The sequence below is a fragment of the Columba livia genome, chromosome W (assembly GCF_036013475.1).
Source record: "Columba livia isolate bColLiv1 breed racing homer chromosome W, bColLiv1.pat.W.v2, whole genome shotgun sequence".
NCBI lineage: Eukaryota > Metazoa > Chordata > Aves > Columbiformes > Columbidae > Columba > Columba livia.
In genome coordinates, this window is record NC_088641.1 from 21,744,876 (window position 1) to 22,033,233 (window position 288,358).

Consider the following 288,358-nt stretch of genomic DNA (forward strand, 5'->3'; position numbering starts at 1 on the left):
ACCATTAATTACAATATTTTACAAGATCTTCTTTCCTCATATTTCCAAGTACTTCCCTATGTTTTAAAACACCTCCCAATACCGATTTTTTATGAACACGACTGAAAACAGTAATTTCTGACCCCATGGAAAAGCACAGGGCTGCTTGCAGCGTGAGTGGGAAAAGTGGAGAGAAAGTTTTACGGTGCACTTATACCACAAAGAAACAATTCTGACAACAACCAGTAAAACAATTAACTCACATTCCTGACAAGCTGCTTGACTTTCAGAGAGGCAATAAACAGCAGCACATAATATGCACTGTAAAACTCACAAATAACATGTTGATAGCAAACATTAGCATTCTCTACTGCCAATTCCAAAACCAGTGCTTCCTTAACTTCTAAGTTTTATACCCTGAGTCCCCAGAAGCACCCCCTTTTCCCGTCACGATTATCATGACCACATTGCCGACTGCCAGATTCACTTGCTGTTAACTGATCTAATCTGTCACACAGTTCTGTTGTCCAGTTCTATTTTCAGTGACTTCTTCTGTTCTCTTGTGGAAGTTAGAGGGTTAAAATGCATCAGGCTGCAACGCTGCAAAAATTCCGGCAGCAGCAGACCGTTCAAGCTTCCATGTAGTTACTAATGATTTAGCTTCTGTATCTCCATTGCTGACTTTATCCCATAATTTCTGCTCTATACTGTCCCAAAGTTCAAGTTTTGAGTCACTAATGCTCGTAACAGTCTTTTCAGGTTTTAATTGCTTCACTGTAGTATTTATCAGTTTCCAGATGGTTACAAGGCCGAGAATATATCTTTCGCGTTGACTAATTGCCTTCCACAACACAGTTCCCATCTTTTTCCAAGTCTCTATTTGAAAAACTCCTGACAAGTCAGCAGGATACCTATTGCCTCTGCACCAAGTTAATAGTCTTTTAAGGTTCTTCGCTGATAACGCAGATATGCCCGTTTCCATCGGCGGAGCGGAAGGCTCCATTTTGCCGAGTTTCTGTGAAGCTACCGCGGCTAAATTCTTTTCCACTTTATGACGCTTAATATTATTAATTACTTCCCTCCACGGTTTCATCAGTTTCTTAGCTGTTTTATCCTCGTCTATGACCATATCCCACAACACGTCCCCCAATTTCCTCCACTCTCCTTCATCAAACAATAAATCAGGATCCTGAAAACACCCCTTAGTTTTCCCCGTTGCTACTAGACCAGCTAGCTGTTTAACACAACTATAATTAACCCCTCGCTTTTCTAAAAAGCTTTGTAATAAATCTAGGGCTACTTCTAAATCCATTTCTCTGTTATTCATCATTTTAATCCGTTTCTCCGTTATTCATCACTTTTAATCCGTTTCTCCGTTATTTATCACTTTTAATCCGTTTCTCTGTTATTTATCACTTTTAATCCGTTTCTCTGTTATCTATCACTTTTAATCCGTTTCTCTGTTATCTATTTCTCCGTTATTCATCATTTTTAATCTATTTCTCCGTTATTCATCACTTTAGTACGGTACCTCTTGCTAAATTAAGAGACCTCTTGCAGCCCTTGTTTCCTGTAGCCCAGCACTGGCGAACTTCAGTCGGTTCAGGCTTCGGAGACGACACACCGCAGCACAGTGTTCGGTCGCTCTTGCCCGCCGGTCGCTGCTCTCCCGGCGCCTTTTGCTTCTATCCGCCGCTTCGGATCGCCAGTTCGGGCGCCAATTGCAGAGAAAAGTCCCATCAGAGTTCCAGACCCGAGCGGACGGAGGAAGAAATGCAGCCGACTCAATATGAGTGATAAAGCATACTTCAACTTTATTGCCCGAGATAGCGTGCATTTATACCAAATACCATAATTATGCATACTTGTCTCTATCTAATAGGCTAAGCACATTTACTTACTCCACCTACTTGGGTTTAGCTAGCTATGCGCATCCCACATTCTTCTGACTCTTATCTCTTCAAAAATATCCTGACCCTGCCTTAGTTAGTACTTTTCCGTTCCCCCCTTTCCCACGGCCTAATAGACAAGCTAACTAAGGCCTACTTATGTCAACTAAAATGGGCTCTGCTCGTACAGTTGCTTGGTGGACTCATGTCTGTGCTCCTTGAGCCAATCCCCGACAATTAGTGTGATGTATGTACTTTTTCTACACCACAGTTGCAGTTGTTTGAGTGTATTTACAATTAGCCTCCTCACCATTCTTGCACAATTCCCATATGCCCGCGCAGAGGTCCAACCTGAGCATAAAAAAACATGACTTTTTTTATCTTTACAGACCATTCATACCATATTGTCCAATAGCAATATTTCACTTTGGGGTCTTCTTGCTTCTCATTGGATCCTTTTCACTGATCTCATATGTGCCTTTGTTTTGTTTAGCTGTAGGCATTGTTTATAGTCCATAGCCTTGCAGGTGCTGTCTTGTCTGAATAAATCCTTTTCTTCTCAGCAAAGTGCAGAACAGGCCTTATCTTGCAAGTGTTCATTGTAGTTTGTAGTTGCTTTTGGTAAATATGAGCAGAACTTGACAGCTTAAGATTTCAGCAAAGCCACCTTATTAAGTAACATGAAGCAGAGAGTACATTAAAAACCATACAACCTTATATTTCTAAATGTTTCATTATATTTCGTATGCATTTACTTAAGCTAAATGATTGATATGAAACTGTCAAGGTTTAAGGCAAGGCGGCAATAAACTGTGGCAGGCGCTCCCTGTTACCCCCTCACTTTCCGCCACCCCTTTTCCTTTAGATCGGAAAGATGATAGGAAAGATAAGGAGGAAGGAAGACAGACTTAGACTTCAAGTTGGAAGGTTTTAAGGGGTTTTACTAATGCTACTAATAAATAGAAAATATATACAAAATATACAAAACCACTCCTGAATGCTCAATGTGGAGTTGGTGTCACTCCAGCAGTGGCAGAGCTGGGTGTGCGGAGCTGGCGTGGCTCCAGCAGATGCAGGTCAGGCCCTCGGAAGTCATGGGCAGGACTTCACAGCAAACCGGAAACTGGTTTCAGGGATTACAGGGCCTGAGGCCTATAGATCACAGGCAGACAGACAGGGTCCTCTCTAGATGCCGGCCATGGTCGAAGAGAGAGTGGCCCTCATGATCACCCTCTTATATAGGGGGTATGACGATTATGTGATGGAATACTTAATTTGTCAATTTAAGTCACCTGTTCCATCCACTCCTCCTTAAATACGCCCCTCTCACAATGGAACGTTCTTTATTTTATTTTTATTGACATTTTCTCAACATTTCTATTATCATGCGAGCAGCATTAAATAAAAAAAAGGTCATTTTCTGTCTTTCACAGAGTCCGTGCCCCCAAAACAGTCCCTGTCCAGTACTGTCGGTAATAGCCCTCATTCTTTGCAGAGAGAGAGAGTCACATCTCTCTTCACTGGTTTAGATGTTGTTTTAGGTGATCACATACAGCACAGGAAGTTTCTTGCCCCATAAACATCTGCTCTGTTGTCATCTGAAAACGGGCCTGACATCAACTCAAGCTGGAAGGGAGCTTGAGAAATCTGCCATCCAACCTGCCAGATAAAAGGGCCAGGTTGTTCAAGGCTTGATCTGGTCAGAGTATGAAAACCTCCAAGGATCGAGTCTGCATAGCATCTCTGGGTGGTCTACTCCAATGTTTGGCTCAGCCCCTGATAAAACAGGCTTTCCTTGTCTCCAGTCTGAACCTCTCTTCTTTCACCTTCCACTCAATGTCTTCTGTTGTTCCCACCATGCATCGTGAAGAACCTGTCTCTCTGTTCTCCGTGAAGTCCTTGTAGGCACTGGCAGGCTGTGATGAGGTCCCCCTCATCCTTCCTTTCTCCAGACTGGACAAGCTCAGGTCCCTCCTCTTCTCCTTACAAGCAAAGGGTTCCAGTCCCCAACCATCTTAGAGGTCCTTTTCTGTTCCCCTGATTCAAGCTCTGAGGCCAAGAGAAGGATGGAGATGGCCAAAAAGGAAAAGTCAACCATACACTTGGGGTGTGCTGCCCATGCTAGAAATGGCCAGTAAGAAAGGCTGGAGGTGGGACTAATTCCCTGGGTATTTCTTCCCCATGTTTCCATGCCACCAAGGGCACAGACAAGCCTCCTGTCTCCCACACCTGGGTGTCTCATTTCCCTTCCCCAAGCTCTAGCTCTGCACCACCAATCCCCTGGTGTTAGTCCTCACCTTGCATGGTCAGACAGCTCAACTAACTTTAATGTATTCCTCTCCTCGGACCCTTCCTCACCTGTGCTGGTTTGACTGAAAATGAGTTAATTTTCTTCGTGCAGGTAGAAACCTTTCTTTCTCACAGCTAGCACAGTCATTGTTTCAATTTATTTTGAGAACAAGTGATAAAACCCCAGGACAGGGGTCATTCACGCTCTGGAAATAAATCAAAAGATGGTGAGCCCATATCACCATCAGTTGCCAGTTGTAAGAAAGTCACAAGAAAGACTACTCGTGCTGCAAATGATGGCAGAGGGCAAAGGGCCAACATGAACCCAAGGGGCATCAGCACCAAGGCAGGGAGGAGATGAAGTGACCACCACTCGATCCTTTTCTCCAGGTGAGCTGAGAGATAGGTGAAAAGACTTCAGTCGTCGTGAAGGCGAGAATGTTGTAACCTGGCTGCTCCAATGCTGGGATAACAGAGCTGGAACTATAGAATTAGAAGGTGGGGAAGCCAGGCAGCTCGGATCTCTGTCAAGGGATTCCACCCTTGCCAGGGCAATTTCAAGAGAGAATAAGTCCACCACCCTCTGGACCCGACTCCTGAGAGCTATGGAAGAAAGTTTTTCCTACAAGGAAGATTGTATATGTAAACCGGGGAAATGGAATACTATGGAGAGAGGTATCCAGTTCCTGAGAGAATTAGCTGTGCGGGAGATCATCTGTTTTGAGCCAAACAGCCAAGAGGGGACAGACCCAGACAGAATCAATTGTACACGACCTATGTGGTGCAAATTTGTACAAAGCGCACCACCTGCATATGCTAAGTCATTGGTATCAATGACCGGGACACCAGGAGTACAAACTGTTTCTGTCATAATTGAGCAGCTTCGGGAATTTGAGGACAGCCATTCTGGCTCTCTACGGGCTTGTGTCTCTGCTGAGGAGAAACTGTGAAAAAATCTGATGACGAGTTTGAAAAGATGTTGCAAGAAATCAAAGCACTCAGAGAAGACAGGTTCCATTCACTACCCGTACGAACCTATGTTTCAGCTATTAGGAGTTATTAGGACTATGTTGGAACAAGTTAAAGCTCCAGAACACTTGCAATATATTGATGACATCATCGTATGGGGCGACACAGCGAAAGAAGTCTTCGAGAAAGGTGAGAGAATAATTCAGATTCTTTTGGATGCTGGTTTTGCCATAAAACAAAGCAAGGTCAAGGGACCTGCACGAGAGATCCAGTTTTTAGGAATAACATGGCAAGATGGGCTTTGTCAGATCCCAGTGGATGTCATCAACAAAATTGCAGCTATGTCTCCACCTACTAATAAAAAGGAGACACAGACTTTCTTGGGCGTTGTAGGTTTTTGGAGAATGCATATTCCTGACTACAGTCAGATCGTGAGCCCTCTCTATCAAGTGACTCGTAAAAAGAACCATTTTGAGTGGGGCCCGGAACAACGTCAAGCCTTTGAACAAATTAAGTGTGAGATAACACATGCGGTGGCCCTTGGATCAATTTGGACTGGACTAGATGTTAAAAATTTGCTCTACACCACAGCTGGAAATAATGGTCCTACCTGGAGCCTCTGGCAGTAAGCATCAGGAGAAACCCGAGGTTGACCCTTAGGTTTTTGGAGTCGAGGATGCAAAGGATCTGAGGCCAACTATACTCCAGCTGAAAAGGAGATATTAGCAGCATATGAAGGAGTCTGAGCTGCTTCAGAAGTGATTGGTACTGAAGCACAGCTTCTCCTGGCACCTCGACTGCCGGTGCTGAGCTGGATGTTCAAAGGGAAGGTTCCCTCTACACATCATGCAACCAATGCTACGTGGAGTACGTGGATTGCATTGATCACTCAACGAGGCTGAACTGGGAGTCCCAGTCACCCAGAGATCTTAGAAGTGATTACAGACTGGCCAGAAATTAAAGACTTTGGGATGTCTCCAGGTGAGGAGGAAGTAACACGTGCTGAAGAAGCACCACCCTATAATGAACTTTCAGAGACTGAAAAGCAGTATGCACTGTTCACAGATGTCTTGTAGGAAAACATTGTAGGTGGAAGAAAAGCAACTGGCAATGTAGAGGTAAACCCATTTGGGTTGCCACACTGTGGCAAGATGTTGCTGCTTGGCTAGAGAGCCTGCCTGCAAAAGTTTGTCATGTAGAAGCTCATGTGCCTAAAAGCTGAGCCACTGAGGAACATCAAAACAACCAGCAAGCGGATCAAGCTGCTAAGATTAAAGTAGTTGAGGTAGACTTGGACTGGCAACGTAAAGGTGAACTTTTCCTAGCTCGGTGGGCCAATGCTTCAGGCCATCAAGGTAGAGATGCAACATATAAATGGGCTTGCAATCGAGGGGTGGACTTAACTATGGACACTATTTCACACGTTATTCATGATTGTGAAACTTGCACCGAAATCAAACAAGCGAAACGGTTAAAGCCTGTGTGGTATGGGGGGGGGGGGGGGGGGGGGGGGTGATGATTAAAGTATAAATATGGAGAGGCTTGGCAGGTTGTTTATATTATACTTCTACAAACTTGTCAAGGTAAGTGCTATGTACTTAGAATGGTGGAAGCAACCACCGGATGGTTGGAAACATGTGCCATACCCCGTGCTACAGCCTGGAATACTATCTTGGGCCTTGAAAAGCAAGTCCTTTGGAGACATGACATGCCAGAAAGAATTGAGTCAGACGATGGTACTCATTTAAAAAACAGTCTTATAGACAATTGGGTCAAAGAACATGGTATTGAGTGGGTATATCACATTCCATATCATGCACCAGACTCTGGGAAAAGTGAAAGGTACAATGGTTTGTTAAAAACCACACCAAAGGCAATGGGTGGTGGAACCTTTAAAAAATGGGATTCACGTTTAGCAAAAGCCACTTGGTTGGTCAACACCAGGGGATCAACCAATTGAGCCGGACCTGCCCAATCAGAAATTCTACGTACTGTAGAAGGAGATAAAGTCCCTGTAGTACACATGAAAAATATGTTAGGAAAGGCAGTCTGGGTTACTCCTGCCTCAGGCAAAGGCAAGCCCGTTCATGGGATTGTTTTTGCCCAGGGACCTGGCAGCACCTGGTGGGTGATGCTTAAGGATGGAGAAGTTCAGTGTATACCTCAAGGGGATTTGATTCCAGGTGAAAATATTCAATACTGAACTGCATGATGTTAATTGCCATACTAACAGTGTTTAATAAGTGTCTTTCAGATCAAGACATTGATGAAGAAACCAGAGCTAGCTTCTTTGAGTGGCACCTGACAACTTCTTCGAAGTTGATGCTTTTAACCCACAAACAGTCATCATGAGATGCACTAGATGTACAATTTTTCCTGCCCTGGGAGACTGTTGTGATAAATGAACTTAATGAACTTTTCAAAGGATGGTCCATGGACTAAGAGAATGATTAATTACTCCCGTGTATATATGTACATATGTATATATATATATATATATAGTAGTAGTGATTAATTACATTGTACTGATAAGGTCTAAGTATGCTGTGAATGGTACGTTATGAGGGCTGGAATGTCCAGGTTTTGTTAAAAACAAGTTTCTCTTTTTGTGAATTTTCCCTGTCAGCTAAAGTCTTCTTACTAACTGCACTTTTCTGAAAGCTAGATACATTTTTTGGTAGACATAGCAATGGAATGCAAGGTCTCTGATAAGGATTCACGTCCTGTGAGAGGGATGAGCAGTGAACTGAACAGGTGACCAAAACTGCCCAACTAAGTATTCCGTCCCATTCACATGATACTTCATATAAAAGTGGGAGATCATGAGGATCTCGCCCCTTTTCCCTATGGCTGACATTAGGAGAGGACCTTGTGAGTCGTCCCTGTGAACTGAGGCCTAGTGACAGACTGAGGGTGCTGAGGGAGCTGGCTGAAGTCGTTGCTGGACCGCTCTCCATCATCTTTGCCAAGTCTTGGGAAACGGGAGAGGTGCCCGAGGATTGGAGGAAAGCAAATGTCACTCCAATCTTCAAAAAGGGCAAGAAGGAGGACCCGGGTAATTATAGACCGGTCAGCCTCACCTCTGTCCCTGGGAAAGTAATGGAACAGCTTATCCTTGGTGCCATCTCAAGGCATATCAAGGATAAGAGGGTTATTAGGGGCAGTCAGCATGGCTTTACCAAGGGTAAGTCATGCTTGACCAACCTCATAGCCTTTTATGAGAATGTAACAAGGTGGATGGATGATGGCAGAGCGGTGGATGTGGTCTACCTTGACTTCAGCAAAGCCTTTGACACAGTCTCCCACAGCATCCTCACAGCTAAGTTGAGGAGGTGTGGTCTAGACAATAGAGTAGTGAGGTGGGTTGCAAACTGGCTTAAGGAGAGAAGCCAGAGAGTGGTAGTCAATGGTGTGGAGTCTAGTTGGAGGCTAGTATCTAGTGGAGTGCCTCAGGGGTCAGTACTGGGGCCAATATTATTCAATATATTCATTAACGATTTAGACGAGGGAATAGAGTGTACTATCAGCAAGTTTGCTGATGACACTAAGCTGGGAGGAGTGGCTGACACGCCAGAAGGCTGTGCTGCCATCCAGCGGGACCTGGACAGGCTGGAGAGTTGGGCGGGGAATAACCTGATGAAATTTAACAAGGGAAAGTGTAGAGTCCTGCATCTGGGCAGGAACAACCCCAGGTTCCAGTATAGGTTGGGAAATTGCATATTAGAGAGCAGTGTAGGGGACAGGGACCTGGGAGTCCTGGTGGACAACAGGATGACCATGAGCCAGCACTGTGCCCTTGTGGCCAGGAAGGCCAATGGCATCCTGGGGTGTATTACAAGGGGGGTGGTTAGTAGATCGAGAGAGGTCCTCCTTCCCCTCTACTCCGCCCTGGTGAGACCCCACCTGGAATATTGTGTCCAGTTCTGGGCCCCTCCGTTCAAGAAGGACAGGGAACTGCTGGAGAGGGTCCAGCGTAGGGCAACAAAGATGATGAAGGGAGTGGAGCACCTCCCTTATGAAGAAAGGCTGAGGGAGCTGGGTCTCTTTAGTTTGGAGAAGAGGAGACTGAGGGGTGACCTTATTAATGCTTATAAATATATAAAGGGTGAGTGCCACGAGGAAGGAGCCAGGCTCTTCTCGGTGGCAAACAATGATAGGACAAGGGGTAATGGGATCAAGCTGGAACACAAGAGGTTCCGCTTAAATTTGAGAAGAAACTTCTTCTCAGTGAGGGTGACAGAGCACCGGAACAGGCTGCCCAGGGGGGTTGTGGAGTCTCCTTCTCTGGAGACATTCAAAACCCACCTGGACATGTTCCTGAGTGACCTCACCTAGGCATTCCTGCTCCAGCAGGGGGATTGGACTAGATGATCTTTTGAGGTCCCTTCCAATCCCAAACATACTGTGATATTGTGAATCCAGTTATGGTTGGCTGCAGAGTCCAGTCCACGACGTCTGGGTGCTGACCCTGCATCTGCCGGAGCAGTTGCTGGTATTTTCAGGATTGGTTTTGTGTATTTTGTATTATTTTCTCTATTTTATTAGTAGCATCAATAAAACATTTTTAATTTTTTCCAACTCTTCCTCTTTGTCCTTCTTTTGCCTTCCAGTCGCCTGTTTTTAGTGGGAAGAGGGGAGAGAGGGGCTAAAGGGGAAAAGGGGGGGAGAGGGGGTTAACAATACATCTGCCATGGTTTATTGTCACCCTGCAATCAAACCCTTACAAATGAGTATGTAATAATTATGTGAATAAAAGCAGCGCAAGAGCATCCACTCTTTGGAGCCCTTATGGAGCATGATCCCCAGTGATCCCCAACGCTGATAAAATAAAGAATGCCACTTATCAGTATAACTGACTCTGCTGTTAAGTTTATTTCTCCGTTTCGGTTGGCGAGCCAGGCTGGAGTACCCGCTCTGCCTGGCTGCACGACCCATTGAGTCAAGGACTCTATTGGTGTACCCCAGAGATTTCTCTGCAGAGACTCCTCATCTCAATCGGATCACTGCGAGGACAGACAAGGACCACTGGTAAGAAGGCATTATTTTCAAAAAAAAAAGGAAAGATAAAGTGAGGCTGGTCAGGTGACTATCCATAAGTTGTACACAGGATAGTGTGTACTGGGTTGCTAGTACCTTAAATGTATACAGTAGTGGTGACAGGGTCGCCACAGGTTGCTGCAGAGTGGTTTGTGTGGGAAACTCACTCTGCCATGGTGGTTGTGGTGTAAAAACTTCCTCTGCTGAAGTCGTTGTGGAGTAAACTTCCTCTGCTGAAGTTGTGGTGTAAAGCCGGCTCTGTATATAGCTGTAAAGCATATTGTAGTTTTGTTCATAGTTATGCACCTTAATGCATATAGTAGAAGCTGCTGTGGTTTTAACTTGTAAAGAATGTGAGTGTTGTGAACCCATCTATGTTTTAAAGTGTCCTGATTGTACTGTTGAGTGTTATATAGATTTGAGCTGTGCGCCTGAATTATTTTGTGTTAATTGTAAGTTTTGGAGAGAGTGGGATAAATTTGGAGTGCTAATTGTGAGAATTGTATGTTGTGGATAGCTTTTAGTATTATCTGTGGAGTATTGATATATGTATTAATACTCCTAGTTTGTATTTTTTATAAGATGAGCTGTGTTGCTCTGTATTAAGCATAATGGGAGGACAGCATAGTAGTGGTATTCTGAAAAGAGTTTGTTAGAGTGTGTTTTAGCTCACAGGAAAGAAACTGAGGAACCACCTGGTGATAATGTGAATAGAGAAACCTTGATGAAATATTATGATCAGTGACCATTGTATAAATTAGATGAGGAAGAAAAGTGGCCTCTTAATGAAACTTCGAGTTATGGCACTTTAATGTTATTCTTCAAGAGAGAAGGAAAATGGATTCAAGTTATTTATGTTGATATATTTTTCACTTTGTGAAATCACTCAGAGTGGCAGAAAGAATGTGGTATTATTTTGGCACCACAGGATCCTTTTGTTTTAACATTGGAAAAAGAGCAGAACAAAGCACAGGGGAAGCCGAAACAATGTTGTTCAGCATGGACTACAGGGCAGCACAGGAGAGGGCTTCCTAAGAAGAGTGAAGAGTCCCGACCTAGACCCCAGTTAAAATGGAATCAATGTGCTTTTTGCAGAGAAGAGAGGCACTGGAGATGGAATTGCCCAAAACTGAAGTCTGCAGTCATAGCAGAAGTTAATTGACAGGAACCTGGAGAATCTACCCTAGCAGATCCACTGGTTATAGTAAAGGTAGGGAGACAGTGAAAAGAAGTAGAGTTTTTAACTGATACTGGAGCATCTTATTCGGTTTTGAATCAGGAACTGATACCTTTAGATAAAGATTTTGTAACCATAGTGGAAGCTACTGGCCAACAAGAGAAAGCTTTTTTTTTTTCCTTTTTACAGCCAATCAAATATAAATTGAGAAAACAAATTGGAATAATTGGAATTCATAAGTTCTTATATATGCCTGGGTCTCCAAAACTGTTACTAAGACGGAATGTGGGAAAACTTATCAGTCTTTCTTGGCTACCATAGTAATAAATCTAAACATGAGCTTCTTTAGCATTCCGTTGGTCTTCTTATCAGCACCAAGTACAGCATCTGAGGAAAAATATGCAGGCTAAAACTCAGAAAAGTACAGCCACCTAGAAGAATTTAACTGAAAGAAAAAAATCACTAAAAGAGAACTGGTCTTGTTTTTTAAAAAAAAACAGGACAGAAACTTAAATTGGGCTCATCCAGTGACCTGTGAATAGTAAAACCATTGTCATACAGCCAGATTATTTAGCAGAGAAAGTTCAAAGTAGGCTCACCCAGGCTGTCATATTTATGGAATAAAGTGCTTGACTCGTAGTCAAGTTGCATACAGTAGGAAAGGTATGCATGAGACTCCCTGCACCAACTTGTCAGTGTTCAGAGTATCATTCTCCTTCCTTGTGGGTTTCCTAGAAGGAGTTTTTAGCCTGACTACAGCTCAGGCCTTTACCTCTTCTGGAGCCTACTGGTTTGGCTGGGGTGGGTGGGGGTGGGGGGGGTGTCGAGTGCATTCACCACACCATCCCATTCATACATTGTTTCATTTCTATACTCTACTCAAACCCTTTCTGCTTACTTACCTAACCCATACTATAGTACAATATTTAATCCTTCTGTCCCATACGTATCTTTTTCTTCATCCTTCTGTCTCATACTTTTATTTTTCCTTTCCATTCTATTTCTCATTCCCAAAATTTCCTCTTACCAACACTTACAACTTATACCACATATTTAAACCACCTTGACATCCAACAGTCAGGTTTATGCATTCTCATTAACCACCATCCCCTGTCCCTTGACAAAGACACAGATATTATTCCCCCATTCCATCACACTTCCCCCCTCCAATGTTCATAAGAACAAGCAATGACTTGGGCTCCATCTGTCAATGCAATCACTCAGGACAGGAGAAACAGTGTGTTGGATTGTTGGGAGTCAAGACTGGCTTGGGTTGGGTCACTGTCCTTGTGAGGCTCATTCTGTGTTGGTTCAAGTGGTTTCTGCTGTAGTACTTCCTATAACATACAACTCAAATAATGGATTATTTTTCCCTGAGGCTGAGTCTCCTTCAGGCATACACCGGATCTCCCCATCCTTTTGCATTACCCACCAGTGCACCCAGGTCCTTGAGCAATGACAGTCCCATGAGTGAACTTACCTTTTTCCAAGGGAAGAGCAACCCACACTACCTTTCCCAGCCACTTACCTATGTGCAGAACAGAACACTATACAGAGGCTTTGTTTGGGCAGGACCAGAGCATTTAGCAGATCCTCTGGTGTTAAACAGTGTCACAGATTCACTGCTAGTGTTTGAACTAACTGAACTTTGGTCCAGGCAGATGCTCAGCAAGTAGGCCTAACCAAAGTTAATACTATTGTGTGAGGCTGTCAGTGAGAACCCAGCACCAAAACCAACAAACCGGTTTGGCTGAACGTTGGGCTGATAAGCAGCTGAAACTGCATAAACACAGCAGAAAAAATGACTATGAGTCAACCACTTTACACTATAAATATGTGCAGTCATCAGGGTGCATTCAGCTCTCCCTCCATAGCATGTGTCTGCATGGTGGTGATCTCCCCTTGAGTATGGACGCCTCTCAAGTTTACCCCTCAAGGCTGAGATATCCCTTACCTGACACCAGGCATCAATGGGTTGGTGACATTTTTTGCATGCATGTAACATTTAAAATACATATAGTAAGCTTACGTGATAATCTTTGTATCCCATATTAACTTAAAGTGTAGTAAATAGTATTGACTGCCAATCCACTTGTACTTATTAAATATTTTACATATCTAATTTTACAGATTAGAACTCAGTAAACTAACTACTAGATCATATCTGTCTTGAGTGATCTCTGACTCTTCTCCTGCGACAACCAGCCAAGTGGCTTCTGCTAAATTTATATTCCAGTGCTTTTATTCCTGAGTGCCTGATGCTTTCAGCAGTCTTTAACAGTCCATTGTATCACTCAGTGTTTCCGGAGGCTTGTGACTAATAGGGAATATGATACGCCAAATCAATGCTGTGTTCCTTGGCCCAGAAGTCTACTTTGGAAATAAGTTCCCTTGTCTGACTTGATTCTTTCTGGGCTACTGTGTCACCACAGAACGTGCCTTTCAAGGCCCAAAATGGTGTTTCGGGCAGTGGCATGGTTTACCAGGCATGTTTCTAGGCAGCCAGTAGTCACTTCTACTATTATAAGCACATAGCACTTGCCTTGGCAGGTTTATGGCAGTGGTCCACTATAGTCAATCCGCCAGGCTGTGAGAGACGGTGGGTCTCAGCATACGGTTTGAGTGGGTGTGAAAGACAGCGGTCCTTAACACACAGCATAAGTGTGGAAGACTGAGATATTGTGAATTATTTGTCTCAAAGCTTGCTTGCTAAAATAATATGCTTAAGGCCTGCTTGTTACAGGAAAATGCTTGCTCACTCTGCTTGCTTAATTGGGCCCGCTGTAAAGGCCTAAATACAGTGAATTAAAGTGCAAAATGCATGATCACTGTGAATTGCTAAAACTCAAAGAATGCTTGAAGCTTGTGTAAGCTCAAGTGAAGCTCCAGCGATATCAGCCACAAAAATCTGCGACTAGGCCTGCAGTGTGCTCCGGCAACACCTGCCACCAACTGCCATAAAATGACCAAGTTACGACTTGCAAGTGTGGCCATCCACCACCAGGACCAAAACCTGTCACCTGGGACTGGTGGACCCGAGACCCAAGCGCTGCCAGAACCTACTGGGACCTGGACGCTGATACTGGCATGACTGCAACTGCAGTGTTACCAGGACCTGAGACCTGCAAACTGCCAGCGCTACAGAGGCCTGAAACCTGAGAGCTGCCCCACAGGAGAGACGTTTGGATCCCTGGTGGTGACTATCTCTTGCTTATCTCTTGCTTATCTTATGCTTATCTTCTTGCTTGCTTGCTTAACTTTCCTCCTAATTTCTCCCCCCCTTTTTCTTTGTTGCTCTAGCTTTAGGTGTGAAAATGAAATAGATTTACTCTGTCTTTAGGCATAAAAATAAAATAAGATTGTTTAGCGGCATGTGACCTCGTTTGTGTCTCAATCTCACTCTTGGAATAATTTTTGAACCTTCCTGAGTCTGAAATTGGACTGGGACCCCACATTTTTTATTGGCGTCACAGACAGGATTCCTTGAAGTGAAAATGCCACATTTTTTCTGTTCTTTTTAACCTGTAGTTTACTTATCTGTGTGTGTCTCTCAGGGAAGTTAGGGGCAAAATTTTGTAGTACTTAAGTGTTGCCTCCCTGAGACAGCTGCCCCTCGTACGCTTACTTGTCGTTTCCTCATACGTGTGAACTTCTTGGTGGAAGTTAGGGGTAATACTTTGTAGTATTTTTAGGTTTGGGTTTTTTTGTCCTGGTTTTGTTAAAAACAAGTTTCTCTTTTAGTGAATTTGCCTGTCAGCTAAAGCTTTGATATTAGCTGCCTTTTCTTGAAGAGCCAAATAAATGTTTTGGTAGACATAGAAATGGAATGCGAGGTCATTGATAAGAAAGGATGGATGTACATCTCGCCTGTCCTTAGTGGGAAGGGGGGAGAGGGAGTGGCTGAAGGAGGAAGAGGGTGGGAGAGGGGGTTAACAATACATCTGCCACCGTTTTATTGTCACACTGCAAGCAAAACCTGGACAGAAAATTGGCGCCCAATGTGGGGCTCGAGAAAGGGTTTAAATTTGGCACTAAAAAGGGGTAAATTTGGACATTTTTGACTTTCCTACTGCTCTGACGTACCTTTCAATTTTCTTGGCACGGTGTCAACTCATAGAGTTGTGATACTCGTGGGTTGGTGTGCTTCGGACATTATCTAGTGGTATTAAAGCAGAGTGAATTACATCGATTTAAAGATGTTGTGGCATAAGGCTATGAAGTTAGTGCAGGATTTGAGAGTAATAAATAAAAATATACCAAATAGTAGCTAACCCTTACCCATTGTTAACCAAATTATGAGACAATCAGAAAGAGTTTACTGTGTTGGATTTGAAAGATGTCTTTTCTGTCTTGCATTAGCCAAAGAGAGTCAGAAGCTTTTGCTTTTGAGAAAATCCTGATACTGGGAGAAATGCCCAAATAACCTGGACAGTGTTACCCCAGGGATAAGAATTTGAAGCTTAGGAAGCTCTTCCAGGAAATGTGACTTTGTTATCTCTTTATAGCCACAAAAAACAAAGAAGATTGTGTGCAATGGACTGTAAGTTTACTCACTTTCTGATATTAACCAAATGTCAAGTTTCCCAACAGAAAGCCCAACTGATGCAGCACCAAGTGACTTATCTGGGATTTGAGTTCTCTGGAGGACAACGAGAGCTGGGGACAGAGAGAAAAGAAGCAATTTGCCAGACACCAGAATCTGCAATGGTAAAAGGGCTCCAGACATTTCTTGGTATGACAGGTTGGTGCAGACTTTGGATTTATAATTATGGACTTATAGTAAAGCCTTTGTATCAAATACCTCCAAGTTGAATTGGATGGGAGAAACCAGGAGGCCTTTTTCACAATTAAAAAAGGAACTTATGAAGGCCCCGGTCCTGGGCCTCCCAGATGTCACCAAATCATTTTTTGGTTATTCTCACATGAAAGGCAAGGCATCACTCTGGGTGTCCTAGCACAGCAATTAGGACCCTATAAGCAAGCAGTGGCCTACTTCTCTAAGCAATTAAATGAAGTGAGGAAAGGCTGGCCTGTATGTCTTTGAGCTGTGGCAGCCATTGTACTCAATATACAGGAAGCTCTCAAGTTCACTATGGGACAGAAAATGACTGTGTTACTGTCCCATACAGTCACAACCATACTGGAACAAAAAGGTGACCATTGGTTATCCCCCTTGAGATTCCTGAAATATCAGGCGGTGTTGTTGGAACAAGATGGTGTGAATATTGTCACTACTAACATTGTCAATCCAGCTTCTTTCCTTAGTGGATCTGTTTCAGAGCCTGTGGTCCAGGATTGCTTGGAAAAAACAGAAGCTGTTTACTCCAGCAGACTGGATTTAAAGGAACAGCCACTGGAAGACGCTGAAGACTCCTGGTTCACTGACGAAAGCAGCTTTGTAAAGCAAGGAGTACGTAAAGCTGGGTATGCGGTGACAACTACCTACAAGGTAATCGAAGCTAAACCTTTGCCTCCTAGGACTTCTGCCCAGAAAGCTGCACTCGAATGAGCATTAAAATTATCCAAAGAGAAGAAGATTAACATTTGGACTGATTCAAAATATGCCTTCGGAGTGGTGCATGCTCATGGAGTTATTTGGAAAGAGCGAGATTTATTAACAGCACAAGGAAAACAGATTAAACATGTGCAAGAGATACACTTCACAGTTTTCTCAGCGTTGATCTTAGTGACTTTAACAAATGCTTTTATTCCTAGTTAGCTTTTATACGAATCTTTAGTGAAAACTATTATAGCCCAAAATGAACTAAAAGAAATGTGTGCACAGGTCGAATCTGAAACTGCAAAATATCCCTCGTTGGCATTATTGGTGATAATTATAGTTTTATATGGTATTGAAATATGAACAATCACAAATCCTTTTGGGAATAAACTGAAGTATTACATGAAGTCACAAAAATTGATACATCTTGTGACTCTAATTTTAATGCTAATCATTTTTACTTGCATTATGCTACAATATTCTATTTGGTACTGCTGTCAGATAACAGAATTATGCTGCACCACAACACAAGATGAGAATATTTTGTAGATCTATATTGCAAAAGAATTTGCAAGTGTATTGAAAAGGGGGGGATTGAAGAGAAGCTGCCAAATTAATGTATACTGTGATTAAGTTACAAAAGACGTACCCATCATTAACCAATTGACATGAGATAACTGCTTTCTGACCACCTGCAAATCAAGGGGATATTTTTCAAGATTTAGATCCTTCTTCATGACAAGAAGATTAAGTGATACATTGTTTAGAAGCAGAGTGCTTAGTTTATATTTAACTAATAATTAATAGGTGTATTGTAAGTAAGAAACTAAACAATTATAACTAACATCATCAATTATTTCTTCGTATAGACGTATGTCAAAAATTTCAAAAATTGTAATGCATATGTAATAATTATGTGAATATAAGCAACGCAAGAGCATCCACTTGTTGGAGCACTTATGGAGGATGATCCCCAGTGTTCCCCAGCGCTGATAAAATAAAGAATGCCACTTAACAGTGTCAGACTCTACTGTTAAGCTTATTTCTCCGTTTCACTGGGACTGGCTGTTCGGTGCAGATGGAATTGGTAAGGAATTGCATTGAGCATCCTTTATTTTATATTCTATTTCCATTATATATATATATATTTACTAGTAGTGTATTAGTATTTTGTTATTTTATTAAACTGTGTTTATCTCAATCCACGTTTCTACCTTCCCTTTTGATTTTCTCCCCTATTTGGGGGTGGGAGGGGTAGGAGTGAGCAAGCGGCTATTGTGGTTATATTGCTAGCTTGGGTTAAACTACAACACCACCTCCCCTGCCCAGACCAGTAAAGTAGCCCATTCTGAGCTGGCCCATTGACGGGTGCTGCAGAGCTCTGGGCACTCACTCCACAGCCCCAGCCCCTCTGAAGGTTACCATAGCTCCCAAGGGGGCAGAAAGGAAGGTCAGCTTCCCCATCATCCCCCAAGCTGGGGCCAGCCATGGCATGAGGAGATGGAGGCTAGTGTTTTTCTGCATCCCTTGCCACTGTCTCCAAGAGATCCTTATTACCCACTGCCAGCAACCCCTCTGAGCCAGCCCTTCTCCCCAACACAAGGCTTCTGGCCTGGGTGCTCCCCAGTATGCTCCTGCTGCCCCAGTGATAGAGCAGCCTGCCCTGAGATGGTATGTGCAGAAATAGGTTTCTTTAGGTAATTTATTACCCCATGAAAGCACTGAGTTGCTCCTTTGCTCTTGTCCAGGGTCGTCCCTGATCACAGAGAGCCTTTCCCCAGGGGACTGTGTGCGTGTGGCCACTTCCTTGTGTCCCACAGGGCCTCAGTCTGGCAGTGCTGCTCTGCAGAGTGAATAGCTGTGGTGCCTGAAAGCCACAGAGAGACAATCATAGGCAGATCACTGTGAATCATTCACCATCTCCAGGGGTACTGGACACCTGTTAAGATAATTAATTTAGCAGAAGTAAAACCCTGCACAAGGCGGCTAGGTGAAATAACCTCAAGTCAGCAGTGCAAGTCTAATCATGCTCAATGGCCAGTCTGGCGCACACATTCATAAATAGTAGAATATATACTATAGGTCTGGGTGCATTAATGTTGAATTCACAAAAATAGATTCACGAATATTGCAGGTCTGTCACGATCACTGAATCATTTAAAGATGTTGTGGCATAAGTCGTATCAGCTATTTTCTGCGTTGTGTTCGGCGATTCCCTATGTGTGTTGGGCATTCTTTGTGAATCAAAGTATATATCATATAACAACAAGAAACTGGACAATGGTTATGATTATACTGTGTGGTTTGGAACTGGTTTACTTCATTATATTGCAGCAGCTAATTAATTTCTACTAGTTTCTGCTTTACCTTGAAAAACCTCTGGGAGAGATAAAAGACCAATACAGCTATGTGTTTGCTAATTGGTTGAGCAAATCTTTAGAAAGGCTGACTAACAATACTTTCCCTTTCTCGCTAGGACAGTTTGCAAATATTTTAGAGAGCTTTGAATATCCTTGGAGCTTTGACAGAACAGTGATGGTGTTATCTGGTTTGCTGAATGTGTGTCAGTTTGTGTTACTGTTAAGAGAAATGAGGTTAAATAGGAGGTTTGCATCTCGTTTTAGTCCTGAGATTTGCAGTGGCTCTTCGGAAGCTTTAGCAAAAAGCACAAGCCACTCGAGAACAAGCAAAATGGTGAAAGCTGCAGCTGCAGCCACTGCCCCCCAATCCCAGACACCGCGGCTTACCAGCCCCAAGCTCCAGCTCCTCTGCAAAGCTCGGCTGCCAAGATCGCTGCAGATAATGTTACTTCTCCAGCCTCAAAGGCTAGCAAGGCAGACCCTCCTCTCTCACACACTGGGCACTGTTGCTGTTGTAACCATAACAACCACTGTGATTATGCCAATGCCAATGAAAGTCATTCAGACTCTGGAAATGAATAAAAAGATGGTGAGCCCATATCAGTTGCTGGTTGTAAGAAAGTCACTAGAAAGACTACCCGTGAAGCAGGTGATGGCATAGGGGCCACAGGGCCAACATCACCCCAAGCACAGGGAGGAGATGAAGTGACCACCACTCGGTCATTTTCTCCAGGTGAGCTGAGAGATCTGCGAAAAGACTTTAGTCGTCGTGAAAGGTGAGAATATTGTAAGCTGGCTGCTCTGATGCTGGGACAATGGGGCAGAAACCTTCAAACTGGAAGGTGGCAAAGCCAGGAAGCTGAGATTTCTGTCAAAAGATTCCACCACTGACAGGGCAATTTCAAGAGAGTCTAATGCCACTACCCTCTGGACCCGAATCCTGGCAGCTATGAGAGTAAGATTTCCCTACAAGGAAGATTGTATATTCAAGTTAGGGAAATGGAATACTATGGAGAGAGGTATCCAGTTCCTGAGAGAATTAGCTGTGCAAGAGATCATCTATTTTGGACCAAAAAAAACCAACAGGGGACAGACCCAGATAGAATCAACTTTACAGGTCCTCTGTAGCACAGATTTGTACTAAGTGCACCACCTGCATATGCTAGGTCATTGGCATCAATGGTCTGGACACCAGGAGTACAAACAATTTCTATCACAACTGAACAGCTCCGGGAATTTGAGGACAGCCTTGCTGGTTCTCTATGGGCTTGTATCTCTGCTGTGGAGAAACTGTGTGAAAAATCTGATGACCGGTTTGAAAAGCTGTTGCAAGAAATCAAAGAACTCAGAGAAGACACGTACCATTCACGACCTGTATTAACCTATGTTTCAGCTATTAGGAAAAGGCGTTTCCAGTCTCAAGAGAGAGGACAGAGGCAGTCCACAAAAAGAGGTTCACTGTGGTTCTTCCTACGTGAGCAGGGAGAAAACGAGTAGGTGGCATGGAAGACCAACCTCAGAACTTCAAGAAGGACTACACGAGAGAAAAGGAAAAACTCCTACGAAAATGGCTGCTCCAGTTTACAGAAGGGGCAGAAGAGATTCTTATCCTTTGGAAGGAATCTCTAATTCACACCCAGAGACTGTGCAAAACAGAAATTAGAGGTGCCCTGCCTCCAACCAGGTGGAGGAAAGGGATAACAGAGTTTATTGGACTGTACAAATACGATGGCCTGGTGCAACACACCCCCAGGAGTACAAAGCTTTGTTGGACACTGGTGCACAGTGCACAATAATTCCTTCTAATTATAAAGGAACGCAATCCATCAATGTTGTTGGAGTGACTGGGGGATCCCAGGAACTGACTGTTGTAGAGGCTGAAATGAGCCTAACTGGAAAAAACTGGCAAAAGCATCCCATTGTGATTGGTCCAGATGCTCCGTACATCCTTGGGATAGACTACCTAAGGAGAAGGTGTTTTAAGGACCCAAAAGTGTATAGGTGGGCATATGGTGTAGCAGATGTGGACACTGAGAAAACTGAACAGCTGTCTGATTTGCCTGGTCTTTCAGATGACCCTTCTGTTATAGGACTGCTGATGGCTGATGATCAGCAGGTGCCAATGGCTACCACGACGGTGCATCACCAGCAATATCACACCAATCGAGACTCTTTGATTCCTATCCAGAAGTTGATCCGTCAATTGGAAAGCCAGGGTGTGATCAGTAAGACTCACTCACCTTTTAACAGCCCAATCTGGCCAGTGCGTAAGTCTAGTGACGAGTGGAGACTATTGTGGCCTGAATGAAGTTACGCCACCATTGAGTGCTGCTGTGCCTGATGTGCTAGAACTGCAATTTGAACTGGAGTCAAAGGCACCAAAGTGGTATGCCAAAACTGACACTACTAATGCATTTTTCTCCATTCCTTTAGCATCAGAGTGCAGTCCGCAGTTTGCTTTCACCTGGAGGGGCATCCAGTACACATGGAATCGCTTGCCCCAGGGGTGGAAACACAGTCCTACCATCTGCCATGGACTGATCCAGACCACGCTGTAACGAGGTAAAGCTCCAGAACACTTGCAATATATTGATGACATCATCGTATGGGGCGACACAGCGAAAGAAGTCTTCAAGAAAGGTGAGAGAATAATTCAGATTCTTTTGGATGCTGGTTTTGCCATAAAACAAAGCAAGGTCAAGGGACCTGCACGAGAGATCCAGTTTTTAGGAATAACATGGCAAGATGGGCTTTGTCAGATCCCAGTGGATGTCATCAACAAAATTGCAGCTATGTCTCCACCTACTAATAAAAAGGAGACACAGACTTTCTTGGGCGTTGTAGGTTTTTGGAGAATGCATATTCCTGACTACAGTCAGATCGTGAGCCCTCTCTATCAAGTGACTCGTAAAAAGAACCATTTTGAGTGGGGCCCGGAACAACGTCAAGCCTTTGAACAAATTAAGTGTGAGATAACACATGCGGTGGCCCTTGGATCAATTTGGACTGGACTAGATGTTAAAAATTTGCTCTACACCACAGCTGGAAATAATGGTCCTACCTGGAGCCTCTGGCAGTAAGCATCAGGAGAAACCCGAGGTTGACCCTTAGGTTTTTGGAGTCGAGGATGCAAAGGATCTGAGGCCAACTATACTCCAGCTGAAAAGGAGATATTAGCAGCATATGAAGGAGTCTGAGCTGCTTCAGAAGTGATTGGTACTGAAGCACAGCTTCTCCTGGCACCTCGACTGCCGGTGCTGAGCTGGATGTTCAAAGGGAAGGTTCCCTCTACACATCATGCAACCAATGCTACGTGGAGTACGTGGATTGCATTGATCACTCAACGAGGCTGAACTGGGAGTCCCAGTCACCCAGGGATCTTAGAAGTGATTACAGACTGGCCAGAAAGTAAAGACTTTGGGATGTCTCCAGATGAGGAGGAAGTAACACGTGCTGAAGAAGCACCACTGTATAATACTCTTTCAGAGACTGATAAGCAGTATGTGCTGTTCACAGATGGATCCTCTCATCTTGTAGGAAAATATTGAAGGTGGAAAGCTGCTGTGTTGAGTCCCACACGACAAGTTACAGAAGCCACGGAAGAACAAGGTGAATCTAGTCAATTTGTAGAAGTGAAAGCCATCCAGCTGGCTTTGGACATTGCTGAAAAAGTGGCCAATACTCTCTATACTGACTCATGGATGGTAACAAATGCCTTGTGGGGGTGGCTACAGCAATGGAAGAAAAGCAACTGGCAATGCAGAGGTAAACCCATTTGGGCTGCCACACTGTGGAAGACATTGCTGCTCAGCTAGAGAGCCTGCCTGTAAAAGTGCATCATGTAGATGCTCATGTGCCTAAAAGTCGAGCCACCGAGGAACATTGAAACAATCAGCAAGCGGCTCAAGCTTGCTTGAAGTAGCTGAGGTGGACTTGGACTTGCAACATAAGGGTGAACTTTTCCTAGCCCGGTGGGCCCATGATGCTTCAGGGCATCAAGGTAGAGATGCAACATACAAATGGGCTAGCGATCGAGGGGTAGACTTAACTATGGGCACTATTTGACAGGTTATTCATGAATGTGAAACTTGTACTGAAATCAAACAAGCTAAGCGGTTAAAGCCTGTATGGTATGGGGGGCGATGGTTAAAGTATAAGTATGGAGAGGCTTGGCAGACTGATTATATTACATTTCCACAAACACGTCAAGGTAAGCGCTACGTAATTACCATGGTGGAAGCAACCACCGGACGTTTGGAAACATATGCCGTACCTCATGCTACAGCCCAGAATACTATCTTGGGCCTTGAGAAGCAAGTCCTTTGGCAACATGGTACACCAGAAAGAATTGAATCAGACAATGGTACTAATTTCAAAAACAGTCTTATAGACAATTGGGCCAAAGAACATGGTATTGAGTGGGTCTATCATATTCCATATCATGCACCAGCCTCTCGGAAAACTGAAAGGTACAGTGGTTTGTTAAAAACCGCACTAAAGGCACTGAGTGGTGGAACCTTTAAAAACTGGGATTCATGTTTAGCAAAAGCCACTTGGTTGATCAACACTAGAGGATCAACCAATCAAGCCAGGCCTGTCCAATCAGAAATTCTACGTACTGTAGAAGGAGATAAAGTCCCTATAGTACACATGAAAAATATCCCATTCATGGGATTGTTTTTGCCCAAGGACCTGGCAGCACCTGGTGGGTGATGGCCACGGAGGCACCCTGAGGTTAGTTTAAGGGACAACAGGGTCCAAAACAACTTTTACTAAACCGGTGAGAAACAGGGTTTTAACACTCCAAAAGTGACTTAAATAAAGGTTTGGATATCAGTTGAGGAAAATTATTAAGGGGCAGCAACTAATACAACAGGCGGTCCACAGAGTGCATGCATGTGGCTTCACCCAAAACAATGCCGGAGCCGTCTCTGAGTCCGGGAGGAGTACACACTTGTCTGAACATGGTGCGTGATTATTTTAAGAGATACACATACTCAACATGAGTACGGAAAGTTAGTACACTCGAGATTGTGCGAGGGTAAATTTATAATACACTCGCAATCCTGAGAGGGTTAATTTACTTACACGTGCAAATGTGCATGGAATATTACACATGCTTATGTGGAAGCACGGGAGGAAAATACACTCACGATTGTGCGAGGAAATAATTTATACACGTGCTCGTATTGAGCACATAAAGTACGCATGCAAATGTGCACGGAAAGTTACACGTGCTTATGTGGAATCACGGGAGGAAAACACACCCGCGATTATGCGAGGATTAATTTTACACGTGCTCATATTGAGCACAGAAAGTTACACGTGCATATGTGCACGGAAAGTATAAATATACTTGCAATCCTGCGAGAAGTTTTACTCACACCTGTGGCGGCAGGCCAGCAGAGTCTCCATCCCGGGGAGGGGGGCTCTCGGAGGCAGCATCTCGCTCGTGCTCCAAGAGACCCGCGACAATTGGCTGAATCTCGACGAGAGTCCCGTTTTTTTATATTGGCTGATCCGATCTGACTGTAGGCATTCCAGAAGCTTCTCTGCACCCCCACCCTGGCTGTGGGGTGCCCCTGAAGCCTCCAAACATCCCCCACACTGGCTGCAGGCACCCAGCAGCTCACTGGCACCTTGGCACTCCCTTCTCCTAATGGCCCTGGCCAGGGTGCTCTGGGGCCAAACAAAAGAAGCTGTTAGCCTCAAGTAGCAGAGAAAGAGGGAGATGTGCCTACTCTTTTCATACTGAAGGAGGGAGGGGGAGAGAGGGGGGCATCCTGACACAGTGATGCTTAAGGATGGAGAAGTCCAGTGTGCACTTCAAGGGGATTTGAGTTTAGGTAAAAAAATTCAATACTGAACTGCATTATGTTAATTGCCATACTAACAGTGTTTAATAAGTGTCTTTCAGATCAAGATAGTGGTGATGAAACCAGAGCTAGCTTCTTTGAGTGGGGCCTGACAACTTCTTCAAAGTTCATGTTTTTAACCCACGAACAGTCATCATGAGATGCACTAGATGTACAACTTTTCCTGCCCTGGGAGACTGTTGTGATAAATGAACTTAATGAACTTTTCAAAGGATGGTCCATGGAATAAGAGGATGATGAATTACTCCTGTGTATATATGTACATATGTATATATATATATAGTAGTAGTGATTGATTAGATTGCATTGATAAGGTCTAAATATGCTGTGAATGGTACATTATAAAGGCTGAAATGTCCAGGTTTTGTTAAAACAAGTTTATTTTTTAGCGAATTTTCCTGTCAGCTAAAGCTTTCATATTAGCTGCATTTTCCTGAAGAGCCAGATAAATGTTTTGGTAGACATAGCAATGGAATGTGTGGTCTTTGATAAGAAAAGATGGATATACATCTTGCAAGAGGGGCAGCGAGAAACAGGTGACCAAAACTTGACCAACTGAAGTATTCCATCCCATTCACATGATACTTCATATAAAAGTGGGAGATCATGAGGATCTCGTCCCTTTTCCTTATGGCAAACATTAGGAGAGGACCTTGCTAGTCGTCCCTGTGAACTGAGGCCTAGTGGCAGACTGATTCCAGTTCCGGTTGGCTGCAGAGTCCAATCCAGGACTTCGGGTGCCGGCCCAGCAGTTGCTGGGACTTTCAAGATTGGTTTTGTATATTTTGCATTATTTTCTCTATTTTTATTAGTAGCATTAGTAAAACATTGTTAATTTTTCCAACTCTCTTCTCTCTGTCCTTCTTTCCCTCCCGTTTCCCTGTCCTTAGTGGGAAGGGGGGAGAGGGAGGGGCGGAAGGGGGAAGGGGGTGGGAGAGGGGGTTAACAATACATCTGCCAAGGTTTTATTGTCACCCTGCAATCAAAACCTTGACAGTTGCCTCCCCGGGACGATTACCCTGTTAGTTGAGCATAGACAACAATGAACATACCTGCTCTACAGGAAAAGATGCATTATACGATCTTTTGAAAAAACATAATGCCTATCCCTCAGTATCAGGTGCAGACTGGGCACAGAAAAACTGGTATAATTTGCAAAGTGTGGCAGACTGAATCAGTGCTTTACAAAATGATTCAAGATTTTGGTCCAGGAAAAATATTATTTGTGCTGTATTGGGTACTAGCTTAGCTGCTACTGTAGAAGATTGAGATCTACAGCGCACAGCAGAATCCCAAATTATACAGTCTTTGCAAGAGCAAATTCAAAGTTTGAAAGAACAATTGGGAAATGAAAAGACCCAAATGATTCATTTGAAATCTGTTTTAAGGAGGCAACTCCTCGCGGGGGAGGACAGCTCTCCACTCCCTAAAAGGGAGACTGAATATCCTAATAATGAATTGGAAGAAGCAAAATTAAGATTGGACAAATTGGATGTCCCTGCCTGTTCTCTACAACCTTTAATCAAAACTGAATTTCAGTTTGAGAACAGTGAGGATGAATCTCCCCAAGTTATAACCAAAGAAGAACCATACTTGGCTACAGAACTATCTAAGTTGAAAAAAGACTTAAGCCGCACTCCAAAAGAAACTGAGATAGAATACATTTGTAGAGTCTCACTGACTGGGGGCGATCAGATATTATTAAATGAAAATGAGGCTGAAGGTTACTGGGAACCAGGAGTGTTTTTAATGACTGGCAACTGCCGCGCACCCTGGTCTTTAACGCAAAGTGCTGCTAATTGGGCAGGAGGTCTAAATCCTCTGGAAAGAGGAGATCCTCTTGCTATTGTGGGGACAGTCGATCAATTGGTTGAAAATGTACAAAAAGCAGCATGTTTGCAAATGTTGTACAACCGGGAACTCACATTTAAACAAGGGTCCCCAATGATGATACCAATCGACCCAGAAGGAATGACTCCCCTTATACGAGGCCTCACAGACTCCCTAAAACCTATTGCTATTCAGTTACAAGGGAAAATACAAGCAATACCTCCAAGTGAAAGAACGGTTGCCACACTAGAAGGAGTAGTAACCCCTGATCGTAGGTCCCAAAACTTAAAAGTATGGACATGGGGAGAGGTTGCCCAAGAACTCATTAATTACGGACGGTCCAGTTAATGTTCTGCCTACAAAAACTGACCCAAGAGGTCTGAGACGTATTGAAATGAGACTTCCCCCACAACTGAGTAATAGTAAGACAATGTCTCTCACCAGACCTCCCAGTGGAAGGGATATACTGAACAAACGTAATAATTTGTGGACCACAGGGTGGTGGAAAGGCATTCCCGGAGATCTTATGAATGGACTACCAACTGATACACTTGTGAAATTAATTTTACAATGGCCTGAAAAGCCCACCAAAAGCCACTACCAAATTAGAAGCGTCCAAAACCTTAATTCCTAGTGTGCCTCCACCCTCTGCTGACCTGATTGATTTAACACCCTCACAGAAGCCCCAGGGAAACTAGGGCCTCCACCCCTTTGTAGTGGGTGAGTGGGTGGAGGGTGGTTGCATATTAGACAGCTCACTGAAAATTACCAAGGTGATTTACTTATTACTTGTTTTGTGGGACCTAAATTGATACCATTAACGTTCCTGATAGATACTGGAGCTAAAATTTCAGCTATTAAGATGGAAGATGCAGTACGAAGTGGCATCTCTCTGTCAAAATATCAGTTGTTTGTTGCAGATGCTTTTGGCAATGTACACTGACAAAAATTGGCTACTGTTAATCTATGCTTACCTGGTGATGATACTTACACTCCAGTGACCATGGTCACAGGACCCTTCCCAATTAATCTTTTGGGCCTTGATGTTCTTAAGGGTAGAGAATGGACTGATAAGGAGGGGAGGAATTGGTCATTTGGCGTGACAGCTCTAAATATACGTCTGCTACACCCCGCGCCTTTGCTCCCCCCCTTGCAGCTAACAAATGTTAAGCCTTACTCACTGCCCTTAGGGGCAAGGGAAGGGATAAATCCAGTATTAGAAGAATTAAAAGAACAGAGGATTGTAATACCAACCCATTCTCCTTACAACTCCAGTGTGGCCTGTTCGTAAACCAAACGGTAAATGGAGGCTAACTGTAGATTATCAGAGACTTAATGCGAATTCAGGCCCTTTAACAGCTGCTGAGCTCATATTATCTATCCAGGAACAGGCTCACCCTGTGATGGCAACTACTGATGTAAAAGACATGTTTTTTATGGTCCCCCTACAACCTGAGGATCAAGAACGCTTTGCATTTACCTGGGAGGGACAACAATTTACCTTTACCCGACTTCCTCAAGGGTATAAGCATTCTCCTACTTTAGCCCATCATGCCTTAGCATGAGAATTAGAACTTATTCATCTGGAAGAAGGGGTGAGAATCTATCAATATATCAATGATGTGCTAATAGGGGGAAAACAGGTAGATAAAGTGCAAGTGATTCAGGATAAAATTATTTCACACTTGGAAAGCTTAGGACTTAAAATCCCACCTGAAAAAAATCAGATACCTGCAACTGAGGTAAAATTTTTGGGTATCTGGTGGAAAGGAGGGATGACATGTATTCCTAAAGAAACCCTCTCCACCTTAGATCAAATAAAAATTCCTGAAACAAAAAAGGAGTTACAACATGCATTGGGATTGCTTGTATTCTGGAGAAAACATATTCCCGATTTTTCTACCGTAGCAAGGCCTTTATATGACCTACTACGAAAAGGAGTGTCATGGGATTGAACCTCACTCCATAAAGAAGCACTACAATTATTAATATCTGAAACTGCTAACTATCAAGCCCTGGTCCCAATCTACCCCTCTGACCCAGTCCAAATTGAATGGGGATTCGCCCAGTCAGGCTTATCAACACACTTTTGGCAAAAAGGCCCTGAAGGACCTACTCAACTGTCACGGAGGCACCCCGAGGTTAGTTTAAGGGACAACAAGATCCAAAACAACTTTTATTAAACCGGTGAGAAACAGGGTTTTAGCACTCCAAAAGTGATTTAAATACAGGTTTGAATATCAGTTGAGTAAAATTATTAAGGGGCAGCAACTAATACAACAGGCGGTCCACAGAGTGCATGCATGTGGCTTCACACAAAACAATGCCAAAGCCATTTCTGAGTCCGGGAGGAATACACACTTGCCTAAACACGGTGTGGGATTATTTTAAAGAGATACACATACTCGCAGTGAGTACGGAAAGTTAGTACACTCGAGATTCTGCGAGGGTAAATTTATAATACACTCTCAATCCTGCGAGGGTTAATACACGTGCAAATGTGCATGGAATATTACACGTGCTTATGTGGAAGCACGGGAGGAAAATACACTCACGATTGTGTGAGGAAATAATTTATACACGTGCTCGTATTGAGCACGGAAAGTTACACGTGCAAACGTGCACAGAAAGTGACACGTGCTTATGTGGAAGCACGGGAGGAAAATACACCTGCGATTATGCGAGGATTAATTTTACACGTGCTCATTTTAAGCATGGAAAGTTACACGTGCATATGTGCACGGAAAGTATAAATACACTCGCAATCCTGCGAGGAGAAATTTTACTCACACACGTGGCGGCAAGGCAAGCGGAGTCTCCATTCCGCAGAGGGGGGCTCTTGGCGGCAGCATCTCGCTCGTGCTCCGAGAGACCTGCGACAATGGGCTGAGTCTCAACGAGAATCCCATTTTTTATAGGCTGATCAGATCTGACTGTAAGCATTCCAGAAGCTTCTCTGTACCCCCACCCTGGCTGTGGGGTGCCCCTGAAGCCTCCAAACATCCCCCACACTGGCCACAGGCACCCAGCGGCTCACTGGCACCTTGGCACTCCCTTCTCCTAATGGCCCTGGCCTTAGTGCTCTGGGGCCAAACAAAAGAAGCTGTTATCCTCAAACAGCAGAGAGAGAGGGAGATGTGCCTACTCTTTCCATACTGAAGGAGGGAGGGGGAGAGAGGGGGGTTTGCATCCTGCCACATCAACCAAATAGGGTTTTATTCCTGCAGCGTTTAAGATGCCGAGACGCGATACACTATCTGGGAGAAAGGTCTGTTTGTGGTTAGCTTAGCTCTGTGTGAGGCTGAGCGTACTATACGGAAACAACCGATAGTGCTCAGAGGTCCTTTTAAGATAATAAAACTTGTGTTATCAGGGACACCGTGCCCTGACGGGGTGGTGCAAAGAACCTCAGTGAGAAAATGGTATGCTCAGATATAACATTACTGTAATATCTTTGAAGTTTCAGAAGGTGCAGCTAAAACTTTATTCAAGAAGAGACTGCCTCACAACCTGATAAAGGCAGCCTTCCCCCTGTGGTGCAAGTCACCCACCAATTCTCAGAGCAACTGCAAAATGTTTGGTTTACTGATGCTTCTGCTAAACAAGAAGGCAAAACATGGAAATATTGAGCTGTTGCCCTACAAATGAAAACTGAACAAAAATTAATTACCGAGGGGAAGGGTAGTGCTCAGGTGCACGAGTTGGTAGCTGTATGGAGTGTTTTTCAACATGAGGCACAATCTCTTTCTCCTGTCTGTATCTACACTGACTCTTTTGCTGTCTTTAAAGGATGCACTGAATGGCTCCCATTTTGGGAACAGAATGGGTGGGAAGTTAATCGAATACCTGTATGGCAAAAGGAAAAATGGCAAGACATACTAATCATTGCTAAACAAGGGAACTTTGCAGTTGGATGGGTAGCTTCTCATCAAACTGACAAAACCCCTGCTAGTCAATGAAACAACAAAGTTGATGAACTAGCTCGACTTGCCCCCTTGCACAGCAAACCAATAGCAGAAGACCGGGAACAACTACTGCAATGGCTACACCTCAAAAGAGGACATACCGGAGCCAAGGATCTCTACCAAGAAGCCCATGCTAGAGGCTGGCTGGTAACTCAAGAAAATTGTCAAACCTATATCTTAGCCTGCAGCCAGTGTCACAGCCATTTAGACAGACACCCTCTAAGAGAAGCTCCCTTACACCTGCAACAGGGTAAAGGGCTTTGGGAAGTCTGGCAGATAGATTATATTGGTCCTTTTCAAAAGTCAGAGGGAAAACAGTATGTACTAGTAGGAGCAGAAATAGTATCAGGATTAGGTCAAGCAATGGCATTTGCTTGAGCAACTGGAGAAAATACAGTGAACGCTTTAGATTGCTGGTTTGGTACTTTTCCCAAGCCGCAATCTATCCAGTCAGATAATGGTTCTCATTTTACCTCCAAACAGGTCCAAAATTGGGCAACCAAAGAAGGAATTGTGTGGGTTTTCCACACTCCCTATTGTCCCCAAGCTAATGGGATAGTAGAGAGAACTAATGGCCTTCTCAAACACTTCCTAAAACCACAGGGAACTGGGTGGGCAAACCGCCTTCAAGAAGCTGTAACTCATGTAAATAGCTGGTGGCGTAAGAATGGATACCCAGAAATCACCACATTCTGCCCTGAGCCACCAACTATAATCCCAGATCTTTCTGGTCCTGATCATCCTAGGAATCCCTCATACTACCCTGGTCAACCTGTGTTAGTAGAACACCCCACAGTGGGAGAAGTACCACTAGTCCTTAAAGAGCCATTAAGCAAATATGCCTGGAAGGCAAAAGATGCTCTTGGAAAGGAACACAAAATTAACACAAGATTAATTGTACCATCCTTTTAATATTTTAAGCTCAGTTCTCTTAGGACCAAGTATACTCTCTTTTCTTTTAACAGATGAAATCCGTGGGACTGAATCAAAACCACCACTGCAAAGAAGACTAATGTTAATCTCAGATAGGCTTTGTTGGTAATTCTCAGAATGTACAGTGTACTATTTCAGGTATTACTTTTGTCAGCCACTTTCTCCATCCTTAGCATCTCGGCGAACTTCCAGTATAATATCTCCAGTCACAAATGGGAAAATGAATTTATAACTCTGGGCCAACAGGTAGCTCGTACGTATAACCTCACCAATTGCTGGTTATGCGGAGGACCATTAGGTCTTGGAAAGCTGGCCATGGACCTCTGTCCCCATCGCTCCCAAATGGCTTGTGAGCAATTACAGTATAATTGTCAATAATACCTTTTGGAAAGAAAATGCACCATCACCCTGGCTAATACGATATCCAGCTCTAGGTCAATATTGTCTGAATCAAACCCAAAAGGATGGTGTTTTTATGGGAATTGGTAAATGCAATTGCACTTATACGTACAATGATCACTGCATTAGTCACAACTGTGTACCAATTGACTCTTCTAACGTTAACTTGCACTCACCAAATATTCCCAAGGGGAAAAAACTACTGTAGGCTATATAACACCAATGACAATTCCCTATTACCCCACATAGGGAAATGGGCTTGGGTGAATGCAACCAGATACCAGAAATGATTTGCCACTTATTGGTCCTCAAACAATGAAACAGCAAATTATGGGGGGATTAAAGTTAGGTGTAAATGGATGAATGAAATTGGTGCCTGGTCTTGCAAAGCCACAGATCTTATCTGAAATCAGACCATTCTACGGTCTACTCCATTAGGAGGAGCTGACTCAACTTACCTTCATAATCCACAGACCCCCACAGGTCTGTTTGAGAATGGTGTTCGAGCCTTAAAAGGTCATTATTGGATTTGTGGTCAGTATGCATACAAAATACTGCCAGCAAATTGGACTGGCGTATGCTATGTCGGAGTAATCCATCCCTTATTCTTTCTGCTCCCTGAAACTGATAAAGACTTAGGTGTCCGTTTGTATGATGATCTCGCATGAAACAAAAGATCCATTAATACTGCTCTAACAAGTGGTTCTAGTGACAAGTGGGGGAAAGATGACTGGATCCCTCAATGGATCATTGAGTATTATGGACCTGCCACCTGGAACCCCTATGAGTGGTTTAACAGTGCTCAAGAACCTATTTATAACCTAAATCGCATTATTCGATTACAAGTTGTTTTAGAAATAATTACCAATGAAACTGCTCATGCCCTGGACCTATTGGCAGACCAGGCCACACAAATGCGAACAACAATTTTGCAGCACCACATGGTTCTCGACTACCTGTTAGCAGAAGAAGGAGGTGTTTGTGGTAAATTAAATTATTCAAGTTGTTGTTTAAAAATTGATGACAACGGTGAAGTTGTTAAACAAATAACCATAAGGAAATTAGCCCATGTTCCTGTCCAAACCTGGAAAAGTTGGGAATTTGATCTCTTCTCATGGCTCCTGGGTACCCTATGGGTTAAACGCATTTTGTTTTATGTAACATGTGGCTTAGCGATGTTAATCTTTTTACCATGCATTATTCCATGTTTGATACAGCTAATCGAACACATTGTGGTTAATTCACAGTTTATAGCCTCTCCCTCACCAGACAATGCCAAATATGTCCAGCTGGTATACCAACCAAAATCTTCAACTGTTGAAATTGTATAAACAAATGCTCTTTTCCTACTTCATTATCCTCTCCTTCTATCACTGCCTGAAGACCACAGACACAACACTGCAATCAAGATAACAATCTGCAATCAAGATAAGCAACCTTTGAGCCACAGGGTGGTGTGAGAGACAGTGGCTCTCAGCATACGGTTTGAGTGTGTGTGAAAGATGGTGGTCCTTAACACACAGCATAAGTATGGAAGGCTGAGATATTGTGAATTATTCGTCTCAAAGCTTGCTTGCTAAAATAATATGCTTAAAGCCTGCTCGTTACAGAAAAATGCTTGCTCACGCTGCTTGCTTAATTGGGCCCACTGTAAAGGCCTAAATACAGTGAATTAAAGTGCAAAATGCATGATCACTGTGAATTGCTAAAACTCAAAGAAAGCCACAGGCCTGGCTGTATTAATATCCCAGCCACTGCCCTTTATTCCAGGGAGACTTTACTTGCATTGTTCACTTGATTATAGCGTGTTTCACATTCATGGGTGTTGTGGTTTAACCCCAGCCCACAACTAGGACCACACTAGTCACTTGCTCATCCTCCCCGAGTTCCCAAGTGGGATGGGGTAGAGAATTGAAAGGGAAGGGAGAAACTAATGCATTGAGATAAGAACGGCTTAATAAAACAACAACAACAATACTACTACTAATAAATATTAAAATAATACTTTGATATGTATACATAAAATAAGTGACACTCAATCCAATTGCTCTCACCAGCCAGTGACCAATAAGTTCTTACATTCTTTTTATACCAACTCCAAAACACAGTCCAGATACTAGAAAAAAAACATTGACTCTATCCCAGGGAAAAAGCAATGTGTTACCACTTTATTTTCATACTAAATTCAAAACAAAAGACCATACTAGCTACTCAGAAGAAAAGTGTCCAACTGCATGAAGAAAATTAACTCTGTCTCGGCTAAACCAGCACAATGGGTGAGCTCTGTGATGGCCTCAATGGTCCAGTCCACTCCTCGATCATGATCCCATCTCTATGCTGCATCTCTCCCAAAATTTCCCAATGTTTTATGGGTCCACTGAGCTACAAATATCTCACCCAGTCCAGGTCTACCTGAGCCACTTCAGTTCTAGCAGCCTGCTCTATCTGCTAATTGCTTTGATGGTCTTCAGTGACACAGCTCTTGGGCATGTGAGCATCTACATGACATACCTTTACAGAAATGTTGTCTCCCCAGGAAGAGATGTCTTACCAAAATGCAGCAGCCCAGATGGGTTTACATCTGTTCTGCCAGTTGGTCTGTTTCTACTGCTGTAGCCATCCCTACATCGCATTTGCCACCATCCATGAGTATAGTATAGAGATAGAGCACTGGCCATTTTTCTCATTCAACAACATCTAAAGAAAGCTGGATGGCTTTCACTTCTGCACAGAATCAACTCATCTTCTCTTTTGACAGCTTTGCTGACTTGTTGCATGGGACTCTACACAGTAGCTTTCCACTTTATATGGTTTCCTACAACAGAACAGGATCTTCCGGTAAATGGCCTATAAAACCTTTCACCTTCTGTTAACTCATGCTATGGTGGCATCTCCAGGGCATGAGTCACCTCGTTCAGCAATGCTCCAAAAACTCTGCCTTCTGGACAGTCCATGAACTCTTCCAGGATTTCAGGGGGGTTGGGGTTCCCCATTGTATTGAGTTTACGTGGCAATATTTTGGTAATGGAGGGACTGCAGGGGTGACTTCTGTGAGAAGACACCAGAAGTTGTTCCCATGTCCAACAAAGACAATTTCAGCCAAGACAGACCCACCAGTGCCCAAAGCTAAACCAAACAGGGATGGTGGTAGCACCTCTGTGATAACCTATCTAAAAAGGGGGAAAAACTGCTGAGTAACAGCAGCTGGGAGAGTGGAGTGAGAATATGTGAGAGGAAAAACTATGCAGACACCAAGGTCAGTGAAAAAGAAGGAAGAGGAGGTGCTCCAAGCACTGGAGCAGAAATTCCCCTGCAGTCTGTGGCAAAGACCATGGTGATTCAGATTGTCCCCCTGTAGCCCATGGAGGTCCACGGTGGAGTAGATATCCGCCCTCCAGCTCATGGAGGACCCCATGTCAGAGCAGGTGGATGTGCCCTGAAGGAAGATGTGACCTCATGGAGAGCCCATGCTGGACTGTGCTCCTGGCAGGACCTGTGACCCCATGGATGGACCCATGCTGGAGCAGTCCCTTCGTGAAGGACTGAAGCCTGTGGAAAGGATCCATGCTGAAGTAGTCCATGAAGAACTGCAGCACTTGGGAAGGGCCCACGTTGGAGAAGTTTGTGAAGGACTGTTTCCTGTGGGTGGAACCCCACAATGGAGCAGGGGAAGAGTGTGAGGAGGAAGGAGTGTCAGAGACAATGTTTAATGAATTGACCACAATCCCCATTCCCCATCCCCCTGCAGCGCTCGGGAGGAGGAGCAAGAGATGTCGGAAGTACAGTTGAGCCTGAGAAGAAGGGAGGGGTGGGGGAAGGTGGTTTTAGATTTGTTCTTATTTCTCATTATCCTACTCTGTTGTTAATTGGCAATAAATTAAATTAATTTCCCAGAGTCAAGTCTGTTTTGCCTGTGATAGTAATTGCTGAATGATCTCCCTGTCTTTATCTTGACCTGTGAGCCTTTTGTCATATTTTCTTTCTCCTGACTAGTTGAGGAGGAGGAGTCATAGATCAGCTTGGTGGGCACCTGGTGGCTAGCCAAGGTTAAACCACCACACCCATTTGAGCCCACTTTATGATCAATGCTACCCTCAGTTGGCAAGGCATGCAACTGCGGCAATGGAAAGTTCTGTGGCTGAGCGCTAGATTGAGGTCTACAGGGGGTTCCTGGAGCCAGGGAAACCCAAGGAAGAGCTGAGAGCCCTGACAGGAGTTGGCAGGTCTTGCAAGAGAGGCTGACATGGCTTGGGCATTGCCTGGAGCAACTGCAGAAGATTTAAACAGCCCTAGGGAGTGCTAGTGACCAGGAGCACTGCAAACAGGGCATGCAAACAAGGCTCGAGAGGACGCAGCAGTTTGCACAGCAGTCCAAGCAGAAGAGCACGTGAGAAGGGCTGTGCATCCTGCTCATAGGCCCACAGCCCAGGAAAGTGCTCTAGGTCTCTGCCAGGATGGTGGTCACTTGCCTCAGAGTTAAAACCAGTATTTCTACAAAGAAAGCCCCTGAAATGTTTGATGCTTCTACCCAGATGGAACTGATAAGGAAGAAGACTTCAGTATAGACAGTAGGTTGCAATGAGTGCCCAGACCCTTCTCCTGGAGAAAAGGTAAGTACCTGCAAAAGATGTGCACAGGTTGATGATCTGTTGCGTCAGGTGGCAGAGTTGCAGAAAAAGAGTTAAAAGGCTGCACAATATTAGAGCAGCTGAGACCGAGATAGATAAGTGGTTTCAGGACCACATTCCTGTGGTGGACACCACAGAGACTGAGGCACCTTGGACCCTGGTGACCCACAAAAGCAGGACTCTGCTTCAGTCCCTACCCTCCAGCATTACAACCAAAAACAGATATGAAACTTAAACAGCTGTAGACACCCATGAGCAAGGTCTGCAAGGAGAAACTACCAGCAACACACAGTGGATACCACAAAAAGAAATAATGACTGCTCATAGTGGGTGACTCTCTGTTAAGGGGCACTGAGGCACCCATCTTCCAGCCTGACAGGGAGTCACGTGAGGTATGCTGCCTTCTGGGAGCTAAGGGCCAAGATGTTGCCAAGAGGGTGCCACAACTTGTCAAGAGCACAGATTACTGTCCATTGCTACTCTTTCATGTGGGCACGAATGACACCCCAAGCTGGAACCTGAGCAGAATCAAGGAAGACTACAAAGCCCTGGGGGTGCAAGCGAAAAGTATTGATGCTGAAGTTTTCTTTCCTTCCATTTTACCAGTTGGAGGAAAGGGAGCAGCTAGAAATCAACGTATAATGCAAATCAACTTCTGGTTTTGTGGCTGGTGCTGTCATGAGGGTTTTGACTTTTAAGACAATGAGACATTCTTGGATGACTATAGTCTGTTAGGGAAGGATGGAATCCACCTGTCAAAAAGAGGCAAGGGAATCTTCGGCAGCAGTCTGGACAACTTGGTGAGGTTGAGGTGAGCTTTAAATTGAAGGACTCAGGCGATGGGGTTCAAAGTGGCAGTGCTCACACCATTGCAACCAACTGAGGAATAAAGCAGGCCAACCAGAGCAGAGACAAATGTTCCTTAGCTGCCTCTCAAGATGAGAACCAGAAGACCAGCCACCTCAAGTGTATGTATAACAATGCACATAGCCTGGAGAACAAACAGGAGGAACTGGAGCTCTGTGCACAGTCAGAATGTTATGATATCATAGGAATAACTGAAACATGGTGGGACAACTTACATGACTGGAGGATCATGATGGATGGCTATAGGCTGTTTCATAAAGATGGGCAGGGAAGAAGAGGAGGAGTCATGGTCTCTGTTAAGGAGAACCTTGAATGTATAGAGGTCAACTACGGCAGTTGTGGAAGCCCTGTCTAATGCCTCTGGATCAGGATCAGAGGGCTCATTTCCAAGGGGGATCTTACAGTAAGCATCTGCTATCGACCTCCAAACCAAGACGATAAGGCCAACGAAGCATTTTGGTCACTTAAGCAAGCTTCGGGGCAACAGAACCTGGTTCTGATGGGCAACTTCAACTACCCAGACATATGCTGGAAGAACAATAGGTCACATCAAGTTCCTGGAATGCACAGGAGACTATTTCCTCATATAAATTTTAGATGTGCCAACCAGTAATGAGGCACTGCTGGACTTGCTACTCACAAACCAAGAAAACCTGCTTTGTACTATCTCAGTTAGTGACAGCCTTGGCTGCAGTGATCACAATATTGTGGAGTTTGGGATCCTGCTGAGCAAGGAGCCAAGACAAGAACATTTCTGAGCTCTCTGCCCACAGGTGTGAGGCAGCTAGGAAGGGGGGCATAGATGGGGCAGACCTTGACTGACACCCAGACTGATCAGTTAGAATATTCCATGCCATTAGCATCATGTTTCATATTTAAGGAGAGTCGGGATCTTCCGACTACTTGGGGAGTTGGTTCAGAGCCAGGACGAAGACCTGTTCAGGAGTTTCCTTCAGTTTGGCCTTTTACCATCCTGCTATTTTGCAGAGGGCCTTTGGGCCTTTCTACCTTTATCTCTCTTCTCTTGCTGTAACTCGAGACAAGCACACAGTTCCTGGGATCAGCTGACTGAGCCAGCTCAGCCAGAGCTGTGAGCGAAATCTCGAAGCTACAGCGGTAAGAAAGAGGGTTTTCTGGTCGCGTTTTCGATATCGCAACCCGGAAGTCCCCAGCAGTCCTTGCGGGGGTGGCTGACCTGGCGTGGCTGTTACCACGGTGATGGAGATCACACCCCCACCCTCGTCTTGAAAAAGCCTTCGGGAGGCTGATGCTGGTAGGGGAAGCAGCTGTGGGGTGGTGATGCTCACCCACACTGTGCTGCAGCAACAGGTGTGGTTGCTTGTGCAGTAGGGCACAGAGGTTCTGCTCTCCTTGCTTGTTAGATCTCTCATCTATTGGCAGTGTCCTAGACTGCTGCTGGCCATGGTCTCCTCCAGCAAGAGAGCTTGCCTGAAAAAGACTATGGTGACTCAAACAGAGACCTTACCCCAAACCGTGGCTGTTCAGGTCACTGGCTGTGGGGAGTGCCAGAGCCTGCTGCTGCCGGGGGAGGGAGGCCAGAATTTGACCTGTGTGAAGTGTGAGCAGGTGCAAGATCTGCTCAGCATGGTTGCAAAACTCAAGGAGGAGGTCGAGACACTAAGGACCATCAGGGAGTGTGAAGAGGAGGGGAGGGAAGAGGAGGGGAGGGGAGAGGAGAGGAGGGGAGGGGAGGGGAGAGAAGGGGAGAGAAGGGGAGAGAAGGGGAGAGAAGGGGAGAGAAGAGAAGAGAAGAGAAGAGAAGAGAAGAGAAGAGAAGAGAAGAGAAGAGAAGAGAAGAGAAGAGAAGAGAAGAGAAGAGAAGAGAAGAGAAGAGAAGAGAAGAGAAGAGAAGAGAAGAGAAGAGAAGAGAAGAGAAGAGAAGAGAAGAGAAGAGAAGAGACAGACTGGTGGAGTAACTCCCTGGTGTGCCACTCAGAAAGGCCTCAGGGGAATACCCCCCAAAAGGTGGTGGACCCCCTACCTTGTTGGGCAGAGGTGGAAGACCCAAGACAGCCCCTGCCCTGTCGCTGTTGTGCAGAGCTAAGTGCCCTAAAAGATGAGGAGAACTGGAAGTGAGTTCCTGTTCGGCGTCACGAGATGCCCCCCTCCCTACCTGCTTTACTTCCCCAGGTGCCCCTCCGTAAAAAGTTTGAAGCCCTGGAGCTTGAAGAGCAGGTAGGTGAGGTAGGTGAGGACACAGTGCAAGATCCGCCTACAAGGACATGTAGGAAGAGGCAGTTAACTCCACACCTCAAGACTGCTTCTGACAAGAAAGAAAGAAGGGTGATTGTAATAGGCGATTCCCTTCTGAGAGGGACGGAGGGCCCAATATGCACAGTTGACCCTCATCATAGGGAAGTTTGTAGCCTACCTGGGGCCCAGATCAGGAATATCACCAGGGCACTCCCTGACTTGGTGCACCAGACAGACTACTACCCACAGCTGGAACTGCTGGGTAAGCTCAGGTGGAAGAGGAGAGTTTACAGATCATGGAAGGAGGGGCTGGCCACTTGGGAAGAATATAAGGCTGTTGTCAGGGGATATAGGGAGGCAACTAGGAAAGCTAAGGCCTCGTTAGAATTAAAGCTGGCACGAGGGGTCAAGGACAACAGAAAGAGCTATTTCAAATACGTGGCAGATAAAACTAACACTAGAGGCAATGTAGGCCCACTAATGAACGAGGTGGGTGCCCTGGTGACAGAAGATACAGAGAAGGCAGAGTTACTGAATGCCTTCTTTGTTTCTGTCTACTCTGCCGGAGGCTGTCCTGAGGAGCCCCATACCCCTGAGGCCCCAGAGGAAGTCAGGACGGTGCAAGAATTTGCCTTGGTTGAGGAGGACTGGGTTAAGGAACAATTAGGCAATCTGGACATCCACAAATCCATGGGTCCAGATGGGATGCACTCACGGGTGCTGAGGGAGCTGGCTGACGTCATGGCTGGACCACTCTCCATCATCTTTGCCAAGTCTTGGGAGATGGGAGAGGTACCTGAGGACTGGAGGAAAGCTAACGTCACCCCAGTCTTCAAAAAGGGCAAGAAGGAAGACCCAGGTAATTATAGACCGGTCAGCCTCACCTCCATCCCTGGGAAAGTAATGGAACGACTTATCCTTGGTGCCATCTCAAGGCATATCAAGGATAAGAGGGTCATTAGTGGCAATCAACATGGCTTCACCAAGGGGAAGTCATGCTTGACCAACCTCATAGCCTTTTATGAAGATATAACGAGGTGGATAGATGATGGCAGGGCGGTGGATGTGGTCTACCTTGACTTCAGTAAAGCATTTGACACTGTCTCCCACAGCATTCTCATAGCTAAACTGAGGAAGTGTGGTCTGGACGATCGGGTAGTGAGGTGAACTGTGAACTGGCTGAAGGAAAGAAGCCAAAGAGTTGTGGTCAATGGGGCAGAGTCTAGTTGGAGGCCTGTATCTAGTGGAGTGCCTCAAGGGTCGGTGCTGGGGCCAGCACTGTTCAACATATTCATCAGTGACTTGGATGATGGAATGGAGTGTACTATCAGCAAGTTTGCTGATGACACGAAGCTAGGAGGAGTGGCTGACATACCAGAAGGCTGTGCTGCCATCCAGTGTGACCTGGACAGAGTAGAGAGCTGGTCAGGGAAAAATTTAATGAAATATAACAAGGGAAAGTGTAGAGTCTTGCATCTGGGCAGGAACACCCCAGGTTCCAGTATAAGTTGGGGAATGATCCGTTAGAGAGCAGTGTAGGGGAGAGGGACCTGGGGTTCTGGTGGACAGCAGGATGACCATGAGCCAGCACTGTGCCCTTGTGGCCAAGAAGGCCAATGGCATCCTGGGGTGTATTAGAAGGGGGGTGGTTAGTAGGTCGAGAGAGGTTCTCCTTCCCCTCTACTCTGCCCTGGTGAGACCACACTTGGAATATTGTGTCCAGTTCTGGGCTCCTCAGTTCAAGAAGGACAGGGAACTGCTGGAGAGGGTCCAGCGTAGGGCAACGAAGATGATTAAGAGAGTGGGCCACCTCCCTTATGAAGAAAGGCTGAGGGAGCTGGGTCTCTTTAGTTTGGAGAAGAGGACACTGAGGGGTGACCTTATTAATGTTTACAAATATGTAAACGGTGAGTGTCACGAAGATGGAGCAGGCTCTTCTCAGTGACAAACAATGGTAGGACAAGGGGTAATGAGTTTGAGCTGGAACATAAGAGGTTCCACTTAAACTTGAGAAGAAACTTCTTCTCAGTGAGGGTAACAGAGCACTGGAACAGGCTGCCCAGGTGGGTTGTGGAGTCTCCTACTCTGGAGACATTCAAAACCTTCCTGGACACATTCCTGTGTAGCCTCATCTAGGTGTTCCTGCTCCAGCAGGGGGATTGGACTAGATGATCTTTTGAGGTCCCTTCCAATCCCTAGCATTCTATGATTCTATGATCAGCTGTTTCGGGACCCGAATGCTACTTCCTGGGACTGGTTGCTTGGTGCAGACAGAGTTTGTGAGGAATTGCACTGAGTATCTTTTATTTTATATTCTATTTCTATTTTATATATTAGTAGTACTAGCAATATATTTGTGTTATTTTATTTTATTAAATTGTGTTTCTCTCGATCCACAAGTTTCTCCCTTCCGTTTTGATTTGGGGTGGGAGGAGTGGGGGGAGAGAGCGAGCAGCTATCATGGTTATATTGCTAGTTTGAGTTAAACCATGACACATGCTTGGTTGATGTGGGATGAGCAGTGGATATTGTTTACCTGGATTTCTCCGAAGCTTTCAGTATGGTTTCCCAGAGCCTCCTCCTAGAGAAACTGATGCATTACTGTCTAGACAAGTGGTCTGTGTGGTGGGTGGGGAACTGGCTGACAGGCCACACCCAGAGTGTAGTGGTTAATGACTACTTTTCAATCTGGCAACTTGTCACAAGTGGGGTCCCCCAGGGATCGATATTGGGCCCTACATTGTTTAATGTCTTCATAAATTATGGGATCAAGTGTACCCTGATGAAGTTTGCTGATGATACTAAACTGAGTGGGGAAGTGGACACTTTGGAAGGGAGGGCCACCCTGGAAGAAGACTTAGATAGGCTGGAAGAGTGGGCTAACAAGAACCTCATGAAGTTCAGAAAGCACAAGTGTAAGGGAAAACATAATCCAGGAGTCCAGCACAGGCTGGGATCTACCCAGATGGAGAGCAACTCTGTGGAGAGGGGCCTGGGGGTCATGATGAACAACAAGCTCAATATGAGTGAACAGCATGCTGCTGCAGCAAAGCAAGCCAACAGGATGCTCGGTTGTCTCAGCAAGGGCATCACCAGCAGAGACAAAGAAGTCAGTGTCCCACTCTGCTCAGTGCTTGTTAGGTCACACCTGGAATGCTGTGTTCAGTTTTGGTTCCCACTATACAGAATAGATGTGAACAGGCTGGAGAGGGTCCACAGAAGGGCCACAAAGATGATGCAAGGACTAAGAAGCCTGTCATATGAGGAAAGGCTGAGAGAACTGGGCTTGTTCAGCCTTGAAAAAAGAAGGCCCAGGGAAACCTTATCACCATGTTCTAGTACTTAGAGGGTGGCTACAAAGAAGACTGAGACTTTTCACAAGGAGTCACATGGAGAAGATGAGGGGTAATGGGTACAAGTTACTCCTGGGGAGATTCCGAATGGACACAAGAGGAAAATTTTTTACAATGAGAACATTCAGCCACTAAAATAATCTCTCCAGGGAAGTGGTAGATTCCCCAACATTGGACACTTCTAAGATTCGGCTGGACAGGGTGTTGAGCCGTCGTGTCTAGACCATGCTTTTGCCAAGAAAGATTGCACCAGATGATCCCTGAGGTCCCTTCCAACTTGGTATTCTATGATTCTGTGATTCACTTATTTCACTTAACATGGGTTGTATGATGGGTAGAGGGGACCCTCCCTTTGAACATCCAGCATAGCACAAGCAATCACAGTGCCAAGAGTAGCTGTGCTTCAGTACAAACTACTTTGGAAGGAGCTTTAAGCCCCTCATATTATGCTAGTATCTCTTTTCCAGTCAGGGTGGGGTGGGTCTTGGATCCTCTATACCAGGAATGTCAAACTCATTTTCACCAGGGGCCACATCAGCCTTGCGGTTGCCTTCAAAGGGCTGAATGTAATTTTAGGACTGTAGAAATGTAGGAGTAGTTGAAAATTGTGAAAATGAGTTTGACACCCCTGCTCTATACCCTCAGCTCCAAAACCCTAAAGGTCAACTTAAAGTCTCTCAGGTGCTTTCTGATAGAGGCTCCAGGTGAGGCCATGCTCCCTAGCTGCAGTGTGAAGCATGTTTCTCATGTCTTGTCCTGTCAGGACTGGCCCAAGGGCTGCCACATGAGCTGTCTCCTGTCTAATCTGTTCAAAGGTTTAGATCTGGTCAGGGCCCCATGCAAAATAATTCTTCTTTCAGGTCAGTCAATAGAGAGGGCTCACAAGCTGACTGTAACCTGGAATATGCATTCTCCAGAACTCCACAAGGCTTAGGAAAGTTTGGGTTTCTTTTTTGTTAGCTAGTGGGTACATAGTTGTTATCTTATTAATCACATCCCTTGGGATGTGATGACACGCTTCTTGCCATTTTATTACTAAAAACTGTATTTCCTGTGCAGGTCCTCTGACCTTGTTTTGTTTTACAGCAAAACCAGCTTTCAGAAATGCCTGGATTATTCTTCTCCCGTTTCTCAAACACTTGCTCTGTTGTGTCTCCCCACATGGTGATGTCATCATCAATATATTGCAGGTGTTCAGGAGCTTAACCCCATTCCAGTGCAGTCTGGATCAGTCCATGGCAAATGGTAGGACTGTGCTTCCACCCCTGGGACAGTCAGTTCCAGTTGTATTGGACACCCCTCCATATGAAAGCAGACTGTGGCCTGCATTCTGTTGCCTAAGGAATCAAGAACAACACATTGGCAACATCACTTGTAGCATACCACTTGGTTGACTTGGACTCCAATTCTTATTGGAGCTCTGCATGTCTGGTACAGCAACACTCAGTGATGGCGTGATTTTGTTCAGGTCATGGTAGTCTACTGTTAGCTTCCACCTTCTGTCAAGACTTTTCCACTGGCCATATGGGATTATTAAAGGGTGAGTAAGTATTGCTGATCACTCCTTGGCTCTCCAGTCAATCTATCAGTTCATGGATAGGAACCAGGGAGTCTCAGTGTGATACTGCTGCCAGTGCACCATCATGGTAGCAATCAGCACAGAAATCCCACAACAGAGGGATTCTACAAGAGACTGGGCAAGGTATATAGCTGTTTAGTCTTCTCTGTGTCCACAGTCGCTACACCAAAGTCCACCAATACCATTTTGGGTCTTTGAATATATTCTATTCTAGAATACATTCTATTTTCCATTTTATATATATTATTACTACTGGTAGTATATTAGTAACATTTTGTTATTTATTAAACTGTGAGGATGGTGAAATACTGGAACAGGTTGCCCAGAGAGGTGGTAAGTGCCCCATCCCTGGGAGCCAGGCTGGATGGGGCTCTGAGAAGCATGGTCTAGTTGAAGATGTCCCTGCTCATGGCAGGGGGGGTTGGACTAGATGACCTTTAAAGGTCCCTTCCAACCCAAACTATTCTATGATTCTATAATTCTGTCTCAGGTCACGAGTTTCTCCCTTCCCTTTTGATTCTCTCCCCTATTTGGGGGTGGAGGGCACAGAGTGAGTGAGCAGCTATTGTCATTAGATTGGTAGCTTGGGTTAAACTGTGACAGAGATGCACAGGGTCTCTGGGCCATTCACAGTAGGGTACTTCTGCCACTTGTTTCCTATTAGGCTCACCTTGGCCTCCATCCAGCACAGACAGTTGTTGGGACCACCGTGTCACTCCAGAAATCCAGATGGGTTCCACCTCTTTGTGCCCTAATGGCATTATGGTACCCTGTTCACTGGGTGTCCACCAAACCTTATACTCCTGTGGGTCTGATGTGCCAGGCTATTGAATCCACACTGTCCAGTAAATCTGGTCATTCCTTTTCTTTGCCTGGCTCATGATAGGGACCCTCTCTTTCTCATTGGAGTCAGACCAGAAGTCTCTTCACCAAAATCAAGATGAGAGATGTTCTTAGCCCTTTTTCTAAGTCTGGATGATTGCTGGTTGCCTTCCATTGTCCCAATAACAGCTGGAGCAGCAGCCTTCTTGAATGGCCCCTCTTAACAGCTGCCTTCCCCCACAGGTCACATGTATAGGCTTCTAGCTTGGAGGTAGGCTCACTGTCTCACTTCCTCATATCCTTCTCCTAGTTACAGAGGGAGAACCGGAGGGTGGAATGCAGTGTGTGCCTATGGCTCCCTTTCCCTCTGGCAGGGGGAGGCTAACTCTGTGGGGTGCTCCTATAGCCCAGAGGCTGGTCCACACAGAACAGAAGGAAGATGATAGATTCATTTTCAAATGCCGGAGCTGGCAGGACAGTCTCTCCACAGTTGGTATCTTGATGTCTGGCCAGGTCATCATCACCAGGATGTTGGCATATAACACCAGTGCATTTTGCACAAACTTCCCTCCACGTGGCCATGTACACTGGGCACCATCTGGATCTTTGGAGACCTGGTTGTCATCCAGGTCACTGTAGATGATTGCTACCACTGCTAATTCTCTCAGATATTGGAGACCTTCAACAGTGGTGATCTACTTTTCTCAGTGTTGCAGTTTAACCCAAGCCAGCAATCAAAATCACGATAGCCACCCACTCACTCCCCTGCCCACCAAATAGGGAAAGAATCAAAAGGGAAGGGAGAAAGTCATGGATTGAGATAAACACAGTTTAATAAAACAACAAAATAATACTAATATACCACTACTACTACTAATATATTAATATATGGTGATGGGTCTGGAGCACAAGACTTATGAAGAGCAGCTGAGGGAACTAGAGTTGTTTAGCCTGGAGAAAAGAAGGCTCAAGGGAGACCTTACTGCTCTCTACAACTACCTGAAAGGAGGTTGTAGCATGGAGGTTGTTGGTCTCTTCTCTCAAGTAACAAGCAGTAGTATGAGAGGAAAAGGCCTCTAGTTGCATCAGGGGAAGTTTAGATTGGATATTAGGAAAAAATTATTCATTGGAAGGTTTCTGAAGCATTGGAACAGGCTGCCCAGGGAAGTGGTTGAATTACCATCCCTAGAGGTGTTTAAAAGACACGTAGATGAGGTTCTTAGGGACATGGTTTAGTGGCAGTGTTAGGTTAACAGTTGGACTAGATGAACTTGAGGGTCTCTTCCAAGCAAAATGATTCTATGATTCTGTGATTCAATGACTCCATGATAAAAGAATTCCCAAACAGAACTCCACTGAAATGGAGCAGAACCAGAACAGGTCTCTGTCTTGCTAGCTGGAAAACCTGACTCTCCTTAAATATTAAGCATGACATTAATGGCATGGAATATTCTTACTGATCAGTTTGGGTGTCAGTCAAGGTCTGCCCTATCTATGCCCTCCTTCCTAGCTGCCTCACACCTGCAGACAGAGAGCTCAGAAAGGCCTTGGCTCCCAGACAACAATTAAGATAACAGTAAGTTCCTACATTTGCTTTGTTCCAACTCAAAGACACTGGAAACTTACTTGAAGAAAAACATTAACTATGTCCCGAGGTATTATCTTCTTGTTCTCAAACTAAATCCAAATAACGACCATGCTAGCTATGAAAAATAAAAGTTTCTAACTGCATGAAGAAAATTAACTCGTTTTCATTCAAATCAGCTCACTCAGTCATTTACAAGATCATGCTTAGAGGGATACCTCACCTTTACGCTCAACACTTTTACCTCTGGAGTCTACACATTGTCACCTCTCTTCCAATTTCTTTGTCAATTCCCCGATCCCTAGTTGGGGATTCTGGTTGCCAGGCTTCCTTAGCCTCTAATTCCCAACCGGCAGCCTCAGTATCCCAGCATCGGAGCAACTGGGCAGCAATAAGCTCACCTGGCTGGTGATCATAATCTTTCCACACATCTCAAAGTTCACTCAGGATTAGGAACTAGGTGGTTTCTACCTCTTGAGTGACTTCTCTCACATATTCCTCCTGTTTCCTTGCAGAAGGACCAGCTTCCTGATCAGACCTTTCCCCTTCCTTCTCCCATATTGATCAATGATATGGATCCATTGACCTCTGCTTCCATTGTTTCTCTTTGACAACTGGGGTGATTGCTGTAGTTGGGGTTTGTGTTCCTGTCTCAACAACAATGACCTCAGATATAGAGGCCCTCCTTTCCCTGCTTCTCTGATGGTGCTGAACAGCAGCTCAACAGGCACAGGCCAAGCCCCAATTCAGTGCTAGGAGCTGCTTAGTCTCATTAGGCTAGTAGAGGAACCCTTCCATCATGTGGCATGCCAATTCAACAGGACTACTGTCGTGGTTGAGACGGACAAACAACATGGACCAAGTTCTTTCAAGATGAAAGTAATAGATGCCATTTATTGCTACAAGTGCATTTTTATACAATTCTACCAGTTCATGTGTCTTTTCACTATTGGTTACAAGTTACAGCGCTAACATCTCATTGGTTAATTTTTCTATCATCCATGTTATTCTTCTATCCCCTTCTCTCTCACGGGTACATCTCTCCTCTCTCCGGATACTCCTTTACTCCCATCCTTCTCAAGGGTAAATCTTAATATCTCAAGGCTGATCTCTACTCTCATATTTTCTGTCAAGGATTCCACAGACCCGCTGCAGTTTCCCACAGACTACATGGCTGTTCAGGCATAAAATCCCACAGTAGAGGCAATAACCACCCTAGGCATATGCTCAAATCCTCCCACACACCCTAGCATCTACTCTGAACACATTTCTCTGTTGCCTCACCAACAAGTTGTTTACATCCCTTCTTTTACACCAGGATTAAACCAGGTTCTGCATACTCGTCAGAAAACCCAACAATTTTAGACTGCTTACATAAGGATGTATAAGAACTGTGCATTAAAACTAGTCACATGAATCCCAGTGAGGAAGAGGGAGGTGTAATCCCACATTCTCTCCACAAGACAGCTCACCCAGCACAGGAATGGCATTAATGCCATATACCAGCCCAAGCATATACATGAGCCAGAAGCAACCACTAGCAAGTCCTAGACTCTAATATATAGATAAGCAAACAAGCTCCTTGACCAACACAGAAGCATGCTAGTTAACTACAATATCTATAGCATGCTTGGATTCCAACTGTCCTTATCTCATACCCCATATTGGGTGTCAAAAAGGGCTGTGGTGTGTTGATCCTGTCCAGCAGCTGAACACCCACCTTGCATATTGCTCACTCCCCTCTCCTGGGGAATGAGGACAAAACAGAAGGAAGGTCAGAAGACTCATGGATTGAGATAATGACATTTTAATAGGTGAAACAAAAACTCTGAAGGCAAGCAAAGCAAAAAGAGGAATTCATTCAATACTTCACATTAGCAGGTAGATGTCCAGCCACTTCCTGGAAAGCAGGGCCTCAGCACAGTTGTTTGGGAAGACAAAAACCGTAACCATGAGCAACCCACTTTCCCTAAGATTTTTATTGCTGAGCATGACACCATAGTGTATGAAATATCCCTTTGGTCAATTTGGGTTAGCTGTCTTGGCTATGTCCCCTCCCAATTTCTTGCTCACACCATACTTATGCCCTTGAGGAGTTTTTGATCACGCTTTTAGTTCTTTTCTTTCTATAACTATTTGATCACTTCAATCAGAATAGTTTGGTGAGCTTCCCACCAAAGCTCTGGAGCCACTTGTGAATAATGTTTCAGTTACTAAGAGCATACTTTTGTTCCAACTGAAGTTAAGCACCGGAAAAAAAAAAATCCATTAACTTTGACCAGGATGCAAGTCTGAGGTTTCTTAGGAATGTTATGAGGAGGTAAGAAGTGATGGTCTATGGTACTTAAAATCCTACCCTACAGTTTTCCTGTGCTTTATATCTATTATTCTTAACTTTTACACTTAAATTATGAGGTTTCTGAAGTAGAACTCATTCTCTTTGTCAACTCTGGCTCCTTGAGAGAAGTTTCCAAGCATTTTTCATGATGCACAGAAAACAAACAAAAAAACCCACCCACCCCAGAAAAACCCATATACATACCAACCACACTTCTAGTTTATCTAAACAAGTGACAACTGCAGAATTAGTTTTCTCAACAGAGAAGGAAACACATGTGACAGTTGTGGCCTATAAACATTTGCTAATCAGTCAACTGACCTCAAAGACTGATACAAATTCTCACTAGTGTGTTTTCCTTAACTGCTCTTAGTCCACTAAAAATATCTTTTTATCAACCTATTAAATGTTTAGTGTATTTTGATGTGCTCTTATGGTTAATGAAGTGATCTTAGCTAGCTTTCTAGCAGAGTTCAGACTGAAACCTATGAAACAAAGTTTCGGATTTAATTAATAATACCTTCATGGAACTTACACATACATATATATATATGATATAATCCATCAGGTCTGATATCTATCTCCAGGGCTGTCTAGTCAGGAGTAGGAAAAGATGAAAACCAGAGACAAAACTACAATTTAGATCTAATGAGCTTATCCACGAGCTAGAGCTAAAACCCAAGCTATTTACAGTGTAAGCCTAAAGGCTATTCAGAAGAGAAAACCAGTAATAGAAGCTGAAACAAGTACATTTACAAGACAGCTCAAACCAGAAGAGCCCAGGGCTGAGTTTAAATAGAGCTCTTGGGGTGACTGGCAGGGGTTGGGGATGGAAACCCCAAGTGAGGCTGGTCAGGGCCATTAAGACATATTAGTGCCCTCAGTGTCCTGACAATAGCTTTCCCTTCCCATCAAGGTATGTTCTCATATCTTATGGAGAGCTGGGTTTAAGAGGGGCAATTGCTGTCAAGACATTTAGTTGCTGTGGGTTGTTATGAGGCTACAGAGTCAGGGCAGGAACTGGGAAAGGGGCATGGTATGGGTGTCCTGGAGGTAAGGGGGTTGGGAGTACTGTGGCTGTCACTGAGGGGCCCTGTAGGCTGGGCGGGATTGAGGTGGGGGGGATTTCAAGCTGCTACTGAGCTAGAGTAAAATTCTCAATAACTATATAACATAATATTCTAGGGAAACTGATTGTAAGGAACATTTAACGAAGAACTGTTTTTTTTACATAACTGAGGACCTGGCGCCTGACCCCAGCAGGGGGGAAGGACCGAGAGACATCAGACTATGAATTCTTAATGTAATACACAGTCTCTTCCCGGAATATGTACTGACCCCCGTATACATACAAATACCTGTATTGACAAGTTAATTTAGGGGGAAGTGTAGCCAAAGTGTTAGCAAACGAGACACATAACCACCCACGTAGTTATATGTGGTGCTTTTATTTCAGCGCTGGGAAACCAGGGGTTCACACCCAAAGCTGGTTTCAACAACTGATTCAGATTACACCATATTTATACAATTTGGTCACATACATATTCATTACAATTCTTGACAACCATTAGCATATTCCACACCTGTTCTAAGCTATCTGTTTAAGCGATGCTAAGTAACATTTGCATGTTTATCAGTTATTTCTCAGTTACCTGTTTTAAAAAAAATGTCATAAATCTATGTCAATTTTAAGAATAGGGTATGGTTACTAAGTACAAAGATTCTATGGTTACAAAGTCTGCTTATACAAAGATTCTATGGTTACAAGGTTGGTTAATCTTTAAAGGTTGCTACCTTAATGTTCTCCTAAACTTGGATACAGTTTACAAAAGTTAGTTCAACTATAACAAAAGTACCAGGAATCCATATCTTAAATAGATTGATAAGGGGAAGGGTATTGTGTGCGTCAGGATAGTCTGTAAACCCTGAAGTACCCAACCAATGGGAAACAGGGGAGGGAAATTGTGGCCGGGATTTTGGGGAGATATAAGCAGGGGCTTTTTGCCCTATTAGGTGTGCCTACCTTTAGGTAGAACACCTGGTCTTGCAAAATCGTTATTAAAATATGCTTTGCCGAGAGATCCTGCCTGGGCCTATTATATTTGCAAAATAATTGTTTCCTACACTGATATTCAGTTCTCTGGTGAACTGAACTGATCCAGTATTAATTTGTTGCATAAGAGCAAAGAAGCATTGCACTGGGTTGAATAACATGGTTTCTATTTATTCTCAATTTTTTCATATTTTTTCAAACTCATTTCAGGATAAGGATCACTTCTTTCAAATCCAAGGAAGAAAAAGTCATTTTCAGTTCTATGAGGGGATGTTAAAAATGGCACTGTTCTTCTGATTACAAATTTTAAAAGTGCATTTTCAACATGTTATTCTCCAAATCATTTTCCTAAGATCCCTATCTGTATTTAAGTTTTTGAACCTAAGGTGCTAATCAGAGCCTCTTGAGAAATATTTTTTACTGAGAGAAAAAACAAAATCACAGATTCACAGATTCTTAGGGATTGGAAGGGACCTCGAAAGATCATCTAGTCCAATCCCCCTGCTGGAGCAGGAACACCTAGATGGACGCTCCACAGGAAGGCGTCCAGGCAGGTCTTGAATGCCTTCAGACTAGGAGACTCCACAACCTCCCTGGGCAGCCTGTTACAGTGTTCTGTCACCCTCACTGAGAAGAAGTTTCTTCTCAAATTTAAGAGGAACTTTTTGTTTTCCAGTTTGTATCCATTGCCCCTTGTCCTATCATTGTTTGTCACTGAGAAGAGCCTGGCTCCATCCTCCTGACACTCACCCTTTATATATTTATAAACATGAATGAGGTCACCCCTCAGTCTCCTCTTCTTCAAGCTAAAGAGACCCAGCTCCCTCAGCCTTTCCTCATAAGGGAGATGCTCCACTCCCTTAATCATCTTTGTGGCTCTGTGCTGGACTCTCTCAAGCAGTTCCCTGTCCTTCTTGAACTGAGGGGCCCAGAACTGGACACAATATTCCAGGTGTGGTCTTACCAGGGCAGAGTAGAGGGGAAGGAGAACCTCTCTCGACCTACTAACCACCCCCCTTCTAATACACCCCAGGATGCCATTGGCCTTCCTGGCCACAAGGGCACAGTGCTGGCTCATGGTCATCCTGCTGTCCACCAGGACCCCCAGGTCCCTTTCCCCTACACTGCTCTCTAATATGTAATTTCCCAACCTATACTGGAACCTGGGGTTGTTCCTGCCCAGGTGCAGGACTCTACACTTTCCCTTGTTAAATTTCATCAGGTTATTCCCCGCCCAACTCTCCAGCCTGTCTAGGTCTCGTTGTATGGCAGCACAGCCTTCTGGCATGTCAGCCACTCCTCCCAGCTTGGTGTCATCAGTAAACTTTCTGATAGTACACTCTATTCCCTCGTCCAAATCAGTTTCCTGCTGTGTGCTGTTCATACCCCTGCTTTTGGCTTTTCTGCCATGTAATTCACTGAGCACATCTTATTGTCTTCAAGAACAGGACTTAAGCGTCAGACAGCATCTCCACAACAGAGTTGTCTCTAAATCAGTGTGCCCTGGAGACAAAATGTTTTGACCCAGTTAGACTTTACCACTGAATTTCCTGGGTTAGAGTATATGTATCCTGTTTATGAGACTGGAACTTGTTCCTGAAGCATCTTCCTATTTACTTCCATTCCCTGGGCACATGAATGGGACTTCACCCAACTGCCCTAGTTCAGCTAAAGTGCATGTGTGGGTTGAGTTGTTTTACTTTTTTACCCAGACCAACATGGTGGTGGTGAGACATTGGTCTCTGCTGGAAAGATGAACAAGGAAACTGGACCAAACCTGAAGTCCTTTCCTATCCCCCAGGGCAAAGATGTGACCAGACAAAATGGCCGGGTGCAAAGTTGACATCTACCACAGCTTCTGTCTAGACTTCCATACTGCCTGCAACTATCAGGGCTGCTTGTCTGAGGAGATAACAGTGCCTTTGTTTACACACTGATGTCCTATTGAGTCACCAGAGACTGAAATGAGACCACTAAGAAAGACACAAAATATCTTCATTCCTACTGGAAGTCCTCTAATGGACTGTTAACTTGCAAGGCTAATTCAGGATAACAGAGTTGTCAGCATAGTTAAACTCTTTATTGCTGATCACCACACCTGGAAAATAGCACTAATACTGCCCATGGAGCATGAACCTTGTCATCTTTTGGCATGTTTTGGCATTTTTGGCACTTCTGCTCAGCAGGCAGGCTGTGTGCTCTGGCACACAAGCATTATTATTGCACTGGCATTACTCTGAGATGTAGGGCTGCTTCCTCTATTTGGCCATAGACTTGTGAGTTCAGCAGATAAAACCAGTGGGACTCCAAGCTACAGCTTAGGGAAACCCCTGCGTTTCCTCTGCAGTTGCTTAATCTGGGAGCAGTAACTCTCTTGAAACTCTTAATACCTCTGCAAGAATTTAGGTGGACAGAGCAAATATGAGAAATATAGGTTTCCATATAAAATCAGTGCCATGTCTCTTGCACAGTCCTGAAGAGTTCTTTTAACTTCCTTTTTTTCCACTGTGACTGCTCTTTGGTGGAGCATGGGCTAACAGTCTTCAGAACTAGTGTGAGATGGAAGAAACTCCCCAGAAGGAAGTTATGGATTAATTTACCCATGTTGAAAAAATTTTCTCTTGTAAGGAGCCATTAAAGGAGGAATGTTGTTTTTACAAACTGGGGACCTGATCCCAGCAGGGGGGAGGACTGAGAGACATCTGACTATGAATTTTTAATGTAAAACAAAGTCTCTTCGAACTAATCCTGGAATGCATACTGATTCCTGTATTTAAAAAGTTAAGCTAGGGGGAAGGGTAGCCAAAGAGTCAGGAATCCATATTTTAAATAAATCAATAAGGGGAGGGGGTTGTTAGAATTAGATTAATGAGATATGTAAACTGAGGCAGGCATCAGGTAGTCTGTAAACCATGCAGTACTCAACCAGTGGGGAACAGGGGAGGGAATTTGCAGTTGGGATTGGGAAGGGGGGATATAAGCAAGGACTTTTTTTTCCCTATTCTGTGTGCTTACCATTAGGTAGGACACCCATTTTTGCAAAATTGTTCATAAAATATGCTTTGCTGAGATATCCTGCCTTAGCCTATTATATTGGCAAGATGATAGCTTCCTACACTCCCAATATCCATGAGGAAGCGCTTGGTTACTGTGAGAGAAAGCTCCTTGCAAAAATTGACCATGTGTTAAAGGAGAGCTAATGGGCAGATCATGACTGCATTTGATTCCTTGGAACTAGTGGGAGGAAGGGGAGAGAGTGTTGAAACATTTCCAGGATATCTCCATGAAGACCTTTTTTCTCTTAGGTTTGATGCCAGGTTCTCACAAGAGCCTTCATTTTGAAATGTGATTGTTTCCCTGGAGGGTATCTTGATAGAAGTTGGGTGTTTTGGGTTTGTGGTTGTGGGGTTTTGTTTTGTTTATTTTAAAAATGTAATATTAAAAGACAAAGAGGCAAATTATCTGCCTTGGTGCTGATGGTACATCAAAGATTGCAAAGCCCAGGCAGTCTCTTACTGCTAAGAGGATGATTTATAGAAAATTGCAGGCATAACACATGCATGTTCTGGCAGCTGTAAACAGTCCCTCTTTAAATTTGCTAAATCCAGCAGTACTTCTTCTGCCCAGAAATTATTCTTCCCATTTCTTACAACCCTTCATTGAAGGGAGAGGGGAAGGACAGAAAGGGAAGGAGGGATAAGAATTTGTTCCTGTTTAGTAATCAACTTGTATAGCTCAAAGAAAGATTTAATGGGAGACACTCTGTGTGCTTTGTACTTGCTACAATTTGGTCTGTAACTGAGCTGAAATGGTTTTAATGTACCTGATCTCTTCTGTGGCAAATAAAATCTGAGCTTCTTAAAGAAGATTATCTCAGCTTCACCACTCAGATAAAACTTCTCAGACCAGAGGAGGGATCTTCCCCTTTTGTGACAGCAGCTTTATTGTTCTACTCTCTTCCATCCATATAAATTTTCTTGAGCTTGAGGGCTCAAGAAATCCCAGCCATGTTCCAATACTTGTCATGCCCTTGTGTTCAAATTGTTTTTTTGCCTCACTCCCATACATTGTTTTGGTGAGTATGCATGTAATAAGTGATGGTCAAAATTGTTAATGTTGAACAAATCGAGTAGGATTCAATTGTATTATGCATATTATTGTAAGCAGTAACTGTGCTTGTGCGAGTTTGATTATGTTTTGTAGAACCTTGTAGTAGTAGTTAAAGACAATGCCATAAATAACAGGACTACCAGGTGGTGCCATAAATAACAGGACTACCGGATGGTGTCATAAATAACAGGACTCCCGGATGGTGCCACAGATAATAGGACTCCCAGATGGTGTTACAGATAACAAAGCGCTCGGATGTTGCAACAGATAACAAAAGTTCCAGAGACAGAAATTCCCAGCACGTAAACGAACGCATAACGTATATAAGTACATACGAAAGGTTGATTTTGTGTGCCTGTTGGAGGAACTGAGCTTCCCCCGGTCACCCAGCGCTGTTTTGCCTAATTACCGCTTGCTAAATAAAATTGATTGATTGACTCAGAATCGATTTATTGGCTCTTATTTATAACAATGCATATAACCCCTTATCACCTCCTTTATGCACACGCTCTCCAGTGTTAGATGTAAAACTGGAAAGAATTTGATGGTGCTGTAGGGAGTGTGTGTGTGTGGGCAGATGTGCAAAAGAGGTACCTCGGGACAATGAGTATTATTGATGCAAGCAACACTAAATAAAAATTCAGACTAAGGCAACTTCGTCTTTGCTTTTTTACCTCCATCATAATGACACCATTTCATTATGAACCTTGATTGTTGCTTTTCACAGTTTTAAATGATCAGTCACAAAAGTGCAGAAACTTGGAGTTGGAAGGCCTGTTTTTTTAAATAGGATTACTTATTTTATTTTGCAGTCAAAACGTTTCACAAATCTAGGAAATATTTTTGGTGCTTGGTAGATTCTTCTACACACTTTTGAGACAAATTAATAGAGATGACCCTGTATTTATTTCTGGGAGAAGACTTCGAAATACATGCCAGAAACAGACAATTTGAGTTTCTTTCTCTACATTAAATATAAGTTGGAAGGGGAATTTGAAACTGGTCACATGGTAGATCTGTTTTTATATTTTGCAACCTCCAGCACCTATTTTGCCTCCATCCCATTTTATAGGGTAAAAAAACTTGCTTAGGGAAGATTAGCTTCTAGATGGATGTGTCTGAGAGATCACCTTAGGGACAGATCTGCATGCAGAAATCATTTTTTGCCATAGCTGGAAGAGAGCTATGACCTAGCATAGTGCTCCTCCTGAGCAGTTCCCCCAGCACTGCCAGAGCTGCTGAGCGCCCCTGCGCAGAAAGGTTTGAGAATGCAACAGCTTGGAAGGGGTTCTTCAGATCTTTCCCCCTTCTCTTCCTTCCTGGCCTGTGAGTGACTCAGTGTCCCAAACCTTAACTTTTTGTTACCATCTTCCTCCTTTCAATCTCCTTCATTTTCAACACCTCCCATCTCTACCATCTTCTCTTAAATCTTTTCTGCCTCATAGATCTCTTCCTTGTTTTCCTTCTTTCTTCCCTCCTCTCCCATCTCCTTCCTCATTTTTATTGTTGCTCTTTCCTCTTCTGTTTTCTTTCTTTTTTTTTCCTCATCTTCTCCTACACGTTGTTGTTAGAAAGGATTCTTGCACCCCCTCTGATGCTCTTGCATGTTGTGTAGTAGGAGAGGAGATAGTCTTATTTCTCTTCCCCTGGTAGATCATTATTCAGAGACACAATGTGAGAGACTAATATCTCAGGTCATCCGCAAAACAGTGAAGGGGGGGGGGGGGGGGGGGGGGGGAGGAATCAGGGAAAAGATGGCGATCCTCCATTGCCTGCCAAGGAGCACGAGACTCACAAAGCAACTTCCACAGCAATAACAAGAAGAGCTAGGCAGAGAGAAGAAGGTGGCAGTGTCGTCGGGACGCTCCTGGAAGTTCTTGCAAGTAAAACCCGTCTTTGGTTTGGCATGAGAAAGATTCTCTCATTCGTATATGCATGCTGTTTTTTCCACCGTGTTTCTGTGAAATCCATTCATTCGGCCAGGGGAGGAAAGAGGAAGAAAGGCGGGCGGAGGGGAGGGGGGGAGCAAAGAGAAAAAAAAAACCCCACCAAACCAGCGTGTTTTGTTTGAGAGACAGAGATCTCTTGCATGAAGGAGGAGGTGCTGGTAGTGGGAGGAGGAAAGCAGTTAATTAATTTTTGTTGTTACATTAAAGGGGGATATGGAGAGATGAGTTATGAGTAGAGCTTTTGGGGTGGGGGTGTTTGCGCACGCTCGTGCGTGTGTGAACTTGGATCAGAGAGAGAAAAGCTCCGTGCTGGCACGACTCAGGCAATCGGGTGACACTCCCCACGGCTTCTGGCCCCGTCTTGGGTTTGTGTGCGTGTGTTTGTGGGGGCAGTGGTTTCTTTGAAGGACAGTGTTTGGAAGAAGACGACAGCGTTCAGCTGGAGAGCAGAAGCCATTACACACGCTTTTTGCTCCCTTTTCGAGAAGGAGAAGGGAAGGGAAGAAAGGAAGAAGCCCACTTCTTGTTCGGTTCCCCGATGTTTCTGTCTCTAAGTCAGACAAAGAACTTCTCTATCGCGCCTTTCTCCATCACCCGGAGCAGCTTTCTCTCTGTCTCTCTCCCTCCCTCTTTCCATATCTTTATCTCCCTGTCTTCCATTTGTAAGCTGTTTGCTTTGGTTTCAGTTTAGACTCCACAACACAAAGCATCCCTCCCATATACGCCTGCAGTCTACAGTCTTTTATGTCTTTTGGAGTACCCCCCCCCCACACTTCTTAACATTGTGGTTTCTATTTTACACACATATCATCACACATATCACCCTGGAGTTTCCTATATATTTGATCTGTTAAGATTTCCCCCCCCCCCCCCCGCCAAGGGGCCGGGGGGGGGGGGGGGGGAGAGGCTTTGCATTCGTTTTCTAATGTTTGGAAACAAAAAGACCTTCAAGTTTGAGTGCTTTCTACTGCTGCTTTTGTGTGACTCTGTGTGTGTCTCATGAAGCTGCTTGCATGTGTAAGAGGAAGTGACTAATTTGGCAGAGAGCTGTGATCTGAGTCAGGTACGCCATGTCATGTTCTCTGGCTCCATCAGAAAATGGAGGGAGAGCAAGCGCATTTCCAGTAGACGAAGATGAGATGGGAAGTGCTCCTAACATTATGGATCTTTCAAATTTTATTTTATTTTTTTTTAAGTTTTGCTGTCAGTTACCCCATCCCTCCCACCCCCGGATTTCTTCAGTTTTTGAATGTACAAGACTGTGGTGGGTATTCTTTCTGATTTCATGCTATCAGGAAATGAGAACTGGAGGAAATTGCCTGGATTGTCCTTCACATAGAGGAAAAACTTTTATTTTGTTGGTTTTAACTATTATACTTTCACGTTGAGGTCACTTTTCTATATATTTTTCTTTGGTTAAAGTTAATGTGATGTAAGGGTTTGATCAGCTAGCTAAAGAAATAGTGTGTGTGTAATACATGTAATATTTGGAGGCAGGTGCTTGTAGCCTGAGGCTGCTCAGGTTCTTCCAGAGAACATAGTGAAATCTCATTCTTTCTGTGTGGTGACGATGGCTTGAATTTTTGTATTTTACCTTTTGATGCTCAAAAGCATTATTTTTTCTGTATGTACTTTAATATGAAACATTTTCCTTCACTCACTAAGTCGCATGTTTATGATACCAGAAAGCTTTCAGGAAGCTTTTCATTACCATAAAATGAATAATTCTTTGCAGTGTGTATGGGGGAATGGCAACTTCCATGGTGATCTTTTTTGGTGTCTTACAATATGCTTTTTTGAAAAACATAACAAGGATGTTGTTGGAAGCTTTTGTGTCATGGCAGTTGAACAGGAAGTCTTTTTTTGTTTTATTTGAAGCCTACTTTTTCATCTGGAATAGTTTAGGGTGGTCTCACATGTGGCCTTACTTTTTTCCCCACCAACATCAATTTGTACATTGGTTGCATAGTAGATATAGTTCCTCAAAAATTCAAATTAAATGCCTTAGTGTCTGAGCATCTTCAAGTGCAACTCCGTGGTGAAAGTATCAGATGGAATACTCATAAGAGCTCTAGAGGAAATGTGAAATATAGATGTATGTATGGTAGAAACGATAGGATGAGAGATCAGTGAATGAACAGAAGTAACCACACTTCCATGCATGCACCAAGAATAGAAAGATGGTGGTAGTGATGAACGTCAGAATTCCAGCTGCTGCAAGGTTAATATTGAAATAAATAACTTACGCTTTTTCTATGGATAAAAAACATTTAATCCAATTCCTTGTATTCCTTAAACACGTGTTCATTAGAGCATAAGCAAAACAGCGCTGGATGCGCAGGGGATTCACTCCGCCCAACACGCACACCTTTAAACAATAAAAAGTGTGCTTAAATACAGTAAAGTATTACATATTCATAATGACCCCAGGAACGCCTATACATATTCATAACCTTTCCCCGCTTCTGATTAAAATGAGTCTCAGATAACCATTTCCATAGACCCTCCCCTGTTGCGCGTGCGCAGTGCCACTTGGTGAATTTGAGGAGGGGTCTTTGGATGAAGGCTCCTTCAGCTTCATCACAGTGAACTTTTTACCTTTGGCTCATTATGTTGAATTGACTGGGACCCAAGCTGCCAAGTTGAATGAAACCAGACTGGTGCCCCCTTTTGCTGTAAATCTTCGTTATCTTGTCTCCTCAAGTTTACAGCTAGGTGCAGTAAAACTTCTTATCTTGGCATTCGATGGGGTTCTGTTCTTCTTAACATAAAGCTCTAAACTAAGCATTTATTGTGTGACTAAGCCTTAAAGTGTTAGCTTGTTAGTAGGCACCCATTATAAGTTTAGTTAACCCTTAAAATGTTAGTTCCCTCTGTCAATATAACTTCATAAGCAAGTTTCATAACTTTTTACATAGAACTTAACCACCTTTTTCCAAGTTCAGAGCCCGTGCCTCATTTGGTTATATCTGTAAACATTAAACATCTTAGCACGAATCACAACTGCATTTTTCACAATATTAATGCTTGTTTTATTTTGTCTAACAAGAAATTGTTCTGTATATAAATAATTTTGAAAATATATTGCACTGTCAGTTATGTATTTCTTAAGTTCTGGTTGTCGATGCGTCACCCAAACTACTGAGATACTACAGTTATCTCCATATCTTTGAATTAAAGTCCTTTGTGAGGTGGGCCATGGAATGGACAATTTCATATATATTTAATGTTACACAGTGACTAAGCAAAGAGGAGAAAAAATAACTTTTTTCCTGATGTAATGGTGATGGATGCAATTTGCCAATCTTAGTATGGGCCTAATCCAGCACCCACTGAAGGAAAATAAAAGTTCCTCACTGAACTGTGTTGGTTTGGGTCAGATTCTAAATGCCCATCCTCTCTGTTATGTATAGAGTTTTCTTAGATATTTATCTTTATTTTGTATTGTGAATTGCCTCATATTTTGAGAGATCACTGCAGTGCTATAATGTGACATAGAGATGCATTGCACTTGGGCGTGAAATGTGCTATCCAAGAGCAAATGAGATTTTAGATTTTTATGGGAGGGCCTATATATTCCTTGTACTTGGTGACAGACACCCTAGAAAACCAAAGGTCATCACAACAGATATAATGTATGAATTGTGGTGAATGTGGTTTCATTTTGAATAGGGTATTCTACATTGTTCTCTAAAGAGATTTCAGTCCCAGTCTCATAATTTTTGCTAATGATGTTGCTTGATGTAATTATACCCAGACTGAAATTGAAGTTTACCTTGAGGTCAGAAGACTAGCTAAGAGGCTTTTTTTTTTTTTTAATTTTACAAACCGCTGAGCTAAAGGAAAGATGGTATTGAAGAATGCTAGTCACTGTTAGCTCATGAATTTTACAATTGGACAATAATTTTTTGGTTCAAAGCAATGGTTTGTAATAGCTTTTGATTTGTGGACATTCATAAATTTTACACAGTGCTTGCCCTTTTAGAAATTTTGCATTCATAATTTGTTCTATAGTGTATGAACTTGAATTTCTTGATTACCTTTTTTAGGCCCATTAGAAATAGTCCACAGATCACCACTTAAAAACAGTACTATAAACAATTTATTTCCTTATATGTTACCATTAGACTTGTAATTAATTACATTGCTGAGAAATGTCAGATTTAAAAGATAGCACTTCCCATTTATTTCTTCCATCAATTTGAAATTATATTTTTGTATGTGGGGGAAAGTAAAAAATGTTGTGTATGGGTGATTAGGATATAAAGAATGTGAGTACATAATTGGATGATGGGTGGAAAGCAGAGCTACTGCAAGCAGAAGTGGTTTGTTTTTTTTTTAATGATTATTATAGTTCACTAAAGACAGAACCAAATTTAATAGTTTTGTGGCCTTTGACTTAAAGGTATATTGATAGTTGGAAGCCATGAGTGGATTGTAAGAGAGCTAGCTAAGAAACATTGGATGAGAATTGTAACATCTGTCAGATGTCCAAACATATATGTAGATACATTTGGCCATAAGGAATGAACAAGTTGAATTCTTAGGCTTACAAAGGAAATGGGAAGCACTACAATTTTATTATAGTACAAGCTACAGTTTGAGGAAGGTTACTTAAAAAAACCCCAGATATTTCTTAAAGTTTGGAACTTCCAGGAACAAGTATAAATACTCTATTCCTCTGATGGTTTTTGGTTTACAAATAAAACCTGTAGGATTACAATATTATTTCAGATTGTTCTAATTTGCAGTATCCCTTTCTCTGTGTGTTCTGGCAGATAACTTCTCAAATAAGCAAAACACTACTTTGTAGTATGAAACTATGGGGGGAAAAAGAACTTAAATCTGCGAAATTGCTGAATAGCTATGTAATATTCATTAGCTAGCTTTGTGCTATTATGAAACCATCACTAACAAAACATACAGACAAAAGTATGGATATATAATTTAAAAAACCAACCCATTGAAATATTGAAAAAAATCAGTTTAAATATTGTAGAGGAAGGAGATCCTCTTTTCACAGATCAGGAAGAGTCTTCAAAGAACATTAAGTTGTAAAACGTTTTTGTGTCTTAGCTATTTTGTTATTCTTTATGTTGTTTTGTGCTTACAGTGCATCACAGTAGGAAGTCATAAACATTTTAGTGGAAGATTCTCTCTGTTGAACATTTTGTAAACTTGTTCAAAACAAAAACTATTCTGCTAGTGACAGAACTGAATGGTTTGCTTAACACTTTGTTGTGGGTTGGCCTTGGCTAAGGGCCAAACACCCATAAAGCTGCTCACTCACTCCTCTTCAGTGGGACAGGGATGAGGGGGCAACGAGGAGAATAGGATGAGAAGGCTTGTGGGTCAAGATAAAGACAAGGAGATTGCTTACCGCACTGTTTTTTTTTTTTTTTTTTTTTGTTTTTTTTTTTTTTTTTTGTTTTTTTTTTAACTTTAGAAGCGGTAGGAAAGACTCCAAGTCTACTACTCATGTATTTAGTTTTATGAAGCTATCCCAGATGTCACAGTACAAACTCTGAAGGGGTTTGGAAGAGGGGTTTTGAGATGGAAAAAGGAGAATCTTTGTTTCCAGTTTATTTGAAACACTCAGACTTATATGTGATTTTATTTTTTTTCCTGTGTTATCTTTAGCAAGAATGCTTTATTGCTTGTATAGTTGCTTGTTCAGCTTTAGATGGTAGTGTCTAATTATTGCACTATCCTTTAAAATATTCTTGCCTTATCACATATTGAAGAAACTTTTCTTTAAGTAATGTTTTGAGAAAAAAAAAATAAATTCCTCCCACCATGGGAGGTCATTTGCTTTGTAGTAATTCTCGAGATGTGATGGTTAACTCAACATCATTCCCAGATACAGCAATAAAAGCTATGCCTTCTGTTTCCATTTGATCTGGAAACTTCTTCATTTTTGAGTAGTTTTCATGATGTAATAATGAACAGTTGATTTCCTAGAAGAAATATATTAAGTGATTTGGGCTAAAAGTTTATTCTGTGAAGAGGAGGGAAAGGCCCTTCAAGGAAGATGAGCAGTTTGGGTCAGCATTAGTTGAAATAGAAAATAGGCCAAACTCTTCAGCAAAAAGAAGACTAGGATAAGGTATGCCATAATTGCATTTAGTGGACTAAGACAGAATTATAGAATCATAGAATAGTTTGGGTTGGAAGGGACCTTTAAAGGTCATCTAGTCCAACCACCCTGCAATGATCAGGGACATCTTCAACTAGATCAGGTTGCTCAGAACCCAGTCCAGCCTGGCCTTGAATGTCTCCAGGGATGGGGCATCTACCACCTCTCTGGGTAACCTGTTCCAGTATTTTACCATAAAAAAATTTGTTCCTCATCTCCCCTCTTCTAGTTTAAAACCATTACCCCTTGTCCTGTCATAACACACCCTTCTAAAGAGTCTGTCCTCATCCTTCTTACAGGCCCATTTTAAGTATGGAAAGGCCACAATAAGGACTCCCTGGAGCCTTCTCCAGGCTGAACAACCCCAACTTACTGTTAATAGAGTGATTGCATGGGACTGAGAATAAATAAATAAAGATACTGGAAATGGAATCTGTTCCATGGTCTTGTGGACGATAGGGACTTCATTTCACTGGTTCAATGAACAAAGTCTTTACTCATGATAATAGTTCTTAGGGTTCGAGTAGTTTTGCTTTGGGATCATACCAGTAATCATGGGAAGAAAGCATCATAGGGTAGTAGTGCTTGCTGGGAAGTAGATGGATCATACTGCTGGAACACAATAAATCGCACAATAAATTAGTTGCCATGATTAAAAATGTGTCTTTGGGCCTCCTGTGACAAGTAACAACTATGTTTCTTCTGCAAATTGTTCTCTGATCTCTGATTGCTGGCAAAAGAAAGAGAGGGGTGGGGGAAGGAGATAGTGAAAATGTATATTACAGCACCAAGTACATGTATTTTCTGTAGCTTATTTATTAAATACATGAAAATGCTAAGGGAAGGCTGTATGTGCTTGTATAATAGATTCAGGCCAAGAGTGAGTGAAGTTTGACAAGCAGGGTGGTATATTTACCTTTTAATTACTTGTAAGACGGTTGGTGTGCTGAAGATTTTAATTTGATGTCAAGCTGGGAAAGGAATAATTAATAACAGGCTCACTGCAGTTGTCTGGTGATGAAGCTAAAACAAAGCAAGTATTTTTTTCTTTTCTGCCTTCTTCCTCTTGTACATTTAATTCCATATTTTCTAACTCAGATTAGGCAGAAGTTCTAAAGTGACCGGTAAAGTTTATTAACTCACTTGGTGGTTGGCTAACAGTTTCTTCCTTCTTTATTTGAACAAAGTGGAGGTTCCAGTCGGGGCTGGACTTGCGAGACTGCTTAGAGTGATGATCTTGTGGTTTATGCTGTAAATCAGATATGGATGTTTCTCTGTCATTTCTGAAGATGACTTGTTTGGGGCAGGTTGCTTCTGTCCAGAACTTAGAATGACATCTGAATATTTATTTATTTAAACTTAAATTTCAATTATTCAGGTCCTTTCAGATTCAGCTGGAATTGTGGTCATGTGATTCCCTTCATAATTGGGTTTTAAGGGTCTCTGACCAACCACCTAAGAGACTAAAGAAGTTATAGTCACCTCTGGAAATCTTGCTCTTAATTTGTTGCATTCCTTTAACTCTGTGCTCCCCAGCAGTAAAATAGGCATAATATAGGATTTCACAAGAATATTGGCAATTAAGGCCATGGTGCTGGATTCTACTGCTTTGTGTGTTGAAATACAAAAGAAGTGTAGGGGGAAAAACCCAACCATTCAGAGTGTGGTTCCAGTTAGTGAGAGTGGCAGATCTGGTTCATTGTTTGCAGAGTACCTGGAGATCTGGGAATGGAGAAAACTGTCACTTTTTCACTGATTATCAGTTCTCAGATACATTGCTGACTATGGTGGGTATGGAAGAGGAGACTAATTGTATACAATATCTACATAGTTTAGTTGGTAATGCAGTAAAGTCTAGGTGGGAAATAACCATAAAGAGTGTCTCATACTACTGGGATCTATTTCTGTGTGTTTTATGATGAGCAGTAGTTGGAAAATAAAGAAATGGCAATATAAATAAATAAGAGAGAGTTTGTCTTGCCTAGGTTAATTAGAAACTCCTATCTCAGATTCCAGCTTTTCCTTGCTTTTCTACATTTGGGTGGCTTTGGCTATAAGGTATGTATATATATATATATTTCTTTTTTATAACCTATCTAATTGTGCTTAATTACATCTCTAACAACTAGAGAGAAACATAACAGAAGTCAAACTGTGAGCCTCTGACATTGGCCTAACTACTTGAGTGATGTCACCTCAGTTGGCCAACACAGTGGAGGAAACTGGATAGTAGTAGTGCTCTAATGCTTGTTTGAACATGTTTGAGACCCCAGCTCTGCAGAGATTGGGAGCTTTAGGATGAGGAAACCTCGTTCAACAAATGTGTGCTTGAACAGTGAATTCAGCACTGCTTTGGAGATGCCGCAGGGTAGTGATAGCCACGAGGAACAGATTTTTATGATTTTTATTATGATTAGATTTCATATTAATTGGCTTCCTATTTTCTTTGAAAGGCAGTGGAAATGCAACCTCTATAGGACTCCTTAAATTTCTGGGATTTTATTTTGTATGCAAGTGCATATGCTATATTAAATTATTACTGCTACTGTTAGGAATAAACAAAGACTCCTTATTAACTCAGATCTCGGCTACCATTACATACTTTAGTTACCATAGTACATTTAGCAGATAATAAAGATAGGGGCCCGAAGCCCTTATCCTACAGGAACTTATTTCTGTGAATAGTCCCTGTCATTTAATTGTGAGTTTTACTGCAATCAGTCATGTGAGTAAACATTCAGAGGCTCATGGATTGATTATCTTGAAGTTTTCAGTGAGGCAACTGGAATGATCTTATGTATGAGATGTCCTTGCTTTTTGACAACTACCACTTCATGTAACAGATGCTGGATTGTGATTGTGTGAGGGCATGGTTGTAGTTCATTTGTAAGAGAAAATGGGTGCTAATACACTAGATAATTCACTTCCAAATCTTTCGCTCTCCAAAGCTGGAGAAATAAGTGTTCAAGTGTTCAGTCATGTGAAAGTCTCAAGCTTCAGATGAAGTTTCATTGTAGAGTCTTTTGACTCTTGAACAGGCTGCCCAGGGAGGTTGTGGAGTCTCCTTCTCTGGAGACATTCAAAACCCGCCTGGACGCCTTCCTATGTAATGTCATCTAGGTGTTCCTGCTCTGACGGGGGGAATTGGACTAGATGATCTTTCGAGGTCCCTTCCATCCCTAACATTCTGTGATTCTGTGAGTTCCCCTTGAATGAATCCTCATCTTAAATGCTATTCTGTGATAGCTCTGCAAAAGTGTGATTGCCTTCATATGCTCCTAAGAGCTGAATCATAGAACATAGAACAGGATCGTAGAACAGTTTGGGTTGGAAGGGACCTTCAAAGGTCATCTAGTCCAACCACCCTGCAATGAGCAGGGACATCTTCAATTAGATCAAGTTGCTCAGAGCCCCGTCCAGCCTGGCCTTCAGTATTTCCAGGGATGAGGCACCTACCACCTCTCTGGGCAACCTGTTCCAGTGTGTCACCACCCTCATTGTAATAAATTTCCTCCCCATGTCTAGCCTGAGTTCCTGCTCTTTTAGTTTAAAACCATCACCCCTTGTCTTATTGTAACAGGCCCTACTAAAAAGTCTATTCCCATCTTTCTTTAAGTACTGAAAGGCCACAATAAGTTCTTTCTGGAGCCTTCTCCAGGCTGAAGAACTCCAACTGTCTCAGCCTGTCTTCATAGGAGAGGTGTTCCACCCCTCTGATCACAGTATCACAGTATGTTTGGGATTGGAAGGGACCTCAAAAGATCACCTAGTCCAATCCCCCTGCTGGAGCAGGAATGCCTAAGTGAGGTCGCACAGGAACATGTCCAGGCGGGTTTTGAATGTCTCCAGAGAAGGAGACTCCACAACCCCCCTGGGCAGCCTGTTCCAGTGTTCTGTCACCCTTACTGAGAAGAAGTTTCTTCTCAAATTTAAGTGGAACCTCTTGTGTTCCAGCTTGATCCCATTACCCCTTGTCCTATCATTGTTTGCCACCGAGAAGAGCCTGGCTCCATTCTCATGGCACTCACCCTTTATATATTTATAAACATTAATAAAGTCCCCCCTTAGTCTCCTCTTCTCCAAACTAAAGAGACCCAGTCAGCTGATCCGAGCTTCAGTCAGCTGATCCGAGGAACTCGCCTCCTGCTTATTCCCCATGCTGCGCGCATTGGTGTACAGGCATTTCAGGGAGTGAGCAGAGCACTCCAATTTCTCCCTAGGGGCATAGGAGGCCACCCGGTCCACATCAGTTTTAGAATGCTGCCCCACTGGGACAAGCCCAGCTACAACCCCATCCCCCTTCGAGCCTAGTTTAAAGCTCTCCAAATGAGCCCAGCTAATTCCTGCCCCAGCGTCCTTTTGCCCCTGCGAGATAAACCTTTCCCGCGTGACACTGTCCAGACTGGTGTCTTATAAAACCAACCATTATCAAAAAATCCAAAGCCCTGCCTGTAGCACCGGTCTTGGAGCCAACTATTAAGAGACTGAATTTTTCTATTCCATCCCACATCGTCCCTTGAAGATGGAAGGAGTGAAGAGAAGATCACTTGAGCCCCTGAGTCTTTCACCATCCTTCCCAAGACCTTGAAATCGTTCTTCATTCTCCTTAGACTACGGGAAGCAGCTTCCTCCCCATCTGCCTGGAAGACCAGCAGCGGGTAGTAGTCTGTCGGATGCACCAGTTTGGGGAGCTCTCTAGCGATATCCTTGATCCAGGCTCCAGGTAGACTACAAACTTCCCTAAGGTGAGGGTCAACTCTGCATATTGGGCCCTCTGTTCCTTTCAGAAGGGAATTTCCTATTACAATCACCCTTCTTTCTTTCTTATCAGAGGCAGTCTTAAGTTGTGAAGTCAACCGCCTCTTCCTATGTGATCTTGTAGGCAGGCTTGACACCACCTCCTCACCTACCTCTTCTTCAAGATCCAGGGCCTCAAACCTATTACGGAGGGGCACCTGGGGAGACAAAGCAGGCAGGGAGGGGGATTGGGGCCTGGATTAAGCAACCCACAGGTATTTTTTCCCTGTAACAATTTGTTTTTTTCCCTGTAACAATTTTTTAATGTATACTTGCTCTATTGTGTCTATATAATTTTCCTTGAGGATTTCATTTTCTAGTAGTTGGTAACCTTGAGGGGATTTTTTTTGTTTGGTTGTTTTGGTGGTTTGTGTTTTTTTGTCAATTCTTTTTTTTTTTTTTTTTGTCATGGGATTTTTGTGTGGTGGTAGGTGTGGGTTTTTGTTTTTTATAGCAGCACTGGGCAGTTTTTAGAGGGCACTGGGTTGAACTTTCATCAGAAATGTTTCTTCATATGTAACTGCATAATGTTTTCAGAATTTGTCTGTGCCTTTTCTTAGTCAAACCAGAATATCTCTGTAGTGTAAAGAAAATGCCTTGTTCTTGACTTTTCATACCAAAAAGGTATTATTTGTAATAAACTATCTTCAGCAAATGACTACTAAGATTATAATCTTATCACAGGAGGCTTGGCATCCTTCCATTGAGGTAGCCTGTCTCAGAAAGGAGCTGTTGCTTAAGGTACAAAGCAGTCTCCAGGAAAATGTGTATGTACACAAACACACACGTTCTGTGTTTTCCCTGTTCATAGGTGCATTATAATTTCCCATCTGATGATTAGGAACTGGCATTATTATTTGGGAGACTAGCAGGATCTAGAACTAGAGAGATGGATCTGACTTCTCATCTCATAAGTATTAGATGCTAGGGAAGTTTTTGGGTTTGGAGACCCTGGTAGGGTTTGTGCGGTAATCCTGTGAGAACATTGGGCATGTTTGGTGTGTTTCTGTCATCAAGTACTCCAAACCAGTAATGTTTGTCAGTGGATATCTTTATGAATGGCCATGTAAACTCCTGATGAAAGTGATTTATGCCTAATCCCAAGATGATTTCCTGTTAGAAATTGTGAGGAAACATAGATCTGCTACTTGCATTAAAAAAAAAAAAAAAAAAAAAAAAAAAAAGTATAGAGAAATTTTTGTTTGCTTTCTTTGAATAAATAAAACAATGACTTCAAAATCTGTTGGATTTTAAAATAAAAGTGTTACCCAAAAAGAAAGACAATGAAGCCAAATAGGCCCCTTGTATTCCAGGAGGACATAGTTGGTGATTTACTGAGCCATCTGGATCCTCACAAGTCTATGGGACCAGATGGGATCCATCCTAGGGTGATGAGGGAGCTAGCAGAAGAACTTGCCAAGCCGCTCTCCATCATCTTCCAACAGTCCTGGCTCACTGGGGAGGTCCCATATGATTGGAAATTGGCCAACGTTACCCCAGTCCACAAAAAGGGCTGCAGAGCTGACCCTGGCAACTACAGGCCTGTCAGCCTGACCTCGGTGCCTGGCAGGGTTATGGAGCAGATCATCCTGAATGGAATCACACAGCACCTTCAGGATGGACAAGCGATCAGACCCAGCCAGCATGGGTTTAGGAGGGGCAGGTCCTGTCTGACCAACCTGATCTCCTTCTATGATCAGGTGACTCACCTGGTGGATGAGGGGAAAGCTGTGGATGTGGTCTATCTGGACTTCAGCAAGGCCTTTGACACTGTCTCCCATAATATACTCTTGCAAAAGCTGGTAGCCCATGGCTTGGACAAGTGTACTCTATGCTGGGTTAAGAACTGGCTGGAGGGCCGGGCCCAGAGAGTGCTGGTGAATGGGGCTGCATCCAGCTGGCGGCCAGTCACTAGTGGTGTTCCCCAGGGGTCAGTGTTGGGTCCAGTCCTGTTTAACATCTTTATTGATGATTTAGACGAGGGGATTGAGACCATCATCAGCAAATTTGCTGATGACACCAAGTTGGGAGGGAGTGTCGACCTGCTGGAAGGCAGGAGGGCTCTGCAGAGGGATCTGGATAGACTGGAAAAATGGGCTGATTCCAATGGGATGAAGTTCAATAAGGCCAAATGCCGGGTGCTGCACTTTGGTCACAACAACCCCCTGCAGCGCTACAGGCTGGGCGCAGAGTGGCTGGAGAGCAGTCAGACAGAAAGGGACCTGGGGGTGCTAATTGACAGGAAGCTCAACATGAGCCAACAGTGTGCCCAGGTGGCCAAGAAGGCCAATGGTATCCTGTCCTGTATCAAAAACAGCGTGGTCAGCAGGACAAGGGAAGTGATCCTTCCCCTGTACTCTGCATTGGTGAGGCCACACCTGGAGTATTGTGTTCAGTTCTGGGCCCCTCAGTTCAGGAAAGACATTGAAGTGCTGGAGCGGGTCCAGAGAAGAGCAACACGACTGGTGAAGGGACTTGAACATAAGACCTATGAGGAGAGGCTGAGGGAGCTGGGGTTGTTTAGTCTAGAGAAGAGGAGGCTTAGAGGTGACCTCATCACTCTCTATAACTACCTGAAGGGAAGTTATAGCCAGGTGGGGATTGGTCTCTTCTCCCAGGCAGTTAGCAATAGGACAAGGGGGCATGGGCTTAAACTCTACCAGGGGAAATTTAGGCTGGATATTAGAAAGAAATTCTTTACAGAGAGAGTGATCAGGCATTGGAATGGCCTGCCCAGGGAGGTAGTGGACTCGCCGTCCCTGGAGGTTTTTAAACTGAGATTGGACATGGCACTTAGTGCCATGATCTAGTAAACGGACTAGAGTTGGACCAAGGGTTGGACTCGATGATCTCTGAGGTCTCTTCCAACCCAGTCGATTCTGTGATTCTGTGATTCTGTGATATAAAGAGTCCATATCCATCTTTGAGGGCATCAGAAGACCAATGTTAATGTTGTTTAATGTTGTTGCACATTCAACTTCTAGATTTGATTATAGTCCTATGGCTTGATAATGACTTATTTCAAGTTTGAAAAGTGTGACACTGGTTTGTACCAGAGGCCTTCTAACGTGGGTGACCTTGTAGCTTTAAAGAAAATAATTTGAAACTTTTAACTTCAACCTTACTGAAGGACACATGTGGGGGACTACAGTGGGTCCATAGATTCTCTGACGGAGGGCATGGGAACCGAAATTAGCCTTGAAGATACGAAGGCCTACCTGTGAGAAAGATGGGAGTAAAGGAGTATCCGGAGATATTAAGGTGTACCCGTGAGAGAGAAGGGAGTAGAAGAGTAACATTGATGACAGCAAAATTAGCCAATGAGATGTTACTGCTGTAACTTGTAACCAATAGTGAAGAGACACATGAATTGGTAAAACTGTATAAAAATGCACTTGTGGCAATAAATGGCATCTACTACTTTAATCCTGGAAGAACTTGGTCTATGTCGTTTGTCCGTCTCAGCCATGACAGACGCATTCTGAATAATTAGCTCCTTAAGCAAGCTTTTGAAAGGTGTGCTCTACAGAGCAGCTTCCTGTTATTTGGTTAACAGTTGACCTAGTTCTACTGCCATATGCTTCCTGGAATGCATTCTAATATAAAATGTGTTAAAACAATACTGGGATCGTAGCAGGAAAGTCGAAGCCTTTATGAAACAGAAACCATATAATGCTATTGCATTTTGGAGGGTTTTTAAACTAAAAATATCAATATCTTCATGGAACTACTTACTGATTATAGTTGCAAACTCAGGAGTATTTATTACACCTATATATTTATTTTTTTTCATAGTTGCCTTCTAAAAAAGGTTTGTATCTGTAATTCTCTGTGCTGTGTATAAAGTTAGTGAAATTGTAGTGAACTTATAGCTGTGGGGGAAGATTAGATGTGATAAGGTCCAGTTAAAGGCAGGAGCCAAAAGCTGGAAGCCAAAACTGTGAATTGTGGATTCAGACTTTTACCTTATGTCAGATACAATGGAGCACATGCATTCAAGGTTAAATAAACATACAAGTAATTTCGAGGTGGTAGATACAGTGTAACCTCCAACCTGAGTAACTATGATAGACTGAAGTTCTGAAGTACCTATGGGCTATGTTTTCTGGTTAATATGATTTTGTTTACTAGGAAAAAGGAGGGTGTGTAAAAACAGTTGTTCCCCCTCTTATGGTAAGAGGAAGAAGGGAAAATTAAAGTTATTCTTTGTAACCTTTTGAGAGCTCATAGCAGTATCAGTGCATGTGTTGATTTAGTACTCTGCTATCAGTGTGGGAAAATGAACTGTTTACTGTACTTATTGCTTTGAATATTCATATAACCTGGCAGTGGCTAACCTGTTTCTTCACTTGCAGATGGCTTACAAACACTCCATGTGTGAGTTCTAGGCAAAAGTATGTTATTTGACAGGCAGAGTTGCCTGCGTGTTGGCTGCTGGGCCAGCCAAGTTCCTAGCTGTGGAAAGAAGTGTGAGCTGGCAGTATCTTTAAAGGCTGCTTTTGCGGATCAGTGTGGGGGTAGCACATGAGAGAAATGGTGAGACCTCTTGTAAGTTATTTGCTCCCGACTGGGACTTGTTCCTAGAGCTTCTTTGACTCAGTGATACCCTTCATGTAGATCTTGCGACACAAGGCCAGATGAAAATTTTGGTCAATAGGACAAGGATACAAGTCATGGCTGAGTGATGCAGTTTTGCCCTTCTGTCCTTCCCTGATTCTTAACACTGAATGGTATTTTTACCATTTATAGAACTAGTTTTATAGAACTAGTACTAACTGCAAACAAAAAGCGTTCTACAGGTTAGACAAGAAGGGTGTCTGACTTTTCTCCTCTCTTTTTTTTTTTTGTCCTCTGTACCAGTAGTTTATATTTAAATGTAAACCAAACTAAGTTCTTAATTCAGTTTAGATCTTTAATGGATAGAAAATGTGCTTCAAACCATTCTCTGACTTGCTTAAGAAATGATTTCACTTTATTTCTTATGTCCTGACTTTTTCATAAATCAGTGATACTGAGAAGTAGTAGATATCATTCAAAATGGTTGGAATAATGTAGATATGTTCAATAGAAAGCTTACCTATCTGTATATGTGTTTTTTCCTGAGATACTGAATCCATTTGTGAAGTCAGAACTTGCTTAAACAGAGGGCTCATTTGGAGAGCTTTAAACTAGACTCGAAGGGGGATGGGGATGTAGCTGGGCTGGCATCAGTAGGGCATCACTCTAGAGTTCATGAAGGTTGGGAGGCCTCCCATACCCCTGGGGTGAAATCAGTGTGCTCAGCTCGCTCTCTGAAATGCCTGTACACCAATGCGTGCAGCATGGGGAATAAGCAGGAGGAGTTAGAAACCTGTGTTAGGGCAGGAGATTATGACCTAGTGGCAATTACGGAGACATGGTGGAACAGCACACATGACTGGAATGTGGTCATGGATGGCTATGTCCTTTTCAGGAAAGAGAGGCCAGCCAGGCGTGGTGGTGGAGTTGCTCTGTATGTGAGAGAGCAATTATAATGTATTAAGTGTTGTCTAGGCACGGATGAGGAGAGAGTTGAGAGTCTATGGGTGAAAGTTAAGGGGCAGGCTGGCAAGGGTGATACTATTGTGGGCATCTATTATAGGCCACCAGATCAGGGTGAGGAAGTTGATGAGGCCTTCTACAGACAGCTGAGAGCAGCCTCACAGTCACAGGCCCTGGTTGTGGTGGGGGATTTTAACTTCCCTGATGTTTGTTGGAAGGACTACTCTGCCAGCCAGCCACAGTCTAGGAAGTTCCTCCAGTGCCTTGATGATAACTTTCTGATGCAAAAGGTGAAGGAGCCGACTAGGAGAGGTGCACTGCTGGACCTCATCCTCACTAATAAGGAGGGTCTGGTTGAAGCGGTAAAGGTTGAGGGCTGCCTTGGTTGCAGTGACCATGAGATGATGGAGTTCAGGATCTCATGTGTAGGAGCAGGACAGCAAGCAGAATTGCAACCCTGGACTTCAGCAGGGCACACTTTGGCCTTTTCAGGCAATTGCTAAGGGATATCCCATGAGCAAGGTTGCTTGAAGGTAAAGGGGCCCAAGATAGTTGGTTAGTGTTCAGGGACTGTTTCTACCAGGCACAAGATCAGAGCATCCCGACATGTAGGAAGTCAAGGAAAGGAGCCAGGAGACCTGCGTGGTTAAACAGGGAGCTGCTGGGTAAGCTCAAGTGGAAGAGAAGAGTTTATAGATCATGGAAGGAGGGGCTGGCCACTTGGGGAGAATATAAGGCTGTTGTCAGAGGGTGTAGGGAAGCAAATAGGAAAGATAAGGCCTCCTTAGAATTAGACCGGGCTAGAGGGGTCAAGGACAAAAAGAAGAGCTTTTTCAAATACGTGGCAGATAAAACTAACACCAGAGGCAATGTAGGCCCACTGATGAACGAGGTGGGTGCCCTGGTGACAGAAGATATAGAGAAGGCAGAGTTACTGAATGCCTTCTTTGTCTCTGTCTACTCTGCCAGAAGCTGTCCTGAGGAGCCCCGTACCGCTGAGGCCCCAGAGGAAGGCAGGACAATGGAGGAGTTTGCCTCGGTTGATGAGGACTGGGTTAGGGAGCAATTAGGCAACCTGGACATCCATAAATCCATGGGTCCAGATGGGATGCACCCATGAGTGCTGAGGGAGCTGGCTGAGGTCATTGCTGGACCGCTCTCCATCATCTTTGCCAAGTCTTGGGAAACGGGAGAGGTGCCTCAGGGCTGGAGGAAAGCAAATGTCATTCCAGTCTTCAAAAAGGGCAAGAAGGAGGACCCAGGTAACTATAGACAGACCAGCCTCACCTCCATCCCTGGGAAACTGATGGAACGACTTATCCTTGCTGCCACCTCAAGGCATATCAGTGATAAGAGGGTCATTAGGGGCAGTTAACATGGCTTCACCAAGGGGAAGTCGTGCTTGACCAACCTCATTGACTTTTATGAGGACATAACAAGATGGATGGATGATGGCAGAGCGGTGGATGTGGTCTACCTTGAGTTCAGTAAAGCATTTGACACAGTCTCCCACAGCATCCTCACAGCTAAATTGAGGGAGTGCGGTCTGGTTGACCGGGTAGTGAGGTGGACTGCAAACTGGCTGAAGCGAAGAAGCCAGAGAGTCATGGCCAATGGGGCGGAGTCTAGTTGGAGGCCAGTATCTAGTGGAGTGCCTCAAGGGTCAGTACTGGGGCCTATATTATTCAATATATTCATCAGTGATTTGGATGATGGAATGGAGTGTACTATCAGCAAGTTTGCTGATGATATGAAGCTGGGAGGAGTGGCTGACACTCCAGAAGGCTGTGCTGCCATCCAGTGAGACCTGGACAGGCTGGAGAGTTTGGCAGGGAAAAATTTAATGAAATATAACAAGGGCAAGTGTAGAGTATTGCATCTGGTTAGGAACAACCCCAGGTTTCAGTATAAGTTGGGGAATGACCTATTAGAGAGCAGTGTAGGGGAAAGGGACCTGGGGGTCCTGGTGGACAGCAGGATGACCATGAGCCAGCACTGTGCCCTTGTGGCCAGGAAGGCCAATGGCATCCTGGGGTGTATTAGAAGGGGGGTGGTTAGTAGGTCGAGAGAGGTTCTCCTTCCCCTCTACTCTGCCCTGGTAAGACCACACCTGGAATATTGTGTCCAGTTCTGGGCCCCTCAGTTCAAGAAGGACAGGGAACTGCTGGAGAGAGTCCAGCGCAGGGCAACAAAGATGATTAAGGGAGTGGAGCATCTCCCATATGAGGAAAGGCTGAGGGACCTGGGTCTCTTTAGTTTGGAGAAGAGGAGACTGAGGGGTGACCTCATTAATGTTTATAGATATATAAAGGGTGCATGTCACGAGGATGGAGCCAGGCTATTCTTGGTGACAACCAATGATAGGACAAGGGTAATGGGTTTAAACTGGAACACTTCAATTTGAGAAGAAACTTCTTCTCAGTAAGGGTGACAGAACACTGGAACAGGCTGCCCAGGGAGGTTGTGAAGTCTCCTAATCTTGAGACATTCAAAACCCGCCTGGACACCTTCTTGTGCAACCTCATCTAGGTGTTCCTGCTCTGACGGGGGGATTGGATTAGATGATCTTTCGAGGTCCCTTCTAATCCCTAACATTCTGTGATTCTGTGAGGGTGGAAATGTTGGATTCAGGAGAATGCAATGGTACGAAGTCTGACAAATTATGCTTCAAATTAAGAGCCTTCAGCAAGTTCAGTCTCCTTATCTTTTAAAAGATTATTTTAGAAGTGGCATTTAGAGGGCTAGTGTAGTTCCTTTGCCAGTCTGTGCCTGATACTATAGGAATCTGTACTAAGCTAGAACAAGATGCAGTAGCTGGAATGCAATGCTAGAAAATGATTGCTATGTAAATAGATCTTATTTAATAATGGAAGAAAAGTATGAGGCATTGGAATAATTTGTGGACTCAGAAAAGTGAAACATCAAATCAGTCTAGGCTCTCTCTAGATGTTACTGTGAGAGATGGACACTTCTGGGTGATTCATCCCACCCTAATCTAAAAGCCTGTATTGGGTCTATCTGGGATGGAGTTAACTTTCCCCTTAGCAGCCCTCATAGTGCTGTGCTTTGTATTTGTAGCTAGAAAGATGTTGATAACACACCAGTGTTTTGGCTACTGCTGAGTAGTGCTCCACAGTGTGGTGGGTTTGACCTTGGCTGGCTGCCAGGTGCACAGCAAGGTGCTCTATAACTCCCTCTCCTGCACAGGTGAGATAAAATATGATGAAAGGCTTCTGGGTCAAGATAAGGACAGGGAGATCCCTCAGTGTTGCATTAAGATGCTTAATTTAGCAGAAGTTGGCAGGGCTGATCAGGAGGGCTTTAAACTAGGTTTGAAGGGGGAAGGGATTGAAACTGGGCTCTCCAAAGATCAGCCTACGAATGGAAAGCCCGAATTAAGAGGGAAATCAGCAGCCCACTTGAAGTGCATGTACACTAATGCACGCAGTATGGGCAACAAACAAGAGGAGCTGGAAGCCATAGTGCAGCAGGAAAGCTATGACATAGTTGCCATCACAGAAACATGGTGGGATGACTCATATGACTGGAGTGCTGCTATGTGTGGCTACAAGCTCTTCAGAAAAGATAGGCAGGGTAGGAGAGGTGGAGGGGTGGCTTTATATGTTAGAGAGTCACTCGACTCTTAAACTTGAGGTCAGCAGTGACAAGGTTGAGTGCCTGTGGACCAGAATCAGGGGGAAGTCCAACAAGGCTGACATCCTCGTGAGTGTCTGTTATAGACCACCCAACCAGGACGATGAAGGAGATGAATTATTCTACAAGCAGCTGGCAGATGTCTCAAAATCGACGGCCCTTGTTCTTGTGGGTGACTTTAACCTGCCGGATATCTTCTGGGAGCTCAATACTGCACAGAAGAGGCAGTCTAGGAAGTTCCTAGAGTGTATAGAGGACAATTTCCTTCATCAGCTGGTAAATGAGCCCACCAGGGGCAAGACCCCGCTAGACCTACTGTTTACAAACAGAAAAGGGCTGGTGGGAGATGTAGTGGTTGGAGGCCGCCTGGGGCATAGCGACCATGAAATAATAGAATTTTCAATACTCAGAGATGCAGGGAGAACCATTAACAAAACCTCTACGCTGGACTTCCGGAGGGCAGATTTTTGCCTATTCAGAAGTCTAGTTCCGAGCATACCCTGGGTAACAATGCTTAAAAACAAGGGGGCCCAGGAGGGTTGGACATGCTTCAAGCAGGTGGTTTTGAGTGCACAGGAACAGGCTATACCAGTGTGCCGAAAGGCTAGCCGGCGGGGAAGACAACCGGCTTGGCTAAACAGGGAGATTCTGAATGAAATCAGAAATAAGAAGAGACTTTACTGACTGTGGAAAAAAGGGCTGGCTACTTATGAAGAATTTATGGAAATAGCTAGATCATGCAGAAAAAAGATCAGGGAAACAAAAGTGCAATTTGAAGTTAACTTGGCCAATTCTGTCAGGGATAATAAAAAGTCCTTCTTCAAATATGTTAATAACAAAAGGAGGGGCAAGGAAAACCTCCATTCTCTGTTGGACTCTGAAGGAAATATAGTTAACAAAGATGAGGAGAAAGCTGAGGTACTTAATACCTACTTTGCCTCAGTTTTTACCAGTAAGACAGGTGGCCCTCAGGACAACTCATCTCTGGAGATGGTTGGCAGAGATAGGAAGCCAAATAGGCCCCTTGTATTCCAGGAGGAAATAGTTGGTGATTTACTGAGCCATCTGGATCCTCACAAGTCTATGGGACCAGATGGGATCCATCCTAGGGTGATGAGGGAGCTATCAGAAGAACTTGCCAAGCCGCTCTCCATCATCTTCCAACAGTCCTGGCTCACTGGGGAGGTCCCATATGATTGGAAATTGGCCAATGTTACCCCAGTCCACAAAAAGGGCTGCAGAGCTGACCCTGGCAACTACAGGCCTGTCAGCCTGACCTCGGTGCCTGGCAGGGTTATGGAGCAGATCATCCTGAATGGAATCACACAGCACCTTCAGGATGGACAAGGGATCAGACCCAGCCAGCATGGGTTTAGGAGGGGCAGGTCCTGTCTGACCAACCTAATCTCCTTTTATGATCAGGTGACTCACCTGGTGGATGAGGGGAAAGCCGTGGATGTGGTCTATCTGGACTTCAGCAAGGCCTTTGACACTGTCTCCCATAATATACTCTTGCAAAAGCTGGTAGCCCATGGATTGGACAAGTGTACTCTACGCTGGGTTAAGAACTGGCTGGAGGGCCGGGCCCAGAGAGTGCTGGTGAATGGGGCTGCATCCAGCTGGCGGCCAGTCACTAGTGGTGTTCCCCAGGGGTCAGTGTTGGGTCCAGTCCTGTTTAACATCTTTATTGATGATTTAGATGAGGGGATTGAGACAATCATCAGCAAATTTGCTGATGACACCAAGTTGGGAGGGAGTGTCGACCTGCTGGAAGGCAGGAGGGCTCTGCAGAGGGATCTGGATAGACTGGAAAAATGGGCTGATTCCAATGGGATGAAGTTCAATAAGGCCAAGTGCCGGGTGCTGCACTTTGGTCACAACAACCCCCTGCAGCGCTACAGGCTGGGTGCAGAGTGGCTGGAGAGCAGTCAGACAGAAAGGGACCTGGGGGTACTAATTGACAGGAAGCTCAACATGAGCCAACAGTGTGCCCAGGTTGCCAAGAAGGCCAATGGTATCCTGTCCTGTATCAAAAACAGCGTGGTCAGCAGGACAAGGGAAGTGATCCTTCCCCTGTACTCTGCATTGGTGAGGCCACACCTGGAGTATTGTGTTCAGTTCTGGGCCCCTCAGTTCAGGAAAGACATTGAAGTGCTGGAGCGGGTCCAGAGAAGAGCAACACGACTGGTGAAGGGACTTGAACATAAGACCTATGAGGAGAGGCTGAGGGAGCTGGGGTTGTTTAGTCTAGAGAAGAGGAGGCTTAGAGGTGACCTCATCACTCTCTATAACTACCTGAAGGGAAGTTATAGCCAGGTGGGGATTGGTCTCTTCTCCCAGGCAGTTAGCAACAGGACAAGGGGGCATGGGCTTAAACTCTACCAGGGGAAATTTAGGCTGGATATTAGAAAGAAATTCTTTACAGAGAGAGTGGTCAGGCATTGGAATGGCCTGCCCAGGGAGGTAGTGGACTCGCCGTCCCTGGAGGTTTTTAAACTGAGATTGGACATGGCACTTAGTGCCATGATCTAGTAAACGGACTAGAGTTGGACCAAGGGTTGGACTCGATGATCTCTGAGGTCTTTTCCAACCCAGTCGATTCTGTGATTCTGTGAAGTTGAGCCACATGCAAGGTGGCTAGGTTCAACTCCCAAGTGAAACAAATAGCCTCCAGTTGGCACTGTACATCGGATTGTGCTCAATGGCTGGCTCGATGCAAAGATTAATGAATAGTATAATATAATATATACTATAAGTCTGAGCACACTAACATTGAATTCACACAATTAGATTCACAAATAGTGCAGGCCAGTCATGATCATTGAATCTACGTGCTGCACGGATTCACTAATAGTATAATATATACTGTAGGTCTGAGTGCATTCAGTGAGAAATTCTCACTACTAGATCCACAAATAATGAGGTTTATTAAAGCAACAGGTGCAAGTTCTTTTAGATGCCATTGATACACTGTCTGCCAAAACAATTTAGTTGCAAAGTATCCACTTCAGTTGAAATAAAAATAAGTATTGGTACCATATATATATATATATATAAATTTAAGATGACTAGATAGCTCTATTAATATGATTACAAATACAAGCTTGAAGTCTAAGTGTCCTGGGGAAACCTTGGTATAACTGTGTAAATCTTACCCAAGAGTGTCTTCTTGAGGGTGGAGAAGATAGGCACAACCGGTTGACTGGTCCCAGAAGTCCTATTATGCTGTTCCTTTGACTTCTCAGTGATAGTGTCTTCCCTCCACCCTTCCTCTGTTGTTAGGGTATTTTATACTATTTTCTGTGTTTAGGTGGAGCTTGAATGAATCTAGTCATACAAACCTTTGTTATTGATAGGTTTAAAAATCCTCTCTTTGATTTTTAAGGTAAAAACCTCACTACACATGCTCAAAGGTAGGCTGGAGGTAGGTATCATTTGAGATGGAGGTGTGTTTTGGTATTATAATGGGATTATAATAAGCAAAGTTCATCCATTGGACAAATTTCTGGGTTAGTAACTAGCATTTTGAACATTTTTCCTTTTTAATTAACTGCAGTGATTAGAAACGACGCACACCGGGACACAGACAGAGATTCATGCACAGACAGAGATCTTGTTCAGGAAGGAGCACAGAGCCGGACTGAGCAGAGAGCTGAGCCAGGCTGAGGCCTTCTTTATTAGTCAGTGACAGTTTATAGGATTTACAGATACGGACCTGGACTAAGATGTTACATAGGATGTTTTTCCAATAATTGTTATTAAAAACACACCACACGGATGTTATCTTTGTTTCAGTTACGTTCCCACTCATTCATAGACCAGGCCCAAGGACATTCACACATCATACGTATGGGGGCAGTTTTCCGACCAGAGATATCATTCTTACTGGCCTGGGCTACCATTTCTTACACTCATAAAAACCATACTTCTGTATAATCTGTCCAAGGCCCTTTAGCTGGAACTGCTGTTCCCACATCTCCCCCTTTTTTGTTTTTGAACATCTGGTTCACAGTGAGAGCAGCAAGGACCCTGGCTTTATTCTTCTTCTGTATCATTCTCCAGATGATTCGGAAGACTACAAGAAAAAACATTACACAAGCATATCCAATTCCCACAAAAACCCATATATGCAGATTGAGGCCTGAAAACCAAGTTTTTGGGTCTAATCACTTGATGCTTTTAGATAATGTTAGCCATTATGTCTTACTGTGCTAATTCTTACAAATTATGCAATTGTTTTGCAGGGCACTGGCTAAATCCTGAATCAGGCCTTGCACATTAGCTGAGACTGCCCTTTGGAGGTGTTGTTTTACTTGATTTTGCTCATAAACACTATAATTCAATTTCAATGGTATTACACATATTTAGCACTCTGATAACATAAAATACTGGTTCAGGTATCAGTTAAGGAGATTATTTGAATATAATAACATAAGAATAATGAGGATCCACAACGTGCATGCAGTCACTCACTAGAAACAAACCTAGAGGCCTCTTACTTTAGGGTACTCACAAGAAATAATCACTAGCCTGGGTTAGGTACAGTCTCATTCAAGGATACATCCAGTAAATAGTGACTCACCCAAATGAGGAGGTGAGGCACTCTCAATCCCAAGAAGTCTCCTTAGACAGTGTTCCTGTCTAAGGAAAGGACTCCAGTTTACAGACCCGCAGCTCCAAGAAGACCACTCAAAGGGTGTCTTTGGCAGGAACCCCATTTTATAGTCTGGTCAGATGTGGCTGTGGGCATTACAACATAGCCCAGAAGCATTGCAGCTTCTCTGGGCACCTCCTTAGTTGAGGACCCTGTCAAGTGACCAAGGGTCCCACCCCTCCTGTCCCACCAGTTGGTAGAGGTGAAGTCACCCTGCCCCGAGGCAGGGGAGGATGTGACTGACAGCACCTTGATACCACCCTAGGTGTGTACTTTGGAACAGGCACAGTGGGGCACAAAAGGTGCTAAGGAGCCATCAACGGCCCTATTGAAGGCTCCAGATCTCAGGGGAATGTGCAACTGCCACACAATCGACCCTGTGACCACAGTCATCTGACAGGCTACTTTGGAGTGGTAGTGCAGTCACCTCTTGCCTCCAAAGTCAAAAGGGAGCATTCTGTTGGTGAGTTTGAATGCCCACTGTGGATCATCATACCTTATTTGTCATTTATGTGTCATTTTCCTGTTATACATTATCATTGCAAATCAGCCTACAATAGAACAGAATAATACAAATTACAACAATTACAGTTATTAACAAATATTGGAGAAAGCTGGTTAGCCATCCTAATAAGGAAAACAAATGCACTGAAAGTTTTTTTGCCAGTTAGTCCCCAGTCCAAATAATGTAAATCTGTATCATTCTGATATGTTAGTGCCTCTTCCTTTGGTCTCTTCTGTTTCTTTGTTGCCTTCTGCTGCAGGGACAGAAGCTGTATCTTTGGCATTAGGTCCTGCGTCGTTTGTCCAACTCATAGTCAGGTTTAATGTATTTTGGAGGGAGCCACTTGAGTCCTGTTGGAATAAGAACACACACATATCCCCTTCCCCAGGTGATTAACTCTACTGGCCCTTGCTATTGACTGTTGTGCAGGCGATCCTGATACAAAACCTTTGGTCTCTGAGATAGTGAATCTGGAACACAGAAGTGTTTTTCCACTGCTGTGATAGAGGAGGGAGGCATAGTATGATTCAAAAAATTTAAGTATATGTTGCATTGTCTAATTGTTCTTGAGGCATCATATTCCCCCTTTTTTGTTTTAATAACACCTGTTTCAGTGTGGAATGTGCTCATTCCATGGTAGCCTGTCCAGTGGGAGAATGTGGAATACCTGTGACATGCGAACCACCCCATTTCTGTAAAAAATATTGCATGGATCTAGCAGTGTATCCAGGACCGTTGTCAGTTTTAATCTGTTGTGGCACTTCCAGCATAGCAAAACAGCTGGTCCAGTGATACTGAACATCTCTGCTTTTCTCACTCGTAGAGCAGATGCACAAAGCATACCTGAAAAAGTATCTATAGAAACATGTACATATTTCAAATGACCAAAAGATGAGACAGATGTAACAGTAGTCTGCTAAATGGCATTAGCTGTGAGTCCATTTTGGCTTTCATGTTTTTTGGATATTGTTTTTCCTTACTGGATCGAAGTCCTGTTTCAGTTCTATCAGTGTAGTGTTGGATTTACCAATACTTTGGCTGCCCATACTAGTGGAAATATAGCATCCAAAATTTCCTTGGAGATTTCTTGCTTGCAGCAAGCAGATCTGCACCATCCAAGCAGCTTCTTGTGGGACATAAAACTGAACAGAATTCTCAGAAAACGTTATTTGAGCTTACAATTTACTTAACAAATCTTGACCCAAGAGAGGTATAGGGCTTTCTGGCAACTACAAGAATTCATATGGTAAAACTTTGTTCCAAATTTGGCATTCCATAGGTTTCAAAAAACGGTCTTTCTTTCCCACGATCTCAAAAATTATCACGGTGAATTTACTAAGAAGTCTTATACAACTAGTTACCACAGAATAAGTCTATTAACAAATTTTTGGTTTAATTTCCCAGTTTCATTAGAACCATGGGTCTGCTAGGGATGTCTTTAAATTTCACCCTCAGACTGCTCCATTCAGTAGTACAATATTGCTGCAGTGGTGGGGAGAGACCACCCCTTTTCACCACTTTAAAAGCGGGCAGCCAGGTTTTTCTATTTTATTTTTTTTCTTTTTCTTTCTCTTCTTGCTGCAGTTTAGATACAGGCAAGGCCACACAGGTGGTGTTAATTGCTGGTGCTAATTGGGAGCTGCCAGGGAGCTTCCAGGGAGCTAAGTTTATCTTGCAGCTTGACACAGGCCTGGGATATTTTCTTTTTTTTATTTTCCCATTTAATTCCAGCCATAATACACTCTGTATGCAATTCTAATTAGCTGAGCAATAGTTACATTCATCAGCCCCATTTACCTTCTGTGATTTCTCACAGGTGTCAACAAACAGCATATTAGCCACCAATCCATTACTTTAATTTTCCTAGATCCAAAGCAGGTCGTATTCTAGCAACTTTTAAATACAACCTCCTCCAAGTTCACATCCATCATAGCATTTAGTTTTCTTTCCCATACCTCTAAAAAAAACATAAATTCAATGCAAATCAGAGTTTAACAACTTCAGTTCTTTTCCGGTCTCAAAACAATATGAGCAATTACTCTAATGTGTAAGGATGCATCCTAAGGGAGAACAAGGTGGTATTTTAGTAGCGGAACCGGTTCCCATTTTGTAATTATCTCCCCAAACAAAATTCTTTCAATACCAAATATAAATATGCAAATTAAAATACTGGGCTCAGATATGCAAACCAAAAACGAAGTTCAAATATGCAGATGGATCACAATTACACTAATTCAAGACAATATCTCGATGTTAGCATTGCACCTTTGAACTGCTTGCAGCTCAGCTAGGTGGAGGTACCATTGGGTCTCCCTGACAAAACAGGTCACTGTGTGCTGGAGCCCAATCGGCACCCGTCCCCCCACTGCCCTACCAAGCTGGACCGGGCAAGGCTTTTATTAGTGTCTTATCTGGGGTGATACAGTTGTTATCCCAAAATCAGGATTCTTTATCTGGTGCACATACAGAAGAGCCAAATTTAGTGCACCGAGATGAGAGACAGCCTATCACAGTTGCACAAGTCTGGATGTTGCAATAAAGCTAGCATGCTAGAAAGAAAAGTACCAGCTGTTAGACACAAAATCTTATATCATCACATTCATGCAGTAACGAACTGAATTACTCATGGTCTTCTGTATAATCACAAAATGTACATTTTGAATCAAGGGATTCTCATGATTTAGCAGTCTGTGAACTTACTGTACCATATAACAGGCAAAGACTTATTAAACTGTAGTATGCTTAAACAGATACCTACAAAGAAAACAGGTTAATAAGGAAGACATCTATGACTGCTGTTATATAGCTCTGTTGAGGACAGCGTTTACTGACATGACCCTCATTACCGCAAACAAGGCACTTAAGACTCGCTTGATTTACACTGAGCTGAGACAACGCGGCTGCTAATACCGAAGCCCGATGTGTTTCAGTCCCTATATTCTGGCAAACCTTAAGATACTGTGCAATATCAGTGGCTTTACCTTTCACCGACAACAAAGCAGCCTGGCAGTCAGAGTTAGCATTGTCATATGCCAGTTAAAGCAGTAAAACTTTTGCTGCATCTTCATTTTCAACCTGCCTTGCTATAGCAGTTCGCAATCTGTCAATGAAGTTTATATGAGACTCCTGTGGTCCCTGTCAAATTGTTGCAAACGAGCTTACATGCTGCCCCGTCTCCAGGACCCGATGCCATGCCATAATAGCAAGACAAGTTGCCTGTTCAAAAACCTGCCGTGGAAGCCCAGCCTGCGCCTGTGGAGTGATATGCTGTCCGGTTCCTAGCAACATATCCTGATTTATTCCTGCTCCTGATGACAAATTTTCCAAGACCTCTTCAATCACAAGATCTTTATTGTCTAATTGCCACACAGAATATTGCGCTGGTGTCAAAATTGTTTTAGCAAGCAATTTCCAGTCCCATGGAGTCATTACGTATGTGGCACCAATACCTTCAATAATTCCCATTGTAAAAGGACTATGTAACCCATTCTCTTGCACATATATTTTTAACTCCTTAACCATTGTATAAGATAGTCCATCATGTTCTGGTGGTGGTTGTGGTTTTTAAATAACTGGAAAGGCAAAAGAAAAATCGCCATGCTCCATAGCCTTTTCACAGCATTTTTGTATCACCCCTTTGTGTTCTGCTGTCTTAGTCATGAAGGGGTTACTGTGTGCTATATAAGCATCATTAAAATCAGACAAAGGAGATGCTGAAGGCAGAGTTTTAGACACCTGACCCAGCTCCTCACAAATTCCTGCTTTATCTTTACACAGCTGTGATGGCATTAATGATGGAGGTAAAACTGACTCTTTTTTGAGATCTACAGAGCTTGACTCAAAAGGATTAGTGCTGTCAAGACTCAAATCATTAGCAACCTGCTCATTTGTGTTTTTCTGTCCATCCTTCCGTTTGCCCTTGTGTTATTTGCTCTGCCGACTGCAACTGCGATAGCGCAGAGTACACAAATCTCCAAGTTACATGCAAACCATCAGGGACTGTAAAACCTGAATTCTTTTGCGCATGTAGATATTCCCTGACCTGTTTCCAAATTTTACTGTCAGACGTCCCCTCACTCGTAAAACAAGCACAATTCTCTCTCACCTATACCAGGAGCGAAGCGACCTGCTTCTCAGAAATACGATACCCAGAAGAACGTAATATCTGCAGTAAAACCTACAAATAGAATTTATGTTCCTGAGAAGTGGCTTGCCCCATACTAACGCAATCCTGCAGCTCTCTCATTTAATGAGGACTGCCTGTCCCTATATATACTGTAGGGATTAATGTGGCCACAAATAAAATTTACTCACCCGTCGGATTGCGTGGTCGCCGCCAAACACACTGCTCGATGAAGAGCCTCCAGGGGTCACACACTCACATGGGGCACCATTTGCGGCGATTAGAAATGACGCAAACCGGGACGCAGGCAGAGATACACGCAGAGGCAGAGATCTTGTTCAGGAAGGAGTGCAGAGCCGGGCAGAGCAGAGAGCTGAGCCAGGCTGAGGCCTTCTTTATTAGTCAGTGACAGTTTATAAGATTTAGAGATACAGACCTGGACTAAGATGTTACATAAGATGTTTTTCCAATAACTGTTATTAAAAACACACCACACAGATGTTATCTTTGTTTCAGTTACGTTCCCACTCATTCATAGACCAGGCCCAAGGACATTCAGACATCATATATACGGGGGTGGTTTTCCGACCCGAGATATCATTCTCACTGGCCTGGGCTATCACTTCTTACACTCAAAAAAATCATACTTCTGTATAATCTGTCCAAGGCCCTTTAGCTGGAACTGCTGTTCCCACAACTGACAGCAGCTATACCATCTGGTTCTTCTACCTGTGCCTTGTTATAACAGGGCCTGGCCATGATATCTTGATATCACTCCCCCCCGCATCTTCTTAATTGATACTACACTGAGCTTTCTCAGGCACTACCAATTAAGAATGCAGGCCAGGGGTGTGTGGGGTGAAATCATACAGAGCGGATTTCTTCCCCACTGTGCAGCTGTCTTATATGCTGAAGATATGGATACAGCTTTATTCTCAATAAGTGTATACTTGATATTTAGTTTCAATAATTTGCCCTCTCAGTAATTATTCCACACTCAGCAGTTGCTGTCATGGGCAAAACAGACTCAACTTGGGGAAATTAATTTAATTTATTACCAGTTAACAATGGAGTAGGATAATGAGAAATAAAAGCAAATCTAAAACCACCTTTCCCCCACCCCTCACTTCTGCCCAGGCTCAAATGCACTCCTGACTTCTCTTCCTCCTGCACCCGTGTGTGCAGGGGGATGGGGAATGAGCGTTGCGGTCAATTCATTACACATTGTGTCTGATGCTCCTTCTTCCTCACATGCTTCCCTTGCTCCAGCGTGGGGTCCTGCCCACAGGAGATAGTCCTTCACCCACTTCTCCAATGTGGACCCTTCCCAAGTGCTGCAGTTCTTCACAAACTGCTCCAGCATGGGTCCTCTCCACAGGCTTCAGTCCTTCACGAAGGAGTAACATCACACGGCACATACAAGAGACCCATATGATCAGGCCCAGTCAACGGGTTTATGAAAGGCGGGTCCTGGTTGACCAACCTGATCTTTTTCTACAACAAGGTGACCCACCTAGCTGATGAGGGAGAGGCTGTGGATGCTGTGTACTTAGACTTCAGTAAGGCCTTTGACACCGTATCCCACAGCATTCTCCTGGAGAAGTTGGCAGCTCATGGCCTGCCTGGATGGGTGTACTCTTCAATGGATAAAGAACTGGCTGGAGGACCAGATCCAAAGAGTTGTGGTGAACAGAACCAAATCCAGTTGGTGGACGGTCACAAGTGGTGTTCCCCAGGGCTCAGTATTTGGGCCAGTTCAGTTCAGTTCTCTTTAATCTCTTTATCAATGATCTGGAAGAGGGGATTGAGTGCACACTTAGTAAGTTTGCAGATTACACCGAATTGGGTGGGAGTATTGAACTGCTGGAGGGTAGGAAGGCCATAGAGAGGGATATGGACTGGCTGGATCATTGGGCTGAGGCCAATTGTATGACATTTAACAAGGCCAAGTGCCAGGTTCCGCACTTGGGTCACAACAACCCTGGGCAGTGCTACAGGGTTGGGGAAGAGTGGCTGGAAAGCTGCCTGGCAGAAAAGGACCTGGGGATGTTGATTGACAGCTGGCTGAATATGAGCCAGCAGTGTGCCCAGGTGGCCAAAAAGGCCAACAGCATCCTGGCTTGTATCAGGAATACCGTGGCCAGCAGGACTAGAGAAGTGATTGTGCCACTGTACTCAGCACTGGTGAGGCCGCACCTTGAATACTGTGTTCAGTTTTGGGCCCCTCATTATAAGAAGGTCACTGAGGTACTAGAGAGAATGCAGAGGAGGGTAACAAAGCTGGTGAGGGGCCTGGAGCACAAGTCTTATGAGGAGTGGTTGAGGGAGCTGGGGCTGTTTAGCCTTGAGAAAAGGAGGCTGAGGGGAGACCTTATTGCTGTCTGCATCTACCTGACAGGAGGTTGTAGCATGGAGGATGTTGGTCTCTTCTCCCAAGTAGCAAGTGATAGGACAAGAGGAAATGGCCTCAAGTTGCACCAGGGGAGGTTTAGATTGGATATTAGGAAAAAATTCTTCACTTAAAGGATTGTCAGGCATTGGAACAGGCTGCCCAGGGAAGTGGTGGAGTCACCATCCCTGGAGATGTTTAAAAGGTGTTTAGATGAGGTTCTTAGGGACATGGTTTAGTGCTAGAGTTAGGTTAGGTTTTGGTTTGACTAGATGGTCCTAATGGTCTCTTCAAACTGAAATAATTCTGTGATTCTTTGAAGAGACTGCTCAAATATGTGTCCTGTGTGAAGTCATAAGTCCTGCCAGCAAACCTGCTCCAGCATGGGCTCCTCTCCATGGGACCATAGGTCCTGCCAGGAGCCCTGTCCAGCATGGGCTCTCCATGAGGTCACAGCTTCCTCCAGGGCACATCCACCTGCTCTGACATGGGGTCCTCCATGAGCCTGGAGGGTGGATATCTGCTCCACCGTGGACCTCCATGAGCTGCAGGGTGACAACCTGCTTCACCATGGTCTTTGACACAAGCTACAGGGGAATCTCTGCTCTGATTGTCTGGAGCACCTCCTCTCCCTCCTTTTTCACTGACCTTGGTGTCTGCATAGTTGTTCCTCTCACATATTCTTACTCCTTTCTCCCAGCTGCTGTTGTCCAGCATTTTTTCCCTCTTCTTCAATATATTATCTCAGAGGTGCTACCACCATCGCTGATTGGCTCAGCTTTGTGCACTGGTAGGTCTTGGAGCTGGCTGGAACTGTCTTTTTTTGGACATGGGGGCAACTTCTGTCATCTTCTCACAACAGCCACCCCTGCAGTTCCCCCACTACCAAAACCTTGCCACATAAACCCAATACACACAGCATCAAGGCTGTCTCACCAAACCCCCCACTCCAAAGGCCGGTAGGCTGGGGGTGGGCAAGAGGCTGGGAGGGGACATAGCCAGGACAACTGACCCAAACTGACAGAAGAGATATTCCATACCATATGACATCGTGCTTACCAATAATAGATAAGAGAAAGGAGGTGGGGGGAGCAACTGCTATGTGTACTGAGGACCTACTTCCTAGCAAGTGGCTTGACATCACCTGCTGAGGAAAAGTAGAGAATAAAATCTTTTTGTTTTTCTTTGCTACCATCTGTGGCCTTTGCTTTTCTGTATTAAACTGACTTTATCTCAATCCATGAGTTTTTTTTCCCCATCTTCTTTTTTCCCATCTTCTTTTTTCCTTTCTGTCCTGCTGAGGAGGGGGAGTGATAGAGTGGCTTGGTGGGAACCTGGCAGCTAGCCAAAGTCAACCCACCACAATGCCTGATACTTGAGACTGTTAATGTTAGGTTAGACATGGACAGCTCTCTAGCTGTAGATAGTGAACATTAGGTAAGACGATCGTTAACCCCCATATCTTGTGTCAGGTCACGGATAAGTTGTCTCAAAGAACAGATGGTGGAAATGACATAATATTTGTGGGGTAAGGGGTCTAAGGAGGAAATTGAGATTTACTAAAAACACACTCTAAATGCCACCTGGTAGCCTAGTGTAGAAAGGTTTTCTTACACAGAGAAATTAGCTGGATGGCCATGTCCAAAGAGTTACAGGCAATGGGTCAATGTCCAAGTGGAAACCAGTGACCAGTGGGGCCAGTATTGTTTAACATCTTCATCAACAATATAGACAGTGGGATTGAGTCCTCCCTCAGCAAGTTTGCAGATGACACCAAGCTGAGTGGTGCAGTTGATATGTCTGAGGGAAGGGATGCCATCCAGGCAGACCTTGACAGGCTTGAGGAGTGGGTATTTGTGAAATTCTTGAAATTCAACAAGGCCAAGTACAAGGTCCTATACCTTGGTCAGGGCAATCACCAACAGAACTACAGAATGGGGGATGAATGGATTGAGAGCAGCCCTACAGAGAAGGACTTGGGGTTACTGGTGGATTAAAAATTGGATAAGCTGGCAATGTGCACTTGCAGCCCAGAAAGTCAAGCATGGGCAGCAGGTTGAGAGCGGTGATTCTCCCCTTCTACTCCACTCTCGTGAGATCCTACCTGGAGTCCTGCATCCAGCTCTGGGGCCCACAGTACAAGAAAGACATGGACCTGTTGGAGAGGGTCCAGAGGAGGGCCATGAAAATGATCAGAGGCCTCTATCATCTCTCCTATGAGGAAAGACTGAGAGAGTTGGGGTTGTTCAGCCTGAAGAAGATAAGGCTCCAGGGACACTTTATTGCAGCTTTTCAGTACTTAAAGGGGGCTTATAAAAAAGATGGGGACAGACTTTTTACCAAGGCCTGTAGTGACAGGACAAAGGGCAAGGGTTTTAAACTTAAAAGAGGGTAGATTTAGATTGGACATAAGGAAGAAATTCTTTAGGATGAGGGTAGTGAGACAGTGGAACAGGTTGCCCAGAGAAGTTGTGGATGCCCCATCATTGGAAGTGTTCAAGGTCAGGCTGGATAGGGCTCTAAGCAACATGATCTAGTGAAAGATGTCCTTGCACATGGCAAGAGGGTATGACTAGATGACCTCGGAAGGTCCCTTCCAACTCAAACCATTCTATAATTCTAAATTAAAGTTGAGTGAAATAATAAGTCTAACTGCAGGCTTGTGGTGACTTTTATGGTTTCTGATAATTTCTCTACCTCGCAGTGTAGGCTCAAACCTATAGAAATTATTTGCATTTTGATCTCAAAGTGGAATCTATTAACATGGTTAGCAAAAGCTGCCTTCCTGTATTAATAGGTGCTGTAAACAAGATAACAACATTCACTACTCACCCTCTACCAAGTCAGTCATTTTATCACAGTATCACAGTATGTTTGGGATTGGAAGGGACCTCAAAAGATAATCTAGTCCAATCCCCCTGCTGGAGCAGGAACACCTAAGTGAGGTCGCACAGGAACATGTCCAGGTGGGTTTTGAATGTCTCCAGAGAAGGAGACTCCACAACCTCCCCGGGCAGCCTGTTCCAGTGCTCTGTCACCCTTACTGAGAAGAAGTTTCTTCTCAAATTTAAGTGGAACCTCTTGTGTTCCAGCTTGATCCCATTACCCCTTGTCCCATCATTGTATGCCACCGAGAAGAGCCTGGCTCCATCCTCATGGCACTCACCCTTTATATATTTGTAAACATTAATGAGGTCACCCCTCAGTCTCCTCTTCTCCAAACTAAAGAGACCCAGCTCCCTCAGCCTTTCTTCATAAGGGAGGTGCTCCACTCCCTTAATCATCTTCGTTGCCCTACGCTGGACCCTCTCCAGCAGTTCCCTGTCCTTCTGGAACTGAGGGGCCCAGAACTGGACACAATATTCCAGATGTGGTCTCACCAGGGCAGAGTAGAGGGGAAGGAGGACCTCTCTCGATCTACTAGCCACCCCCCTTGTAATACACCCCAGGATGCCATTGGCCTTCCTGGCCACAAGGGCACAGTGCTGGCTCATGGTCATCCTGTTGTCCACCAGGACCCCCAGGTCCCTTTCCCCTACACTGCTCTGTAATATGTAATTTCCCAACCTATACTGGAACATGGGATTGTTCCTGCCCAGATGCAGGACTCTACACTTTCCCTTGTTAAATTTCATTAGGTTATTCCCCGCCCAACTCTCCAGCCTGTCCAGGTCTCACTGGACGGCGGCACAGCCTTCTGGCGTGTCAGCCACTCCTCCCAGCTTGGTGTCATCAGTAAACTTGCTGATAGTACACCCTATTCCCTCATCTAAATCGTTAATGAATATATTGAATAATATTGGCCCCAGTACTGACCCCTGAGGCACTCCACTAGATACTGGCCTCCAACTAGACTCCGCACCATTGACTACCACTCTCTGGCTTCTCTCCTTAAGCCAGTTTGCAACCCACCTCACTAATCTGTTGTCTACACCACACCTCCTCAACTTAGCTGTGAGGATGCTGTGGGAGACTGTGTCAAAGGCTTTGCTGAAGTCAAGGTAGACCACATCCACCGCTCTGCCATCATCCATCCACCTTGTTACATTCTCATAAAAGGCTATGAGGTTGGTCAAGCATGACTTACCCTTGGTAAAGCCATGCTGACTGCCCCTAATAACCCTCTTATCCTTGATATGCCTTGAGATGGCACCAAGGATAAGCTGTTCCATTACTTTCCCAGGGACAGAGGTGAGGCTGACCGATCTATAATTACCCGGGTCCTCCTTCTTGCCCTTTTTGAAGACTGGAGTGACATTTGCTTTCCTCCAATCCTCGGGCACCTCTCCCATTTCCCAAGACTTGGCAAAGATGATGGAGAGCAGTCCAGCAATGACTTCAGCCAGCTCCCTCAGCACCCGCGGGTGCATCCCATCTGGACCCATGGATTTATGGATGTCCAGACTATTTAATTGCTCCCTAACCCAGTCCTCATCAAATAAAGCGAACTCCTCCATTGACCTGGCTTCATCCGGGGTCTCAGGGGTACAGGGCTCCCCAGGACAGCCTCCGACAGAGTAGACAGACACAAAGAAGGCATTCAGTAATTCTGCCTTCTCTGTATCTTCTGCCACCAGGGCACCCACCCCATTCATCAGTGGGCCTACATTGCCTCTGGTATTAGTTTTATCTGCTATGTATTTGAAAAAGTTCTTTTTGCTGTCCTTGACCCCTCTCGCCAGCTGTAATTCTAAGGAGGCCTTGGCTATCCTAGCTGCCTTCCTACATCCTCTAACAGCAGCCTTATATTCTTCCCAAGTGGCCAGCCCCTGCTTCCATGACCTGTAAACTCTCCTCTTCTGCTTGAGCATACCCAACAGATCCCTATTCAACCACGCAGGCCTCCTGGCTCCCTTCCTTGACTTCCTTCGTGTGGGGATGCTCTGATCCTGAGCGTGGAAGAAGCAATCTCTGAATGCAATCCAGCTATCTTGGGCCCCTTTTCCTTCAAGCAGTCTTGCCCATGGGATTTCCCCCAGCAATTGCTTGAAAAGGCCAAAGTTAGCCCTGCTAAAATCCAGGGTTGCAATTCTACTTGCTATTCTGTTCCTGCCACCCAAGATGCTGAACTCCACCATCTCGTGGTCACTGCAACCCAGGCAGCCCTCAGCCTTTACTGCTTCGACCAGACCCTCCTTGTTAGTGAGGATGAGATCCAGCAGTGCACCTCTCCTAGTCAACTCCTCCACCATCTGCATGAGGAAGTTATCATCAATGCACTGGAGGAACCTCCTGGACTGTGGCTGGCTGGCTGAATGGTCCTTCCAGCAAACATCAGGGAAGTTAAAATCCCCCACAACAACCAGGGCCTGTGTCTGTGAGGCCACTCTCAACTGCCCATAGAAGGCCTCATCAACTTCCTCAGCCTGATCTGGTGGCCTGTAACAGACGCCCACAACAGTGTCACCCCTGCCAGCCTGCCCCTTGATCCTGACCCATATACTCTCAACTCGCTCGTCATCCACTCCTGGGCAGAATTTAGTACATTGTAGCTGCTCTCTCACATAGAGAGCAACTCCACCACCACGCCTGGCTGGCCTGTCTTTCCTGAAAAGGGCATAGCCATCCATGACCACATTCCAGTCATGTGAACTGTCCCACCATGTTTCCTTAATTGCCACCAGATCATAATCTCCCAACCAAACACAGGATTCTAACTCCTCCTGCTTGTTTCCCATGCTGCGCGCATTGGTGTACAGGCATTTCAGGGAGCAAGCAGAGCACACCAATTTCTCCCTAGGGGCATAGGAGGCCACCCGGTCCTCATCAGTTTTAGAATGCTGCCCCACTGGGACAAACCCAGCTACAACCCCATCCCCCTTCGAGCCTAGTTTAAAGCTCTCCAAATGAGCCCAGCTAATTCCTGCCCCAGCATCCTTTTGCCCCTGCGAGATAAACCTTTCCCGCGTTACACTGTCCAGACTGGTGTCTTATAAAACCAACCATTATCAAAAAATCCAAAGCCCTGCCTGTACCACCAGTCTTGGAGCCAACCATTAAGAGACTGAATTTTCCTATTCCATCCCACATCGTCCCTTGAAGATGGAAGGAGTGAAGAGAAGATCACTTGAGCCCCTGAGTCTTTCACCATCCTTCCCAAGACCTTGAAATCGTTCTTCATTCTCCTCCGACTACGGGAAGCAGCTTCCTCCCCATCTGTCTGGAAGACCAGCAGCGGGTATTAGTCTGTCGGGTGCACCAGTTTGGGGAGCTCTCTAGCAATATCCTTGATCCAGGCTCCAGGTAGACTACAAACTTCCCTAAGGTGAGGGTCAACCCTGCATATTGGGCCCTCTGTTCCTTTCAGAAGGGAATTTCCTATTACAATCACCCTTCTTTCTTTCTTATCAGAGGCAGTCTTAAGTTGTGAAGTCAACCGCCTCTTCCTATGTGATCTTGTAGGCAGGCTTGGCACCACCTCCTCACCTACCTCTTCTTCAAGATCCAGGGCCTCAAACTTATTACGGAGGGGCACCTGGGGAGACAAAGCAGGCAGGGAGGGGGGCTGCCCGTGACGCCGAACCAGAATACACTTCCAACCCTCGTCGTCTTTTAGGTCCCGTACCTCTGCCCGAGAGCAACAAGGGCAGGGCCGTCTCAGGACTTCCACCTCTGTCCGAACGGGCAGGAGGTCCATCTCCTTTTGGGGGGTACCTCCCTGGGGCCTTTCCAACTGGCACGTCAGAGTGTTACTCCACCAGTCAATCTCCCTTTCGCACTCCCTGATGGTCCTCAACATCTCAACCTCCTCCTTAAGTTTCACAACCATGTCGAGCAGGTCTTGCACCTGCTCACACCTCACACAGGTGGAGTGCTGGCCTCCCTCCCCCGGCAGCAGCAGGCTCTGGCACTCCCTGCAGCCGGAGAGCTGAACAGCCACCGTTCGGGACAGAACCTCCTCAGTCTGCATAGCCACAGTCTGTTTGAGACAAGCTCTCCTCCTGGAGGCAACCATGGTCATCAGCACTCTGAGATGCTGGCAATAAGTTAGAGGGGCTGACAAGCGACAAGTGCTCTCTGCACCCTGCTACACAAGCTACCACACCTGCTGCTGCGGCACAGTGTGGGTGAGACTCACCCGCTACACAAGCTGGTTGCTTCTCCCTACACCTGGTGGGCAGGGACTAGTGGCTGCCCTCCCAAAGGATTTTTCAAGGCAAGGGGAGGGGGTGTGGTCGCTGTCATCGTGGGAACGCCCCCCACCACGTCAGCCGCTCTCTCGCAATGGCTGCCGGGGCTGTGGGGATCGGGACTCGCCGGGATTCACTCTGTCCCTGTACGTTTCCCTCTGAGCTTCCTAATCTCGGCTGAACCTCGTGGTCGGCTCAACCCTGCCGGCTCCGGCTCTCGCTGGGCTGGCTCCGATCGGCTGACTGGAGACATAGAAGACAATCAGGTTAGTCAGGCATGACTGTTCCTAATCACCTTGTTTGTCCTCTATATGCATGGGCATAGCTTCTAGGAGAATTTGTTTCATAACTTTCCCAGGATATCTAGGGTATTCTTATGAATTAAAAAAAAAAAAAGAAAAAAGCCACAAGTAAACAATCCCACCAACATTCTCCCCCCCAAAAAACCCCAAAACAGCAACAACAAAAACAAAACAAAACAAACAAAAACCTAAAAAAACAAAACACACATCCCACCAAACCCAAAACCCAACCCCTGAAGAAGAAGAAAAGGGGGTGGGAAGCTACAAACAAGATACCCCTTCTCAATTTCTAATAAGTTTTGGGTTTTTTTTTCCCCTCTGGAACTCTGCTAGACAGTAGAAAAAAGTCAGTAAACTGTCCAGTTTTTAGAAGTTTGAGAAGAGAGTAAAAGGATTGAGCAGTTTGGGTACAATGGTTTTGAGAGAAAAGCCTCCCAGAGCTTACAATCTTTTGGGTTTGTTATTAGTTGTCAGTCCTTGGTAAGAAAACTCTTTCCCCCCCATCCCCATTATAAAACTCCCTTTCAAAATTGTCTGTCTCTTTTCAATCATCCTCCTCCCCCCTGGGCTCTGATTCTAGGCTCTGCAGACATTGGTTGAGTTGGCCTGAATTCTTTAGCAAAAGGCCTGGATTCTGTACAGGACACTGAAAATGGCAATGCCATTAAAAAAGCCAAACAAACAAACAAACAAACAGAAAAAACCAACACAAAACACAAAGCAACAAAAAAAAAACCCAAACCCCACAAACAAACAAACAAAACAACCCCAAACAAACAAAAACACAAAACAAAACAACAAACACTCAAATCTGGTGAGACCACATCTGGAATATTGTGTCAAGTTCTGGGCCCCTCAGTTTTAGGACAGGGAACTGCTGGAGAGAGTCCAGCGCAGGGCAACAAAGATGATTAAGGGAGTGGAGCATCTCCCATATGAGGAAAGGCTGAGGGAGCTGGGTCTCTTTAGTTTGGAGAAGAGGAGACTGAGGGGTGACCTCATTAATGTTTACAGATATATAAAGGGTGAGTGTCATGAGGATGGACCCAGCCTTCTCTCGGTGACAACCAATGATAGGACAAGGGTAATGGGTATAAACTGGAACACAAAAGGTTCCACTTAAATTTGAGAAGAAATTTCTTCTCAGTGAGGGTGACAGAACACTGGAACAGGCTGCCCGGGGAGGTTGTGGAGTCTCCTAGTCTGAAGGCATTCAAGACCTGCCTGGACACCTTCCTGTGTAACCTCCTCTAGGTGTTCCTGCTCTGGCAGGGGGATTGGACTAGATGATCTTTTGAGGTCCCTTCCAATCCCAAACATTCTGTGATTCTGTGACTGTGAAATCAAAACAAAAAAAAATAAAACAGAAAAACCACCACAAAACACCACAAGCAAGAAAAGTTGTTACCTTGTGTGTGGTGTGTGATTTACCGATCTGCTGCCAAACTATAAACTTTCATTGTGCTTCAGAAGCTTCCATTTGTAACTTGCAATAAGTTAATGTTGGGATTTTGGAGATCCAGGCACAGAAAGTTTAAGTGGTGTAACAGGGAGGGTCTGGAATCTGGAAATCCACATTTACTTTCTGCCTCTACCAGAGACCAGCTGTGTGATGTGGAGCCAGGCCAGTTCACCAGTCTGTCCTTCTGTCTGATTAGTTGAAGGAGTAGGACTTCATGGTAAAGATGCTCACTTAGCTTGTTTTTCACACAAAATCTAGCACAAGTATGGGCCCAACCTATATCATTCAAATAAGTGGATATTAACTGCACAGAATATAAATGGAATATTAGACACACTACTTAGAATGTATAATTTTGCATTTTTGTTTCTCACATACTACCAACAGGTTATGAGTCTTCAGATTATCTTCGATAATGTGAAGCTGTTTGAAAACCAGGTTTTGTCTCTTAGAGATAGCAATTTATTTTGTTTTACTGTATTTTAAATAGTTTATTTGTAGTACATGAGTGGAAATCTGAGTTGCATCATATTATCTTTTTTCCCTTTGGTATTCCATAAATAATTCCCTCTTCCTGCCTCTCTCCTTCCTTATGTCCCCCTTGGGCTCCCTTTCTCTCTGCCCCTCCCTCCCTCTTGCATGCATGCCCTCCCTCACAGATGCTCTTTCTGGCTTTCCTCACCATCCTCCCCCTCCTTCATCCCTCCCTCTGTTTCTATCAATCCAAATAAAGCCATGACTCTAACATGGCAGTGGACGTTGAGAACTACTGCTTAGTCTGCTTTCCAAGTATTGATGAACCTCTGGTGGTGGTGAACAGCATTGACAGCAAAGAGTTTATGTCAAGCAGCACTGTATCTTCTACTGTAATACATGTTTGGAGTTGCAGTAAAATAAGGGACTTTCTCAAGCCAAAGTTTAAGAAGGATTTTTCTTGACATTTTATGTAGTGCCTCTCTTTAGATTTCAGTACATTGCTTCTTCATAAATAGATATAAAAGCAAAATCCTGGTCAAGTTTAGGGTTTTCCTGCCTTTGAACCCTTTGACTTTTCCTGATTTTTTTCTAAATACCTTGATGTATTTTTGGGGCATTTTTTTCCTTCTTTTGAGAAGTTCCCATTGTCAAGTAAACATATTCGTGTGAGCTTTCAAAAAAGTCCTTCTTCCTGAGACTCATTCTTTCAGCCTCTCTTCTTAGGCCTGGAAAACTGAAAATCTCTTCCTGTGTTTACCTTGCTTTAAGACTATGTGCTATCTGGGGAACTATGTTGGATTTTTGGCTTTTTCTGCCTTTAAAATATCAAGGTTTTGGGGTAATCTCCAGATGACACATTTCCTAAGGTTAAGGAGACATAATCCAAGGCCTTTCTCTGAAATTCACTGTCCCAGGATTTTCTTTTTCCATAATAATGTGCCTTTCTCCTTCAGAGAATTTAAATAAAACATATGAGGGCCAGGACTGAAGTTGGTGATGTCCTGAGGTAGCTAAGATCAATAGTGATCCATGTGTAAATTACAAGAAGCTATTTTAGTTCATAGGGTTGTTAGGGAAACTTCCTTAACAGGGTTAAGTAGAAAGTCAGAACAATATATTCTGAATTGGAGGGGGAGGATACTTCTCTATTGATAAACTAGTCTTGATCTTAACCCTCCTTGTGACAAGAAAGGTAATTTTCCTCATATGTAGTTTGATTATTTATACATATTACCAGGAATAAAGTTTTTGGGAAACTGACATTAATTTTCTCTTTCCCAACTTTTACCCATATTTTGAGGATGAAACCAATGTAGTCCTGCTATTCTCAAAGTGAAAGTAATCCTAAGGCAGTAGAAAGCAATTTCTTGATTTTAATTTTTTTTTTTCTTACTACTTTGGTTCAAATACTTGAAATTGTGAAGTATTTATAACAGCAGGAAAAATAAGGTGTTATACAATGAATTTGTAAAAAGGGGAAAATAGCCACAATATATTTCTAGTGTATACATGTAGGGACTGTAGCTTTCTGTCCTCCTAGTTATGGACCTCATTTACATTAAGAAAGTCTTAGTTGTCTTCTTTTCTTTTTTTTTTTTTTTTTGTCTTCTTTTTTTTTTTCCTTTTTTGGAATCTATTTCCTGTTTGGTATTTCTCAGAAGGAAGAAAAAGAAATTGTATCTTGGTGATTAACCCTCAAAGAGCTTATTTAAGGCAAGAAGTAATGAACTAGGATGGAAAACCACCATTAGAATATTTAACATCTTGCCACTTTTCATATAACTTTAATAATAGATCTCTCCTTAATTTGAATGCTGGAATAGGGGAAAGAGCAGCAGCCACAAGTTTAGTATGCTATTTGAACATGAGGTGCAAGGTTAACAGAGGGTTGGTTTGTTTCCTGCATAAAAAAATGCTTCTTTTATAGACAGGACTTTTTCTTGAAGTGCACTGTGGGTGTTCCATTTAGTTTCTGCTAGATATGAATATCTGTGTATTACATAAATGATGGTTGAGCCAATATACTTGCCTTTATTTTAAATGTTTTATACCTGGGCTTGTTAAAAGCTACAGAAAATAGTGTTTCTTGAAAGGAGCAAGTGGATGGAGACAGAAGTTGAGAGGGAAGAGTAAGAAGCAAGGTTCTTATTTCATCCCAATGTATTGTGTTTCAGTGTGTGTATATATGAAAATTTGGGACATGGTTAAGTGTTTTGCACAACATGTAAATGTTAGTGTCAAAGTGCTGTTCCTTCCATTCAGGTATGTCATTGTTCAAGAAAGCTGTGACCAGCAGATTGCTATCACTGTCCCAAATGGACAGAGGCCTTGCACTTGCACAGAGGGAGAGGATTTTTTGGGAGCAAGGAGGTTTTTTTTCAATCGTTGCTGTTTAGCACTGGGCCAGCAGCTAAACAGCAGAACAGTTGCTTACTCACCTTTCCTTCTCTGGAGGGAAGGAAGGGAAAGAGGAGGAAAGATCCGTGGGTTGAAATAGAAACAGATTTAATAAAATAATATAAAAACGAAAAAGATACAAAGCAAATACTTTGCCACTAGAATGCATGCTCCCAGCAATAAACGGCAGAAGGTGGACATTGCAAGCACAGTGAGTTCAGTAAAGGCACACAGAGCAACAGCAGGGCGCAGGGAAGTTACTGGAACCAGGCCCTGGGAGCAGGAACAGGAGCAGGAACCCCTCAGGGATGGTGGCTATCCAGGAAAGAGGGCTGTTCCCAGCAATTTCCTGCTTATGTATGGAATGGGATGTTCACGGTATAGAATACTTCTGTTGGCCAACTTGAGTCAAGTGTCCTGGATCCACTCCTCCCTGCATTATACACCCGCGTATTTGCAAAATATGAGAAACTGAGGGATGACCATGGCTTCCCTATCAATAAGTATCAACATCAGTGAGTTCTTATATTGTTTCATGCTAAGTCCCAAACACTGGAGAGTTTCTGGAAGAAAACATTAACTCTATCCCAGGGTGCTATCTTATTATTCTTGAACTACATTCAAAAGAAAGGACTATGCTAACTATCAACAAGAAAATTAACTAACATCATGGAAAATTACCTCAGTTCAACCAAACCAGCACAGCAATCTAGTGATAATCACTGGTGTGAGATAACTGTTAAAGGCAATTTGTCAAATACTGCAGAAGTATATATTCTCATACCTGGGACAAAGATGCTGGCTGCTGTTCCACCAGTGAGTCAGTGGGCAAATAATAGAATGATTTGGGGTGGAAGGGACCTTTAAAGATCATCTAGTCTAACCACCCTGCCATGGGCATGGACATTTTTCACTAGACCAGGTTGCTCAAAGCCCCATACAACCTTACTTTGAAGACTTCTAAGGATGGGGGATCCGCAGCTTCTCTGGATAATGTGTTCCAGTGTCCCAGTATCCCATGCCATTTCCAGTCTTTCCCCAAATTTTACTGTTAGTACTATCTGGAAATGACATTTATTAGGGAATGCAAGTTTTATTTAAGTAATTGAAATGTACAGACAGCATGACCTTAGCACATCTCAGTGCACAAATGTGCAAATCTTGCTCTTTGTCTCCCTTATTTGCTGTGTCTTGACACAGAATCACAGAATGGTTGAGGGTGGAAGGGACCTCTAGAGGTCATCTGGTCCAAACCCCCTGCTCAAGTGGAGCCACCTGGAGCCAGTTTGCCCAGGACTATCTATGTCCAAATGGCTTTTGAATATCTCCAAGGAGGAGAACTTGACAAACTCTCTGGGCAACATGTTCCAGTGCTCAATCACCCTCATAGTTAAAAAAGAGTTTCCTGATGTTCAGACAGAACCTCCTGTGTTTCAGGGAGCCCAGAACTGGACACAGTACTTGATTTGTGGCCTCACCAGTGCTGAGTAGAGGGGAAGGATCACCTCCCTTGACCTGCTGGCAACACTTATCCTGATGCAGCCCAGGATATCATTAGCCCTCTTTGTGGCAAGGGCATCAACTTGGTGTCCACCAGGACCCCTAGGGCTTTTTCTGCAAAGATGTTTTCCAGATGGATGGCCCCCAGCATATATTGGTGATGGGGTTGATCCTCCCCAGATACAGGACTTGGCACTTCCCCTTGTTAAATTGCATGAGGTTGCTGTCATAGAACCATAGAATATCTCGAGTTGGAATGGACCCATAAGGATCACTGAGTTCAACTTGCTGCTCCTCCCAGGACTGCCTAACACTAAACCATATGACTAAGCATCGTCCAGATGCTCCTTGAACTCTTGACAGGCTTGGTGCCCTGACCACCTGTTCCAGTGACCGACCACCCTCTTAGTGAAGAACCTTTTCTTAATGTCCAATCTGAACATCCCCTGACACAGTTTCATTCCATTTCCTCATGTCCTACTGCTGGTCACCAGAGAGAGAAGATCAGCACCTCCCTCTCAGCTGCCCCCCTTGAGGAAGTTGTAGACTGCAATGAGGTCACCCCTCAGCCTTCTCTTCTCCAAGCTGAATAAACCGAGTGACCTCAGCCGCTCCTTGTAAGTCTTGCCCTCAAGACCTTTCACCATCCTGGTCACCCTACTCTGGACACATTCTAATAGTTCAATGTCCTTCTTATACTGAGACACACAAAACTGCACACAGTACTCAAGGTGAGGATAGAAAAGATGAGAGGAAAAGGGAAGAGAGAGAGAGATGGATTTCAAACATTGTTTATGTGGTCTTCATCTACAGTAGTAATCTTTACATAATGGATAGAGGGTAGAGATATGAGCCGCGAAATCGTACATTGTACAATAGCAATGCCAATCATTAGAAACAAAAAAACCAAATTAACATCATACCAATATTTAAAAGCCATTTTCCCCAAAGGTGTGATTGGTCCAATTACTTAGGATGTGTACTTGCCAGGTTAAATTTTTTAAGACAAATTGTTGCAGTTTAAGGGTTACATACAGCAGAAATATATTTTCTAACATTAGAGCATATTTTATAAAACAACAATGACAACAACACTATGTCAATAATCACTAGGTCTGTAAAGACTTCTGCGACAACCTGCAAATACATAGAACAGAACAGGTTTAAAAGGATGGTACAGTCCATCTGGTATTGATTCGATGGTCCTTTCCAAAAGCATCCATGGTTATCCAGGCATGGAGGTTAAGTGGAGTTTTCGGGGTTAAAGGTACTTCTGCTGTTGGTAAGTTTACCAGAACCGGTTGTCCTGGGCATTGGCGTGGCTGTATCGGGTTATTTGCTTCCCTCTTCCGCAGGAGCAGGGAGGGGGGTTTTGGAAAGAATGTGATGATCCTTGGACGTCCATTGACCCCCCAGCAACTGTTCACTTTTGCTATGACCTCAGAAAGCCTTGCAGACCATCCAGAATTGTAGGGGCTAAGGGCACATTTTAATAATCCGTTTGTCCTTTCCACTATGCCATTAGCTTGAGGATAGTAGGGGGTGTGAAATATCCATTGTATTCCTTCACCTTTTGAGGATGCATCAGTAAACCACACATTCTTTAAGTGAGGTTCAAAAGGAGGAGCTGGTTTTATAAGGGAAGGGGTAATCTTCTGGTTGGATTGATTATCAGGTGGTTCCTGTATCTGAAGTATCTTAGGAGCTCCTCCTATTTTATGTGCATGGCAATAATAGTCCAGTTGTACATGCCATTTCCTAACTGTCTCTCACTGCACCTCACTGCAGGAGGTGGGGTCCCAGCCAATATTGGCTTTAGGACCTTAAAAGGCCCTAAAGGTTGTTGCCTTATGACCTTTTCAGCCTCTTGCAGGGCTAGATTGACTGTAAAAAGGCCTTTTCCCCAAACTGAATATCGTTTTTCCACATCTTTAAAGCTTCATGAGAAGAAACCGATAGGCCAGGTCAGGCCTTTAGGTCCACGTTGCCACATATGTATTGACAGCCCATGAATGGCAAAACCCTATTTGACATGGAGGGGATCTGTTGGGTGTATCGGCCCTAAGGTCTGATATACCCCAGCCTCACAAATCAATAGTTTTAAGGCTTCCTCATGGACAGTGGTCCAATCCCAAGAGGCCCTTTTCCATGTTAGATCATCTAGGGGTCGGGCTATTATGGAAAAATCTGGGATGTGCTTTCTGCAAAACACCAGTAAGTCTAAGGCATGTTGGAGTTCCTTCTTGTTTTCAGGCATTCTTCAAGGGTGGTCAGGGTTTTGGGGGGGATACACACTGTTCCACTCCTCCACCAGATACCCAGGAACTTTACCTCTGAAGATGGAGGCTGCACTTTCTCTGTTGGGATCTGTAGCCCTAAACTCTCCAGATGAGTGATTATTTCATTTCTGTTTGAGTCTGCCCCACCACACCAGTGTCAGGGCTGCCAATCAGTATATCATCAATATATTGGTATACCTTAACTTTCTTTTCAGGAATAACTTGGGCAAGCTCCTGTGCCAGTGCATATTGGGCGATGGTTGGTGAGTGGCGATATCCCTGAGGAAGGTGTGTAAAGGTATACTGCACCCCTTCCTGAGTAAAAGCAAAACTGTCTCTATCCGCTTCCTGTAAGGGAACCATAAAAAACATATCTTTCACATCAATAGTTGCTAAGATCGGGTGGGCTTGCTCCTGTATGGTGCCAATTAGTTCAGCCATGTTGGGCACAGCAGCTGTTAAGGGACCAGTAGTGGCATTCAGGCGCTGATAATCAATTTTTAATAGCCGCTTCCCATTTGGTTTATGGACTAGCCACACAGGGGAGTTATAAGGTGAGTGAGTTGGGGTAATTATCCCCTACTCCCACAGCTCAGTTATCACAGGAGCTATTCCTGATCGGGCCCCTAAGGGAAGGGGGTAGGGTTTGACATTTACAGTTTTTGAAGGTGGCAATTCTGGTGCAGGTTGGACTAATCACACTGAGGCAGACAGGAGGCCGAACACCCCCAGTCCTTCCCCCCTGAGTTCACCCAGGTATGCCCTTTAAGTGAATCAAGCCCCAGAGTGTTTGTTGGTAAATCTCCTAGGATCATAACAACCTCTACTGCAGTGTCATCTCCAGGCAGCCAGCACTTAACCCAAGCCATCAGCTGGGGCCGGGAGTTTCCAAACATATCTGTGACCCAAATCTGTTTTTTTATCAGCAACTATTCCATTGTGTTTAGCAGTGTCCATTTGGAGAGCTGACATGTGAGCACCTGTGTCAACTAAAAAGATAACTGGGGTCTTAAAGGAACCGAGAGGGAAAGTGATAGTCAAATCCCCCGCGGCACATCTCGTTTCCCGCCCCCAGGTCAATCAGATCTCCCCCAGGAGCAATAGGTGTCTAGGGGACAATGGCCGTTCCTGGCTTGGAGCTCCGCCCTCATGCTCCCTCGAGAGGGCGGTTCATTTTTGTGGAGTGTCTTCCATGTCCTGATAAGCTTTTCCAAGGACATGGTAGAAATTCCATCCATTAAATCTCGGGGAATTCCCATCTGTATTCCCTCAGCCCACAAAAGTTTTCTCTTTGTCTCCGAGACACCTAGGGGAGGAGTTCGATTTACCTGCGGCTCCACTCTCCATACAGCAGCTTTTGTTTTTGCAACTCACCCCATCAGACCCATTCTCTTGCCGTAATTGATTAGCTCCTGAGCCACATCCTCCCAAGTCACGGCCCTGCCTCTTTGAGAACTCCCCGCGGGTTTAGTGCGTCCCTTAAATGGTCTTGCAATTGCACTGCATACAGTTTCAGTGAGTCAGGAAGACCCCAGATCAGGGGAGTCATCCTGACAGAGTCTGCATTTAACAGCATTGGGGAAGGCTGTTGGGGAACTAGGTGCCTGGTGTGCATTAGCTGGAGGCAGGCAGACTTTTGCAAACTTGCAGTTAGGTGATATATAGTGGGGGTTTCGATGCACACCGGGTCTCCCCTTTCTAAATAATCCAGCCCCCCAGCCCAATAGGCGACTCATTGTGATCATCAGTTGTCGGAAGCACTGCAGGCCCCCAATACCCCTGTGCTTCCTCTTCTGAAAGCAGAATTCGATCCCCCCGTTAATTAAATTCTCCAGACATATTCTGTTTCTGTTTCTCAAGCCAATCTACTATATTTCTCCTGAATCTTTGATAATTCAGCTGCAGAGTATGGTATTGTTCGGGTGGTGACTTGCAGAGCTGCCCCTGCTTGGCCATTATCAGTAGATTCAGTTTTAATAAGAGGCCCTCATTGTTGCTTGCCCATTTTCGGGGAAAAATACTTCTCAGCTAATTTCCAGTTCTTTAGCTGGATACAAGGGTTTGAAACCTTATTCTCAGCCATTTGTGCTGGGCTGGCAAACCCAGGATCACTGTCCAGAACAGAATCAAGTTCAGTCTGGTCATTTGACCCCCACACATATTCTTCCAATTCAGACTGTAAGATTTTCTCTTGGGCTAATGCATCTGACAGAGCTGCAAGGAGCCGCTGAGTGGTATTGTGTTCTGCAGCTAACTGGTCCTGTAGGACCTTTACCGTTTCTTGCTCGGTTTGTTTGTCCAGGTGCCTGGACCTTTGAGCTGCCACCAGGGCTGCTCCTAGCACAGCACATACTATGGCTTTTCCCTTTCCTTGCTGCAGCTTTTTCTCTTTAGCAAGTTTAGTAATTCTTTCTGCCACTGCTTTTGGGTCATTCCAATTATTATCAGCCCAAGCCATTTTCAGTAGAGAAGGACATGCTTTGTACTCCTCCAGTTTCTCAAAAATGGGGAAGCAGTCGAGCACAGACATTTCTTGGATCGCCATGGCTTGCTACTACTTGGATTTGTCCCAATAAAAATGCTGAGAGACCACCTCCCAACTCTCCCTGCCTCTTTCTACAAGGTAGAGAGCTGGTACCCACTCTGGATCTCTCCTGGCTTATATAGCTGAGAGACCCCTGGATCTCTTCTGGCTTATATAGCTGAGAGATCCTTTCCCAACTCCCTCTGCCTCTTTCTATGAGGGAGAGTTGGTGACTCCTAGTGGACCTTCCAACAGAAGGGGCCCCTGCTCTGCTGTGCCAAAAAGATGTCACATTCCACCTAGAGGTATAAGTGGGGTGAGAGGTGACTCAGGTTCGTGGGTCCCCTTGGTTGTGAAATAAATAACTTAGGCTTTTTCTATGGATAAACAACGTTTAATCCAATTCCTTAATTGTATTCCTTAAACACGTGTTCATTAGAGCATAAGCAAAACAGCGCTGGATGCGCGGGGGATTCGCTCCGCCCAACACGCACACCTTTTAACAATAAGAAGTGTGCTTAAATACAGTAAGGTATTACATATTCATAATGATGCCAGGAACGCCTATACATATTCATAACCTTTCCCGCTTCTTATTAAAATGAGTCTCAGATAACCATTTCCATAGTCTCCTCCTTGACCCTCCCCTGTTGTGCCTGCGTAGTGTCTCTTGGTGATTTTGAGGAGGGGTCTTTGAGGGTCTTTGGATGAAGGCTCCTTCAGCTTCGTTACAGTGAACTTTTTACCTTTGGCTCATTATGATGAATTGACTGGAACCCAAGCTGCCAAGTCGACCGAAATCAGACTGGCGCCCCCTTTTTGCTGTAAATCTTGGCTATCTTGTCTCCTCAAGGTTACAGCTGGTGCTGTAAAACTTCCTCTCTCGGCATTCGATGAGGTTCTGTTTTTTTCTTAACACAATTGGTTACATACAGCTCTAAACTAGATGTTCATTATGTGGCTTAAAGTGTTAGTTCGTTAGTAGGCCTTTATTATGTGGTTAGTTAACCCTTAAAATGTTAGTTCCCTCTATCAATATAACTTCATAAACAAGTTTCATAACTTTTTTCATAGAACTTAACCACCTTTTCCTTTTTCCAGGTTCAGAGCCTGTGCCTCATTTGGTTATATCTGTAAACATTAAACATCTTAGCACGAATCACAATTGCATTTCTCACAGTTGGAAAACAGTACACACAGTACTTAAGGTCCATAAACAAGAAAAGCAACACTTTTTATTTTGCAGCACGGCCCAATTAATAGATGATTCGGTGGCAGAAATATTTACCTTACTTAAGCCTAATTGGTGAATAGTTTAACAGAAAAAAGATTTACATAACGGAGTTTGCAGCACATGTAGGATTGTAAGCCTTATGTTTTTACACCACTCACAGAAGGCAAATAAATAGGGATATAGTAAAGCAACTCTGCAGCTCTTCAGCTCTGCAGCATGGATGATGGGACTTGTAGTCTGGGTCTGATGATGTGTGGCCTCTGGTGTCCCGCTATAAAGATGCTGGGGTTTGTAGTTTGGGAGCGCAGCGTCCTCAGGTGTGTGGTCCAGTTCCTGCGATGAGGCTGGTGGGCAGAGTGGTCCTCAGGATGGTGGATTCCCTGCCAGTGCTGTTTAAGGTGAGTCTTTTGTAGCCCTCTGGGTCGTCTGCTTGCATAATTTTTCTTTTGTCTTTTGCAGAGGTGTTACTGCAAAAAGGATAGAAAAGACCTGGGGGTGATTGCGAAAGATAGACAAGTTTCAGGCCATCTTGAAGGGTCTCAGCTTTTCCTTTTATGCCATGCTGGGCGTATCAGAATTTGGAGCTATGGGCCCTCTGGCACATCCCCCACCTCCTACTGTCAGCCGGCCAGCCTTTGTCTGTGGCCCCTTAGCTTGTTGTTGGTATGCAATTCACCTTATTCTGAGTGTCCCATCTCCTGCTACGATGTTTGAGGTATGATTCTTTTCAGTCTTTGACAATGTTCCCATCTCCTGAGGCTGGAGGAACCGTTTTTGCCACAATGTTTGAGACATTATTCTTTTCAGTCTCTTAACAGCACCTAGGACACTGTTGGCCCTTTTGGCTGGCAGGGCACATTGTTGACTCATATTTAACTTTGACATCAACCAAAACCCCCAGATCCCTTTCTGCAGGGCTGCACTCCAGCTTCTTGTCCCATAATTTGTACAAATAACTGGGATTACCCTATCCCAGGTGCAGAATACAGCACTTGCTCTTGTTAAATTTCATACGGTTGCTGATTGCCCAGCTCCCTAGTCTATCTAGATCTCTCTGTAAGGCCTCTCTACCCTCGAGGGAATCCATAGCTCCTCCTAATTTAGTATCATTGGCAAACTTAATGTACATTTGATTCCAGTGTTCAGTTCATTTATAAAAACAGTAAAGAGCACTGGCCCTAAAACCGAACCCTGGAGAACCCCACTGGTGACTGATGTAACCCCATTTACTATAACTCTGAGCCCAGCCCATCAGCCAATTGCTCACCCAATATATTATGGACTCATCTAACTGTATGCTGGACATTTTGTCCAGAAGGATACTGTGAGAGGCACTATAAAAAGTTTTTCTAAAATAAAAAAATACACAGCTACTGGCTTCCCTTGGTCAACTACATGGGTGACCTTGTCGTAAAAGGATATTAAGCTAGTGTCAAGGGTTTTGATTGCGGGGTGACAATAAAACCGTAGCAGATGTATTGTTAACCCCCTCTCCCCCCCTTCCCCCTTCAGCCCCTCCCTCTTCCCCCTTCCCACTAAGGACAGGCGATCGGGAGGGAAAGAAGGACAGAGAGAAGAGAGTTGGAAAAATTTAAAATGTTTTACTAATGCTACTAATAAGAATAGAGAAAATAATACAAAATATATAAAACCCATCTTGAAAGTCTCAGCAACTGCAGAGCCGGCAACCAAAGTCCTGAATTGGACTCTGCAGCCAACCAGAGCTGGATTCAGTCTGTCACTAGGCCTCAGTTCGCAGGGACGACTAGCAAGGTCCTATCCTAATGTCGGCCATAAGGAAAAAGGGATGAGATCCTCGTGATCTCCCACTCTTATATGAAGTATTCACGTGAATGGAATGTTATACACAGTTGGTCAGTTTCTTGGTCACCTGTTTTCTCATTGCCCCTCTCACGAGAGGTGCATCCATGCTTATCAGTAACTTCACATTTCATTGCTATGTTTACCAAAACATGTATCTGTTTTTTCAGGAAAATACAGCTAATATGAAGGCTTTAGCTGACAGGCAAATTCACTAAAAGAGAAACTTGTTTTTAACAAAACCATGACAGTTAGTTAAGCAGGACTTTCCCCTTGTGAACCCATGCTGGCTATGACCAATGCCTGCATTGGCTCTCAAGGGTTTTTCAGTAACTCCCAGAATAACCATCTCCATAATTTTACCAGGCACTTAAGTCAGACTGACAGACCTATAATTACCAGGGTCTTCCTTCTTACTCTTCTTGAAAACTGGGACATTTGTTGGCTTCCAGTTGACTGGGACCTCTTCAGATTCCTAAGACTATTTAAAAATATTGGAGAGGGGTCTCACGATAACATCAGCCAGCTCTTTCAGTACCCTGGGATGAATCCCATAGGGCGCCGTAGACTTATGTGCATCCAGCTGGAGCAGCAAGTGTCAAACAAGTTCAGAGTTGGCTGGGAGTTTATCATCTCCCCAGTCACAGTCTTCCAACACAGGGATCCCAGGGCCCATCATCAGTGTTAAAGACAGAGGTGAAGAAGACGTTAAACATCTCTGCTTTGTCTACATCCCTATATGCAAGGTGACCGACCTCATCAAGTAACGGACCAATGTTGCCTCTGATCCTTGTTTTGCTGTTGACATATTTAAAAAAGCCCCATTTGTTGTCCTTCACAGTATTGGCCAGTTTGAACTCTAATCAACATCTGGCTGCATGAATTTTCTCCCTACAGTGGTGAACAGCATCTCTGTAGTCCTCCTGTGTTGCCTGTCCTTGCTTCCAATGTCCATACGCTTTCTTTTTCCACCTAAGTTCTAGAAGATCCCTGCTCAGCCAAGCCAGCCTTCTGCCGCCCCCTTGCTTGACTTCTGACATTTTGGAATTGCCTGCTCTTTTGCTCTTAAGAGAAGGCTCTTAAAAAGCGTCCAGCATTCATGGACCCTAATACCTTCAAAAACAGATTCCTAGGGGACCTGGGACAATGTAGCAGTCCACATGGGTTTACCTCTGCACGGCCAGTTGATCTGCTTCCATTGCTGTATCTACCCCTGTCACGGTCCATTCGGTGACAGACTCATGATGGTTCATTTACCTTGATCTCGAAGCGCAAAATTAAGGCAACCAAAATGCCAAGGGGTTATAATTCAATCAAACAGTGTTACTTTATTATTTTGCCCATAAAGCAGCACACGATAGAGAGAGTAGGGAAAAAGGGAAAGAAAAAGAAAAGGGGGAAAGAGGATTTAGTACCACCAAACAAGTCCCATAGGCATCCCTCTGATCTCCCATCCCGTAGAGTCTGCCGGTCCTCCGTCGTGATTCGGGATCCTTTGGTGGGGAGATCTCAACGATGTCCAGTCAGGAACCATCTTTTATGCTTCTTCAACCCCCCTCATTCCCATGAGTTGAGACCAATCTCTGCCTTTGTTTCGCAACCCAGGCTTAACTGCGCAGGCTTGAAAAGTCCTCGCTTCGCTTGCCGGAACCTGTCTGCGCCTGCATCGCCTTGCATTCAGGGGTCTCTTTCTGGTCTGTTGGGTGACCTCAAGACCCTTGGTGAGCTTCTGGGCATGCTCTTCTTCATTGGCCTTTGTAACAGGGAGGAGGTGGGGGGCAAGTTTGGCTGAAGCAGCAGGTGAAAATCCTTCTTCTGGACAGCAGCTATTGTCCCCAGGTTGGAGAGACCCGTATAACACAATTCCTTTTAGGAGGTGTGGGCAAGTTTGGCTGAGGCAGCAGGTCAAGTCCACACAGCAGCTGTCGTTACCAGTAGCCCCCGGGGCGGAGTGATCTGTGCAACACAATTCTTCTCCTCAGCCCTCTCTCCAAGTCATTGTCCAATTCTTTCTATCAGGGCATCTGTTCCCTGATGGCGATGGTCAGGCAAATACTGTTCGGACCAACTCTTACACTACCCCGTGGCTGAACATTGTTATCAGGAACTCATGGCAGTAACACAATCCTCAAAGAGAGACAGAAAGTAAGGAGGAAGAAAAGGGAAAGGAAAAGTGGTTTATATCCATGCGATCCGCTTTGTATCAATGGTTTTAGGGATGTCTACATTGGAGGGCACACTAAACAAATTGTGTGCATTAAGTACAGATGTCAAATGTGTCAAATGCTTTACCGTTCTCTAATTTACAACATACAATACCGCGGACAGAACAAAACCTATCAAAACTAATACAAAGAGAACAACAATGGGGTGACACAACTTGTTCAGGATGCTTGTAGCAGTAGGTGACCACCCGAAAAACGTGTCCCACCACTTATGTTCAGCATATTTTTCTGCTCTTCTCAACACACGGTGAGCATTGTGGTGAAGAGTTATCAAGGTTTTCTGTCCATTTATTTGAACCTCTTCCAAGATCTTGATCAAGCCTTGGTGTTGCAACAATTGCTTTACCAATGTGAGATTGATCTCGATAGGTGTAGGCAGTAATTTGTGAATCAGTGTGTAATCAGATTGTATAAGTTGATGAGATATGACTGGTGCTAAATAAGAAAAATCACATCCAGTAATTTTGACAAAATTGCAAACACAAAAATTTGAATGATTTCTAATGTTTACCATCACTGTATCTACTAATATAGAGTTATGAGCAGTCCTCAAGCACACACAACCTTTGCCAATATACACTAATACCATTTCTCGATTGTCAGAACGAACCTCAAAATGCATCCACTTTTCGGGCCCGTACTCTATGCTCGAAAGGATAGAGTACAGCTCCATTGTGGTTCAACCCTAATGCAATGATAGGGTAAATTATGTATATTGAAGCATTGTGTATGGTTAACAGAAAGGTCAATGCCAGTGTTTGTGATGGAGTTATAAGTAAAGTTTACTAAAGTCTACTGGGACTGGAGTTTTCTCTCAAATTCAGTGACACTGTCGCGAACAATTTTCTGAATTTTGGTGGGGAAAGTGCCTTCTTCACCTTCTCTTCTGATCGAGGTGGCCACTGATTGCATCCACAGTTGTGCCTGAATACAACTGAGGGCCAAAAAAAGGTTATTTTGGACCACACCAAATGCATCTATTATCAACTCGTGGTCTTTTACATTTACTTTTGGTGGCCAATTTATTCATTAATAATTCTGAATCAATACCATTTAGGACTTCCAATCCTGTCCTCAACACATCAGTTAGATCTCTAACTTAATCTTTACTATCTCACTCTTATTTAATTATTACAGTTCGGACCGACTCTTACAACACCCACAGTGCATTTGCCACCATCCTTGAGTCATCCTTGGCCTCTTTTCTCATTCAGCAATATGTAGGGACAGCTGGATGGCTTTCACTTCTGCAGACTCACTTGACTAGCCTTTTCCTTCAATAGTTTCTGCAACTTGTCACGTGGGACTCCACACAGCAGCTTTCCCCTTCTGATGAGTCATTGTACAGTTGCACATCTTGGGCACAAGTCACCTCCTTGGGTGATGGTCCAAAATCTCTGCCTTCTGGCCAGTCCATGACCTCTTCCAGGATTCCTGATTGGCTGAGGCTCCCCATTCAAGACTGTTGTGTGATCAACACCGCCCACTTACTCCACATAGCATCAGTTGCATGAAGAGTAGAAGGGATGTTTCCTTTGAACATCCAGCACAGCATGAGCAGTTGCAGTGCCAATAGGAGCTGTAGTTTTGTACCAACTGCTTCTGTAGTGGCTCAAACCCTCTCTGTGTGAATCAATGCAGGCATGTCGCAAGAAGAGCCAGAGGCCACAAATGCATTTACAAAGATTAAGTTTTATTTTAGTTACCTCTCTACTGGGGGATCTTCGAAGTAGCACCTAAGCTCCCATGCAGAGGTAACACAAGCAGGGACGCAGGCGCTGCAGCAATTCAGCCCTGGTGGAAGATCACTGGACCTGCTGCGCTCACCTGTATCTCAAGGCTTCATGCAGGCTCAGCCTTTCACTTTCTTACAACAAAACAGGAATCTCAGGCACAATAAGGGCCTTAGAGTTTCTCACAGGCCTATGTTATCTAACAGAGAGGTTCTACTTGTCAAGTACACAAGGTCAGTAAAACAATTAGTGTAATGTATGTGCTTTTTCTACACTACAGCTGCAAGTCGTTTCAGTGTATTTACATTTAACTAACCTCCTCACCATTCTTCTGCTATATTCCCATGCACTCTCATATGCTGCTAGTATCTCCTTTTCAGTTTTTGTGTAGTGGGCCTTGGATCCTCCATACCCCTGACTCCAAAACCCTAGAGGCCAACTTTGGGTGTCTCTGTATGCTTTCTGCAGAGGTTCCAAGTGAGGCCATGCTCCCCAGTTCCAGTGTAGAGCATGTTTCTCACAGCTGGTCCTGTACAGATGGGCCTAAGGGCTACTGCATGAACTGTCTCCTGTTTGAACTGTGCAAGGACTTGTCAGCCCATTTGTCCAGCTTGTTGAGGTCCCTCTGGATGACAGCACAACCCTCTGTCGTATCAAGTACTCCTCACAGTTTTGTGCCATCAGCAAACTCGCTGAGAGTACACTCTGCCCCATCATCTAGATCATTAATTAAGATGTTGAATTGGACACAGTATTGACCCCTGGGGTACACTGCTAGTGACTGGCCTTCAACTAGACTTTGTGCCACTGATCACCACCCTCTGGGCTTGACCCTTCAGCCAGTTTTGACTCCCCCTCGCTGTCTGCTAATCCAGCCCATACTTCACCAGCTTCTCTATGAGGATCTTAAGGGAGACAGTGTTAGAGACCTTCCTGAAGACCAGGTAGACAATATTCACTTCTGAGTATGCCAGAGAAGAAAAAGGAAGGCAGGGATGTTCATCTACCAGGCCAGTCCCTTCATCACAGAATGTTATCAAGTTGGTCAAGCATAACTTCCCTTTAATGAATCCATTCTGGCTACTCCTGATTACCTTCTTGCCCTTGATGTGCCTGGAAATGGTTTCCAGAATTAGCTGCTTCATCATCTTCCCAGGGATCAAGGTGAGAACGACTGTCCTTGGATCTTCCTTTTTACCCTTCTGAAAGACAGGAGTGACATTTGCTTTCCTCCGGTCTTTAGGCACTTCTCCCAATCACCACGATCGATCAAATACTATCGAGAGTGGCCTTGCAATGACATCAGCCAGCCTATTCAGCACTTGCAAGTGCATCCCATCAGGGCCCATGGACTTATGTATGTCCAGTTTGTTTAAGTATTCTCTGACCTGATCTTCCACGAAGTACACACCTTCCTTTCTCCACATTTTCCTCCTGGTCTCTAGGACCTGGGATTCCTGAAGGTTGGTCTTCCTAGTAAAGCCTGAGGCAAAGAAGGCATTCAGTACCACAGCTTTTCCCATGTCCTGTGTCACCAGATCCCATCTCATTAAGTAAGGGGCCCACGTTTTCCCTAGCCTTCCTTTTGTTACCTGTGTTCTTAGAGAAGCCCTTCTTGTCTTTGACATCCCTGGCCAGATTCAATTAGATTTGAATTTTAGCTGTCTAACTTGGCTTTGGATGCTCGGATACTTTTTCTTCCCAGGCTGCTTATCCTTGCTTTCACCCTCTGTAGGCTTCCTTATTGTGCTTTGAGTTTGGTTAGGAGCTATTTGTTCATCCACACAGTCCTCAAGGCATTTTTGACTGACTTCCAACTCCTTGGGATGGAGCTCTCTTGAGCTTGGAGGAGGTGATCCTTGAATATTAACCAGCTTTCTTGGACCCCTCTTCCCTCTAGGGCCTTAGCCCATGGGACTCTTCCAAGCAGAACCTTGAAGAGGCCTAAGTCTTATCTCCTCAATTCCAGGTCTGTGAGCTTGCTTTTCACCCTCCTCGCTGCCCTCAGGATCCTGAACTCCACCGTCTCATGGCCACTGTGGCCAAGGCTGCCTTTGATCTTCACATCCCAAACAAGTCCCTCCTTGGTGGTGAGTATGAGGTTCAGAAGAGCACCTCCCCTCATTGGCTCCTCTGTCACTTTGAGGAGGCAGTTATCATCAGTGCACTCCAGGAACCTCCAAGATCCCTTATGCCCTGCTGTATTTATGCCTCCAGCAGATACTGGGGTGGTTGAAGTTCCCCATGAGGACCAGGGCTTATGAATGTGAGGCTGCTCCTAGCCACCTGTTGAAGGCCATATCCACTTGTTCTTCCTGGTCAGGAGACCTGTAGCAGACCCCCGCTATGTGCTAGCGAGGTCCTTCAGTCTGCCATCTCAGTGGAGGTAGGGGATAGAGATCCATGCGGCAGCAAAGATACAAGGGTTATTGATGTGCTAGGAAGCATGGAAGCACCTGAGAACAGTCACATAGGAATTAGGGCTTCTCCCCCAAAAAAGGTGGTGGGATCAATAGTCCAACTGAAGTGCATCTGTAGCAACGCAGGCAGCATGGGCAAGAAAGAGGAGCAGCCATGAGCCATTGTGCAGCTGGAAAACTATGATATAGTTACAATCACAGAAACACGGTGAGATGACTCAAACAAGTGGAGTGCTGCAATGGATGGCTATGAAATTTTCAGAAGGAATAGGCAAGTAAGGAGAGGAAGTTGGGTAGCCCTGTAAGTTAGGGAGTGTTTTGACTGTCTAGATCTTAATGATGGTGACAATAGGGTCGAGTCTCCATGGATAAGAATCAGGGGGAAGGCCAACAAGGCAGATATCCTGGTGCGACTCTGTTACAGAGCACCCAACCAGGATGAAGAGGCAGATGAAATATTCTATAAGCAGCTGGGAGAATTATCATGATTTTTAGCCCTTGTTCTCATGAGGAACTTAAATTTACCAGATGTCTGCTGGAAATAAAATACAGCAGAGAGGAAACAGACTAGGAGGTTCCTGGAGTGTGTGGAAGATATAACTTCCTGACACAGCTGGTGAGTGAGCCAACTAGGGAAGGTGCCCTGCTGAACCTGTTGTTTGTCAACACAGAAGGACTTGTGGGTGATGTGATGACTGGAGACCATCTTGGGCACAGCAATCACAAAATGATATAGTTTTCTATTCTTGGAGAAGTAAGGAGAGCTGTCAGCAGAACTGCTACCTTGGACTTCCAGAGGACAGACTTTGGCCTGTTGAGGGGCCTGGTTGCCAAACTTGCTTAGGAGGCAGTCCTAAAGGGCAAAGGAGTCCAGGAAGGCTGGACATTCTTCAAGAAGGAAAACGTAGAGGCACAGGAGCAGGCTGTCTCCATCTGCCAAAAGACGAGCCAGTGGGGAAGAGGATTAGCTGCAATTCAGGAAAAAAAAAAAAAAGAGAGAGACTATAAGCTTAGGAAGAAGGGGCAGGCAACTCAGGAGGACTACAAGGATGGTGTGAGGTTATGCAGGGGGAAATTTAGAAGGGTAAAAGCCCAACTAGAACTTAGTCTGGCTACTGCCATAAAAGACAATAAAAAATGTTTCTTTAACTGCATTAGCAACAAAAGGAGGGCTAAGGAAAATCTTCATCCTTCATTGGATGGAGGGGGGGAAGTATAGTGACAAAGGATGAGGAAAAGGCTGAGGTACTTAATGCCTTCTTTACCTCAGTTTTCAGTAGTAAGACCAGTGGTCCTCTTGGACACCCAGCCCCCTGAGCTAGAAGACAGGGACAAAGAGCAGAATGAAGCCCCCATAATCAGAGGGGAAATGATTAGCAACATGCTACACCACTTAAAGACACACAAGTCTATTGCACTGGAAGGGAACCACCCAAGGATACTGAGGGAGCTTACGGAAGTACTCGTTAATCCACTTTCAATTATTTATTAGCAGTCCTAGCTAACCGGGGAGGTCTCAGTTGACTGGAAGTTAGCAAATATGTTGCCAATCTACAAGAAGGGCTGGAAGGAGGATCCAGGGAACTACAGGCCTGTCAGTCTGACCTCAATGCTGGGGAAGGTTATGGAGCAGGTCATCTTGAGTACCGTTACATGGCATGTACAGGACAACCAGGCGAGCAGGCCCAGTGTGCAAGGGTTTATGAAAGGCAGGTCCTGCTTGATTCACCTGATCTCCTTCTATGACAAGGGGACCCACTTAGGGGATGAGGGAAAGGCTGTGGATGTTGTTTACCTGAACATTAGGAAAGCCTTTGACACCGTATCCCACAGCATTCTTACGGATGAAACTGGCTGCTCATGGCTTGGGTGGGCATACTCTTTGCTGGGTAAAAAACTGGCTTGATAGCCAGGCCCAAAGAGTTGTGGTGACAGTATTGGAGCCAGTTCTGTTTAATCTCTTTATCAATGTTCTGAATGAGGGGATTGAGTACACCCTCAGTAAATTTACAGGCAACACCAAGTTGGGAAAGAGTATTGATCTGCTCGAGAGTAGGAAGACTCTACAGAGGGATCTGGACCAGCTGGATCAATGGGTTCAACAGGGCTAAGTGCCGGGTCGTGCACTTGAGTCACAACAACCCCATGCAGTACAACAGGATTGGGGAAGAGCGTCTGGAAAGTTGCCTGGCAGAAAAGGACATGGGGCTGTTGGTCAACAGCCAGCTGAATAGGAGCCAGCAGTGTGCCCAGGTGGCCAAAAAGGCCAACAACATCCTGGTTTGTATCAGGAAATGGTGTGGCCAGCAGGACTAGGGAAACGATCATCCCCCTGTACTTGGCGCTGCACCTTGAATACTGTGTTCAGTTTTGGGCTCTTCACTACCAGAAAGACACTGAAGTACTGGAAAGTTTCCAAAGAAGAGCACCGAAGCTAGTGAAGGGTCTAGAGAAAAAGTCTTATGAGAAGCAGCTGAAAGAACTAGGATTGTTTAGCCTGCAGAAAAGGAGGCTGAGGGGAGACCTTATAGCTCTTTATAACTACCTGAAAGGAGGTTGTAGTGAGGTGGGTGTCGGTCTCTTTTCCCAAGTAACAAATGATAGAATGAGAGGAAATAGCTTCATATTGCACCAGGGGAGGTTTAGATTACATATTGGGAAAAACTTCTTCACTGAAAGGTTTGTCAGGAATTGGAACAGGCTGCCCATGGAGGTGGTTGAGTAGACATTTAAAAGACATGTAGGTGTAGGGCTTAGGGACATGGTTTAGTGCTGTACTTGGCAGTGTTAGTTTAACGATTGGACTTGATATTCTGAAAGGTCTTTTCCAACCTAAATGATTATATTATTCTGTGATGTCACCCTTACATGTCTTTAATCTTAACCCATAATGTGCTGGATTGGCTGAGGTAGGGTTAGTTTCCACAGGTAGCTTGGGGGATGACACAGCCAGGACAGCTGACCCAAAACTAGCTAAAGAGGTACTCAATATGGTATCATTTCATGCTCACTTATAAAAGGGGGGCAAGTCAGTGAGGGAGGCTCTCTTTCTCACTGTCCTGGAGCTGTGTGGTCTGGGACACTCTCGGTTCTCTCTGGACCGTGCAGTTCGGTGCTAGTGTGTTTCAGCCGTGAGCTGCTGTCGGGGACTGGGGGGAAGTTTCAGCACGGGCTGTGGTCGGGAATCCACAAATGATGCTTCAGTAAAGGTGAATGACAATACCAGGATCCCCATGTGGTGAGAGACTGTGCTGTGTATCCATTGCTTTTTATATTCTTTAATTATCATTATTGGGTTTTTTTGTTTGTTTGTTTGTTTGTTTCTCTGCTCCATTAAACTGTTCTTATCCCAACCCAAGAGCTTTGCTTTTTGTTTCTTGATTCTCCTCCCCATCCCACCAGGGGGCAGGAGGGGTGAGCAAGTGGCATGAGGTTTTAGTTGCCTGCTGAGGGGGGCATAAGCTCTCAGTTGGCTCCTCATCTATCCCCAGGCAGAACTCCATGCACTCCAGGTGCTCTCTCACATAAAGGGCAACTCCCCCTCCTCATCTTTCCAGCCTGTCCTTCCTAAAGAGCCTTCAACCCTCCATTGCAACCCTCCAGTCATGGGAACTATCCCACCACGTCTCCATAATCCCAATAATATCATAGCTCTGCAACTGCACACAGATCTCTAACTCAGGAACTGTTTCTACTGGGCAAAAGATCAGAGCATCCCAACATGTAGGAAGTCAAGGAAAGGAGCCAGGAGACCTGCGTGGTTAAACGGGGAGCTGCTGGGTAAGCTCAAGTGGAAGAAAAGAGTTTATAGATCATGGAAGGAGGGGCTGGCCACTTGGGAAGAATATAAGGCTGTTGTCAGAGGGTGTAGGGAAGCAAATAGGAAAGATAAGGCCTCTTTAGAATAACACCTGGTAGAGAGGGGTCAAGGACAACAGAAAGAACTTTTTCAAAAACATGGCAGATAAAACTAACACCAGAGGCAATGTAGGCCCACTGATGAATGAGGTGGGTGCCCTGGTGACAGAAGATACAGAGAAGGCAGAGTTACTGAATGCCTTCTTTGTCTCTGTCTACTCTGCCGGAAGCTGTCCTGAGGAGCCCCGTACTGCTGAGGATCCAGAGGAGGGCAGGAAAATGGAGGAGTTTGCCTTGGTTGATGAGGACTGGGTTAGGGAGCAGTTAGGCAATCTGGACATCCATAAATCCATGGGTTCGGATGGGATGCACCCACGGGTGCTGAGGGAGCTGGCTGAGGTCATTGCTGGACCGCTCTCCATCATCTTTGCCAAGTCTTGGGAAACGGGAGAGGTGCCTGAGGACTGGAGGAAAGCAAATGTTACTCCAGTCTTCAGAAAGGGCAAGAAGGAGGACCCAGGTAACTATAGACAGACAGATCAGCCTCACCTCCATCCCTGGGAAACTGATGGAACGACTTATCCTTGGTGCCATCTCAAGGCATATTAGGGATAAGAGGGTCATTAGGGGCAGCCAACATGGCTTCACCAAGGGGAAGTCGTGCTTGACCAACCTCATTGACTTTTATGAGGACATAACAAGATGGATGGATGATGGCAGAGCGGTGGACGTGGTCTACCGTAACTTGAGTAAGGCATTTGACACAGTCATCCTCACAGCTAAACTGAGGGAGTGTGGTCTAGATGACCAGGTAGTGAGGTGGACTGTGAACTGGCTGAAGGAAAGAAGCCAGAGAGTCGTGGTCAATGGGGCGGAGTCTAGTTGGAGGCCTGTATCTAGTGGAGTGCCTCAGGGGTCAGTACTGGGGCCTGTATTATTCAATATATTCATCAATGATTTGGATGAGGGAATAGAGTGTACTATCAGCAAGTTTTCTGATGACACAAAGCTGGGAGGAGTGGCTGACATGCCAGAAGGCTGTGCTGCCATCCAGCGGGACCTGGACAGGCTGGAGAGTTGGGCAGGGAAAAATTTAATGAAATATAACAAGGGCAAGCATAGAGTATTGCATCTGGTTAGGAACAACCCCAGGTTTCAGTATAAGTTGGGGAATGACCTATTAGAGAGCAGTGTAGGGGAAAGGGACCTGGGGGTCCTGGTGGACAGCAGGATGACCATGAGCCAGCACTGTGCCCTTGTGGCCAGGAAGGCCAATGGCATCCTGGGGTGTATTAGAAGGGGGGTGGTTAGTAGGTCGAGAGAGGTTCTCCTTCCCCTCTACTCTGCCCTGGTGAGACCACACCTGGAATATTGTGTCCAGTTCTGGGCCCCTCAGTTCAAGAAGGACAGGGAACTGCTTGAGAGAGTCCAGCACAGAGCCACAAAGATGATTAAGGGAGTGGAGCATCTCTCTTATGAGGAAAGGCTGAGGGAGCTGGGTCTCTTTAGCTTGAAGAAGAGGAGACTGAGGGGTGACCTCATTAATGTTTATAAGTATATAAAGGGTGAGTGTCAGGAGGATGGAGCCAGGCTCTTCTCAGTGACAAATAATGATAGGATAAGGGGCAATGGATACAAACTGGAAAACAAAAAGTTCCTCTTAAATTTGAGAAGAAACTTCTTCTCAGTGAGGGTGACAGAACACTGTAACAGGCTGCCCAGGGAGGTTGTGGAGTCTCCTAGTCTGAAGGCATTCAAGACCTGCCTGGACGCCTTCCTGTGGAGCGTCCATCTAGGTGTTCCTGCTCCAGCAGGGGGATTGGACTAGATGATCTTTCGAGGTCCCTTCCAGTCCCTAACATTCTGTGATTCTGTGATTCATCATGTTTATCCTGCATACTGCATGCATTAGTGTACAGGCACTTCAGAGATTCATGTTGACTTCCTAGAAAGGGTTTGGGGAACTTGTTGGTAATGATGCCTTGTAGGCACTTCCTCGCTTACAGGCAAGTACCAAAGGTAATCCATCTTTAGCCATATTTTGTTTTTATTTTCCATTCCTTTAACATCACCCCAGGTCCTTTGCTTGTGGATCTTGTCCATAACTCTCTCACAAGAATGCTGGTTGCTCTATCCTTCTCCCATTGTTGTGCCAGAAGCAGGGTTCTATACCCAGTGTGGACATGCTTCAAGCAGGTGGTTTTGAGTGCACAGGAACAGGCTATACCAGTGTGCCGAAAGGCTAGCCGGCGGGGAAGACAACCAGCTTGGCTAAACAGGGAGATTCTGAATGAAATCAGAAATAAAAAGAGACTTTACCGACTGTGGAAAAAGGGCTGGCTACTTATGAAGAATTTATGGAAATAGCTAGATCATGCAGAAATAAAATCGGGGAAACAAAAGTGCAATTTGAAGTTAATTTGGCCAATTCTGTCAGGGATAATAAAAAGTCCTTCTTCAAATATGTTAATAACAAAAGGAGGGGCAAGGAAAACCTCCATTCTCTGTTGGACTCTGAAGGAAATATAGTTAACAAAGATGAGGAGAAAGCTGAGGTACTTAATACCTACTTTGCCTCAGTTTTTACCAGTAAGACAGGTGGCCCTCAGGACAGCTCATCTCTGGAGGTGGTTGACAGAGATAGGAAGCCAAATAGGCCCCTTGTATTCCAGGAGGAAATAGTTGGTGATTTACTGAGCCATCTGGATCCTTACAAGTCTATGGGACCAGATGAGATCCATCCTAGGGTGATGAGGGAGCTATCAGAAGAACTTGCCAAGCCGCTCTCCATCATCTTCCAACAGTCCTGGCTCACTGGGGAGGTCCCATATGATTGGAAATTGGCCAATGTTACCCCAGTCCACAAAAAGGGCTGCAGAGCTGACCCTGGCAACTACAGGCCTGTCAGCCTGACCTCGGTGCCTGGCAGGGTTATGGAGCAGATCATCCTGAAGGCAATCACACAGCACCTTCAGGATGGACAAGGGATCAGACCCAGCCAGCATGGGTTTAGGAGGGGCAGGTCCTGTCTGACCAACCTGATCTCCTTTTATGATCAGGTTACCTACCTGGTAGATGAGGGGAAAGCTGTGGATGTGGTCTATCTGGACTTCAGCAAGGCCTTTGACACTGTCTCCCATAATATACTCTTGCAAAAGCTGGTAGCCCATGGCTTGGACAAGTGTACTCTACGCTGGGTTAAGAACTGGCTGGAGGGCCGGGCCCAGAGAGTGCTGGTGAATGGCTCTTTATTGATGATTTAGATGAGGGGATTGAGACCATCATCAGCAAATTTGCTGATGACACCAAGTTGGGAGGGAGTGTCGACCTGCTGGAAGGCAGGAGGGCTCTGCAGAGGGATCTGGATAGACTGGAAAAATGGGCTGATTCCAGTGGGATGAAGTTCAATAAGGCCAAGTGCCGGGTGCTGCACTTTGGTCACAACAACCCCCTGCAGCGCTACAGGCTGGGCGCAGAGTGGCTGGAGAGCAGTCAGACAGAAAGGGACCTGGGGGTACTAATTGACAGGAAGCTCAACATGAGCCAACAGTGTGCCCAGGTGGCCAAGAAGGCCAATGGTATCCTGTCCTGTATCAAAAATAGCGTTGTCAGCAGGACAAGGGAAGTGATCCTTCCCCTGTACTCTGCATTGGTGAGGCCACACCTGGAGTATTGTGTTCAGTTCTGGGCCCCTCAGTTCAGGAAAGACATTGAAGTGCTGGAGCGGGTCCAGAGAAGAGCAACACGACTGGTGAAGGGACTTGAACATAAGACCTATGGGGAGAGGCTGAGGGAGCTGGGGTTGTTTAGTCTAGAGAAGAGGAGGCTTAGAGGTGACCTCATCACTCTCTATAACTACCTGAAGGGAAGTTATAGCCAGGTGGGGATTGGTCTCTTCTCCCAGGCAGTTAGCAACAGGACAAGGGGGCATGGGCTTAAACTCTACCAGGGGAAATTTAGGCTGGATATTAGAAAGAAATTCTTTACAGAGAGAGTGGTCAGGCATTGGAATGGCCTGCCCAGGGAGGTAGTGGACTCGCCGTCCCTGGAGGTTTTTAAACTGAGATTGGACATGGCACTTAGTGCCATGATCTAGTAAACGGACTAGAGTTGGACCAAGGGTTGGACTCGATGATCTCTGAGGTCTTTTCCAACCCAGTCGATTCTGTGAGTCGATTATACACACAGAGTTGAGATATCATTTTACTACGAGATTGTGCAATGTCAGGTGCTAGGTGATAAAATCACAAAGCTAGCACACCTTCTTCACAGTACTTACATCATTTATACTTTGAATTTTGGTTAGTACCTCCCCAGGTTTCCACCCCCTTTCCAGGATTGGTTAGTAATTTAAATATGGTTACACAATCATTTTCTTGTACTATGCATGCTCATGGGTTAGGGTCTTCACTTGGGCAGGGGTCTCTGCATCTGTGGGCATGATTTTTAGTATTATAATGAGCTTATGATGAGCAAAGTTCATCTAAAGGACACTATCTGACAGTCTTAAGATATATGTTAAACAAACTCAACTAATTACGCATGTTTCAGGATATTCAAACTGCAAAGACAGCAGCTCCTGATAAGGAGTTTCGTAAATCACTCTAATCTTTATTTAAGGAGCAGATTGACCCAGTACAGGTCCACTGCTTGCATATCCTTAGGTTAGTAATTGCTGCCATGATTAATTCTTTTAATTGGTAACGACTACACCATAACTCTTAGTTTAAAGCCCTCCTTATGAGGTCAGCCTTTTTCTTGACATAAATAGCTTTCCCTTTCTTAGTGAGGTACATCTCATCTCTCCCAAGCAGACACTGATCTGCAAACAGGATCCCATGGACACAGAACACAAAACCCTGTTGCCAACACCAGGTCTGCAGCCAGTTATTGGCATGCGCGTTACCACTGCCTCTCTCCTCAAACCCTTGCCCCTCACCAACAGGATTGCTGGGCCCCTATGCCTTAACTACTGTCCCCAGAGCTCTGTTGTCACTTCTGATACTCTCCAAGTTGCCCGTAGCAATATCATTGGTGCTGACAGGGAAGAACAGGAGGGGTAGTAGTCAGAAGGCTGTGTGAGCTTTGACAGTCTCTCCACAATATCCCAGATTCAGGCCCCCTGGCAGGCAGTAAACCTCTCTAGATGATAATTCAGATATTAACATTGTATCTGAAAATATGCCACCATTCTCAGTTCTATATGCCACATAGGCAAAAAGGAGGAGAGAAAAAAAAGAGAAAGGCACACGTTTCAGTTTCTTTTGATAGTGTAGCTCGAACTAAGAGTTTCTGTGTTTGTTACTCCTTTGAGAGTTGTCACGGAGGCACCCCAAGGTTAGTTTAAGGGACAACAGGGTCCAAAACAACTTTTATTAAACCGGTGAGAAACAGGGTTTTAGCACTCCAAAAGTGACTTAAATACAGGTTCGGATATCAGTTGAGGAAAATTATTAAGGGGCAGCAATTAATACAACAGGCGGTCCACAGAGTGCATGCACATGGGTTCACCCAAAACAATGCCAGAGCCGTCTCTGAGTCCGGGAGGAGTACACACTTGCCTGAACACGGTGCGGGATTATTTTAAAGAGATACATGTACTCGTAGTGAGTACAGAAAGTTAGTACACTCACGATTGTGTGAGGGTAAATTTATAATACACCCGCAATCCTGCGAGGGTTAATTTACTTACACGTGCAAATGTGCACAGAATATTACACGTGCTTATGTGGAAGCACGGGAGGAAAATACACTCGCGATTGTGCGAGGAAATAATTTATACACGTGCTCATATTGAGCACGGAAAATTACGCGTGCAAATGTGCACGGAAAGTACACATGCTTGTATTAAGCACAGAAAGTAAGCGTGCAAATGTGCACGGAAAGTTACACGTGCTTATGTGGAAGCACGGGAGGGAAATAAACCCGCGATTATGCGAGGATTAATTTTTCACATGCTTATATTGAGCACGGAATTTTACACTTGCATATGTGCACGGAAAGTATAAATATACTCGCGGCAAGGCAAGCGGAGTCTCCATCCCGGGGAGAGGGGCTCTCGGCGGCAGCATCTTGCTTGTGCTCCGAGAGACCCGCGACAATGGGCCGAGTCTCAACGATAATCCCGTTTTTTATATTGGCTGATCAGATCTGACTGTAGACATTCTAGAAGCTTCTCTGCACCCCTACACTGTTTGTGGGATGCCTCTGAAGTCTCCAAACATCCCCCACACCGGCCGCAGGTACCCGCAGGTGCCCAGCGGCTCAGTGGCGCCTCAGCACTCCCTTCTCCTAATGGCCCTGGCCAGGGTGCTCTGGGGCCAAACAAAAGAAGCTGTACAAAAGTAGCAGAGAGAGAGGGAGATGTGCCTACTCCTTCCATACTGAAGGAGGTAGGGGGAGAGAGGGGGGTTTGCATCCTGCCACAAGCATGTTGTGGTTTAACCTCAGCCTGCAACTAGGACTACAGTAACTGCTTGCTCACTTACCCCTCTCTGCGTGGGATAGGGAAGAGAATGGAAAAGTGCAGTACCATTATGCTCCCTCCCAACTGCTATTTTGCACCTGCAGCTGGACAGTTGATAAAGACCTTGGTCTCCTTGACAACAGCCAAGATACTGAGTTCTTACATTCTTTTCATACCAACTCCAAAACACAGCTAGCTACTGAAACCTAGCGTGTTATCATAGAAGTCTCATGCTAAATCCCAAACAAAAGACTGTGCTAGCTACTAAGAAAATATTCTAACTGCATGAAGAAAATTAACTCAATTTCAGTTAACCCAGCACAGAGCAATAACTGAATGTTACAGAAAAACGTGTAAATATTAAAGTAGAATTCCTTAGAAAATGCTTCATCCTGACTTCAATACGTTGCTTGGTAAAAACGCGAAATTGAAGGCTATTCAGCTGTACCTAATATTTGTTGCTCTTAGCTGCTGTAAGATTCTTTTATGATTCTGTGCTGCTTTAGTGGGAGAGTTTGTCATGACATTAAAGCTAGAACTCATTATAAGGGTTCTTTTTTATAAACGGCTATTACTGATTTCTCAACTCTTTATTTTACTTTGTAGCAGAAGGGTTAGAGATTTTTCTGAAGTTATCCTTGAGGTTGTTATAGACGATCACGATAAATAGCACGCACTCGTCAGAATAAATTGCTTAGAATTTATTGCAGCAAGTGGCAAGTGGGCAAACCAGCGCTGGGCAACCGGGGAGTCTGCGCTCCACCACGGCGCACCTTTCCAGTAGCAGCAAGCTTGGTTAAATGTGGTAAAGGATTACATATTCATGGTTATTTCAGGAATGCCTATACATATTCATAACTTTTTCCTCAAAAAGACCATCCCCTTATTAAAATGAGTTCCAAGGAATTATATCTATAGTCTTCACCTTTGGCTCTTTCCTGTTGCGCCTGCGCAGTGTCTCCGGGTGGTCACGGGCGGGGGCCTTTTGGATGAAGGCTGCAGTCTATCTTGTCATGCACTTCTCATCTTTGGCCTAGCACGCTGGGTTTGGCCAAGGCTCCAACGGCTTGATCTGGTTTTCCTCCCGCTTTGTGCTGAAGACCCACGTTATCTCGTTCACACAAAGATGCAACTGGGCCCTTATCTCTGTCAGTCTCTTACTGAATGTTCTGCAGGGTACACTAAATTAGGCTTTTACACATATCTGTGGAACAAGTTTTTTACAAAGACTACATACAGGTTGCATTGTTTAATGGCGGCATGTACTAATATCATGTTATATGCTCAGGTTTCACAGCCACTGATAATATATCCATTTAGACCGGTTTGATTAACAAATATATCGTTAAGTCTATTACAAGGTTGCTGGCTGTTGCCTATACAGTGACAGAATATTAAAGAATGTTAACAGTATACTCTAGCGATAGTTGGTTTTTTACTCTTATTGTGCCAGGCAGAAGCGGTTTTGTTTATCCTTCCAAAAATCTCATTTTTTTCTTTTTTCTCCCTACTTCTGGTTCTTACTTTGTAAACTGGCTGAGTTTCCTTAAAGACACACAGAAAAGTTTTTGTGTTGTTTCTAAAGGGGCCAAAGTTTAAAAACGAGAGATTCCCCCCCTTTTCTACATAATAGAGCTTTCAGGGAACCTCTTTTAAAAGGCATAGTTACAGCCTTTGTGTTGAAAGGTGTGTCTGCTGTCAGGGTTTGCTAATGCAGACAGGCTGGCTGGTGATTAACAAAGGTCATTAGACTTCAGAATCTGGCAGGGGAGGAGGGTGTCTTCTGTTGGAAGAAGGACGATTCCCAAGGGATGAGGACAGGGCAGTCTGTAGGCAGGCCTCCATTCTGCTTCCATGTCCTCCTGCTGGGAAGTAACTGTGTTTTGATTAAGTCCATAGAACTGCGTAAGACTGTATTGCTGGAATTAATAAACATATTTAGCATTCACAAGTTAAAAGAATTTTGGAGATCTTTGCAAATGATTGTTCAGGAAGAAAAGGTGCTGTTTAGACAGCATATGAGAACAGATACTATTGGGGGGTGGGGAGGTAAATCATACAAAAGAGGGAGAGTCCTGTTCTTAGATGATGGTGTTTCCATTTTGCTTTGTTTTGGGTTTTTTTTGTATCATCCAAGGGAAAAAAAAAAGCAAACAAACTTGTGTATCTGAAATAAACAACTCATCCTACTCCAATCATGGATAGCAGCACTTAATGCAATTTATTATAATGTGTTTGATAACAGCATAAGCAAAACAGCGCTGGGTGCACGGGGAGTCTGCGCTCCACAAACACGCACACCAAGATCTCCAAACTGGCCCCTTTTTTATTGTCATTGAGTTCCACATTTCGGTTAGTTTCAGCCTATTTTCGTTTCTTCGGCATTTTGTGTCCTTTCCTTTGCAGTCTTTAGGAGGCCTTCTTGTGGTTGGTCATTTTGGAGGAAGTTCCTCTTTTTCCTCCGTCTTCTTCTTTCTTGTTACCTTCTAGTTTCACAATAGTCTTACAGTTGGTTTAAAGCAAGCCAGGTTTATAGTTAGCCACACAGTTTGCTCAAAGCTTATCCGTTATTTCCTTTGTTCTAGCTCCATGCCCTATTTGGTTAAGAGGGGGTCTTATCAGCAATAGCAATGTCTTTTGTAACTTTCGTAATGTCCTTTTTGTAACTTTCCATGCAAGCAGAATAGCTGTGCTCTTTTAGCAGAAATCATAATTACATTTTTCACAATTCCCTCTTTTTATCCTATTGATTCGTGCTTTGGCTTCAAACTTTGCTAACACTTGTCTTGTGACTGTGTTATTTTCAGGATGAGCAACTTATGTGTTTTACCTTGGGTTGCCATCTCAGGGTCTACAGGCATTGCAGTAATTTGCATTCTTTGAACTACTGAGTGTATTAACCGAATAAGGCACGGAATCATACACGGTAAAAATAACAATCTTAAAAGTACACAAAATAACATAAATCTTAATTTTTCCACTAGGTTTCCCCAAACAATTGGTTACACTAATCATCTATTAGTAAAGAATGTTTTTTTTTTTTTAACCAATATACGTATGACCCATTTGATTTCTTCTACGATTTTCATTACTGCATACCCATTACCATCTATCTTTAAACAACACTCAGAGGTATTCTACTTTACACAAACACCTCCTTCTTCTGCTAAGAGGTAGTCTAATGCTACTTGATTTTGATATACTGCAGCTCAGGTTTGTGATAATAGTTTTGCTATTAGTTTTAGAGCCTCGGCTGTCCGGTTATATATTATTTTTATTACAGCCTATAAGCAGATTATTCTATTTAACATGTACATCAGGGTACGATATCTCCAATGTCTCCAACTCCCATCTTAGACCTACGTTGTCGTGGTTGAGACCGACAAACGACATAGACCAAGTTCTTCCAGGATGAAAGTAGTAGATGCCATTTACTGCCACAAGTGCATTTTTATACAGTTTTACCAATTCATGTGTCTCTTCACTATTGGTTACACGTTACAGCAGTAACATCTCATTGGCTATTTTTGCTATCATCAATGTTACTCTTCTACTCCCTTCTCTCTCACGGGTACATCCTTAACATCTCTGGATACTCCTTTACTCCCATGTTTCTCACAGGTAGGCCTTCATATCTTCAAGGCTAATTTCTGTTCCCATGCCCTCCGTCAGGGAATCCACGGACCCACCGTAGTTCCCCACAATTCCCCCTTTTTGTTTTTGTGCTAAAAAAATTGCATTCATTGTCCACTGCAGGGCCCTTTGCAGCAGAGAAAGCATGCATGGCAACATTAGTAACACAACCACAACAATCATCAAAATGATCAGTCCTGTTTTCACTACTGATAACAACCATCCTAAAAACCCCCAACCACTAAGCAATTTATTTAACAAATCACATCAAAATCTTCACACCCATGTCCTTGAGCTAATAACAAAAAGTCTATCACGACTCTACTCTGCCATGTGGCATGTCTTACAGAATCTACATCTAACAAAAGCCCACTTAAAGCCTTAGAAGTTCTGTTAGTTTGCTTAACTAGCCAGCAGCCTAATTTTTCTAAAATATTTAAAGCTTTTAGCTGTGCCAACACCAGATACAAGAGATCCTAAAACCCTTAACCCTGATCCCCAAAAATCTACATTATCATCACATTTTGACTTATATGCATGCAAAAAATGTTTTTCCTGTGTTGCTTTTCTGTGATCTACTATCATGGATACACTGGGCATTAAGAGAGTTAATCGTCCCAAACTACATGGTCCTCCAACAGTGTTAGAAGGAATTCCTGGCCAGGCTCTGTCTCCACACATCAAGAATACACCATACAGGAGGTTTTGGGGTCACTCTCCCACATTATCAATGGCACCCCTTGGATTCTTCTGCGAGGCATTACACCATCGAGTTTCATTTCTATAGTCACCAAGGGTAGCATTAACATTTTGCAGTTTATCCATTCATGTTCTCCTATATTGTTCTGACACTTTTCACAAACCAGGTTGATACAAGCGTCCATGGGCATAGATGCCAGCAATTCCAGTTCCCATGGTTCGATATCTGCTTCCAGGAGGCAATTAATCCAAGGTGCCATGTTAGTATTATTACAGTTAGTTGCAATGCCTCTGCACCGACCGCTATTTTGAAACAGTTGTGTGATGCTGCTGTAGTCATCAAGGGGGATGCCAACCAAGCATGTGTGGAATGGGTTTTCCAGAGATGCCATAGTTAGGCATATAGATTCCTGGTCAGTCATGTTGGCTAAAGTAATCCACATGTTAGTCTTTGTCTCTTCAGGCATCCAAAACACAGCAGCTGCAACAGTCATTGTCAAGAAGATAACACAGGTTTCACGTTTCGTGCCAGCAACCATTGCGGCCCTTGATCTGTAAAGACACAAACATAGCCTCTCCCCCAGGTTATCAATTGATGTGGCCTTTTCCATTGACCATTAACTAGTGATTTGGCCATAACTAATGTAGGTTCTTTCTGATTTAGCATGGTTTTGGGTCATACTTGCAAAGTGTTTCATCACAGGGCAAATTTGGGCTGCACCACTTAGATATAAGTGATTCATCACATACAATGCTTTTGACAATTGGTTTTGTGGTGTTTTCCCTACTTCTCCCCCCTTTTTGTTTTAAAAAACAAAACAAAAGAAAACAAAACCAAACCACAGTTCAGAATCAGATACATGTGTTGGACCTTGACTACGTACTCAGAATCACAAACCAAATTTAGAGGTTCCTCCTTGAAAGTTCTAAGTAATTCAAAGCTGCGCCAAGTTCTGCTAATTGGGTTGAACCTTCAATAATTTTTACAGAATGATACCAATTGTTATCTTCATGCCAAACCACTACAGCTTTATGAGACTTCCCAGAACCATCAACAAAAACCGTGCAAGTATGTAGGATCAGACCAGATACACGTATGGTCTGTGACCTGATGTTAAAGACTTGCAGGTTTTGCAGCAATTTACATTTTACATTTATGCATGCCAAAAGCTGTGATGTCAGGAAAATCAGCTAGTGCAATTTACAGGGATGTAGACTGCAAATAAAAAATCAGAATTAAATTTCACAAATGGTACATGTATGACAAAAGGATCATAGCCTATTAAGACTTAAATTCATTCCCTGCATTTCTTGATCAGAGTAATAATGGGTATATCAGTCTGTTAGCATTCTCATCATACTGTCCCACAATAGCCACAGGTTGTTTATATGTTGTAGCTGTAAACAGACAAATCTGCAAGTCCAATTGCATGCAGTCAGCCTGTAAGGTTTTCATAAATTTATTCCTCAAAGTTTCTAACTCCATTTTGGCTGTCATATTTATTGGATTTTTTTTTTTTTTTTTTTTTTTTTTTACTGGATTGAAGTCCTGTTTCAGATCTATCAGTGTAGTTTTTGCTTTATAGAAACATTGGCTGTTAATACTGGTGGAAATACAGCATTTGAAATTTCCTTGGAGATTTCTCACTTGCAGCAAGCAGATCTGCGCCATCCAAGCAGCTTCTTGTAGGACATGCAACTAAACAGAATTCTTAGAAAACGTTATTTGAGCTTACAATTTACTTAACAAATCTTAACCTAAGAGAGGTATAGGACTTTCTGGCAACTACAAGAATTCATGCGTTAAGACTTTGTTCCAGATTTGGCATTCTGTTGGTCTCAAAAAATGGCATTTCTTTCGTTCTCTCCCATGACCTCAAAAACTAGCATGGTGAAATTACAAAGAAGTCTCTTACAACTAGTTACCACAGAATAAGTCTATTAACAAATTTCTGGTTTAATTTTCGAGTTTCATTAGAACTACGGGTCTGCTAGGGATGCCTTTAAATTTCACCCTCAGACTGCTCCATTCAGTATTACATTGCTGCAGTCGGGGGGAGAGAAAACCCCCCCCCTTTCACCGCTTTAAAAGCGGGCAGCCACGCAGCTGGTATAATCACTGGTACGAAGTAGGAGGCTCTGGTAAACTCCTCAGTTACAATGAGCTGCACACAGGCCTGGGATATTTTTCTCTTTTGTTTTCCCATTTCATTCCAACCATAATACACTTTATATGCAATTCCAAGTAGCTCAACAATAGTTACATTCCTTAGCTCCATATACCTTTTACAATTTACAGATGTCAAAAACCAGTCTAATAAACATAAATCCATTATTCTATTTTCCTAGATCCAAATCAGTCAATATTCTAGCAACTCTTAAGTACAACCTCTTCCAAACTCACATCTATCATAGCATTTAGGTGTTTGTTTTGTTTCTGTTTTTTGTTGGTTTGATTTATTTTTTTTGTTTTGTGTTTTTTGTATTTGTTTTTTGTTTGTTTGTTTGTTTGCGGGTTTTTTTTGTTGTTTTTTTGTTTTGTTTTGTTTTTTCCAATGCAAATCAGATTTTAACAATTAAATTCTTTTCTGGTCTCAAAATTGGCAAATTAACTTACAGTACCACACCAATTTTTTCTAAAGTTCTGCAAAACAACATTAATTGCAATACAGCACTAAAACCCAGAATTCCACATTTAAGCCACATTCGAGTACAGTATCATTTCAAGTTTTCTTTTTTCAGAATATTTCCCCAAAAGTTACTCTAACGTGTAAGGATACATCCTAAAGGGGAGCAAGGTGGAATTTTAGCAGTGGAACCGGTTCCCATTTGGTAATTATCTCCCCAAACAAAAATATTTTGGTACCAAATAGAAATATGCAAATTAAAATACTGAGCTCAGATATGAAAACCAAATACCAAGTTCAAATATGCAGATAGATCAGAGTTACACTTATTCAAGACTATATCTCAATTTTTGCATTGCACCTTTGAAGCGCTTACTGCTCAGCCAGGTAGCGGTGCTGCTGGGTCTCCCTGACAAAACAGGTCAGTGCGTGCTGGAGCCCAACTGGCACTGGCACCCGTCCCCCCACCACCGTAGCGAGCTGGACTGGGCAAGGCCTTTTTTTTTTTTTTTTTTTTTTTTTTTCAGTGTCTTATCTGGTGCACTACAGTTGTTATTCCAAAACCAGGATTCTTTCAAATCCAGCACATCGAGATGAGAGACAGCCTGTCACAGACTTGCGCAAGTCTGAATGCTGAAATAAAGGTAGCATGCTAGAAAGAAAAATAACAGCTACTACACACAAAATTTTACCATCACATTCACACAGTAAAGAACTAAATTACTCATGATCTTCTGTATTATCACAAAATGCACATTTTGAGTCAACAGATTCTCATGATTTAACAGACTGTGAACTTATCGTACCATATAACAAAGACCTACCAAAACTGCAATATGCTTAAACCGATACCCACAAAGAAAACAGGTTAATGAGGAAAGCATCTTGCAGACTTCAGCAAGTTTACTGTGACCTGTGTGTTATCAGTTAACTCTCTCTCAGCTTGCTGAAGTTCAAACCGTTCCAGCTGTAAAACTGTCTGTAATGATCTAATCATCTCTTGCAGAGATTTATTTTATCCTGCTCTTCTCACCTTAAAAACAACATTGTGAGAAATGCAGTTGTGATTTGTGCTAAGATGTTTAATGTTTACAGATATAACCAAACGAGGCACGGGCTCTGAACCTGGAAAAAGGAAAAGGTGGTTAAGTTCTATGTAAAAAGTTATGAAACTTGCTTATGAAGTTATACTGACAGAGGGAACTAACATTTTAAGGGTTAACCAACCACATAATAAGGGCCTACTAACGAACTAGCACTTTAAGCCTCATAATGAATATCTACTTTAGAGCTGTATGTAACCAATTGTGTTAAGAAAAAAACAGAACCTCATCGAATGCCGAGAGAGGAAGTTTTACTGCACCTAGCTGTAAACTTGAGGAGGCAAGATAACGAAGATTTACAGCAAAAGGGGGTGCCAGTCTGTTTTCAATCGACTTGGCAGCTTGGGTCCCAGTCAATTCAACATAATGAGCCAAAGGTAAAAAGTTCACTGTGACGAAGCTGAAGGAGCCTTCATCCAAAGACCCCTCCTCAAATTCACCAAGTGGCACTGCGCAGGCGCAACAGGGGAGGGTCTATGGAAATGGTTATCTGAGACTCATTTTAATCAGAAGCGGGGAAAGGTTATGAATATGTATAGGCGTTCCTGGGGTCATTATGAATATGTGATACCTTACTGTATTTAAGTACACTTCTTATTGTTTAAAGGTGTGCGTGTTGGGCGGAGCGAATCCCCCACGCACCCAGCGCTGTTTTGCTTATGCTCTAATGAACACGTGTTTAAGGAATGCAAGGAATTGGATTAAACGTTGTTTATCCATAGAAGAAGCGTAAGTTATTTATTTCAATTGGTGACCCCGATGTGATAACCTTGGATAGCTCTGTGTTACCTCAGGTTCAAGGGAGGCGCCCCACTTTAATAGTGGCCCTTGGACTCGGGTGTGCGGTGAGCTACCAACGTTATTCAAAATTAAAGCATAAGCAAAAGAATTGACAAGAATTGAGCTCGCTCCCCCTGAATACTGCAGTTTACCCGTAATCCAGAGTGCACGAAGGTCCCAACAGGAAAAATGGACTGTAAGTACCGCGGGGTCGGGTAGGTCCTGATGGGAAAAACGGACTGTAAGTACCATCAGGTCGGGTAATGTGATTGTGTGACTGGTGTTGGTTGAGACGCAACCTGGTTGCGAAGCGAGTGCGGAGTTGTCCTAAGTGCGGTTCCAACACCCCGCGAGGGGCTTGGCCACTGAAGGGACAAAGCGAGTGAAGCACTCTCTCTCTGTGTTGTGGGTTTGAGCCCCATGTTGTAAGCTAGTGGGTTCAATCCCCACGTTGTAATCTAGTTGTAGTGGGTTCGACCCCCACGTTGTGAGCCAGGTTTCGTGGGTTTGAGGTTCCCACAAGAGGTCGAAGGGGAGGGACCTGCCAGAGGTACCCCCCCGACAGTCCCTTGGCAGGGGGTGTCATGTTAGAGTTTTGGACCCCTCAACAGTCCCTTGGGGGGGGATCATGCTAGAATTCTGGGATGAAGAGAAGTTCACCCAAGGAAAAAGCAAAGGATAAATGGACTCAAGGAGTGGACCCCCCAGTTTGTAACAAAATCCTGGGGAGATACAAGAAAAAAACTAGAAAAACTCAGAGAGATAAGGAGAAACAAAGAGTTAACTCATCCCTCATCCCATCTGTTGGGATGGGACAGTTTATTTGGTGTCAGAAGTGGGATATTCTGTGAGAAGCGGTTCGGGGGGGGATAGGAGCCAGAGGCTCTAAAGGAGGACGGATCGGTCTGTGCTGTGTTCTCCGGCAGTAGGTCATGGCATCCTGGGTCAAGCCAGGCCTGGACTGCTCCCTGATATTGAGTTTGCTGAAAGATTATAAGGCTTGCCAGAGTCCTGAGGGTCTTAGGTGGGCTTCTGGACATTGGTCGTCTCCAGATATTGTAACTGAGCAAATAAGGGACTCGGCAAAAGAAAGCAGATTTGAGATCTCTGCTGTTTTGGAAGCAGCATTGATAGCTGCCCCGGAAGACAAGCAAACTGAGCAAGAGATCATTAAATCACTGTAGACAGATTTACAAGCAGAATGGTTTGAACTTCAGCAAGCGGAGAGAGAATTAGCTGATAACAAATGAATCACAGAAAAACTTGCAGGACAGTCTGCAAGATGACTTTTAGTACTAGCTTTTTTTTCTTTGTGGGTATCTTTTTGAATGTGTTGCAGTTTCGTAAGTCTTTGCCTGTTGTATGGTATAGTAAGATCACAGATTGATCCAAAATGTACATTTTGTGACGGTGAGCAATTTGGCTCTTGACTGTGTGAATGTGGTGGTGGGGTTTTGTGTGGGATAGCCGTTGCTTTTCTTTCTGGCATGCTGGCTTTGTTCTGACATCTGGACTTGCACAGCTCTGTGATAGGCTGTATCTCATCTCGATGTGCTGGATTTGGCTCTTTTGTATGTGCACCCAGTGGTAGCATACCCATACACCCTTCTGAGAGTATTAACACCTAATTTGACTTGGTTTATCGTTTTAGATTTAAAAGATGCTTTCTTTTGCCTCCCTCTCCATGAAGCTAGCCAGACAATATTTGCATTTGAATGAGAGAACCCTAAAAATAAATGTAAAACCCAGCTCACATGGACGGTGTTGCCACAAAGATTCACAAATAGCCCGACAATATTTGGAAATCAGCTTGCTAAAGATTTTGAATCCTGGGAAGCCCCGTCTGATGAGGGACAGATGATACAATATGTGGATGACATTTTAATCGCTACTAGAACCAAGGAGACGTGCGTGACCTGGACCCTATGGACCAGAAACACCTGCAATGGAATAAGGAAGCCACACGCTCCTTTAAAGAACTTGAAAAGGCTTTGATGTCAGCCCCTGCTCTAGGACTCCAAGATGTGAGTAAACCATTTTTCCTACTCTCTCACAAGAAACAGGGAATAACCTTGGGTATATTGGCACAGGATCTTGGCCCATATCGACAAGCAGTGGCCTATTTCTCCGAACAGTTAGACACAACTGTAAAGGGGTGGCCTGGATGCCTGCGGGAAGTTGCTGCAGTGGTACTGAATATACAGGAGGCCTGGAGATTTCCCATGGGTCAGAAAATGACTGTGCTAGTATCCCACACATTGTCTAACAAGATGGTGTAGAAATTATTGTCACTAACATTGTCAACCCAGCTTCTTTCCTCAGTGGTAGCTTTGGAGAACCAGTTCATCATGACTGCCTGGAGACCATCGAAGCAACACAATCCAATTGACCAGATCTAAAAGACATTCCTATTGAAAACGCTGAAAACTGGTTTATGGACGGGAGCAGCTAGCCGTGAGGGTTGTGCATGTGCACAGAGCAATTTGGAAAGAAAAGGGACTTTTGAACTCTCAAGGCAAACATATCAAATGTGCGGAGGAGATATTGAAACTATCGGAAGCAGTTCAACTTCCTAAGAAAATGGCAATCATGCAAAATAAGGCACACCAGAAAGTGAGCCCTGAATCAGAAAAGGCTGGTGGACAGAGAGGCAAAACAAACGGCTAAGCAAAAGGTAAAACCAGAAAGTGCTCTAGTCCTTGGGGGACAGGTCTCTTTAAAAGGTAAGCCAGAGTATACTAAAGAGAATCGAAACTCATCATAGATTTAGAGGAATCATATAATAAGGAAGGGTGGGTTCACACCCCTCAGGGAAAACTTATTGTCCCCTTTCATGTAGTTTGGCCTTTAGTAAGGGAAGAACATAAGAAAGGATTCTGGGGAGTAGAACCACTATGCAAACATTTGATTAGGGAAACAGGAGCTAGAAATTTGTATATCACTGTAAACCAGGTGACAGCAGTGTGATCTTTGCCTCCAGACTAATCCCAAAAATATGCCCAAGCTAGAAATGGGTCAAATGGGGAAGGGGAATGGGCCTGGACCACAATGACTAATTGAGTTTTCAGAACTCCCAGGAAAAGGGGGGTACCAATATTTGTTGGTATTAACTGATACTTTTTCAGGTTGGCCAGAAGCATTCCCTACCAGGAAAGCAAAAGCTTAGGAGGTGACTAGAACATTGATACATGAAATAACACCAAGGTTTGGAGGTCCAGCTGTTATATCCTCTGATAGAGGGCCACATTTTATTTATGCATATGTGAAGTCTTTTGCAGAAAACTTTGGAACCATAGTAGGAAGGTCCATTTCAAGACCTCCTAATATCCTTCACTGCTACCAATATTAAAGAACAAAATGCCTGGATTCATCATTCTAGATTGAAGAAAGCCTGTGAAACACCATGGAGCACCTGGGTGCAACCTGGAAAACTATATTTTTCACAATCAACTTTTAGTCTTTATAGGTGACCAGCCTGGGTGGTGCTTACCGCATTGGTAAGAAGAAACCCAAAAGAACAAAACAAGTAGAATTTTTGGTAGATATGGGGGCAACACTAATTAAAACCTGGAAAGAAGAAACTCCAACCCCATGATGGGAGGGGCCTTTTCTTGTTTTGTTAACTACAGAAACAGCTGTTCGGACTGCAGAGAAAGGATGGACACACGTCTCTCGAGTTAAAGGACCACTGATGGAAGAAAGAACCTGGAAAGCAACTCAAGAACTGGGGGAATTGAAACTGAAATTGACACAGGATCGGCGATGTAACTACTATTAATATTATTAATGTGAATGCCCAGTATACATGAAAATGAGAATGGTTTAATAGTTAAATGTGTTGAACCAAGTTGTATATGTAATTCTCTATATTTGATGTTTAGGTTGTAAATGGACTGTGGTATAAGCATATCCACAAAGGGAACTTACCAACAGGATTGTGTAATAAATGTCTAAGAACAGAAGATAAGGAAACCAGAGCTAGGTTGAGGATTCTAGTCGTCACTGGAAGGACAGAAAAAGAATTAGATTAAACATTGTTTATCCATTGAAGAAGCGTAAGTTATTTATTTCAACATTAATTGCAACAAAGCGTTATACTTCAAGGTTCTATCCTCCAGCCACTTTTCCCATTCATCTAACAAACAGCAGCCACCATTGACCATAATATTTCACAAGATCTTCTTTCCTCATATTTCCAAGTGCTTTCCTATGTTTTAAAACACCTCCCAATACCGATTTCTTAGGAACACGACTGAAAACAGTCGTTTCTGACCTTATCTGGTAGGTAAAAACCATGAGAAGAGGGAGGGAGGGTTGGAAAACAGAGGGCTGCTTGCAGCACGACTGGGAAAAGTGGGGAGAAAGTTTTACGGCGCACTTATACCACAAAGAAACAATTCTAACAACAACCAGTAAAACAATTAACTCACATTCCTGACAAGCTGCTTGATTTTCAGAGAGGCAATACACAGAAACACATAATATGTACTGTAAAACTCGCAGATAACATGTTGATAGCAAACATTAGCCTTCTCTACTGCTAATTTCAACACCAGTGCTTCCTTAGCTTCTAAGTTTTCAACCTGCTTATTGATGGCCTCTTGAAGATGGTTAATAAATTGCATGTAATTCTCATTGGGACCCTGATTAATAGTTGCAGATGATTTGGCTGCTTTGTTGGTTTCAGGCACCTTTATCATAGCTTGATATGCGAGGTCTGTTGACTGCCTCAGGATTTCAGAAACTTATCGTGCCTGTAGTTGTGGTGTGTCAATTAGTGTCTCTTCCAAGAGTTGTGGGATACCTGCCACTTTCAACAAATCCCCATCGTTCCATCCTAAATGATCTATAGCTGTTACATTGCATAGGTCTAATTTTGCTTGAGTCTTTCATGGTTTTTATCTGATCTCTGGGCAACATGTACACATACTCTTTTTCCTGTTAACTTTAAAAAAAAAAAAATAAAAATGCTGCAGACCCTCATCCTCATCCGAGTCATCAGATAACGTGGACTTGAACGGTGCTGGAGAATCATTAGTAACAGGGGGGGTTTGGGGTTTGGAACAGTGCTTTTTTTTTTTTTTTTTTTTTTTTCAAATCTAGCCCAGAGAAGCCACCCCCCTCCACTGTCTCTGCATGTTCCCGTTGCTCTTTTAAACCTCTCAAAGCCTCTAGCAACAAGTGCTATGTTGTTAACAGTTCAGTTGTTTCTTTGGATCTTTCAGTAGTTCTTTGCCCCATAGTAACATAGTCCTTTGTAAACCTAATTCCAGAAGGCTAATACCCTGCTTCTTCAGAAGCAACTTCCATGCAGATAATACAATACCCTCTTCTTTAGATAAGTTCCACCCACCCCGTTCCCGGTAGCTCACCAACTCTTGGCGTGGTGTCTTTTCAAGGATCTGGATCTTCGGCAGCTCCCCCCTGCTGCTCTATCAGCTGTACCAGGCTCCATCTCCACAGCTCGTCTTCGGCTGTCACAGCTTCACCGCTGTCTCTTCTTCATGCGAGATCCTCTTCATGCAGGATCACGTCAGGGTCACCATATGTCGTGGTTGAGACGGACAAACGACATAGACCAAGTTCTTCCAGGATTAAAGTAGTAGATGCCATTTACTGCCACAAGTGCATTTTTATACAGTTTTACCAATTCATGTGTCTCTTCACTATTGGTTACAAGTTACAGCAGTAACATCTCATTGGCTATTTTTGCTATCATCAGTGTTACTCTTTTACTCCCTTCTCTCTCACGGGTACATCCTTAACATCTCTGGATATTCCTTTACTCCCATCTTTCTCACTGGTAGGCCTTCATATCTTCAAGGCTAATTTCTGTTCCCATGCCCTCCGTCAGGGAATCCACGGACCCACCATAGTCCCCCACACTGCGTTCCAGTTTAGAAGGGTCAGTACTAAGTACCATTTTACAGGGAGTATATATATATGTATATATATATATTTTTTATAAAGTTTTTCCACTTGTGAAATACATATTTGCCCAATTACTTCATAACTTAAAGCATCTTTCTAGTCTAGCTTCTCCTGATACGTGTGTTTTATTTCATCTTAATAATTGTTTAGGCCCTACACCTTCTCTATCTGAATATCTGACATTCTAGATCCTACTCCAAAATCTCCTTTTTCCTATATTCTGTACTACCTATACCTGCAAACTTTGAAACATACATTTTCCCAGGTTTTTTTGACTGTAGCATCTTAAATTTATGTGGATGTGACACTGGAGAACCAATTTCGTTTTTCTGCTATATCCAATATTTTAGAAGCACTTTAAGCATGGATTCATGATCCCACGCAGGGGCAGGCTCATGAGTAGGGTTATTAGTCCCCACATGATTAGTATCCCTCTGCCTCCTTCACCTTCTGGGTTGCTTCCAGCAGCGAGGCAAGCTATCTTCTTGGCAGCAAGGATAGTCTTCAGGGAATCCATAGGAGTTGTTGCGTTTCAAATGCCTGTCTTTAAAGGTTTCTCAAGTTTTGGTTCTTACCAGTGCACACCCACAAGACACTTAATTTTGTTTTCTATACTCTACCTGTATTATTTTTTGCCTTACTTCACAACTTTTCGCTAATCCCATGGTCTCACAATTGCTACTATTCCTGAGAATCTAACTCTATTATTCTCCTCTGTACTACTTCCCCCCAATATGTTCTTTGCTTAATCTGTTCACACAGTGGACACAACCCTCTAGGAGGATGACTCCTACGGCAATGGTAATTACTACTTCTCCTTACAGACGTTACATTCAGTCTTTACAAAAAAACCCAACAAACAATTACAATTATCAACTTTAATCTATATTGTGATCTCGTTTTAATTGGTATTGGCCGAGCTAAGATGGAAGCAGCACACCAGACATAGCAGAGGGAACAGGTTCAGGTTCCTACACCCTCTGCCTCTCTGACCTACCGGGTTGCAACCGGCAGCCGAGTGACTTGTCTTCTTGGCAGCAAGGGTAGTGTCCCTGCCTTTCCCATTTATCCTGCCTTTTTGCATGGCGGCTTTTTATCTTTTCCCAACTCTTGGCTTTAACTTCCTACGAATGACAGGAACAGCATGGGACACGATTTTTCTTTCTACACTCGATTCATTTTATAACAGGTTCACTTCCCAAACCACCTTTCATTCCATTTAAAAACAATTCTCACCACTCTTGGCTATCTAATTCTATCTTACCTGTGGATATCAATACTCTTAGCTGGGCTTCTGTCTCTTTATGTTCTATTCTCAGACAATTAAAACATAATCCTGATGGCAAATATTCTCCATGTATGTGCTTATACCACAATTCTTTACAATATAGACACTGAATACATGCAAAAGAGTTACAAACACATTTAGGTTCTAAACACGTAACTGCTTGGTGAATACGCCTGCTATCAACACTCATTTAGACAAAAATACAATTATATCACCGGGTTCCTGGGCGTCTGAGTGATCTTCATTCGCAGTTCTCCTGGTCCTTGGATTACTTCCACTGGTCTTTGATCTTTACGAGCCCTTTAACACAAGATACGTGAGTCCATCTTTGTTCTTCGGTGCGGACGGCTGTTTCTGTAGTCTACAAAACAAGAAAAGGTCCTTCCCATTGCAGGGTTACTCAGAGTGGTGATATAGTGCTGGAAAGATAATCTTGTTTCGACCTTCAGTTTAGACAACTGATGTTTTAAGGTTTGCTTCCTTTTTTCCACCCTCCCAGAACTTTAAAGGTGCTACGAGGTATGGTTTTTTCATATTATACCTAAGACAGACACTATGGATTTTAAAACTTTTAGAAATGAAGTGAGTACTTTGGTCTGAGTCAATAACTAAAATCATCCCAAATTTCAGAATAACTTGTTCTAATAACGTTTTAACTACAAATTGCTCTCGTGGCAGGAAAGGCTTCCACCCAGTGCATTAGTTATTCTATTATAACCAATAAGTGTTTATATCTTCCCACTTTAGGCAGTTCAGTGAGATTATTGGCTGTGTTTTTGTATTAAAATGATACTATAATGAGCAAAGTTTACTTTAGGTTAAGCACGTCCACAAAATTTTCCAATAATCACTAGATACTCAATCAGCTGTCCATGGTTGACTTCTCAGTTCTGGGTTAGGTTTTGTTCTACAATTGCAAGTTAATTACTGTTAGACATCTCATCTATTATTAGTCCATTATTAACTTACTACTAGGCCTTATGGTCAGGTCTTTTGGCCTATCTAGCAACACATTCAGCAGAGCTGTGGCTTGTTTGGTTGCGATGAGAAGATTAAACTTGGGGAACAGATAGTGAAAAATGGATTATCATCTTTTCTGTGAAGTGCTCTAAATGAAGGAGTCATTTGCTTCATGGAAAAAAAAAATGTTTTGAGGTCTAATGAACTGTGCTAAAGGAGACACAGAGTGAGGCTTCACTCACTACTGTAATTTGGTCTCAGAACAGATTCGTTGTTTTTTTGTTGTTGTTAGAGGTGCTGGAGGACACATATTGCAGTGAGCATAGTAATGTAGATTAAAAATGTGGAGTGTCTGTGTGCTCACTGTCCAGAAATAGACTTGCCAGAAGTTTATTTTAGCAGACTGTAAGACAAAGCATTATTTTATGTAGTGTCCTCTCTTTGTGCCCTAGTGTTTTTGGGTTTTATATTTGGCATAAATGGCTGGATTTTGGTATCAAGAGTGTGGGAAGAGGCCATGAACAGCCAGTTCCAGCCAGTTCTGAAACAAATGGAAAGAATCTATTGTGAAACAAACTTTCAAAGAATCAGAGAAGTATATGATGCCACTGCTCATATTTAATAAAGGACAGTTGCCAATAGGGGTAGGAGGTGCACTCTTGGAAGGAAGTGCTTCACACAGGAGCGGTGACACCCTCAAAAGGGACTGCGGCCCATGGTGAAACCCACACTGGAGCAGAGCAGTAAGAAGCAAGGAGCAGTGGAGGAAGCCGAGTAAGAAAAAAGGAGGGGCAGAAAGAAACCATTATGTGCTGATCCCAGTCTCCTGTGCTGCCTGTCACCTTGCTGAACCTGCTGTTTTTGTCCGTATATCAGGGATTCACACAGGTATAGTTTACCACTGTGCTTTGATCTTTGCCACAACAGAGCAGGAATCTCAAGCACGTTCAACAGGGTGCCTCTGAGTCTATCACAGGCCTGTGTTATCTAAACACAGAGGTTCTACTTGTCAACCACCCAAGACTAAACGACAATTAGTATGATATATGTGTTTTTCTATACCCCAACTTCAAGTCACTTGAGTGTGTTTACAGTCCTCCTCACCAATCTTCTGTCTCCTCTTCTTCAGGCTGAACAAACCAAGTGATTTTAGCTGCTTCTCATATGGCTTCATCTCCAAACCCTTCACCAACTTTGTAGATCTCTTCTAAACACTCTCCAGTAGCTTAATATCTTTTTTGTACTGTGGCACCCAGAACTGCACACAGTACTCCAGGTGAGGCCGCACCAATGCAGAGTAGAGCAGGACAATCACCTCCCTCACCTGGCTGGCAATGCTGTGCTTGATGCACCCCAGGACACAGTTGGCCCTCTTGGCTGCCAGGACACACTGTTGGCTCATGTTCAACTTGCTGTCGACCAGAACCCCCAGATCTCTCTCTGCGGAGCTGCTTTCCAGCATCTTGTCTCCCAGTCTGTATGTACAGCCAGGGTTGCTGTGTCCCAGGTGCAAAATCTGGCACTTACCCTTGTTGAACCTCATGCGGTTGGTGAATGCCCAGTTCTCCAATTTTTCCAGATCCCTCTGCAGGGCCTCTCTGCCCTTGAGAGTGTTAACAGCTCCTCCCAATTTTGTGTCATTGGTGAACTTACTTAGTATTCCCTCAAGACCTGTGTCCAAGTCATTTATGAAGACATTGAAGACTGCTGGCTCTACGATGGATCCCTGCAGAACCCCACTAGTAACTGGTTGCCAGCCTGACATAACCCCATTTACTAGAACCCTTTGAGCCTGTCCCATCAGCCAATTGCTCACCCACTGCATTGTGTGTTTATCCAGCTGTATGACAGACATTTTGTCCAGGAGGATACTGTGAGAGACAGTATCAAACGCTTTACTGAAATCCAAAAGGATCACATTGACAGGCTTCCCTTGGTCGACTAGGTGGGTAACACCTGTTTGTTAAACAGGACTTTCCCCTCATGAACCCGTGCTGGCTGGGACCAATGACTGCGTTGTCATTCAGATGTTTTTTCAATAACTCCCAGAACAATCTTCTCCATGATTTTGCCAGGAACAGAAGTGAGGCTGACGGGCCTGTTGTTGCCAGGGACATCCCTGTTGTCCTTGTAGACTGGGATGACGTTTGTCAGCTTCCAGTCAACTGGGACCTCTCCAGATTCCCAGGAGCATTGAAAAATCACAGAGAGAGGTCTCACTATGACATCAGCCAGCTCTTTAAGTACCCTTGAATAAATTCCATCAGGCCCCATCAACTTGTAGGGATCTAGCTGGAGTAGCAAATCCCCTACAAGTTCCATATTGATTGGGAGTTTATCGTTCTTGCAGCCATGGTTTTCTAGCCCAGGGCTATGGGGGCCCCCAACTTCATCTTTGTGTTGAAGACCAAGGCAATGAAATGACTTGGCTTTGTCTGTGTCCCTGTTTATAAGGTATCCATGGTCATCGAATAATGGGCCAATGTTATTTCTGGTTTGCCTTTTGCCATTAACATTTTTAAGAAAACCCTTTTTATTGTCCGTCACAGTTCTGGCCAGCTTCAATTCTAATTGAGCTTTGGCTGCATGAATTTCCTCCCTACAGTGGCGAGCAGCATCTCTATAGTCCTCCCGTGACGCCTGACCTTGCTTCCACTGATCATATACTTTATTTTTTTTGCCTTAGTTCTAGAAGAAGATTCCTGCTTAACCTTGCCTTGCCTGCTAGATTTTCAGCATTTTGGAATTGCCTGGTTTTGTGCTTTTAGTAGGTAGTACTTAAAAAGCGACCAACACTGATGGTCCCCAGCACTTTCAAAAGCTTCTTCCCAGGGGACTTTACTAAGTAGTTCTCTGAGCAACCTTAAGTCTGCTCTCCACATATCCAGAGCTGAGGTCTTGGTGTCAGTTTTCCTCCCATTAGCATAGATTTTAAACCTGACTGCTTCATGGTCACTGTGGCTAATGGGGCCACCAATGGCCACTTCACCCACGGGACCCTCTCTGTTACTGACAATCAAATCTAGGAAGGCACCTTTCCTGGTTGGTTCCCTTAGTACCTGTACCACGAAGTTATTGTCTAGATGCTTTAGGAGTCTTCTGGACCTGTTGGTGCCAGCTGTAAGATATTCCCAACTGACATCTGGCAGAGAGTAGAGATGTTCTCAGCATTTGATGGAATTTATTCCAATGCACAGCATTCTATTCTGGATACACATATTTAGATCTCACTTTGCAGTTATGCTTATGTTTTCCTCTGAAGTCAGGAATTATAGGATTTTGAAAAGAAAGACAAGTGTTTCCATTTTAAGGGATTTTTTAATTACTGGTAATAAAACTGGCAGGGTTTTCTCAGCTTCCAAGAATGTTAGAGTGGGTCTTATAGAAGCAGAAACCGTTGTCATCTATTGTAAGTTTCAGTGCATGAATGTTTGGGAGTAATTTGGTTGTTCTAGCATATAGCTCTGAATGAGTCAAACTTCTTAACAATAGCTCTCCTGAGTAACGGAAAAGTCTAGAGGACAAAGTCCATTGAAACAGTAGTAATTTGTCAGAAGGCTGACTGTAGCACTGAAAACAGCAACTTGCAAGTTATCTATATTGAAACAAAGAAATAAACTTAACAGCAGAGTCAATTATACTGTTAAGCGGCATTCTTTATTTTATCAGTGCTGGGGAACACTGGGGATCATCCTCCATAAGTGCTCCAGCAACTGGATGCTCTTGCATTGCTTATGTTCACATAATTATTACATATGCATTACCGTTTTTGAAAAATTTGACATACATCTATACTAAGAAATAATTGATGATGCTAGTTACAATTGTTTAGTTTCTTACTTACAATACATCTATTAATTATTAGTTAAATATAAACTAAGCACTCTGCTTCTAAACAATGTATCACTTAATCTTCTGTCTCCCTCTTGTCATGCAGAAGGATCTAAAACTTGAAAAATATCCCCTCATTTTGCAGGTGATCAGAAAGCATTTATCTCATGTCAATTGGTTAATGACGGGTATGTCTTTTGTAACTTAATCACAGCATATATGAATTTGGCAGCTTCTCTTCAATATAGGGCTTGCTTTGAATCACAGTTACCTTGATGCCTCTTTAATATTGAGCTTTAGGCTACAGTGATTATGGAATTTCTGGAAATGATCAAGTGATGTGATAGGAAGCTTGGTGTTAATGTATTTTCAGAATTCACTGAATGGCATTTGTGTAAAAACAAAAAAACTCCCCAAACCAACCAAACATGGAAAACCCAAACCAAAACAAACCCCTGCCTCTTTCCTTCTCCTTTCCTTGTTTTTCTTGCAGAATTTTCTACTGCAAAAGATCATTCCTGAACCATGGAGGTGCTACAGTGTGATAGCTGTGATTTCCGAGCTCCATCCTATGAAGACCTAAAAGCTCACATTCAGGATGTTCATACTGCTTTTCTGCAGCCAACAGATGTCTCTGATGAAAACCCTAGCCAGCCAAAGTCTGGCTCCATGAATGCTAGCAACCAGACTGAGATTGAATTTTCTTCTGTAAAGGATGAATTTACAATTGCAGATGAAATAGCAGGTAAACCTCAACCCTAAGCCACTATCTCACATGTGACTTATTTCAGTGCATTTTAATTGGTATGTTCCAGTGTAATTTTAAAAAACTGTTATCTCTATCACTATGGTAGTGAAGTGAACGATGTTTAGTTACAGCCATATTTTTTCTGTAAATTCAAATATGTGGATTTGTTGTCTTGCTATTTTTCACATGCTTCTTCATATTGCTTCTTTTCCTTTGCTTTACACCACCATGAGCTCTAGAAGAGTTTTGAACTTTACTAGTGTACCTTTTTATTTCAAGAAATTTATTTTGGAAATTGTCTATCCCAAATTATGTACCATCTGTTAGTTTTCTGATCATTCTTGTATGCACAGGTCTAATCATAAATGAAGGAATCCTGGTGTGATTAGCATATCCAAGATGTGTGTGTGTGTATCATATGCATACAGGGTAGATGGGGGGAAACTGTTTAATTTTGCTTATTTACATATTTACTTTTTAATTCTTATTTTAGGGCAAAATACAACTCAGATGGGGACCGGAAGTTATTATAGCAAGAGCCAAAGTTTTTATGGTCAACATATGGCTCCAAATCCTAAATCAAACAAGTTTTTCCAGTGCAAATTCTGTGTGCGTTACTTCCGATCTAAAAATCTCCTCACAGAGCACACTCGCAAGGTTCATGGAGCACAAGTTGGGGGGAGATTAGTAGGGTCACACACTGCTGGATACTTAAATTACAATATCGTGATGCACGAGGGGTTTGGCAAAGTTTTCTCTTGCCAGTTCTGCACCTACAAATCACCAAGGCGTGCAAGGATTATTAAGCACCAGAAAATGTATCACAAAAACAATCTGAAGGAGAGTTTAACCCCTACTGCTACATCTGCTGTATGTGAATTGACATCTGCCTCTGTGCCAGTGCAGGAACCTTGCAAGGAATTGCCTGCAGAGGTGATAGAACGGAGCATTTTGGAGTCCATGGTCAAGCCTCTAACTAAGTCCAGAGGCAACTTTTGCTGTGAATGGTGCAGTTACCAGACACCTCGAAGGGAGCGCTGGTGTGACCATATGATGAAGAAACACCGCAGCATGGTAAAAATATTGTCAAGTTTGAGGCAGGAACAAGACAGAACGTGTGTGCAGAGTAAGAGTGCCCAGAATGCCTCTCCAAACTCTAATTATATCTCTATGAATATGACAGGATGTGATATGTTGAACGCTGATATCTCAAACTTCAGAAGCTCTATGGGCAATTCCCTTATCAGGCTCAACTCTTCTATATCCTCTAAGTTTTCTTCTGTGTCTTATCCTCAAATTAAGTCTAAATTACCTTACAACTCGGACATGGTTGATTTATCTGACAGATCCCGCTATGGAGCTGCTGACATGACAAATTCTTCTGTTGACTTGGAAACAAATAGAATGCTAAATGACTCCAGCTCAGATGAAGAGCTAAATGAAGTGGACAGCGAAAATGACTTGAACTCTGTGGACCACCAGACTTCAGGAATATCTGCAGAGCAACTGATGGGATCTGATGGCAACAAACTGTTGGAAACAAGAGGAATTCCCTTTAGAAGATACATGAACAGGTTCCAATGTCCTTTTTGCCCTTTTCTCACAATGCACCGCCGAAGCATCTCCCGTCACATTGAGAATATCCACCTATCTGGAAAGACAACTGTATACAAATGCAATGAATGCCCTTTCACTTGTAAGAGTTCGTTAAAGCTTGGAGCTCATAGGCAATGTCATGCAGGTACAACAGCAGACTGGGACACTGTGAATTCTCAGAGTGAAAACATTGTCTCCTCTTTGAATGACAACATGTTTTCTTATGAAAGTGGAAATATAAATGAAAGGAAGTCAGCTGGGATGACAGAAACAGTGCAGCAGCAACAGCAGCAGTTGTCTCAACCCCGTTTACAGCATCCTTATAAGTGCACAATGTGTAACTATTCTACCACTACTTTGAAAGGCCTCAGAGTTCATCAGCAGCACAAGCACTCATTTTGTGACAACTTACCAAAATATGATGGACTGGCATCCAACATGCCACAAGAGAGTGAGGCAGATGCTCTCACCTCTGTCAGCACAGTGAAGAAAAGCCAGACGTCAATTCTTGGTCTCTCATCTAAAAATAACTTTGTTGCTAAGGTTGCTCGGAAGGTATCAAATGACTGCCCTTTGGATCTCTCACCAGTGAAGAAAAAAACTAGAATTGATGAAATAGCAAGCAACCTGCAGAGCAAAATAAACCAAAACAAACAGCAAGAAGATGCTGTGATTAATGTAGAGGATGATGAGGAAGAAGAGGAAGATGAGGTGGAGATAGAAGTGGAATTAGACAGAGAAGAAGAACAAACAGAACCAGTGGTGGAGGTTTCTAGTTCTTATGTGCCCCAGCAAATGTGGGGGAGAAAGACTAATGATTCCCAGGAGGATGTAAACTTCAAAAATATGCATCATGATTACAATTCAACCAATGGAGCAGAGATTGAACTTACTTTATCTGAAGATGAGGAAGATTATTTTTCTTCCATTAACATGAAAGATCAGCAGAGCCGTAATGCCTCTGTTCTGGGAAGCCAGCCAAATATGTTCGGCCCTGATCAGAACAATAAAAATGTGGAGATTAATGACTCTGGAAAGCTTTACTGTTGTAAACACTGTTATTTTAGCAACAAATCTGCTAGGAGTGTTAGCACCCACTACCAACGGATGCACCCCTACATAAAATTCAGCTTTAGGTATATCTTGGATCCAAATGATCACAGTGCAGTATACAGGTGCCTTGAGTGTTATATTGTCTATATGAACTTTGAAGACCTGCAGCAACACTATGGAGAGCATCACCCTGAAGCTATGAATGTATTGAACTCTGATCACTCTGATCTGATCTACCGCTGTCGCTTCTGTTCTTATACTAGCCCAAATGTTAGAAGCCTGATGCCACATTACCAAAGAATGCATCCAACAGTGAAAATTAACAATGCAATGATATTTTCAAGCTATGTTGTTGAGCAGCAAGAAGGACTAAACACAGAGTCTCAGACACTGAGAGAGACCTTGAATTCTGCTCCAAAAACTATGGCAACCTCCACCCCCATTGTTCATAGGATTACTGTGCCAGCAAGTTTTAAAAAAAGTGCCACAAAGAGCTTTAGTCCTGAATGTGAAAATCAGAAGGCACCTTCAGTCAATTCTGTGGTTGTTTATGACTGTGATTTGTGCTCATTTGCAAGCCCTAACATGCATTCAGTTCTGGTGCATTACCAGAAAAAACACCCTGAAGAAAAAGCATCATATTTCAGAATTCAGAAGACCATGCATATAGCTTCTGTTGACAGGAGCTCTGCTCTGGCTCAAATGTCTTTTGAGATGGGATTGTCTGTCTCCTCAAAACTGTCCAACTTGGCTTCTCAAACTCCACCTCCCCCACCACTGCCCCCAGACCTTGCTCCTGAACTCTATTATTGCAAACACTGTTCATACAGCAACCGTTCAGTTGTGGGAGTGCTTGTCCACTACCAGAAAAGGCATCCGGAAATAAAGGTCACTGCCAAGTACATCAGGCAGGCAATCCCTACTGCGGCAATGATGAAGGCTGGTGAGCTGCCACCTGGGATTCAGAAACTCTCAGTGTCAGTGCAGCAGTTGAGCCAGGGCAGTTCTGAGAGCTCTGTGATTCCCCTTGAGAATGAAATGTTCTTCTGCCAATACTGCGATTATGGAAATCAGACCGTGAAAGGTGTGCTCATTCATTATCAAAAGAAGCATCATGATTTCAAAGCCAATGCAGATGTGATTAGGCAGCATACAGCCACCATTAGAAGCCTTTGTGATTGTAACCAGAATAAATCATCTGGCAGCCTGCCTACTCACACCTCCAGCACTGAACAGGACAAGACAAAGCTGAGATCCCTCAAATGCAGGCAGTGTAGCTACACATCACCTTACTTCTATGTATTGAGGAAGCATATTAAGAAAGACCACCCGAATCTGAAGGCCACGGTCACGTCCATTCTGAGATGGGCATTTTTGGATGGCTTGATAGAAGTTGGTTATCACTGTGAATGGTGCATTTATTCACATACAGAACCAAGTGGTTTGCTTGTGCATTACCAAAGGAGGCATCCTGAACATTATGTTGACTATACGTATATGGCAACTAAACTTTGGGCAGGTCCGGATCCTTCCCCTCCTACCCTTGTGATGCCAACAGAGGCAAAGACCTATAAATGCAGAGACTGCATTTTTGAAGCATCTTCCATTTTGGATATTACTAATCACTACCAGGCTTTGCACCCTTGGGCTATGAATGAGGATGAATCTGTATTGTTAGATATCATTAAGGAGAAAGATGCTGATGAGAAAATTGTCACACAGCTTGATGAAGTTAGGGCCAGGATTAATTCTGAAAACCAGGTAACATCACAGATGGACCAGGATGTGGAGGACCCCAGCCTTTCCCAGGAAAAAACTATTCAGCTGGCTTCTGCAAACCCTGCCATCTCCTCCACTCCATATCAATGTACAGTTTGCCAGTCTGAGTACAATAACTTGCATGGCCTCCTAACACATTATGGCAAAAAGCATCCTGGCATGAAAGTGAAAGCTTCTGACTTTGCACAGGACATAGACATTAACCCAGGGGCTGTGTACAAGTGCAGACATTGTCCATACATTAACACACGCATTCATGGTGTCCTCACACATTACCAGAAACGGCACCCATCAGTAAAGGTCACTGCTGAAGACTTTGTGCATGATATGGAACAGTCGAATGACATCGCCCAGAATGACATAGAAGAGACAAGTAGGATTTTCAAGCAAGGCTATGGTGCATACCGGTGCAAACTATGCCCTTACACCCATGGCACACTGGAGAAGCTCAAAATTCACTATGAGAAATACCATAATCAGCCTGAATTTGATGTTTTTGCTCAGTCACCACCAAAGGTGTCTGCCTCAATGGAGCCAGGCATCATAACTGAAATCAAGGCCTCCCCAGAAATTGCTGCTGATGGTGTTGGAGAAGTCTCTATCTCAGCACCTCATTTCTCCAGTTCTCAATTATTGTCTCACACAGTGTTCCAGTGTCAGCTCTGCAAATACTTCTGTTCTACCCGGAAGGGGATAGCCAGGCACTACCGCATCAAACATAATAATGTTCGGGCACAACCAGAAGGCAAGAGCAACCTCTTCAAGTGTGCTTTGTGTTCCTACACCAACCCTATCCGTAAAGGGCTTGCAGCACACTACCAGAAAAGGCATGACATTGATGCTTACTACACTCATTGTTTAGCAGCCTCCAGGACAGTAAGCAACAAACCCAATAAACTGATCATTCCATCTCCTCCCAAAGATGACACTACTCAGTTAAGCGAGGAGCTGAGGAAGGCTGTGGAAAAGAAGAAATGCTCACTTTGTTCCTTTCAGTCTTTTAGCAAAAAAGGTATTGTATCCCACTACATGAAGCGTCACCCTGGTGTTTTCCCAAAGAAGCAGCATGCTAGCAAGCTGGGGGTTTATTTCACTGTCGTGTATGCCGATGAGCACGAAAAGTTAACTCCAACTGAGGAAAGGAATTACTTTGAAAAGTCTGAGGTGGAGAGCAAGGCTCAGGAAACTGAGTGGCTTCCCCTCAGATGCATAAAATGTTTCAAGCTATCCTTCAGTACAGCAGAGCTGCTGTGCATGCACTACGCTGATCACCACAACAAGGATTTGAAGAGAGATTTTACCATAGTGGGAAGTGGCACCCACTTTCATAATGCTGTCTACCAGTGCAAGCACTGTGATACTAAATTGCATAGCATGACAGAGCTGACCTCACACTTGAATAGTCACAATGAGGAATTCCAGAAGCGTGCCAAACGTCAGGAGAAGAGGAAACAGCTTTTGAGCAAGCAGAAATATGCAGATGGTGCTTTTACAGATTTCAAACAAGAAAGGGTAAGGATCTGTGTGTCTGGTCTCCTCTGCTTCCTCTCCCCCAGGGAGAAAAGCAAACCAAAAGCTGTTCTTCTATACCCCAAGAGGCTCCTTATATACTCATGTTCTCTTTGTCAGTCAAATGAATGTAGCTTAATGAGTGATTCAGCATGTCAACGAGCTCTATAAGTCGGTTACGTATTCTGCTTTAATTTCCAGCATTCTCCACCTCTTCCTAGATCCATGGGAAGCTCTGCTCCTTCCAACTGTTTACTTCAGGATTTGCCCTGTCTTCCTTCCTCCTTCCCACCCTGGCTGATAGAGTCCCTTGCGACGCAGTGCTAAAGGGCAAAGGAGTCCAGGAAAGCTGGACATTCTTCAAGAAGGAAATCTTAAAGGCATAGGAGCAAGCTATCCCCATGTGACAAAATACAAGTTGGCAGGGAAGGAGACTGGCCTGCCTGAACAGAGAGCTTCAGCTGGAACTCAGGAAAAAAAAAGAGAGTTTATGAACTTAGGAAGAAGGGGCAGGCAACTCAGGAGGACTACAAGGATGATGTGAGGTTATGGAGGGAGAAAATTAGAAGGGCCAAAGCCTAACTAGAACTTAATCTGGCTACTGCCATAAAAGACAATAAAAAAATGTTTCTATAACTACATTAGCAACAAAAGGAGGGCTAAGGAAAATCTCCATCCTTTATTGGATGCGGGGGGAAACATAGTGACAAAGGATGAGGAAAAGGCTGAGGTACTTAATGCCTTCTTTACCTCAGTTTTCAGTAGTAAGACCAGCCAACCCCCTGAGCTGGAAGATGGGGTGAAGAACAGAATGAAGCCCTCATCATGCAAGCGGAAATGGTTAGCGACATGCTACACCACTTAAAGACACACAAGTCTACTGCACTGGATGGGATCCACCTAAGGGTACTGAGAGAGCTGGAAGAAGTGCTCACCAAGCCATTTTCCATCATTTAGCAGCAGTTCTGGTTAACCAGGGAGGTCCCAGTTGATTGGAGGGTAGCAACCTAGAGGAAGGGCAGGAAAGAATATCCAGGGAACTGGAGTCAGCTTGTTGGTCTGACCTCAGTGCTGGGGAAGGTAATGGAGCACATAATCCTGAGTGCCATCACACAGCACGTACAGGACAACCAGGCGAGCAGGCCCAGTGTGCAAGGGTTTATGAAAGGCAGGTCCTGCTTGACTCACCTGATCTCCTTCTATGACAAGGGGACATGTTTAGTGGATGAGGGAAAGGCTGTGGATGTTCTTTACCTTAACATTAGTTAAAGCATTTGACACTGTTTCCCACAGTATTCTCCTGGAGAAACTAGCTACTCATGGCTTGGACGGGCATCCTCTTTGCTGGGTAAAAAAATGTCTTGATAGCCAGGCCCAAAGAGTTATGGTGAATGGAGTCAAATCCAGTTGGTGGCCAGTCACAAGTGGTGTTCCCCAGGGCTCAGTATTGGGGCCAGTTCTGTTCAATATCTTTATCAACAATCTGGATGAGGGGATTGAGTGCACCCTCAGTAAATTTTCAGGCAACACCAAGTTGGGAGAAAGTGTTGATCTGCTGGAGGGTAGGGAGGCTCTACAGAGGGATCTAGACTGGCTGGATTGATGGGCTGAGGCCAATTGTATGAGGTTCAACAAGGCCAAGTGCCGGGTCGTGCACTTGGGTCACAACAACCCCATGTAGTGCTACAGGCTTGGGGAAGAGTGTCTGGAAAGCTGCCTGGCAGAAAAAGACCTGGGGGTGTTGGTCAACAGGTGGCTGAATATGAGCCATCAGTGTGCCCAGGTGGCCAAAAAGGCCAATAGCATCCTGCCTTGTAATGGAAATAGTGTGGCCAGCAGGATTAGGGAAGTGATCATACCCCGTACTTGGTTCTGGTGAGGCTGCACCTTGAATACTCTGTTCATTTTTGGGCCTCTCACTACAAGAAAGACATTGAAGTGCTGGAGATTTTGCAAAGAAGGGCAAAGAAGTATACAGAGGGCAAGTCTTATGAGGAGCGGTTGAGGGAACTGGGGTTATTTACCCTGGAGAAAAGGAGGCTGAGGGGACACTTTATAGCTTTCTATAACTACCTGAAAGGAGGTTGTAGTGAGGTGGGTGTCGGTCTCCCACTTCTCCCCAGTAACAAGTGATAGGATGAGAGGAAATGGCCTCATGTTGTACCAGGGGAGGTTTAGGCTGGATATTAGTAAAAATTTCTTCAGTGAAAGGATTGTCATGCATTGGAACAGGCTGCCCTGGGAAATTATGGAGTCACCATCTCTGGAGATATTTAAAAGACCTGGAGATGAGGTTTTTAGGGACATGGTTTAGAGGTGGACTGGGCAGTGTTAGGTTAATGGTTGGATTTGACGATCTTAAAGTTCTTTTGCAGCCTAAGTGATTCTACAATCTGTTCTATGATTCTATGGTTTTATGGATGGCTGTCTGTACCTGATAGTTATTTATTTTTTATTGCAAGGCTGCTGTTTGCTTTCTCATAGATTTTTTAGCAAATGTCCCATTTTACTACTCATCAATGTACCTGAAATAACACATCAATTTACTTCTCAAGCTTATCTATTTCAGTAGATTTTCTGATAAAGAAACTGATGTTTATGTGCATCTGTCCAATATCTTCAAGCTTTGGGCAAGTGTTCCTGTGAACACAAGACCCTTCTCCCCATCTGGAGTAACTGCTTGCTGTAGAGAAGCATACAATTGGAGGCAGGGGGGAACCATGAAAGAGCATGTCTTGGCCTTGTAAGTTAAAAATAAATGGTCTTACAGAGGACTACTATTATGCAAAAACTCAAGGTTTTTTCTGTGCATGTTCTGTCCACCTATTTTGAGGACTTCCATAGAAGTCAGCACAAATTGAGGTTGAAGTTTTGCACAATAGCATGTTGTAGTGGGCTGACCTTGGCTGGACACCAAGTGCCCACCAAGCCGTTCTATCACTCCCCCTCCTCAGCAGGACAGGAGGTAAGAAAATAAGATGGAAAAAAACTTGTGGGTCAAGATAAAGGCAGTTTAATAAAGCAAAAGAGAAGTCCATGCATGGAAGCAAAGGAAAACGGATTTATTCTCTACTTCCCATCAACAGGCAATGTCCAGCCACTTCCTGGGAACTAGGGCTTCAGTACATGTAGTGGTTTCTCCAGAAGACTAACACTGAAATAACGATCCCCCCCCTCCTTTCTCTTAGCATTTATTTCTGAGCAGATGTCATATGGTATGGAATATCCCTTTGTTTGGGTCAGCTATCTTGGTTATGTCCCCTCCCAAGATCTTACCCATCCCCAGCCTACTGGCCGTTGGGGGTGAGGGAGGGAAATGTTGGAGAGATAGCCTTGATGCTGTGGGAGCACTGCTCGGCAGTAACCAAAACACTGGTGAGTTATCAACACCTTTCTAGCTACCAATACAAAACACAACACTATGAAGGCTGATATGGGAAAAATTAACTCCATCTCAGCCAGACCCAATACACATGTGTACACTAAATGCAATTTCGCTTAAGGTGCAAAATCTGGTCTGGGTATATTCCTAAAAGTGAGATATCAGAAGCATGTTTCAGTATTATGTTAGTATGACTGATTAATACTAATGTGCTTCAATAGGCTTTTGGATACTTGGAAGATGCTTCAAAATTTAAGGAGAGGAAAGTAGTTGGCTACAAATGTAAATTTTGTGTGGAAGTTCATCCAACGCTTCGAGCCATCTGTAATCACCTCCGTAAGCATGTCCAGTATGGGAACGTTTATTCTGTGTCAGCTACAGAAAAGGTGAGAATTCTGTGAACTGACAGCATTTTTTGTTTGATATTAAGGCCTAACTGAAAGCCCGTAGAGGGCTCCGATGGAGTCAAATGTGTTTTGGTTTGGATATTCTAAACAGTTAAGCATGACATCCTAATCTAGTTCTTCCGGTTTCTGCAGCACATTTTGTTTGCTTTAAGATGTTTTGACTTTCTTCTGCTCTTCATCTGAGGCACAAAAACTATTTAATTCTCATTTCTTATTTGTCACAAAGGAATTGTTATCATGGATTACTCAAAGACTTGATTTATGAGCAGGAGCTTCTCCCTCAGCTGTTCTGAGTTACTTTTCTGCTTTCTTAGAACCTTAATTGTGTTTTTATTTTATTTTTTTTTTCTCCAGCCCATATGCAAAAGTGAAATTTTAGTGCTGCAAACACATATTTCTTGAGGAAGAAATTTTTTATGAGGAAGAAATTTTTTACAGTGAGGATGGTGTAAAACTGGAAGAGGTTGCCCAGAGAGGTGGTAGATGCCCCATCTCTGGAAACATTCAAAGCCAGGCTGGACGGGGCTCTGAGCAACCTGGTCTAGTTGAAGATGTCCCTGCTCATTGCAGGGGGGTTGTACTAAAAGACCTTTAAAGGTCCCTTCCAACCCAAACTATTCTATGATATTCAAATAACCAGCTGAGCCAGGGGTCCAATTCAAGTGGTTAATTGTAAACATGCTGCTGTTTCTTCCTTATACAAGTGGAGACCACCTAGAATGAGGAAAAGGCTGTGCTCCACAGCCAGCTTTACAGGATATCAGCAGAGGGAGTTCAGGTGTGGTGAGGTTGCAGGAACTGGTTATGTAATTCTTTTTCTCTTGCTGCAGTGAGTACTCAGCAAAATCTCATTCTGCAGTTCTCAGAATGTGACCTAAAGCATGCTTATTTAATGACATCAACTGTGTGCTATGTAAAGTAGCTGAGTCCTTCAGAGTCAAAATGGTTCTGCCTAAGAGCTTTCATTGTCCTTCCACTGACCTTCCTTTAGCTTATCCAATGCTACTGTCAGTATGGGATGCTTTCCTTCTATCAAATGATTCCTGCTCTTTCCCCACTTCTCAAGTAAAGTTTATGTGGGGTCAATACCATCTTTTGAACAAGTAGATACTAAACAGCAGGGAACGAAAACTAAAATCCAAGACCCAAAAAACATTATATAAATATACTTTTCAGTTTTAATGTTGCTGCAAAATGCATGCTATGCTAATTAATACTTAGGAAAGGGACCAAGAGATGGGTTGCTTGTTTTTTAATGTATATACATTTTATAATTAAAGACTAGGCTCTCTTTATACAAAAAGTAATTAACGTAGTATGGTAGGGATACATTTAGAAAGTGAATGCAGTGGGAAACCTAGATATTAAAATAGGAGAGACTGAGGGGCAGAAGGGAGAGAGAACTGATGGCTTTGTGGGGGGGTGTGTTTTTTAGCAGGAAGCTGAAGATTCTTCAAGCACAACTTTGGAGGGTTTTGAGGGAGCCAAAGACCCTGGCACTGTGGAATTTACAGAAGCTGAATCTGGAGCATCCTTGGAAGACGAAACCAGGCCTGGGGGCTACCACTGCAGGCAGTGTGACCGAGTTTTGATGTCTATGCAGGGTCTGCGATCTCATGAGAGGAGTCACTTGGCTCTGGCCATGTTTACCCAAGAAGACAAGTACAGCTGCCAGTATTGCTCCTTTGTCTCTGCTTTCAGGCACAAGTAAGTTATGGTTTGTTTTCAACAGAAGCACAGACTAGCATGGCTGGTTTTTATGTTGCTTGATGTTGAAGGAGAGAACAATCAATTATATTTCTGTCAGTATCACAACATGGTTCCTATGTGGATGAGCAGCAGGGAATAATAGTCCAAGGGCTGGGCAGGCTTTTTCAGTCTCTCATTAACATCCTGGATCTGAGCTCCTAGCAAGCAGCAAACCTCCCTGTACAGGTCAGGTTGGCATCTACCCTGTAGAAGGGAGTCTCCCACTGCTGTCACTCACCGCTTCCCCCAGTGCTGTTGATGGTTCAGGTGCAGCCAGCTCTGATGCTTCATTGGATAGAGCTCCCAGCCCCTCATTTGCGACCAAATGCAGAACTATAGAACCTATTCTGTTGCTACAGATATGCTGGTGAAGCAGGAGCCATCCTCCCAGTGCCAGATAACCAGCCTTTTCCATCTTGGTAGTCTCCATTTCCCAACCTGATAAACACAGACATTGGCTTTCCCTCCTTCAGTACAACTGGGAATTTGGGTTCTTGTGTCTGCAGGATATCTGAGAAGATCTTGTTAATTTTTTTCTCATTAAGTCTGATGTTGTGCAGTTGTCTGACCTCCTGCAGCTCCTTTAACTTGGTAACACAGCTCCTCAACCAGCACATGCAAGGGCAAAAACTCATGGACTCCACACAATCCAATATGAATTCAAGCGAAGCCATTTATTACAGAAACAAGCCTCCTTATATATGTAGTTATTTCCTGATCATGTGTCCACGCTCCAAGCATGCATTAGCTGATTGGATATTGTCTATGTTCACGAGCTGTCCACATGCCCGAGTCTCACTGCTAATAGGTCTGTTGATTTACATCTTGTTGAGGCCCTGTTATGGTAGAACTGCCTCACTCCCACAGCAGGTCCTGTTTTCAGCTTTCCAAGCTGGCCTTGAAATTCTTTTGGGCCTGGCTAGTTTAATAACAAATCTCCATCTAATAGAAACCCATCCACACATTAACTTCAAGAAAATCCCTCAAATCTCCCACAAGCACACACTTTCTGTAGGCAAGGAGACAGTTTTCTTCTGCCCCATCCTCAGTGAGAATTCTCAGACAGTCCCTGTAGCCCCAGACAGAATAGAATAGAATAGAATAGAATAGAATAGAATAGAATAGAATAGATTCAGTTGGAAGGGACCTACAGTAATCATCTAATCTATCTGCCTGACCACTTCAGGGCTGACCAAAAGTTAAAGCATGTTATTGAGGGCATTGTCCAAATGCCTCTTAAACACTGACAGGTTTGGGGCATCAACCATCTCTCTAAGAAGCCTGTTCCAGTGTTTGACTACCCTCTTGGTAAAGAAATATTTCTTAATGTCAAGTCTGAACCTCCCCTGACACAGCTTTGAGCCGTTTCCACGCATCCTATCACTGGATACCAGGGAGAAGAGATGAGCGCCTCCCTCTCCACTTGCCCTCCTCAGGAAGCTGTAGAGAGCAATGAGGTCGCCCCTCAGACTCCTTTTCTCCAAACTAGACAAATCCAGAGTCCTTAGCCATTCCTCATAGGACATGTCTTCCAGCCCTGTCACTAGCTTTGTTGCCCTCCTCTGGATGCATCCTTCTTAAATTGTGGGGCCCAGAACTGTACACAGTACTCAAGGTGAGGCCACACCAATGCTAAATACAGCAGGATCATCACCTCTTTTTGATTGTGGTGTGTTTAATGCACCCCAGAATGTGGTTTGCCCTCTTGGCTGCCAGGGGACACTGCTGACTCCTATTGAGCCTGCTCTCAACTAGCACCCTCAGATCCCTTTCTGCAGGGCTACTCTCCAGCCACTCCTCTCCCAATTTTTACTTATATCTGGTGTTACTCCATCCCAGGTGCAGAATCTGGCATTTGTTCTTGTTAAATTTCATGCTGCTGATGATTGCCCAATGCTCCAGTCTATCCAGATCCCTCTACAAGGTCTCTTGTCCCTTGAAAGAGTCAACAACACCTTCCAATTTGGTATCAACAACAAACTTGCTAATGGTGCATTCAACTCCTGCATCCAGATTGCTGATAAAAATATTGAACAGAACTGGCCCTAGAACTGAGCCCTGAGGAACACCACTGGTGAGTGGTTGCCAGACAGATGTAGCCCCATTCACTACAACCCTTTGAGCCCTGCCATTCAGCCAGTTCTTCACCCAGCACACTGTGTACCTGCTCATCCCACAGTTCGACAACTTGTCCAGAAGGATGCTGTGAGAGACAGTATCAAAAGCCTTACTGAAATCCAGAAAAAATACATCCACCGCCTTCCCATCATCCCCCAGGCAAGTGACAGCATCAAATTAGTTAGACAGAACTTTCCCTTTGTGAACCCATGTTGACTGTGCCTGATGCATTGTTCTTTAACTACCTTTCAATAGTACCAAATATGATCTTCTCCATAATTTTTCCAGGAACTGTGGTTAGACAAACAGGTCTATAGTTTCCTGGGTCTTCCCTCATGCCCTTCTTGTAAACTGGAATAACACTGGTGAGTTTCCAGTCAGCAGGGGCCTCCCCAGATTCCCAAGACCTTTGACAGATGATAGAGAGAGGTCGTGCTGTAACATCCACTAGCTCCTTTGGTACTCTGGGATGAATCCCATCTGGCACCACAGACTTGTGAGCATTCATCTGATACAGCTGGGCCCTTACAATTTCGGTGTCCACAAATGAAAAGTCACTGTTCTTGCACTCATAGTCCTCCGACTCAGGGGACTAGGCAGCCAAAGATCTATCAGTATTAGTGAAGACTGAGGTCGGTGTGCTCAGCTTGCTCCCTGAAATGCCTGTACACCAACACATGCAGAATGGGGAATAAGCAGGAGGAGTTAGAAACCTGTGTTCGGTCAGGAGATTATGATCTGGTGGCAATTACAGAGACATGGTGGGACAGCTCACATGACTGGAATGTGGTCATGGATGGCTATGTCCTTCTCAGGAAAGACAGGCCAGCCAGGCGAGGTGGTGGAGTTGCTCTTTACGTGAGAGAACAACTACAATGTATTGAGTACTGTTCAGGGGCGGATGAGGAGCAGGTTGAGAGTCTGTGGGTGAGAATTAAGGGGCAGGCTGGCAGGGGTGATACTGTTGTGAGTGTCTGTTACAGGCCACCAGATCAGGCTGAGGATGTTGATGAGGCCTTCTATAGGCAGCCGAGAGCAGCCTCGCAGTTACAGGCCCTGGTTGTCATGGGTGTAGAGTCTTGTATCCGAGCAGGAACAGCCCCAGGTTCCAGTATAAGTTGGGGAATCACCTGTTAGAGAGCAGTATAGAGGAAAGGGACCTGGGGGTCTTGGTGGACAGCAGGATGACCATGAGCCAGCACTGTGCTCTTGTGGCCAAGAATGCCAATGGCATCCTGGGGTGTATTACAAGGGGGGTGGTTAGTAGGTCGAGAGAGGTTCTTCTCCCTCCCCCTCTACTCTGCCCTGGTGAGACTGCATCTGGAATATTGTGTCCAGTTCTGGGCCCCTCAGTTCAAGAAGGACAGGGAACTGCTTGAGAGAGTCAAGCGCAGAGCCACAAAGATGATTAAGGGAGTGGAGCATCTCCCTTATGAAGAAAGGCTGAGGGAGCTGGGTCTCTTTAGCTTGAAGATTGAGGGGTGACCTCATTAATGTTTATAAATATGTAAAGGGTGAGTGTCACGAGGATGGAGCCAGGGTCTTCTCAGTGACAAACAGTGATAGGACAAGGGGCAATGGGTACAAACTGGAGCACAGGAGGTTACACTTAAATATGAGAAGAAACTTCTTCACGGTGAGGGTGACAGAACACTGGAACAGGCTGCCCAGGGGGGTTGTGGAGTCTCCTACTCTGGAGACATTCAAAACCTGCCTGGACACCTTCCTGTGCAACCTCATCTAGGTGTTCCTGCCCTGGCAGGGGATTGGACTAGATGATCTTTTGAGGTCCCTTCCAATCCCTAACATTCTGTGATTCTGTGGAAAAAAAGCATTGGATGCTTCCACCTTTTTTTCATCCCTATTAGTCAGATGACCATCTTCATCAAGTGTCAGCTCAATGTTTTTCTTGGGCTTCCTCTTGCTGTTAATGTACTTTAAAAAGCCTTTCTCGTTGTTTGACACAACACTGCCTCTAGTTGAGCTTTGGCCTTTCATGTCTTCTCCCTGCATATGTGAACCACAGCTTTGTAATCTTCCTGCGAAGCCTGACCTCACTTACAAAGATCATACAATTTCTTTTCCTCTTGAGCTCCACAAGGAGTTCCCTGTTCAGCCAAGGTGGTCTTCTGGCCTGCTTGCTTGACTTTTGACACAGTGGAATTGCCTGTGTGTGCCATTCTTAAAACCTGACCAGCACTCATGGATCCCTAAGCCCTCAAAAGCAGATCCCCAGGATCCCCAGTTACTGCTAAGTAACTCCCTGAATAGCTTCAAGTTTGCTCTCCTGAAGCCCAAGGTAGCAATTCTGCTGTCATATTTTGCATTACATTTTAAACTCAACCATTTCATGATCACTGTGGCCAAGACAGCCACCTACCATCACATCCCACACAAGTCCTTCTCTACTCACAAATAGCATCTTTCCTAGCTGGCTCACTGAGTATCTGGGACAAGAAGTTTTCTTCTACAAACTTCAGGAATTTCCAAGACCTGCTTTTCACAGCAGTATGATATTCCCATCTGATGCCTGGGAAGTTGAAATCTCCCATTAGGACCATGGCTACTGATCCAGAGATTTCTCCTAATTGCCTACATCAGCGCTTACATGCTGGCTGGGCGATTGGTAGTAGACACCCACTACTACATGTCCTTTGTTTTCCATCCCCCTAATACTCACCCAGAGGCTCTCAACCACATCATCACTACCTGTAAGGTCTGTCCAGTCAAACCTCTCCTTTACACATAGCGTGACACCTCCACCTCACTTGCCTTGCTTATCCCTCCTGAATACCTTGTAGCTCTCCATCCCAGCACTCCAGTCATGGAATTCATTCCACCAAGTCTCACTAATATCAGTGACATATGTCTGGGAACAGACTAATGCTTCCATTTCATCCTGTTTGTTTCTCATACTGCATGTGTTGGTGTACAAGCATTTCAGATGTGCTTCTAAACCCTCCATGCTCCCTGGTACAGTGTAAATATTCCCATTAGCATTACCACCCTCAGGCAATGCCATGCTAACCCTTGGCTTACCTTCAGTTCTCCTGATGGTATCCCCTTCCCCTATCAATTCTAGTTTAAAGCCCTCTCAAATGGTTCTGCCAGCTTACGAGCCAAGAAGCATTTTCCCCATCGGGACAGGCGGATCCTGTCAGGCCCCAGTGTACCTTATGTCTTGTAGACTCTTCCATGGTTATAAAAACCAAAGTTCTGGTGGAGGCACCAGTCCTGGAGCCAGGTATTGATGTCTTGGGCACACCTCTTTATTCCATTGACTCTATCACTGGGAATACTGAGGAAGACACTACCTATGCTCCTGAATCTTTTAGCATTCTTCCCAGGGCCCTGAAATCTCTTTTGATTGACCTTGACCTTTTCATTGTGCTCATTAGTACCCACATGAAAGAACAGGATGTAATAGTCTGAAGGCTGTACTAAGCTCATTAGTTGTCTGGTTACATCCCTGATTTGGGTCCCAGAGAGGCAACAAACTTCCCTGGAAAAAAAGGAACCTGTCTGCAAATGGATGCCTCCATTCCACTCAGGAGAGAGTCGACGATGACCGTAACTCGCCATTGTTTCTTTTTTGCACTGGTCTTAATGCAGGTCTTGATGTGAGGGGTTGATCTGACCTTGGTGAGAGTACTTACATGGATTCCTCCTCTTCTTTCTCATCATGTCCTTCATCTACCATACCCAGAGCCTCATATATGTACTCTAAAGGTAGCTGAGAGGGTAAGGAGGGGTTCCTCTAACAGCTCCATACAGTAACTTGCTTGTAATATGGAAAGTTGCATCCTTCCTCAGGAACTCTTTGAGTACAAGCTTATGATGTGCTGGGAGTAGTTGTTAAAGTCAGTGCTGAGCTTGAGATATGTATTGTATACATCTTTGGTAATCTGTTTTAGTTTTATACCAGGTCATTTTCTATCATCTATTTAAAATGTGGGGTTTTTAAATGAAATACTGACTACAAATGTTTAGCCTCTCTTATTTAGGAGACATACTGGTACTCCAGAGAAATAGGGAAAAAATATCTTACCACAAACTCCCTGTTAGATTTATGATGAAAGTAGCCCTGAAATTGGATATATAGTCTGTTTTTTGGGTTTGCTATCATTAGATCTTTGAATACACAGACTTTGGTGTCAGCACTGGTCAACAGGGATTTTCTTGGCTCAGGCTCTGTCAGTCTGAGACTGAAGATCCTGTGAGACCCTGTGTAGCATGAGGGTCTGGAGTAGACTCAATTTGATCTAGATCTTGATATTCACTAGAAAAAAACAGGACAATTTAGATAAATTAATAGGAAATAAAGCTATGGTATGCCTGGAACTATTCTATTAGGATGGTGGTTTGGGAGTGTTGAGATTTTGATTGCGGGGTGACAAGAAAACCGTAGCAGATGTATTGTTAACCTCCTCTCTCCCCCCCTCCCCCTTCAGCCCCTCCCTCTCTCCCCTTCTGCCCCTCCCTCTCCCCCCTTCCCACACAGAACAGGCAATCGGGAGGGAAAGAAGGACAGAGAGAAGAGAGTTGGAAAAATTAAAAGTGTTTTACTAATGCTACTAATAAAAATAGAGAAAATAATACAAAATATACAAAACCAATCTTGAAAGTCTCAGCAACTGCAGAGCCGGCAACCAAAGTCCTGGATTGGACTCTGCAGCCAACCGGAGCTGGATTCAGTCTGTCACTAGGCCTCAGTTCGCAGGGACGACTAGCAAGGTCCTCTCCTAATGTCAGCCATAAGGAAAAGAAGGGACGAGATCCTCGTGATCTCCCACTTTTATATGAACTATTCACATGAATGGGATGTTATACTCAGTTGGTCAGTTTCTTGGTCACCTGTTTCTTGTTGCCCCTCTCGCGAGAGATGTATCAGTTCATTATCAGTGACCTCGCATTCCATTGCTATGTTTACCAAAACATGTATCTGGTTCTCCAGGAAAATGCAGCTAATATGAAAGCTTTAGCTGACAAGCAAATTCACTAAAAGAGAAACTTGTTTTTAACAAAACCAGGACAGGGATGAAGATAAATAAACCAACCCTCTCCAAACTTGTCCATACTTTCTTGTTTCACTGCTGCACATAAACAGGCTCAGACTACTCTTATATCACAAAGCATTAATATTCCCAAAGAAGAGACTGTATTGGAAATGTCTCCATCCTCATCCGAAGCCATGGAGATGGGTGATAAATTCTCTTCCCCTTCAATGTCAGGCTTTCTGTTGCTCTGATTTCCCCCACAGAAAAATAGCATCTGGTCTTTTCCACCCCTTCTTCTGTTGTTGAGCTTCATTCAGGGTCTCCCAGTCCATTACATCTGAAACTCTGCCACCTTTTACTCTTAAAATTCATTGACTATAGACAGCTTGGCTGTGACCTTCCCTCTCTGGGGCTGTCTAATCTGCTTTTGCTTCTGTAACCAAATGAAGGTTTCTTCGATAGACTTAGAAAAATATTTTCCTTTCCTTAAGAGGAGAAAAGGAGGCATATTTTCACAAAAACACTTCACAGAAAAATCCTGTATTAATATTTTTATTGTTCTGTTTGGGGTTTTTCTTGTTTGTTTTTGTATTTTTCTCAAATATCCTTTATACTATTAATGATTCTCTTGTTAGTCTGGATTTGGTATAATTTAATTGATAGTAATTTTGCCTTATTGAGTTTAAGTGGCTTGCATTCTGTGTGATAAAATTGGTCACAGATCTCTTTCTTCCTCAGATCAGATTCTGCCTTGTTCTGTACACAGACCTGTTTGATATAAAGAATCAGCATGAGAAGGATAGCTGAGCCTGGCCTGCTCTTATTTAAAATTTATTTTTGTTAATAGGCTTTTGGCTTGCATCTGATAAAATAGCTAAAATGATTTACTATTTTGTTTCTCTTTTTTTGTCTGTCTTTTGATCAGTCTGGATCGCCATATGCAGACTCATCATGGACACCATAAGCCATTCCGTTGCAAGCTCTGTCCATTTAAGTCCTCTTACAATAGCTGCTTGAAAACCCATATACTCAAAGCTCATGCTGGTAAGTCAATCAGTTCCTTGCTCATGCTTGTCCTCTCTCAGTCTCTTTCTCTTGCACTCAGGAACACATACTTGCTCTTTTGTGCTCCCTCCTGATCAATCTCACACACAGTCATGCTCCTTCTCTTTCTCTTATGGGCAATCGCACATGCTCTCCGCACTCTCTTGTGTGGTCACAAGCTCTTCTTTTGCGGTTGTGCACTCTCCCTCTCCCACGTGTGGTCACGTGCTCCCTCTCACTTTTGTTGTTTTCCCTTTCAATCAACCTTGTGCATGGTTGCACTTGCTCTCCTGCTTTCCCTCTCTACCTCACACTCAGTCACGTTCATTCTCCCTCTCTAGGTTGTGATCTCCCTCTCTCTCATGTGGTTGTGTGTGGCCTCTGTCATGTGTTATCTTTCTCTCTTGCTTGCTCACTCTCACGATTGTGCTTGCTCTCCCTCTTCATGTGCGTCTGTGCTCTCATGAGCTGATTTTTGCTTGCTTCCTCTCACTCTCATAGTCATGTGCTCCCTGTTGCTCAGTCTTGTGTATGGTTGTGCTCATTCTCCCTCTCTAGGCTGTGCATGCTGTTCTTCTCTTGGGTGTGATGGCACATGCTCTCCCTCACTCGGTCACTCAATTCTTTATGTCTGTGGCTCCCTCTCTTACAGATGTGTGCTCTCTCTCGCAGATCGTTGCATGCTCTCCCTCATGCACAGTCATGCTTGCTCTCCCTCTCTGGGTCACATTTTCCCCATATCTCATATGTGGTTGTGTATGATCCCTACTTCTCTCTCTGTCACACTCTCTCGGGGAACATACTTCTTGTCCCTCTCTGTTGCTCCCTCCTTCCTCTCTTGGTCAAGGTTTTGCGCTCTCTTTCTCAGTCATGCACTCCTTGCAGTCACATGCTCTCTATCAGTTGCATCTTCCTCTCTCTGGCATGGTCATGCACTCTTTCTCTCTTTGGAACACAGTGTCTCAGTCTGTGCTGGTCTTCCTGTTGCTCTCAGTATGGGACTCTGTCATGCACGGGCTCATTCTGACTAGTGTGCGCTGTGTTGTGCTTTCTGGGTCGTACTCTCACACTTGCCCACTCTGGGTCACATGCACTCTTGCTCTTTCTTTGGGTTGTGCACTCTTGTATGAACACACTCTCCCTCAGTGAGTTGCATCCTTGCTCCTTCTCTCTCTCCCTGCCCCCTGCCCCCTGCCCCCTGCCCCCTGCCCTGGGGCACGTGTGTGTGCACGTACTCTCCCTGCATTGCATGCTCCTCTCTTACTGCATTTTTCACTCCCTGAGTTGCACACTCACACTCTTTCTCCGTCTTGCATTCTCCCTCTCTGGGTTGTGCTCTCTTAGTAATTCATGCTCTCTCTGGATTGTACATTTGGTCTGTGGGTTGCATGCTCTCACAAACTCTTTCTGGGTCTTGTGCTCTCTCTGCCTTGTGTGATCCTCTCTTGATCTGTGTCACACATGCTCTCTCCGGGGTATACGCTCTCTCTGTCTCTTGGTGCACTCTTGACTGTGCACTTTACATTGTGCACTCCTTTGGGCTCTGCTCCCTTTAGGCACACACTCTGTCTTCTTGGGTTGTGTGTGTACTCTTGCATAATCTCTCTGAGTTATGTGCTTGTTCTGTGGGCCATGCAAGTTCTCTCTGGGATGTACACATGCACTTGCTTTTGGTTGTGCATGTGCATTTTCACTGTGGGTAACATGTGCTCTCTCTCTCTCCCCTGGTTGCATGCATGTGGTCGTGCATGCTCTTGGTCTAAGCTGCAATCTCTCTCTTGCTCTGCACACTCATGCTCGCTCTGTCTGGGTGGTGGCTTCCTGCTTGGTCTATCTGGATCATGTGTGCACTCACTCATTTTGTCATGCATGCTTTTCTTGGAGTCAGACTCTGAGGCACGTGTCCTCTTCTGATCTCTGGGGCATGCATTCTGTCTTTCTCTGGCTCACACAGAAACATAGAATAATTTGTGTTGGAAGGGACCTTTAAAGGTCATCTAGTCCAAGCCCCGCCTGCAGTGAGCAGGGACATCTTCACATAAATCAGGTTGCTCAGAGACCTGTCCAGCCTGATGTTTCCAGGGATGGGGCATCTACCACCTCTCTGGGCAACCTGTTCCAGTGTTTTACCACCCTCATTGTAAAAAAAAATCTTCCTTATATCTAGTCTAAATCTACCCTCTTATAGTTTAAAACCATTACCCCATGTCCTATCTCAACAGGCCCTACTAAAAAGTCTGTCCCCATCTTCTCTATAAACCCCCTTGAAGTATTGAAAGGCCACTATCAGGTCTCCCCAGAGCCTTCTCTTCTCAAGGCTGAACAACCAAATCTCTCTCAGCCTGTCCTCACAGGAGAGGTCTTCCATCCCTATGATCATGTTTGTGACCCTCCTCTGGACCCTCTCCAACAGGTGCATGTCTTTCCTATGTTGAGGACAGTACTCCAGGTGGGGCCTCACCAGAGTGGAGTAGAGGGGCAGAATCACCTCCCTCAACCTACTGGCCATGCTTCTTTTGATGCAGCCCAGTATATGGTTGACTTTGTGGGCTGCAAGTACACATTTTTTACTCATGTCCAGATTTTTATCCACCAGTACCACCAAGTTCTTCTCCATAGGGCTGCTCTCAGTCCCTTCATCCCCCAACCTGTATTGATACCAGGGGTTGCCCCTACTCAGGTGCAGGACCTTGCATTTGGCTTTGTTGAACCTCATGAGGTTCACATGGGCCCACTTCTTGAGCTTGTCCAGGTCCCTCTGGATGGCATTCCGTCCCTCACCCATGTCAACCATACCACCCAGCTTGGTGCCATCTGCAAATTTCTGAGGGTGCACTCGATCCCAGTGTCTATATCACTGATGAAAATATTAAACAGTACTGGTTACAATATGGACCCCTGAGGGACACCACTTGTCACTGATCTCCATTTGGAAACTGAGCTGTTTTCCACTACTCTTTGGATGTGACCATCCAACCAGTTCCTCATAGACCATACAGTCCATCCACCAAATTCATATCTCTCCAATTTAGAGAGAAAGATGTTGTAGGGGACTGTGTCAAAGGCCTTACAGAAGTCCAGATAGATGACATCCATAGCTCTTCCCTTGTTCACTGATGTAGTCACTCTATCACAGAAGGCCACTAGGTTGGTCAGGCAGGACTTGCTGTTGGTGAAGCCATTCTGGCTGTCTTGAATCCTCTCCCTGTCCTCCATGTGCCTTGGCATAGCTTCTAGGAGGATCTGTTCCACAATCTTCCCAGGCACAGAGGTGAGGCTGACAGGTCGGTAGTTCCTGGGGTCCTCCTTTCTACCCTTTTTAAAAATGGGTGTGATGTTTCCCTTTTTCCAGTCACCAGGGACTTCACCTGGCTACCAGGACTTCTCAAATATCATGAAGGGTGGCCTGGCAACTATATCAGCCAATTCCCTCAGGACTTTGGAATGCATCTCATCAGGTCCCATAGACTTATGTATGTTCAGATTCCTCAGGTGGTCTCAAAGCGGACCTTCTCTTACAGTGGGAGGGACTTTGCTCACCCAGTCCCTGTTCATTTTCCACTTGAGAGGTGTGGGAAGAGAGCTTGCCAGTGAAGACTGAGGCAAAAAAGTTGTTGAGTACCTCAGTCTTCTCCTTGTCCATTACCAGTTTGCCATTTGTGTTCATCAGATCAGGTACGCTCGTGGCTTATCTCTGTAATACTTCAAGTGTGCTGCAGTTTACCGAGCACATCTCAGAGCAACAGGTTGAGGGCCCTTGCTAACACCTCATTCTTCTAACATTGGCCACGTCGTCCCAGAGCTTGTCATGGGTAACCCTCATATTATATTATAATTATATATTATTTTGCCTAAGCTCTCACTTGAGAGAGAGTTCACTCTTGCTCTCTGGGTCAAATACTCTCTCTGGGTCGTAAGCTTTGGGTTGCATGCATGTATATACCCTCCCCAACCCCGGGTCATTTTCTCTCTCAGGGCAACATGCTCTTTCTCCTTTTCTCCTACTGGGCCACCCTCCTTCTCTCATTCTAGATCATCCTCTTTGTCATCCCCCATCCCATACCATCCCCCTTTGGGTTAATCTCTCTCTTTCTCTTCCAGTTGACCTTTACCCTGGTCGCTCTGGTTCTCCACCCCCTTTTTGGCTTGCCTTCTCTGTCCCTGCATCCCACATGCCCCCTCCCTGCTTAGCCAACCTCTCTTGCTCTCACTTTCTCTCTCTTTCTCCCCTCTCTGTGGGTTACCCTCTCTCTATGGGTTGCTGTACCTCTCCTTTGAGTCATCCTTCTTTGGATCATCCTCTTGCTCTTTCTCTCTGGGTTGACCTCTCTGGCGTGCTCTTTGTCTCTCTCTCGGATACCCTCTTTCTTTCTTTGGGTCTCATTCTCGGTTGACCCGCCCCTCTCTTTTTCTCTCTGGGTTGACCTCTGCTTTTCTCTCTTGGTTGTCCCACCCCTGCCTGACAACTTTCTCTCCCCTCCTCCCTCTCTCTCTCCACCCCTCTCCTTCTTTCTCCCCCACCCTGTCTCTTTGTGGATCTCTTGGTTCCTATCTCTCTGGGTTGCCATACCACCAACCCTGTGTCCTGCCCTATCTCCCTCTCTTTGGTTCAAATCCTACTCCCTGCCCTTTTTTATTCTTGGTCATCCTCACTCCCTCTCTCTCTGTCCATCAAGTTCTCTCTTCCTCGGGATCTCCCACCATCTCTTTGTGAATTGTTCTGTCTCTTTTTCTGCGTTGAGCTGCTCCTCCCTTTCTTTCTGGGTAGCAAATACTCATTCTCTCTTTGAGTTACCCCCTATGTATGGGGGGTCGCTTGCTCCAGGCAGTGGTCATTTTTTCACTCTCACTCTGGATCACTTTCTCTGGACTATCAAAGAATCACAGAATGGTTTGGGTTGGAAGGGATCTCTGGAGATCACCTAGTCCAACCCACCTGCTAAAGCAGGTTCACCTAGAGCAGATCATAGAAACATTTTGGTTGGAAGAGACCCACAGGATCATCAAGTCCAAACATAATCTAACTCTAGTACTAAACCATGTCCCTTAGAACCTCATCTATATGTCTTTTAAACACCTTGGTGACTCAACCACTTCCCTGGGCAGCCTGTTCCAGTGTCTGACAACCATTTCCATGAATGAATTTTTCCTAATATCCAATATGAACCTTCCCTAGTGCAACTTGAGGCCATTTCCTCTCATCCTGTCACTTGCTACTTGGGAGAAGAGACTGACACCTTCCATGCTACAACCTCCTTTCAGATAGTTGTAGAGAGCAATAAGGTCTCCCCTCAGCCTCCTTTTCTCCAGGCTAAACAGCCCCAGCTCCCTCAGCTGTTCCTCATAAGACTTATTCTCCAGACCGCTCACCAGCTTCTTTGCCCTTCTCTGCACTCTCTCTAGTACCTCAATGTCTTTCTTGTAGTGAATGGCCCAAAACTGAACACAGTATTTGAAGCGTGGCCTCACCAACGCCAGGTACAGTGGGATGATAATTTCCCTAGTCCTGCTGGCCACACTATTTCCGTTACAAGCCAGGATGCTATTGGCCTTTTTGACCACCTGGGAGCAGTGCTGGCTCATGTTCAGCCAGCTATCAATGAATACCCACAGATCCTTTTCTGCCAGGCAGCTTTCCAGTCACTCTTCCCCAACCCTGTAGCATTGCATAGGGTTGTTGTGACGCAAGTGCAGGACCCCGGCACTTGGCCTTGTTGAATCTCATACAATTGGCCTCAGCCCATCAATCCAGCTGGTCCAGATGCCTCTGTAGAGCCTTCCTACCATCAAGCATATCCACACTCCCACCCAACTTGGCGTTATCTGCAAACTTACCGAGGGTGCACTCAATCCCTTTGTCCAGATCATCCATAAAGATATTAAACAGAACTCGCCCAAATACTGAGCCCTGGGGAACACCACTTCTGACTGGCCACCAAGTAGATTTGACTCCATTCACCACAAGTCTTTGGGTCTGGCCATCCAGCCAGTTTTTTACCCAGCAAAGTTTGTACCCATCCAAGGCATAGGCAGCCAGTTTCTCCAGGAGAATGCTGTGGGAAATAGTGTCAAAAGCTTTTCTAAAGTCTAAGTAAAAAACATGCACAGCCTTTCCCTCATCCATTGAGTCACCTTATCATAGAAGGAGATCAAGTTGGTCAAGCAGGACCTACCTTTCATAAACCCATGCTGACTGGGCCTGAGCACTTGGTTGTCTTGTATGTGCCACATGATGGCACTCAGGATGTTCTGTTCCATGACCTTCCCCAGCACCGAGGTCAGACTGACAGGCCTGTAATTCCTCAGATACTCCATCTGGCCCTTCTTGTAGATGGGTGTCACAGAGGCACCCCAAAGTCAGTTCTAGGTGGACAACAAGTTCCCAGACTTTATTCTAGCCAGAAAAGTTCAGCCAATAAACCGACTAGAAACAGTTAGCACTCCGACAGCATAAAATACAGGTTCAGATAACTGTTGAGGAGATTATTGGGGTACAACAACATAAGAATAATGAGGATCCACAGCATGCATGCATACACTCACAAGAAAGAAAACCAGAGCCCTCTGACCCCAGGGTACCCACAAGAAATAATCACTCTCCTGGGTTAGGCAAGGACTCACACTTGCCTGGTTAGGCAAGGACTCTCACTTGCCTGGGTTAGGCAAGGATTCATTCAAGGATATATCCAGTAAATAACCACTCACCCAAACGAGGAGGTGAGGCGCTCTCAATCCTGGGAAGTCTCCTTAGATGGTGTCCTAGTCTAAATGGAGGACTCCAGTTCACAGATCACAGAATCACAGAATCAACTGGGTTGGAAAAGACCTCAGAGATCATCGAGTCCAACCCTTGGTCCAACTCTAGTCCGTTTACTAGATCATGGCACTAAGTGCCATGTCCAATCTCAGTTTAAAAACCTCCAGGGACGGCGAGTCCACTACCTCCCTGGGCAGGCCATTCCAATGCCTGACCACTCTCTCTGTAAAGAATTTCTTTCTAATATCCAGCCTAAATTTCCCCTGGCAGAGTTTAAGCCCATGCCCCCTTGTCCTGTTGCTAACTGCCTGGGAGAAGAGACCAAACCCCACCTGGCTATAATTTCCCTTCAGGTAGTTATAGAGAGTGATGAGGTCACCTCTAAGCCTCCTCTTCTCTAGACTAAACAACCCCAGCTCCCTCAGCCTCTCCCCATAGGTCTTATGTTCAAGTCCCTTCACCAGTCGTGTTGCTCTTCTCTGGACCCGCTCCAGCACTTCAATGTCTTTCCTGAACTGAGGGGCCCAGAACTGAACACAATACTCCAGGTGTGGCCTCACCAATGCAGAGTACAGGGGAAGGATCACTTCCCTTGTCCTGCTGACCACGCTATTTTTGATACAGGACAGGATACCATTGGCCTTCTTGGCCACCTGGGCACACTGATGGCTCATGCTGAGCTTCCTGTCAATTGGTACCCTCAGGTCCCTTTCTGCCTGACTGCTCTCCAGCCACTCTGTGCCCAACCTGTAGTGCTGCAGGGTGTTGTTGTGACCAAAGTGCAGCACCCGGCACTTGGCCTTATTGAACTTCATCTCATTGGAATCAGCCCATTTTTCCAGTCTATCCAGATCCCTCTGCAGAGCCCTCCTGCCTTCCAGCAGGTCGACACTCCCTCCCAACTTGGTGTCATCAGCAAATTTGCTGATGATGGTCTCAATCCCCTCATCTAAATCATCAATCAAGATGTTAAACGGGACTGGACCCAACACTGACCCCTGGGGAACACCACTAGTGACTGGCCGCCAGCTAGATGCAGCCCCATTCACCAGCACTCTCTGGGCCCGGCCCTCCAGCCAGTTCTTAACCCAGCGTAGAGTACACTTGTCCAAGCCATGGGCTACCAGCTTTTGCAGGAGTATATTATGGGAGACAGTGTCAAAGGCCTTGCTGAAGTCCAGATAGACCACATCCACGGCTTTCCCCTCATCCACCAGGTGAGTCACCTGATCATAAAAGGAGATCAGGTTGGTCAGACAGGACCTGCCCCTCCTAAACCCATGCTGGCTGGGTCTGATCCCTTGTCCATCCTGAAGGTGCTGTGTGATTGCCTTCAGGATGATCTGCTCCATAACCCTGCCAGGCACCGAGGTCAGGCTGACAGGCCTGTAGTTGCCAGGGTCAGCTCTGCAGCCCTTTTTGTGGACTGGGGTAACATTGGCCAATTTCCAATCATATGGGACCTTCCCAGTGAGCCAGGACTGTTGGAAAATGATGGAGAGCGGCTTGGCAAGTTCTTCTGCTAGCTCCCTCATCACCCTAGGATGGATCCCATCTGGTCCCATAGACTTGTGAGGATCCAGATGGCTCAGTAAATCACCAACTATTTCCTCCTGGAATACAAGGGGACTATTTGGCTTCCTATCTCTGTCAACCACCTCCAGAGATGAGTTGTCCTGAGGGCCACCTGTCTTACTGGTAAAAACTGAGGCAAAGTAGGTATTAAGTACCTCAGCTTTCTCCTCATCTTTGTTAACTATATTTCCTTCAGAGTCCAACAGAGAATGGAGGTTTTCCTTGCCCCTCCGTTTGTTATTAACATATTTGAAGAAGGACTTTTTATTATCCCTGACAGAATTGGCCAAATTAACTTCAAATTGCACTTTTGTTTCCCCGATTTTTTTTCTGCATGATCTAGCTATTTCCATAAATTCTTCATAAGTAGCCAGCCCTTTTTTCCACAGTCGGTAAAGTCTCTTTTTATTTCTGATTTCATTCAGAATCTCCCTGTTTAGCCAAGCCGGTTGTCTTCCCCGCCGGCTAGCCTTTCGGCACACTGGTATAGCCTGTTCCTGTGCACTCAAAACCACCTGCTTGAAGCATGTCCAACCCTCCTGGGCCCCCTTGTTTTTAAGCATTGTTTCCCAGGATATGCTCGGAACTAGACTTCTGAATAGGCAAAAATCTGCCCTCCGGAAGTCCAGCGTAGAGGTTTTGTTAATGGTTCTCCCTGCATCTCTGAGTATTGAAAATTCTATTATTTCATGGTCGCTATGCCCCAGGCGGCCTCCAACCACTACATCTCCCACCAGCCCTTTTCTGTTTGTAAACAGTAGGTCTAGCAGGGTCTTGCCCCTGGTAGGCTCATTTACCAGCTGATGAAGGAAATTGTCCTCTATACACTCTAGGAACTTCCTAGACTGCCTCTTCTGTGCAGTATTGAGCTCCCAGAAGATATCCGGCAGGTTAAAGTCACCCACAAGAACAAGGGCCGTCGATTTTGAGACATATGCCAGCTGCTTGTAGAATAATTCATCTCCTTCATCGTCCTGGTTGGGTGGTCTATAACAGACACCCACGAGGATGTCAGCCTTGTTGGACTTCCCCCTGATTCTGGTCCACAGGCACTCAACCTTGTCACTGCTGACCTCAAGTTTAACAGAGTCGAGTGACTCTCTAACATATAAAGCCACCCCTCCACCTCTCCTACCCTGCCTATCTTTTCTGAAGAGCTTGTAGCCACACATAGCAGCACTCCAGTCATATGAGTCATCCCACCATCCGCTGCTCTGAGAAGACCACTCCAAAGGGGGCCTTCGGCGGGGACCCCATTTTATAGTCTGGTCAGATCTGGCTGTGGGCTTCTGGACAACATAGTCCAGAAGCTTTGCAGCTACTCTGGGCACCTTCTTTGTTAACAACCCTGTCAATTGATTCAGGGTCCCACCCCTCCTGCCCCACCAGCTGGTGGAGGTGAAGTCACCCTGCCCCAGGGTAGGGGAGGATGTGACTATCAACACGTTAGTACCACCCTAGGTGTATACATGGGGACAGGCACAGTGGGGCACAAAAGGTGCTAAGAGAGCCATCAGCTGCCCCATTGAAGGCTCCAGATCTCAGGGAGATGTGCAACTGCCACAATGGGTGTCACATTTGCTACTTTCCAGTCAACTGGGACAAACCCGGTTAGCCAGGACTGCTGATAAATGATGGAAAGCGGCTTGGTGAGCACCTCCGCCAGCTCCCTCAGTACCCATGGATGGATCCCTTCTGGCCCTATAGACTTGTGTGTGTCTAAGTGGTGTAGCAGGTCGCTAACCATTTCCCCTTGGATTATTTGGGCTTCATTCTGCTCCCCATCCCTGTCTTCCGGCTCAGGGGGCTGTGTACCTGGAGCACAACTGGTCTTACTGTTAAAGACTGAAGCAAAGAAGGCATTCAGTACCTCACCCTTTTCTTCATCCTTTGTCACTATACTGCACCCTGCATTCACTAAAGGAGAGAGATTCTCCTTAGCCCTCCCTTTGTTGCTGATGTATTTATAGAAATATTTTTTGTTCCCTTTATGGCATTATCCAGACTTAGCTCTAACTGAGCGTTAATCCTTCTAATTTTCTCCTTGCGTAACTTCACAGCATCCTTATAGTCCTCTAGAGTAGCCTGCTACTTCTTCCAAAGGTTATAAATTCTCTTTTTATTCCCGAGTTCCAGCCAGGTCAATCTTCTTCCTCACTGGCTCTTCTTTTGGCACACGGGCACAGCCTGCTCCTATGCCTCTAAGATTTCGTTCTTGAAGAGTGACGAGCCTTCCTGGACTCCTTTGCCCTTCAGAACTGTCTCCCAAGGGACTCTGCCAAGCAGCCTTCTAACCAGGTCAAAGTCTGCCCTTTGAAAGTCCAAGGTAGCAGTTATGCTGACCATCCTCCTTATGTCTCCAAGAAATGAAAATTCAGTCATTTCATGATCGCTGTGCCCAAGGCAATCTCCAACTGACACATTATCCATGCGTCCTTCTCTTTTCACAAAGGACAAGTCCAGTGGGGCACCTTCCCTAGTTGGCTCACTGACCAGCTGTGTCAGGAAGCTGTCTTCCATACGCTCCAGGAGCCTCCTAGACTGTTTCCTCTCTTTTGTGTTTTATTTCCAGCAGACATCTGGTAAGTTCAGGTCCCCCACGAGAACAAGGGCTAGTGATTGTAAGACTTCTCCCAGCTACCTGCAGAATGTTTCATCTGCCTCTTTATCCTGGTTGGGTGGTCTGTAACAGATTCCCAAAAAGATATCTGCCTCGTTGGCCTTCCCCTTAATTCTTACCCATAAACACTCAACCATATTGTCACCCTCATCATGCTCTAAAACAGAGGTGTAACTACTACATTTCTACAGTCCTAAAATTACATTTGGCCCTTTGAAGGCAACCGCGAGGCTGATGTGGCCCCCAGTGAAAAAGAGTTTGACACCCCTGATTTAGACAATCAAAAAACTCCCTAAGATACAGGGCTACCCCACCTCCTCTCTTTCCTTGCCTCTCCCTTCTGAAGAGTTTATAGCCATCCAATGCAGCACTCCAGTTGTGGGAGTCATCCCACCATGTTTCTGTGATGGCAACTACATCATAGTTTTTCTGCTGCACAATGGCTTCCAGCTCCTCCCGTTTGTTGCCTGTGCTACGTGCATTCATCTAGATGCACTTCATCTGGGCTATTGATCCTGCCACATTTTTGCAGTGAGAAGCCCTAATTCCTTTGTGACTATTCTCAGGCACTTCCATGGTTTCTAACACATCTATAACCCTTGTGTCTTTGCTACCACACAGGAATGCATCCAGGCGGGTTTTGTATGTCTCCAGAGGAAACTCCCCAACTTCTCTGGGCAGCCTGTTCCAGTGCTCTGGCACCCTCAAAATAAAGAAGTTTCTCTGCATATTCAAATGCAACCTCCTATTTTCAGTCTGTGCCAGTTGCCCCTCATCCTATAACTGGGCACCACTGAAAAGAATCATAGAATCATAGAGGCATTTCAGTTAGAAGAGACCCTCAGGATCATCGAGTCCAACCATAACCTAATGTAACTCTAGCACTAAACCATGTCCCTAAGAACCTCATCTAAACACCTTTTAAACATCTCCAGGGATGCTGCCTGGGGTTGTTGTGACCCAAGTGCAGGACCTGGCACTTGGCCTTGTTAAATGTCATACAATTGGCCTCAGCCCAACAATCCAGCTGGTCCAGATCCCTCTCTATGGCCTTCCTACCCTCCAGCAGATCAACACTCCCACCCAATTTGGTGTCGTCTGCTAAGTTATTGAGGGTGCACTCAGTCCCCTCATCCAGATCATTGATAAGGAGATTAAACAGAACTGGCCCCAATACTGAGCCCTGGGGAACACCACTTGTGACAGGTTGCCAACTGGATTTGGCTCCATTCACCACAACTCTTTGGTCCTGGCCCTCCAGCCAGTTCTTTATCCATTCCAGAGTACACCCATCCAGGCCATGAGCTGCCAGTTTCTCCAGGAGAATGCTGTGGGATATGGTGTCAAAGGCCTTACTGAAGTCTAAGTACATAACATCCACAGACTTTCTCTCATCTGCTAGATGGGTCACCTTGTCATAGAAGGAGATCAGGTTGGTCAAACAGGACCTGCCTTTCATAAACCCGTGTTGACTGGGTCTGATCACATGGTTCTCTTGTAAGTGCTTTGTGATGTTACTCAAGATCATCTGCTCCATGTCCTTTCCAGGTACCGAAGTTAGACTGACAGGTCTGTAGTTCCCTGGATCCTCCTTCCGGCCCTTCTTGTAGATGGGCGTCATGTTAGCCAACTTCCAGTTAGCTGGGACCTCCCCAGTTAGCCAAGATTGCTGATAGATAATGGAAAGTGGCTTAGCGATCACCTCTGCCAGCTCCCTCAGCACCCTTGGGTGTATCCCATCTGGCTCCATAGACTTGTGGGTGTCCAAGTGGTGTAGCAGGTTGCTAACCATTTCCCCTTGGCTAATTGGGGCTTCATTCTGCTCCCCATCCCTGTCTTCAGGCTCAGGGGGATGGGTACCTGGAGCACAACCATATAAAGACTGAGGCGAAAAAGGCATTTAGTACCTCAGCCTTTCCCTCATCTTCTGTAACTATGTTTCCCTCTGCATCCATATATTTATAGAAACATTTCTTGTTACCTTTCACAGTGGTGTCCAGGCTCAGCTCTAGTTGGGCTTTGGCCCTTCTTATTTTCTCCCTGCATAACCTCACAGAATTCTTATGTGGTCCCATCCTATTGACACCCATCCTTGAGATATTTATAAGCATAAATAAGATCCCCTCTCAATCTTCTCTTCTCCAGGCTGAACAGACCCAGCTCTCTCAGTCTGTCCTTATAAGAAAGATGCTCCAGACCCCTAATCAAATTTGTAGCTCTCTGCTAGACATTCTCCAGTCATTCCTTGTCTTTCTTAAACTGGGGAGCCCAGAACTGGACACAGTACTGCAGATGCAGTCTCACCAGGGCAGAGTAGAGAGGGAGTATAACCTCCCTCAACCTGCTGGCCACACTCTTCCTAATGCACCCCAGGATATCATTTGCCTTCTTGGCCCCAAGGGCACATTGCTGGTTGTAAAAATCCAGGTCTCTTTCACTCACTTTCCTCATGTGCATTATCTTCTGGGGAGTGACTCCATTTATTATTTAATGCATTCTTGAATAATAGCTAGAACTGTTAAGGGATGTTAGTAGCAGCTGCCTCCTCCAGCAGTTCCAGCCCAGGACTTCCTCCTGCCCAGTCACTGGGACCAATAGTTAGTCCAGCTTGAAGTTTGCTAGCAAATACACCCCCCCATGTACACTCAGTTTGGGGAAGCCTGACACCAGACACATGGCTATGGCTTATTTATATATTTCAAAATAATAATTATGTGATGCAAAACTAGCAGTAGAAAATTTCCTAACATTTCTGTGGAGTCACACTAATGAAAACTATAGTTTTGCCTCTAAAACCAAACACATTTTCACATGATGCTGTCCACCCAAACTATTATTGACAAATAGGGAATGCAGTTACTAGATGTCTTCTAATTTATTAATTTATTGTAATCTTCAATTGTCTTTAATTTCTTATTGTGATTTTATGTTGAGTCAACTGGTACCTGCCAGGAATCACTTGAATTTAGCAAATGGGGGGTATATCTTTTTGTCTTTAGTTCATCCTTTTGCATTTATCAGTCCATCATACATGCTTTATGAAAAACATTATTTTTGTAAACCGACAATACCTCTATGGCAATAATATTCAGATGCAGAATGTAATTTGAAAAGAAACCATGTGTGACATTTTGTTTCACCATTTCATACTCCGGTCTCTGGTCTTTTTGAAATACACCAATGTGGGTTTCTAAGAGTCTGTATTTTGTCCCTGTGATTAAATAGGAATTTTGTGGTGTGGGGGGGTATTTTAATGTAGAATGATTGCTAATCTCTTTATGTGCTTGTTATGACTGGCTGTAACACTTTTTTTCTCTTGTTCTCTTTTTGTTCACTTATTTCTGATGTTTGAAACCATTCTATTCTAGAACCTTGTTTGTTAAATTTTTTTCTGACTCTTTCATAACCAGAACTCTTATCCTTCCTTTAGTGTTCATGAATATTTCACTCTTGTATTAGTTTTGTCATTTCATGTACAACTTGGATTTAGTCAATGTAGTCCTTTTACCTTTTACACTTCCAGAACAATTAGTTGCCACATATATAACATCACATACTTATGTTGGACATTTCACTTTTTCTTTCAGGTGCCTCCATGCTTAACACAGAACAAGTCTTGGGAATTTGTTTCCTATTGTATTCTGTCTTTATGACTTGGAATGTATTATTTAAAACCAAATTCACTACTGTTCATTATTTATCTTCTTTCACTTGTAATATTTTTCTATAATATGCTTTCCCATAGCCCTATAAATATGCAATGCTCTTGGTGTTGCCATGTCCACTTCTTGTAGTAAATCGACCTTGACTTGGTTACTAGTTCTATGGAGTTCATTCCTGCCTGGAGACAGGTTTCATATAAGGAAAATGGGATCCTCCTCAAATTAAGTGCAGGGGGAGGCAGTGAGTATGGTTTTTTTGTTTCATTTCAGTTTTTTTAAGAACCTTAGTTAACATTTTATAGTCTCCCTCTGGGTTATTTTAGTAGTGATTTTGGATGTGTTGCACAGAAAAACACGGAGAACTTCACACTTGCTTTCCTCCTAAATAAATTTGGAAATGCTCTAGTCAAGTGGTTCTATTTTCATCCAAGATTCTGTTTTCTTCTTATACCATGCAGCATAGGTGTGCTAAGAGTCTGGTCTTTGTTTTTTGGCATCAATCATTTAACAAGGATCTAGAGTTGTCAGAAAACAAAACTTCGGTCCCAAAGCAGATGTCTTTATCTGCAGACTCCAGACTGTTTCAACAGGGAGATGCACATAGTTTCTTCTCTTTGGAATAAGTCTCACACTGAAATAGGCAATATGAATTTTACTGCTGCATTCATCAGGAAAAGAATCGGGATCCCATTTTGTTTCTTTTGTGAGCTGATGATTTGCCTGTATTTCGCTCACTCAGGTGAACATGCCTACAAATGTTCTTCCTGCACATTTTCAACCATGACAATCAGCCAGCTGAAAGAGCATTCCTTGAGAGTGCATGGGAAAGCACTGACACTACCAAGACCCCGTGTTGTCAGCCTCTCAGCCTCACTTGGCTACCACACCTCCAAGAAACACACTTCTGCTGAAGAGGTGGAGGACTCTAATGGTAAGAGATGCTTCAAAAGCAATAATCTAATTGTCTAAAATGCTACTTAATACATTTATTAAAAAAAAATAAAATAAGGCAGCAGTTAAGAAAAATCCAAAGTTGCATGAAAAGCAAGAATAATGGTGGTGTTCTAGTACTTGACCTGCAGCAGAATCTCATCAGTTTATTCTTTTCCAACTTATACTGCCAATCATTGGCCTTTGGAATAAGTCAAGCTGACCTTACTTTTCAGCAAAGATTTACAACATAGGAAATTTTCAGTGGCAGAGCTCCCATTAAAAATCAGTGGGAAAGCAAGCATCTAATTCCATTTGCATTTCTGAAAAATATCCCTTTATCTTGTTAGCAGAGCAATTTAGTGAAGCCACTAAAGATTAAGTGTAAAAAGTAGAGGGAATAGCTAGGCAACTTCTATTTTGTTTTTTATGAAAATGGGTGTGTACACAGATCCTGATATTTGAAATACAGACAGATGGCTTTTTTTTCCTTGTATTTAGGCTACAGAGTTTTATTGCTTGTGCAACAAATGAAGAGAATACAGGATTGAAACCTGACATAAAAAAATGGTCATCCAGTTACATGCATGGCAGCAGACTCAGCATGCAATGTTCTTACTTTAAATGGATGACAGGAATACAGATACTGCAAATGCCAGGAGAGGGGGAACATACATGGATTATCTGTGTTGTGAGGAAAAGCAGCAGTGGACAAAGCAGGCTGTAGGAAAGAATGCCATACTGGCCTGGAGTTGCTGTCACAAAGGAAGCAAATGGCAGAACATCCATGGCTTAGAAAGGGAGCATTGTGCTCAGCATATAAGTAACTATATTTGGGGCAAATTAGCTGAAGAACTGTAGGAAAATGTATTGGGATTACATGGCAAGGCTTTGGTAGAGGGGTGCTGAAGGGGTGGCTTCTGTGAGAAGAGACCAGGGGCTGACTTTGTGCCAGATAGACCCAGTTCCAGATGACTCCAAAACGAACCCAAAGCTGAGCCCATCAGCAACACTGGTAATGCCTCTGTGATGATAATGTATTTAAGAAAGGGTAAAAAATGTACAGCAGTTGTGAGAGAGAGAAGTGTGAAAAATATTAGAGAAACAACCCTGCAGACACCAAGTCAGTAAAGGAGGGGAAGGAGGTGCTTCAGGTGCCAGAGCAGAGATCCCCATACAGGCCATGGTGAAAACCATGGTGAAGCAGGTTGTCCCCCTGCAGTCCTTGGAGGTCCAAGGTGGAGCAGATATCCAACCTGCAGCCTATAGAGAGGACCACAATGCAGCAGGTGGATATGCCCTAAAGGAAGCCAAGTAAAGTGCATCTATACCAATGCATGCAGCATGGGCAACAAACAGGAGGAGCTGGAAGCCATTCTGCAGCTGGAAAACTATGATGTAGTTGCACTCAAGGAAATATGGTGGGATGACTTCACAATGGGAGTGCTGCAATGAAAGGCTATAAATATTTTAGGAGGGATGGGAAAGGAAGGACAGGAGGTGGGGTAGCCCTGTATGTTAGGGAGTGGTTTGACGGTCTAGAGCTTAAGGATTGTTGAGTGTCTATGGGTAAGAATCAGGGGGAAGGCCAACAAGGCAGATATCCTGGTGCGACTCTGTTACAGAGCACCCAACCAGGATGAAGAGGCAGATTAAATATTCTATAAGCAGCTGGGAGAATTATCATGATTTTTAGCCCTTGTTCTCATGAGGAACTTAAATTTACCAAATGTCTGCTGGAAATAAAATACAGCAGAGAGGAAACAGACTAGGAGGTTCCTGGAGTGTGTGGAAGATATAACTTCCTGACACAGCTGGTGAGTGAGCCAACTAGGGAAGGTGCCCTGCTGAACCTGTTGTTTGTCAACACAGAAGGACTTGTGGGTGATGTGATGACTGGAGATCATCTTGGGCACAGCAATCACAAAATGATATAGTTTTCTATTCTTGGAGAAGTAAGGAGAGCTGTTAGCAGAAATTCTACCTTGGACTTCCAGAAGACAAACTTTGGCCTGTTGAGGGGCCTGGTTGCCAAACTTGCTTAGGAGGCAGTCCTAAAGGGCAAAGGAGTCCAGGAAGGCTGGACATTCTTCAAGAAGGAAAACGTAGAGGCACAGGAGCAGGCTGTCTCCATCTGCCAAAAGACGAGCCAGTGGGGAAGAGGATTAGCTGCAATTCAGGAAAAAAAAAAAAAGAGAGACTATAAGCTTAGGAAGAAAGGGCAGGCAACTCAGGAGGACTACAAGGATGGTGTGAGGTTATGCAGGGAGAAATTTAGAAGGGTAAAAGCCCAACTAGAACTTAGTCTGGCTACTGCCATAAAAGACAATAAAAATGTTTCTTTAACTACATTAACAACAAAAGGAGGGCTAAGGAAAACCTCCACCCTTTATTGGATGGGGGGGGTGTCGTGGTTGAGACGGACAAATGACATAGACCAAGTTCTTCCAGGATGAAAGTAGTAGATGCAATTTATTGCCACAAGTGTGTTTTTATACAGTTTTACCAATTCATGTGTCTCTTCACTATTGGTTACAAGTTACAGCAGTAACATCTCATTGGCTATTTTTGCTATCATCAATGTTACTCTTACTCCCCTCTCTCTCATGGGTACATCCTTAACATCTCCAGATACTCCATTACTCCCATCTTTCTCACGGGTAGTCCTTCATATCTTCAAGACTAATTTCTGTTCCCATGCCCTCTGTCAGGGAATCCACGGACCAACCGTAGTCCCACAATTCCCCCTTTTTGTATTTGTGCTAAACAAATTCCCTTCATTGTCCGCTGCAGGGCCCTTTGCAGCAGAGAAATCATGCATGACAACATTAGTAACACAACCACAGCATTTATCAAGACAATCAGTCCCGTTTTCACTACTGATAACAACAACCCTGAAAGCCCGCAACCACTAAACAATTTATTTAACAAATCCTATCAAAATCTTCATACCCATGTCCCTGAGCCAATAACAAAAAATCTATTGAGGCTCTATTCTGCAGTGTAGCATGTCTTACAGAATCTACATCTAACAAAAGTCCACTTAAAGCCTTAGAAGTTCTGTTAGTTTGCTTAACTAGCCAGCAGCCTAATTTTTCTAAAGTATTTAGAGCTGTAGCTGTGCCAACACCAGATACAAGAGATCCTAAAACCCTTAACCCTGATCCCCAAAAATCACATTTTGACTCATTTTGACTCATATACGTGCAAAAAGTGTTTTCCTCGTCTTGCTCTTCTGTGATCTATTATCATAGATACATTGGGCGTTAAGAGAGTTAATAGTTCCAAAATACACAGTCCTCCAACAGCATTAGAAGGAATTCCTGGCCAGGCTCTATCTCCACACATCAAGAATACACCATACAGGAGGTTTTGGGGTCGTTCTCCCACATTATCAATGGCACCCCTTGGATTCTTCTGTGAGGCATTACACCATCGAGTTTCATTTCTATAGTCACCAAGGGTAGCATTAACATTTTGCAGTTTTATCCATTCACGTTCTTGTATATTGTTCTGACATTTTTCGCAAACCAGCTGGATACAAGCGTCCATGGGCATAGATGCCAGCAATTCCAGTTCCTGTGGTTCAAAATCTGCTTCCGGGAAGCAATTAATCCAAAGTGCCATGTTGGTATTATTACAGTTAGTTGCAATGCCTCTGCACCGACCACTATTTTGAAACAGTTGTGTGATGCTGCTGTAGTCATCAAGGGGGATGCCAACCAAGCATGTGTGGAATGGGTTTTCCAGAGATGCCATAGCTAGGCATATGGAGTCCTGGCCAGTCATGTTGGCTAAAGTAATCCACATGTTAGTCTTTGTCTCTTCAGGCACCCAAAATGCAGCAGCTGCAACAGTCATTGTCAGGAAGATAACACAGGTTTTACATTTCGTGCCTGCAACCATTGCGGCCCTTGATCTGTGAAGACACAAGCATAGCCTCTCCCCCAGGTTTTCAACTGATGTGGCCTTTTCCATTGATCATTAACTAGTGATTTGACCATAACTAATGTAGGTTCTTTCTGATTTAGCATGGTTTTGGGTCATACTTGCAAAGTGTTTCATCACAGGGCAAATTTGGGCTGCACCACTTAGATATAAGTAATTCATCACATACAATCCTTTTGACAATTGGTTTTGTGCTGTTTTCCCTACTTCTCCCCCCTTTTTGTTTTAAAAAAAAAAAAAAAAAACAACCAAAAAAACAGTTCAGAGTCAGATATGTGCGTTGGACCTTGACTACATACTCAGAATCACAAATCAAATTTAGAGGTTCCTCCCATGACCTCAAAAACTAGCATGGTGAATTTACTAAGAAGTCTCTCACAACAAGCTACCACAGAATAAGTCTATTAACAAATTTTTGGTTTAATTTTCCAGTTTCATTAGATCTATGGATCCGATAGCAATTCTTTTGGTACCAAATATATATATATGCAAATTAAAATACTGAGCTCAGACATGAAAACCAAACACCAAGTTCAAATATGCAGATAGATCACAGTTACACTTATTCAAGACAATATCTCAATTTTTGCATTGCACCTTTGAACCGCTTACTGCTCAGCCAGGCAGAGGTACCGTGCCAGAGGTACCGTCCCTGACAAAACAGGTCAGTGCGCGCTGGAGCCCAACCAGCATCTGCCCCCCCGCCGCTGCAGCGAGCTGGACTGGGCAAGGTTTTTATTAGTGTTTCATCTGGTGCGCTACAACTCTTATTCCAAAACCAGGATTCTTTATTTGGTGTGCATGCAAAGGAACCAAGTATAGATGAGACACAGCCTATCACAGAGTTGAAAAAGTCTGGATATTGGAATAAAGCTAGCATGCTAGAAAGAAAAATAACAGCTACTACACACAAAAATTTTACCATCACATTCATGCAGTAAAGAATTAAATAACTCATGATATTCTGTATTATCACAGAACGCACATTTTGAGTCAACAGATTCTCATGATTAAACAGTTTGTGAACTCATCGTACCATATAACAAAGACCTACCAAAACTGTAACATACTTAAACAGATACCTACAAAGAAAACAGGTTAATAAGGAAAGCATCTTGCAGACTTCAGCAAGTTTACTGTGACGTATGTGTTATCAGTTAACTCTCTCTCAGCTTGTTGAAGTTCAAACCGTTCCACCTGTAAAACTGTCTGAAATGATTTAATGATCTCTTGTAGAGATTTATTTTGTCCTACTCTTCGCGCCTTAAAAACAACATTAATTGCAACAAGGTGTTATACTTCAAGATTCTATTCTCCGGACACTTTTCCCAATCATTTAACTTATACAGCAGCCAACACTAATTTCAATGTTTAACAAGATGGGTAATAGTGTAGGAGGACACCCGCTCGGCATTTTTCCTCCCCCCGCCCTGGACTGCTGAACTATCGGGGGTGCTGAAAGCACTGCAGGAGATGGAGTAGGGAGGGTATCAAAGACACGAACTGGGTAAATTTCACAGCAACTTTCAGGTTTCTTATCAGGCTGCAATGCTACAAAAACTCCAGCAGCAGCAGACCATTCAGCCTTAAAATCTTTTATAAGCTTCCATGTAGTTACTAATGATTTAGCTTCTTTATCATCTCCATTGCTGACCTTATCCCATAATTTCTGCCCTTTATCATCCCAAAGTTCACGTTTAAAAGCCTTCTCGGTTTCTCCCGGGTAGCCATTAGTTCTACACCAAACTAACAGTCTACGTATGTTACTTTCTTCCTATTTAAGTCCTCTCACAGAGAGAATATGCAGGAGGAGCTTAACTACAGCTTGTTCTTCAGAAAATACGTTTTGCTCCATAACTTCACTCTTCCCTCCTCCTGCCCCCAGCCGCTCACCTTTTCCAGTGATCCATCGACGAATTTATCCCTGGGGCATCTGTATACCTCTGTCTGGTCTTCAGTCCAGCTGAACCGCCTCCGGCTGGGCCACTCCAGGCTTTTCCCCGATCGCAGTGAGACACCATTCAGAGTATCACATCGGGGTCACCATTTGTTGGAACAATAAAGGACTCAGCATTCCTATTCAATGTGAATCACGCAAAGCCATTTATCACAGAAACAAGCCTCCTTATATATGCAACTATTCTCTGATCACATGTCCACGCTCCAAGCATGCATTCACTGATTGTATATCATCTGTGTTCATGAGCTGTCCACGCGTTGGAGTCTCACTGATGATAGGTCCGCCGATCCACGTCATGTTGAGGCCCTGTTATCGTAGAAATGCTTCTCTCCCACAGCAGGTCCTGTTCTCAGCATCTGAGTTGTCCTTGAAATTCATGGCTGGTTCAGTAACAAATCTCCATCTAACAGAAACCCCTCCACAGGTGTCAATCTCTTCTCCCAAGTAACAAGTGATAGGACAAGACGAAATGGCCTCATGTTGCATCAGGGGAGGTTTAGACTGCATATTAGGAAAAATTTCTTCAGTGAAAGGATTGCCAAGCATTGGAACAGTCTGCCCAGGGAAGTGGTGGAGTCACCATCTCTGGAGGTATTTAAATGACATGGTTTAGTGATGAACTTGGTAGTGTTAGGTTAACAGTTGTACTCGATAATCTTTAAGGTCTTTTCCCACCTAAATGTTTCTATGTTTATATATTCTAAATCAGAAATGCCATAACATAGAATTTGGGACCAATAGTCTGGGGCATAACCACAGTGCCTGCTCTCTGCCTAATACTTCATTGGCACTCCGAAACCTTCATATGCAGTCAGGACTTCTTGTTCCAAAGGGCTATAATTATTTTCTACGCCTTTGTAACTCTGGCTTCAGAATTTCAATGGCCACCCTCCTATCCCAAGGGACTTATTTCCAAAAATGCTATTTTTTCCTGCACTGGTATATAACAAATGTTTTACATCACTACCTTCCCAGATCTCCTGGTTTCAACTGGGATAGAGTTAATTTTCTTCCTAGTAGCTGGTATAGTATTGTATTTTGGATTTAGGATGATAATAAGGTTGATAACACACTGATATTTTAGTTGTTGCTAAGCAGTGTTTATACCAAGTCACGGACTTTTCAGCTTCTCATACTGCCTAACCAGCAAGGAGGCTGACAGTGCACAAGAAGCTGGGAGGGGACACAGCCAGGACAGTTGACCCAAACTGACCAAAGGGATATTCCATACCACATGATATTGTGCTGAATATAATACTGGAGACAAGTTAGCTGGGGGGGAGCACTGCTCAGGAATAGGCTGAACATCGGTCGGTGTGTGGTGAGTAATTGCATTGTGCATCACTTGTTTTGTATATTCTATTATTATTATTAACATTATTATTAATATTAATTTTTCATTTTTGTTCTATTAATATTAAACTCTCTTTAGCTCAGCCCACAATATTTACTTTTTTTTTTTTATTATTATTCTCTCTGCCATCCCACTGCAAGGGGAGGAGAGTGAGCAAACAGCTGTGCGGTGTTTAGCTGCCTGCCAGGTTAAACCACACCACCAGATAAGTCCCAGTGCCTTCTCATAGCCTGTTCCCTGGTTCATCTGCTCAAAAGCTTGCTGCTGTTCCTCTGCCTGTTCAAATTGACTCTTTCCAGGTTACTTGATATAAAGATTTGGTCAACTGGCTATAACCAGGGATATGCATACATCAGAACTTCAGGTTTTTTGCATAGTGAGGGCAGCATGTGCTAGGGCATAATACTGTTCAGATACCTGGATAGTCCAATAGATTCAGTTAGCTCTAGGCAATCCAAGAGACTCCTGGAATGCATTGAGGATAACTTCTTAAGCCAGGTAATAGATAGCCCTAGCAGAGGGGATGTGACACTGAACCTGATAGTCACCAATGCAAGTGAGCTAATCAGTGACGTCAAGATTGGAGGCAGCCTGGGCTGAAGACATAATGCACTCATGGAGTTCACAGTCCTGAGGGATGTGGGACAGGTGAAGAGTAAAGTCAGGACCCTGAATTTTATGAAAGCCAACTTCCAGCACTTCAAGAAGTTAGTCATTAGGACCCCCTGGGAAACTGCCCTCAGGGACAAGGAAGCAGAACAGAGCTGGCAGATCTTTAAGGATGCTTTCCATAGAGTGCAAGAGCTCTTGATCCCCAGGTGTAAGAAATCAGGTAAGGAAGGCAAGAGGCTGGCATGGCTGAGCTGAGACTTGCTAACCAAACTAAAGGGCAAGAAGGAAATGCACAGGCAGTGGAAGTAAGGACAGTTATCCTGGGAAGAGAATAGGGACACTGCCCAGTTGTGTAGAGATGGGATCAGGAAGGCCAAGGCGCAGCTGGAGCTGAACTTGGCAAGGGATGCAAAGAATAACAAGAAGGACTTCTACAGGTATGTCAACTACAAAAGGAAGGACAAAGAAAGCATACCCCCTGTGATGAGAAAAGCTGACAAAATGGTAACAATGGACGAGGAGAAGGCTGAGGTAATCCACAACTTCTTTGCCTCATTCTTCACTGGCAAGCTCTCTTCCCACACCTCTCGAGTGGATGAACTGCAAAACAGGGACTGGGGGAGCAAAGTCTCTCCCACTGTAAGAGAAGATCTGTTTTGAGACAACCTGAGGAATGTGAACATACTTAAATCTATGGGACCTGATGAGATGCATTCCAGAGTCCTGAGGGAATCGGCTGATGTAGTTGCCAAGCCACTCTCCATGATATTTGAGAAGTCCTGGCAGTCAAGTGAAGTCCCTGGTGATGGGAAAAAAGGAAACATTACACCTATTTTTAAAAAGGTAGAAAGGAAGAGCCTGGGAACTACTGACCTCTCAGCCTCACCTCTGTGCCAGGGAAGATCATGGAAAAGATACTCCTAGAAGCTATGCTAAGGCACATGGAGGACAGGGAGGTGATTCGGGATAGCCAACATGGCTTTACCAATCGCAAATCCTGCCCGACCAACCTACTGGCCTTCTATGATGAAGTAACTACATCAGTGGACAAAGGAAGGGCTACAGATGTCATCTATCTGGACTTCTGTAAAGCCTTTGACACAGTCCCCCACAACATCCTTCCCTCTAAATTGGAGAGATATGAATTTGGTGGATGAGGAACTGGTTGGATGGTTGCATCCAGAGGGTAGTGGTCGATGGCTCAATGTCTGGATGAACCCTGGTAAAGAGTGGTGTCCCTCAAGGGTCTGTATCGGGACCAGTACTGTTTAACATCTTCATCAATGACATAGTGGTATTGAGTGTACCCTCAGCAAGTTTGCAGATGACGCCAAGCTGAGTGGGGCAGTTGACACACCTTACAGACGGAATGCCATCCAGAGGGACCTGGACAAGCTTGGGAAGAGGGCCCATGCGAACCTCATGAGGTTCAACAAGGCCAAGTGCAAGGTCTTGCACCTGAGTAGGGGCAACCCCTGGTATCAATACAGGCTGAGGGATGAAAAGATTGAGAGCAGCCTTGCAAACAAAGACTTGGTGGTACTGGTGGACATGAGCTGGCAATGTGCACTTGCAGCCAGAAGGCCAGTCATATCTAGGGCTGCATCAAAAGGAGTGTAGGCAGCAGGTCAAGGGAGGTGATTCTGCCCTTCTACTCTGCTTTGTTGAAGCCCCACCTAGAATACTGCATCTAGCTCTGGAGCCCTCAGCACAGGAAAGACATGGACCTGTTGGAGCAGGTCCAGAGGAGGGCCACAGAAATGATCAGATGGATGGAACACCTTTCCTGTGAGGACAGGCTGAGAGAGTTGAGGTTGTTCAGCCTGGAGAAGAGAAGGCTCCGGGGAGATCTTATTGCATCCTTTCAGTACTTAAAAGGGCGCTATAAGAAAGATCGGGACAGATTTTTTAGTGGTGCCTGTTGTAATAGGACAAGGGGTAATGGTTTTAAAGTAAAGGATGGGAGATTCAGGCTAGACACGAGGAAGAAATTTTTTACAGTGTGGGTGGTAAAACACTGGAACGAGAGGTGTTAGATGTCACATCCTTGGAAATGTTCAAGGCCAGGCTGGACAGGTATCTGAGCAACCTGATCTACTTGAAGAAGTAGGGCGGTTGGACTAGATGACTTTTAAAGGTCTCTTCCAACCCAAACAATTCTATGGTTCTATGATTTGCTGCCAGGCCAGTGGTGAGGCCCCTATAATGCAGTAAATTCAGTTCAGCTACCCAAACAGTTTGTGTCCTGGAGGTCAGAGGAGGAGGAGCCAATGATTTAACTGAACTCTGACTTTTGCCTTGCCCTTGCAATTCCTTGACTCACAGTGCTAGATATCTAATGAGGTTTTTTTGTCCCACTCAGTTGTAGTTCCCCCCTTTTCCTTCAGGACCATCCTTAAGTCCTAGTATATAGGGCATGAGCATGGAGAATTCCCATATCTTCCTGATGTTTTTTCCAAGGTCATCCAGACCACTGGACTTCAGGCATTTCCAACAATGCTCTTCCTAATACAGTACATATAGGTCACTTGTTGATCAACAGGGCATCCCACCAATCTGTCAAGTGATACCAGAAGGACATTAGTAACTCTGTCTAACCATAAGAGCTATTGGACCATGGTGTCAGTGGCCACAGCATTATTAGGCTCCCTCCCCACTTGCTTGTGAACACATCTCATCAACTCAAGCAATTGCAGTAAATTACCTTCTTCTTCCCAGTCCCTTCATGGGGATATCTTATTTTTGGGATCAGCAAAATCAGACCATTTCTCAACATATCTCTCCATCAGCTGATCCCCAAGTCCACCCACATTACATAGGGCCGTGTTTACAAGTGGCATAGGACCCAAACAACCAAGAGCTTTGCTCTGCTGAGACACTACCTCTGGTTTCCCAGCACCTCTATAGCCATTGCAAGGCAGTTTCCTGAGGGTGTTTGCTGTAGTTTTCCCACACAGCCTTAATCTTGCTCTGAGTAAAGGACCTGTTGAGTGATCATGTTCTGGGGAACAATGCCCCTGTTTGCATAGGTCTACTCAGTTACAGTAACTGGGGGCTGACTTCTGTTATTAATTCATCATTAAAATTCCAAGTATCATCATCCCAGGTTTCAGGATCCCAGTCCAGTAAATGGCAGTCACATCAGACATTTTGTGCTCACTGGCCATTCCTGTATTGGCTCAGTGCATAGTCTTTAATCTGGATAATTAATGCCACTAGTTACTAAAGTCTGAATAAGGCTCTCTGTTTTGCACTGAGCATTTATGACTGCTTCCTTTAGCAAACCATTGCTTTGGGAGAGAATGTTAGCTTGATTTGCAACCTCTGCTGCAAATATTTTTTGTCCTCTGCTTGAAGCCTACCTACAACGTGCTGGCATACCTTCACGGAAAGCAGCACATTTCTCTCCTAGTGTTTTATATGCATCCTCTTCTCTCTGCAAGGCCCACCTAACTTTCTTGGAGTCTGTACTGGGAGGTGGTCCAGCTTCCAGGCAACTAGAACATGGGCTTGAAGCATGCATCATCCCAGTACCATTTTCTTGGATCCCTTTGGACTCTTTTTTTCCAAACTATTGAGTGTTCACACTCACCCCCAAACACATAATGGGCCCACCACTCACACTGCAGTACACCACCACAAATTCCCAATAGCAGAATCAGGGCTTCTTATGGAGATTCAAAATTATTCCAGTTATTCCAGATCCAGCCCATGACAGTTCCTAGTGTTGCCCACATTCTTTGCTAATTACCGTTATGGATGAAACAGTTTAAAGTTGGGTAATTTTGTTTGTGTTAATTTATTGCCAACCAGCACAAACCTCCCATTACTGGTTTGGGCATTGAGAAAAAAGAAAAGACAAGTAGATAAATACATAAACACCTATCCTCTCCCCTCCCCTTCCCAGTCTCATCTCCCCTTATTTTCACAAGTTACTCTCAGTCTGTCAAAATTCCTCTAATAAGGAAATGTTTGGTGTAGAAGGTTGAGGTGATATGTGTAACAGTTTCTGCCTTGTGTGCCTGCTCCAGCATGGGTTGCCCACAGGCTGCATTCCCTTCAGATGTGCATGTACCACCCCCTGACACAAAGTGCCTCTCCAGCCACCACTGGCTGTCTGTATATTTCTTAAATATATTTTAGCAGGAGCATGATGTACTTCTTTTATTGGATAAAAATTTAGTGTGAAGTGTGTTTTATCTTTCCCACAGTTGCTTTCATTTGCGTCATGGCAAGCTAGAAGCAGCTGTGAGTGACTCAGGGCCTTAAGATTTGAATGGATAGAACTCATTGTGAGCTGTCTGTGGTGAGCAAACCTGCTGAGAACAGCGAGGATAAATATACTGTAATCCAGTCTCTGCTCATGTGACTCAGAAGAAACAAACAAACAAAAAACCCTTGAATCATTTTACCAGAAGCTTTCATGTCTCAGCTGTACACCTGATGATGAAGCTGGGGAGCCTGAAGACATTTTTCCTCCCTATGTTTTGGGATTTTTTGGTACTTTCTGTTGTTGCTGTTGGTTTGTTTTTCATTTCTAAAGCATATATAACTATTTCTATGGAAGCGAGAAAAGAAAGCAAACATTGTACTCTCTTGAAGACAGATGAAGTTCCTACACTGAGTGCTGTACAAGCCTGTTTGCCTTTTGTTTCTCTTTACCAATTAGTTAGAATGTATCATATTAATTTCCAACAAATATGTGTTTAAGAGAATTCATACATATGCAGCCTCAGGGAATTATACTTTGGAAATTAAGCATCCATCAAAACAGGAGGTGGCTGGTACACTTTGTATTCTGAATTTTTTTTTAAATAATATTTTTTTTTTCCTTTTCAAAAAGCCTTTTATTATCTTTTCAGGAATGTCACAATAAAATTCATTTGTGCTTTGTCTGCTTTCATTTGTACCATTCATGGGCAGTTGTGGATTATATAGGACAATAGCTGAATTCCTAACTTTCACATTCAAATCAACATATTGGGAAACTTCCAAGACTCCCCTCCTTTTTTTTTTTTTTTTTAATAAAGTATTGTAGTTTTCAGTTCATGTGCAAAAACATATCTAGTCTGTGTTTTTCTAAATATCATTAAAATGGTGTGACAGCCTTCTCTTGGGTTGTATAAGGGGGAGGGAAATATTGTATCCATTTAATTTTTCTTTCTGTCTTTAATAGGTTACTCTCATATATTTATCCATCCCCATATCAGATTTAAAAAGCTTAATCTCAAATGACCACCTTTTACATTGTAGAATATAAATCAAGTTAGATGAAGAAATGGTAATCCTCTTATCTCTTCAGAAGGTTGCCTGCTGGAGCAGGCCTGGAAACTTTAAATTTCATTGACCCACCTGGAATGACAACTTCTCTCTCTCGTTCTTTATAGACTCTTCATACTCAGAACCTCCTGATGTTCAGCAACAGTTGAACCACTACCAGTCTGCAGCTCTGGCCAGGAACAACAACATCAACCGAATCCCACTTTCTGGGAGTGCTGCAGGAGTAGAAAAAACAGAAGCAGTCCTTAACTGTGAATTTTGTGGATTCTCCTCGGGTTACATACAGAGCATTCGACGTCATTACCGTGACAAGCATGGAGGGAAGAAACTCTTCAAGTGCAAAGATTGTGCCTTTTATACAGGCTTTAAGTAAGTATTGTGCAAAAGAAATAAAATTAACTTGAATGGGATTTTTTTAGCATTTCAAAAGACTTCTGAAATCTTTGTGAGAACTGGCCATAGCTAAGAGACACATGACCAATGGTGACCAGGGAGAGAAACATAGGAAATGCCATACCAGATCACAGCAGTATCCATGTAATTAATTTTCTTCATTCCTACAACAGCCTGTAGCATCTGCTGAAGAGAAAAGCATGAGAAACACTTGCAGTAGTACAAGGAGTGGGTTTTTTTTCCCCCTCTCACAATTTGTAATTAAATGCTGATCCATACCATCAAGTACGAGGAGTTTTCTCTCCAAAAATAAGGCATATTTTTGGAAAAAGTAGCATGAAGCATGGGGCAGTCAAATATTCTAGGTAGGTTATAGAATTTCTATTCCCTCTAATGAAGAAAGCTCTCATAATCCCTGCCCCCCCACACCTCCCCTTGTGATTTATCTGGTTGAAATATAAAGGATATTCCAAAGTGCCTGATAGCATATAGAAACATTTCAGCAAATCCAATTAAATATTTGAGTCCCTCAAAGGTCGATACTGGGACCAGTACTATTCAATATATTCATCAGTTACTTGGATGAGGTAACAGAGTGCACTGTCAGCAAGTTTGCTGATGATACAAAACTGGGAAGAGTGACTGAAACACCAGAAGGCTGTGCTGCCATCCAGCGAGGACTAGACAGGCTGGAGAGTTGGACAGGGAAAAATTTAATGAAATATAACAAGAGCAAGTGTAGAGTCTTGCATCTGGGTAGGAACAACCCCAGGTTCCAGTATAAGTTGGGGAACGACCTATTAGAGAGCAGTATAGGGGAAAGGGACCTGGGGGTCCTGCTGGACAGCAGGATGACCATGAGCCTGCACTGTGCTCTTGTGGCCAGGAAGGCCAATGGCATCCTGGGGGATATTAGAAGGAGTGTAGTTAGTAGGTCGAGAGAGGTTCTCTTCCCTTCCCCTCTACTCTGCCCTGGTGAGACCACATCTGGAATATTGTGTCCAGTTCTGGGCCCCTCAGTTCAAGAAGGACAGAGAACTGCTGGAGAGAGTCGAGCACAGAGCCACAAAGATGATTAAGAGAGTGGAGCATCTCCCTCATGAGGAAAGGCTGAGGGAGCTGGGGCTCTTTAGCTTGAAGAAGAGGAGACTGAGGGGTGACCTCATTCATGTTTATAAATATGTACAGGGTGAGTGTCACGAGGATGGAGCCAGGCTCTTCTCTGTGACAACTAATGATAAGACAAGGGGAAATGGGTACAAACTGGAGCACAGGAGGTTACACTTAAATATGAGAAGAATCTTCTTCACGGTGAGGATGACAGAACACTGGAACTGGCTGCCCAGGGAAGTTGTGGAGTCTCCTACTCTGGAGACATTCAAAACTCACCTGGACGCCTTCCTGTGTAACCTCATCTAGGTGTTCCATCTCCAGCAGGGGGATTGAACTAGATGATCTTTTGAGGTCCTTTCCAATCCCTAACATTTTGTGACTTCAAAATGTAAAGTTTCAGGGGTGCATGTGTATGTTTAGCCATGTGCCCTAAGGAAAAAAAGGTTTATGCAGTTGTGCTGTTTCTCAATTTCCTTCTGATATTTTGAACCCTCAGTCATAACCCCCTTAGCTGACATTTAAGGTCTCAAAGCTATTATGTCCTTAGGAGATTTGTGAAAATGGATAGTATGGTTGGGTAAAGGAGAGAGGTACTGTTGAAGAATTATGCTCAACCTTTCCTATTGGAATCATAGAATCACAGAACATCCTGAGTTGTTGACTCATATTGAGCTCACCATCAACCAAAACCCCCAGATCCCTTTCTGCAGGGCTGCACTCCAGCCTCTTTTCCCCCAGTCTATACATACATGCAGGATTACACCCTCCCAGTTGCAGAATCCAGCATTTGTCCTTGTTAAATTTCATATTGCTGGTGATTGCCCAGTGCTCTAATCTATCAAGATTTCTGTGTAAGTTCTCTCTGCCTTCAAGGAAATCAACAGCTCCTCCTATTTTAGTATCATTGGCAGACTTACTTAGTGTGCACTTAACTCCCGTGTCCAGGACATAGATAAAACCACTGAGAACTGGCCCTAAAATTGAGCCCTGAGGAACTCCAGTAGTGACTGGCTACCAGCCAGATGTTACCCCATTTACTACAACTCTTTGAGCCTGACCCTTCAGCCGATTGTTCACCCATTGTATTGTATAAATGTCTAACTGTATACTGGACATTAGACATGAGAGACCTCATACAAGAGTAGCCCATAGGGGATCAGGCTTTGTTGCTTCAGCTCCTTGCCAGTTACATAGCATAATTTTCTGGTTAATTCCAGATTACTATTACTATCGCTGCTCCAGATTATTGTTTTAAGCATTTCCAACTCTCGACAGGTCCAATGTATCTTTTCACATTTTCCTATTGTCCTTTTCTCCTACCAAGATTAAACAAAATTGCCTTAAATCAAGCTGTAATTACAAATGTTCATAGGTACAAAGAGTTATGTTCTTTATTGTGGTGTCTCAAACTTTCTGGGATTAAGTATTTTCTCTTTAAATGTACAACATACACACATGAGCTATCTTTAAAAAAATACTTCCAGTCACCACAGAGAATTAAACAGACAAAAACATCCACTGAAGTTGATAAAAACTCACCTCTTGGCTTCAGTGACCATTGGATCAGGCCCAAAGCCAGTTGTGTTAGTAAGCTGCTTTGTGTTCAAGCTAACAGACTTAAAGCCCCTCTCAAAAGGGCTTTTCATTCTGCAGTTTAATGCAGTCAGCAACTTCACTCTTGCAAAAGGAAAAAAAATGACCTAATTCCCTCAAGTTCACAAACACCTCTCATTTTAGTACTTGACCTTGTGTCTTGATAATTGTTAATTTCCTCTGCATTAATGTCTCATGTATCTTTTAAGTATGCAGCTAATGGTACGAGATCTGTTGTGCAAAAGTACTGTTCATTTGTGGAGTATTCTCAGTCTTGAATTTTCAGGCTTTTAAACTTATCAACTTGGTGTCAAACTTACTGTAGGTGCAAGTCTATTTCATATCTCAGATCTGAACATTTCAGCTGTTGTGAGGCTAGTCCTACAAAGAGAGAGGTCACTGAGGATTTTTTTCCATCAGAAATAAGGGTTTTTTCACCCTTCAAAGTCTAGGACAGTTGAAAGGATTTTACTCAACCTGCTAAAATGTCTCTTTTTGCCAAAGGCAAGCAAATAATGAGCACAGAAGTTGTAAATACTTTTGCCATCTTAACTATAGCAATGTGACTATAGAGCAATCACTGCAAAAGAATATCTTATGCAGAATGTGTGTTCAGTAACTTAGGGATATGAACCTGCAAATACCTATGCTCATGTGATATCCATGTGACTAGTCCTGCTGAAATGTCACATGGCTTTATGAAGAGAAGGCTGAGTAGTATCTGTACCATTTTTTACAACAGTTCTATAATAGAGCTGTGACACTTCAGCGTTCCATACACACCTCTTTTGACTGCTTCCATGTCTCCCTCCCATTTCACAGATCTGCTTTTACTATGCACGTTGAAGCTGGACATTCGTCAGTTCCTGAGGAAGGACCCAAAGACCTTCGTTGTCCTCTTTGCCTATATCACACCAAATATAAATGTAACATGATTGATCATATAGTTCTGCACAGAGGTAAAGATGTCCCTATATACATCTACATCTGACAAAGAGAATGCTGAACAGAACATCACTCTTTCAGATTGATCCATTAAGGTTTTTCTCTGTATGCGAGCTCAGATATGTTGAATAGATCAGGTATAAGTACATATTATTTCTTTTCTGTGAAATATAGCTTACCAATGTAGAAGTGGGACAGAGTTTGTCACGGTTGAGATGGACAAACGACATAGACCAAGTTCTTCCAGGATGAAAGTAGTAGATGCCATTTATTGCCACAAGTGTATTTTTATACAGTTTTACCAATTCATGTGTCTCTTCACTATTGGTTACAAGTTACAGCAGTAACATCTCATTGGCTATTTTTGCTATCATCAATGTTACTCTTCTACTCCCTTCTCTCTCATGGGTACATCCTTAACATCTCCAGATACTCCATTACTCCCATCTTTCTCACGGGTAGTCCTTCATATCTTCAAGACTAATTTCTGTTCCCATGCCCTCTGTCAGGGAATCCACGGACCAACCGTAGTCCCACAGAGTTAAAATCCTTTTTAAGCTTTTCCTCTAGAGAGGTCAGCAGTTGTCAAGTACCTGTTTAGCAAGAGTTAGACTAATTTACAACTTGGACCTAGGCTAAGGTTGTTTTCCATGTATGTATTTCTAAAGTGCTTGCTATCATAAACACTGTGATAGGATGTAGCAATTAAGTCTAGAAGCTTAAAAATATCCCTTGGCTGCTTGCTTGAAATTTCTCTCTTCATAACATCTTCTTTGTTGGAGCGATAAAGGACTCAGCAAACAATTTGATTCAATGTGAATCACGCTAAAGCCATTTATTACAGAAACCAGCCTCCTTATATATGCAACTATATTCTAATCACGCATCCACGCTCCAAGCATGGATTCGCTAAATGAGTATCATGGGCTGTCCATGCGCTGGAGTCTCACTGATGATACGTCCGATGATTCACGCCACGCGAGGACCCCGCTGATTGAGGAACGCCCCTCTTTCTCACAGCAGATTCTGTTCTCAGCTTCTCGAAGTGGCCTTAAGATTCCTTTAAGTCTGACTAATTCAACAACATATCTTTATCTATCAAAACCCCTCCGCACTTCTTCACCCATTCCTAGGAATAAGACGATTTTTCTTTTTTCTCCCCCCCTTTTTCTTTTAATCCAGCTAAAAGCAGGATTAGGGATTCCTATTAACTATCAGCAAGATCAGAAGAGACATCTTTTGTGGTGCTCTGGGCTGAGATTCCTCCACGCAGCCACTTTCCCTCCCCCTCTAGTGGGATGGGGAGGGAAAATCAGAAGGATAAAAGTGAGAAAACTCGTGGGTTGAGATAAAGACAGCTTAATAGCAAAAGCAAAAGCTGCATACACAAGCAAAACAAATTAAGGCATTTATTCACTACTTCCCATCATCAGGCAGATGTTTGAAGCCATCTCCAGGAAAGCAGGGCTTCATCTTGTGTAATGGATACTTGGGAAGACAAACGCCATAACTCCAAATGTCCCCCCACTTCCTTCTTCCCAAAGCTTTTATTGCTAAGTGTGTCATCATATGCAATATCCCTTTGGTCAGTTGGGGTCAGCTGTCCCAGCTATGTCCCCTCCCAGATTCTTGTGCACCTCCAGCCTACTTGCTGGTGAGGCAGTGTGAGGAGCAGAAAAGGCCTTGACTGTGTGTGTTAGGGAATAGACTGCTGTGGGAAACCTAGGGAAAAGAAACTTCCCTAACAGATTTTACTGCTCAGCAATAGCTAAAATATCCCTTTATTATCAACACTGTTTTCAGCAGTAATCCAAAACATAGCCCCATACAAGCTACTGTAAAGAAAATTAACTCCATCCCAGCCAGACCCAGTACACCTGCCCACAGCTATCACACTTAATGCTTGTAGGGTCTCTTGGCTACCAAAATTCAAACCTGTGTGTTGGGATAGTTCTCTGTCTGCTTGCAGGTTGGGCAGAGTTTTTGAGTATTGTATTGCTGGTGAGCAAACATGTTTCACATGCCATCTTTTTCTTGGAGGAGCTTCTGGCATTGCAACCACTGTCATAATCCCTTGTAGCAAACTCCGTTTCAATGGTGATTATTTAAGGTCCTTCCTGTACTAAAGTAGTGAAGTAGATGTATATCATTCTGTGATTCTTTTTGCTTTAAAGGCTATTTTGAAGGAACATTTGAGAAAAAGGCTAAGAAATGTTCAAGGACCCAAAGGGTGTATAACGAAGGTGTCTTAGTAAGTGTAATGGTGCTTTTACTTAGGTGCAAGCTTGTCCTTGAAGGTATCATAGTGCTGTATTTGTCCAGCTTTAGGGCATGCTTCAGGATTATTTCTCTAGAGAAAAGGTGGGTTTGGAAGGTGGGGGCGGGGGGGGGGGGGTGGGGGTTACAGGGGAGGGGGCAGGGAACACAAACCCTGGGGCTCCAAATACTGACTTCGGCACATTTTGTGAGACAGTGTTCTCTGATTTGTGGTTGTGCCCAAAATCAAGTAGAGAAAGTCTGACAGTTCAAATGCAAATAAACAGAGAGAGAGAGAGAGAGATTTTGCTGGGCCTAGTTAGTCGAACTTCCAGCAAAAGTAGACAATGCTAAAAATGTTGAAATGCAACAATGGAGTAGCACATCATGGATGGGTTCAAGCAGTTGTGCTGGCTTTAGAGAGCTGTTTCTCACCAAATGCTGGGAAGCATGGGTGGTTACCCCCTGAATATGTGACACCAGATCTGTGCTTTTGTATAGCTGTAGCTTTAGTTGCACAAAGCACCCTTGAGCCCTTGTGCTGTTGAAACAAATCTGTAGTAGGAAGGGATGTGATTATACACTCACTAGAGTATTGGGGGAGGTAAAACAGGATAAAGGATTTAATGCAAATGAAAATTTAGCCTTTAAAGAGTTTTATAGGCCCCTGAGGGAAGGGCAAGGATTTTTCCTCAAACACGCAGTACCCAGACTGTAAAGGAGTTAAGGTCCTTTAATTTTTTTTTTTTTTTTTTTTTTCTCTGGTGTATATATCCAGATTAAAACCTACTGTTGTGCGCCTGGGGAGGAATAACCCCAGACACCAGTACAGGTTAGGGGCAGACCTGATGGAAAGCAGCATTGCAGAGAAGCACTTGGGAATTCTGGTCGACAACAGGTTAAGCGTGAGTCGGCAATGTGCCCTTGTGGCCAAGAAGGCCAACAATACCTGGGGTGCATTAAGAAGATTGTGACCAGCAGGTTGAAGGAGGTTATCCTCCCCCTCTACTCTGCCCTGGTGAGGCTGCATCTGGAGTACTGTGTCTAGTTCTGGGCTCCCCAGTTTAAGAAGGACAAGGAATTACTGGAGGGAGTCCAGGGCTACAAAGATGATTAGGGTCTGGAGCATCTTTCTTATGAGGAGACACTGAGAGAGATGGGTCTGTTCAGGCTGGAAAAGAGAAGGCTGAGCAGGGATCTCATCAATGTTTATAAATATCTCAAGGGTGGATGTCAAGAGGATAAGACCAGGCTCTTTTCAGTGGTGCCCAACGATAGGATGAGGGGCAAGGGGCACAGGCTGAAACATAGGAGGTTCTATCTGTATATGAAGAGAAACTTCTTTAATTTGAGGGTGACAGAGCACTGGAACAGGCTGTCCAGAGAGGTTGTGGAGTCTCCTTCCCTGGAGATATTCAAAACCCACCTGGACACATTAATGTGCAGTCTACTCCAGGTGAACCTGCTTCAACAGGTGGGTTGGACTAGATGATCTCCAGAAGCCCCTTCCAACCCTAACCTTTCTGTGATTCTATGTGTCTAATTGTGGCAGCTAAAGCAGAGGATTTTGATGGGGTTTAATGTGCACAGAAAGAAAGTGCTGCTGTGCAGACAGGGCTGAAGGATGTTGCACAGTCTCAGATTGACTTCATTTCTTGCAGCTATTGGGACTGATAAAACAGTCTCAAGTTGTGGTCTGAGCATATTTGTTCTCCAGGCAGAGGAAGCAGTACATTGTCAGAAGACTGAAGGTTTTGATTAATTTTCTGTATTATTTTCTCTCTTATGCAAAAGACCCTCCAGCAAAATGAGAAAACAGTTCTAGATTTCTAACTTATTGTCAAGGTTTAAGGCAAGGCGGCAATAAACCATGGCAGATGCTCCCTGTTACCCTCTTACCTCCCGCCACCCCTTCCTTTAGATCGGAAAGATAAGGGAAGATAAGAGGGAAGGAAGAGGGACTTAGACTTCAAGTCAGAAGGTTTTAAAGGGTTTTACAAATGCTACTAATAGATAGAGAATATATATATACAAAACATACAAAACCAATCTTGAGTGCTCGATATGGAGTTGACGTCACTCCAGCAGCAGCGGAGCTGGGTGTGTGGAGCTGGCGTGGCTCCAGCAGGTGCAGGTCAGGCCCCTGAAAGTCATGGGTGGGACTTCACAGCAAACCGGAAACCAGTTGCAGGGATGCAGGACCTGAGGCCTGTAGAATCTCAGACATATAAAGTCCTCTCTGGATGCCAGCCATAGTCAAAGAGCACACTGACCCTCGTAATCACCCTCTTATATAGGGGGTATGACAATTATAGGATAGAATACTCAATTGGTCAATTTAAATCACCTGTTCCATCCACCCCTCCCACTAAAAAAGATCTGGTCTCGTTTTTAACAAAACCAGGACACTTATAATTTAACTTTCAAAATGGTGGCATCCCAAGTCCCCAATTTGGCAGCATGAAGTTGAAATGAAGACTATTTGCCTCTTAGTGAATAGCTACAGAAGTTGATTCTTACCAAGCTACAACATTATTGTTATGGCCAGCAGGATGTTGCCAGTTTGCCACTGAGAGCCTTCTGTCATGTGTTGCCTACTCTGCTGAGTCAGTTCCTCAGAGTGATTTGACTTTGATTCATAGAATCATAGAAAAGTCTACATTGGATGAGACTTCTGGAGATCATCTGGTCCAACCATCTGTTTGAAGCAGTACCTTAGATTAGGTTATCCAGGGCCCTGTCAAGCCAAGTCTTGAATATTTCCAGCAAGGGAGATTCCACTTCTCCTCCGGATAACCTATTCCAATGTTTAATTTTTTTCATGGTGAAGAATTTTCTTGTATCCAGATGGAATTGCCCCTGAAGCAACTTGTGCCCATTGCTTCTTTTCATGTCACCACACATCCTTATGAAGGAAGTACCTCCATCTTCTCTTTAACTACCTTTTAGGGATTGGTTTGCCTTCATTGTTACCAGGGCACACTGCTGTCTTGTAGTCATCTTGCTGCCCACCAGGATCCCCAAGTACTTTACAGCAGAGTTCCACCCCAGACAGTTAGACCCCAGCCTGTACTGCACTTGGGATAATTCTTTTCCAGGTGCAGGACTTAACATTTATCTTTGTTAAACCTCAATCAATTCTTGCTGGCCCAGTCTTCCAGACAGTCAAGTTCTCTGTAAGTTTGCTCTTCCTTCTGCTGTATCTACCTCTCCCGCCAGTTTGGTGTCATCTGCAAACTTGATGAGTGTGTATTCAATACTGTCATACAGATCATTTATAAAGATATTGAATAGTACCAGACCCAGAATCAACCTCTGAGGAACTCCACTCATGACTAGCTGCCAGTCTGACTGTTCTTACCTCAAAAGATGATAGTTAATGGCTCATTTTAGCCAGTTTTCTATACATCTTGTGGTCCATCTTTCTAGTCCAAATCTTGCTAGCTTGTCAACAAGGTTGTTCTTGGAGGCCACATCAAAGACCATGCTAAAATTCAAGGTAGATGATGCCCACAGTTCTCCTCTCATCCACTGAGCAAGTTAATTCATCATAGAAGTCAGTCCAGTTGGTCAAGTACGATTCATCCTTTGTGGGCTGAAGCAGGGAGTGAATATGGAAATTACAAAACCAGTAGCTACTTTACAGGCAAACAATTAGAAGAGATTTGGCTCTTGAGTTCCTCTTGGCCTTCATAACAGGCAAATCTGAGCTCTTGAAAGTTGCATAGTGGAGACTGAACTCCTGCACCATGCTCAGCAGAGATCTTGGCCTTTCATTTAGTCCAGGCGGTGCAATTAGGTTTGATTGTCCTTTCCAGCAAATTTTCCCATTGTGAAATGCCTCGATATTTTTCCAGCACTGAACACAACCCGCCAAAATCAATAGTAGGGGTCCTTGTTTATAATCCTCAAGGCATTTGTTTTTCAGGAATAATTTTACTTTTATTTCTTAGCATAAATTATTTTCTCCTTCCATTTCATAGAATTGTCATCTGTTGTGAGCAAAACATACGCTTGCTTTGACTTTACATACTGTCAATATTTAGTGCATTAATTGCTTTTCTATTTAATCTCAGATCTGTATTACAAATATCCCAAATGTTCAGTCTAAAGCAGTGACTAAATTTCTTCAGAGATGATGCTGGGGGAAAGAGGGGCAGAGGTCCCCTTAGTCCTTTTGCTAAACTGTTCTACAGCATGTCATCTTTTTACAGTGCATACATGGTAGCCTTTGTGGGCACTGCTGAATTTTAATGAAATTTGTGTACAGAAGCCAAAGCTAAGTTTCACAATTTCTGGATAGGACTCACCATTTGTTGCAATTTTGCCAGTTACAAAAAAAACCAAACTTTTATACCATCCCCTGTTTTAGTGTTTTTTAAAATGTATAATGTGCCAGAAAAAAAACTACTTTTCAAATACTTTAAACAGTGTTTCTCTTTTAAAAACTTTTTGTTGGAACTTTTTTCACTTTTAAAAACAAGTTACCTTATTTTAGTGAATTCAGTTGCACAGAGCTGTAAACATTCTTGTTATGCATTCAAAATCACAACTTTTAACTCTTGTTGCCCTTTAGAGCATGTGCACCCCTGTCCCTTTTCCCACTTGACCCTGAATGAACACAACATTTTTTTGCAACAACTTCTGGAGAGGAACCATAAGTTTTCAAGGACTAAGATATAGCTTTGGGGGAAACTTCCACTTTTTAAAGTGCACAAAGAGAAAGTTCTGAGGTAGGAAAAAGTTGTTTAAAAAAGGAGGACAGGGACAAGAACAAACTGAGGAGGGTGGAATATTTAGATGGGCTGTGGAAAATTAGGCTCATGAATATATATGCATATGAATATGCATTAGCCAAAGATAAATGGATGAATTCTGCAGCTCTTGCCTCCCTATAGAAATTATAAGAGATATGTCAATGCACACAAGTCACCTACCCTTCATGTTTACCCTCTAAGAATCAGACCTGGGATTATTTTTGTTTGTTTGATTAATGATGATCTTCATGAGGAAGATCAAACTCTTTGTTTAATCTGCAGTCCATAAGGAATAATAGTATTACATTTCAGTGTTCTACTTCAAAACTACAGTTGACTAACAAAAGCTGTAGTGAAGATCTTCTGGTGACCCTCTACTGAAAGGTCAAATTTGGGATTTCCCCTGCATGGACAGCTCAGAGAAACACAGTGGATGAATGTTGCAGACATCAGAATTCTATCTCCAAAGACTGAAATTAATTGTGCTACCCTATTAAAAGTGTGGGTTTTGCATGAGACAAGAAATAGAGAGTTTAAAAACTCAGTGAGAGTGTTTTCAATACGTTTGTAGCATAATCAGAATTGCAGGAAGCATGAAATAAAATATGTGTGGATTTTGAATCTTAACTATTAAAAAACTGAGGACATGTTGAAAGTTTCTGGCTGATCTCTGCACAACCACCTTCAGGAGAAGATGCTGCTGCACACAAATTCTCAGTCCCACAGGGAGTAGCATTAAATGTAATGGTGAGAATACCAGTTCTGATCATCAGAAGCTGGGAAGGTAATGTATTAGAAATCACCTTACATGTTCCCTGTTTATTACAGTTCTAGCACCTTTTACTGGCTTCTGTCATGTATTGAACCAGAATGGAGCTTAGTCTGACTGATTTATGTCTGCTTTTATATTCCTAGGCTCTGCTACTCTGTCTCACAAATCTGCCCTGACAGTCTTATCTGCCCCAAATATTTTCTTCCTATCCTGTTCACCTAATGAGTGGTTACATTTGCAAGGACACCTGCATTTGTAGTCATATAGAATTAACTCTATATAGAAAGGGAATTTTCTTGTATTTCTTTGTTGGTCCAGTTTTAGCTAGATAGGTGGATTACGTACACAAATAGCAGATCCTGTTTCTTGCATGGGTGGTATGTTACAAGCTGTTGCCTGATGGTTTTTAACTCTTAAAACTTAATAAACATTCCCCTCTCCCCACAGAAGAACGGGTTGTTCCTATTGAAGTTTGCCGTTCCAAACTGTCAAAATACTTGCAGGGAGTTGTTTTCTGCTGTGATAAATGTACCTTTACCTGCTCCAGTGATGAGAGTTTGCAGCAACACACAGAGAAGCACAATGAACTTAAACCTTACAAATGTCAACTCTGCTACTATGAGACCAAACACACAGAGGAGCTGGACACTCATCTTCGAGATGAGCACAAGGTAAGATCCAAAGGGATTTAATTTGTAACAATCCACTTCTTGCAAATGCTTATCTAGTTTATTTGCATGCCCACTCTGAATAGCAAACCCACTTTTTTTTTCCCAAAATTTGGAGAAGGCTCTTTCTCTCAAGTTCTGTATTTTTTCAGAAATTCAAGATTGTGTGTTTCTGAAGCTGTTGAGATTGATCAGAATTCACAGACTATTAAATGTAGAGTATGATTATCTGGTAAAAGCATTTGTATATATTGTGAGATTTATTTTTTTAAGTTATGAAACAATATTAAGACTGTGTGATTCAGATACTCATAAGACACAGGAGCTTCCAAAGCATAAGATTCCTCTGGCAACTTGGGCAAAGTGACATGCCATGCATATTTTAATAACATAAGTCAGTACATTCCAGTTTACATTTAACAAGGGAAAGAGAGAAACTTGTTATACTTACTGCTTAAGTTAAGGCTGCTTTGGTGTTTGTGTCGAACCTTCTGAGTGCAGACCTGATCCATACTTGGAGAAGTCACTAGAAAGCTTTCCACAGACTTCTGTCTGCTTTGGATTTCTGTAGTTCTCAGCTGTGTTGCTGTGAGAGTAACAAAATTCTAGAACTAAGGCATGTTTACAGAATATTTTTTTGTCAGTTTGTGGGGAGGGAACTCATTGAATCCAACTATCAGGAGCTGAGCTGCCTGATTCTCACTAAAAACTTGTTCACACTTTGTTGACTGAACAACATTTCACCCCTCCCACCCAAAAAAACACAATTGACAAAATGGGTGTCAAAAGTACCAGCAAAACTGCCTGCATTTTAAAAATGAACACTGTGAACTTATGTTGGCTTGGTATGCTTGTCTCCCTTTATTGCTCCTTATTTCTACTTGAGAATCTTTCTGCAGTTTAACTGGTGTCTGAGATGTTGCACACCTCCCAGTGACCACAGTAAGGGTCCTAGGAGATCCAAGAAGCACTATTCTCCACTCCTCTGACTGAGTGCATCAGGATGGGCAGATTTTCCCTCTACTTGGGTCTCTCTTCTCTCCAATAAAAACCTGAAGTGATTACTCCCAGTAGTAAGGGTTATTTTCCTCCTATCTTTCTTTAATCATTTCTAAATGTTATCTGACCAATTTGTGCCCACTCTCTGGGCTCAGGTACACAACTGGCTTACTACATCTTAAAGAGCTTCTGTGCATAAACTGAGTCACAGTAAGTGCCATGCATGTGTCCGCCTTTGCTTAAATCTAATAGGTAACTTGTTAAGTCAGAGCACCTCAACACAGCTGTCAGTTCCAGGAACATGATACTAATACACTGCTGAATTTAGGGTAGCTCGCTATTTGCTGATATATCACTATGTGGTGAGTTGATCTTGGCTGGCAGGGAAAGGCCCACTCAGTCACTGTCTCACTCCCCCTCCTCATATAGGACAGGGGGAGTGTTGTGATTTAACCCCAGTGGGCAGCTAAACCCCACACAGCTGTTCGCTTGCTCCCTTTGCACTGGGATGGGGGAGAGAATCAGAAGGGTAGATGAGAAAAATTGTGGCTTGAGATACAGTTTAATAGGGAAAGCAAAAACCACACATGCAAGCAAAGCAAACTAAGGAATTCATTCACTGCTTCCCATCAGCAGACAGATGTTCAGCCATCTCCAGGAAAGCAGGGCTCCATCACACATAACAGTAAATGGGGAAGACAAAATTCCATAAGTCTGAACATCCCCCTCTTCCTTGGTCTTCCCAAACCTTTTATTGCTGAGCATGATGTCATATGGTGCGGGACATCCCTTTGATCAGCTGGGGTCATCTGTCCCAGCTGTGTCCCCTCCCAACTTCTTGTGCACCCCTAGCCTGCACACTGGCAGGGCAGTGTGAGAAGCAAAGGCGGCCTTGACTCTGTGTAAGCATTGCTCAGCAATATTTAAAACATCCCTGTGTTATCAACATTGTTTTCAGCACAAATCCAAAACATAGCCCCATACAAGCTACTATGAAGAAAATTAATTCTGTCCCAGCCAAAACCAGTACAGGGAGAAAATATGGTGAAAAAGCTCCTCATGGGTCAAGATAAAGACAGGGAGATCACTTATCAATTACTGTCAGAGGCAAAACAGACTTGAATTGGGGAAAATTAATTTTTTGATAATTAAAACAGAGTTGAATGGTGAGAAACAAAGACAAAAAACCTTAAACACCTTCTCTCCCCCCCAACCTATTTTTCCCAAGCTCAACTTCATTCCTTCCTTTGCAGGTCCTCTGTCTTCTCCCCCCACCCTGAATGGTGCAGGGGATATGGGGAATGGTGGTTGCAGTAATTTCATAACAGTTATTCTCTGCTGCTCCTTCCTCCTCACACTTTTCCTCAGCTCCAGCATAGGGTCCCTCCCATAGGGAACACAGTCCTTCACAAATTGCTCTATCATGGGTCTTCTCCACAAGCTGCAGTTCCTGTCAGGAGAATCTGCTTCTGCATGGGCTGCAGTTCCTTCAGGTAATATCCACCTGCTCTGGTGTGGTCTTCTCCACAGGCTGCAGGGGAATCTCTGCTCTAGTGCCTGGAGAACCTCCTCCCCCTCCTTCTTCTCTGGCCTTGGTGTCTACAGGGTTGTTTCTCACACTTTTTTTTTCCTCATTCCTCACACTGTCATGCAGTGTTTTACCCTTTCTTAAATATGCTATCATAGAGGCACCACTGTCTTTACTGATTGGCTCAGCTTTGCCAGCTGTGGGCCCGTTGCAGAGCTGGCTAGAATTGGCTCTGTCTGGCACAGGGCAGCTCCTGATCTCTTCTCACAATATGTACTGCCTTAAGTTATATGCTTGTATTGGGTGGATGTGGCAAGATTTTTGTAGTGGGGGAGGGGGGAGGGAAATGCTGCAGGGGTGGCCTCTGTGGAGAAAGTTCAAGGTCTGCCCTGTGCTGGACAGAGATGGTTTCAGCCAGCTCCGTAATGGACCCACCACTGGCCAAAGATGAGCCCATGAGTTAAGCTGGTGGTGCCTCTGTGAAAACATACTTAAAAAATGGCAGAAAATTTTGGAGAGAGTAGGTGGGAATGCAGAGAGAATGAGGAAACTGAGAGAAGGAGGGGATTGGGGGAAACAACAGAGGAGTAGTAGGTGCTCCATGGTGGAGCAGATACTCTCAAAGAGACTCAAGTCTGTGGAGAACCCACACCAGGGCAGCTAGTCCCCCATTCCATGCCCCCCATCCCCAAATGTCCATAAGAACAGTCGATGACTTGGGCTCTGTCTGTCAAAGTGGTCATGCAGGTCCCATCTTTTCACACATGAAGCTGAATGAAACATTCACAAAAGATTTTTCTGCAGTTATGCTGTGCAATAGTGATGTTTGATCCTATCGGTTTTACACTCCCTTGAAAGGTGGGATACAACAGAGTGCTTAGCATTACTTGGATATTTTACTTCCTGTACCTCAAAATGAGGGAAGCTTCTCAAATAATAGGATCGTTTTGAGAAGCAAAATGGAGAAATTTAGTATGAAAGAGGAAAGAAGAATCATTAACAGTGAATGTAATTGTGTTTGAAGGAGAAACAATTATTAATTTGACTGATAAATTTCCCATTTCAGCCTATATCTTTGTTGGTGAGTTGTTTTTTTAATAGTTGATGATCATGTTTATTGCTGACAATACCATTTCTTTTAAGGTGAGTCGTAATTTTGAGCTGGTTGGATGGGTTAACTTGGATCAGCTGGAACAAATGAAGGGAAAAACAGAGAGCTCCAGCAGCGATGAGGAAGAAAAAGAGTTAAGCTGCAAAACTGAAAAGAGAGGTCAGTATAGTGCTTTTCCTTTTTTGTTGGATACTATAATGGACCCTGACAGTTCCATCAAGCAAGATGTTGACTCAACAGCAGATTTCTTAAGTCATGGAAGCTTGTCAGTATGGGCAAAATGGAGCTTTTGTCAAGACACTTCCTGGAGGAATTCTGTGTTTCTAATGCTTATGACAAGATTTCAGTTTAAGAAAACTAAATCATTCTACAAATAAAAATGTTATGAGAAAATACTGGTAACATCTGTGTGCAGATAACATCTATGAGGGCTTAGAAAAATACATAAATGGAGTATTTTAGTTGGCTTTCAGATTATTCTGTATTGGAAACCCATGTTCGGCTTTGCTGCTCCACATTATACCAGTGAGGGTGGTCAAGTTTATTTTGGGGCAATTGTCTGCCCACTGTCTGCCCAGCACTTACAAAGCATTCCTTCCCTCTTCTTCATGAGAGATGACCTTTTTTGCCATCACTTTGATTGGCAACTCTGAAGCTAGGGTAGTTCCATTCCTTACCTCAAAATCACTGTTCCAACTGTGTACTTTACATTTGTGCCTAAATTCACATCTATGAATAATCCCACTGAGTTTAGTAAGTCTTATTCATGTGTTTATTGTTCAGATGGTTAGCTAAGTAGGGATAAAGAAAGGTAGTTCTTGGTAAATTGGACTGTGAGGGGGGGTTGTGTGTGTTTTTGTGCTTGTTTGGGGTTTTTTTTGCCTTTAATATTAAAATAATTTTATTGCAAAACTCCGGTCCTGACTAGAATACTCTATATATTCTCACAGTCTGCTCTATAGTGCATGACTTCATCAATCAAATGCAATATGTTTGCAATTCTTGTTCAACAGTAAAAAGAGCTTGATTTGGACTCATAACTGCAGTGAGCTTTGTCATGCCTAATCATCAGGTTACAGGGGTCATTCAACCTCCTGATGCTGACTGCAGGCTGCCAAATTTCTATGAACTTAAAACTAAAAGCATACTGCCATGTTTACCTATTCCCTTCTTGTCACCATTTATTGCAGGGCAACAAGAAAGCATGGCAGATGCTTTCTATTAACCCACACCCTCCCCACTAAGGAAAGGGAATAGGAGGAAAAGGGAGAGAGACTTACAAGTTTGAAAGCTAAAAAAAGCTTTACTAATAATACTAATAATGAGAGAAAATAATACAAACCCAATATTGAATTTCCAAGCTTTTTTAAATACAGAGAGCAATAAAACATCTCTACAAATAGATATAACAGACTTAAAATGAAGGATGGGATTTTTCAGCTGCAATGTGTGTTGTGACTTTTCAGGATGGCTCTGTACCTTCTTGAAATCCTGGTCACTTCAGAGAACCTCAGTTTCCTTTTAAGTATAATACAAAACCTTGGCTCTTTATGTAGGTGTCTAAGTGGGAAGCACTCCATTATTTTGAAAGTCCTATTCCCCTCTCCCCTTTCCATATTGTAGTTAATTGACCTTTTCTCATAGTGATGGTTATAGAACTTTCACACTGCATTTTTAGGATAGGGAGAACAGTTTCAGAAATACCTACTTTTTAAAGGAAAATCATCTTCTTCAGGACATTTTTTCCTCCCTGAAGAGCATCGGGGAAGATCATAGTATAATCATAAAGGTTCCTTTTTGCCCTGATGCTCATGAATGTGCAGATAATATTGTTCTCTCCCAGAGACCATCATGTATCCTGACAGTAGAGCTCCAGAGAAGCGCTTTCCATGTGAGTTCTGTGGTCGATCATTTACAGAGGGCTCTGAGTGGGAACGACATGTGCTGAGGCATGGCATGTAAGTTGGTTTGCAGACTCCTTTGCATAACTGCTAAATGTAACAGTTGATCTTTGTGCATCTCCCCACCCATTCCTCCCTTCCCCACCCAAGAAACCTGTAATGAAAGCAAACATGGGAATATGACAGATTATTCTAAAAAGGGAAGAATTCTGCATAAAAAAAACATTGTTGGATGCAATTATGAGATGCATTTACTCAACAACTAGGTTGGTGCAAAAGTAATTGTGGTTTTGACCATGAATTTTAAATCACTGTAACTAGGCTCAAACACATCTTTATTAATCAAAATAAGAACCATTACAGTCAACACAGTTTTGCCAATGAGTTTGTTTATTCCTGTAGTGTAAAAATATGTGCTTCAGGATTCAACGAACTCTTGGAAAGCTTTTTCTGCATCCTGCTGGTTGTGGAAGCATTTTCCCTGCAAAAAGTTGTCGAGATGCTTGAAGAAGTGGTAGTCGGTTGGTGAGAGGTCAGGTGAATATGGTGTATGAGTTAAAACTTCGTAGCCCAATTTGTTCAACTTTTGAAGCACTGGTTGTGTGACATACGGTCGGGCATTGTCATGGAGAAGAATTGGGCCCTTTCTGTTGACCAATGCTGGCTGCAGGCATTGCAGTTTTCAGTGCATCTCATCGATTTGCTGAGCATATTTCTCAGATGTAATGGTTTTGTTGGGATTCAGAAAGCTATAGTGGATCAGACCAGCAGCAGACCACCAAACAGTGATCGTGACCTTTTTTTACTGCAAGTTTGGCTTTGGGAAGTGCTTTGGAGGTTCTTCTCAGTCCAACCGCTGAGCTGGTCATCACTGGTTGCCGTATACAATCCACTTTTTGTCGCACATCACAATCCGATCAAGAAATGGTTCACTGTTGTTGAGTAGAAGATGACACTTCAAAATGATGATTTTTTTTTATTTTCAGTCACCTCATGAGGCACTCACTTATGGAGCTTTTTCACCTTTCCAATTTGCTTCAAATGCCGAACAACCATAGAATGGTCAACATTGAGTTCTTCGGCAACTTCTTGTGTAGTTGTGAGGATCAGCTTCGATGATTGCTTTCATTTGGTCATTGTCAACTTCCCATGGCTGGCCACTATGCTCCTCATCTTCAAGGCTCTTGTCTCCTTCACAAAACTTCTTGAACCATGACTGCACTGTTCGTTAGCAGTTCCTGGGTCAAATGCATTGTTGATGTTGCAAGTTGTCTCCATTTTGAACTTGAATAAGAAAATTGCTTGAATTGGCTTTTTGTCTGACACCATTTCATAGTCTAAAAGAAATATAAAATAAACAGCAAGTAATAAGTCAGTAGCCAAAAAAAAACCCACCAAAGCAAGAAAGGCGCATTGAAGTTATGTATAACATAACCACATTTATTTAAGAATGTATTCCAATACCAAATGGCAAATTTCAACAATGCAAAAACTGCAATTCCTTTTGCACCAAACTAATAGATGCTTCTGTCCATCCTATTTGACCCAGGAACCCACAAGGTAATGGTTGTTTTTAAACCTGTACCTGAATATATCTGTATGTTCAAACACCCTTCCAGCTTGAGGTCTAGAGCAGACCTCAAACTGAAAGAAACCTTTATCTACAGATGGCCATTTCCAGAATACAGATCCTTCCAGAAATTCCCTCTGTTTGGGAGTTAAAATCTAGCGTGATCAAATCCAAATGTAGCACATAAATGTTCTGTGCTATGATCCTAAGGCTTAAACTTCATTTGAGGGTGAGTAACAGTTTGTTGGTCCAAAATTAACATTACTTGTGTCTGTTGATGATGTTTGCTTGCCAGGAAAGCAACACAGAAATGGCAGCAAATTATATGGAATATGGGTTTCTTTTGTTTTTTTCTCTTCCTTATTATTTCTCTCTAGCATGCTTTAAACTAAAATTGGAGTTGCAGTGCAAAGAATTATGTACGGAGAAGTTATAAGGGCTTCAAGTGAAGGAAAATCTCAATAAGTGTGCTCCCCAAAAAGCACATGGAGAAGTTAATAGCAAAGATCTTTTCCTTTCATACTAATAAATATCAGTCCATGCTGTGAAGTAATAGGCATGTCTGAAACATTAATTTTCCTTCTCTTGACAAAGATCTTTTCAACAGAATCACAGAATCACAGAATGGTTTGTGTTGAAAGGGATCTCTGGAGGTCCAACCCCCCTGCTAAAGCAGGTAGACCTAGAGCAGATTGCACAGGAATGTGTCCAGGCACTTGTTTGTATCACCAGGAGACTCCACAACCTCTCTGGGCAGCCTGTGCTCTGTCACCCTCAAAGTAAAGAAGTTTCTCCTCATATTCAGATGGCACTTCCTATCTTTCAGTTTGTGCTGATTACCCTGTCATTGGGCACCACTGAAGAGTCTGATCGCATTCTCTTGATACCCACCCTTAAGATATTAATAAGGATAAATAAGATCCCCTCTCAGTCTTTTCTCCAAGCTGAACAGACCAAGCACTTTCAGCTTTTCCTCATAAGAAAGATGCTCCAGACCCTAATCATCTTTGTAGCTCTCTGCTAGACACTCTCCAGTCATTCCTTGTCTTTCTTAAACTGGGGAGCCCAGAACTGGACACAGTACTCCAGATGCAGTCTCACCAGGGCAGAGTAGGGGGGGAGGATAACCTCCCTTGACCTGCTGGCCACACTCTTCTTAATGCATCCCAGGATTCCATTGGCCTTCTTGGCCACAAGGGCACATTGCTGGCTCATGGTCAGCCTGTTGTCCACCAGGACTCCCAGGTCCTTCTCTGCAGTGCTGCTTTCCAGCAGGTCAACCCCTAACCTGTACTGGTGCCTGGGGTTATTTCTCCCCAGGTGCAGGGCCCTACACTTGCCCTTATTGAATTTCATCAGTTTCTTCTCTGCCCAGTCCTTCAGCCTGTCCAGATCTTGTTGAATGGCAGCACGGCCTTCTGGTGTATCAACCTCTCCTTCCAGTTTGGTATCATCAGCAAACTTGCTGAGGGTGCACTCAGTCTCTTCATCCAGGTTGTTGATGAACAGGTTGAACAAGACTAGACCCAGTACTGACCCCTGAGGAACACCACTATCTACAGGCCTCTAACTAGACTCTGCACCGTTCATCACAACCCTTTGAGCTCTGCCATCCAGCCAGTTCTCAATCCATCTCAGTGTGAAGTCATCCAACCCACACTTCCTGAGCTTACCTATGAGGATGTTGTGCGAAACAGTGTCAAAAGCCTTGCTGAAGTCAAGGTAGACAACATCCACTGCTCTCTCCTCATCTGCCTAGCCAGTCATGCCATCATAGAAGGCTCTCAGGTTGGTCAAGCATGATTTCTCCTTGGTGAATCCATGCCGACTACTCCTGACAACCTTCTTTTCCTCCACATGCTTGGAGATGGCATCCAGAATGAGTTGTTCCATCACCTTTCCAGGGACAGAGGGGAGGCTGACTGGCCTGTGGTTTCCTGGGTCATCCTTCTTCCCCTTTTTGAAGACTGGAGTGACACTGGCCTCCAGTCCTCAGGCACCTCTCCTGTTCTCCATGACCTTTCAAAGGTGATGGAGAGTGGCTTAGCAAGAACATCTGCCAGCACTCGTGGGTGCATCCCATTGGGGCCCATGGATTTGTGGATGTCCAGTTTCCCTAAATGATCTCTGACCTGATCCTCCTCAGACAAGGGAAAGACTTCCTTTCTCCAGACTTTCTCTTACCTCCAGGGTCTGGGATTCCTGAAGGCCAGCCTTAGTTGTAAAGAATTAAACAAAGGCAGCATTCGGTAGCTCAGTCTTCTCTGTATCCTCCACCAACGTGGCACCCACATCATTCAGCAGCGGGCCCGCATTTTCCCTAATTTTCCTTTTGCTGCTGAGGTACTTGAAGAAGTCCTTCTTGTTGTCCTTGACATCCCTGGCCACATTTACTTCCAAGTGGAGCTTAGCCTTCCTCACCGCTTCCCCACATACTCTAACAATGTTCCTATATTCCTCCCAAGTGGCCTGTCCCTTTTCCATGAACTTCCTTCCTCCATTTGAGTTTTGTCAGAAGCTCCTTGCTCATCCATGCAGGTCTTCTGCTCTTTTTGCTTGACTTTTTGCTCATAGCTATGCACCAATCTTGAGCTTGGGGGAAGTGATGCTTGAATATTGACCAGCTCTCCTGGACCCCCCTGCCTTCTAGAGCCCTATCCCATGGGATTCCTCCAAGTAGGACCTTGCAGAGGCCAAAGTTAGCGCTCTTGAAGTCCATGGTTGTAATCTTATTTATTGCTCTTCTTCCTCCTCACAGGATCCTGAGCTTCACCATCTCATGGTCACTGCAGCCAAGGCTGCCCCCAACCTTCACATCTCCAACCAGTCCTTCTTTGTTTGTTAGTACAAGGTTCAGCAGCACATCTCTCCTCATTGCCTCCTCTACCACCTGTGTCAAAAAGTTATCGTCAGTGATCTGCAGGCACCTCCTGGACTATTTGTGTCTAGCTGTGTTGTCTTTGCAGCAGATATCAGTGTGGTTGAAGTCCCCCATGAGAACCAGGGCCTGTGATCGTGAATCTACTTTCCGCTGTCTGTAGAAGACCTCATCGACTTCTTCTTCCTGATCAGGTGGCCTGTAGTAAACACTCACAACGGTGTCGCCCATATTAGCCTGCCCCTTAATTCTTACCCATAAGCTCTTGACTCATTCTTCATCCCCTCACAGAGCTCGATACATTCCAGTTGCTCTCTCACGTAAAGAGCAACTCCACCAACTCACCCTGCTGGCCTGACTTTCCCAAAAAAGTACATAACCATCCATGATAGCATTTCAGTCATGCAAGCTATCCCATCATGTCTCTGTAATTTCAATGACATCATGGCCCTGCAACAGCACACATATCTCTAATTCTTCCTGTTTATTCCCCATGCTGCATGCATTGGTGTACAGGCATTTCATAGAAGTAATTGAGCATGCAGGTTTCCCAGGAGGGGTGCAAGAGGATCCACCATAGCCTTACACACCCTTGAGGTGGTTGGCCCTCTGGTTCTCATCTTGGGAGGCAGCTAAGGAACATTTGTCACTGCTCTGATTGGCCTGGCTTATTTGCCAGTTGGTTGCAATGGTGTGAGCATTGCCACTTTGGACCCTGCCCCCCCCAAGTCCTTCAGTTTAAAGTCTGCCTCACCAAGTTGTCCAGCCTGCTGCCAAAGATTCCCTTGCCTCTTCTAGACAGGTGGATTCCATCCCTCCCTAACAGATTATAGTCATCAAAGAATGTCCCATTGTCGTAAAAGCCAAAACCTTCATGACAGCACCCGCCACGAAGCCAGGAGTTGATGTGCATTATACATCTATTTCTGGCTGCTCCCTTTCCTCCAACTGGTAAAATGAAGGAAAAAAATAACTTGGGCCCCAATATTTTTCATTTCCACCTCCAGGGCTTTATAGTCTTCCTTGATTCTGCCCAGGTTCTGGGCTGTCTTTGCTGACCAGAGTTTCTTCAAAGACAAGATCTCAGCCAGGACTGTCTTCCAGCATATGGAAGATGTTTCAATGTAATATTGTAGCTAGGCTGTGGAGGGATAAAGGGTAAGAGAAAGTATTATTTCTTGTCTGTTTAAATAAAAATACTTGAAATGTTGCAAGCTTTAGTAATATTTATTGGTTTGTTTACTGATTGGGAGAAGTACTCTCCCTATTCCCTTGCATGTTTGGATTGTAAAGGTTTCCATTTTCTGCTGCTTGGATTTTCAGGGCTCTGAATGAAAGTAAGCAAGGGACCAGAGAGGACAGAAAACTGAAGGAGAACACAGAAAAAACTGTTAATACACTGACAGGAGAAGAAAAGGGAAGCACTGATAAAATGGTGGTGGTCTTCAACAACAGTGAAACTACAGTCAGTGTTGTAGCTGCTGACAAACCTCTCCAAGAGACCTCAAAGGCCAAAAATGAATAAAAAATTGGTGTGATTTTAATCAACTTGCTTGAACAGTGGTGAATGGGAAGGGATGGGCAGGTGGGGTGGGCAGAAGGAAGAAACAAAGCTGCTTTTAGTAATGAATGATCTATATTTCAAAGCACTGGTACCTATGTGAATATGTGTATATTAACGTTATTTAAATGATGGAATAAGCTATTCCATTATATCACTGCATCTTTTCTTCTGGATCTTGACAATGGGAAGTTACATTCATATTGGACTAATGAAACTCTTTGCATCTCTACATTACACAATGTGCTTTGCAGTAGAGACTTGTACTGTTTACAAACAGAAGCATAATGAGCATGGTTGGGGGGGTGATGTAACTTTTCAACATGCAAATTTCAGCATATTATGATTTTCCAGACCAAATACTGCTTTAGAAAATAAACCAAAACCAAGTCAGAAACTGCTTTGCTTAAAACAGATACCTGTTTCCTAATACCTCAAAATTACAGAGGAACATCTCTGCATTTGTTAGTACTTCCTGTTGTCATTATGATTAGAGAGACTGCTAGGCAAGGTGTTGAAAGGAGGAAGAAACAAAGTTTTAAAGAAAGGAAAACAAATTGTGCTTAAAATCCCACTGTGGATTTTATTTCTTAAAATACTGTGATTTTAATAAATAAATAAATAAATAAATAAATAATAATGAGAGAGTCTTTAATTTCTAGATAATGTTTTGTGAATTGCCATCCTTTATTCCAGGTAAGCTGTTTGTTAGTATTCAACTACAATTCTAGTATTTGATAGAATTTAATGTGACTGACTGTGTGGTTTTGTTTGACATATGTTTATTTCTTATCAGTTGGAACTGTTGCAAAAATTACACAATTAACTTTCTCATGCAAAATGAGTGGTGGTGTTATTTTTTTCCAAAGGGGAAGGGGACAGGGAAAATAATTCCTGTGAATATAAAACTTGTTATTTCTGTGTTTAGCATTAAAAAAAAATATATATTTTTTTTAAACTAAAGCACCAAACTAACAGCACAGCTATGTAGCTTATGGGCCAAAAACATCGGTCCTCCTAATTATTCTGTCAGTTTTCCAATGAGCATCTATTTGTCTCACACCAGTACTTTCTGTCAAGATTGGTGTCATCATCTCTTCCCCCCCACCCCCACCCTCCCCAGTTTGTGGGGTGGGTGGGTGTGCTTTTTTTGTTTCAGTATAGTGGGAGAGAATGATGTCAGTTCTTGTATCTTTTTTCAAGCAGAAGTGAAATAGTTACATACCACATTGATTCTGGAGAGCGCTAACGGGAGTTGCTAATCTTTCCCCCTGCTTCTTAGCTTTTAACATGAGGGGAGCAGTATAGAATGAATAGGAATCTACATACCTTGTGGCTGATCCTGCACTTTTTCTTTGGTGGAAATCCTACTCAATTCAACAGCAATTTTGCCTGAATAAGGAATACAGGATCCAGTATGTTCTGGTATGTTCTGATTTTGAACAAAGAACTTCTTTCCAAAAAGTAGGAAATACTTGACTAAAACCTAGTTTTAGAAATGCATGTGTCTTTGTCTTGTTTTTTTTTTTTTTTTTTGTTTGTTTGTTTGTTTGTTTGTTGGGGAGGGGTAAAGAAGCTGCTGAGGAAATGTTGCCCTAGACAGCTTCAAATAAAATTGATGGCAAAAATTGCATTTGTTGAATTAGTGCTATTTGAGAAGCATGGTGTTTTGCTTTTAAAGATTCGTCAGTTGTGGGTTTGCAGGATTTTTTGGTTTTGTTTTGTGGAGGGTTGTTTTTTTTGGAAGAGAGAAAGAGTATCATGTAGAAAACACACTGAAGAGAAAAGTATTTTTTTTGATCCTGCATTTGATTTATAATTGGCCTCATTTCAAATGTCTTTAAAAAGTTTCATACCTGGATTGAGGGTTTGTAATAGTTACCAAAAATGAATAAAACTAAACAATTGTGACATGCTTTTATCACTACTTTATTTTTCAAATGACATGTAAATATTGTAATCCACTGTATTTTTTTTGCTAACTTGTTAATAAAAATATGGGACCATAATCCTTTTAACAAGCCCAGAAAGACTTTTTTTTCCTTTTCCTAAAAATGTATACCTGATATATTGTGGATACACATTTTAGATGCATTGTTATGTTGACTGTAATGATATAGAATTGAAAATAACTTTTTTTTTTTTTCATTGTTTAATTTATACAAAGGAATTTTTCAGAGTCTGGCAGAAGGAAATAAATAGCAAAATGCTAACCCATTGGCTTCAGCACTTGGTGTTTCCTGACTTTTAAATTACTCATTTCTGATGGGGAACAGGAGGAGAATGCTGAAGTGTTGTGCTTGAAAGGTATGTTCTTTTTTTAAAAAAAGGAAATTAATATAAACTGTAAGGGTATGTGGAAGGAGAGAGCATCTGCTCCATTAGGTCAAAGATCTTTTCAGTGCAAAAAGGAATAATAATAAGACAAGGAGGAAGCCATAAACAAGAACATACAGAGCCACAAACCTGATTGGCATGATAAGGGAGGCAATGATGAGAATGAAACACGGTCAGTCACGCTAAGTGATAAGCCTAATTCCCTTAGCATTGACTCATAAGGCAAGTGCTCCACCTCCCTGATCAGCTTGGGAACATCCACTGAACTTGCTCAAATTTAGCAACACCTTCCTTGGCGGGAGGGGGGGGGGGGAGGGGTAAAACTGGATGCAGTCTAACAAGTGCTGAGTAGAGGGGGATAATCACTTCCCTCAGTCTACTGGCTACACTCCTCTTGATACAGACCAGGATACTGTTAGCCTTCATCACTGCCAGGGCATACTGCTGACCCATGTTTAGCTTACCATCTTCCAGGTCCTCTTCAGCAGAGCTGCTCCTCAGCCAGTCACTCAGTCCCAAGCCTGTATCATTCCAAGGAGCATTTCCTTCCCAGTTGCAGGACTTGGCAGTTGTCCTTGTTAAATTTCATGAGGTTCCTGTTAGCCAGTCTGTCTAGGTCCCTCTGAATGGCAGCAACTACCCTTGAGCATATTGACTGCAACTCCTGCATTTGGTGTCTTCCACAAATTTGACGAGGTCCATTCTGACACCTCCACCAGATCACTGATAAAGGCATTACACAGGCCAAGTCCAAGGACTGACCCCTGCAATATTCCACCTATATCTGGCCTCTAGGTAGAGCAGGAGTGTCAAACTCATTTTCACTAGGGGCCACATCAGCCTCACGGTTGCCTTCAAAGGGTTGAATGTAATTAGTTACATTTATACAGTCCTAAAATAACATTTGGCCCTTTGAAGGCAACCGTGAGGTTGATGTGGCCCCCGGTGAAAATGAGTTTGACACCCCTGAAGTGGAGTATGACACATTAAACAATACCCTTTGAGCCTGATCATCCACTCAATTTTTCATCCATTTAGTAGTCCACCCATCTAGACCATAACATCACAACATGGATACAAAGATGCTATGGGAGACAATATCAAAAGCCTTCCTAAAGTCAAGGTATACGACATCCATTGCTTTCTCCTCATGAATAGATCTATACTTTTAACAATAAAATGACACTGAGTTGGTCAAGTATGGATGACTATTCTGATTCACCTTCTCTTTCATGTGCCCATGAATAGTTTCCCAGACGACTTGCTCTATGATTTTCCCAGGGCCCAAAGAGAGGCTATTTGGCCTATAGTTCCCCAGATCCCCCTTCCTGCCCTTTATGAAGATGGATGCAACATTTGCCTTTCTTCAGTCACCAGGGACCTCCCCTGACCTCCACAACCTTTTAAAGATGATAGGGAGTGGTCTTCTAATAATACCAGCCAATTTTCTTAGCACCCTGAGATGCAGCTCATCTCATCTCATGGATTTGTATGGAGTGCGTTCTCTCAGATTCCTGAATTGATCTTTCACCACTACTGATAGTTCCTCTCCTCCTTGAACCCTGTCTTTAAGCACAGGGGCCTGGGAGAACTTGTGGCTGAAGACCAAGGCAAAGAAGGCATTGAGTACTTCAACATTATTTGCATCCCCAATCACTAAATTGCCTGCCCCAATAAGGAGTGGGCCCACGTTTTCATTACTTATTCTTTTATTGCTGACCTAGTGGTAGATGCTCTTCTTGTTGCCCTTTATATCCCTTGCCAGCTTCAACCCTAGTTGGGCTCTGGATTTTCTAACATCATCCTTTCATGCCTGGGTGCAGCGATTAGGAACGACGCATACCAGGATGCAGACAGAAATCCACGCAGAGGCAGAGATCTTGTTCAGGAAGGAGCGCAGGGCCTGGCCAAGCCGAGAGCTGACCTAGGCCTAGGCTTAGGCTGCCTTCTTTATTCACCATTGACAATTTATAAAATTTACAGATACGGGCATGGACTAAGATGTTTACAAAAAGGTGCTTTTCCACTAATTGTTATTAAGAACACAGTAAACTCATGTGATGTTTGTCTCACTTGTTTTTCCACTCATTCACAGACCAGGCCCAAGGACATTCACACATCCCATGCACTTGGGGGGAGTTATCCGGCCCGAGATACCATTCTCACGAGTCTGGGCTATAACTTTTTACAATTATGAGAAACGTACTTCAAAGTAACCAGTCCAAGGCCCTTTATACACTATTATTTTAGTATTATGTCTTCGACCGTCATGGTCATGTTAGTATTGATCTTCCTTTATCATCCAGGTGGCTGGAACCGCACATCTTGCTTTCCCACATTTTACTTTCCAACACCTGGGCAATGTTTCTATAATCATCCATTGAAGCTTGCCCTCACTTCCACCTCCTGTATACATTCTTTTTTGTACTGGAGCTCAGCCACATGTCCCCTGTTTAGTCAAGCCCATCTCCTAATATATCTACTAATTTTGCTGAGTATTGCGATGGACCATTCTTATGTTTTGGAGGAGGTCATCCTTAAAGATCTGCCAGCTTTACTGAGCTCCTTTGCCCTTCAAAGCTGACTCCCACACAATCCCACTGTCCTGGTTTTGTTAAAAACAAGTTTCACTTTCAGTGAATTTTGCCTGTCAGCTAAAGCCTTCATATTAACTGCATTTTCCTGGAGAACCAGACACATGTTTTGGTAAACCTAGCAATGGAATGCAAACTTATTGATAAGCATGGATGGACATCTTGCGAGAGGGGCAACGAGAAACCGGTGACCAATAAACTGACCAACTGTGTATAACATTCCATCCACGTGAATACTTAATATAAAAGTGGGAGATCACAAGGATCTCGTCCCTTTTGCCTTTGCTTTTTCCCTTCTGCTTATGGCCGACATTAGGAGAGGACCTTGCTAGTCGACCCTGCGAACTGAGGCCTAGTGACAGACTGAATCCAGCTCTGGTTGGCTGCAGAGTCCAAGTCCAATCTCTGTCCTTCTTTCCCTCCCGATCACCTGTCCTGATTGGGAAGGGGGGAAGAGGGAGGGGCAAAAAGGGGGAAGTGGGGGGGGGGGGAGAGGGGGTTAACAATACATCTGCCAGGGTTTTATTGTCACTCTGCAATCTTAACCCTCGACAGATAATTGGCGCCCAACGTGGGGCAAAGAGAAAGGGGTATTTGAAGATTTTTGGCTTTTCTACTGCTCTGACGTACCTTTCAATTTTCTTGGCACGGTGCCAACTCATAGAGTTGTGATACTCGCACGTCTATTTGCTTTGGATATTATTTAGTTGTATTAAGGCAAAGTGAATTACACTGATTTAAAGATGTTATGGCATAAGTTGTATCAGTTATTTTCTACATTGTGCTCACTGATTCCATATCTGTGTTGGGCCTTCTTTTTAAATCGAAGTATTCATTATATAACAACAAGGAACTGGACAATGGTCATGATGATGCTGTGTGGTTTGTCACTGGTTTATTTCATTATACTGCAGCCGCTAATGAAGTTCTACTCGCTTCTGCTTTACCTTGAAAAGCCTCCAGGAGAGATTAAAGAGCAGTATGGCTCTGTGTTTGCTAATTGGTCAAGCGAATCTTTAGAAAGGCTGACTAACAATACTTTCATTTTTTCGCTAGGACAGTTCGCAAATGTTTTAGAGAGCTTTGAATATCCTTGGAGTTTTGATAGAACTGTGATGGTGTTATCTGGTTTACTGATTGTGTGTCAGTTTCTGTTACTGTTAAGAGAAATGGGGTTCAACAGAAGGTTTGCGTCTCTTTGTTGTCCTGAGATTTGCGGTGCGCCTTCGGAAGCTTTAGCAAAAAGCACTCCGAGCCGCTCGAGAAAGAGCAAAACAGCAAAAGCTGCCGCTGCAGCCACTGCCCCCCCAACCGTGGCTTCGCAGGCTGAAGCTACAGCTCCTCCACAGAGTTCCTCTGCCAAGGTCGCTGCAGATAACATTACTTCTCCAGCCTCAAAGGCTAACAAGGCAGCCCCCACTTCTTCACACACTGGGCACTGTTGCTGCTGTAAACATACCAATCACTGTGACAGTCAGTCAGACTCTGGAAATGAATCAAATGATGGTGAACCCATATCAGCATCAGTTGCCGGTTGTAAGAAAGTCACTAGAAAGACTACCCGTGCAGCAGGTGATGGCACAGGGCCAACATCAACCCAAGGGGCACCATCAGGACAGGGAGGAGATGAAGTGACCACCACTCGGTCCTTTTCTCCAGTGAGCTGAGAGATCTGCGAAAAGACTTTAGTCGTCGTGAAGGCGAGAATATTTTAACCTGGCTGCTCCGATGCTGGGACAATGGGGCAGAAACAATTGAATTGGAAGGTGGTGAAGCCAGGCAGCTGGGATCTCTGTCAAAAGATTCCACCATTGATAGGGCAATTTCAAGAGAGTCTAACGCCACTTCTCTCTGGACCCGACTCCTGGCAGCTATGAAAGTAAGATTTCCCTACAAGGAAGATTGTATATCCAAGTTAGGGAAATGGAATACTATGGAGAGAGGTATTCAGTTCCTGAGAGAATTAGCTGTGCGAGATATCATCTATTTTGGGCCAAACAGCCAAGAGGGGACAGACCCAGATAGAATCAATTGTACACGATCTCTGTGGCGCAGATTTGTACAAAGTGCACCCCCTGCATATGCTAAGTCATTGGAAGGAATGGTCTGGTCATCTGGAGGTTGACAAAATATTACTGAAGTGACTGAGCAGCTCCGGAACTTTGAGGACAGCCTTGCTGGTTCTCTACGGGCTTGTGTTTCTGCTGTGGAGAAACTGTGTCCTGGGAGGGTCAGTTAGCTTGTGAAGTGAACGAGCATCACTCACGCTGTGCTACAGCAGCGGGTGTGGTAGCTCATGCAGCAGGGTGCTTGTTAGACTGTCTCACCTACTGTCAGTGTCCCAGACTGCACCTGACTATTGTCTACTCCAGACAGAGAGCTTGTTGCAAAAAGACTATGGTGACACAGATGGAGAATCTGCCCCAAACTGTGGCTGTTCAGGTCTCTGCCTGCAGGGAGTGCCAGAGCCTGCTGCTGTTGGGGTAGGAAGGCCAGCATTCCACCTGTGTGAGGTGTGAGCAGCTGGAGGATCTGCTCAGCATGGTGGTGAAAATTAAGGAGGAGGTTGAGAGACTGAGGACTATCAGGGAGTGTGAAAAGGAGATCGACTGGTGGAGTAACTGCCTGGTGTGCCAGTCAGAAAGGTCCCAGGGAGATACCTTCCAAAAGGTGATGGACCCCCCTGCCCTGTTGGGTAGAGGGGGGAGACCCAAGACAGCCTCTGCCCTCTCACGGTCGGGGACCAAAAAGATGAGGAGGTTTGGAAGTGAATTCCAGTTCAGCATCACGGCTAATCTCCCTCCCTACCTGCTTTGCTTCCCCAGGTGCTCCTCTGTAATAGGTGTGAGGCCCTAGATCTTGAAGAAGAGGTAGGTGAGGATGTGGTGTGAGGCCACATGGGAAGAGGCAGTTGACTTCACACCTCAAGACTATCTCTGATAAGAAAGAAAGGAGGGTAGTTGTAGCAGATGATTCCCTTTTGTGAGGGACAGAGGGCTCAATATGCAGAGTTGACCCCCATCATAGGCAAGTATGTAGTATACCTGGAGCCTGGATCAGGGATATCACTAGGGCACTCCCCAACCTGGTGTAGCCAACAGACTACTACCCACTGCTGATCTTCCACACAGGTGGGAAGGAAACAGCATCCCGTAGTCTGAAGGGAATGAAAAATTTCAAAGCCTTGGGACGGTCTGGGGCACAAGTGATTTTTCTCTTCCCTCCTTCCATTTTTGGGTGACAATGTGGGATGGAATAGAAAAATTCAGTCCATAAATGATTGGCTACAGGTCTGGTACTACAGGCAGGGCTTTGGATTCTTTGATAATGGCTGGTTTTTTAAGACACCAGTCTGGAGAGTGATATGTGGGAAAGGTTTATCTTGCAGAGGTGAAATGATGCTGGGACAGGAATTAGCAGGGTTCATTTGGAGAGCTTTAAACTAGACTCGAAGTGGCATGGGGTTGTAGCTGAGCTTGTACCAGTGGGGCAGCACTCTAGAATTGATAAAGACTGGGAGGCCTCCCATCCCCCTAGGGTGAAACTGGTGTACACAGCTTGCTCCCCGAAATGCCTGTACACCAATGAGCACAGCATGGGGAACAAGCAGGAGGAGTTAGAAACCTGTGTTCGGGCAGGAGATTATGATCTGGTGGCAATTACAGAGACATGGTGGGACAGCTCATGTGACTGGAATGTGGTCATGGATGGCTATGTCCTTTTCAGGAAAGACAAGCCAGCCAGGCATGGTGGTGGAGTTGCTCTTTATGTGAGAGAGCCACTACAATATATTGAGTACTGTCCAGGCACAGATGAGGAGAGAGTTGAGAGTCTGTGGGTAAGAATTAAGGGGCAGGCTGGCAGGGGTGATACAGTTGTGGGGTCTATTACAGGCCACCAGATCAGGGTGAGGATGTTGATGAGGCCTTCTACAGGCAGCTGACAGCAGCCTCACAATTACAGGCTCTAGTTGTCATGGGGGATTTTAACTACCCTGACATTTGCTGGAAGGACTACTCAGCCAGCCAGCCACAGTCCAGGAGGTTCCTCCAGTGCCTTGATGATAACTTCCTGATGCAAATGGTGGAGGAGCCAACCAAGAGAGGAGTACTGCTGGATCTCATCCTCACTAACAAGAAGGGTCTGGTTGAAGAAGTAAAGGTTGAGGGCTGCCTTGGTTGCAGCGACCATGAAATGGTGGAATTCAGGATCTCCTGTGGCAGGAACAGAATACCAAGCAGAATCACAACCCTGGACTTCAGTAAGGCAAGCTTTGGCCTTTTCAAGCAATTGCTAGGGGAAATCTCGTGGGCAAGGGTACTTGAAGGTAAAGGGGCCCAAGACAGTTGTCTAGCATTCAGGGACTGCTTCTACCAAGCTCAGGATCAGAGTATCCCGACACATAGAAAGTCAAGGAAAGGAGCCAGGAGACCTGTTTGTTTAAATGGGGAACTGCTGCGCGAGCTCAAGTGGAAGAGGAGAGGAGAGTTTACAGATCATGGAAGGAGGGGCTGGTCACTTGGGAAGAATATAAGGCTGCTGTCAGAGGATATAGGGAGGCAACTAGGAAAGCTAAGACATCCTTAGAATTAAATCTTGCGAGAGGGGTCAAGGACAACAGAGAGCTTTTTCAAATACATGGCAGATAAAACTAACACCAGAGGCAATGTAGGCCCACTGATGAACAAGGTGGGTGCTCTGGTGGCAGAACACAGAGAGAAGGCAGAGTTACTGAATGCTTTCTTTTTCTCTGTTTACACTGCTGGAGGCTGTCCTGAGGAGCCCCGTATCTCTGAGGCTCCAGAGGAGGGCAGGACAATGGAGGAGTTTGCCTCGGTTGATGAGGACTGGGTTAGGGAGCAATTAAGCAATCTGGACATCCATAAATCCATGGGTCCAGCTGGGATGCACCCACGAGTGCTGAGGGAGCTGGCTGAAGAAATTACTGGGCCACTCTCCATCATCTTTGCTAACTCTTGGGAAATGGGAGAGATGTCTGATGACTGGAGGAAAGCAAACGTCACTCCAGGCTTCAAAAAGGGCAAGAAGGTGGACTTGGGTAATGTGGCAGAATGCAACATCCCCCCCCTCCCCCTCCCTCCTTCAGTATGGAAGGAGTGGGCACATCTCCCTCTTTCTCTGCTACTTGAGGCTAACAGCTTCTTTTGTTTGACCCCAGAGCACCCTGGCCAGGGCCATTAGGAGAAGGGAGTGCTGAGGCACACTGAGCCGCGCCCAGTGTGGGGGATGTTTGGAGGCTTCAGGGGCACCCACAGACAGTGTGGGGGTGCAGAGAAGCTCCTAGAATGCCTACAGTCAGATCTGATCAGCCAGTATAAAAACGGGACTCTCGTCGAGACTCATTGTCGCGGGTCTCTCGGAGCACGAGCAAGATGCTGCCGCCGGGAGCCCCCCTCCCCGGGATGGGGACTCCACTTGCCTCGCCGCCACGGATGTGAGTAAAACTTCTTGCAGGATTGCGAGTATATTTATACTTTTCGTGCACATATGTACGTATAACTTTCCGCGCTCCATATGAGCGCGTCTAAAATTAATCCTCGCAGAATCGCGGGTGTATTTTCCTCCTGTGCACATATGCACATGTAACTTTCCATGCACATTTGCATGCGTACTTTAAAATATTTCCTCGCACAATCGCGAGTGTATTTTCCTTCCGTGCACATATGCACATGTAACTTTCCGTGCACATTTGCACGCGTACTTTATTTCCTCGAACAATCGCGAGTGTATTTTCCTTCCGTGCACACTTGCACGCGTAACTTTCTGTGCCCAATACGAGCACGTGTATAAATTATTTCCTCGCACAATCGCAAGTGGCCGCCGAGAGCCCCTCGCACAATCGCGAGTGTATTTTCCTCCCGTGCTTCCACATAAGCACGTGTAGGATTCCGTGCACACTTGCACGTTTAAGTAAATTAACCCTCACAGGATTGCGAGTGTATTATAAATTTACCCTCGTGGAATCGCGAGTGTACACTTTCTGTACTCACTACGAGTACGTGTATCTCTTTAAAAATAATCCCGCACGGTGTTTAGGCAAGTGTGTACTTCTCCGGGACTCGGGGCCGGCTCCGGCATTGTTTTGGTGAAGCCACGTGCATGCACACTGTGGACCACCTGTTGTATTAGTTGCTGCCCCTTAAATAATTTTCCTCAGCTGATATCCGAACCTTTATTTAAGTCACTTTTGGAGTGCTAAAACCCTGTTCCTCACCGGTCTAATAAAGGTTGTTTTGGACCCTGTTGTCCTTTAAATTAACCTACAGGGTGCCTCCGTGACAGGTAACTATAGACCAGTCAGCCTCACCTCCATCCCTAGAAAGTTGTTGGAACAACTTATCCTTGATGCCATCTCAAGGCATATCAAGGATAAGAGGGTCATTAGGGGCAGTCAGCACGGCTTCACCAAGGGGAAGTCATGCTTGATCAACCTCATAGACTTTTATGAGGACATAATGAGGTGGATAGATGATGGCAGAGTGGTGGATGTGATGTGTCTTGATTTCAGTAAAGCATTTGACACAGTCTCCCACAGCATCCTCACAGCTAAACTGAAGGAGTGTGGATTGGATGATCAAGTAGTGAGGTGGACTGTGAACTGGCTGAAAGAAAGAAGCCAGAGAGTTGTGGTCAATGGGACAGAGTCAGGTTGGAGGCCTGTATCTAGTGGAGTACCTCAAGGGTCAGTACTGGGGCCAATATTATTCAATATGTTCATCAGCTACTTGGATGAGGGAATAAAATGCACTGTCAGCAAGTTTGCTGATGATACCTAACTGGGAGGAGTGGCTGAAATGCCAGAAGGCTGTGCTGCCATCCAGTGAGGCCTGGACAGGCTGGAGAGTTGGATAGAGAAAAATTTCATGAAATATAACAAGGGCAAGTGTAGAATATTGCATCTGGGTAGGAACAAGCCCAGGTTGCAGTATAAGTTGGGGAACGACTTGTTAGAGAGCAGTGTAGGGGAAAGGGACCTGGGGGTCCTGGTGGACAGCAGGATGACCATGAGCCAGCACTGTGCCCTTGTGGTCAAGAAGGCCGATGGCATTCTGGGGTGTATTGGAAGGGGTGTGGTTAGTAGGTCAAGAGAGGTTCTCCTCCCTCCCCCTCTATTTTGCCCTGGTGAGACTGCATCTGGAATATTGTGTCCAGTTCTGAGCCCCTCAATTCAAGAAGGACAGGGAACTGCTTGAGAGAGTCAAGCGCAGAGCCACAAAGATGATCAAGGGAATGGAGCATCTCCCTTATGAGGAAAGGCTGAGGGAGCTGGGGCTCTTTAGCTTGAAGAAGAGGAGACTGAGGGGTGACCTCATTCATGTTTATAAATATGTAAAGGGTGAGTGTCACAAGGATGGAGCCAGGCTCTTCTCTGTGACAACCAATGATAAGACAAGGGGCAATGGGTATAAACTGGGACACAGGAGGCTCCACTTAAATTTGAGAAGAAACTTCTTCTCAGTGAGGGTGACAGAACACTGGAACAGGCTGCCCAGGGAGGTTGTGGAGTCTCCTAGTCTGGAGGCATTCAAAACCCACCTGGACGCCTTCCTGTGTAACCTCATCTAGGTGTTCCTGCTCCAGCAGGGGGATTGGTCTAGATGTTCTTTTGAGGTCCCTTCCAGGCCCTAACATTCTGTGATTCTGTACTCTGCTGCTCACTTTGTTCACTCTACCTGGGTTCTTCAACTCCCCTGTTTTGTGGTTGCTATAGCCAAGTTTGCCATTTATTATCATATTCCCAACCAGTTCTTCCTTGTTCATATATAGCAGATCCAGGAGAGTAGCACTGTGGTTGCCGTATCCATCATCTCTGTTAACAGGATCTCTGACACCCTCCAAAAATCTGGCTTGCTAACTCCATTATTGTCATAGTTCTGCAACTACTTTATCCTCCTGTTTGATACTTAGGCTGTGCCCGCTTTTATTTGGAGGCACTGGAAGGTGCTTCCCCATTAACCTGTTTTATCCTTCCTGAGGGTTCCTTTACTCACATCACTCTGTCTCATACACTTTCTATCCCATTTGCCATTTCCTCACTTATGTATAGGCTGTGATCTCTATCACCCTGACAAACCTAATTTAAAGCCCTCCTCACTAGGTTAGTAAGCCTGTGTCTAAACCCAGTTCATGGAGGGAATCCATAATGAGGGCAGAGGAGAGAGTTAGTTGGTCTCAGTACCAGCAACTAGAGTGAGGTGGCAGGCCTTGGGTGCTCATATATCCAGATGCCAGCAACTTGAGAGACCAAGGGATCTAGGGGCCAGCTACTGGAGAGTTGCATATATATTTGTGTATTTTACACTAATGGGCTTTCATCCTGATCAGCTAGTGAGGGGAAGAGGATCAGGAGTTTTGTGCTCTGTGTTTGTGTAGATGCTGTGTTTTCCATCTGCGGTGATCTGATTGGCCAGCTGTGTACCTACACACATGTACACACACACACACACACACATATATATATATATAGTGCATGTGTGCCTATTGGGAATACATGCTCAGCTTCACTACTGGCTAGACCTGGGAAGATGGAGTTGCAGCAGCCTTGCCTCTGTCAGGCTACTGGATTTGGTAATTCCTAACAGACCCTGACTTGCGGACTGACTTCCTGGGCTGACCTCGGACCTCTCTTGTCATTATGGCTGTGCCTGACCTTCACTGGACTGTGGCTGACCCTAGTCACTGTCACCAGACCTGCTCTGCTGTCCTTGTTTGGGTGATATGGGACTGGCCCTGTCAGTGAGGTCACTGCCCCCCTGCATGCTTTGCTGTCACCCTCAGCTCCTGACTCACTTGCTCTTGTGGAACAGCTGGCCCTTGCTGCTCCCGGATAACAAGATCCTGATTCCCTGAGCACAAGAAGGATGGTTCTAGATTTGGGCTTCTATTATTACCTTCTCTCTGAGCTACCTGGTCTTTCTGCTGTTTTTCTTGCAAACATAGAGACAAACACTTGGATCAGTCAGTGTCCCAGTGCTTGCTATGTTTGTCTCTTCAAGCTCTGCAATAACTTGCAATAAATATCCATGCTTTGTGTTTGGGTGTTCACATTATTTCAGGTTATGGCTGTTAATTATTATTAGTGTTTGTTGGGGATTGGCTCAAGGAGCATGGACATGAGTCCACCAAGCAACTGTACGAGCAGAGCCCATTTTAGTTGACATGAGTAGGCCTCAGTTAGCATGAGTCTGGTGTAGCATAGTGGAAAAGTACTGAGCGGTTGCTCTCTGGTTCAGCTGAGCGTTTAGATAAACAAGCTGGGGAATTATCTCTAGCAGGGTGAGGAGGTTGCATTCCAGAGAAACCACAAGAAGGTTGAGCTCATTATGTATACTATCCAATCAATAGAAGACGAGTAGGCATAATTACTGTATACTATCCAATTAATAGATGACGAGTATGCATAATTATTGTAAGTCTTATATAAACCAGCTTAGTGCATCAATAAAGTCGAAGTATGCTTTATCACTCATATTGGGTCGGCCGCATTTCTTCCTCCGTCCGCTCGGGTCTGGATCTCTGCTGGGACTTTTCTCTGCAATTGGCGCCCGAACCGGGGATCCGAAGCGGCGGATAGAAGCAAAAGGCGCCGGGAGAGCAGCGACCGGCGGGCAAGAGCGACCGAACACTGTGCTGCGGTGTGTCGTCTCCGAAGCCTGAACCGACTGAAGTTCGCCAGTGCTGGGCTACAGGAAACAAGGGCTGCAAGAGGTCTCTTAATTTAGCAAGAGGTACCGTACTATAATGATGAATAACGGAGAAATAGATTAAAAATGATGAATAACGGAGAAATAAATAACAGAGAAATGGATTAAAAGTGATAAATAACAGAGAAACGGATTAAAAGTGATAGATGACAGAGAAACGGATTAAAAGTGATAGATAACAGAGAAACGGATTAAAAGTGATGAATAACGGAGAAACGGGTTAAAATGATGAATAACAGAGAAATGGATTTAGAAGTAGCCCTAGATTTATTACAAAGCTTTTTAGAAAAGCGGGGGGTTGATTATAGTTGCGTTAAACAGCTAGCTGGTCTAGTAGCAACGGGGAAAACTAAGGGGTGTTTTCAGGATCCTGATTTATTGTTTGATGAAGGAGAGTGGAGGAAATTGGGGGATGTGTTGTGGGATATGGTCATAGACGAGGATAAAACAGCTAAGAAACTGATGAAACCGTGGAGGGAAGTAATTAATAATATTAAGCGTCATAAAGTGGAAAAGAATTTAGCCGCGGTAGCTTCACAGAAACTCGGCAAAATGGAGCCTTCCGCTCCGCCGATCGAAACGGGCATATCTGCGTTATCAGCGAAGAACCTTAAAAGACTATTAACTTGGTGCAGAGGCAATAGGTATCCTGCTGACCTGTCAGAAGTTTTTCAAATAGAGACTTGGAAAAAGATGGGAACTGTGTTGTGGAAGGCAATTAGTCACCGCGAAAGATATATTCTCGGCCTTGTAACCATCTGGAAACTGATAAATACTACAGTGAAGCAATTAAAACCTGAAAAGACTGTTATGAGCATTAGTGACTCAAAACTTGAACTTTGGGACAGTATAGAGCAGAAATTATGGGATAAAGTCAGCAATGGAGATACAGAAGCTAAATCATTAGTAACTACATGGAAGCTTGAACGGTCTGCTGCTGCCGGAATTTTTGCAGCGTTGCAGCCTGATGCATTTTAACCCTCTAACTTCCACGAGAGAACAGAAGAAGTCACTGAAAATAGAACTGGACAACAGAACTGTGTGACAGATTAGATCAGCTAACAGCAAGTGAATCTGACAGTCGGCAATGTGGTCATGATAATCGTGACGGGAAAGGTGGTGCTCCTGGGGAGTCAGGGTATAAAACTTAGAAGTTAAGGAAGTACTGGTGTTGAAAATAGCAGTAGAGAATGCTAAAGTTTGCTATCAACATGTTATTTGCGAGTTTTACAGTGCATATTATGTGCTGCTGTTTATTGCCTCTCTGAAAGTCAAGCAGCTTGTCAGGAATGTGAGTTAATTGTTTTACTGGTTGTTGTTAGAATTGTTTCTTTGTGGTATAAGTGCACCGTAAAACTTTCTCTCCACTTTTCCCACTCACGCTGCAAGCAGCCCTGTGCTTTTCCATGGGGTCAGAAATTACTGTTTTCAGTCGTGTTCATAAAAAATCAGTATTGGGAGGTGTTTCAAAACATAGGGAAGCACTTGGAAATATGAGGAAAGAAGATCTTGTAAAATATTGTAATTAATGGTGGCTGCTGTATAAGTTAAATGATTGGGAAAAGTGTCCGGGGAATAGAATCTTGAAGTATAACACCTTATTGCAATTAATGTTGTTTTTAGGGTGAGAAGAGTAAGACAAAATAAATCCCTACAAGAGATCATTAAATCATTTCAGACAGCTGAGAGAGAGTTAACTGATAACACACAGGTCACAGTAAACTTGCCGAAGTCTGCACAATGTTTTCCTTATTAGCCTGTTTTCTTTGTGGGTATCTGTTTAAGCATGTTGCAATTTTGGTAGGTCTTTGTTATATGGTACAGTAGGTTCACAGAGATTCATGAAAATAGGTTGACTCAAAAGGTGCGTTTTGTGATAGTACAAAAGATCATGAGTAATTTAGTTCCTTACTGCGTGAATGTGATGTTAAGATTTTATGTGTAGTAGCTGTTATATTTTTTTTTCTAGCGTACTAGCTTTATTCCAATATCCAGACTTGCGCAACTCTGTGACAGGCTGTCTCTCATCTCGGTGCACTAAATTTGGCCTTTTTGTATGCACATCAAGTGAAGAATCATGGTTTTAGAATAACAGTTGTAGCACACCAGATGAGACACTCAAAAAAAAAAAAAAAAAAAAAAAAAAAAAAAAAAAATTAAAAGGCCTTGCCCAGTCCAGCTTGCTGCGGGGGGGGGGCGGATGCCAAATGGGCCTCCAGCGCGCACTGACCCATTTTGTCAGGGAGACCCAGAGGTATCTCCACCTGGCTGAGCGGTAAGCGGTTCAAGGTGCAATGCAAAAAATTGAAATATTGTCTTAAATTGGTGTAAGTGTGATCCATCTGCTTATTTGAACTTGGTATATGGTTTTCGTATCTGAGCTCAGTGTTTTAGTTTGTGTATTCATATTCGGTACCAAAAGAATCTTGTTTGGGGAGATAATTACAAAATGGGAACCGGTTCCACTGCTAAAATTCCACCTTGCTCCCCCTTAGGATGCATCCTTACACATTAAAGTAATCGCTTATATTGTTAGAAAAGCATTTAAATTGTTAAAATACTATGATAGATGTGAACTTGGGGTATTGTATGAAGTTATGAAGTTGTATTTAAAGGTTGCTGGAATGTGAACTGATTTGGATCTAGGAAAACAGAATAATGGATTTATGTTTATTATACTGGTTTATACTCTAAATTGTAAAAGGTAAATGAAGCTAAGGAATGTGACTATTGCTGAGCTACTTGAAATTGCATATAAAGTGTATTATGGCTGGAATGAAATGGGAAAACAAAAGAGCAAAATATCCCAGGCCTATGTGCAGCTCATTGTAACTGAGAAGTTTCCCAGAGCCTCCTACTTCGTACCAGCCAGTATGCCAGCTGCGTGACCCTGGTTATATCTACACTGCACAGAAAGAAAAAACAACTGGAAAAACCTGGCTGCCTGCTTTTAAAGCAGTGAAAGGGGGGGTTCTCTCTCCCCCCACTGCAGCGATGTAATAGAATGGAGCCGTCCGAGGGTGAAGTTTAAAGGCATCCTGAGCAGACCCATAGTTTTAATTAAACTGGACAATTAAACCAAAAATTTGTTGATAGACTTATCCTATGGTAATTAATTGTACGAGACTTCTTAGTAAATTCACCATGCTAGTTTTTGAGGACATGGGAGACAACGAAAGAAAGGCCGTCTTTTGAGACAAACGGAATGCCAGATTTGGAACAAAGTTTTAATACATGAATTCTTGTATTTGCCCAAAAGTCCTATACCTCTCTTGGGTCAGGATTTGTTAAGTAAATTGTAAGCTCAAATAACGTTTTCTGAGAATTCTGTTTAGTTGCATATCCTACAAGAAGGTGCTTGGATGGTGCAGATCTGCTTGTGCAAGTGAGAAATCTTCAAGGAACTTAGCAGCCAATGTTTTTGATAAAGCAAATACTACACTGAGAAATCTGAAACAGGACTTCGATCCGGAAAGGGAAAACAATATCCAGTAAATATGACAGCCAAAATGGAGTTAGAAACTTTGAGGAATGAATTTATGACAGCTTTACAGGATGACTGCATTTGATTGGACTTACAGATTTGTCTATGAAACAACCTGTGGCTATTGTGGGACAGTATGATGAGAATGCTAACAGACTAATATACCAATTGTCACTCTGATCAATGTAATAAGTGATGGTCAAAATTTTTAATGTTGAACAAATCGAGTAGGATTCAATTGTATTATGCATATTATTGTAAGCAGTAACTGTGCTTGTGCGAGTTTGATTATGTTTTGTAGAACCTTGTAGTAGTAGTTAAAGACAATGCCATAAATAACAGGACTACCAGGTGGTGCCATAAATAACAGGACTACCGGATGGTGTCATAGATAACAGGACTCCCGGATGGTGCCACAGATAATAGGACTCCCAGATGGTGTTACAGATAACAAAGCGCTCGGATGTTGCAACAGATAACAAAAGTTCCAGAGGCGGAAATTCCCAGCACGTAAACGAACGCATAACGTATATAAGCACATACGAAAGGTTGATTTGGTGTGCCTGTTGGTGGAACTGAGCTTCCCCCGGTCACCCAGCGCTGTTTTGCCTAATTACCGCTTGCTAAATAAAATCGATTGATTGACTCAGAATCAATTTATTGGCTCTTATTTATAACAAATTTTGGTGCCGTGACTCGGATTAAGGATCTCTGGGAGGGACTCTTAAACTTCAGGGAGGCGCCCCGTCCCGTTTTCAGACGGCCCTGGAGTGGACAGAGGATTGCCCTGAAACCTTAACCTCCGAACCCTAAATTTAGGTAATTAGGCAAAAGAATTGAACCCCTTAAACCTTTGTGCACGAAGAACTGGACGAAGACCCCAGGGAGGGTAAGTATAGAAAGCGATTCCGTTCGGTTGGGGTGGGTATCCTGGAGTGTGCATGAACGAGACGCCCCCCCCGGCTTGGGGAGGAAGCGAAGTGAGTGTGGACCCTGCCATAAGGCAGGGCGGGACTCTCTAGTAGTGCGGTTCTCATAGCCCGCGAGGGCGTGAGCCACGAACGAGGGGTGCGTGTGTGTGTGTGAAAAGAAGACACTCCGGAAGATGGGACAGAAGAAGGGCAAGCCTTCTGATCTCATGGGGAAGGGACCCACAGAGAGGTTGCCAGATATTCCCCGAGAATCCTCATTGGGCCTTGTGTTCACTGGGAAGGGATCCACGGAGAGGTCTAGCACGCAAAACAAAAATAGGGAAAAGATGGTTTACTATTGCATGCATGGCTGCGGAAACCAGCAGATTAGACCAGATCATTTATTTTGGCCAATTTTTGGGTCATATGAGAATTGGATTTGTCAGGCCCTAAATCTTTACCAACGGCACCAACAAGGGCCGGGTGCTGACATTAAGTGGCCCCAGCAGCTCCCTAACTGGGATAATCAAAACCCGGAACACAGGGGCCATATGGGAGATCTCCGCACTATAATCGTCCAAGGGATTAAGGAATCTGTCCCTCAAGGGCAGAACATAAATAAAGCCTTTAAAGAACAACAAAAGAAAGATGAGACTCCCACAGAATGGCTACAAAGACTAAGAAAGAGCTTGCAGCTTTATTACGGTATAGACCCTATGACACCGGTCGGGCAAGCTCTTTTAAAAACACAGTTTGTGGCGAAGTCATGGCCGGATATTAAAAAAAAAAAAGTTAGAAAAATTGGAAAATTGGCAAGAGAAAGGGTTGGATGAGTTGCTAAGGGAAGCACAGAAGGTTTATGTGAGAAGGGAGGAAGAGACTCAGAAGAGGCAAGCTAAAATTTTAGTAGCGGCAGTTCGAGAGGTACAGAGGATGGCTCCACAGAAGGGAGGGCCACCACGCATAGGTGGGAATGGGCCACCTCAGGGAAGTCAAGTCGGACTGAAGGATTTGAAGGAAATTGAATATTTTTACTGTCAGAGGAAGGGACATATGCGAAGGAGCTGTAGGAAACGTATACAGGATGAGAAAATGTATTATGCTGAGTAGGGGTGTCAGGGGCTCTATCTGCTGGGGACTCCTAAAACAACAGAGCCCTTGATAAAATTAAAGTTAGGTCCCCAGTGCCAGGAAATGGAATTCCTGGTAGATTCGGGGGCAGAAAGATCTATTGTCCAAACTGTGCCCCGGGGATGTGCTCCATCTTCGGAGAAAATAGAAGTAATAGGAGCAAAAGGAGACCCCTTTTCTGTACTAGTAATTAAAGGGGTAGAAATAGAATCCCCATCCCGAATAGGGATAGGGTCCCTTTTATTAGTGCCTGAAGCTGAATATAACCTATTAGGAAGGGATTTAATGGTCAAATTGGGAATTAGTTTAGAAATAAAAGATCGGGAATTGAAAGTAAAACTATACCAAGGTAAGAGAGGATTTAGAAGAAGAAGAGGAGTTTTTATGTGGATCATCACGGGTAGTGGATGGGAAAAGGAAGTCAGGATACGCTATAATAGATGGAAACAGCTGGACAACTAAGGAGTCAGGTCCCCTTAACTCAGGATGGTCAGCGCAGGCTTGTGAGCTGTTCGCAGTATTGAGGGTATTACAGTTGTTAAAAGATAAGAGAGGAACAATATTTACAGATTCTAAATATGCATATGGGGTGGTTCACACGTTCGGAAAAATTTGGGAAGAGAGGGGACTGATGAATTCTCAGGGTAAAGGATTAATACATGAGACCTTAATAACGCAAACTTTGGAGGCATTAAGAGGGCCCAAACAAATTGCGGTAGTTTATGTAAAGGGCCATCGGAAGGGAACCTCCACGCAAATAAGAGGGAATAATTTAGCAGATGAGGAAGCTAAGAAAGCTGCATTGCTGGTAATAAAAGAAATGGGCAGCTGGAATCAGCAGTTTCCAAAAAGTGTTAGAATGGAAGAATCCTTTTTGCACTCTTTTCTTAATATTAAGGACATTCTTAAAACTAGTTAACACGTCAGTGTATTAGTTTTTAAACTTCAAGGTATTTTCGGGAGCTTTTACTTAATAAGAATAAAACTTTGTTATTGTGCAATATTTGTTCATTAGTTTAAAAATTGTCACCTTTAAGAGTTGGTCCCATATAAATGTATCTTCTGTCAGGGAGTTTTAAATACCAGATTTCTTTTTTGTTACTTTGTATTTTGAAATCTGTTTTCCTATGTGCTTGTACTCTGTGCCTTCAGCTTGTGCACTTTGCAACTTTATAGACCATATTTTGTTACTGCAAAATGTGTTCTTGAGGCAAAACTTGACGTGAACAAACATGCTGCAAAGTTGCACTTTTCTCTTGCTTTAATGGGAGGTGAATCTGAAAAAAAGTCGAACCTATCACCGTCCCTAATCGTGACTTGGAAGTTTGCCCCCTTTTATTTTACATGTGTTTTAGTGTTCAGTGTGGGGACCAACTCTCATAGAACCCCTTTCATTGACTTTTCAGTAGCTACCATAATCGCAATAGATTGAGGTGTGAATTCCAGACTGAATAAGATACTAAGATGTGTTTGATGCTGTGCTATGCAGAAATATTTGGGGCAAATTCTTGGGTTTTGTAGGTCTGCAAAGTGCATCTCTGGCAGCACGAACCAGACTTGCAGTTGGTTGATCAGTGAACAGTGGCACCTGTCCAAGGTCACTTTGTGGCTCCTGTGCCGTTTCTCCTGTCCAGGGGACCGAGCAGAGTGGGGGGGAGGTGTTGTCCCTGCCGCATATGTTCTTTGTTTTTTTTTTTCTTCCTGCGTTGTGTGGTGAAGTCCCGCGGGCCCTTTTGTGCTTGTGTGGCTTCGTAAGAACTGTTAAAGCGAGGTCTGGTGGTCTAGAGACCACCTTTAGATATAGCAATACATCGTATCAAACCAGGAAATCAAGTACTCATAAAAACATGGAGGGAATCATCGCTAACCCGTCCTGGGAGGGACCTTTCCTTGTTTTACTCACCACAGATATCACAGTCTGCACCGCGGAAAGAGGATGGACACATGCTAGTCGAGTAAAAGGTCCTATACTGCACACAGACTGGGAAGTCACTGGGAAACTGGATGAGTTGAAGCTGACCTTCAAGAGGAAACAGACACGTGACGCATAGCCCTGGATACTAGGCTTTTTATGGACAATTGTAAGGAATTACATAAGTCGCACATCGCATGTCCTGTATGTAAGCAATGCAATCCGTGGGTATGTCGTGTGTGTCACGGGTGCGGGATACAGCAGTGAAAAAAAAAAAAGTTTCCTTATGTTGAACGATGGTGTAATGAGTGTTGGAAAAAAAAAAACCTTAGACACCATTAGGATATTAATAATCACTGATAAGTCCAGACATTTGGGAAATAACCAAGAGGAAGTGTAAGAAGCGTTTTGGTAAGAAAAGATACAGGAAGTGTTCCAAACCCTGTGAGGATTCGGGACAGTGGCCAAACCCTTGTATTTGAAAATAGCCCTATTGGGTTCAATATTGGAAAGTGGGTTGTGACAGAACAAGGAGAGAATTCAGGAGGCAGTCCCCTGAAGACTACAACTGCTGCCGAGAAGATAACTTATCCGGCTACTCTGAAGCAACAGAGTAGGCCCAGGGCAAGGCAGAGGGGTATCCTTGTGGGGATTGGCAAGTGCCTCCGAAGACTTCTAAAATAAAGCAGCTCCTTAAGCAGAACAACCCTCAACAAAATGAACCTCCACTGGCTGATTTTCAGCCAGCCAGGGGCCGGGTTGCTCTCCCTAATCCTCCTTACCTTACCGGTAATAATAGCAATAAAGCAGGGGAGTTCTCACCAACCTTTTAAATGGACCCTCTATCGATGGGAGGACCAAACGATAATACAACAACAGACCACATCAGGGTCACCTTCTTTTACTGTAACCTTATGCCAATTAGTTCAGATTGAGCCATGCCTTAACAAAATGGGGTTTTATATGTGCCCCAGCACAGGGCCCTCGTATTGTAATACTCCAGGACACTATTACTGCTCTTACTGGGGGTGTGAAATGATTGCCTCAAGCTGGCCAATTCCTCCGGCAAATACTGATAAGTTCTTAAAGGTTGGATGGGGACCTGTAGGATGCATTCCTCCTTCGAACCAAGGCCACCGACTAAAACTCGGTTATCCTCGCAACCGAAACGAGCGGGACAGTGATGGCGAGTATGAATATATATTCCTTAACATAACAAACCCTGAACATAGTGGATGGTTTGTTAGAAAAAACCTGGGGAATGCGATATTATCGACCGGGTGCTGATAGAGGAAGCATGTTTCTCATAAAGAAAGAAGAAGTTAAACCGACCCCTCTAGGTAGGGAGACAAAGACAGTAGAGAAGGAGAATATAATAGTAATAGAGGAAACTGTCACTGAAGCCTTGAAATCTCTGAATATTGAAGCCCCGGAATCTTTGAATCCTCTATGGGGAATTATTCTGGCTGCTTATCAAACTCTAAACTATACTCAACCCAACTTAACCATGGGTTGCTGGTTGTGTTATAATGTTAATCCACCCTTTTATGAAGCTATACGGGATAATCGTCGGTATACCATAAACAAGGAGTCTATGCCTATTCAATGTCCCTGGGAAAAGCAGAAAAGAGGGATAACTATGCAACATGTAACTGGAATAGGGACTTGTACAGGTAAAGTACCAAATTCCAAGAGACCACTTTGTGGGAATATCATACCAAGCCTTAATAAAACCACAGGATATATTATTCCCCTGAATAGAACAAAATGGATATGTTCCAGGACGGGACTTACTCCATGTGTGTCTTTAAAAGTGTTTAACAGTTCCCGAGAGTATTGCATGTCAGTTACTATCATTCTAAGGATATTATATCATCAAGAAGATGTGATGTATCCTAAATCGATTTATTGGACTAGTTAAAAACCGTGTAGAGCGGGTACACCTTATGCTGCTACAGAAACATGGAACTGATGAAGAAGCTGAAATGACCTTACTAGCCCGAAAAGCGGTAACTCGATTTGATCAACAAATAAATGAGTAAAAAAAAAAAAAAGGGGGGAATTGTAATAAGTGATGGTCAAAATTTTTAATGTTGAACAAATCGAGTAGGATTCAATTGTATTATGCATATTATTGTAAGCAGTAACTGTGCTTGTGCGAGTTTGATTATGTTTTGTAGAACCTTGTAGTAGTAGTTAAAGACAATGCCATAAATAACAGGACTACCAGGTGGTGCCATAAATAACAGGACTACCGGATGGTGTCATAGATAACAGGACTCCCGGATGGTGCCACAGATAATAGGACTCCCAGATGGTGTTACAGATAACAAAGCGCTCGGATGTTGCAACAGATAACAAAAGTTCCAGAGGCGGAAATTCCCAGCACGTAAACGAACGCATAACGTATATAAGCACATACGAAAGGTTGATTTGGTGTGCCTGTTGGTGGAACTGAGCTTCCCCCGGTCACCCAGCGCTGTTTTGCCTAATTACCGCTTGCTAAATAAAATCGATTGATTGACGCAGAATCGATTTATTGGCTCTTATTTATAACATCAAGAAAATGCAGGGAATGAATTTAAGGCCATGATCCTTTTGTCATATATGTACCATTTGCGAAATTTAAGGACTTTTCTCTGCAAGTGTTACCATAAATTCCAGAACTTTTATCCAGACACTAGAACCAGTGAGAGATACAGAATATAAAGGTGGTTCTTGCTCCCTCAGAACCAACAACCTAAGGATACAAGAAATAAAGTGATTTTTAGAATTGTAAGTATATGTGGAAGGAGAGTGTCTGTTCCTTTAAGGCAGGGGTGAGTTTGACACCCCTGCTTTAAGGGTATTTGGTCAAGGGCCTTTTGAATGCAAAAAGGGATAATAAAAGGAGGAAGCCATAAACAAGAACATACAGGGACACAAACCTGGCCAGCAAATGATAAGGGAGGCAGTGATGACAAACAAACCTGGTAAGTCACACCAATTGATGAGGGTATGTGGAAATGTGGGAGTGGTCATTTCACTAAGATTATCTGATCAAGAACCTTGTCAAATGGAATACTAGGGAAAAATAGGAAGCCATAAACAAAACGTACAGACACAAATCTGACAGGCAAACATAATGGAGACAAAGACAACAAACAAACCTCTCCAGTCACACTAATTGATGGGGTCTCAAGAAATGAAAGGCAAAACCAGACTTTGGATCTGACAAGGATGCAAACCTGAGGGATGTTGGGAGGTCGGTGGAATTGTGCTAGCTCATGAAGCAATGTGCAGGGGAAGGGAACTGGGGAGGAACAAAGGAGGATTAGACAGAAAGGGCTATAAAAGGAGCCAGGAACATGTAAAATGGGGCCTGTCAGTATGCTTTTCTGACCGAGCCCTATGTCCGATCACTGCAGTCTGTCCTATCTTCTTATTAAATATTTTCTTATCTATCTTTCTGTGCATAAGCTCACTATCTATTGTGTGTGTGTGTGTGTATGCTGCAAGGACTAGGTGCCAACTACTGGTGAGACAGGCGTGAGTAGATGCAGGGCCAAGTACTGGAGTCAGACTGGGTGTGTAGACACCCCTAGCCTGTGGTGCCTGCAGCTGGAGAGAATGGAGGTCTCAGCATCAGTAGTTGGAGGGGCAATAACTCTCTGGATCATCTTGCTGGATCCAGAGTGCCGGCTACTGGAGGGACTGGTGTTAGTGGGCTTGGTGATAACAACTGGAGTCAGACCAGGGGTAGGTGCCTCTGGCCTGTTGTGTCAACAACTAGCTGGTGAGTAGGAGACCTGTGAAGCATGCAAGAGGGCCTAGGCCTATGATCCAGGCAGGGATACCAAACAGACAGAGGTGAACATGCCAGTACTTGGGGGAACCCATTAATGTGCTTGTGGCTCTGGAGAGTATTATGCATGCACCTTCACTAGTGACCTTCTACCTCTGTGAGCCAAAGAGGAGGAAGGGGACTTGTCTATGTTTTATGTAGGTCCTGTATGTAGGTAGTATTGAAGGCAGCACCTTGTCTATGGCATTCTGTGTAGCCGGCCATGTCAGTGTCCTTTGTCTCTAGGATACAGGTTGAGCCTGTAAATAGGAAAGCAGCAGTGGCATCCCTCAGCCTGGGGTAGAGGCTCCCAGGTCCCCGGGTTCATTGGGCTGAGCTCTGGCAGCTGGGCAGGAGAAAGTCCTGGGCCCAGAGCTGCTGGAGTCAGTGGCTGTTCCTAACTTCTCTTAACAAGGTTGTTAATGTTATTTGATCTGATAAGCTTGGGATCTGAGATGGTTCCTCTTCCCACCCATGTCATCTAGACTTCCTGCAGCAATCTCTGGGGCTCAGGTTCTTCCTAGTTCGACTTGGTCACCCAGTCTCTCCAGTAGCAAAGCTGAGCATGTATTCCTCATTATATATATATGTGCATATATATATATATATATATATACACACACATGCATAAATACAGGTACAGACACACAGAATATTCACATGAACACAGACAGCACCAACAGTCTCACCCTGTTCCCTTCTCAGGCTGAGCAGCCTGGACTTCTGTTAGCGGGAGATATATATATATATATATACATAAGTACACCATGAATACCTCCAGCAACTGAGGTCAGATAGTCTACCCTGGCAGGTCTTGGCTCCTACGATGTCAGGCATACCTTCAAGAAACTGGGCCCATTGACAGCTGACAGGGCTCAACTGACCAAATGGAGCAAGAGTGTCCTAAACAACAAGTTGGTTGGACTTAGAGCTTTAAACTAGATTTAGTGGGGGAGGGGATGGAGTTCTAAGCACTAGAGAAGAACCAGGGGTTGCTGAGGCATTAGGAAGCAACAAGAAAAACCTGTGAACTGCCTCAAGGGAATTAGAGCAAATGCCTCTAAAAAGGCTGTGGTTGATAGCCCAGCTGAAGTGCCTCTGTATTGATATATGCAGCATGGGAAATAAACAGGAGGAGTTGGTAGCTCCTGGCCAGATGGAAAGCTCTGACCTGTTTGCTATCACAGAATCTTGGTGGGATGAGTTACATGATTGGAGTGCTGTGGTTGACAGCTACAAACTATTCAGAAGGCACAGGTAAGAAAGGACAGGTGGGGGAGTTGCCCTCTATGCCAAAAATGGGATTGATTGCTGTGGTGGACGCACTCGACCACTCCCCCCCACACACCCCAAGCCAAACCAGCAGCAGTTTGGTCCAGGCTCCAGAGGAGGTAAGGATCTGAGCCTTAGCCAGGCTAATAACTCTTTCCAGGGGACCCACAAGGAAGCAGAATGGCACACTGAACACTGGTAGCTTGTAGGTGTAGGGATTCTTGTGCATACTTTTCTTACTATATGCAATTTGATAATTAGTCAACCACTTCATTCTATAAATGTGACAGCCTGGATGAGCCCGCTTTGAGCTCTCACTGCTAGATAAGTGGGATGTATGGCAGTGGTTTTACTACTCACAGGTCAGTGGATGAGCCCAATTCAAGTTCAATATTAATCTTTTAGCTGAAGTAGATGCACACTAAATATAATTAATTGTTTAGAGACATAAGGTTGCATGATTTTTAATATACTCTTTGCTTCATGTTACTTGGTAGACTGGATTTGCTGAAATCTTAAGCTGTAAGGTTCTGCTCATATTTACCGAAAGCAACTAGAAACTACACTGAACGCTTGCAAGGTAAGATCTAGTTTGCACTTTGCTAGGAAAAATGGAAGTGACTGGGAAAAATAACGATCCAAGGCTAACACAGAGAGAATAAAGGATTTATTTAGACAAAACAGTACCTGCAAGGTTATGAACAATAAACAGTGTCTACAGCTGAATAAAACAAAGGCCCACGTGGAATCAGAGAAAAAGATCTAATGAGAAGCAAGAAGACCCCAAGTTAAATATTGCTGTTGGATTGAATTATGGTATGAATGGTTTATCGAGATATACAAGTCTATGGTTTCCTGTGCTTGGGTTGGACCTCTGCGCAGGTACACAGCTTGAGCCAACCCTCCTGCTATTCTACTCAATTTTTTTTTTTTTTTTTTTCCTGAGAATTTTGTTTCCTTAAAGTCTGCTCTGCATATGGTTATCAGGCCTCCCCTGACAGTTTGCCTCTGGAGCTTTAAAATACAGACTCCAGAGCAAACGGTTATCAGGGAGGGAAGACACCTGAAAGTTTGCTTTGTGAATGGATACAGGGACCTGGAGAGAAGGTAAGCAGCATTTGGCTTGACATATTTCCCCCATGCAGTAAATAATAGAGTGAACCTACCACTGAACTCTCTTAAATCGCACTTCTCTTTAAGAAATCTAAATATTGTTCTGCAGTAAGCAGAACCCTGAATTACTCCCCCACGACAATTGCAGACAGCTATATTTGAAGAACAGCGATGTGCAGGTTGACAGATTATGGGTAAAAATTAGAGACCAAGCAGACAAAGGAAACTTTGTGGTTAGTGTCTACTACAGGTCACCTGATCAAGGAGCAGAGGTTGATGAGGAGTTATTACTTGAACTGCAGGAAGCATCATGCTCTCAGGCCCTGATCCTGATAGGGAATGTCAACCACCTGGACATTTGCTGGAAAAGCAGCAGAGTGAACTGCAAGAGATTGAGGAAGTTATTGGAGTGTGTTGAGGACAACTTCCTAGTAGAGGTGATGGAGAGCCTGACCAGAGGGGAGGCACTGATGCATCTATTTCTCACTAATGTGAAAGAACTTATCAGAGAGGTCAAGATAGGAGGCAGCCTGGGCTGCAGTGATCATGCCCTAGTAGAATTCTCAATCTTGAGGGGTAAAGGATAGGTAAGAAGTAGAGTTAAGACCTTAAACCTCAGAAAGGCAAACTTTCAGCTGTTTAGGGCACTGTCCTGGTTTTCTTAAAAAACAAGTTTCTCTTTTAGTGAATTTGCCTGTCAGCTAAAGCCTTCATATTAGCTGCATTTTCCTGGAGAACCAGATACATCTTGTGGTAAACATAGCAATGGAATGCGAAGTTACTGATAAGCATGGACGGACATCTCGTGAGAGGTACAACGAGAAACAAGTGACCAAGAAACTGACTGTGTATAACATTCCATTCACGTGAATACTTCATATAGAAGTGGGAGATCAGGAGGATCTCATCTCCTTTCCCTTTTTCCCTTCTTCTTTCCCTTTTGCTTATGGCCGACGTTAGGAGAGGACCTTGCTAGTCATCCCTGTGAACTGAGGCCTAGTGAGAGACTGAATCCAGCTCCAGTTTTATTGTCACTCCGCAATCTAAACCCTCGACAGATAATTGGCGCCCAACATGGGGCCCGAGAAAAGGGGTAAATTTGGAGATTTTTGGCTTTTTTACTGCTCTGATGTACCTTTCCATTTTCTTGGCACGGTGCCAAATCATAGAGTTGTGATACTCATGTGTCTGTTTGCTTTGGACATTATTTAGTGGTATTAAGGCCAAGTGAATTACATTGATTTAAAGATGTTATGGCATAAGTTGTATCAGTTATTTTCTACATTGTGTTTGGTGATCCCATATTTGTGCTGGGCCTTCTTTCTGAATCGAAGTATTCATTATATAGCAACAAGAAACTGGACGATGGATATGATGATACTGTGTGGTTTAGCACTGGTTTATTTCATTATACTGCAGCTGCTAATGAATTTCTACTCGCTTCTGCTTTACCTTGAAAAGCCTCCAGGAGAGATTAAAGAGCAGTATGGCTCTGTGTTTGCTAATTGGTTGAGCGTATCTTTATAAAGGCTGACTAACAATACTTTCTTTTTTTCGCTAGGACAGTTTGCAAATGTTTTAGAGAGCTTTGAATATCCTTGGAGTTTTGATAGAAGTGTGATGGTGTTATCTGGTTTGCTGAATATGTGTCAGTTTCTGTTACTGTTAAGAGAAATAAGGCTCAATAGGATGTTTCCGTCTCTTTTTAGTCCTGAGATTTGTGGTGTGTCTTCGGAAGCTTTAGCAAAAAGTACTCCTAGCCGCTCGAGAAAGAGCAAAACAGCGAAAGCTGCTGCTGCAGCCTCAGCTCCCCTAATCGTGGCTTCACAGGCATGTTAGGGAAATAGAATACTATGGAGAGAGGTATTCAGTTCCTGAGAGAATTAGCTGTGCGAGAGATGATCTATTTTGGACCAAACAGCTAAGAAGGGACGGACCCTGATAGAATCAATTGTACACGTCCTCTGTGGTGCAGATTTGTACAAAGTGCACCCCCTGCATATGCTAAGTCATTGGCAGGAATGGTCTGATCAGGTGGAGGTTGACAAAGGATTTCTCACGTGATTGAGCAGCTCTGGGACTTTGAGGACAGCCTTGCTGGTTCTCTATGGGCTTGTGTCTCTGCTGTGGAGAAACTGTGTGAAAAATCTGATGACCGGTTTGAAAAGCTGTTGCAAGAAATCAAAGAACTCAGAGAAGACACATACCATTCACGACCTGTACGAACCTATGTTTCAGCTATTAGGAGAAGGTGTTTCCAGTCTCAAGAGAGAGGACGGAGGCAGCCCACAAAAAGAGGTTCACTGTGGTTCTTCCTACATGAGCAGGGAGAAAACATGAATAAGTGGCATGGAAGACCTACCTCAGAACTTCAGGAACGAGTACGTGAGCTAAAAAGAAAAACTCCTAGGAAGGTGGCTGCTCCAGTTTACAAAAGGAGCAGAAGAGATTCTGATGCTCTTGAAGGAACCTCTAATTCACACCCAGAGACTGTGCAAAACAGAAATTAGAGGTGCCCTGCCTCCAACCAGGTGGAGGAAAGGGATAACAGAGTTTATTGGACTGTACAAATACGATGGCCTGGTACAACACACCCCCAGGAGTACAAAGCTTTAGTGGACACTGGTGCTCAGTGCACGACAATTCCTTCTAATTATAAAGGAACGCAATCCATTAATATTGTTGGAGTGACTGGGGGATCCCAGGAACTGACTGTTGTAGAGGTTGAAATGAGCCTAACTGGAAAAAACTGGCAAAAGCATCCCATTGTGACTGGTCCAGATGCTCCGTGCATCCTTGGCATAGACTACCTCAGGAGAGGGTATTTTAAGGACCCAAAAGGGTATAGGTGGGCATTTGGTATAGCAGCTGTGGACACTGAGAAAATTGAACAGCTGTCTGATTTGCCTGGTCTTTCAGATGAGCCTTTTGTTGTAGGACTGCTGATGGTTGACGACCAGCAGGTGCCAATTGCTACCATGATAGTGCATCGCTGGCAATATCGCACCAACCGAGACTCTTTGATTCCTATCCAGAAGTTGATCTGCCAATTGGAAAGCCAGGGTTGGCTGCAGAGTCTAATCCAGGACTTCAGGTGCTGGCTCTGCAGTTGCTGAGACTTTCAAAATTGGTTTTGTATGTTTTGTATTTTCTCTATTCTTATTAGTAGCATTAGTAAAACATTTTTAATTTTTCCAGCTCTTTTCTCTCTGTCCTTCTTTTCCTCCCGGTCGCCTGTCCTTAGTAGGAAGGGGGGAGAGGGAGGGGTGAAAGCGGAGGGGGAGAGGAGGTTATCAATACATCTGCCATGGTTTTATTGTCACCCCACAATCTAAACCCTTGACAGGTGCTACTGTGTGGGATCCCTTGGGAAACTACCCTCAGAGATAAATGACTGAGTGAGAGCTGGGAGATGTTTTAAGACATTTTTCTTAGGGCACAAGAGCTCTCAGTTCCAACATGCAAGAAGTCAGGCAGGGGAGGCAGGAGGCCGGCTTGCCTAAGTCAAGACCTCTTGCCCAAATAAAATACAAAACCAAAAGGCATAGGCGGTGGAGGCAGGGATACACATCCTGGGGAGATTATAACAATGTGACCTGGGAGTGCGGGGAGGGGATCAGGAAAGCCAAGGCACAGCTGGAGCTGAACATGGCTAGAGATGTAAAAAAATAACAAGAGCCTCAACTACATAGAATAACAAAGGAAGATGAAAGAAACTGTATCCCCCCTTAATGAGTGAAATGAGAGACCTGGATATGACTGACATGGAGAAGGCTGAGGTACTTAACAAGTCTTTTGTGTGAGTGTTCACTGGCAAGTGCTCTAGCCATGCCATCCAATTCACAGAATCCAAAGGCAGGGAGTGGGAGAATGAAGTACTGCCTGCTGTAGGATAATTGAGGCTGTCTAATGAACTTGAATGTGCACAGGTCCATGGGACCTGATGAGATGCTTCCAAGGGTCCTGAGGGAACTGGCAGATGAAGTTGCTAAGCTACTATTATATTTTATTATATATTTTATTTGCAAAGTCATGGCAGACTGGTTAAGTTCCCATTGACTGGAAAAGGGGAAATATAACTCCCATTTTTAAAAAGGGGAAAAAAGACCTGGGGAACTATGGGCCAGTCAGTTTCACCTCTGTGCCCAGCCAGATCATAGAGCAGATCCTCCTGGAAACTATGCAAAGGCTCATGGAAAACAGAGAGGTGATTGGTGACAGCCAATATGGCTTTCTTAAGGCCAAATAGTGCCTGACAAACTTGGTGGTCTTCTATGACAGGGTTACAGGATTGGTGGATAAGGGAAGACCAACTGAAGTAATCTACTTGGATTTGTGCAAAGCATTTGATGCTGTCCCGCACAACATCCTTGTCTCTAAAATGGAGGGACATGGTTTTGATGGATAGGCCACTCAGTGGATAAGGAATTGGCTGAATGGTCTCATTGAAAGAATTGCTATCAACAGCTTGATTTACAGATGGAGACCAGTGGCGAATGGTGTCCCTCAAGGGTCCATATTGGGACCAGTATTATTTAACATCTTTGCTGGGGACATGGACAGTGGAACTGAGTGCACCCACAGCAAGTTTGCAGATGAAACCAAGCTGAGTGGTGTGGTTGACACTTTAGAGAAAAGGCATGCCATTCAGAGGGACTTTGACAGACTAGAGAGGTGGGCCCAAGTGAACCTCCTGAAGTTCAACAAGGCCAAGTGCAAGGTCCTGCACATGGGTTGGGGCAATCCCAAACATGGGATACAGGCTGGGCAATGAGTGGATTGAGAGCAGCTCTGCGGAGAAAGACTTGGGGGTACTGGTGGATGAAAACCTGAATATGAGAAAGCAATGTGTGCTCGCGGCCCAGAAAGCCAACTGTGTATTGGGCTGCATCAAAACAAGTGTGACTAGCAGGTTGAGGGAGGTGGTTCTCTTCCTCTACTCCAGTTTTGTGAGACCTAATCTGTACTACTGTGTTCAGCTCTGGGGTTCCCAGCATAAGAAAGGCATGGACCTGCCCAAGTGAGTCCAGAGGAGGGCCACAAAGTTGATAAGGGGGCTGGAGCACCTCACCTAGGTAGACAGAGAAAGTTGGGGTTGCTTAGCTTAGAGAAGAGAAGGCTCTGGGGAGACCTTATAGTGGCCTTCCAGTACTTAAAGGATGCCTCCAGGAAAGATGGGGAGGGAGTCTAGTGATAGGATGAGGGGTAACAGTTTTAAAATGAAAGAGGGTAGATTTAGATTAGATATAAAGAAGAAATTCTTTACTGTGGGGGTGGTGAGGCACTGGAACAGGTTGCCCAGAGAGGTGGCAGATGCCCCATTCTTGGAAGTGTTCAAGGCTAGTTTGGATGGGGTATTGAGCAACCTGATCTAGTAGAAGGTATCCCTGCCCATGGCAGGGCATTAGAACTAGATGATTTTTAAGGTCCCTTTCAACCCAAACCATTCTATAGTGACAGCTTTATTTCTGTGAAGAGTAGGGCCAGGAAATTAAAAAAAAATGTATTATCCCAAGCTCATAGCATGACTTCTCTAGCTACCAGCAATCTTAGTACTTTATCTTGCCATTCATATTCTCTACATTCACCATTTCTGTTTTCCCTTTTTTTCTCATCCCATCCAAACTCACAGTGAGAGGTTCATTACAAAGGCAGTCTTCTCCCTCTGTTTTAGATCTAGCACACCTGTGGATGTTGATAAATAAGTCCTTGTTAGGGTTTAGCCCTGGGCTGGCAGCCAAACAGCAAGCAGCCACTCTCACCTGTCCTTCCCCAGGGGAAAGAAAGGGAAAAGGAGGAAAGACTTGTGGGTTAAAATGGAAACAGATTTAATAGAACAATAATAAAATAAGAGTGATACAGGATCATACTTATCTGCTGGAACGTATGCTCCCAGCAATGGATGCCAGAGAGCGGACACTGCAAGCACAGCGAGTCCAGCCAAATGCAGATATCATAGCAGGTGTAGGGAAGCCACAAGAACAGGACCCCTCATAGACAGCAGCCATCTAAGAAGAATGGCCATCCCCAGCAACTTGCTGCTTATATGTAAAGCGTGATGTTCATGGTATGGAATATCTCATTGATTAAACTGCATGTCAGTCTATGTGCTGTCTTGGATCCATTCCCACCCGCATTATACAGCTACCTTCTTGCAAAACATGGGAAAGTGAGGAATGTCCTTCACCTCCTTGGCAACAGCCAAGGTATCAGTGAGTTTTTATGTTCTTTCATACCAAAGCCCGAACGTTAGAATGCTAGTGGAAGAAAACATTAACTCTGTCCCAGGATGCTATCTTCTTATTCTCAAACTAAATCCAAAACAAGACTGTGCTAACTACTAAGAAGAAAATATTCTAACTGTACAGAAAATTACCTTGATTCAACTTTCCCAGCACAGTCTTGGTCAGGCAGATAGGAAGGCATGGTTGTCCTGGTTTTCTTAAAAACAAGTTTCTCTTTCAGTGAATTTTGCCTGTCAGCTAAAGCCTTCATATTAACTGCATTTTCCTGGAGAACCAGACACATGTTTTGGTAAACCTAGCAATGGAATGCAAACTTATTGATAAGCACGGAGGGACATCTCTCAAGAGGGGCGATGACAAACAAGTGAGCAAGAAACTGACCAACTGTGTATAATATTCCATTCGTGTGAATACTTCATATAAAATGGGAGATCACGAGGATCTCGTCCCTTTGCCCTTTTCCCTGCTGCTTATGGCCGACATTAGAAGAGGACCTTGCTAGTCGTCCCTGTGAACTGAGGCCTAGTGAGAGACTGAATCCAGCTCCGGTTGGCTGCAGAGTCTAATCCAGGACTTGGGTTGTCGGCTCTGCAGTTGCTGAGACTTTCAAGATTGGTTTTGTATATTTTGTATTATTTTTCTCTATTCTTATTAGTAGCATTAGTAAAACAGATTTAATTTTTTCCAACTCTCTTCACTCTGTCCTTCTTTTCCTCCCAATTGCCTCTCCGTAGTGGAAAGGGGGGAGAGGGAGGGGGAAGTGGGGGGGGGGGGGGGAGAGGGGGTTAACAATACATCTGCCAGGGTTTTATTGTCACCCCGCAATCTTAACCCTCGACACATAATTGGCGCCCAACGTGGGGCAAAGAGAAAGGGGTAAATTTGAAGATTTTTAGCTTTTCTACTGCTCTGACATACCTTTCAGTTTTCTTGGCACGGTGCCAACTCATAGAGTTGTGATACTCGCTTGTCTGTTTGCTTTGGATATTAATTAATTGTATTAAGGCAAAGTGAATTACACTGATTTAAAGATGTTATGGCATAAGTTGTATCAGTTATTTTCTACATTGTGCTCACTGATTCCATATCTGTGTTGGGCTTTCTTTTTAAATCGAAGTATTCATTATATATCAACAAGGAACTGGACAGTGGTCATGATGATGCTGTGTGGTTTGTCACTGGTTTATTTCATTATACTGCAGCTGCTAATGAATTTCTACTCGCTTCTGCTTTACCTTGAAAAACCTCCAGGAGAGATTAAAGAGGAGTACGGCTCTGTGTTTGCTAATTGGTCAAGCGAATCTTTAGAAAGGCTGACTAACAATACTTTCGTTTTTTCGCTAGGACAGTTCGCAAATGTTTTAGAGAGCTTTGAATATCCTTGGAGTTTTGATAGAACTGTGATGGTGTTATCTGGTTTGCTGAATGTGTGTCAGTTTGTGCTTCTGTTAAGAGAAATGGCGTTCAACAGGAGGTTTGCGTCGCTTTGTTGTCCTGAGATTTGCGGTGCGTCTTCGGAAGCTTTAGCAAAAAGCACTCCGAGCCGCTCGAGAAAGAGCAAAACAGCAAAAGCTGCCGCTGCAGCCACTGCCCCCCCAACGGCGGCTTCGCAGGCTGAAGCTACAGCTCCTCCCCAGAGTTCCTCTGCCAAGGTCGCTGCAGATAACATTGCTTTTCTAGCCTCAAAGGCTAACAAGGCAGCCCCCCCTTCTTCACACACTGGGCACTGTTGCTGCTGTAACCACTGTGACAGTCATTCAGACTCTGGAAATAAATCAAATGATGGTGAACCCATATCAGCATCAGTTGCCGGTTGTAAGAAAGTCACTAGAAAGACTACCCATGCAGCAGATGATGGCACAGGGCCAACATCAACCCAAGGGGCATCATCAGGACAGGGAGGAGATGAAGTGACCACCACTTGATCCTTTTCTCCAGTGAGCTGAGAGATCTGCGAAAAGACTTTAGTCGTCGTGAAGGCGAGAATATTTTAACCTGGCTGCTCCGATGCTGGGACAATGGGGCAGAAACAATTGAATTGGAAGGTGGTGAAGCCAGACAGCTGGGATCTCTGTCAAAAGATTCCACCGTTGATAGGGCAATTTCAAGAGAGTCTAATGCCACTACCCTCTGGACCCGACTCCTGGCAGCTATGAAAGTAAGATTTCCCTACAAGGAAGATTGTATATCTAAGTTAGGGAAATGGAATACTATGGAGAGAGGTATTCAGTTCCTGAGAGAATTAGCAGTGCGAGATATCATCTATTTTGGGCCAAACAGCCAAGAGGGGACAGACCCAGATAGAATCAATTGTACACGATCTCTGTGGCGCAGATTTGTACAAAGTGCACCCCCTGCATATGCTAAGTCATTGGAAGGAATGGTCTGGTCATCTGGAGGTTGACAAAATATTACTGAAGTGACTGAGCAGCTCCAGAACTTTGAGGACAGCCTTGCTGGTTCTCTACGGGCTTGTGTCTCTGCTGTCGAGAAACTGTGTGAAAAATATGATGACCGGTTTGAAAAGCTGTTGCAAGAAATCAAAGAACTCAGAGAAGACACATACCATTCACGACCTGCACAAACCTATGTTTCAGCTATTAGGAAAAGGCGTTTCCAGTCTCGAGAGAGAGGACAGAGGCAGCCCACAAAAAGAGGTTCACTGTGGTTCTTCCTACATGAGCAGGAAGAAAACATGAATAAGTGGCATGGAAGACCTACCTCAGAACTTCAGGAACGAGTACGTGAGCTAAAAAGAAAAACTCCTAGGAAGGTGGCTGCTCCAGTTTACAAAAGGAGCAGAAGAGATTCTGATGCTCTTGAAGGAACCTCTAATTCACACCCAGAGACTGTGCAAAACAGAAATTAGAGGTGCCCTGCCTCCAACCAGGTGGAGGAAAGGGATAACAGAGTATATTGGACCGTACAAATACGATGGCCTGGTACAAAACACCCCCAGGTGTCGGGGATTGGCTCAAGGAGCACGGACATGAGTCCACCAAGCAACTGTACGAGCAGAGCCCATTTTAGTTGACATAAGTAGGCCTTAGTTAGCTTGTCTATTAGGCTGTGGGAAAGGTGGGAACGGAAAAGTACTAACTAAGGCAGGGTCAGGATATCCTTGAAGAGATAAGAGTCAGAAGAATGCGGGATGCGCATAGCTAGCTAAACCCAAGTAGGTGGAGTAAGTCAATGTAACCTTTTAGTGCTTAGCCTATTAGATAGAGACAAGTATGCATAATTATGGTATTTGGTATAAATGCACGCTATCTCGGGCAATAAAGTTGAAGTATGCTTTATCACTCACATTGAGTTGGCTGCATTTCTTCCTCCGTCCGCTCAGGTCTGGAACTCTGATGGAATTTCTTCCCGCATTTGGCGCCCAAACAGGGACCTGAGTGGCGGACAGGAGCAGAGGCGCTGGGAGAGCAGCGACCGGCGGGCAAGAGCAACTGAACGCTGTGCTGCGGTGTGTCGTCTCCGACGCCTGAACCGATAAAAGTTCGCCAGTGCTGGGCTACAGGACACAAGGGCTGCAAGGAGGTCTCTCAAATTAGCGGGAGGTATTGTACTATTATAATGAATAACGGAGGCATGGATTTAGAAGTAGCCCAAGGTTTGTTACAGCGCTTTTTAGAAAAGCGGGGGGTTGATCATAGTTGTATTAAACAGCTAGCTGGTCTAGTAGCAACGGGGAAAACTAAGGGGTGTTTTCAGGATCCTGATTTGTTGTTTGATGAAGGAGAGTGGAGGAAACTGGGAGACGTGTTGTGGGATATGGTTATAGATGATGATAAATCAGCGAAGAACCTCAAAAGATTATTAACTTGGTGCAGAGGCAATGGGTATCCTGCTGACCTGTCAGGAGTTTTTCAAATAGAGACTTGGAAAAAGATGGGAACTGTGTTGTGGAAGGCAATTTGTCACCGTGAAAAACATATTCTCGGCCTTGTAACCATCTGGAAACTGATAAATACTACAGTGAAGCAATTAAAACCTGAAAAGACTGTTACAAGCATTAGTGACTTAAAACTTGAACTTTGGGACAGTATAGAGCAGAAATTATGGGATAAAGTCAGCAATGGAGATAAAGAAGCTAAATCATTAGTAACTACATGGAAGCTTGAACGGTCTGCTGCTGCCGGAATTTTTGCAGCATTGCAGCCTGATAAGTATCCTGAAAGTTGCGGTGAAGTTCACCCGGTTTGTGTCTGTGATACCCTCCCTATTCCATCCCCTGATGTGCTTTCAGCATCCCCGATGGTTCAGCAGTCCGGGGCGGGGGGAAGGAACGATGCCAAACGGTTAGCCTTCTGTACCATCATCTAACCCTGGTGAGAACAGCAAGTCCAGAGGATTGGTGTCAGACAACTTACTCAAAGAACCTGTGAAAGATGAGAATGCTAAAGTCGTAAACACGTGTACTATCAGTTTTTTTACCAATTTTACCAATCTGCTTTTCCTGCCTTTTAACCCTCTAACTTCCACGAGAGAACAGAAGATGTCACTGAAAATAGAACTGGACAACAGAACTGTGTGACAGATCAGCTAACAGCAAGTGAATCTGACAGTTGGCAATGTGGTCATGATAATCGTGACGGGAAAGGGGGTGCTCCTGGGGACTCAGGGTATAAAACTTAGAAGTTAAGGAAGTACTGGTGTTGAAATTAGCAGTAGAGAATGCTAATGTTTGCTATCAACATGTTATTTGCGAGTTTTACAGTGGATATTATGTGCTGCTGTTTATTGCCTCTCTGAAAGTCAAGCAGCTTGTCAGGAATGTGAGTTAATTGTTTTACTGGTTGTTGTTAGAATTGTTTCTTTGTGGTATAAGTGCGCCGTAAAACTTTCTCTTCACTTTTCCCACTCACGCTGCAAGCAGCCCTGTGCTTTTCCATGGGGTCAGGAATTACTGTTTTCAGTCGTGTTCATAAAAAATCGGTATTGGGAGGTGTTTCAAAACATAGGGAAGCACTTGGAAATATGAGAAAAGAGGATCTTGTAAAATATTGTAATTAATGGTGGCTGCTGTATAAGTTAAATGATTGGGAAAAGTGTCTGGGGAATAGAATCTTGGAGTATAACACCTTGTTGCAATTAATGTTGTCTTACTCTTCTCACCCTAAAAACAAAATAAATCCCTACAAGAGATCATTAAATCATTTCAGACAGCTGAGAGAGAGTTAACTGATAACACGCAGGTCACAGTAAACTTGCTGAAGTCTGCACAATGTTTTCCTTATTAACCTGTTTTCTTTGTGGGTATCTGTTTAAGCATGTTGCAATTTTGGTAGGTCTTTGTTATATGGTACAGTAAGTTCACAGACTGTTAAATCATGAGAATCAGTTGACTCGAAAGGTGCGTTTTGTGATAGTACAAAAGATCATGAGTAATTTAGTTCCTTACTGCGTGAACGTGATGTTAAGATTTTATGTGTAGTAGCTGTTACTTTTTTTTTTTTTTTTTTTTTTTTCTTCTAGCGTACTAGCTTTATTCCAATATCCAGACTTGCGCAACTCTGTGACAGGCTGTCTCTCATCTCGGTGCACTAAATTTGGCTTTTTTGTATGCACATCAAGTAAAGAATCCTGGTTTTAGAATAGCAGTTGTAGCCCACCAGATGAGACACTAATAAAAGGCCTTGCCCAGTCCAGCTTGCTGCGGCAGCGGGGGGGCGGCGGGTGCCGAATGGGCCTCCAGCGCGCACTGACCCATTTTGTTAGGGAGACCGAGAGGTACCTCCACCTGGCTGAGCAGTAAGCGGTTCAAAGGTGCAATGCAAAAAATTGAGATATTGTCTTAAATTGGTGTAAGTGTGATCCATCTGCTTATTTGAACTTGGTATATGGTTTTCGTATCTGAGCTCAGTATTTTAGTTTGTATATTCATATTCGGTCCCAAAAGAACCTTGTTTGGGGAGATAATTACAAAATGGGAACCGGTTCCACTGCTAAAATTCCACCTTGCTCCCCCTTAGGATGCATCCTTACACATTAAAGTAATCGCTTATATTGTTAGAAAAGCATTTAAATTGTTAAAATACTATGATAGATGTGAACTTGGGGTATTGTATGAAGTTATGAAGTTGTATTTAAAGGTTGCTGGAATGTGAACTGATTTGGATCTAGGAAAATAGAATAATGGATTTATGTTTATTATACTGGTTTATATTGTTTTTTGACATCTCTAAATTGTAAAAGGTAAATGGAGCTAAGGAATGTGACTATTGCTGAGCTACTTGAAATTGCATGTAAAGTGTAGTTAGAATGAAATGGGAAAACAAAAGAGCAAAATATCCCAGGCCTGTGTGCAGCTCATTGTAACTGAGAAGTTTCCCAGAGCCTCCTATTTCATACCAGCCAGTATGCCAGCAGCGTGACCTTGGTTGTATCTACACTGCACAGAAAGAAAAAACAACTGGAAAAACCTGGCTGCCCGCTTTTAAAGCGGTGAAAGGGGGGTTCTCTCTTCCCCCCCACTGCAGCGATGTAATACTGAATGGAGCAGTCCGAGGGTGAAGTTTAAAGGCATCCTGAGCAGACCCGTAGTTCTAATGAAACTGGACAATTAAACCAAAAATTTGTTGTTAGACTTATCCTATGGTAATTAGTTGTAAGAAACTTTTTAGTAAATTCACCATGTTAGTTTTTGAGGACATGGGAGACAATAAAAGAAAGGCCGTTTTTTGAGGGAAACGGAATGCCAAATTTGGAACAAATTTTAATACATGAATTCTTGTATTTGCCCAAAAGTCCTATACCTCTCTTGGGTCAGGATTTGTTAAGTAAATTGTAAGCTCAAATAACGTTTTCTGAGAATTCTGTTTAGTTGCATGTCCTACAAGAAGCTGCTTGGATGGTGCAGATCTGTTTGTGCAAGTGAGAAATCTTCAAGGAACTTTTGAATGCTGTATTTCCACTAGTATTAACAGCCAATGTTTTTGATAAAGCAAATACTACACTGATAGATCTGAAACAGGACTTCGATCCGGTAAGGGAAAACAATATCCAATAAATATGACAGCCGAAATGGAGTTAGAAACTTTGAGGGATGAATTTATGACAACTTTACAGGCTGACTGCATTTGATTGGACTTGCAGATTTGTCTTTGAAACAACCTGTGGCTACTGTGGGACAGTATGATGAGAATACTAACAGACTGATATACCAATTGTCACTCTGATCAAGAAAATGCAGGGAATGAATTTAAGTTTCAATAGGCCATGATCCTTTTGTCATATATGTACCATTTGTGAAATTTAATTCTGAGTTTTTTTTTTTTTTATTTTAGTTGTAATCTATGTCTTTGTAAATTGCACTAGCTGGTTTTCTTAACAGCACAGCTTTTGGTATGTGTAAATGTAAAATGTAAATTGCTGCAGAATCTGCAAGTCTTTAACATCAGGCCATAGGCCATACTTGTATTTGGTCTGATCCTACATACTTGCACAGTTTTTGTTGATGGTTTTGGGAAGTCTCATAAAGCTGTAGTGGTTTAGCGTGAAGATAACGATTAGCATCATTCTGTGAAAATTATTGAAAGTTCAACCCAATTAGCAGAACTTGGCACAGCTTTACAGTACTTAGAGCTTTTTAAAGAGGAACCTCTAAATTTGATTTGCGATTTTGAGTACGTAGTCAAGATCCAACGCACGTATCTGACTCTGAACTGTGTTTCTGTTTTGTTTTTTTTTTTGTTTTTTGTTTTTTTTTTTTTTTTTTTTTTTCTTTTTTAAAAAACAAAAAGGGGGGAGAAGTAGGGAAAACATCACAAAAACAATTGTCAAAAGGACTGTATGTGATGAATCACTTATATCTAAGTGGTGCAGCCTAAATTTGCCCTGTGATGAAACACTTTGTAAGTATGACCCAAAACCATGCTAAATCAGAAAGAACCTGCATTAGTTATGGTCAAATCACTAGTTAACGTTCAGTGGAAAAGGCCACACCAATTGATAACCTGGGGGAGAGGTTATTCTTGTGTTTTTACAGATCAAGGGCCGCAATGGTTGCCAGCACGAAACGTGAAACCTGTGTTATCTTCCTGACAATGATTGTTGCAGCTGCTGTGTTTTGGATGCCTGCACAGACAAAGACTAACATGTGGATTACTTTAGCCAACATGACTGACCATCTATATGCCTAACTACGATGTCTCTGGAGAAAACGTTCCACACATGCTTGGTTGGTGTTTTCCTTGATGACTACAGCAGCATCACACAACTGTTTCAAATAGTGGTCGATGCAGAGGCATTGCAACGAACTGTAATAATACTAACACGGCACTTTGGATTAATTGCCTCCTGGAAGCAGACATGGAACCACAGGAACTGGAATTGCTGGTATCTATGCCCATGGATGCTTGTATCCAGCCGGTTTGTGAAAAGTGTCAGAACAGTATACAAGAACATGAATGGATAAAACTGCAAAATGTTAATGCTACCCTTGGTGACTATAGAAATGAAACTCGACGGTGTAATGCTTCACAGAAGAATGCAAGGGATGTCATTGATAATGTAGGACAGCGACCCTAAAACCTCCTGTATGGTGTATTCTTGATCTGTGAAGATAGAGCCTGACCAGGAATTCCTTCTAATGCTGTTGGAGGACTGTGTATTTTGGGACTATTAACTCTCTTAACGCCTAATGTATCCATGATAATAGATCACAGAAGAGCAAGACGAGAAAAACACTTTTTGCGTGTATATGAGTCTAAATGTGATGACAATGTAGATTTTTGAGGATCAGGGTTAAGGGTTTTAGGATCTCTTGTATCTAGTGTTGGCACAACTAAAGCTTTAAGTACTTCAGAAAAATTAGGATGCTGGCTAGTTAAGCAAACAAACAGAACTTCTAAGGCTTTAAGTGGACTTTTGTTAGATGTAGATTCTGTAAGACATGCTACACTGCAGAATACAGTCACAGGAGACTTTTTTTTTATTAGCCCATGGCCATGGATGTGAGGAATTTGACGGAATGTGCTGTATGGATTTACAGGATAAGTCGAGATCCATCTACAAGGAGATTAAACAACTTACGGACCATTCACAGAAGATCAGAGAGGATGTGGGCCTCTTTGGCTTAGAGGGCCTCATGAACTGGTTTGGACTAGGAGGATGGGTAAAAGGGCTTTTGCAGAGTGCTCTGGCTCTCTTAATCATAGTAGTAGTTGCATTAATATGCTTGAGTTGTGCTATATCATGTATTAAGAAGATTTTAGAGCAGACACTTGGGCAGGCTCTGCTCGTAAAAAAAACAGAAAAGGGGGGAGATGTCGGGGATTGGCTCAAGGAGCACGGACATGAGTCTACCAAGCAACTGTACGAGCAGAGCCCGTTTTAGTTGACATAAGTAGGCCTTAGTTAGCTTGTCTATTAGGCCGTGGGAAAGGTGGGAACGGAAAAGTACTAACTAAGGCAGGGTCAGGATATCCTTGAATAGATAAGAGTCAGAAGAATGCGGGATGCACATAGCTAGCTAAACCCAAGTAGGTGGAGTAAGTCAATGTAACCTTTTAGTGCTTAGCCTATTAGATAGAGACAAGTATGCATAATTATGGTATTTGGTATAAATGCACGCTATCTCGGGCAATAAAGTTGAAGTATGCTTTATCACTCACATTGAGTTGGCTGCATTTCTTCCTCCGTCCGCTCAGGTCTGGAACTCTGATGGAATTTCTTCCCGCACCCAGGAGTACAAAGCTTTAGTGGACACTGGTGCTCAGTGCACGACAATTCCTTCTAATTATAAAGGAACGCAATCCATCAATATTGTTGGAGTGACTGGGGGATCCCAGGAACTGAAGGTTGTAGAGGCTGAAATGAGCCTAACTGGAAAAAACTGGCAAAAGCATCCCATTGTGACTGGTCCAGATGCTCCGTGCATCCTTGGCATAGACTACCTCAAGAGAGGGTATTTTAAGGACCTGAAAGGGTATAGGTGGGCATTTGGTATAGCAGCTGTGGACACTGAGAAAATTTAACAGCTATCTGATTTGCCTGGTCTTTCAGATGACCCTTCTGTTGTAGGACTGCTGATGGTTGACGACCAGCAGGTGCCAATTGCTACCACAACAGTGCATCGCCGGCAATATCGCACCAATCGAGACTCTTTGATTCCTATCCAGAAGTTGATCCGTCAATTGGAAAGCCAGGGTGTGATCAGTAAGACTCGCTCACCTTTTAACGGCCCAATCTGGCCAGTGCGTAAGTCTAGTGACGAGTGGAGACTAACTGTAGACTATCGTGGCCTGAATGAAGTTACGCCATGACTGAGTGCTGCTGTGCCTGACATGCTAGAACTGCAATTTGAACTGGAGTCAAAGGCAGCTAAGTGGTATGCTACAATTGACATTGCTAATGCGTATTTCTCTATTCCTGTAGCAGCAGAGTGCAGGCCGCAGTTTGCTTTCACCTGGAGAGGCATCCAGTACACGTGGAATCGCTTGCCCCAGGGGTGGAAACACAGTCCTACCATCTGCCATGGACTGATCCAGACCCCGCTGGAGCAAGGTGAAGCTCAAGAACACTTGCAATATATTGATGACATCATCGTATGGGGCAACACAGCGAAAGAAGTCTTCAAGAAAGGTGAGAGAATAATTCAGATTCTTTTGGATGCTGGTTTTGCCATAAAACGAAGCAAGGTCAAGGGACCTGCACGAGAGATCCAGTTTTTAGGAATAAAATGGCAAGATGGCCGTCGTCAGATCCCAATGGATGTGTTCAACAAAATTGCAGCAATGTCTCCACCTACTAATAAAAAGGAGACACAGACTTTCTTGGGCGTTGTAGGTTTTTGGAGAATGCATATTCCTGACTACAGCCAGATTGTGAGCCCTCTCTATCGAGTGACTCATAAAAAGAACCAATTTGAGTGGGGCCCTGAACGACGACAAGCCTTTGAACAAATTAAGCGTGAGATAACTCATGTGGTGGCCCTTGGACCAGTTTGGCTTGGACTAGATGTTAAAAATGTGCTCTACACTGCAGCCGGAGATAATGGACTTACCTGGAGCCTCTGGCAGAAAGCACCAGGAGAAACCCGAGGTCGACCCTTAGGTTTTTGGAGTCGAGGATACAAAGGATCTGAGGGCAACTATACTCCAACTGAAAAAGAGATACTAGCAGCATATGAAGGAGTTCGAGCTGCTTCAGAAGTGATCGGTACTGAAGCACAGCTCCTCCTGGCACCTCGACTGCCGGTGCTGAGCTGGATGTTCAAAGAGACGGTTCCCTCTCCACATCATGCAACCGAAGTCACGTGGAGTAAATGGATTGCATTGATCACGCAACGAGCTCGAATTGGAAATCCCAATCGCCCAGGGATCTTAGAAGTGATTACAGACTGGCCAGAAAGTAAAGACTTTGGGATGTCTCCAGATGAGGAGGAAGTAAAACGTGCTGAAGAAGCACCACCATATAATACTCTTTCAGAGACTGATAAGCAGTATGCACTGTTCACAGATGGATCCTGTCGTCTTGTAGGAAAACATCGAAGGTGGAAAGCTGCTGTGTGGAGTCCCACACGACAAGTTACAGAAGCCACTGAAGGACACAAGGTGAATCTAGTCAATTTGTAGAAGTGAAAGCCATCCAGCTGGCTTTGGACACTGCTGAATGAGAAAAGTGGCCAATACTTTATCTCTATACTGACTTATGGATGGTAGCAAATGCCTTGTGGGGGTGGCTACAGCAATGGAAGAAAAGCAACTGGCAGCGCAGAGGTAAACCCATGTGGGCTGCCACACTGTGGCAAGACATTGCTGCTCGGCTAGAGAGCCTGCCTGTGAAAGTTTGGATTGTAGATGCTCATGTGCCTAAAAGTCAGGCCACCGAGGAACATCTAAACAACCAACAAGCGGATCAAGCTGCTAAGATTAAAGTAGCTGAGGTGGACTTGGACTGGCAACATAAAGGTGAACTTTTCCTAGCCCGGTGGGCCCATGATGCTTCAGGGCATCAAGGTAGAGATGCAACATATAAATGGGCTCGCGATCGAGGGGTGGATTTAACTATGGACACTATTTCACAGGTTATTCATGAATGTGAGACTTGCGCCGAAATCAAACAAGCGAAACGGTTAAAGCCTGTATGGTATGGGGGGTGATGGTTAAAGTATAAGTATGGAGAAGCTTGGCAGATTGATTATATTACACTTCCACAAACACGTCAAGGTAAGCATTATGTACTTACAGTGGTGGAAGCAACCACTGGATGGTTGGAAACATATGCCATACCTCATGCTACCCCCCAAAATACTATCTTGGGCCTTGAAAAGCAAGTCCTTTGGCGACACGGTACGCCAGAAAGAATTGAATCAGACAACGGTACTCATTTCAAAAACAGTCTTATAGACAATTGGGCCAAAGAACATGGTATTGAGTGGGTATATCATATTCCATATCATGCACCAGCCTCTGGGAAAATTGAAAGGTACAAGGGTTTGCTAAAAACTACACTAAAGGCACTTGGTGGTGGAACCTTTAAAAACTGGGATTCACATTTAGCAAAAGCCACTTGGTTGGTCAACACCAGGGGATCAACCAATCGAGCCGGGCCTGCCCAATCAGAAATTCTACGGACTATAGAAGGAGATAAAGTCCCTGTAGTACACATGAAAAACATGTTAGGAAAGGCAGTCTGGGTTACTCCTGCCTCAGGCAAAGGCAAGCCCATTCGTGGGATTGTTTTTGCCCAGGGACCTGGCACCACCTGGTGGGTGATGCTTAAGGATGGAGAAGTTCAGTGTGTACCTCAAGGGGATTTGAGTTTAGGTGAAAATATGTTATACTGAACTGCATGATGTGAATTGCCATGCTAACAGTGTTTAATAAGTGTCTTCCAGATCAAGACAGTGATGATGAAACCAGAGCTAGCTTCTTCAAGTGGCGCCTGACAACTTCTTCGAAGTTGATGTCTTTAACCCACAGTGGTCATGAGATGCACTTGTACCATTTTTCCTGCCCTGGGAGACTGTCATGACAAAATGAACTTAATGAACTTTTTAAAGGATGGTCCACTGATTAATTACTCCTGTGTATATATGTACATATGTATATATATATAGTAGTAGTGATTAATTAGATTGTATTGATAGATTGTATTGATAAGGTTTAAGCATTCAGTGAATGTTATATTATAAGGGGTGGAATGTCCTGGTTTTGCTAAAAACAAGTTTCTTTTTCAGTGAATTTTGCCTGTCAGCTAAAGCCTTCATATTAACTGCATTTTCCTGGAGAACCAGACACATGTTTTGGTAAACCTAGCAATGGAATGCAAACTTATTGTAAGCACGGATGGATATCTCGCAAGAGGGGCGACGAGAAACAAGTGAGCAAGAAACTGACCAACTGTGTATAACATTCCATTCACGTGAATACTTCATATACATTGGGAGATCACGAGGATCTCATCCCTTTGCCCTTTTCCCTGCTGCTTATGGCCGACATTAGGAGAGGACCTTGCTAGTCGTCCCTGCGAACTGAGGCCTAGTGAGAGACTGAATCCAGCTCTGATTGGTTGCAGAGTCTAATCCAGGACTTTGGTTGCCGGCTCTGCAGTTGCTGAGACTTTCAAGATTGGTTTTGTATATTTTGCATTATTTTTTCTATTCTTATTAGTAGCATTAGTAAAACAGATTTAATTTTTTCCAACTCTCTTCACTCTGTCCTTCTTTTCCTCCCAATCGCCTCTCCTTAGTGGGAGAGGGAGGGGGAAGTGGGGGGGGGGAGAGGGGGTTAACAATACATCTGCCAGGGTTTTATTGTCACCTCGCAATCTTAACCTTCGACAATGGTGCTACCCAGAGGACTGCACAGACTGAAGGTTTTAACTGTATTACTCTCTGTGGCAGGCTGGCAGAGTGCTGCTCTTCCCCACAGCTCAGCACCCACTTCCATGTCTGGTGCAGAACAGTGCAAGGCTTGTGGGCAAGGCCTGACCTTTTCATCTCAATTCATGGGTGTCTGAAACAGTGGCACCACATTTGTACTGGGGCATTACCTGGAAGTCCCTCAGAGCTCCTGTGCTCTAAGTACTGTACACGAGTAGCCCTCACCCCCAAATAAGTCAATCTTTGTTACCATGTGGTTTTTAATTTAGCCCAAGTACCAAAATTAGGACCATCTGTGAATGAGACCATGAAAAAAAGAGATGCAATTCTTATATTCCCATGATGCAAATGCCCAAATCTGACTTTAAGTTTCAATGCTTTTTTATGAGTCCTAGTTATTATTGGTGTGATTGTTTGTTTTTTTTTTTTGTTTTTTTTTTTTTTTGTTTTTTTTTTTTTTTTTTTTTTTTTTTTTGTAATAGTACCCAGGTGTCCCAGTCAGAGTCCTGCTGTGCCTATCACCATGCAAATATGTCAGAATATACAGACATTGCTCTGCAGAACTTAAAATTTAATTTAGGAAGTAAATGCAGGAATGTAAACAAGGTGAAATGGGCATCAGGGTGAGCGTTTGCTGTAGGCTGGTACTGCTTGCTGAAGAATGGCACTAAGTCACACACTGGGACTTTTATGTATTCACAGAATGTTAGGGACTGGAAGGGACCTCGAAAGATCATCTAGCCCAATCCCCTTGCCGGAGCAGGAACACCTAGATAAGGCTACACAGGAAGGCGTAAAGGCAGGTCTTGAATGCCTCCAGAGCAGGAGACTCCACAACATCCCTGGGCGGCCTGTTCAAGTGTTCTGGCACCCTCACTGAGAAGGAGTTTCTTCTCAAATTTAAGTGGAACCTTTTGTGTTCCAGTTTGTACCCGTTACCCCTTGTCCTATCATTGACTCTCTGGCTTCTTTCCTTCAGCCAGTTCGCAGTCCACCTCACTACCCGATCGTCTAGACCGCAGTCCCTCAGTTTAGCTGTGAGGATGCTGTGGGAGACTGTGTCAAATGCTTTACTGAAGTCAAGGTAGACCACATCCACCGCTCTGCCATCATCTGTCCACCTCGTTATGTCCTCATAAAAGTCAATGAGGTTGGTCCTCTTGGTGAAGCTGTGCTGACTGCCCCTAATGACCCTCTTATCCTTGATATGCCTTGAGATGGCACCAAGGATAAGTTGTTCCATCACTTTCCCGGGGATGGAGGTGAGGCTGTCTGGTCTATAGTTACCCGGGTCCTTCTTCTTGCCCTTTCTGAAGACTGGAGTGACATTTGTTTTCCTTCAGTCCTCAGGCACCTCTCCCGTTTCCCAGTTCTTGGCAAAGATGATGGAGAGCGGTCTAGCAATGACCTCAGCCAACTCCCTCAGCACCCATGGATGCATCCCATTTGGACCCATGGATTTATGGATGTCCAGATTGCATAATTGCTCCCTAACCCAGTCCTCATCAACTAAGGAAGACTCCTCAATTTTCCTGACTCCCTCAAGGGTACAGGGCTCCTCAGGACAGCTTCTGGCAGAGTAGACAAAGAAGGCAATTAGTAACTCTGCCTTCTCTGTATCTTCTGTCACCAGGGCACCCACCTCATTCATCAGTGGGCCTACATTGCCTCTGGTGTTAGTTTTATCTGCCACGTATTTGAAAAAGCACTTTCTGTTGTCCTTGACCCCTTTCACCAGGTTTAATTCTAAGGAGGCCTTAGCTTTCCTAGTTGCCTCCCTACACCCTCTGACAACAGCCTTATATTCTTCCCAAGTGGCCAGCCCCTCCTTCCATGATCTGTAAACTCTCCTCTTCCACTTGAGCTTACCCAGCAGTTCCCTGTTTAAACACGCAGGTCTCCTGGCTCCTTTCCTTGACTTCCTACATCTTGGGATACTCTGATCTTGAGCTTGGTAGAAGCAGTCCCTGAATACTAACCAGCTATCTTGGGCCCCTTTACTTTCAAGCAGCCTTGCCCATGGGATTTCCCCTAGCAATTGTCTGAAAAGGCCAAAGTTTGCCCTACTGAAGTCCAGGGTTGCAATTCTGCTTGGTATTCTGTTTCTGCCACAGGAGATCCTGAACTCCACCATTTTATGGTCGCTGCAACCAAAGCAGCCCTCAACCTTTACTTCTTTAACCAGACCCTCCTTGTTAGTGAGGATGAGATCCAGCAGTGCTTCTCTCCTAGTTGGCTCCTCCACCATTTGCATCAGGAAGTTATCATCAAGGCACTGGAGGAACCTCCTAGACTGTGGCTAGCTGGCAGAGTAGTCCTTCCAGCAAACACCAGGGAAGTTAAAATCCCCCACAACAACAAGGGCCTGTGACTGTGAGGCTGCTCTCAGCTGTCTGTAGAAGACTTCATCAACTTCCTCACCCTGATCTGGTGGCCTGAAATAGACACCCACAACAGTATCACCCCTATCAGCCTGCCCCTTAATTCTCACCCACAGAGTCTCAACTCTCTCCTCATCTGTGCCTGGACAGTACTCAATATATTGTAGTTGCTCTCTCACGTAAAGAGCAACTCCACCACCATGCCTGGCTGGCTTGTCTTTCCTGAAAACGACATAGCCATCCATGACCACATTCCAGTCACATGAGCTGTCCCACCATGTCTCTGTAATTGCCACCGGGTCATAATCTCCTGCTCTAACACAGATTTCTAACTCCTCCTGCTTATTCCCCATGCTGCGCGCACTGGTGTACAGGCAATGGAAGAGGAATAACTCGCAGCGCAGAGGCAAACCCATCTGGGTTGCTGAATTATGGCAAGATATTGCAGCCAGGTTAGAGAACTTGTCTGTAAAAGTGCGCCACATAGATGCCCATGTGCCTAAAAGTCGGTCCACTGAAGAACATCAAAACAACCATCAGGCAGATCAAGCTGCCAAGATTAAAATCTCTCAGGTAGATGTGGATTGGCAACACGAAGGTGAATTATTTATAGCTCATTGGGCCCATGATGCCTTAGGTCATCAGGAGAGAGATGCAACACATAGGTGTGAGGCACAGAATGACTTTACAACCCTTGAGATTATAAGGAAGGTATGTATTTATTTACGACGTTGGACACACAAGGAATCATTTCACCTAATACGTGTGTAAAATTACAGTAGCTGTGAGCTTGGTTAAATGCAGTAAAGTGTTACATTTTCATTTAAGTTTTAGGAACGCCTATACGTATTCATAACCTGTCCCTGAGAAGGCGGTTCTTATTACAATGAGTTCTGGGAGACCATTTCCAGAGTCTCCACCTCCGGCTCCTCCTGGTTACAGCTGTGCAGTGATCATGAACCCGGGTCCTCTTCTCTGTACGCAGTCACCTTTGGTCCAATGTGATGAGTTGGTTAGGTCTCAGACTGCTGAGTTGGTTAAAACTGGCGTATCTCCTGTCCTGTGCCCAAGTTTCTGTTATCTAGTTCACCCAAGGATGCACCAAGGATGCACCCAAGGATTATTATCTTTGCAAAGCGTCAGCGAACTCCTGTTTCTCATACAATAAGTTACACAAAGCTAAGCAAGGCTAGGCAATAGTGATGTGGGTTAAGGGTTAGTTCTTTAAGTGTTAGCTCTTTAAGTGTTTATTAGTTAATTGTTAATTCCCTGTATCAAACTGACCAAAGGGATATTCCATACCACATAATTTTGTGCTCAGCAATAAAAACTCAGGGGAAAGGGGGAAGAAAGGGGGGCATTCATGGTTATGGTGTTTGCCTTCCCAAGTAACCATTACATGTGCTCAGGCCTAGCCAGGAAATGGCTAGACATCTGCCTGATGATGGGAAGAAGTGAATAAATTTATCTTTTTGCTTTGTTTGCACACACAACTGTTGCTTTCCCCATTAAACCATCTTTATCTCAATACATGAGTCTTCTCACTTCTGTTTTCTCCCTGTCCCATGGGAGAGTGGAGTCATTGAGAGACTGTGTGGATGTTTGGCTGCAGGCCAGGGGCAACCCACCACAATAATAAATTAAAACTCATCTATGTAAATGAACTTTGAAGTAGAGATTTTCTCAGAGGCAAAATTAGAAAAATAGCATTAGACTAGAATAGCATTTTGTTTTATAAACTAATGTTTTAATTTACCAATTTTTCCATTGACCTGTTGTACTTCACTAGCTGTCATTTTGATGGTCTACTCTGACAGACCAACCTCCTTTTTCTAAGTAGGGGTGTTGTCATCACTTAAATGAATTAATCCTGTCTGCAATTGCCAACCTAAAGATATGTAAATCCTTTTAGTTTTAGGTTGGTCTGCTCATATAACAAAAAGTGACTTGCAAAACAGAAATTGTTGGATAAAGTGTCTTTTAGCTGAATGTTGCTCATCATACGGTAAAAGGATTATGCAACCAACATGCAAATGTGTAACCAATTGGTCCTTTGAGTTGTGAATGTAGTGGTAAGATTTTGTATATAACGGTTGTTACTTTTCTTGCTGGCATGGTGGTTTTATTCTATCATCCAGACTTTCGCAACTCTGTAATAAATATCTTGTCTCTGTGTGCTTAATTTGCCTTATTTGTATGCACACCAGGGAAAGAACCCTGGTTTTGGGACAATGAGGGGAGGGAGTAAAGAAAACAAAAAAATCACAAAGCAGAGCTAGATGCACATATAAAATGTTTCTTTATGTTGTGCAAGGACCTGTGCTTACAGCTCTCAAGTTCACTTTATCTTGATTTTGATAATTAAAGGAAAATGGTTTTCACTGCCTTTGAGACTTTGTCCAGCTGCCACAATCAAGGAAGTCTGAAGACTAGATTACTCATGCCATAGATGGCTATTGGTTGACATGATGAGCAAATGGATATATATACCAACCTCCTAATATTTATGTCATGTGACATATCTGAATTTAGGTTTGTGATGAGAAAAGTATGGTAAGGATAAAGTTCATAGTAAATGCAAGAGTAGAACCATCTTTTCAGGAACAGAAGAAAACAGTCTTGCCTACAAATATTACATATGTATTGCAGGGAATTCAAGGAAATCATAAAAATCCATAGTTCAAATATGTTACACCCTATACTCTAATTCAGGGCACATTTTTTACAGAATGTAAAAATGGGTTAAAGGTGTGTTGTGGTTTAATCCAAGCTAGCAATACAACCATGATAGCTGCTTACTCACTCCCTCACACCCCTCCCCCCCCCCCTTTTCAGTCAAACCAGCACAAGGTGTCAACTTCAAGGAAGTCGCCAGGTGCCACCCAGGTGCCACTTGTTGAAGCCATCTCTGGTTTCATCACCACTGCATAAGTCTGAAAAACACTTAATGAACACCATTAGTATGGCATATAGTATTATGTAGCATTTAACATCATGCAGTTCCATATTGACTATCCTCACCCACAATCAAGCCCCCCTGAGGTACACATGGAATTTCTGCATCCTTAATCATTATCCACCAAGAGCTTCCAGGTCCTTGGGTGAAAACAATCCCACAAATGAGTTTCCCTTAGCCCGAGGCAGGAATAACCCATACTGCCTTCCCTAACATATTTTTCACATGCACTGCAGGGACTTGATCCCTTTCTACAGTATATAGTTCTGATTGGGCAGGCCGAGATCGACTGATGGATCCTCTAGTGTTGATCAACCAAGTGACTTTTGCTAAATGTGAATACCAGTTTTTGAAGGTTCCACCACTCATTTCCCTTAGTGTAGTAGTTAAAAACCAGCCCATTTTCCAAGAGGCATGTGCATGTGCTGGTTTGACTGAAAATGGGTTTTCTTCATGCAGTTAGAAACTTTTCTTTTTGATAGCTAGCACACTCATTATTTGGACTTAGTTTGAGAAAAAGAGATAACACCCCAGCACATAGCTAATGTTTTTAATTGCTCTAGTCTGAGAGCCAAGGACTTTCTGAGTGCTCTGCCTACACATGTGAGGCATTGAGGAAGGGGGGCATGGATTGGGCAGAGTTTGACTGACATCCAGACTGATCAATAAGTGTATTCCATCCCATTAGTGTCATGCTTCATATATAGAGTTGGGACCTTCCAGTTGCTTCTTCTCTTCCGCTTTCTCTTGCTCCTGCTTGCTCTGGGGTGCAGCCGGGAGAGTTTCTGTCGCAATGTTTAGTCTGGCCTTTTGCCATTTTGCAGAGGCCTCTGGGCTTTTCTGCCTTTTTCCTCTCTTTTCTCTCTTTTGGATCGGTTGTTCAGGACTGGGGTATCGCTTCCTGGGACTGGTTGCTTAGTGTGGAAGGAGTTTGTGGGGAATTGCCTTGACTATCTTTTATTTCTATTATATATATATATATATTTACTAGTAGTGTACTAGTATTTTGTTATTCTATTAAACTGTGTTTATCTCAATCCAATTTTCTCCCTTCCCTTTTGATTCTCTCCCTTATTGGGGGGGGGCAGGGGAGGGGATGAGTGAGCAGCTGTCGTGGTTGTATTGCTAGCTCCAGTTTTACCATGACAGTGCATTATATGGGATGTGACACACCCACTCAATACCATGCTCTTTGGCCCAAGTGTCAGTAAGACTGCTTTTGAAATGAGTCCCTCTGTCTGACTCAATTCTTTCTGGCAAGCCATGTCACCATAGGACTTGCTTTTCAAGGCCCAGGATAGTATTCCAGGTGGTGGCATGGGGCCTGGCATATGTTTCCAGCCATCTGGTGCTTACCTTGGTGGGCTTGTGGGAGTGTAATATAATCAATCTGCCAGGCCTCACCACACTTGCAGTTTAGCCATTGCCCTCCATACTGTAAATGCTTTAATCATTTGGCTTGTTTCATTGCGTCACAAGTTTCACATTCATGGTCAACTATCGACACTATTGCACAGGTTAAGTCCATCCCTCAGTCACGAGCCCATCAAATGTTGCACCACTTCCTTGATGACCTGAAGCATCACGGATCCACTGAGCTAGAAAAAGTTCACCTTTATGTTGCCAGTCCAAATCCACCTCAGCTACTTTTATCTTAGCAGCCTGATCTGCTTGCTGTTTGTTTTTATGTTCCTCAGTGGCTTGACTCGTGGCACGTGAGTATCTACTTGATGTACTTTTACAGGCAGGTTCTCTAGCCAGGCAGAAATATCTTGCCACATTTCAGCAGCCCAAATGGGTTTACCTCTGTGCTGCCAGTCAATCTGCTTCCATTGTTGTAACCACCAACCACCCCCATAGGGCATTTGCCACCATCCATGAGCCAGTGCAAAGATAAAGTACTGGTCACGTTTCTCGTTGAGCAGTGTCCAAAGCCAGATGGATGGCTTTCACCTCTGCAAATTTACTAGTGTAGGAAACAATTATTTTGCAAATATAATAGGCTCAGACAGGATTTCTCAGCAAAGCAATTTTTTTTAATAACGATATTGCAACACCGGGTGTTCTACCTAAAGGTAGGCACACATAATAGGGCAAAAAGCCCTTGCTTATATCCCCCCAAAATCCCGGCCACAATTTCCCTCCCCTGTTCCCCGTTGGTTGGGTACTTCAGGGTTTACAGACTACCCCAACACATACAATACCCTTCCCCTTATCAATATGGATTCCTGGTACTTTGGTTACACTTCCCCCTAAATTAACTTGTAAATACAGGTATACACAGGTATCAGTATATATTCCAGGAAGAGACTGTGTTTTACATTAAGAATTCATAGTCCGATGTCTCTCAGTCCTTCCCCCTAAATTAACTTGTAAATACAGGTATCAGTATACAGGTGTCAGTATACATTCCAGGAAGAGACTGTGTTTTACATTAAGGATTCGTAGTCCGATGTCTCTCGGTCCTTCCCCCCTGCTGGGGTCAGGCGCCAGGTCCTCAGTTATGTAAAAATAACAGTTCTTTGTTAAACGTTCCTTATACTAGATTCACCTTGTCCCTCAGTGGCTTCTGTGACCAGTCATGTGGGACTCCACACAGCAGCTTTCCACTTGTGATGTTTTCCTGCAAGATGCCAGGATCCATCTGTGAAGAGGGCATGCCACTTTTCATTCTCTGGTAGTTTATTATTATAATTAGCAGGGTATAAAATATAGCTTCTATGGTTGTCTATTTTAAAATGCGTTATTCTGTAAAAGACTTCATTTTTTTTTTGTGACCAGAAAATCACATCATATAATAGACATGATGAATAAGTTTGAGTGAAGGATGAATTTGAAAATAAGAAGAGTGGCTTGAGGAAGTTGGACATTCAGAGTACCAGAATGTTTGGATTAAATAAGTGCTTTTGCAATGCTTATTATGAAAATAACTTGGAAATAGATTTACTTTATTTTAATAAAGTTCTGCATTGAATATTTGCAACATACAATGCTTTTCATTAAATGCTGACATCCTTAGCATGATAAGAAGTATAAGCCCATACTCTTGCAGTGTTTAAGTAGCTGGGCTGTTATCTGAAAGATTCTCTGTAGATTGGGACAAACAGGTTTTGTCATTATTTCATCATTCTAGATGTCTGTATTTGTGATTCCTAACCATTTAATAGCTGAGCTTCACTGCTGCCACCACTGTTATTTCCTCCTCCTGGATCTCTTCCACTGTTTTTGTGTCTTCTGACAATCAAGGGTGATCTGCTAAGCCTAATTTGTTAACCTCACAGAGTTTATTAAGAGTGAGACATAGCACAGAATGAAAGTTAATATTGGCTTAACTTAATGTTTAGAAACAGCTAGCTATTTTGTTCTTGTACCTTGCCACCAGCACTGATCTCTTTCATATGCCATAGAGGAAACTGCCAGAAGCCCTGTTGAAATAGTTGTGCAATATTTTGTCTCCAGGAGAGGATACCAGTGGCTTTGGCATGTTTCTCACCCCCTCCAAGAGGTGAGATCAGGATCCTTGTATTGACTGTTCCCTCCCCATTCTCCAAGTGAAGACGAATTCAGGAAAGGTATGTGAAATACAGGGTGTTTTGAAAAGATGGTTTCAATTTGAAATCACTGTATCTCTGCAGTCATGAACTGCCCATGAATGAAACTCTTACCACTTGGAAGGGAAGGGCATAGTTTCAAATGATTACCACTAGATAAGTCATTACCCTCCCCCGGAATGCCCAGGACTGGCATCTTGCCAAAGGTGTAAATGTACAGGAGCTCTCTCATTTGTTGTGGGTTAACCCTGGTAGGCAACAAAGCACCACACAGTTGCTTGTTCACTTCCCTCACAATGGGATGGGGAAGAGAATTAGAAGGGCAAATGTGCAAGAACTCATGGGTCAAGATAAAGACAGTTTAATAGGTAAATCAAAAGCTGCATTCCCAAGCAAATGAATTCATTCACTACTTTCCATTGGTAGGCAGATGTTTATCTCTCTAGAGGGAAGCAGGACTTCATCATGTGTGATGGTTACTTGGGAAGACAGATGTCATAACTATAAATGTTCCCTCTTCCTCATTCTTTCCCCTAGCTGAGTATGATGTCATATGAGAAAGATCATAGAATCATAGAATGTCTAAGTTGGAAGGGACCCACAAGGATCATCATGTCCAACTCATGTGTCGCAAGGGAGTAATTTAGGATTCTGCTTGCTGCAGCACAATGTTTAGATTTCTTAAAGAGAAGCGCGACTTAAAAGAGTTTGGTGGCGGGTTCACTCTATTATTTACTGCATGGAGGAAATACACCAAGCCAAATGCTGCTTACCTTCTCTCCAGGTGCCTGTACCCATTCACAAAGCAAACTTTCAGGCGCCTTTCTTCCCTGATAACAGTTTGCTCCAGGGGCTGTGTCTTGGAGCTCCCGAGTCAAACTTTCAGGCAAGGCCTGTATCCATCGCCGTGCAAACTTTTAGGATTCCTCTTTCCCTGATAACAGTTCACTCTGGAGTCTTTATTTTAGAACTCCAAAGGCAAACTTTCAGGCGAGGCCTGATAACCATATGCAGAGCAGACGTTCAGGAGACAATATTCTTAGGAAATAAAAAATTTAATGGAGTAGAATAGCAGAAGGGCTGGCTCAAGCTGGGTACCTGCGCAGAGGTCCGCCCAAGCATAGAAAACTACAAACTTTTATATCTTTACAGACCATTCACAACAAGATTCAGTCCAGTAGCAAAATTTCACCACCAGGTCCTTTGCTCCCCATTGGACACTTTTTCTCCGCCTCCACATGGGCCTTTGTTTTGTTCAATTGTAGAAATTGGTTTTGGTCCATATCCTTGAAGGTGCCATTTTGTCTGGATAAATCCTTTCTTCTCAGTGAAGTGCAAAATAGGCCCTGCTTTGCAGTTGTCTGCAATGTCTCTGTGTTAGCCTTGGATCATTGTTTTCTCAGTCAGTTCAATTTTTCCCAGCAAAATGCAAGCTAGACTTTATCTTGCAAGAGTTTAGTGTAGTCTGCAGTTGCTTTGGACTTTACAGCTTAAAATTTCAGCAAATCTAGTCTACCAAGTAGCATGAATCAAAGAGTATATTAAAAATCATACAACCTTATATCTCTAAATAATTCATTACATTCGGTGTGCATCTACTTAAACTAAATGATCAATACCAAATTTGAATTGGGCTCATCCACTGACCTCTGACTAGTAAAACCATTGCCATACAGCTCACTAGCAGGGAGAGCTCAAAGTGGGCTCATCCAGGCTGTCATATTTATAGAATGAAGTGATTGACTCATAGTCAAATTGTATACAGTAGGAAAAGTATGCACGAGACTCCCTGCGCCCACAAGCCACCAGCGTTCAGTGTGCCATTCTGCTTCCTTGTGGATCTCCTGGAAGGAGTTCTTGTCCTGGTTATGGCTCAGGCCCTTACCTCCTCTGGAGCCTGGACCAAACTGCTGCTGGTATGGTTGGTGGGGGGGCGAGTGCATCCACCACACTCCTGTCCCTGCATGTGACAACTCCACAGTTCACACCATGTGTCTGAGGGCATTGTCCAGTCTCTTCTTGAATACTGGCAGGCTTGGGGCTGTGACTACCTTTCTGGAGAGCCTGTTTCAGTGCAATACTACCCTCTAGATGAAGAATCTTTTCCTAATGTCTAGCCTAAACCTTCCCTGGCACATCTTCCTGCCATTCGCTTGGGTTCTGACACTGGTCACTAAAGAGAAAAGTTTGGTGGCTACCCTTCCTCCTCCCCTTGTGAGGAAGCTGCAGACTGCAATGAAGTCTCCCCTTAGTCTCCTCTTCTCCAGGCTGAACAAACCCAATGAATTTAGCCGCTCCTCATAGGGCTTCCCCTCCAAACCCTTCAGCAACTTCATAGCCCTCTTCTGGACACTCTCCAGTAGCTTAATCTAATTTTATACTGTGGCACCCAGAATTGCAAACAGTACTCCAGGCGAGGCCACACCAGTGCAGAGTAGAGCGGGACAATCACCTCCCTTGCCCAGCTGGAAATACTGTGCTTGATGTACCCCAGGACACAGATGGCCTCTTGGCTACCAGAGCACACTGTTGGCTCATGTTCAACTTGCCGTCAACCAGAACCCCCAGATCCTTCTCCACGGAGCTGCTTTCCAGCATCTCATCCCCCAGTCTGTATGTGCAGCCAGGGTTGCTGTGGTCCAGGTGTAAAATCCAGCACTTGCCCTGATAAACTTCATATGGTTGGTGATTGCCCAGTTCTCCAATTTGTCCAGATCCCTCTGCAGGGCTTCTCTGCCCTCGAGAGTGTCAACAGCTCCTCTCAGTTTTGTGTCATCAGCAAACTTACTAAGCAATTCCTCAAGTCCTGAGTCTAAGTCATTTATAAAGACATTGAAGAGTGCTGTCCCTAAGATGGATCCTTGTGGAACTCCACTAGTGACTGGTCACCAGCCCGACATAACCCCATTTACTAGAACCCATTGAGCCTGATCTGTCAGCCAACTGCTCACCCACTGCATTGTGTGCTTACCCAGCTGTATGAAAGCCATCTTGTCCAGGAGGATACTGTGAGAGACATTATCAAAGGCTTTACTGAAATCCAAAAAGATCACATCAACAGGCTTCTCTTGGTCAACTAGGTGGGTAACCTTGTCATAGAATGAAATTAAGTTGACAAGCAAGACTTTCTCCTCATGAACCCATGCTGGCTGGAACCAATGACTGCATTGTTGTTCAGATGTTTTTCAGTAATTCCCAGAATGATCTTCTCCATGATTTTGCCAGGAACATGAGTGAGGCTAACGGGCCTGTAGTTGCCAGGGTCATCCCTGTTGTGCTTCTTGTAAATTGGGACAATATTTGCCAGCTTCCAGTCATCTGGGACCTCTCTGTATTCCCAAGAACGTTGAAAAATCACGGAGAGTGGATGCTGGGTGCAGTCAGTGTAATCAAGGGAAAAGCAGATTGTTATGAAGGATACTGTGCTTGTTTGCTACATAAGAAGTTAAATGATTTTTTTTTTTTTTGGCCCAGGGCTTTATATTCTTGGAGATTTTGGATATACATTTTCAAAGTCAAAGCTTCTGGCATTACTCAATTTGTATTGATATTCTATTTCCGATTTGCTCTCAGATTCAGTTGCAAGCATGCCTTGGATATCTATGTGTTGCTTTTCCATGCGAGAGACGGAACCTGACACACCAATGTGATGTTCACAGAGTTTGCTTTATTGTCGGACTGGGCTAGCTTTATACCAAAGCTGCCCTGTCCACGCTCCTTACAACAATGTGACTGGTTGTAACACGTGCTATACAATAATGTGATAGGCTGCATGTACTGTCCACGCACTCTGCACGCGTGTGTCCGGCGATTGCTCATTCGTTGTTACCTTCTTATGGGGCTCCTTTCGTTTCTTTTGTCTCTGGCTTCACCTCTCAGCCAGGCTGGCGACAACCCCATCCCCCCGGGGAGAGGGGGGGCCTCTGCCACTACATCTCCCCCTCTTTTATTTAATATAATATTAACAATACGCCGTATCATGCTTTGAAGACAGTGCGAAATACAGGGTAAGAATACTAAAGCTAATACAATTACAGTTAACAAGAACAGATCTGTTTTCAATATTCCTTTTAACCAAACAAGGCATCCAACCCAAAAAAAACCCAACATCTTTTGTTATTTTCATGTTCTGCAAATCTTTTATCTTTTTATCTTTTAAGTTCAAACAACACATACAATCAAACTCTTCATAACTGTGACCATGGCCAATAACAAAAAATTAATCGCTGCTCTGTTTTACAAAGTGGTATTCTCAACATTGGCTACATCCATTGCTAAAAGTGATAACACCTCTGTGGTTAAGGGTCATCATCTTTGCAATTGGTTTCTCCTTTGTTAGCTAGCCAAGGTCTCACCCACTTTGCTGGGATCCACGAAGTTTTATGGTTACCTGTAGAAACACAAGCATATCCCCTTCCCCAGGTTATTAATGACATAGGACCTTCCCATTGTTGTGTTATCGGATTAAACACACTAACCTTAGGCACATTTTCGGAAAAATCTTTGACATTTTTGATATGGTGCATAACAACAGGTTCCATTTCAGTCTCACTTTTAGGATTAAGCCAGTTCAGCACATACAATGATTTCATCAAAACCTCTTCTGGACTCACACTAATTCCCCCTTGTTTTTTCAAAATGGACAAAAGATTTTTCAAGGTGCGGTGTGCACGCTCAATAATTGCCTGGCCAGTAGAACTATAAGGGACTCCGAACAGGTGTTGTACCTTCCACTGGACAAGGAAGGTTGCAAGTGTGTCAGAACGGTATGTGGGACCATTATCTGTTTTGATCTGTGTAGGAACAGCCATGACAGCAAAAGCTTGTAATAAATGACGCTTTACCGCTTTTGCATTTGCTGAAGTCAAAGCTGTAGCCCACAACAGTCCTGAACAGGTATCTATGGACACATGAATGTACTTTTGTCGGCCAAACGGTGCAAATTCAGTAATATCAGTTTGCCATAATTGACCTGGCTGCAAGCCCTGAGGATTTACTCCCTTTTGTTGCAGAGGCACTATGTGGGCACAATCAGAACAAGCTGCAATAACAGATCGAGCTTGTTCCTTGGTAAGGGCAAACTGTTTTCGGAGTGATGCTGAGGATTGATGGAAGAACTCGTGAGCTTGTCTGGCTTGTTCAAAAGGAGATACATCTGTCACTGCCACGAGTTTGTCTATAATGTTGTTTCCCTCAACTAGACCACCTGGTATGTTAGAATGTCTTTTTATATGCATTATAAATACTGGCGCTGTCCTATAATCTAACACGTTCCACAAATCTAACAATGCTTCAAACAACAAGGAATTGGAAACTTGCTGCAAAAGCGCTCTATGTATTCTTTGTACAACTCCCACAACATAAAGAGAATCTGCTACCAGATTAATTGGGCAGTTATGCCATTTTTGTAATGCCGCTATCACCGCTTGCAACTCTAAAATTTAAACTGATCCTTCAGCTACAACAATCTGGGAATGCCACTGACCGTTCTCAAACCATACAAAACCTCCTTTGTGTGAGCGACTACCTGCATCCGTGAAAATGGTTATGGCATCTAATGGATGCTCACTAACAATATATGTAGGCTCCAAGGGGAGGTTGGTTTTAAATATGGGATGCGGTGGATAATGATTGTCCACCTGCACCGGAATCCAGGTAAGAGCTAAGGCAAGATCATCATGTTTGAGAAGGATCTGTTCAAACAAATTGAGAGAAATAGGGATCACAATTTTAACAACATACAACCCAGACAAAGTTGGATATCGGCTTAGTCCTTTCACTATCACTTGGGCAATGGCTTCCCACCTTTGAATGATGTTTTTTTGGTTTTGACTGTTTAGAAATATCCATTCTAATACTAACAATGGATCCTTTTCTTCCGTAGTCCACTGGGCCAAAAGTCCTGCCACCTCCTTATTGGTATTATAGGCATAAAGAGTAACAGGCAATTCTGATCTTATCCGCTGAGCAGTATTCTGTGAAATTTTTCTTGCAATCTGCTCAAGCGCTTTTTGTGCTTCTGGTGTAAGGCACCGTGGTTCTTGGGGGTCTCGTCCCCCACGAAGGAGACTAAACAACGGTTGCAAATCTGTATTTGTAATTCCCACAACATTTCTTATCTACTGCAAGTCCCCTACCAACTTCATTGCATCGTGAAGGGTTGCTACCTTTGCTTTCACAGTAAGATTCTGAGGACTAATCATGGCCTGAGTTAGTTCATATCCTAAATATTTCCATGGTGCGGTTTGCTGTACTTTTTCTGGTGCCACAACCAGACCCCACTGACCTAATTGCTTCGTCAACTGAATTATTGCATCCTCACTAATTTCCTTTTCATTGCACAAAAGGATATCATCCATATAATGATAGATGATCATCTGAGGGTGTTGTTGCCTAAATGACTTTAAAGCCAAATCTACATACCATTGGCAAATAGTAGGAGAAATTTTCATTCCCTGAGGTAACACTACCCAATGGTATCTTTTTGTGGGAGCTTGATGATTAGACACTGGAACAGTAAAGGCAAACTTTTCACAATCCTCTGGGTGTAATGGGATCGTGAAAAAACAGTCCTTCAAAACAGTGACAATTATATCCCAATCTTTTGGAAGCATGGTTGGGGTAGGAAGACCTGGTTGCAGTGCCCCCTATCTTTCATTACTGCATTAATTGCCCTGAGGTCCTGTAACAAATGCCACTTCCCTGATTTCTTCTGAATAGTAAAAACAGGTTTATTCCACGGGCTGGTGGAAGGGACCAAATGTCTGAGATGGAGTTGCTCTTCAACTAATTCCTCTAAATGCACAAGCTTTTATTTTGGTAACGGCCATTGATCCACCCAGACAGGATCATTTTTTTCCCAACTCAGCTTCATACACAGTCGGGTGTCACTTGCCGCAATGGCCATTATCAAAAAGATGACTGCATGACTATTCCCCACTGAGACATCACATCCCTTCCTAATAATGCAATTGTCGTGTTCAGAACATAAGGCTGTACCCATGCCTCTAAGCCCTCGACCTCTTCTCTTATCTTAACCATATGTGTGCTGATGTGGGTAGGAGTGGCCCCCCCTATCCCCACTACCATGGTGTTTACTGCTTCTAAAGGCCAACACGGAGGCCAGTCAGCGTGAGGGATAATAGTCACATCTGCGCCTGAATCTAAAAGCATTATTTTTCTCCTAATCTCACTTTTGGGCCCATATATGGAAACTAACCTAGATGGTTTGTCCAAAGTCAGTTTTTCTGTGAAAGCAACCACAGGGGCTCCGGTAGAGTCAAAACCTTTCTGACCTCTTTCTGCATCTAAAGCCTTTGGAACACATGCTCTAAAGGGTACCAATTGTGCTATATGGACCCCCTGTTTAATAGTCACAGGGGGTGTTAGGACTTGCAACATAATGCCTATGGGTCCAACATAACCAGAGTCTATTAATCCGAGCAAAACAAAAAATCCCTCTCTTGAAGCAGAAGAACGACCTATTAAAAGTGCACTCAATCCAAACCCTAGGGGCCCCGTTACTGTAGATGGAACTACATGTACAGACCGGTCTGTTATTGTGACGTCTGCTCCCACGGCCAGATCGATGCCTGCGCTTCCTGAGGTTGCTGCCCTGAGCTCGGACAAGCAACTATGGCTGTTCCTCCTCTCGGCTGGTATTGTGGTGTCATTGTGCCCCAGCCCCTGGCCCTCCCATTTCCCGGCAGGGGTGTCCCATCTTTTTTAAATTTTGATCGACACTCCACTGCTCAGTGTCCATACTTATCACAGCGACTGCATGTGCCATCGAAGAGCGAATAATCGAGGGGAGCTGGAAACTGACTAGTGCCATTACTAGGTCCCCCTCTCCGAGCGTACTGAGGGCAATTTCTTTTAAGATGTCCTGTCTGTCCGCAAGTAAAACATGCTAGGCCGAGAGAAAAAGGGCTTCAGCCTTTCATTGCAGGCTTAAGTGCTGCAGCCAAAGCCGCAGCGTGGGCTTGAGCATGTATTTTTGCCTTTTCTACCTCCTGTTACATAATCAGTACCCGTGTACAAGCTTCCACCATCTCTGCCAGAGAAGCAGTTTTTCCTAAGCCGGCTAATATCTGTTGGCATTGGGTGTTTGCATTCATCATGGCCAAATCTTTCCCCACAGCGGCTTTTGCGTCTGAAGTCAGGTTAGGAGAAGCATCTATAGTGTGGGAAACTGCAGCGGGCCTGTGGAATCCTTGACAGAAAATATGAGAGTAGAGATCAGCCTTGAGATATTAAGATTTACCCTTGAGAAGGATGGGAGTAAAGGAGTATCCGGAGAGAGGAGAGATGTACCCGTGAGAGAGAAGGGGATAGAAGAATAACATGGGTGATAGCAAAATTAACCAATGAGATGTTAGTGCTGTAACTTGTAACCAATAGTGAAAAGACACATGAACTGGTAGAATTGTATAAAAATGCACTTGTAGCAATAAATGGCACCTATTAGCTATCACTTTCATCTTGAAAGAACTTGGTCCATGTCGTTTGTCCGTCTCAACCGCGACATCTGGTGACCCCGACGTGATCCTGCCTGAAGAGGATCTCGCATGACAAGGTGACAGCATGAAGCTGTGAACAGCCGAAGAAGAGCTGTGGAGACAGAGCCCGGTACAGCTGATAAGAGCAGCCGAGGAGAGCTGCTGAAGATCCGGATCGTTGAAAAGACACCTCGCTAAGGAGTAGGTGAGCTACCGGGAACATGGGGGAAACTTATCTAAAGAAGAGGGTACTATATTATCCACATGGAAGCTGCTTCTGAAGAAGCAGGGTGTTAGCCTTCTGGAACTGACTTTAAGAAAAATGTTACTATGGGGCAAAGCACAAGGTTTAGAGGTTAATCCTGTGACAGCATTTAGTGTGTCACAATGGATGGACTTGGGAGATAAACTGTTTGACAGTGCTACCCAAGGGTCCAAGGAAGCAACTGAACTGTTAACGACGTGGCGCTTGTTATTAGATACTCTGAAAGAGTTAAAACAGCAACAGGCAGAGGCGGTGGAGGGGGATGGTCTTCCTGGCTCTCCTGGGCCAGATTCGGAGAAAAAAGCAAGATTAAGTACTACTCTGACCTCCCCTGTTACTAAAGATTCGTCAAAACCGCCCAAGTCCATATTATCTGACACGGATAAGGATCCGCGGCACTTTCTTGGAAAGTTAAAAGGAATAAAGGAGGAGCGTACGTATGTGTGGCCCCGAGATCAGAAAAAAATTATGAAAGAGTTGTATACATATGTGTGGCCCCGAGATCAGATAAAAGCTATGAAAGACTCACATGAAAAAACAGCGTTGGGTTATAAACAATCTCGGGAGGGGCCCTCGGAGCACCGGTCGGAGCGGTGCGTTCGGCCGACTGCTCCGCTGTCATCAATCACGGCTCGAACCTCTCCTCTACAATCATCAACCGCGGTTCTGCCGTCTGCGTCACCGCCATTAATCACAGTTCAACCCTCTGACCCGCCGCTATCAGTCGTGGAAGAAAAAAAATGGACATTTTTTTTTCATATCCCCCCTTGCCTGGAGATTTAGGTGGGGAGGACCCCCCCGTGGTGAGCCAGACCGAGCCAAATAACATAATTCCTACAGATTTGGGTCCCCCCAACCTGCTCCCGCCTCCCTCCCACGCTGCTGAAAAGCAAATTCGTGAGGGTGGGGGTAGAGTTTCAGAGCGTAAACCGAACTTACAAAAAAGCTGGGATTTACCCCCAGTTTCGATTACAGTTAGACCACGGGACCCTGTGCGTTTCTGGAAGAGACACTAATTGACACACTACAACTACAGGCACAA

The 288,358-nt window shown here is 43.8% G+C and overlaps 2 protein-coding genes across 11 annotated transcripts in view; both read left to right on the forward strand.

Moving 5' to 3' along the window:
- LOC135577014 (uncharacterized) overlaps nt 1–21,758 on the forward strand; it is an 82,640-nt gene extending 60,882 nt beyond the window's left edge. The window contains 2 exon segments of the mRNA XM_065044453.1: nt 21,273–21,425; nt 21,634–21,758. Coding sequence (XP_064900525.1) covers nt 21,273–21,425; nt 21,634–21,758 — 278 coding nt within the window.
- Nucleotides 21,759–57,477: 35,719 nt separating this feature from the next.
- LOC135575271 (zinc finger protein 462-like) lies at nt 57,478–223,510 on the forward strand. 10 transcript variants are annotated; one of them, XR_010468758.1, is made up of 14 exons: nt 57,478–57,635; nt 148,653–148,904; nt 149,401–154,847; nt 158,448–158,612; nt 160,069–160,340; nt 168,423–168,541; nt 183,895–184,086; nt 197,347–197,608; nt 201,161–201,297; nt 209,516–209,739; nt 213,407–213,533; nt 215,218–215,332; nt 216,943–217,074; nt 221,047–221,267. XR_010468758.1 is itself a non-coding variant. In XM_065045043.1 (13 exons), exons 2-12 carry the CDS (start codon nt 148,685–148,687, stop codon nt 215,320–215,322), a joined length of 7,290 nt encoding a protein of 2,429 aa, XP_064901115.1. In that variant the 5' UTR covers nt 57,478–57,635; nt 148,653–148,684; the 3' UTR covers nt 215,323–215,332; nt 221,047–223,510. The 10 variants fall into 10 exon arrangements, 7 of the variants coding, with proteins under 7 accessions (XP_064901115.1, XP_064901110.1, XP_064901112.1 ...); XR_010468759.1 differs by having other exon boundaries at nt 215,198–215,332; nt 221,047–221,064; XM_065045043.1 differs by lacking the exon at nt 216,943–217,074 and having other exon boundaries at nt 215,198–215,332; nt 221,047–223,510.
- Nucleotides 223,511–288,358: the final 64,848 nt, after the last annotated feature.

What these genes read in the sequence shown, in the direction of transcription:
- LOC135575271 (XM_065045038.1), top strand. Translation starts at nt 148,685, where the DNA reads ATGGAGGTGCTACAGTGTGATAGCTGTGATTTCCGAGCTCCATCCTAT. An exon ending in GTCTCTGCTTTCAGGCACAA is followed by an intron (nt 160,341 to 168,422) that starts GTAAGTTATGGT and finishes TCTTTTGATCAG; the next exon opens with TCTGGATCGCCATATGCAGA. An exon ending in CTGCAAAACTGAAAAGAGAG is followed by an intron (nt 213,534 to 215,217) that starts GTCAGTATAGTG and finishes GTTCTCTCCCAG; the next exon opens with AGACCATCATGTATCCTGAC.